The sequence below is a fragment of the Talpa occidentalis genome, unplaced genomic scaffold (genome assembly GCF_014898055.3).
Source record: "Talpa occidentalis isolate TD23 unplaced genomic scaffold, MPIMG_talOcc4v2.1 talOcc4.15, whole genome shotgun sequence".
Lineage (NCBI taxonomy): Eukaryota > Metazoa > Chordata > Mammalia > Eulipotyphla > Talpidae > Talpa > Talpa occidentalis.
This window is the reverse complement of record NW_023601543.1, coordinates 29,748,320-30,036,677: the sequence shown is the minus strand read 5'-3', so window position 1 is coordinate 30,036,677 and position 288,358 is coordinate 29,748,320. Positions and strand designations below refer to the sequence as shown.

The window sequence follows — 288,358 nt, the reverse complement described above, 5'->3', positions numbered from 1 at the left end:
AAGAGTTAATTTTGCAAAGATTTGTTTTAAAAAAACATATCAAGGACAAAACTACTTACTGCATTAGGCAAGAATCTTCTGGAAAGAAAAGCAGAATGGATTGTACATTTTACAGACTAGAAATATGGGAAGATCCCAAGTGTTGCTGATTTAATTGCCTTTTCCTGTTTATTCTGTTTGTTCCAGATCTAATCTACAAAATTGAGCTTGCAGGAGGTCTGGGAGCAATCTTCCTCCTCCTTGTTCTGCTCATGGTCATCTACAAATGCTACAACATTGAGTTGATGCTCTTCTACCGACAGCATTTTGGAGGTGATGAAACTAGTGATGGTAAGCTGTCTCCTATTGTTTCAATTCAATTAAAAGGCAAGAATTTGTGATTATGTAAGACAATATCCCTAGTTTAAGGAAATAAATGCTGAAATGTTTAAAGAGCTATGAATATGCAACTTACCCTAAAATAATTCAGGAAAACATTTTTGATTTATCTATTGAAAGAGCCAAAGGAAGAAAATATTAACAATAGGTAAATTCGGGTAACGAATACATAGGTATTATTTGAAATAGTTTTATTTTTGTAATGCTCCTATATGTTTGAAATTATTTCCATATAAAATGTTTAACAATGAGACATAGTTGGTCAGGTAATAAACAATTGCTGTCAAACCCCTTTCCCTTACTAAGAAGCAAATTAATCATTTTTTACTCCAGAAAATCCAAATTCAGTTACACATCATTTTTAAGTATTAGTAACACCAAAAACATTTGGGTACAGACCATGTAAGATTAAAAGCTATGTCAATACTCTTTGTAAAACTCAAAATATATATTTTGGATGATTGTAATACCATTCTCCAAGGTAAACTCAAAAGATGGAAATTCAGAATATGGCTTATAATTTTCTTATGTTTTCCATCTATGGCTTTTGGAAATCTTATGAATGAGATACCAATAAAACATTCTATTGCGCCTCATTTCTTTGAACATTCAAAAATGACTTAATTTTTTCAAGAGAACAAGTTACCATATTTCCAATCAATAGCAAGAAATTTTGCTTCTTATGTAGCAAAGTCCTCACCCACAACCTACTGTCAGCCTTAGGGAAACCCAGATAAAGAAGTCCAAATGTAAGTCATTACTTTAAAAGGCAAGTTTAAATATTCATTTTCACTGTATTGAAATAATGAAAGTTAGAGCTTTTGTTTGTGATCATGGTCTTACCTCAAAAGGGAGTTCATTTAGATAGATAGAGAGAGAGAGAGAGAGAGAGAGAGAAACAGAAGAATAGTATGGTGACTGAATGTAACATCGAAATTTTTGAGGAAACTTCAATTTTGGTCTTATTATTACTATTACATAAACTGTTATGGATTTTAATTGAATTTTATGTTTTCATAGTAAATTAGAGAAATACTATCTGATGAACATGCTCATTTTCAAAGCAGTGCATTTACCCAACAACTATACCAGCTTACTTAAAAAGCATTACAGGCCCTGACTGAAGAGAAATTAGGACCCGTTCTGACAATAATTATATTCTAACAATATATGTGAAGATGTGACCATTTACCCACCGTTTCCATATATAACAATTAATACAGAGAAATCTGACTTCTTATCTGTATACATAAAATAGATGCAATAAGTTATTGAGGAAAATATCACTGTATTCCAGGTGCCAGAAAGTGACTAAAGAATCCAGTAGGGGATGTCTATATAATAGAATATGAAAGGGAGACTCCTGTAATTCATTTGTTTTAAGTCATGATAATAAATCATATGTTAATAATCTCCATAAGAGATAATACGATTTAGTAAGTTCATCTGCAATAATTACTTTCTTCACCCATACCCAGTGATCTAGGCTAAGTGAGCAAATGCAGTATATATTTGTAAGATTAAGTTCATTCTATTATTGGGGCCTCCCTGGTAGCATAGGGGGTAAGTATCAGTGCTATCACATTATCACCTGTGGGGCCTGAGCTCGATCCCCGGCCAGGGAGGTGACCCACATGGCACAACAGACCTCTCCTGTCTTGCCCTGCTACTCCCCTCAGCAGTGTATTTCAGTAGATCCACCTGTTCTACACCCCACTCTGTCTTTGGTGAGTCCTCTTACCACCCCACCTCTGACATAGATCTCAGTTCTTCTATGCGTAAATAAATAAATCTTTCAAAAATAAAAAAAAAAGGTTCATGCTATTTTTGTAGGGCATTCGAAGGAGCAAATATTCTGCTTTGCATTGGTATGTCAGGTGAAACCCATGTGGTCAAAGATGACAATATAGAGAATGAGCATGTTGATTAGAGAATTAAATGTGTTGATTCCAAACCAATTGTTTAGAGGGAAAAACACAATATTAGTAGGAGGGGTACTTCAAGGGTTTTCATTGGGAAGGAAGAGTTAAAATATTTTTGTTCCTACATGGAGCCTTGAACCTTAAATATGTAATCTCTGTACTAGCTGAATGGAATACAAAAATAGCAAGTATGTAGAGAAGATAAATAAGTGAACATTAAGGCCCTTTTAGAAATATTCAGTTTCATGATGCCAATAGATAACCTACCAAATATTTTCTTTAAATATTTTGGCATCTCAAAAACACAACTTAGTTTTATCTGTATAATTTTTGTTCATGTTTTTCTTTGACTCAAATCTATGGCAGCATTTCTTGTGAGTTCTTATGAAAATGCCTTATTTTTTACAAAATAAAATCTATGCAACAAACTGACTTAACTGTATTTTGATATAATTCATTTCAGTTCAATACACCAACTTATGATTGCTTCATTCTTTCAGCCTTTCATTTAGGCAGTCACTAAATATATTGCCTACTATGGGACAGGCACTACATGTGATGCTTTACTTATATTCTTCTTAGTGGATCAACATTACTCATCTACACTCACACATATACACACACAACAGGGACAATAGTAAGCACAAGAGCTATGACAATGAACAAGTTTACTCAATCTTTGCACTTTAAAAGTTAAGGTTTTAGCACTGCATTTAGCACAGCCCCAGAACAGGGTTATTATAAACAGGCTTTCTGATGGTGAACAGGATTAAAATGAGATTTTAAAATGGAGACGAACAGGTGTGACAACAGTAAAATTCTTCCATGGACAGTTTGGTTCCCTTCCTCATAGCTTCTCTGTTCATTTGGAACAGCATATCTATGATAATCACTGTGTGAGCCCTCTTCCTTATAATGTTCTGTCTTAGGGTGCTCTGTTTTTCAGTTCCTCAGATTAGCTTAACCAGCATGATTTAACAAAGAGAAGAGCTCATTAGCCTTGCCCAGCAAAGTTGTGTCACTGAATTGCCATTGGTTTTAAAACCATTTTCAGGCCTTGCTTTTAGCCTTATTTGTATCATGTTGTTGATTTTGCTCTATCCATCTTGCTCCTCTGTGTGAGCAACAGCTGTGGCTATTCATGGGGTTTTCTTGGCTCAAGTGCATTTTTAAACTGTGGCATCTGCGTCATGGCTTGCTGACTAGCTGGCATCCTAGAGCTCCTGGGACATCTGACATGGTGGCTTTGAGAACTTTCTTCCTGCCCTGCACAGCCACTATAAGCTCTTTACCTTTCATTCATCTTAAAGAAATGTTACTGAAACCAGAACCAAGCACACCAAAATGAAGTACTTCTAGGATATTAGGTAAAATTTAGTATCCAGACACATATCAAAGGCCTCCATGTTCTTTGTCACAATTTGATTTGGGATATAGTGACACTTTTCCAGAGTAAAGTGTTTATAGTATCACCTATATTAGGATATTAGGATATAGGTAAAGCAAGGAAAGATGTAGGTGAAGCAAGGACCAGAAACATGTAGGTTTAGGCCTGGTTGGAAGACAAATAGCCATAATCAGGACAAGCAATGGGCATGAGTCTATAAGGCCTGGTCAGATGGGGGAAAGGCAGGTAGTCACTGCACATGGCTAGTTCATAGTAAATGCTCAACAAATCATGATTGGATAAATTTATAAGTAGATCGATTTGCCGAGATTTAGGAGATAGGAAAGTTATCAAGGTCAGATGAAGCAAGGGTCTTATCTGACATTATGGAGTTTGAGGCCACAGCACCATCCACTCCACCAAGAACAAGGAAATACATTCTGCACGTAGGGATGGAGCTATTTGTCCTTTGGCCTGTTTTATTCTTCCAGCTGTGTATCATCGGCAGCTCTAAGTCCCAGGTGAATAATTATAGCTGCAAAAAGTCAAGGGCCTGCAGGTGCATCCTGCACTTGATTGGAATAGGGTCAGAGGTGCTGGGATTACCAGGAGGTTCTTACATTAGCATTGCTTATGAACATTCTCACTTCCAAGTGGCATTTATACCTAACAGCAAAATGTGCCCTATGTGTAAGCCAAATGATCTTCTCAACTATCTGGGGCAGACCTTCATGTGTATCTGCTTCCAGGCAATCATGTAACCCTACCAAGGATCACGGAAGCCTTTCCCACCAGACAACATGCTAAAGAGAATCCTCCTGATGACTTCAGGCCCCATCTTAACATAAATAGCCATAGTTGCTTTCATTTGGGGTGGCGAGACTGGAATCTCACTAGAATTAGAAGAACATGATCCTGCCTCAGATATCTCTGGGTAGTTACTGAGCCCTGCCTATTCCTACCATAAAATATTTATATCTCTTTACATCATTTATTCCTCCTTCAGCAGGTAGGGTTGAATCATTGATGGTATAGGTACGTAAGTTGCAGCTTCTTCCTGTAAATTTTCTTTTGTCCAGATTTCAGCTATATTCTAATCAGTTCTTTTTCAATGAAAAAGTTTAATGCACTTCAGAAATAATACTGAAATATTTGCCTGTCTTTTAAAATTATTATTTGCAAGTAAATAGGTTTAAATAAGTACTAATAGCTCCATGAGTCTCTGCTTACTACATTAACTTTTACAAACAAGTTTTCTATTTCAATTCCTCAATTCTGTCTAAATAAGGGACCTTGAAAATCACTATAACTTTTCCAATCTATCCCTTCTAAAACCAACAGGGACTAATACCTTGAGTAGCTGTGTTCATTAACATTTTTTCAGGGATAAAAATGCATGTATATATGCACATTTTCTCTTCAGAAAAGCTGGCTCAGAGTCAACAGAGCAACGGAGAGAAGTATATTCTCGAAGCACAGTTAGCTCTCTGACTAAATGTATGAAGAGTAAACCTAATTTGGCAATCCTCTGGAAGGATGTATATTTTGAAACAAAGGCTTCTTTTGGAAGCTTGTGTCAAATTAGTTGGCCATGGATGGAACAAGAATAATGGGCAATGCACTTGTATAAAACCCAGCTGCTGTGTCTAATATTTGATAATGAACTGCTTTTTGTATATGAAGATGATGATACTAACCAACTGGAAGTATGACATGTGCTATGAGTAGTATCTCCAGGAGTGAGGCTGCATTATTTCAATCTTCCACACTCTGGGGCCCAGCCCCTTTTGGATCTGGTACACATATTTGTGCAAACAAGGTATAGTCTGTGACCAAGTAACAGAGCCAAGCCAACTGGCACAGAAGGAGTTCAATTCCATGACTTTGGCCTATTTAGTCCTGCATTCAAACACACTGAGCTAATCATTTACACATCACTGAACTTCACAAATAAGTATAGTCACCACAAATCACAAATAATATTTCTCTTATTCTTGTCCTAACTATAGCTTACATTGCATAACAATTTCAGTTCATGTCATATGACTAGATTATATTGAAATTCACCAGATTTCTTATGTGGTATGTGACTTTTTCCCCAATTATTAACAAGTCACCAATTATAATGCTTATTCCAGCCCATTATCGGTTATAGACTTTGAATACTTAAAGAGAACTTGCTATATATACACAACCCTTCTGTTATTCCTTATATTTAAGACAACAAGGAATATGATGCCTATCTCTCTTACACAAAAGTGGACCAAGAGGCTTTAGACTGTGACAATCCTGAAGAAGAGCAATTCGCTCTTGAAATATTGCCAGATGTCCTGGAAAAACACTATGGATATAAACTCTTCATCCCAGAAAGGGACCTGATTCCAAGTGGAAGTAAGTACTTTCAATTTTTGTATTTAAAAACTTTGGTTTCTTTTAGGAAATTATATGGAAGCTTCAAACATCAGAGCAAAGTGGTAGATACGTGTTTCTTACGGGTGATTGTATTAAATGCAAATTTCTCCCCAGTGCCTGTCCTGAATCTCTAGCATCCGAATTTTTCAAAAGATGTTCTTGCTTTTTTATAGTTTTTAAATTGTGCCTTAATGGTCTATTTTATTCTATTGCTTTAGCATTCTGAGAAAATGATGGTCCTTAAAAAAATCTGTATAAATCAGCTAAAATCTTTCCAACTCATTTCTGTTCCAAAGCTGATCTTCTGTCATTGTGCTTCTACTTAGATCCTGCCATCATTGTCTTTAATAACTCTGAATTTATGCCTTGTTACTCATTTCCAAATGTGAGTCCATTGGGTATAGCACTTCCTCTGTGATTTTAAATAATTTCCAAGAACTTCTGGACAATGGAAAAATGTAGGCTTGGATGCTACCTTTAAGTCGTGCTACATATGAAAATTTTATTTGAGTTTTCTAAGTAATATCAGGTTCAAGTAAAAATATATACTTTGTTCCTGCTAATGTTTAGAGTGATGTGCATTGTCAAGTGGAAGGGGAATACAGAAAACATAAGATATAGTCCCTGCCCTCATAGAGCTTAAAATAACGCCGAGTGAAAATAAAGGTGCTAGAATGTTTGTATGTATGTCTGTGTTACTATCCCTGAAAGGGGGAAATTAAACCACGACCACAGAATTTGGTAACTTATGCTGCACATGTGACAACAAAGTAGAAAAGTTTCTATCTTCAGTACTTGACAGCACATAACATATTTTTCACATATACTATTTCATTTTATCTGTACAATAACCCTATGTTGAAAAAGAACAATTACCATCTTCCTCATCTTGTAGATGAGGGGACAAAGCCTCAAGGAATTTCAAGATCAGAAAACTGGAAATTGCTAGAGCAAGGATTAGAACATAGGCCAGTTTCACTATGGTTCTCACTCCACTGGATCATGCTATTCCTCAATAACATTTATGCCAAATATCAGCTGTTTCCACCGTGGTCCTTCAGCCAACAGGAAACAAATTGAAACAACCGAGGTTTGAAGGTTCATTTCTTTTCCCCGAGTGCATGTGTGTCATGCATGTCTGTGTGTGCACATGAGCATGCGCACTTAGGAACAAAGGCGACACTTATTCCCGGTCCGTTGTGTTCCTGCGTCACAAATGTAAGAATTTTCCATCCTTCCTCCGAGGTTCTCTACTCTTTTTGTTCTGTAATTTCCTTCAGTTTCATGACTTGACATACCACCTCTACCTTGATGGAACCTCAAGGAACATGCTGATATCTGAGTCATTTTTTAATTCTTCTTGCTCTCGCTAGCAAGTCCAATGTCCCTTGCATCTTTTCCATTCTCACGTCTATCATTCTAGTATAGGCCTTGATCAGCTCATTCGTACAATACTGATTACTCTCTACTTTCCCTCTATTCTCTCTTATCTGTCTGGTCCCACTAATATGTATACTTCCTTGATCATATCATTCTCCTGTTTAATAACCCTGAATTGTTCACCATCTCTTGCAGTGTAAAATTCATAAATCTTAGCTAAACACTTCCCATTGTGGTGTCAGCACAGATTTATTTCCTAGAAATGTGTCCTCACATTTCCCCTATTCCTACCTTCTGCTCTAACCAAACTGTGCCTTTCATATACGGTGTATCCCTGCAGTGTTTTTGTGCATGTTAGTCTTCTATACCTTTACAAATCCTATTTTTCCTTCTCCAGATCACTGCCTCTGTGAAAGACTATAATAATTTCTCTAGCCCTAAAGTTCATGATGTATGATGATTTGACTATAAATCTTGTCTGTATTTTATGTGGTTTTCCATCTATTTATGTCTTACCTAGTCAGCAAGATTGTAAGCTCCATGAGGGCAGGGACTCTATCGTTTATCCTCATTCCCCTGTCATCCTCTAGCATACTACTTGCTCTCAACTTTTGCTTTATGATGCTTCTTGATTTTATTAAAACAGTACTGGGTTAAGTCAAGAGAAATTAATGAAAATGAAATGAGGGTTTAAATTTTTGCATGACAGTATTTGAAAGGTATTTTTGTTTAACACAGTGAATGTGAAAGCCAAAAAAGGAGCTTTCTACTGGAGAGGGAAAAACATAAATATTTCATAGAAATATTATCAGTTCAGTTCCTTATAACAGGATTATAAGCGTATTGCTTCCATTTTTTTCCAGATATTAGAAAGAAGACCTACAAGGGATCAATCATTGATGAAAAATTAAAAACACTCGCTTAACTATTTCGGGGGCTTACTTCATTGGATTACTATGTAGGTCTATATTTTTGCTAAGAACATCTTGTTAAATGTCCACATTCTGCAACATTAATTTTTAGGGTGATGATATCCTAAATTGTATTAAAGTATTCAAATCACCATCAGTCGTACTCAATATGGTGCTGACCTTTCCACAATCAGCAGTCTTTATCAAACAAACCAAGTTACTACAAAATATCAGTCCTCACATGTGAACATTTCAAAATTATTGGGTTGTTGGAAAAGTTATAATGTATTTTTCTGGGTTTTTTGAGCAAAAATGCATCATGACTTTTCTGATAACCCAATAATTATGTTTATTCTGTACTCTGAAGTAGTTTTTGCTACTGTGCACATTGGAAAGATAAATAGGGGAATATGGAACACACTTTACCTGACACTCAGTAGAAGATACTTTTTTATTGTATGAAGAAGCAGTTGTGTGTGCATGAGAGAGACACCCAGAGAGCATGAGGCCAAGGGAAATGTATCCCAAAATTGTGTCTTCTTAGCTCTCCCATGTAGTCTATTTTGATAACTTGACAGGTCAATTGAACCACCCTGCTATATCAATTTAGCCAAAGAGGTGATATATTATTTTTTACTTCATTAAGTCAAGTAGTTGTTTGGATAAATTGATTGAAATTGATTCATTGTTTTGGTGTATCATAGAACTGAATGTCCTTAACCTTGGTGTATGAGACTTACACAGACATATCTCCTTGATCAAAACCACAAGACTTTAGTGAAGGACTGTCACACACTGTGTAAGACAGAGATATTTAAGAATTTGTCACCTGGTATACCCTGGCATTAAATAAAGTTAACATAGAAATATTCAAGAATACGTATCAGTGTGGGCGAGATTTTATGGCCCCTAGAAGATCATTTTAATTTTTTTTGAGATTATATGACCATCAAACTAAGCAGGAACTTGGATCCTGGTACTCAGTGATGTACAGGAAGATTCCTTTTACAAGTAAGCCATTTGGGATAACTATGCACTTTTTAGATGCAACCACTGGAGGGTGTTTGATTTTAATCCTTCCTTCCTGAACGAGGAAATTCATGTTCTCTGAATTCCGATTTGCGAGTGTAACCTGCACAAATGTTTAAAAAGGCTCTTTGACAATTTTTCTTTCCATCAACATTTCAGAGCTGGCTGAGCAGTCACCATGTCACGATTAACGAGTTTTTCCTTGGCATTTTTAGCACGCATTCAGGAAGTCGATGAAGTATATGAATAATATACTTGATTTACACATGAATGACAGAGTAGAACATTTTGGACTTGGTGTATGTGTGTTATTAAAGAAGCTTCTGTGGTCTGTATTTGCAGCCATTGGTACAGATTTAACAGGTTATGCTATATAAATATAGACACATTCCTGCGGGGGGGGGGTGGGGAATACTAGTTTTACAATATTATAAGCTGTGTTTGTCCCTCACATCTCATTTAAAACATGTTGACCCAAATCTACTCCTTCCTCCAAAAAGTAGCAATGAGGCCTCTGAGGATTATAAAAGCAGACCTCATAATGTCATTCTTATCTACAACGAAAATTTTCTATGAATCAAATTAATGAAATTTATAATATGAGCCCATTGATGTTTAGTATCTTCACTTTTGATATATCTTCAGTGTCTCTTGCACCACCCTCATGGCATTCCAGCTCAACCCCATCAACACACAAACCTTTCAATGGATACTGGTTTCCAAAGTAGGAGGTTTGAAAAGTATATAATTGGGTCTCACCCTCTACCTGTTCCCTCTCCGTTCTTTCCTCCTTTCCAAGAGTTCTCAAAAAGCTTGAATAAAAAGATGTCACTTTCCAAGGTGAGCAGGGGTTTCTGTAGCTTTCTCACAGGACCTACCAGGCAAGTATCCTTTGGACATCATAAACCAGCAGAGATGAGGAGATTTGATACAAATATTTTTCCTAAATGCTAAAACTAAAAGTCTTTAGATCTGGACATTATTTTCCTGGCAGTGACCTGCTTTTCCATTCTGTGGCCAGGATCTTCCTTATGTTTTCTCAGGTTTGGTGCCTGAACATGGCAAGAATTCCTACTTTCCAGTAAAAGTTTGGTCTGTCTCTTCCCAGGCTAGAAACATCTGTCCTGAGAATAGCAAAAGCAATTCTGTTGCCAGCAGGCGTCTGAATGTCAGAAGTGACAGGCAACCAAAAGAAAGCCAGATAGAAAACACCCTACTCAAACTGCCTAGAGACACAAACTTGAGAAGTAGAGATTTTCTCACCCCTGCAGCTGCTGGGTTTGTGGTGTAAAGTACTCTACACAGAGCACATTGTGTTCATGGGGCCTAGTGGATCCTTGAGGAATGAACAGATGTGCTCTGAAGCTGACGTGTGACCAACAGAACCCAGCTGTGCAATTGAGATCCTGAGATTGGGGACATTTTTGGATGAGTACCATTTAGGCTCTTGAGCCCATCTTATCTCAGTGTTTCTACAGAGATTAGAAAAGTATAAAAATGTAAAAAGTTATTGAATTGGGCTGAGGGCCACTGATCAGATGGAGAAAATAGCGTTTTCAGACTAAAAGTAGGAACAACCCAATTCTGTAACTTTTGCTTTTATTTAAGAGAAAATAAGCAAGGTGCTTAAAAGAACATATGCAATATTTATTAAATGAGCCAACTCTTACTCAAGCTTTGGAAAAATCTGTAGATATCTAAGTGGACTTTGAAGAGAAAAAATTCTTCCAGCTTTTACCTAAACTTCCCCACCTAATTGTACAAAGACTACAAAGATATCTGTGTGAGTTATTCATACATTATTGTACCAGAGAAGTACACTGTGAACTAAAAATATTATCATGCATATGGTTGATCAGCCATGTCTAAATTATATTTACGAATTTAACCTCAAGTATTAAATTGTGTTTCCATTTGTTATATTCAGTTTTACATGAGTTTCTCTCAAGAATCCTAAGACTCCTTCATAATTCAGGGGAAAAATTATAATGTCTGATTACATTCTTGCATTTGCTAGACTTTCTTCCCTGGTCTAATCCTCAGTTCTTTAATGCTTAGCACTAGCCATGTGATTGTGCTGACAATGAAATGACAAATGACTGGAGAATACATCTGGTGTCAGATGATCCCTAGTCATTTCTGAAGTGAGGCATGCAAAAAACATTTTTGTACATGGATCTGTAAGTATTCATTGCCAATAGTTCCTCTAATAGCCGTACATATTGGACACCATTCAAGTAAATTGTCCTTGGGGAGTAATAAAATCCTTTTCCAGGCAATCTGACTGTGACCTAAAAAGTGTGAGGCAAGGGTGACATGCACAACCATGGAAATTTAACACATTGTGTGCAATTTACTCACATGGAATAAAATTAGATATGCCCACCATCCCCTTCATGTTACAGTCGAGAGAGAGAGAACTGCACTCCAGTATGCCCCAAAATGTACAGAGGTCAATGGGCTGAGGTTTTTCATCAAATTTTGAGGAAAGAAAGAATTCATGGTGTAGAATTTCAATCAGTAAATCTATGGTTTGTGTGGCACAATGAACAGACACCTTAGTAGGGGTGTGGTTAAGACCAATATGTCTTCAGTATGTAAGGAACCACAGAGTCGAGTGCATAAGTTACATATTTACATATTTACAAAGATTGCACTGATTGTAATTAATCATATCTACAAGTTTCTGGGCCATGGGGTTAAGGAAGGAAAAGAGGAAGGGAAAGATAATTTGCCGACTCTTTGCTTACTACTCATCTTATTGTCTTACTTTCATTATTCTCTAAATATGTTTCATTACCTACCTTTACTCTGAGTGAATAAGTGAAGACAGAAGAATTTAGAGAAGTGGAAACATTCCAGAGTGGATTCTGCCCACTATCATGCTTTTCTGCCCACCCACAGGTAAAATGCTTTTTAGCAAAAATAAAGGATTCATCAACAGAAATACAGCCTCCTAAGTCAAAACTGTAAATAAATAGTTTCCTGCACTCACAGGTCTAACTAAGTCCATGTTAACTGTTGCTACATCTATTAATCAGAATTCATGAGGGCCCTTACACTTTTCAACTGAGAACAAAACTCTGGCCTGAAAAATTTAGCCTTGCAAACTATCTGTGAACTAGTGAGACAAAACTTGGAGGAGAGATCAGGGAAGGTTTCTGTAGAGCAAGTACTATCATACACTGTATAGAAAATCCCACACACACACATTTTGTAGCCTCATTTCTGCAGCAGACTACACAGAAACATACATTTGCCTGAGGGAGAATCAAGAACCAAAAGCTTTAGCAACATCAGCCAAGATGAAGAGTCAGATTTGTCAACCTACATATAGACTAGTATTTTTAGCATCATTATTTAAAATGCAGATGTATTTTCAGTGACACTGCAATAGAAAGTACCCAAGGTTTCATAATTTCCCCCAAATATATAGTACGGGAGAACCTTTTTTTTTTTTTTGACACATGGGAAACATATATTATTTTTCCTGTTTTCTCCACACCAATCATTGGTGGAGATCCCTCTGATCACTGTTGAAAATTATCTTGATTTTAAGTCTCGATATATGAACTTATGTTCTGTATCATTGTTGATTGCTATCAGTTAGCCATTTTCACCAAAAAAATGAATGGCATGTTATCTGCTTTGAGGCATCCTGTCTCACCCTACTGATTTGTCTGTTTAGCTGATATGATGTACATCCCCGTGTGTATAAGCAAATTGAACTACCATTATTTGAACTTGGCAAAGTAATAAATTATGCCTTTGTCTACAGGCTAAGTATTTGTCTTTGAACTTTTAAAAACATACTAACTTTTCCTAATAGTGACTAACATCAGAAGTTAGGAAGCATCAGCAAAAAATAACACACAAATAGCTAATCAGTTTGATAAATCAGAGAGTGAGTAAGCAGTAGCAAGACCACATGGAAATTCATGAATATAGGGTTTTTTCTCCTCTGTCATTCTGCCTACAAATTCGGAACCTGAGTTTTATGACAGTACTAAGTTCTTTTGGAAGAGTATACACATATATTTTGTCATCTTGCTTTTCCTCCAGTTTGTTTTTGTTTTTTTTTTTGCTTTGTTAATAACTGTCCTATTTTCAAGTCACTTTTTTTAGATGCAATACTCCTTCTCTAAGTGTGCTGGAGTTTTGTTTTATATAACTGCCCCTCAAAGGGACTTAAAATAGAGTTTACTTTGCTTTTCATACAGTTCTAGGTAGTCATTTTCCTTGTTTCCTATAAATATTGATGCTACTAGCATGACCTTGATTCCCTTCTCTAATAGGTTTGTATCTCAAGGAAAGCCTAATGACAATGCATTTTCTCCTAGAAATTTCCCTGTCAACTCCCAACACAGAAAAAATGAAATGAATCTGCACTTAGAATGTGAAAAAAATGAATTTATGCCAAATTAAGTACTCTTATTGAACCTATGATAAAAAGGAATTTTTCTTTACCAAATCATGACTGTCACAAATAGAGTCCATGTAATTAGCTTTGTTTCATGTCTGATAACCTGGTGTGGTCTTACAGTCTTGTCTAGAGAAACAAGAGTTTATTTGACTCAACCCTGTTAGTCATTTTTGTCATCCTAAGTTACTTCAGACCAAAATTGTATTTAAGGGATTTTTATATTTTTATATGAAAAAAGGAGTCTTTTACAGGATTCCTGCTACTCAGTTGCTAAATTTACCTCAAACAAGTCAAGGCAAGATTCAGCAAGTATTCCTATGTGTTGAGAATTTAGGGATTTTTTTTGGGGGGGAGGGAGGGTGAGTTTCTTTATTATCTCTTTGTGGTAGCAAGCTATTTAAATATGGTTTCTGAAGGTTTCTAAAATGTCTCCCACAAAACCACAGCCCTACCATACACACACCACTGCCTGTCAGGGACTACACTAGCTGTGGACCAGCAGTGTCTTAACTTGATACCTGTTTCTGTTTAGTTTATATGGAACTTTTCCAAACCTAAACACCCTGATAGGTCTCTAATTCAGGGATGGCAAACTTTCCCTTTAAAGTCAAGATAATAAGCATTTTAAATGCTGTGGGTCATATATGGTCTCTGTTGGAGCATATTCTTTTTTTTCCCTCACAACCCCTTAAAAATTGTTTCTAAAAATCATTCTTCGCTCGCAGGTCATGCAAAAACAGGACATGGTCCTAATCAATCAGATTTCAATTCACAGTCATTGGATGCAGACATGTAACCCTGGGGTAAGGGGGAAATTATTTTGGGCACTTGCTGCATTAGAAACAACTCCCTGGCTGCAGATTAGCACGTCAGAAACTCTGGTCTCTTGCTAATTTACTTATATTTTCCACGATGACTAGATTCTTGTTTTTTCCCAAATATAAGGAGAAAGAAAGGAAAAACTTAAGAAGGGAGGGAGGAAGAGGGCAAAGGGAGCTCAGCAGCAGAGAAACACAGAAAGGGAGGGAAAGGGCAAAAGAAAGTAAGAAAGAGAGCAACAAAGACAAAGACGGGAAAAGGAAAGAGAAAGAGAACAGACAGAGAAAATAGAAGAGAGAAGAAAGGGAGCAGAAAGGGAGAAAGAGCGGTAGAGAGGAGCAAAGCAGGAGGAAGAGGAGAAAAACATAGAGAGAAAAACAGCGCGCGCGCCAGAATCTGGAAGCGAGGGCACAGTCCCTCCTTCTTTCCCTTAGAGCCAGGCAGCTCTTAGAGGCACCTCCCCAGCTGCTTTCAAACATTGAGGTTGCTGCCCAGCCACTGATCACCATCCCAAGAAGTGAAATGTGGGCTGCACATCTGAAAACTTCCACTTGGTTTTTCACCAAGTGAAATGGAACACGAAATTCAGGGCCCAAGCAAAGGCCTCATGTTTTCTTTGGGACACTTGGGCTGTGTCTACCCAGGGAAAATTTTGATGTACTGACTGACTGACTCCAGTGCATATGATTAATGTATATATAGGGCAAACCAGGATAATTCAGACCTTTTTTCTTCCACAGCAGGTTTTCAGCCGGAATTATCTGGATGGTTGCCTCAACTCTCCACTAGGCTTTGCCAGGATAAGCACAGCCAGTGTAGTATGCAGGAGACAGGGACCACGCCCTCTCTCCAAGGTTCCCTTCAACACCCACACCCTGTGCAGCTGAGCATAGTGGGATCTGTCCTAACAGACATTCCTTCTGAGGGCAAATGCAAATTCTGTCTAATGAATCTCTAAGAAGCTCCAGGAACTCTAAATTTTGCATTCTGCTTAGCTGTCAAATGGCAAAATATAATAGGTGAATGAAAGGGGACAACCATATTAATGGGGAAAAAGACTGCTTCCTTCCCTATTTCAGAAAGAAATAGCACAGCCAAAACCCATGAGATTCCAATCAAATTAATTACTATGCACGTTTATAGTTTCTGTTACAACTGTGGATATCTGTGTAGTCATTTTTTTTTTCTCTCGAGTAGGGAGATTTACAGCTTTTGTTTTTGAAAGTATAGTTAAAAATAAATTACAGCCCAACAGATAAAAATGGTGCTGTTGATAGAGGTATAGTTTATGTGGCAGATGTGCTCCTTACAAGGTTTGTACAGATCAATATTTTAAAATTAAATGGAAAGCTGCAATTAATGAAGGAAGAGTGCTACTCAGAATAACCCCTTGGTAAATAATTTTGTAAAGACTTCTGTGAAATGAATAATCAATTTACAATTACCTGGTTAAAAATGTATTTCCATGAACTCCTTCACTTAAACCATAACTCTGGGTTTGGGTTTGGTTTGGTTTTGTTTATTTTTGGAGGATAGGTGAAAAGAATAATGGGAAAGATGCATGATAGTTTATTTTACTGTATCTTACAGATCCAACTTCTAATGATGAAGCTTCCCACATAACTTCTTTATTTTTGGGAGCAGAAAGAAAGGAAGAAAATGAAGAGTCAGAACTGTTGATACATTGGGATAATATTTTTCCACTCTATTGAAACTTTCTACCTTTCCTTCCATTCTGTTTCACCAGTTCTCTAAATGATAATTACAGAGTGATGACTTCCTCATTGCTGTTTGTGTGGTGTTTTTGTTTCGTTTTGTGGGTTTTTTTTTTTTTGTATTTTTACAGATTTTAATGTTGAGTTTTCCCCCTGAATACATAATCTCTAAAATAAAATGCTTAAAACCCTTAAGAGTTTCCCTCCCCACTTAGAAGTTACCTTACCCTCTCAGACACGGTCATTGTAACTACTGCATGAGAAAGTCCTGAAATGTATTAAGTAAAAACCAAAACAGCGGTAACGACAACTTGTTAAATGGGCAATTCTATTGTGTATCTCTTTAAAATTTTTTGTTTATCTGTAGCGTGTGTAGAAAATCTGCTTAATTTCACTTGTGAAAATTTTCTTGCTGCCCACTAGTGGAAATAAAACCCTGGAAAAGAGAGTTCATCTGTAAAATATGCATCTGTAAAATCAGTTCCTCTTTTCAAATGACTTGTATCAGGCTCTTCGCTGGCCTCACACTATGGACTGGTCGTGACTCCTTGAAAGCAGTCTGTAACCTTGGGCCGATTTGCAGTGACCGATGTTGCTATGCTTCTGTAAGCACTGCTTCTGCTAGGGGGCGCTGTACATTAGACAAGGCCTGCTCTGCTTAGTAAAGAGAGCTCTCTGTTGCAGCACCTGTGTCCAAGTCTCCATTTGTTAACACATGTGTTTATTTCCCTTTTTGGTGGATAAGACTTTGGGAGCATGATTACGAAGGGGTTATCCCACGCGATAAACAAATCTAGAGTGAGTTGAGTGTTTTTCCACCACCACAAGGCCATAACATATCCACCACACTGGAGAAATTGCTCCATGTGTTAGGGCAAAGACTTGCTTCTTAGTTGATAGACTCCTCCCCCTTTACTGTTAATTCCACACCATCCCCCACCTACTACTCCACCCCTCACGCTCTCTGAACAAAGAGCAGCTGGTTCAAATTAAGCTCATGGGCACACACACCACTTCCCTATGTCCAGGTTTGAAGGACAAAGTGGAGAACCTAAGATTACGAATAACAATATTACAGGAGACAAGCTTTGATTCTACAAGACTTTCCACCATCTCTATCAAAATTCACTTTGAAGTAGTTTGCGTACATAGAAACCCCTTCTTGTTTAGTAGTTGAAAACTGGGGATGGGGGTGGAGAGCAAACCAATCCCATAAATACAGTGACCCTTTATTCATTAAAAGGCTCCATTTCTCTTCATCAATCCTTTTATCGCTTGTTCGCTTAAAGTACTAGTCTGGAAGCCTGCCTTGAATTAAATGAATACATAAATAAAAAATAATGAAATACACATAAGCTCTGAAAAAGTCAGGGTTTGTATTAGCCGATAGAACACTGTCAGTAATGAAGAGGGGAAAGAGAATAAGAATTATAAATAGGGTTGTTGTTTTTTTCATTTTTATTGTTAAGGCTGTAGGCTCCCTGAATGTGCAATACAAGAAAAGGTGATGTACCTTAGTGAAAAACTGGATCTTTGCTGTACTAGAGTGCAATCCTAAGACTATAAAGGCTGGAAATGTCTTTGTTTTACTCTTTCTCTCTTTCTGTGATTTGTAGCATACATTGAAGATCTCACAAGATGTGTTGAGCAAAGCAGAAGACTTATTATCGTGCTAACTGCAAACTATATTCTCAGACGAGGATGGAGTATTTTCGAATTGGAAAGCAGACTCCATAACATGCTAGTCAGTGGAGAAATCAAAGTGATTTTGATTGAGTGTACAGAATTAAAGGGGAAGGTGAATTGCCAGGAAGTGGAATCACTAAAGCGCAACATCAAACTTCTGTCCCTAATCAAGTGGAAGGGACCCAAAAGCAGCAAATTAAATTCTAAGTTTTGGAAGCACTTAGTATATGAAATGCCCATCAAGAAAAAAGAAATGCTTTCTCGGTGTCATGTTCTGGACTCTGCAGAACAAGGACTTTTTGGAGAACTCCAGCCTTTACCCTCTATTGCCATGACTAGTACCTCGGCCTCTATGGTGTCGTCTCAAGCTGATCTCCCTGATTTCCACCATTCAGATTCGATGCAAATGAGGCACTGTTGCAGAGGTTATAAACACGAGATGCCAACCACTACCTTGCCAGTACCTTCCCTAGGCAACCACCACACTTATTGTAACCTGCCTCTGACGCTACTCAATGGACAGCTACCCCTTAATAATGCCCTGAAAGATACCCAGGAATTTCATAGAAACAGTTCCCTGCTGCCTTTATCGTCCAAAGAGCTTAGCTTCACCAGTGATATTTGGTAGTGAAAAATCTGAAGTCCTCTGAACGGCTATGTGAGCTGACAAAATTTCTGCTATACCAAGCATACAGTACACATAATGAAATGGAGGTGCTGAAAAAGTGTTTGAAGAAAGCAGTACAGATAATGCTTTTGTACTTTAATTCTTTTATTTACATTTCTAGAATAGTGGGGCGAAAGAAGGACATGCTTTTATAGTATAGTACTTTGTTCCAATGAACAGTGTTAATTTCTTCCTGAAAAGAAAAAAAAACTTAAAACCCCTGTTCTTGTAGAGTAGGTTTTATGATGCCACTTGGACTGCAAACTTAGTAGGTGAGCTATCTTCCCCGTATTTATGAATATTTCAGTATTTACATGGCCTTTGAAATAAGGAAAACTGAAAGACTTGAACTGAATTTGAAAATTCTGAACTAAGTTTAAGGGGGAAAGAGAACTTTCACAGAGTAAGTGAAAAAGCAGAAATGATCAAGAAAGAGTGTTGAGGCACCCCAATTGGAAGATTATAGAGGAAGACCAGTCGAGAAAAATTGTGATTGAAACATTTAGAACTACTTCAACATAATGGACAACTTCTGTAGACTTAAATTAGCAGCTCATAATGACAGCTTTTAGTTTTATTAGGCAATCACATCTTCTGTAGGTAAACTGGTAGGTAGGTAAACAATGTGCATTTCTTAATAAATAGACAGGCTGTTAGTTCTTTTAGGATGATTTTGAACAACATTTTTGGCTCTCCAGCCTATTTCAAAAGTTTTACCACTTTGAAAACACATTTTAAGGTGCACATTTTATCATTTTCTAACAAATTCACATTTGGATTTTTTTCCCAAATGATCTCCTGACCTGCTGTATGCTTTATGCAAAGATATAAGTGTCTCCCCACTTCCTTTCAGCATCGTTGGAATTTGAGTTTAAATAGTGACTGCAAGTGTCAGCAGTAGAAAAGACATAAAACAACAATATTTAGAGATGAAGTGCTAAACAATTACAGTTTAGTAGTGGTAGAGCAGCAGTTGCAGTGATCCTCATCTGAAATGTAGTTGTGAATCAGACTATTCTGTGCATATATAATATCTCCTGGCCATGTGTCTGAGGCTCCTGCAGAAGTATCCCTATTCTTGGTGCTTCATCTTGTATGTTTTATAGACTAAAATTCACCCTCACATGGTGACTGTGACTGTACCATACCAGAAAATCCCTGTGAATATTCTAAAATACTACTAATTTGCTGTAAGGAATATGCCCCTGTTCTGGCATTTATTGTGAAATACTGCTTTATGTTCTTTCTAATTCAATAATTTTGGTACAATGTCCACCAGAATGCCTGTGGGGGTCAACTGTTAATCAAGGTTGACTCTGGCATTTTGCAAATGGTCCTTAAATCATGCTTTTGGACAAATATAAACAAGGACAAATGTATACAATGTATAAAAATTAAGAATTTGCCCAGCCCTTATAATTGTGAAATCCAAATGTATGAGGACATTAGAGAATATGTTTTTTTCATCATTTCTTTCAAGCTCTTTACATTTTCGGTTCCCTGTGATCCATGGGTTTTGTTGAAAGTACTTGTGTCTCTGTTGCTCTTCAATATCCCGCTGCTCAGAAAATGCATCATGCACCAACAGTATGTGAAAGCTTAGCAGTGACATATTCATTTCAATATGGGACGATTAGTTATTCCTTTAGGAAAGTCCAATTCAGCACACCTAGGTGTTTCATAGATGTATTTTTCCACTGAGAAAGGTGATTTTTGCTTCTGTAAAAACTATAGGTATTTCAGAATGTAAATGTATCTCTTCTGAATTGTTTCCCAAGTGTTATAAAGTTGTATTACTCTCATTGTTCTTTAATGCTATGTGTAATTGCTAAATCAATAACCTGCATGAAATGGGTAGTATATGTTTAAGTGACCAATTGTACTTTTTATTATTTTGTTTTTCACAGAAGTCTAGATTAATTCAAATAGAATGTTCAGTGGTATTTTTAAACTAATAGTTCTGTATTGAGCATGCCAGTTCTGAAAATATAACATGGGTCTCTCTGCTTCCTTTATTTACAATGATTAAACGTGGGTAGCAATTTGAGTTGGCTGGCCACAATGTGTCCTTTCACTACTAGTAGGTACTCAAAAACAGAGCATTCACACTTGTGCTAGGGAACTTGACAAGAAACCTTTTCTACCATTTTCAGGAACCAATGTGTACACTATCTATAAAAAATTTATTTCTAGATGGTAATTCAAATTTCGATTTTTATCTGAGATTTTTAAAATATATAGTTCATGAGGGTATAATAAGTATTTAGTCTAGAACATGAGGTATTCTTCCAGTTATTTCACAGTGGGAAAGAGAAATCTCAGATTTTCACTGAAATAAATTTTGGAATTTTAGAAAAATACTGGTGAAACTAGTTCCCATAACTTTGTAACAAATTTATGTAGCTCATCCATCAACAGTATGCATATTTTTTAAGCAGGCTATTTTAAGGTGAAACATTCTGAAAGTGTCAGAAATTATGAGACAAACAAGAAATGCACAAAAGCAGCAGATGCTTTGGAAATGAAAACTGCATTGAGAGAATAGACAATAGTTTTAATTTCACAAAATATGAAATGTGGCAGTTTTGGTTATCTTGGGTGCCACCCTAACTATGGCGACTATGAAAGGGGTTGCTGAAAAGAAGTGAGATATCTATCTCTCCTCTAAGCCTTAATTGAATTAGAGCCAAATCTGTTCTGTTTCAACCATTCTCATATTTTTTTTTAAATGGGGAAAAGACACTGAAGGGCTTCTGGTAAGCCTTGAACTCAGGATAGTGTCATATGATGAATTGAGATTTTCTTTGAGGATTGGTGGCTGATATTATGGGGCTCTAAAGTAAGAACAGAGTGCAATGAGAGAAGAAACAGTTCAGTTATGAAAGAGAAATTTATAGAGGAGTTCAAGAGGACATGAAAGTGAGTAGTATGATGGTTTACTTCTGTAACACTTTGGAAAATGGCAGGTGTGCAAAAGAAAAGGGAAACCCTGGCAAGAAATAGAACAGGAATCCCTGAATGGCTTACAAGAGTATGGAGCTACTGGCTTCAAGTACACACTGCCCTTTTGGCATTTTATTTTTAAAGAAATTGGTTGGTTTTCACCAAGTGTTTTCTAGAAAATTAAGTAATGACCAAGGGAAATATCCTGAAAATTGCACAAATAAATCTTTACACTCCTTGTATTCATTCCCCAAGGTGAGGTAGTGAACTGATAAAGCCAGAGTGAAGTTAAAAAAGAAAATAGTTCCATAGTGACCAGTTAAAAATGAACACTTGCAATTGTTGTAGCCCTTTTCTGTGAGAGAATTTAATGTAGAAAACTGGCTCAAACTTCTCTATTACTCATGCATTTTTGTTCTAAGATGTTTGATAGGAGGTCACAGTGTTGAACACTAGGCTCGCTAATGAATATATGGGGGTCGTTTGATAAATAATAATCATTTGCTTCAAACTCTTTCATATCAAATGCCCTTTTCAGAATTTTAAAATCAACCCTAGGGAATTTAAGAAAGTCACTAAGCACTCTTTAATTTTTGTGAGATCAGAACATGTAAAATCACCTACACCCATCTAAACTTGTCTTTCCAAGTGCTCACTGCTGTTTGCTCAACCACATTTTCTCCAGATGGTACTTAAAGCAATCATGAATATTTATTGAGTACCCACTGTGTACTGTCCACTATGTAAAGTATAATGGAAATATTTTTTAAATTGATGCTTTTTTCAAATAATTCACAAATGTATATGCATGAAGAAAGGGATATTTGCAAAACAAATTCCAGTGTAGGAAAGTTTATATTGTACATGCAGAGTAGATAAGTGAGGTGGAGTGTTTCAGTCCCAAAATGAAGAGATAAGTTTGGAATCGAGTGAACAGTGGTAAAGAAAGGATTTTAGGATTCTCAGTCAATTTGTGGTTAGAGATCAAAGTTTCTTAGCATTTTGCCAGTCAAACAAATCATTCTTCTTCAGAGTGTTCAGATAATTTAGTTCTATGAGGCCACCCAAAGTAGTTCATTGCTCCTAACCACATAGTCCTTTTTCCTAAATATATACTTTACTGACATATTGCCAACAAAAACAGTGCCTTTTTCTTTTGCAAAGGGTACTTTTATGCCTATAATTATCGTATTGGGTGGAAGAATAGGGATTAGATTAACCTACTTTACTAGGCTCAGGGTGGGCACACCACAGTTACAGTTCCACCAACTAATTCAGTATGCAGAAATAACCATTCCTGTCCTCTTTTGACACATTTTCTAGAAAGCCAATACATTATGATTCCCCTTGACCCTGACAGAGGGGATGTGGGGAAAAGAACAAAGTATGAGAATGCCATTTTCTCCATTTTTGTCTTGAACAAATTACTTAACACTCTGTGCCTCCATTTGCTTACCTGAAAAATAGGGATAAGAATAATATAGGGTTGTTGTGAACACTGTGAATTAATGTGTGTAAAATATTTAGAACAGTGCTTGACAGAAAATAAGCCCTACTGTAAGGGTTACTATTCTAATTATTATTTTTGTACAAAATGGCACTGTTGCCCAACCTCTATGGTAAATGCATTTTTATATCACTTTCCAAGTGTTAAAGACTGGCTCTTCAGTTTCTTACGTGACTGCCTGGAAGACCAAGGACACTCATTTTCCAGACAGCTGGCTGAGGCTAGAGGTGCATTTTGTGGTCATGGAACAGATCAGAGTTAACTGGCCCATACAAGGAACAAACCTACAATAACTTTGACCTCATTAGTAATGTGTTCTGAACTAGACAAAAAACAGGACTCTCAGAACATGGATTATTCAGATTTGCTGTCCATGTTAATCAAAGTCCCCAGATGATTGCTTGATATTCCCCTTCACTTTAGCTAGGTTTACATAAGACCAAAACATCTGGATGAGAAGTGAAAAAATGCAGATGTTTAAGCCACATGATGGGAAACATCCAGATGTCTCAAATTTGGATTTGTCATTTTGTTCTTTGTTTTAAAAGAAAGAGAAGCCAAAAGAAAATATCCAACACAGTTTGTCTTTTTCCTTAGCTAACCTGGGTAAAATCAAGTTGGTTTCTTGTCATAGAAATTTCAAATTCCCAAAAACTGATTACAAAGATTGTTGATAATTTCACTAGATGAACTGTGTTTCGAGAGAATATTTTTTTTTTTTACTTAAAGAAGCCATCTGATCTATGAGTAGCATTTTTGAGATGCAATTAATTTTAGAGTGAGACAATATCTTGGAAGAGTTGATTATAATGAACTATCTGGGAAAGTATGGCTAGGATGATAGCAACAGAAAAGGAAAATTTGCTAAAGAAACTGCTCAGAAATTTTGTTTATTCCTTAAGAGAGTCTCCACGTAACTAAATGAGTAGAAAATCCAAAAGAATACATATAAATCTCTTTCTGCTTATGAAATGACTGAGTATTTGCTATCTGGAAACCAACTAAAGGCATAAACGAAGTAGGTGCCCACTTACGCAGTGTGATTTGAAGGAAATCAAAATTCATGAGGAATCCCTGAAATGCCTATCATTTTAAGTGTTATAAAAAAAATTGTAACCAGGGGCCTCCCCGGTGGCGCAGCGGTTGAGCGCTGGGTTGCGAAGCTGCCCGCAGCCTCTGCAGTGCCAGTTCGATCCCCGGCCACCAGGAGAGGGTCCCACATGGCGCGCAGACTTCTCCTGCTGCCCGCTGCTCCCCTCAGCAGTATATCATCAGTCTGCCTGTTCTGTTCCCCGCTCTGGCTCTGGTGAATTCTCTCACTCTCTGGCGCTTCTGGCTGTACCCAGTGCTTGTATAAATAAATAAATAAATACATACATCTTTAAAAAAAAAATTGTAACGGGGTCAAATCATGATGTACCCAGAGAATGGCCACACTTTGGCCTTTATGATCCCACCCAACTTCTCTGTTAGGAGGTAAAGCACAATTACTAGATACCACTAGTATTTGTGATTTTTAAAATTTATTTTTCTTCTCACGTCTATGTTAATATTTAGACATTATTTGATTTCTCCCCTTAGGTATCATCCCCGTAGTTCTCCCACCACTGTGAGCCATCACCACAGTCCCTTGTGCTCTCCTCCCCCACCTCCCCACCCCACCGTATTTTGACCCCTCTCCCTCCTCTGCTCATGCGATTTTGGAACTGGATGTGGCCTTCAAGTTAATCTCTCACAATTCATTTATTTTACTTATGGGAAATCTGAGTCCCAGCTGTTACGTGACTTGCTCAAGCAACAAATGGTACCAGAGAATACAGAAGCCCACAACTATGAGGCAATTAATGGGTAAGTTCTGATAAGAGTGCAAAAAGTATGAAAGATTCTGGAATTCAAGAAGGCACCAGGTATGTGGGGAATGCTGGGAATATGCTGAGGATAGGTGTGGGAGTTAGGTGGTCAACAAGTATAGGAGTACATGGGAATCCCAAGACAAGTAAGCTTCACCTAGGAATAATTTTGTTAATATGCGCCACAAATAACAACCTTTTGTGGTTGCTCCATCTTCCACAGTGGTTAAGAATCATTAAATAGAATGTTGTTTGGGACTTGCACCAGCTCATTTGACAAACAAATATATAAAAGTTGAAGTTTTGGGGCCTCCCCGGTGGCGCAGCGGTTGAGCGCTGGGTTGCGAAGCTGCCCGTGACCTCTGCGGCGCCGGTTCGATCCCCGGCTGCTCCCCGGCCACCACAGGAGGGTCCCACATGGCGCGCAGACCTCTCCTGCCGCCCGCTGCTCCCCTCAGCAGTGGACTTCGGTCCTTCTGTCTGCTCTGCTCCCCGCTCTGGCTCTGGTGAATTCTCTCACCCTCCCGCGCTTCTGACTGTACCCAGTGCATGTATAAACAAAACAAACAAACAAGTAAAATAAAATAAAATAAAAAAGCATGCTTCTATAAAAAAAAAAAAATGTTCTTTTATTTATTTATTTTTTTTTTTCTGCTGCGCCATGGGGGTAGCTCCCTGGCTGGGAATTGAACTCATGCTACAGTGGCTGCAGACAGCTTCATGCTGCAGTGGCTGCAGATAGTGACTGCAGATAGCTTCACTTAATCCCTTACGCCACCAGGGAGGCCCCTTACTGGTTAATTTTTTTTTTTAATCTTAAATTTTATTTTTATATTCCCCCATACAATTGCAAACGCCCCATTCTGACCCCAATTCTTCCCCTCCCGCCCCAAACCCCCCAAAAAGTGTCTCTGGTTCATAGTTTTTTGTTGATTTTGATTTTCACTTTCTTATATTCATTTTCCTGGTCCCTTATTTAAGTTTTCTAGATTCCTGCTATGAGTGAGACCATCCGGTATTTTTCTTTTTCTTTTTGGCTTATTTCGCTGAGCATGATCCCTTCCAGCGCCATCCATGTTGCTGCAAATTGCATGTGTTTATCTTTTTTGAATGCTGAGTAATATTCCATGGTATATATGTACCACATCTTCTTGATCCAGTCATCTACTTTTGGGCATTTGGGTTGTTTCCAAAGCTTAGCTATTGTAAACAGTGCTGCTATAAACATAGGGGTGCAGGTGCTCTTTGGAATTGATGTTTCTGTGTCCTTTGGGTAAATACCTAGGAGTGGAATTGCTGGATCATATGGAAGCTCTATGTTTAGTAGGTCCAGAAATCTCCACACAGCTCTCCATAGTGGTTGGACCAGTTTGCACTCCCACCAACAGTGCAGAAGAGTTCCTTTTTCTCCACATCCTCGCCAACATTTGTTGTTGCTAGTTTTTTTAATATGTGCCATTCTCACTGGTGTGAGAAGGTATCTCATGGTAGTTTTGATTTGCATTTCCCTGATTGCAAGTGATGTTGAACATTTTTTCATATGTCTGTTGGCCATTTGCATTTCCTCTTCAGAGAAGTTTCTTTTTAGCTCTTCTGCCCATTTTTTGACTGGATTCTTTTCTTTGTTGTTGCTGAGTCTCATCAGCTCTTTGCAGATTTTTGTGATCAGTCCTTTATCATTAGTGTTGGGTGCAAAAATGTTCTCCCAGTTGGTGGGGTTTCTCTTTGTTTTTGTTATTGTCTCTTTTGCTGTGCAGAAGCTCTTTAATTTGATGTAGTCCCAGCTGTTTATCTTTGTCTTCACTATCACTGCTTTGGGTGATGTGTCTGTAAAGATGTCTTTGATGTGCAAATCCCATAGTGTTTCGCCTATATTTCCTTCTATGTATTTTATGGTTTCAGGTCTTATGTCTAGTTCTTTAATCCATTTTGAGTTGATTTTTGTGTATGGTGTGAGGTAGTGGTCAAGCTTCATTCTTTTGCATGTAGCGACCCAGTTTTCCCAGCACCATTTATTGAACAAACTTTCTTTGCTCCAATGCATAGTCTTTGCTCCTTTGTCAAAGATTAGTTGACCATAAATCTGTGGGTTTATTTCTGGATTTTCTATTCGATTCCATTGGTCTGTATGTCTGTTCTTGTTCCAATACCATGCAGTTTTGATGATTATGGCTTTGTAGTAGAGTTTGAAGTCTGGGAGTTTGATGCCTCCATTTCCTTCTTTTTTTTGCAGTAGAGCTTTGGCTATTCGGGGTTTTTGGTGATTCCATATGAATTTCATCAATAATTGTTCTATTTCTTTGAAGAATGCCATTGAGATTTTGATTGGAATAGCATTGAATCTGTATATTGCTTTTGGTAGGATGGCCATTTTAATAATGTTTATTCTTCCAATCCATGAGCAGGGGATGTCTTTCCATTTCTTTGTGTCTTCTTCTATTTCTTTTAACAGTGTTTTATAGTTTTCTTTGTATAGGTCCTTTACCTCTTTTGTTAGATTTATTCCCAAATATTTGATTTTTTTTGTTTCAATAATAAAAGGGGTGGTTTTTTTGATTTCTTCTTCTTCAGATTTATTGTTTGTGTATAGGAAGGCTACTGACTTTTGCGTGTTGATTTTGTATCCTGCCACTTTACTGAACTGACTGATGAGTTGGATTAGTTTTTCTGTGGAGATTTTGGGGTTCTCTATGTATATTATCATATCATCTGCAAATAGTGATAGTTTGACTTCTTCTTTTCCTATTTGGATTCCTTGAATGTCTTTCTCTTGTCTTATTGCTCTGGCTAGGACTTCCAGTATTATATTGAAAAGCAGTGGTGAGAGTGGACATCCTTGTCTTGTTCCAGATCTTAATGGAATTGCTTTCAGCTTTTCACCATTGAGAATTATACTGGCTGTTGGCTTCTCATAGATGGCCTTTATGATGTTGAGGTATGTTTAAAAAAAAAAAAAAAGTTGAAGTTTTCTCTCAAAGACTCAAATAAGGCCTCACAGGACTCAGCTCAGGTTTGGGAAGTTGGTTTTGATTATCAGGTGCTCAATTGCATAAGCACATGGCAAGCAAAAGTACGTTCAGATGAAAGTGAGTCTTTCCAGGTCTCTAGCACTGTCTTTGGCAGTATGTGTGGAGAAATACAAATCAACTGTTCTTGAATGCTTTGAAAGGCACAAACACAAAGAAATTAGGACAGTATTCGGCACACCTGGGTTTTCCCATTTGGAAAAAAAACAAAAATTTTCTCAGAGTTCTCTGGTCTTCTCAAAAGTACACACATAAAACAAAGCCTAAGTTAGGACATCTTTTTTGAAGTCTTAGAACCAAAATCCATATAATTATCATGTGAGATTATAATTATCATGCAACGGTCACTTTGTCTAACACAGTGGAAATCTACCTGGGAATAAAAATGTTCACATTAAAGAGAAATATAGAATATCAGTATAGAATTCAGAGTTGAACCATTACACCATACCCGACCATTTATCATTTCGATTTAAAAACAGTAATGCTGCCAGTGGAAACAGAAAACAAGTTGTCAGCATTTTTACTTGAGCACGATGGAACCACAAAGACATAGGCTAGGCAGTAAAATTTGTTTTAAAAGCTCAATGTTTCAAGACAAGCCAGATTATTATGGGAGAAACACTGTAAACTACTCATCGAATTTATTTTGCACTGATGCCAGCTGAAGTGAAATTAGGTTTATTAGGTTAAAATTTTTTTTGCCTTTCTTTATTTCTTTTCCTTTCCCCTTTCTTTTTCTTCCCTTTCTTTTCTCTTTTCCTTTTTTTTCTTTCCTCCCCTAACCTCTCCCCTCCGCTCCCCTCTCCTCTCCTTTCCTATGTGAACAAAACCAGTTCTGAGTCACATTGTGGAAGATGAGGGTCATCAATCTCCTTTGCTTTTCATTCCAGTTATAATACTAGATGATCAAAAATGGTAAAGCCAGGCCTCCCCTGGTGGCACAGTGGTTGAGCACTGAGCTGCGAAGCTGCCCACAGCCTCTGCAGCGCCAGTTCGATCCCAGGCCGCCGGCAAGGGTCCCACATGGCGGGGCAGACCTCTCCTGCCGCCCGCTGCTCCCCTCAGCAGTGTATTTCGTCAGTCTGCCTGTTCTGTTCCCCACTCTGGCTCTGGTGAATTCTCTCACCCTCCCACATTTCTGACTGTACCCAGTGCTTGTATGAATAAATAAATAAATCTTTAAAAAAAATAGGCCTCTTTTAAAAAAAATGGTAAAGCCAAGGATAGATTTTATTCATTCATGGCAGCTCGTTAAATGTTTGCTCTAATATTGGTTTCCTTTAATCTCTAAAATGTGGAAGGTTAGAGTTGGAAGCGTCATGAGAGGTTGTCTCCTCCTCTTATTTTAAAGATGGGGAAGCTGAGACTCAGAAAGCCTAAATGACTTATATAAAGCAAGAGAACTAATAAGTGACAGCCAAAACTAGAATCTAAGATTCCTGATTGGTCTCTCCACTATCACAGTGATTCTTTCAGCAATTCATAGGCTGGATTTATAAGATATTTATCCACCCATCTACTTTTTCAGGTGGAGGGCAGTCAATGTCTTGCCAATTCAGATAACTTTAAATCTTTTCAAACATCTTTATATTACATGGATTCATCTGTGAAATCCTAAAATGCTTAATCAAATATACAGCATACATAAAGCAACCAGAATCAATTGTGAAACTTCCTCCCCCACAACCACCCCACCATTTGTAGCAGAGAAGATATATTAATCTGGACTGTGGAAAATTAACTTACCCTTAAATTTGGTCTACTTCACCCAAGAAAATGGGGGATATTTTCTAGATACTAGAAGACATTATTTAGACTCTACTGTTCTGATTGAGATGAGTGGGTATGAGTAGCACTATGAGCACTAACTCTGGAGCCAGACCATCTAGATTCAAATTCCATATTTGAATTTACTGGCTATTTCACTTGGGCAAATGACTTAAATTCTCAGTATCTCAGTTTCCCCAGCTGTAAAATGGAGATAAGGAGGAGGAGGAGAACAATAGTGTGTACATTATAGGATGTTGAGAAGGTTAAATGAGTGTGTGGCGTGCTTAGAAGAGAGCCTCACATATACTAGGTGCTATACAAGTGTTAACTGTTACTTATATTTTCCTCTCTGTGATATGGGTGGAGTTGGGGGATGGCTCAGGAAATCAATGCCCAATATTGAGCATTAAATTTTAAGCAAAACTGCTTAAAAACAATTGAATAATGAAATGATATGCAAGAAAGTATGCTGATAATCACTAGTCATATTTATTCATTAAAGCTCACTGAGCACATCCTTTCCTTGAAAATATTATCATACTGTTTATTTCAATTACTAGTTTGCTTCAAATATCTTTCTTTCTCAAATAGAAAGTGATTCAAACTTTATACTAATTTTGCAAAGAGATCCTCCATCTAATCTTGAATCAGTAAACTCTGACTGTATCTCAACATTCCCCTTTGCCCCAAAATAATAACAACCCTAGAAATTTTTTAAAGGAAGTAGTTTTTCAACCTGCCAAGTCCCCTGGATTTTCCACTCGCAGAAATCTCAACAGGTTTGAAAGGCCAAAATAATAAAGAGGAAGTTCACCAGGTCAACAAACCATTGCGTAGTTGTGGCTTTTAGGCAATCATAAGTTGAAATGAGTCAACAGTATGATGTCGCTGCTTAGAAAGAGAATGCAATGTTAGCATAGAGCAATACAAGCAGAATGCCCAGTTCAAGGGACGAACTCGGCACTAGACATCCCACATCTGGTAGGCTGTGTTCATTTCTGGGCACCCACATTCTAATAGGAACTTTACTGGTCTAGAGAGATTTCAGAGAAAATAATCCGGATGCTGAAGTTTTCTGGAATCATGCATGGAGAGATGATTGAGGAAACTGAAATGTTTTTCCTGAAAAAAAGAAAATTTAGCCAGAATGTGACGTGGTGGCACAAAGACATATTCAGTGTAGCCCCAAGGGGAGAACCAGGATACTGAGTAGAACTCATGAGGAGGCAAATTTAGGCTCAGGATCAGAAACCTCTGTCTAAGGATACAAACTACCCGTAAATGGAACAGGCTGCCTTGCAAAACAGTAAACTTTGTCACTGCAAGTTGTCAGAGACAATTTGCTGAATATACAAAAAGGATTATACTTCAATTGTGAGGTTAAAATACTTGATATCTAAGAATATTCCCAACTCATATCTACTATTGTAGTCCCAGGATTATATGTGCATATTGCTGAAAAACCTATCTAGCTGATTTGTCTTCTAAACCACCCTGAATTCTGTTTCACTATTGTCAGACTAATATTCATACTCAGCTTTTACTTATATATCCTTCTCTCAATCATTCCACATTTCCTCTCCTCTCTAGTCTCTTTTCTCCCCGCCCCCATACATCACACATATACAAACACACACACACACACACACACGATTGCTGAGACATATATGGAGTTCACAGTGTGTTAGGCACTTTTTTTTTAATAGAGGCATGTTTTATTTATTTGTTTGTTTGTTTGTTTTTGTTTATACATGCACTGTGTACAGTCAGAAGCGCGGGAGGGTGAGGGAATTCACCAGAGCCAGAGCGGGGAGCAGAGCAGGCAGAAGGACCGAAGTACACTGCTGAGGGGAGCAGTGGGCGGCAGGAGAGTTCTGCGCGCAAGGTGGGACCCCCCTCAGTTGGCCGGGGAGCAACCGGGGATCGAACCGGCGCCGCAGAGGCCACAGGCAGCTTCGCAACCCAGCGCTCAACCGCTGCACCACCGGGGAGGCCCATGTTAGGCACTTTTTAATGCACCATATGTATACACATACACACGCTTTATATAGGAGTGCTTCTTATCTCCTGAATTTGAAACAAATCTCTTTTCTGAATTCCTCTTTCTTAGCAATTTCATTTTTCCCTCTTCTCCCAAACATGTTTTCCACATATTTTAACCATCCTAACTATGTCAAACTCACATGTTACTGCATGGTTTTATGTGTACTGTACATATTTCTGAAATTCTCCCTATCCTTCCCTCTACAAAGTTAAATGGTACCCACCTTCAAGGTCAAGTACTGATCAATCTTTTACCCGACACTTTCTTTTGCTATGTGTCTCTGGTTATCTCCACATTTGTAAATATTCAAGTGAACACTTGTAAACATACTATCATTTTTCCACCTCAAAGTTTATCTGATAGATAACCCTGTGGTAACTATCTTTCCTCCAAATGAGGAAATTATAATGTCCCCAACAAAGTGACTCGTTTAAGCTAACCAAGAAAATTAGTAACAGAACTTGAAAAAGAACTGAAATTTTTTCTGTTCTTGGTCTGGGTGCTTTAATGTGTAATTGTTTTCAATCTGTTCATTTTATCTTCTCAGGTGGATTCTAAAATTATGGGGAATAAAGACTGCCATATTTTTAAGTTTCTTTGTAACTTCAGAGAACTTACCACATTTTCAGGAATGCAGTTACTGCTCAGTAAGCTCTCAGTTGATTGATTGAGCTCCCTCTCTGCCAGGCACTATTCTAGTCACTAGGTTACTGAAGTTATCAAAACAAATACAAATGCATACCCCCAAAGAACTTACATTTCAATAAACCATTGATAAATTCCCAGAAAAGAGGGACTTGTGAAATAATATTTCATCTTACCCCTCTGTAAAACTTCCTAGTACACCACCAAACTGACTAACTAATTAACACTGACTTTAGCACATGTAACAATTGTGGAAACTGGCTTCTTCTCGCTGTGTTTTAATGTACCTATTTAGGAAGGTCAGCCACCATGATTTTTTGAATGAAAGTAAGTACTAGAAGTTTCCAGTATTGTCCAGTCTAACTACAGCCAAACCAAGTTGACCACAACTAAGAACAGAATGACTGGTTTCAGCTGCCCAAAGTCACATTTGCCCAATGAGGTCTATTTTTTGGCTTTATGCCTTTAAACAAACATCAAGCCACCCCATCTCAAAGAGATAGTGATATTTTAAGTCACTGCAGGTCAAAAATGGCTAGTCAACGTGAATAAGGAAATCAGTCAGTAGCTATTGAGTATATATTATATGGTAAGCATTGTGCCAAACATTCAGAGTGATAAGAGGTATATATCATGGTCCCTGATTTGTGTTGTACATAAATGATATACATGATGTTATACAAGGAAGAAAAAGAAGCAAATATGGTAAGGAAGCAGAAAGTCTTTCAAGTCTAGGTGAATGGTTGTAGATACAATAATACCAAGTATGAAATAGAAGCACTTTGTATGCAACCCCCCTATTACACCAAACCAAGCATACACATAGGGAATAGTAGAGGAGAAATGAATGATTTAGGGGCAGAAATGAAAGCTCTAAGCTGACAAAATCAGAAAGTGTCCCAATTCTGATATTGTGCCTCAATGGATGAAACCCTGTTTCTGAGAGAGTAGACTAGACTAAGAAGAGAAGTTGAAGGAGCTCTTTTTCTCCCCCACTCTTCACTTCCCCCACAGACCAATGTAGACTATGGAATGTAAGTCCACAAACCGCCACATCTCCACTCTTTACCTTGTGAGGAGGCCAAAAATGTTTAGCTATGTCAGTGGGTCCAATGGCCAAACCTCATATTTTTATGCATAAATAATTGGAAGTATGTGTAACACTCTGTCCTCAGGGTTTTCAGGGACTTGGGAGGGTGTAAATCATCTCAGAGTGCTGAATAAATGCAGATTGATAAAGAAATGTACACAGGTTTACACATATAAATTCACAGATATTAATATGCTGGAACATTTTCTTCAGCAACCTACAAATAACAACTGGACCTCAAATATTTGAAAAAGATTTATAAGCCCAGCAACAGTTCCTTTGCTGTTTCTCCTTTAGGAGCTACAACTGGTGATTTTTATGTGACTTCTAACAGCTCAGCTAGTAGTCTGTAAGTTTCAGTAACTTAAACAAGGAGACTCAATCTCAAGGTGTGAGGGTACAATCCCAAAACTAGTTTCTACGATCCAGAAATTTCTAGTCTCATTTCATGAGCATTCTCCAAAGACAAAGAAAGCTCCTCTTGAGAGAAAAATTCCTTGGGGCCAGAGACCTACATTTTCTTCTCTGAAGAGGTCTCTTAAAAAACATTTCTCTAGGTTTTTTACAATGATGGCTTTGAACATATTTTTGTCTCATGGATCACATTTAGACTCTGGTGAAATTTTGGATTTATAGATCACATTCATCAGGAAAGAATGCACACATATAAAAATATACATAATTTTGCTCAGGCCACAATCAGAGAGGGTCCCAGAGCCCCATATATGGGTGCCATTAGGGTAAATAGTAACCAATTAAGAGTGCTGCCTCTATAAGTTGACAATTGAACATAGGAAGTAACACACATAGAAAGAGAAAATGTAGAGAATATTAACTTAACACATTCAAGTGAAACAAAGTGCAGAGAATGTAAGCGATCTAAAATTATAACTGTGATACCCCATCCCAGAAACAAAGCAAAACAAAAAGATAATTTGAGGAGTTGTCACAAAATTATGAGCTCTTTACTTTGCAAAAATAAAAGCAGATTATGCTTAAAGATATTCTTGCAGAATGTGGAAACTGTGACCCTTGGCTGCTATCAATTTTTTTTCTATTTTTCTTGCCAAACAAATGTTATGAAAGAATATCTCCAGGCATTCACTCTACCCTGAGGGTTAAAAACATGTACAGGATGGAAACTGGCAGAGTGCTGAGGTTGGCGGACTCCTCTGCCTTGCTAAAGCTTCTAGAGACCTTTAAGGACTCTAGGGATGAGGGAGTTGTCTTTTTTAGAGAAAATCAGGTCACAAAAAAGTGTCCAAGTCTTCAGAGCAATTGAGCCATGGAAGCAGATACAAGTAGAAAAAAAATTCTTCAGTGTAGATCCCATGATCTCAGAATGCTGTATTTTACATTAAGAGCATCTACAGGAAATACTCTTGCCAGCACAAATAATCAGGAACCTTTCTCAAATGGAGAATCTGGGAACAAAACAGCAGAGACATTGTATCTTGGGAGGAGATACATGATTGTGGCTTTGAGACAGTATTCCTTTGGGCTAAAATTCTCAAAAAGAATTCTGTGGCAGCTGAAATCCCCCTCAGATATGAACAGATTTCCAAGGGTCTTTCATTATTCTTCTGTCTCCAAGAAAACCAATATTAGACTGTCTTTTGCGTAATTGTATTAACATATTTTAATAAGTTCCTCTTGTCAGCTCTGCACACTTCTAGGCAGAAAGAACACAACAAAGAACATAATGGATAGCTTTCCTCTTCTTAAGAAACGCAATATTGTAGGAAAAAATGGAAATACTAGCATGTAATTATAATAAAGTGGCCTGAGTGCATTAATAGAAGTATATGCAACATATTAGGTATAATAAAGGAAGGAGAAACTAAGTCTTCTTGTGGAGGTGACACTTGGACTTAGGTCTCGAAAAGAGGAGTAGAGGTTAAATAGGTGGTCCATAGAAAGAGGGCATCCCAAGCAAAAAGTACACAAAATACAAAGAGATGAAGAAATGAAATAACATGCATGACTAGAGAACTGCAAACAGGATATTGTTACCAGAGCATAACATGTGACAACTGAAACAGAAGAAAGTGTTTCAATTAAACCCAAGTATTTACAATGGCCATGATCTATGACACCCGAGAGAGTTATAATTAAGGATCAGGTCGACACAGATGACCTTAACCAGCCTCCAAACTCCTTATTGGGGTGGTCAGATGGCTAACACTCCATTTTAAAATGTAAATACCTTTACCTCAAGATTTTCCTCTGTATCTTCTGCCCCCTAACTTCAATTCAGGTCAGAATGCAGAATGTGTACATCACTGCTGAAACGCATGTCCACAAATGTAACATGAAAGGTGATTGCTTACTGCTTTTTAAAGAAGTCAGTGGAGTATATGTACCACATCTTCTTGATCCAGTCATCTATTTTTGGGCATTTGGGTTGTTTCCAAAGCTTAGCTATTGTAAACAGTGCTGCTATAAACATAGGGGTGCAGGTGCTCTTTGGAATTAATGTTTCTGTGTCCTTTGGGTAAATACCTAGGAGTGGAATTGCTGGATCATATGGAAGCTCTATGTTTAGTAGGTCAAGAAATCTCCACACAGCTCTCCATAGTGGTTGGACCAGTTTGCACTCCCACCAACAGTGCAGGAATATTACTCAGCATTCAAAAAAGATAAACACATGCAATTTGCAGCAACATGGATGGAGCTGGAAGGGATCATGTTCAGCGAAATAAGCCAGAAAGAAAAAGAAAAATACCAGATGGCCTCACTCATAGCAGGAATCTAGAAAACTTAAATAAGGGACCAGGAAAAAGAATAACTATAAGAAAGAAAATATAAAAATCAGCAAACAACTAAGAATCAGAGACACTCTATGGGGGGTGGGGGGCGGGGAAAGGAGGGATTGGGTTCAAAATAAGGGGTTACAATTGTATGGGGAATATAAAAAGAAAGAAAGAAGTCAGTGGAGTTCCTTTTTGACCCATTAATCTGGAACTTTTCTTTTTCCGTCTTTTGGGATGGCATCCATGTAATATAAAATTAACAATTTAAAATATACAACAATTCAGTGGCATTTAGTACATTTAGAATGTTGTATTACCAATATCTCTAACTAGTCCCAAAACATTTTCATTACACGGAAAGAAATCCTGCACCCACTAAGCAGTCACTCCTTCTTCCCTCCTTCCCCCATCTTTTGGCAATCGCCAATCTGTTCCCAACTGCCGCACATCCTCACAGAATATTACTATTCTGTATATCTCATATAAATGGAATCATTCAATATGGGACATTTCACTTAACATATTTTTGAGGTTTATAATTGTTGCAACATGCATTAATAATACTTTTTATGGCTGAATAATATTCTGTTGCGTGGACGTACATATTTTTAACCACTTCAATTGATGGACACATGGGTTATTATTCACTCTCTGGATTTTGTTAGTAATCCTACTATGGACATTCATGTACAGAATTTTGGAACATCTGTTTTCAATTGGAGGGGGCATATACCTAGGAGTGGAATAGCTAGATCATATAGAAAATCTATAAATAACTTTTTTTTAAGATTTATTTATTTATTTATACAAGCACTGCATACAGTCAGAAGCGCGGGAGGGTGAGAGAATTCACCAGAGCCAGAGCAGGGAGCAGAGCAGGCAGAAGGACCGAAGTACACTGCTGAGGGGAGCAGCGGGCGGCAGGAGAGGTCTACACACCTTGTGGGACCCGCCTCCGGTGGCCGGGGAGCAGCCGGGGATCGCTTGTGGGACCCGCCTCCGGTGGCCGGGGAGCAGCCGGGGATCGTACCGGCGCCGCAGAGGCTGCGGGCAGCTTCGCAACCCAGCGCTCAACCGCTGCGCCACCGGGGAGGCCCTATAAATAACTTTTTGAGGAATTGTTCAACTGTTTTCCACAGCAGCTCCACCATTTTGCATCCTACCAAAAATATTTGAAGGTTCCAATTGCCCACATCCTCACCACCATTTGATATTTTCATTTTTTTTTTTAATTCTAGTGGGTGTGAATAAGATATAATTTGCCACAACACAAAGAGAAAGAAAATCTACTTCAAGTCCATTTTGCATCACATAAAGTAGTGGAAATTTGGTTGGTCTCTGCCACCATTGGTTGAAACCATGATCATCGATAAGTCAAAAATATCATGCTTTAAAAAAATCTGTTAACTTCATTCTTTATACTAGATGACTAGACAGAAAGATGAGATAGATGACAGAGAGAGAGAGAGAGAGAGAGAGAGAGAGAGAGAGAGAGAGAGAGAGAGAGAGATAATAGATGAAGGATAGGTAGAAGCAATATCTAGATCCTTAAACAAAATATTAAAAAGTAAGTAAAGTGTATAATCACAGCTAGCCACACAACTAGAACAAAAAAGAAAACCACACTAAAATCTCATTATAACAATTTAGAGCATCTTTAGCCTCTATGAAAATTGTATTTATTCATCAATGTTAAAGCCTACAGATGCTTTTTTCTCTGTCAAAAGCTCATTTAAAAAATATATCTGATCCTGCTAAACCCTGGGGCCAGCTCAGGATTTCTTTATCATCAATTAGAGCTACAATAATTTTCCAGTGATTTCAATTCTGATCACACCCCTGAGGGAACTAAGCTGCTTGGGTGGGGTGGAAAGCAAAGAGCTTTGTATGAAAATTCTAGTACTGAGAAGTCTCTGGCAAGCCAAAATAGCTGGAAGAGCAGCATAGAGAAATTCATATGAACCTGGGACTAGATTATATGATGAGCTCCCTCTTCCAGAAAACTAGCAACCATTTGCCAAAATGAATTATCCCACAGATGACCCCTACAGCCGAAGCAGCATAAAATCCTCAGTAGAGACCAAAATTTGAGCACCATTTTTTTCTGAAATATATATATATATTATGTTATATAATATATATATTATAAGTTGTAAATGATAACAGTCAGCAAGCTAAAATTCTTTTAGGTATCTAAGTTTTTCCATGAGTCCAGATACAATAATCAAGGCCTAAACAAGAACTTTTTGAAATACAACTAATACATAAGACACCATAATGGAAAAATAAAGAAAGGAGAGGTAGGGTGGAGAAAATTTTCATGTGTAAGTTATTTAAGAAGGGGAAAAAAGGGCCTCCCTGGTGGCGCAAGAGTTAAAGACAGGGCTATTGGGCTGTCGCAAGCCACTGCAGCACTAGTTCAATCCGGGCTGGCCAGGGAGCAACCCACATGGCGCAGCAGACCTCTCCTGTCTCTCCCGCTGCTCCCTCAGCAGTGTATTTCAGTCAGTCTCTCACTGCCTTCTCACTGCCTGCACCCTTGCCCGGAATCTCTGGCGTACACCCCAGTTCTTGTATGCATAAATAAATAAATCTTTAAAAGAAAAAAGGGAAGAAAAGGTAATCATCTCTTTTCATTATTGTGCATGTCACAGGCATAAGAATAGATGGTGCCTTCTTGCATGAAAAGGAATTTGATGAAACCCTGGGAAGTTCCACTCCCTGACTGACTAAAAAAAAAAAAAATTACCTTATTAGTTTGTCTTATTACCTGAGAATTTCCACATTAGGGTCCTTTTTTTCTTTTTTTTCAGGTTTAGGCATTTATCTATAAGGGAACTAAAAGTCAACAAGTTAACAAAGAAAGCCAGGTCAACACAAAATATTGGCTCTAGAGAAATGTATTAGTAATAACATTTCAAATAACATGATACTTGGGCTTATATAGTGTTTACTTGTATAGAATGCTATGCTAAATATTCCAGGTATGTTATATCATTTAGTCCACACTATGAGGAAAGTAATAATATTATTCTCCACTCAATGGGGGCACTAAGGTTGCAAGGATGTAAGGGACTTAGGTAAGTTCTTACAACTTGTCAGTTCCAAATTGGAACTCATTATATATGTAAATATTCTTACTATAAAAAGAAGGAATAATATATAAGGCTCCAGTTCTTTTAACTAATGAATAGAATTGGGGTGACTATTGACAGCACAAAATAATACTTTTCCATAGGAAAAAGACATTTAGCATTCTTTAGAGAAACTGCTATATTTGAATGTTAAGAAAGAGAGGCTGTTGGTAATGGACATGGATGAGAAAATTATAGCTAAACCATTTTGAATTAGACTTTATATTCCTGAAAAACAAGATCTTTGTCACAAGGTATTTTGTATCCATTCTTCCATGACATGGGTAGAATGAAAATATTTCTTAAATATTTATTAGGTGTTAAGAGTAATGTCAGACACCACTATTACTTAGGACTAGATTTGTCTGCAAGTGGTATAAAATCCAAAATAAAACCACAATAAACAAAATAAACAAAAAAAATTGATATAAGTGAGTGTGGGTGAGCCACAGTAGAATTAAATTAAATAATCTCAGGAATCCAGTTTCCTTTTTACTTGTTTATCTGCTCTGGTTGTCACTTCATGGTTCAAAATAGTTGTTGGAATTCCAGCCATTATATATCCTTATTCCAGCTATCATGTGGAAGTTGCAGAAGAGGGACATATACCCTCTCTCTTTAAGGACGTATTCTAAGATCACATGCTCCATTTCCATATTTTTCAAATATTTATTTATTTATGCATACAAGAACTGGGGTATAGGCCGAGGTGTGGATGGGTGAGAGGATTCACCGGAGACAAAATTGTGGAACAGAACAGGCAGACGACCGAAAACACTGCTAAGGGGAGCAGCGGGCGAGACAGGAGAGGTCTGCTGCACCATGAGGGTAGCTCCCTGGCCGGGGCTCGAACTCGTGCTGCAGTGGCTGTGAATCACTTCATAGGTTGCGTCTTAACCCCTTATGCCAACAGGGAGGCCCCCTCTAATTCCATATTTATCTCTCTATCAATTGCCAGTTGCTACACAATGAATTACCCCAACATTTAACAATTTTAAACAGGTCACAATTCTGTGGATCAAAAATCCAAGCTTGGCTTAGCTGCTCTCTTGTGGTCTCTCACCAGGTTAACACCAAGATGTTGATGAGGGTTTGGCCTCATCTGAAGCCTCAACTGGGGACAAATCAAATCTTCCAAGCTCACTCACATGACACTTGACAAGATTTACTGTTCTTTGCTAGCAGTTGGCTGGAGGATTTCCTTGCTACTTCCTTTCTCTCAAGCCTGATCTCATTGGTCAGGATTTAGTCACCTGGGCAAACCTGAAATAAAGTTTTTATTCCAGGTGCCATATGACAAAATAAAACTAATTATTCTACTACTAAGAAAGAAGGATAGTATAGAATATTAGGGAACAATTCATGGTTTCTACCACAGATATTTTATATGTTATATTCCATATATTCTCATAATTGCCCCTAAAGTTAACCATTGTTAGCCCCACTACACAGATAAACACTTTAAGTGTCAGTCAGCCTCTGTTAAGTAATTTTCTAAAATTACGAAACCAAATGGTCTGGGTGGAGAAAAGAAGGGATATAATGAACAGAACAACCTGGGTCAAAGAGTGTCAATAACCCTAATCTTCCAATCTGTACAGAGCAATTACTTCCTATTTTCCATATATTCCACACCCTGTTATTTTGACATGAATCCAGCTGCCATGCAGATAAGTGTACAGTCTTGCTCAAATGTCAGTCATTTTTAAGGATTGTGATTTTGTGGCATTATTATGGTATAACCTCACCAACAGGAACTGAGAAACCAAGGAAATTATACAGTCTACTAAAAAACTGTGAGGGAACCAGCTGGAATATAAATTCCTTGATGGTAGCATACATGAAACTTTTTGGTTTCCAAATGTACAGAGATGATAGTCATCCTAATTTGGGGGGAGGGGTGTGATTTGGTTTATTTTATCTAAGCTGATCAAGATATTTTCATTAACACATTGATAATTTGTACAGATAAGTGCAATGTCAAAGTAAATAAATGTGTAACAGTGAAATCACCATGCCCTTAATTATTCAAACAGCTGCTTCAATAAACTCCTCTGAGTGAATATCTCTAATGAGAAAATAAAATGATTTTTTTATAGTTTTCTATCCTATATAATGTTGGAGTCAATTTCATAACCAAAGACCAAAAACTAGGACTTAAATATTGGTTTGTGCAAAGAAAGTAGAATTCTAGTTTTCTAGTGAGCTGAGATTTCCAGACCTTTAACCCCTCACTAAGCAAACTAACCCCTTACCACCAGGATCCTTAAGACCACTCTGGTCTCTTGGAATTCCTGGTTCCAACATTCATTTCCTTTTGTTGCTCATATCCCACACTGACAACCTGTATAGTTTCATCTTGATTTTTTTTTCTATTGTCTGCATTCTTGGTTCTTTTCCACCTTACCCTTGACTTTTCTTCCTTCAATTCCTTCTTTCCTCTGCATGACCCTCCTATGACAGTGAGGAAGAAAATGGACAAATATATTCATGTTCCTTTTACCCCATATCAACTCTATTCTCTGCCTAAAATATGTCCAGTATTCTACCAGCTGAACATGGAATAGAACTCAAATGATTCCTGGTGTCTAGTAAATAAGATGGGGTCCCTTTCAGAGAATAAGGGTCCCTGAATTCCTTGGCATATTTTAAAGGGGAAAAATCCAAAATCCGCCCCCCTTAATCTATATACTCCTACATGCTAGGCTCACCATCCATACTTAGTTGCTTTGCAGAATCAAATTTATGTTTAAAAACTGTGAGGATATGTAAGTCACTAATGTTTATAAGCATCATAGAAAAATGTTTTCACTGATGTTACAATGTAGAAAGACTCTGCTTTGGCTACAACTTCGGTGATATGTTCTCTACCCTTTGCCCCATATTGGTAATAAAACTATGTTTGTAATAGAATTTTGACAGCCTTTTAATTCTGGCAGAGCTTCCATGACTGTCCTAAAAGACAAAAGAAATCTAGAGCATATGGGATACTTGGAAGACAATGCCTAGTTTGAGAGGCAAGAATATCACTGAGACATGAAAATCTCATTTGTGAATTATAATGACAGATGAAGTTGATATCAGTAAATTTATGTGCCTGTCAAGTATTCTAAAAGCAAAACTTGGAAGAAAATTCCTATGTTAAGGTCCACATATGGAAACCACCAGGCTTGTTGTATCTAAGTCCTGCTTTGCTAGGAAATGGTCTATCAACTTTGCCTAAACATATTAAAATATCAAGGGCTATTCAAAACTAACAGAAATGTCAACACGCTGAGAAAAGGTTATCAGAATTGCCAATGTATTTATTTGGAGACTTTTCACAGGAGTGAACAGCTGTTCCTGTAACCTTAACCAAACAACATGGGCCTATTTCTGTGAAGGTCAGCTTCTTCCAACAGTTGTGCAGTTCCGTGAGAGACCCACAAGGAGGACCGAGCAAAGCTGTACGTAGCCTAATCATTTAGACCCCAGTGTAAATTTACCTGCCATTATAACAACCATCTTAAACAAGATACAAAATCCAGAAGAAAGTAAACAGGAGACCTTGCCATTTTGAAAAGTTATGATTCAATAAGTATGACAAAATAGAAGTTCTACTTGGACAAACGTTTATCCATGCTTTAGTGTTCACCTACAATGGGAACAGTAGAGAGGGACTTACAGTTTATTAAGTAGCTACTGTGTTTCAAGCAGTGTGTATGTGTTCTCTGTATATTTATGTCATCTTACTTAATTCACTCAATATTTATGTTATGTAGAATTATTATATTTTCATGGAGAATTTAAGGCCTAACAAAGCGAAGGGACTGATCTAACGAAAATACATAGATAGAAAGTGTCTCAATCCAGAATCTAATCCGATAGCCTAACTCTAGGACCAAAGCTCACTTTGAAAGAGTCTCAGTCAAAGGGAAAGAACCATGAAGGTTTTTTCTGACATCTCTGTTTTTGGGAAGAATGGAAGACTGGTGTTCAGAATTACATTTGTGTTTATTACAAAAGGCTTTCACATATATTATCTCTTTTAATTCCCACAATAAATCTACAAAGCAGGTGTCGGTATTCCCAATAATAAATTAAAATATAAATATAAAATCCTTCAGATGATGTTTCTGAAATGCCCATTGCCTACCCTCTTTCTCTATACTACCTTATATTCCTTATCAAAAAGTACCCCTCTTTGTTTCAATTCACCTTTTCCTTTCCATTTGTAACCACTTTCATTCCTTAACTATCATTTTTTTTTTTATAGAGGCATGTTTTCTTTCTTTCTTTCTTTCTTTCTTTCTTTCTTTCTTTCTTTCTTTCTTTCTTTCTTTCTTTCTTTCTTTCTTTCTTTCTTTCTTTCTTTCTTTCTTTCTTTCTTTCTTTCTTTCTTTCTTTCTTTCTTTCTTTCTTTCTTTCTTTCTTTGTTTTGTTTATACATGCACTGGGAACAGTCAGAAGCGCGGGAGGGTGAGAGAATTCACCAGAGCCAGAGCGGGGAGCAGAGCAGGCAGAAGGACCGAAGTACACTGCTGAGGGGAGCAGCGGGCGGCAGGAGAGGTCTGCGCGCCATGCGGGACCCTCCTCTGGTGGCCGGGAAGCAGCCGGGGATCGAGCCGGCGGCGCAGAGGCCGCGGGCAGCTTCGCAACCCAGCGCTCAACCACTGCGCCACAGGGGAGGCCCCATTCCTTAACTATCATTAAAAGTACCACCGAGGAGCTTCGTAAGGAGACCACCATGACCTACAGGTGAAAAGTTGAAAACTACACTTTAAGTCTGATTATTATAAGTTGTTTTGATGGGCAGAAAGACATTAACCTTTGAGCAGAGATAGTTCAAGTCTCATGCAGCATTTCATTTCAGTGAGCTAAAAGGGTAGCAGACATACAGAATTTTCCATTTGAGAAGAAAAAAAAAAGAAAATTAAGAAAATCCACTGAAGTCTTTGAATGCTTTAAAAAATTTTGAAGGTATTCTTTTTAAGACAATAAAATAAGTTTCTCAGTTTTTATCTAAATGCATTGCCTATAAGTAAGTAAGTTTCAACCTCATCTCTATATTCAAAATTAGAAATCATTTGTGGAGAGTGGAATTTAACAGCTTTAAGTGGCCTTCGAAAGAAAATCCAAATGAATCTTTTCATAGAAGAGAGAGAGGGCTCCCCTGGTGGTGCAGTGGTTAAGCGCTGGGCTGCAAAGCTGCCCGCAGTCTTTGCAGTGCTGGTTCCATCCCCGGCCACCGCAAGGGTCCCACATGGCGCGGCAGACCTCTCCTGCTGCACCTGCTGCTCCCCTCAGCAGTGTATTTCATCGGTCTGCCTGCTCTGTTCCCCCCTCTGGCTCTGGTGAATTCTCTCACCCTCCCTCACTTCTGACTGTACCCAGTGCTTATATAAATAAATAAATAAATAAATAAATAAATAAATAAATAAATAAATAAATAAATAAATAAATCTTAAAAAAAAAAAGAAGAAGAAGAAGAGAGAGAAACTGAAATAGAAAGGTCTACAACATGGTTTGTAAGATGAGAAAAAATGAGGTCAAATAAGAACAAAAAACAATCTGTGGAAACCATTGAGATCAGAAATGTCTAATGCAATATGCATTCAATGAGCTTTGAATTGGGATCAATAGGCAAAATTGTTGGGATTATCCAGCCTGGGTTCCCCTAGTTTGGGTTCCCCAAGCTCCAGAAACATTCAAGGTATTTCCAGAAATATTCGAGGTATTCCTCCCCCATCCTTCCTATTTAAATTTCCCTATTCTATGTCTCATTCCTTAAGTTGCCTATTTTCAACTAAACATGATGTCAAATTCATCTAAGCAAAGGAACAATTGGCTCAGTAGGATTTATTTATCTCCAGGTATATACACATCTTAGCAGGAATTTTCGAGACAAGCTTAATCCAAGAGATGAAAGCATACTCATAGCGAAAATTTCAGGCAATGGTGCACACTGACTAGCGAGCCACTGGGGAGCAGGAAGGGATCTTAGCATTTTTCAGTGTATACAATGGAAGCCTATATATAGTGAATATAGGAATGTATGAGAGAGAGGGTCATGTTAAATTGATAAACTACTATAGAATAAATACAATCATAGGGTTAAGCAAGAACTAACAAATTCAATACTAATCAGATCTTAGGAGGGAAGAGAGAGGAGAAAGAATTTATCTCCCAATCATAAACATTTCCCATCTTCTATAAGCAACAAGTAAGCAGCACATTTCTTGGCACTTGCAAAGAAAGTAGAAGGAAAGCAGTGTCCAGGAGGAGGGAACCAACCGTGAGAGGGCAGCTTCCCAGTCAGAGACCAGACCTAATGTAATGTCACCAAACACAAGAGCAATGTTTTTCCTACTCTACTCTTGTCAACCTATACCCACCCCATCCTGTCAAGGACTGATCTCCCTATTATTAGATTGAGCTAGCTGGAAAAAAAAATATATGGCATGAGTTTCTAGTTTAAAAATGCAAAAACAATAATAATATTTCTTCATAAAAAGGCAAGATATTGAGCCAAGGATGAATTAATCAGGGAGCCCTGAGAATTAAGACAACTCCTTTGCCCAAGAGGAAGAGGGTGTTAACCAGAATGTAGCAAATATATCATATCCATTTACATAAACCTCATCCTTAAATGACATCTTATACACAGCCAAGTCTCTCATTTCATCTTCCATGGCCAGCTAGCTAATCAGCTAACCTAATCTTGGTACTGAGATATATGAGGGTTAGCAGGACCCTTCATTTCCTCAAAAAAATTTCACCCATCACACTGCTAAGAGCCAAGTGACCAAATAGTTTATGTAGAAAGATACTGGTATTAAAAGAAAAACAACCAAATAAAAATGGAAAACATGTTAAAAGACCCTCAAATCAAGTTGGAAATAAAACCAAAATAGAATGGAATTTTTTTTTTCATCAGCATTTCTGTAGAAAACATTTAGACAGTAGGGTCATATACCCCAAATATATATCCAGAGAAAAACAAAGATATATAATTAGGGAACATTTTCCATTCACTGCAATTTAGCTTAACCTGATTCTCTAACAATACATACATTACATATAACATACTTCACCCTCCGGTGATAATGAAAGTTCATAATGTGGACACTACAAAATAAACAGCTCTGTGTTAGAGAAAAATGCATTAAATGGACCTAATGGCAACTTTATGTTTGTTAGAAATCAACAAAATAAAGTACATGTGTCGATAAAGTTGAGGAATTCTTCCTATGGCAGTTTTAAAGGCACTTATGAAAAGATTTAAATATCATAGCTTATATTTTCATTTTACTTTATAATTTTAGTTTATTAATATTTGAAGAATATTCACCCCCAAACAAAAAAATCTCTCATGAGTTAGGGTCCTCATTTTCATAGACGAAATTGCATTCCAAGCCAAGGACACAGACCAAAAAAATCCAAACCATACCCAGCGAGCAAAAAACTTTAGAAAGTAATTTGGTGGCCAAACAAGGCTGTACAAATATCGTTGAAATTTTCCCTAAAGGAAAATTCACTGTTTGAATGTGTGTTTGTAAAAGTAAACAGAAAACCTCCAATGACCAGTATTACTTAAGAAATGATGTTATGGGCAGACCAAGCATGAAGGCTAATGTGATGAAGAAAAGATATATATGGCCATCCTGAGAAACCCAGAAATATTGCCAAGAAAAGTGACTTTGCACAAAATAAATGGGTGATATATATATATTTTTTTAATAAGACATCAGGAGTCTAACGAATGGTATGTTTGAGACTAGGAGTTCAAGTTTGGTGAAGGGGGTTAAGGCTACAGGGTACAATATGATTAATGTACTAAGACCCTTCTCTTCCAAATTGCCCCCTCCAAAGGGGGATAGTTAAAGAAACGGAGAAACACAGAACTTGTAAAATTTATTCTTTGGAGGAACACACTGAAATTAACTCAGGGGTCTGAGAGAAATAAAAGAGTTAAGATCACTGTGTCCAAAAGTAAGGATATTAAATGGCAAGTATATTACAACATTCTTTCACTCAGTAAATTCAGAAGAAAAAGTTAGTCTTTCCTTCTTACCGATGCAAGACCAATACAGTTTAAGCTACAGAACCTAAACTATATCGTCAATCTCTCAAGTTTTTCAGGATCCAGCCCCTTTCCCTTCTCTTTTGGATATTCTCCAACTGCTTAAGCAAACCATGCTTGTGAAAAGTGATTTTTTGTATGCACTGCAAAATATTTGTCCTTATGATAAAAGTATTCAAAAATACATCTAAAAAGAAAAGCAATCTATTGAAAGTTATATTTAAAAGGAAGGGGGAATTCACAGGCAAGCTTTTTCCCTCTATCAGTAGGTAGAATTCATCCTCTGAAACACCATGTCATTTCTGACTTGTAGTCCTACGGAGAATAGTATTATCTTTGCCAAAAGGGAAGTACAAACATCATCTTCTGTCCTGTTCTACTTGTTTTGCATTTGAGGAATGATCGTGTTTTACTGCCTCCATTCAGTTCCACAGAAGCTTGACTTGGACTGAAGAAACGTAAGGACTCAGTTGAATGATGAACATTTTCTTCAACCTGATTTCCACACAGAGCTGTTTTGGGCCCATCAAACTGGTCCAGTCATAAGTCTACAACTTGAAAAACAGATCAACTCCAAAAATTATCATGTGTTGAAAGCAGGTATCCTTAATGGACTAATGATTTTACTTGAACAAGTTGCTTAAGCACTCTAGGCCTTGATTTATTCATATATAGAATAGGTTTGCAGTTCTATAGGGATTAATTGAATATTAAGTTAAATAATGTTTCTGAAATTGTTAGTATAGGTCTCACAAATGGCAACAAATGGCATTCTTGGTGTATTAACACACTGCAGGGTAGCACTATGGGCAACTTATTTAATGTCATTGAGTCACAGTTTCTTCACCCACAATATAGAAATAATAGCATATAACCTCCTAGAGATATTTTAAATAAGGAAAAAATGAAATAATAGATGTAAGGAGGGCCTCCCCGGTGGCGCAGCGGTTGAGCACTGGGTTGCGAAGCTGCCCGCAGCCTCTGCAGTGCCGATTTGATCCCTGGCTGCTCCCCAGCCACCAGAGGAGGGTCCCACGTGGCGCGCAGACATCTCCTGCCTCCCTGCTGCTCCCCTCAGCAGTGTACTTCGGTCCTTCTGCCTGCTCTGCTCCCCGCTCTGGCTCTGGTGAATTCTCTCACCCTCCCGTGCTTCTGACTGTACCCAGTGCTTGTATAAATAAAATAAATAAATCTTAAAAAAAAATAGATGTAAGGAGTGTGGTTCAGGATAAAAAGCTAAACAAATGTCAGTTCCTTTCCTTTCTGCACAGAATCTAATTAATTTCTCTTTAACCTCTAGAGATTATTCCTTTAATGGGAAAAATTCTCATTTAGAAGAGCTTCTCTCCACCCCAATATAGTTGGACTTAGAATCAGGCAAAATGAAGCTTGAAAATAAATAACAGGGCCGCCCCTGGTGGCGCAGCAGTTTTGAGCACTGGGCTGCGAAGCTGCCTGCAGCGTCTGCAGCTCCGGTTGGATCCCAGGCGGCCAGCAAGGGTCCCATATGGCGCAGCAGACCTCTCCTGCCGCGCCTGCTGCTCCCCTCAGCAGTGTATTTCGTCAGTCTGCCTGTTCTGTTCCCCGCTCTGGCTCTGGTGAAGTCTCTCACCCTCCCGGGCTTCTGACTGTACCCAGTGCTTGCATAAATAAATAAATAAATCTTAAAAAAAAAAAAAAAGAAATAACAGGAAGTATTCTCAGCTCAATGCCACCCGATCTCTGAGGTTTTATCTTACTAACTTATATAAGGACAACCCCCCCCCATTATTGTTCTCTTTCTTCTTTCCTGTTTGTTATTTTCCTAGCAATTGTCAAAAGACAGTTATTTTACATTGTTTGACAAAAAATAGGTGTTCCATAAATATTCCTTAAATGACTATATCCCACTTCTTTCCAAAAAAGTTTATTTTCCTTTCATGACCTTTTCCTACTTCCCTTAGCCTATCTATGCTTAGAGATATGACAGAGAGCTTCCTTATTTTGCTCACTAAAATAATAATCTTCCACCACTCTCCACTAACTTTTATTTACTTTTCGAAATATTTTCCAGATTGACACTTTTGACCCCCCACCACTAGTAAGATACAGGTTTTGAACTTATTTTACAGCAGTGAGGAGAGATTTGTATCAATTTATTCATACACACTTTCCTGGCCCAACTTATGATGAAAGGTGTAGGTATACCATAGAGTTGATAATACTTAATGTTGTGGTCTGCAGTTCTGGAACTCTGCAAAAGCTGAAGACCCCACATGGAAACTATACCCACAGTTTTGATCTTCTTAACCATTTTTCCCACATTTATTCAGATAACAGAGCATCCAGGGCATAAAGGCAAGCCCACAGGCACTGAGAAATACCTTCAATTCCTTTGTCAGATGATAATTCCAACTCAACTTTTGATCTTCAAAGTATAGAATAACTTGGGGTACCCTCCATTACATCAATCACAAGAAATTGTGGAAGATAAGGTAGTACCATTCTTAAGAAGTTTTCTGGCCTACCAGGGATTCTTCTGACTAAATACTTTTGAAAGCATCTCCTGATTTTCTCCCTCCCAAAGCTTCAGAAAAACCTTGCTCTTGCAGCATATTGTGACCTGTAAATCTTTTGAAGAGATTGGCTACCTTATGCTGTAACATCAAAATCTTCATGGTTCATTATCTGAGGGGTATCTATTTTCTAGCTATCCTGAGAAGTTCAATGATTCAGTCATTTAATAAGTAAGCACCTACTATGTGCTAGGCACTGGTGAGCAAGGCATTTGCTGTCATGGATCTTATTGTCTTCAGATTGAGAGGGATATTGCAAAAGTGCAATGTTTGAAGGGATTGAAAAAAAGAATATTTCTTTGAATGTACTATAATGTCTAACAGCTTTATAATAAGGCTAGTGTTGAAATCATTGATGATGATATAATCCTTCAATCACTATTAATACTTAAAAAGTTACATACTTGTTATTTTCATGAGTCATTAATTGCTGCGTAGAAGATGCCCTTAAGCTGTTGGAGGATGACTATGTTATAAAATGTTGGCATGGTCAACAAAACTTTGGCGTGGCATGTGAAATAAAGAAAAGCTGGATTGGGCCTCCCCGGTGGTGCAGCGGTTGAGCGCTGGGTTGCGAAGCTGCCTGCAGCATCTGCAGCGCCGGTTCGATCCCCGGCTGCTCCTGGCCACCCGAGGAGGGTCCCACATGGCGCGCAGACCTCTCCTGCTGCCCGCTGCTTCCCTCAGCAGTGTACTTCAGTCTGCCTGCTCTGCTCCCTGCTCTGGCTCTGGTGAATTCTCTCACCCTCCCGCACTTCTGACTGTACTCTGTGCTTGTATAAATAAATAAAAATAAATATTTAAAAAAAAAAGAAAAGCTGGATTAAGAAATAAAAGAATCCAATAAACAGAGGCTTGTTCAATGAATGCTAGAATAATGGAACAGATCCTTAGAAAATGATAGCTTTGTACCCGATAAAACCATCGCATATATGAGACTAAATAGACCACTTATCTCCAAAAAAGGCTTACATGTGTGCATGAAGAACTGATCCATCATGAGCTATTAAGGAGAGCAGGGTGGCTGATGAAATCTTTCAATTATGTGGTTGATAGTCTCTGCAACCTTTGAGATGCCATAGATTAGGAGTCAGCACACTATGGCCCCAAGAACCAAATCTGGACCACCACCTGTTTTTGTATGATCCATGAGCAAGCTAAGCATGGTTTTTACATATTTCAATGGTTGATAAAAAGAAAACCATATTTCACGATACATGAAAACTATGTTGCATTTAAATTTCATTGTCTGGGCCTCCCTGGTGGCACAGAGGTTAAAGACAGCGCTATCAAGCTATGGCCAGCCACTGCAGCACAAGTTAGATCCCCAGCCGGCCAGAGAGCAACCCACATGGCGCAGCAGACCTCTCCTGCCCCCCTGCTGCTCCCCTCAGCACTGTGTTTCATAGATCTGCCTGTTCTGCTCCCCATTTTGTTTCTGGTGAATCCTCTCACCCCCGCCCCACCTCTGGTTTACACCCAGTTCTTGTATGCATAAATAAATCTTTAAAAAAAATAAATTTCATTGTCAGCAAATAAAGGTCCAATGGAATACATCACTATCATTTGTTTGCATAATGTATATGGCTACTTTCATATTACAACAGCAGTCAAGTAGTTATAACAGAGACTGATTCATCTATTGTAGGGTAAATAAAATATCGGCTTTTCTGCCCTCCCGCCATCAGGATAGATGATGGATCCTTGTCCTGAATGCATGCCTGATGGCGGGCACCTGGAATAGGGTGTGGGCATAGATAGATGGGATTCACCTGGGCTAAGACTGTGCTTTTTAAGGGCGGCGTCACGGGGATGCCAGGAGAAGCCGCTACAATTGGCGTAAGTCGGCAAGATCCATGCAGACGGTTATGGAGCCCTCCGAAGACCTGGAGGGACTAAGGAGAACAGACTGTGTGCCTGTGACGACGCTGGAGGCGCCATGGCGGTACAGAAGATGGATACATCCACGAGCTACAGGACGAGACCTGGCGTGAAGGAGACGCCCGAGAGAACCATCCAATGACACCCTAAAGGACCGGCCAATGACCCTGAGGCAGCAGAATCGTCGGGGAGGAGAGGACCACGATTCAGCGCTCGCTGGTGCTGATGCAGGGAGAGGCCAATGGACTTCAACTGATGGACATGGACTGATAAACTTGGACTGACAATCCCGCCAGAAGGCGGAGGACCTTGGCAGGTTATGTTTTTTTGTTTTTTTTTTTTTTTTTTTTTTTTTGAGAATCTGGGGGTGGCCAGTGGGCCTTGATGGCCAAAAGCAGCCTGCACATGCCCAGCAGCCAGGTGGAGGAGAAAAGTCAACTAAGAAGGCAAAAGCTGGTGCTGATGCTAAGTTGAGAAGCCCTAAGCGGCTGTTAAGCAGCCTGGGTATGCTGAAGAACTGTGAGTCTCATAAAATCACCTGTGGGTGATGCCCTGCTCATTCTTGAGTGAGGGTGAGGAGCTGAGGAACCTGTCCTTGGGGGACAGGTGGGGAACGTGGCTTGGGGTGGAGCCCAAGCCAAATGTAGAGTTTTGATCCCCGACCCATGTGCCTGTGCAGTGAGTTGGCCTGAGTGCAGGGGTCTGCGAGTGCATTGTTGGCTGTGAAGGCCGAGTGTTGGAGCGACTGCAGACAGAAACCCTGAGGGTTGGCGATTACCCCCAACAAAATAAAATTGCCAATCCCAGAGCTAGTGCATCCTGGGGGTGGATGCTGTGTGTGCCTTGTAGCCGAGACTACAGCCAGAGAAGGCCAGGAAGCCTAACGGCTCCTGGAGTGTTACAGTAGATGCCATGAGTGGTTCCCCTCCCTCGTATGAGCAGTGCCTTTGGCAGCAGATTTGGTGGCTCATCTGCTGGTACCAATAATTGTCTTTTGCACTAGGTTGGTGCCCTGCCTGGACTTATTTGTGTTCTGTTGTATTTTGTTATATTGTATTTGTTATATTTGATGTATTTGCTTTTGTGGGCCGTGGCTGCATTGTTTGTTTGCTTAGAAAATTGTATATATGTATAGACTGTATGGCAGAAAACCCTGAGGGGGTGGACTGTAGGGTAAAGAAAATGTCAGGCTTTTCTGCCCTTCCGCCATCAGAATAGATGATGGATCCTTGTCCTGAATGCATGCCTGATGGCGGGCACCTGGAATAGGGTGTGGGCATAGGTAGATGGGATTCAGCTGAGCTAAGACTGTGCTTTTAAGGGCGGCGTCACAGGGATGCCAGGAGAAGCCGCTACAATCTATAAAGCCAAAAATATTTATTATATGACCATCTGTAGGGAAAAAAATGCCAACCCCTGCTATAGATCATAATAGCTTTAAATTTTCACAAAATTGGGTTCAAGTCCTCACTCTGCCTTGAACAAATTACTTAACCTCTGTAAGACTCAGTTTTCTTATGCAAAAAGTTGAGATATTAGCTGTATCCTCCTAGAATTCATGAGATGATGAATGTGAAACATCACAGTGCCTGTCATGTTTGAAAAATTCAATAAATGAAAGCAATTACAAATAATCTTTTCTGGGTCTGAGACAAAATGCTAGACTGTATGGTCCATGAAAGAGCCCCGTGTTGAAACCGGGGCCCCACAGGTGGGCTGCAGGGTAAGGCTGCCTCTCTCCCTTTTAGGCTAAGCAGCAGGAGCCATTGCTAAGGCAGTGGTGAGTTTTCCCTGCCCACACCGCACCAGAAGTTGCTGCTTGTGGGCATCAGTCAGGTTTGAATGCAAGGCCTAGGGGGAGTTTCCCACTGGCTGCCCAGACTGAGGGCGGCACCCAGGCCTTCCAGAGCCTCCTGGACAAGGAGGTCAGGTGCTGGCAGGGCTTGATGACTGGCCGGGCACTAGCCTTTTTATATTTGGCACCTGGATCAAAGACTGGACCAATGGGGTGTAAGCAAGTTCATCAGCTCATTAGTTAATTTTTCAGTCCCAGATGGGCTAATTGGTCCTAAAATGCTCCAGTTGGTCACTTAGAATTGAAAATGGTGCCCTCGGGCAAGTATCAACTAAGGTGGGGAAAGCTGAGAGAGGATAGAAGGCAGGGCAAGAGGCAACTTAGATCACCCGGACTCCCAGACTCCTGCTCTATTCCTGGCCTTGAAAGAAAGAAAGATAGAATAAAAAAATAAAGAAGTATCCAGCAGCCAAACTCTGAAGAGAGGAGCTGAAAAGCTTCACAGCTACCGGGTAGCTGGACCTGCCTCTGCTCCTGCTGCTGCCACTGCCTGGTGTCTCAAAGAGCTATTTATTGCTGCTGTGGGCCAACAACTCACAAACATCTGTAACGCTGGTGTTTCTAACACTGCTTCTGGTGACCAGATGACCAGCACTACTGGCCAGTGCTGCCCAGCACTGTTGACAGGTGATCAGTACGGTGTCTGGGTCACTTTTGAGAGCTGTTAACAGGGTGTATCTGATCTTCTGGCACTGCCTCCCAGAGCTGCTGCCTCCATTGTTATCTGGCCCGGTATCCAGTGTTGTCCATACTTTCAGACTGTTGCTGTGGGCTTCTCATCATCTCAGCGGCCCCGCCTGTGACCAGCTCCAGCTGCGGTGAGTTGGATCTTGACCTGTTGCTTGCTGGTGTGCCACATGCTCCAGCCCTTGTTGGCAGGACAGCACCATCATGAGCAGGCAACCCTCGGTTTGGGACTTCTGGACTCTGTGGACACTCTCTGGGGTGAGATAGCCTGCCACCTATGCCCTTAGAAACCCTTTGTTTGCCCTGTTTGTTAAATAAACCCCACCGTTGTTGTTCCCTGAGCCTGAGTGGTCTTGCAATTGTGCTTATGGGTGAAACCCCACAGAGTGACCTGTCCTCTAACTGGTCACTGTCCTTTGATGCTATAGTACCCCTATATCTCTGCTTCAGTGTGACAATTCTGATGTTTTTAATAACATATAATTCAAAAACTCTAAGCTAAAATCTGGAAAACCATTCAATATTTGTAACTCTCTCATCCCCAAATTAGCCCCAGTGTTATCTTTTCAGTAGATGCCAATCTCTACAACAATCTTGTAAAAGCATATTACTACAGTAACAACTTAATTCTTTTTTGAAAAATTAATTTATTCATGCAAACAAGAACTGGGGTACAAGCCAGATGTGCGGGAGGGTGGGTGGATTCACCTGAGACAGAGCAGGGAACAGAACAGGCAGATGTAGGGTAAATAAAGTATCAGGCTTTTCTGCCCTCCCGCCATTAGGATTGATTGTGGATCCTTGCGGTCCTGAATGCATGCCTGAAGGTGGGCACCTGGAGTATGGTGTGGGCATGCGTAAGTGAGTATACCTGGGCTGAGAGACTGGTCTTATAAGGGCAGCATCACGGGGATGCCAGCAGAACGAACAGTAGAAGCAGAACTACCAGAGCAGAGAAGCAGATAGAACCAGAGAAGGCCGGAGAGCCCAGAAAGAGTAAAGACTTGCTGGGGGCCAGGAGGCCTGCCAGCCTCCGCAGCACCCCTTGCCAGCCTTGTACCTGGTAAATCCCAATAAAAGCGGAAAAGCCACCGAGGGCTCCAGGACTCACTCCTCCTTTACCCCATCTGCTCAGATCATAGAGATCCTGCTCCATGTCTTCCCGCCACTACAGCAGATTGACAGAAATACACTTTTGAGGGGAGCAGCAGGCGAGACAGGAGAGGTCTGCCCCGCCATGTGGGATTCTCCCCAGCTGGCCAGGATGGAACGCACGCTGCACTGGCTGCGGACAGCTTCACAGAATGCAGACAGCTTCACAGCGCTGCGTTCAACCGCCTGCGCCACCAGGGGAGGCCCAACAGCTTAATTTTTTAGTGAAACTATGGTTATCATGCTAGCCTGGCCAGATACTATGTAAAAATGTTGATGCTAAATTATAGTTGGCATAGTGCCAGTGTTATTTGTAAGTCTTATGAGTTTGCCAGATGTGCTATGATTGTCACAAACAAGGAATTCATTGAAACCAAGAATTCTTCAGGTAGATAAAATGAAATTAGTGATAGGCCTCAATAATATAATATTGTGCTATATTTGAAGACTTCTTCCCACCATTCAAACTCCATTCCATACCCATTACTCTTGAAAGAAAAAGACCCATAGATTCAAGATTCAGTTACATATGTGAGGAGTTCAGAATTCACCATTGTATCCTAGTAAGTAAAAAGCTGAGCCTACTGAAAAATCAACAGCTCTTCTTGGATACTAAGAGGAGGGAGGACACAGGGCAAACCACTGACCCTCAGATTGGAGAGAAAGGCAGGTGAATACAGGGTATTGCAGTCTTCAGGGACAGATTCATGAACGGAAACTGGCAGAGGAACCAGTGTCATAGTAGGAAAACCTGAACTGTATATGAGGAATTTATAGAGGCTCAGTTGGAAAATTCTGTGAGTTAAAATCTGCAGGGGGATTCAGTCATAGGGGTCCCCATGACATTCTGAATTTTACCTCCTGGAGCTCAAAAAGGTTCTCATAGTAAAATATCAAAGGAAAATACCCTCATGCCTCCAGTACAAGGAAGGGTAAAGAAACTATTTTGAAATACACTAGAATTCTCTTTTCATCTTAACAAGTTTCAACCTCACAGGAAGCTAGTTAAACAAAGCCTAACCTGTCAGAGTACAATCAGGAACTAACTTATCTGGAGCAAGGGAAATACTTAACTCCAGCCCATTGTTATTATCTATTCTTCCTAAAGGGGAAGAAAGAAACAGTCAAAAGAAGAAAAAGAATTTGAGAAAATCCAACACTTTGTTCATGATAAAATCTCTCAATAAAATCAAAGCAGACAGGAACTTTCTCAATTTGATAAAGAATAGCTACAAAACCCATAAAAGTAACATTATGCTTAATGGTGAGAAATGAAACTTTCTCACTATGTATGACCAGGAAGAAAGCAAAGATGTCTCCTCTAAGAAGCTCAAGTTAATGCAATAATACAAGAAATGAAATCAAGGGTATTCAAATTGAGAAGAGAGAAAACTATCTTTGTTCATAGATAACATGAGAATGTAAGTAGTATATCCAAAAGAATTGACAGAAAAATTCTTGCAACTATAAATTAGTATAGACAGGTTGTAAAACAAAAGGTTAATGTACAAATGTCAACAGCTTTCTTATACACCAATAATAAACCAGTTGAATTTGAAACTTAAAACTCAATACCAGTTACATTAGGATCCTTGCCAGTGGAGTACCTACATAAATCTTACAATAGATGTATAAGATCTATATGAGGAAAAGTACATAAATCTGATTAATTAAATCAAAGAAGAACTAAATAAATGGAGAGATAGTTTGTGTTCATGGATAGGAAGTTTCCAAATTGCCAAGATACCAGTTCCTACGAACTTGATCTAGAGATTCAATGCAGTCCCAATCAAACTTTCAACAGTTATTTCACGGTGATTGACAAACTAAGTCTACATGGTAGAGACTCTTTTGAACACGGTTTGGTGGTTTCTGACACAATTAAAATTCTCTCAACGATTGCTCTTCTTGATATTTAACACTCCCCCCAAATCAGAATCTCTTATCTGTACAAAAACCTTGACACAGATGTTTATAGCAACTTTATTTACAATAGCTAAAACTTGGAAGCAACCAAGATTTCCTTCATTAGGTGAGTGAATAAACTGTGATGCATCCACCCACTTTCACCACTGCTATGCAACATAGTATTGGAAGCCCTAGCTAGAGCAATTAGGCAAAAGGATATAAAATGAATCCAAGGTAAAGAAGTAAAATAATTCCATTTACAATTGCATCCAAAAAAATTAAAATACCTAGGAGTAAACTTAATAAAAGAGATGAATGGCCTGTGCAAAGAAAACTATAAGGCAATGTTAAAAGAAATAAAAGATACAAAGAAATTGAAAGATATTCCCTGCTCATGGATTGGAAGAATTCACATTGCTAAGATGACCATTTTACCTAAAGTAATACACAGTTTCAATGCAATCCCTAAAAAAGTTTTAATGGCATTCTTCAAAGAAATACAACAAACATTACTGAAATTAAAATGGAACCACAAAAGACTCCAAATAGCCAAAGCAATCCTGACCAAAAAATAAAAAGAGGAAGAATGGTGGCATCACATTTCCAGACTTTAAACTATACTTCAATGCTAGAGCAATCAAAACAGTATGGTACTGGAATAAAAACAACCACACAGAAAAACGGAATAGAATTGAAAGCCCGTAAATAAGCCTACATGTATATGGACAACAAAAGAGCCAAGATTATACATTGGAGAAAGGAAATATTCTTTAATAAATGGTACTGGGGCAACTGGACAGCCACATCAAAAGAATGAAACTGACCACCATCTCATATGCAAAAATTAACTCAAAATGGATTAAAGACATAGATATAACACCTGAAACCATAAAATTCATAGTAGTAAACATAGGCAAAACACTACACAACATAGGTTTCAATTAGGTGATTTCATCTCCAACAGCAAGGGAAACAAAATAAAAAATAAACAAATAGAACTACATAAGCTAAAAAATTTCTGTACAGTGAAAGAAACTTTCATTAAAACAAGAAGACACCTTATTGAATGAGAGAAAATATTTGCACACCATTCATCTGATGAGAGGCTGATATCCAAGATCTACAAAGAACTCATACAACTCAAGAAAAACAAAACAAATAACTAAATCAAAAAATGAGCAAAAAAGTTAAATAGTTGCTTCTACAAAGAAGACATACATATGGGTAACAGAAACAGACACTTGAAGAAATGCTCATCATCACTTATAGACAGGGAAATGCAAATGACAACCACAATAAGATAACTCCTCACACCTGTGAAAACGCCCAACATCAAAATGACCAGAAATAAATGTTGGTGAAGATGTGGAGAAAAATTAGCTGTCATATACTGTTGGTGGGAATGTAGGCTTTTCCGGCCCCTATGGGAAATAATATGGAGATGTCTCAAAATATTAAAGGTAGATGTACCATAGAATCCAGCAATTCCACTCCTAGGTATATACCTGAAGAACACACAAAAAAAAAACTTATTTGAAGGGATATACGCACTCCAATGTTCATTGCAGCACTACTTACAATTGCTAAGCTATAGAAACAAACTAAGCACCCATTTACAGATAAGTGGATAGGACAATATGGTACATAAATGCAATGGAATACTATTCAGCTATAAAAAGATTAAAACTTCACTTTTGGGACAACATGGGTGAGACTGGTAAGGATAATGCTAAGCAATATAAGTGAGGAGAAAGAAATACTTGATGGTGTCACCCGCATATAGAATATAGGAAAACAAAATAAAAGGATTAGATAAACCAAATCAATAACAAACTCTAGAAACATGACTGTACTATTGTGGATGCCAGAGGGGGTGGGAGAAAGGGGAGAACAAAGTTGGGAGGGGCACATTGGACTATGGTAGAGGACTATGGGTGTCGTGGTGATGGGTGTGGTGTGGTAACATACACCTGAAAGGTGTGATTGTGTATCTCTCAGTTATATACAATGTTGTAAAACAATGTTATCTCAAAAAAAGTAAAGTAACAGTGAGATTTAGAAAAAAAAAAAAAAGATGAGAAACTAAGGGTTGACAGCCAGTTTTAACTCAGGAATGAAGAAAGGAAGAAGTTCTAGGCAACACCATGTGTAAAGAGTCTGCCTATATAATACAAAACCTTTTGGGTTCTGGGTGGAAGGTGGAGAGAATGCTATTCTGGGAGGGGTCCTGTCTTATTCCAGTCCTCTTCTGCCACTCATGACAAGATGACCTTAGGCATTTGATATATCCTCTTGGACCTCTGCTTTTTCCACTTGAAATCAAAGAGAATTGGATTTTATCAGCAGTTGTCAGCAAGAGAGGAGAATGTGTCTATTGCTGTCTTACACTTCATATGTCCCCAGTTAAGAACTGTTGGTTAAGGTAATCTCAAATTCCCATGTATATGTCTGAGTCCAATTAGAGTACATTATAATTCAAAGAACAAGGACCAAAATTTTATCGTTTGGATCTGTGCTGTTGTTACATTTTAAAGTCCAAATCCACCGATTACATAACACCAAAAGTGAACCCTAACATATAGTCTTTGGGTGATTATAATCTATCAATGTAAACTTATCAATTGGAATATATATACCACATGTACCACTCTGGGAGGGGGGGATGTTGATAATGAGGGAGACCATGCATGTGTGGAGTCAAAGAGTACATTGGAAATCTCTGTACCATCCCCTCCATTTTAAGTATACGAAGCTGAGTAACATATATCTCTTATTTTTGGGCTTGTTATAAAATCAGAAGAATTCTCATATGCATGAATATTGGTCAGCTTGTAATTCCTTATGAGCCAAGCAGCATGGAAATCCCACTGCTATTTAAAAAAAAAGCAAGAAAAAAAATTGGCATCATCTATGGAGCAAATGTGTGGAGATATGAGAACTCATAAACTGCTGGTGGGAATGCATTTGCTATCAAATATTTTGGAAGGAAATGTGTAAATAGCTATTAAAATTTTTTAATGTGAATAACCTTTGATACAGAATTTTTTTTGTTTTGGAAATCTGTACTAGAGAATATAAACATCAGCACATAGGCTCTATCTCTAAGGATATTTGTTAAAAACTATTCACAAAGCAAATCTGAAAACTACTTGAAAGTACACCAATAGTTTGGATAAATGATAATAGGTCTATCCTATGGAATATCATGTAACTAAAATAATGAGCTGGATTTTTGCACATAGGCTAGGAAAGTGTACTAAAAATTGTTGGAAAAGTAGGTTGAAAGGCAATATATTTAGGAAACCCCAATTTTATTTAACATAACCTTTGTTACAGGTTTATGTTTGTAAGAGCATAGTGAATAGAATGGTCAATAGTAAGTAGGATTACCTCATGGGAAGTGAGACTGTAAGGGAAACAGTGGAACTATTATGTTTTTCTTTATATACCACTATATAGTTTTACTATTACACTGTTTTTTATGATGAAGTTGTATTACTTCTACAAGTTTTTATGAAATGTGTCTTTTCTTTGCATCTACATTTCCTTGGCTTATGTGAAATCAAGCAAGTGTTCATATATTTGTTAGTTACTTGTGTATCTTCTGCAAATGCTTTTGCTCATTTTTCCCATTGGAGGGTTTCTTTTTCTCTACCAATTTGTAGTAACGCTTGTCTATCAGTGATATTAAACACTTGTTGGTTATATGTGTTGCAAATATTTTTCCAAGAGCAGTAAATGTTTTAGGTCTTATGTAAGCAAACTTATCAGTCACTTAAAATATTGTTTGATCTTTATGTTTGCACATCTATAGTATATTAAGTGAAATAAAGAAAGTTGCTACATAATATGTATACTATGATTCACTCTTTTTATTTTAATAAATAGAGAAAAAGATATTATGTTTGTGTGTCTTTGCACATATTTGTATGAGCAAAGACAAAAGTATAGAAAGATAAAACCTAGACTGTAAACACTGATTATCCCAATGGTATGAGAAGGCGAGGGGAGGCAATTATGAACTTTTTTTACTACATGTTTTACTACATGTTTGTGTGATTATTGTAATTTTTAAAAATCCAATAAATGGAAACAATATTTTAAAGTACCATCTTTGTATTCTTAGTATCCTCCTTGGGTACTAAGGATACTAATGGAGCACCATTCTCTTTCACAGATTCCTCCTGGAAACAAAGATGTAAGAGGAATAATAGATTGATTTGTTCCATAACTTATGATCCTGTAAGTAGCAGTTACTCAGCCACACTCCCCAGGGGATGACATACAACCCCTGCTCCCCACACAAACATAATATCTGACCCTAAAATCTCTCTGTATGTTCCAATACTACAAAGAAGAGATGGGAGTAGCTATTCACAGATTATGAGGAGGGTGCACTTTGCATGGTAACGCCTGGGGTGGGCAGGAGTTCAAGTGAGAGAGGAGTGGTGGCAATGTTTGCATTGCTTGGCACTTGCTCTACGTATAAAAATAGCTGGTTATGTCTCTGCTGTTCCAACCAAGTGTAGCATTTGTTCTGTGCCTTTATATAAATTGTAGTTTCATGGGTGTGACTTAAAGAAAGTACATGCCCCTAAGTTGGAAACATAATAGCCATTTCTTCTGGTAAATAGCCAGAGACCACAATACATAGAGGGAAAGGTTAGTAGTTGCTCCTCTTCTCAGAATTGGAAAAGACTTAGAGTTGCTTTAGAACAAAATGTTTTCTAATCGGTGAGTTCTTTATACAAATCTAGGGCTGATGATCATTTACTCTCATTTTGGAAAATTTTTAGTTAAGGAAAACTGTCTTCTTCATCAAGGAGATATTTCTTTACGATGATAATTATTAGAATGTTCATTAAGTTGCTTGAATTTTATTTTATTGTAGCTTCTATTCACTGATCCTTCTTTTTTATAACTTACCATTAAAATATGTGAGGATAGCTACTCCATCTTAATCTTTCTGAGCTTCTCTAAGCTTTCTCAATCTTTCTGAATATGCCATGGTTTCTAAATTATTTAATATCCTACTTCCCCTAGCTTGAAGACTATTTACTTGTTTCAAAATGTACTACTTTGAAATAATCACACCTCTTCAGATGTCTTTACTTGGGTGTAACTAAGAAATCTGTCCTTGATTTGGATACTTTACTAGGCAGCGTGGTCTCTCTGTAATGCAAGATTCATATTATCCTTTTAAGTTTTTCACTTCCTGTGCTTATGGAATTGTTTTTTAAATGAAGGTGCAAAGTTTCATGTTTATATCTATAAATGTCCTCTGGGTGGTTTAGGCCAGGCTCTTGCACAGTCTGGTTCTCTACAGAATAGCTCTGCTATTTTAATGTTCTAGTCTTGCCCAGAGGGAATGCAAAACACCATAAGCAAAAACAACAGGAAGAACAAGGCAACCAACAACCAGCACGAACTGGCCTTCATTTGTGCTTCCACTTTGCTCCTTTTCAGTTTGCCCCCTACCTCCCTTTCCTAACCCCCTGCTCATTCATCATTCTAGCTTCCTGTCAGCTCCAGTCTCATCTTTAGTTTTATCTTCTCAGCTTGTCTGCTTCACTGCCTCCCAAACCTATGCCCAATTTATTGCTTGTCTCCCTTACCCTGTCCTGGCCTCAGGAACCTTTCTTTGAACTAACCCAAGACTACCTTATGTCTCAGCTCTACTCCCCTTCTGCTCTAACCTTGGAGTGCCAGATCCAGGAAAATTTCTGTCAACCTATATATTAATAATTCTTTCCAGTTTGGAGTCATCAACAAAAGTTATATGCATGTCTTTCATGTAGTCACATAAAACAATGATAAATAAGTTGAACACCGGGCCAAGGACGGAAAATCTGTACCACCTTCATTATAGAGTTTCTATTCTTAGATTTCTATTTACTTTTTCCCTCTAATTTTCAGCAATCCTGATTTTTTTTAATCCTACAGAGTGCACTGTGCAATACAATAGATACTAGCCATGTATGTCTATATAAATTTTAATTTGACTTAATTAAAATTAAATAAAATTAAAAATTTAGTTCCTAAGTTTTACTGGGCACATTTCAAGTACTTAACTACATGTTTCTAGTGGTTGTCATATTGGACAGTGTAGATGTAGGACATTTTCATCACCACAGAAACTTCTATTGGACAGTAGTACTAATCTAGATTGTATACTTGATTATGCTCAGCATAACCTTGTATCAGTATTACAAGCTTTCTCCAATTTTTTATTGATACATTAGGCAACTGTTTTGATCAACTAGCCATGAATATGCCAGCCCACATTTTTCTATCTTGTGTGTAGAATCTCAATAATATCGCTGATACTTACTAAGTGTAACCAGCAACTCACAACTAGAGAGCATGGAGGATATTGTAAGATCCTTTGCTGAAATAAAAGTACATTGACTACAGTAGCATCCTGGTCTTCTTGGTGAGCAACTCATTTGATTAGTTATTTATTGCTTTGTAACAAATCATCCCTAAATTTAATAGCTTAAAACAACAATCATTTCTTATCGCTCATATTTTCTATGGGTTAGGAACTATGGATTGTAACTATCCAGGTACAATCAGATGTTGCCTGAGACTGGTAAGCATCTTAAGGTGTAAATGGGGCTGGGAAATCCATTTCCAGTGTGGCTCTTCACATGATTGGCAAGATGGTAGGGACTGCTGGCCAGGGGCCTCAGTTCTTCTCTCTGTGGGTCTCCCCTGAGACCGGCTTCAGTGTCTCCAGGCTTGGCAAATGGCTTCCCCAAGATCAAGCGATCTGAGAGAATGAGCTAGAAGCTTTGATATCTTTTATGACCTGGCCTTATAAGTTATAATCACTTCCTCCCATTCTATTGGCCACACAGGCCAGCCCCAATTTAATGTTGGAGGAGAACACACAAGGTCATGTCATGAGTAAGAAGTTACCTAGTTTATTATGGATAACTTGAAGGCTGAACTTCACACCATTCAAAATAGAAAATGTACTAGTTTGTCACGGTTAATTATTAGTGTTTTACTGCTTGCTCCTGGTAGAATTCCCCTAGAAATAACATCAAATTTACTTGTCTATAGTTTCTGAAGTCTATTTTTTGGTTCTGTCTTGCAAATTAGAATTTTTCTGTTTCCAAACTTGTTCTATAATGTTCTAAGTATCACCATGTTAATATCTGCAGGGGTTTGTTTATGTGTTTGTTTTCATTTACAGTCTGTCATTTTTTTAAGCCTTGATATTTTCCCTTAAGTACAACAGCTGAGTATTCTGTATCCATTTTATCTCCTCTGCAAACTTTGATCAACTGTTCTATTGTGCTATTTTGAAAACAGGACCATGAACAAGAAACACACTTCTTGTGTCGTATATATATTCTGTCATTTCCAAATAACCACATACCTTTACTGTATTGATCCAAATTCAATCAAGAATAGCACATTTTCTCAGTTCCTTTTACTTCTAGTAAATGAAATTTTTAGCATGCCAATTTAAGAGTTTATCAGATTCTCTTTTTTCTTTTAGAAAAATATAAGGGAATAATTTTAGAATGACTTATATCTATATATTTTACCTAGAAAATACTGTTGATACATACTGTTAAGTTGCAAATTAATAGATATAGTATGGTATAGGTTTGTTAAAAAAAAGATAACTGAAGAATATGGAAGGAGGACCCTTTGTGAGTGTATGTGTTTTTCCATAAAGTTTATGGACATGGAGAATGAGGTAGATGGATATACATCAAACTGCTAACATCTAGGGGGAAGAGCATAGTGGTGGTAGTGGTGGTGGTGTGTGATCAGATAGAGAAAACAGAGACATTTTTCTGCAAGTCCTCTAAATGCTTTGCCTTATTACAATGAGCATATATCAGTACTGTTTTTCTAGTACATTATTATAAAATATTAAAATATGCTCTATCATTATTATATCTCCCCAATTTGTGATCTAGGTTTAGGAAAGCATCTCTCATAAGATTCCTCTCATCAGCCTGTGGCATACTCCCATAATGACATCATTTTTGTTTCTTCTTTCTTTTCTATACTCAAACAAAAGGATACCCATCCTACCTATGTGATATATTTATTTCAATATAGATGAATACTTTCTTAATGTTTAGTGATTTTCCTCTTTTCCTTCTTTGGGTTTTCCTTTCTTCCATACTTTCTAGTTGTGATTACAACACATAGTATGCCAAGTTCAGCGGTATTATTGAGATTTCACACACACACACACACACACACACACACACGAAGTCCAACGTTATTATATTCTCTATATATTTTCTACTCATGGCCAAATAAAAGTTTTGTTGAACCTGAGGTTTTTATAATTTTCAGAGCCCAATTCAAAAAAGGAATAAAAATTGTCAATACCAAATTAATGGGTCACTCCCAGGACTTTGGAAGTGCAGACGAGGTGTTTTAAAGCAAACTTCATTGGGTGATGGCAAATGTGTTCCTGTGTGTGATTGTGCTGGGTGAGGGAGGATGACTGGACTGCATGCAGTTGCTGGGCTGGGAATTCCAGGTCTAGGATGGTAGGGCTTCCAAAGAGGAAAGACAGAAAAAAAAGGAAGTCCATTGACCAACTTCAGAAACTTATCTGACTTCACTTTTAATTTCCCTGTTTTAGTTCTCTTTATCAAAAAAATGCCTTTTTTTAGAGTAACATTCCAGTTTTCAATAGCAATGATACCCGTGTTCAGTTAAGATCAGGTTTCTAGGGCCCCATTTTAGAAACAAGCATAGCTCAAATGCTGAGCTTAAGAGCATTCCATGACAAGGGACAGAAGCTTTGCAAACTATGGTCAGAAGGCCTAATGCATGACCTTTAGCCTGAGAAACATCAGGTGGCTTGTTGCATTGTCCCCAGAGGAGTGGAACATTGGAAATTGCAAAAGGAGTAGTGGTAAGAGTGTTGGAGAGTGTGGTAGAAAACCTGTAGTTGCAAAGGTGTCTCCATGGAAAAGAAAGAAAAATCTCAAGAAGTGTCTTTAGCTGGTCATTTTCAGAGTTTCCACTGTCAAGGAGGGCTCTTTCAGACAGACTGGGGAGATATTCAGCCCTCATTGCTAGTAATCATAAATGTGTGACAGTAAATGACACACCTTTCTGTATACTTAAAAGCTTAATGAAACATTTTATGAGATTCATTTTTTAAAGTATCTATTAAGATATGTGTTGTCAATCAAAACATTTTAAAGAAACATTTTTAAGCAAAAACATTTTTAAAAAAACTTAGAATCTTTTGAATATATATTTTTTATGACAGACAGATGCTCTTGCAGTATAATTTTTCCAGATTACGGTGATTAGCTATTTAGATGAATAAAATAAATGTGCAGTTATTTGTATACGAAGATGAAAGTATTGATTTTGGAGTTGTTTTTCCAAAAAGGCATCTTTGGTTGGCCAGAAAGGGGTTGTTATCAAAGACCAGAGTAGACAGATGCACACTGACCCTCTAGGGGATCAAACCCATGCCCTTGGCACCATGTCTCAGTACTCCTACCAACTGAGCTAACTGGCTGTAACCTTGCCATTTAGCATCTCAGGTCTGCTAAGCACCATTGCTCACAAACACAGTCTCCTTCAAGCCTTCACTGAATAAGGTTTGTTCTCAGCCAGAAAAACTCCCCTGAAGGAATAGGAATAGATTTTAATATTTTTAAAGCATTGAAAATTGCTGTTTTTCCCCCTTCTGGAAATTTCTTAAGCTTGAAATCCATGATTTTTCTCTATGAGGTGATCTACTTGGTAATCTCTGCTTAGGCAGATCACTTGCTACTGTTGAGCTATGACTGGGTTCCATTTCTTTTTATAAAGTCCTTGTTATTTCTGTTAGGAGAGCCTGAAAGCTGCAAGGGAGAAAGAGGAACTGGATAGCTCAGGGGCCTAGCTAATGTCATCCGATCTCTCCTACCCTGAGGCTTTTTTGAATTTGGCTCCTCTTCACACAGTCTCAAAATATGCAGCAGCCCTTCAACAGTCATGGACCTACCAAGCAAGGGAGGGAGGGACCCACCAATCAAGGTACTAAGGAACAAGTGGGCTCTGGAGTCAGACTCCCTGAGCTGGAAGCCAGGCTCCTCCAATTACTAGCTGTGAGGCTGTGGGCAAGTTACTTCTACTCTCTGAGCTTCCATTTTCTTGTTTCTGAGATGGAGATAATAATTAAAAACTTGGAAGAATTGTTGACACAAATTAAATGAGATAATATATTAAAAAAACATTCAGTCCAGAATATAGCAAGGATTAAAAAAAAAAAAAAAGCAACCAACAATCAAAAGTTACTAAGCACCCAGGCCCTTAAGATAACAAAATGAGTTGGAGAGGAAAGGAATAAATATGGGACATATAAGTGCTGGCAGAGAAACTATTTCTGAATAAAACACAATCTGACAAGTTCCTAGACCCTGGATGGACTGGGGTTATTTTTATGCAGTTTGAGGTCAGGAAAGAAAGAGAGGAAAAAAGAACACTCTGGAAAGGGGGAGGGGAAGCGATGGCTGTGGGTGAGGGGGAAAGAAGTCCTAAAGTTGGAAAACAAATACCCTGTTTCAAGATTTTGCTCAACGCTGGGCCTCATGTTTGGGGGCCATCTATTTGTCTTCTGTTCTACTAGCCAGGGTGACCTTCCCCAAGCCGGCCACAAAAATCCCCATAACGCCAGCTTACAAGGCAAAGTTTCCATGCTGTTTCATGCCCCCTTTTCCTTGAAAATAATAATAAGTTTAACAAAATGTATAGCTTCTCTGTCAAATTCTGGTCAAACACCTAGCTGCCCCTCCCCCACGAAGGGGGTCCCACCCGGTGATGTGGCTAATCCCCATGGAGTCAGGAAGCCGCTAGCCTCCCACGGAGACTTGCAACTAGAGAGCCCAACGATCTAGCCTGGATTCTTTTGCCTGGTCTGGACTTGTCCCCTTAGACAGGCTAAAACAGTCTTTGCCATGGGGGGCCACCGGGCATTTCCCCACACCCTACCGTCAGCAAATCGCATTGTCAAAAAAAAAAAAAAGTCTGCTTATAAACGTTTCCTCCCTATAGCAAAGAATTCCTTTAAATGTTGTATTTGGTGACCTCGTGCCTTCATTTCTAAAAACTGAATATGAATATAAAAGTGTACCTTTCGATTAACTAGCTCACCTGCCCACCTCTAGTTTTGAAATGTTATTTTCAGAATCATATTTAGCAAAACCCAGAAGAGTTTTACTGACCATCCAGGAATTCTCAAGCTGTGTTATAAAGGGGCAAGATTTTGTGCAATGGAGTTGTGAAGATTTGAATTCTTGGAAAATGTCATTTCTTTATGGCTTTCATCATATTTGAATTTCACAAAAATTTAATCCAGAACACCGGAGTTTGCTTTAGGGGCCAGGAGGTGTTTGGCTTTCTCCGCACCCGTTAACAGAGAATTTTCTTTATTTAACGAGACCGGGTTTCTCGGGCTGTGACCATTGCAAGTCACTGAGGCTCGAAGGTTAAGGAATGTAAAGAGGTCAATCTCCGGCATTCAAACACACGAAATGACAAATTCCACCAATACATAAAGAGAATAATTACAAAAGTTTGAGGCGTGGGTCAGAAATGATAAGCTCGATGTCGGTGGGAAGAGTTACTCGTGTAAATCTTCCTAGAGGAGGCAGAAATGTCTTAATGGTAAAAGAAACAGGAAACAAACCCCCACTACGTCGCGTTCCGACCCGGGAGTGCGGGTGCACTGAACGCAGTCGGTTCGCTGCAGGGAAAGTGAGTAGCTTCAGGATATTTTCTAAAGTGCTCCTTGCAGTGCACGGTCTTAGAAAGAGACTAGTTTTATGCACCGACTCATTTTCCCATAAACTCTTGAAGAGGTGCTTTATTTCTCAAGGATAAATTGCCGTTTATCAGATTCTTTTAAACACTGTGTCAGGACCCCCGTGTCTCCCACCCCCGGTGCTTTGCGAGCAAACGAAGGCGAACAGCCTGGGCGTCCAGAAACGTTTTGCAACGAAAGAGCGAATGAATGAACCCCTGCCCGCGCGCTAGAGACTGGGGAGGACGCAGGAACTTTCCCGCTGCCACGCGAACGCGGCAATCTGCAAAGTTAGGATCCGGGGTAGCCGGGGCTTGGGAGACTCGGTCAGCCTCTCTTAACCCCTAGCACCTGTTCACAGGTGCGGTTCCGACTGCGCGGCCGGGGCCCGGTACCCGTCGGCCCGGAGCCAGAGCAGATGCGGCTCACCTCGAGGGGACTTCACAGCGACCCTGTCCACGCTGCGCTGCCCTCGGCTGCCTAGTGGCTTCGAAGGCCCAGCTGCGGTGGCCCCGCGGCGCACTGGGTCCTCGCTCCCCACCCACACCGGAGCTCGCCTAGATCTGATCCCTCACCCGGCGGCCAGTCTTTTCCTCATTTAACTCGATGGGGCTTTGCGATAAACCGAGCCATAAAATCGGAGGCGCGGAAAGAGAAAATAGACAAGTCGAAAAGTCACAAGTGTCTCGTGGGGAGATGAGGGCGCGGGCTGTTTGGACTGTGGCACAGCGGTGGGGCCCAGATTGGGAGCGGCGCGGAGCGGGACCGGTTTTCCGGGGCTGGCAGCTGCCTGGAAAAAGTTTCCTGCGGAACAGTCGCCAGCGGGGGCGGGGGCGGGGCGGGGGCGGCGGGCGCTGCAGTGGCCGTGGGAGGGGGTGGGAGCGCGGAGGCCGCCGAGGCCGACTCGCAGACCGTTACAGACCCGGGCACCTCCCTCGGCCGCCGGGCCCCCTAGCCCGCCTCCCGCCGCGCGGCTGCCCACCTGGCGACGTGACGCTGCACCAATCGCCTTCGAGCGGCTGCCGAGGGGGGGCTCTTTGCACCGCCCCCCTCCCCACCCTGAAAGAGGCGCACCCCGCGGGGGCAGACTGTGCGCGCTCGCCTGCGGAGCACCCCTCTGGCTTTTCGGTCTCACGGACGGACGGACGGACGGACGCTCAGGCTCTGCTCTCGCCTTCGCTCAACTCGCTTTCCCGCTTCTCCGGCTCAGGCTTCCCTCCACTCCCAGCTCTTTCCCCCTCCACTTTCCCCTCCTCTACCTCCCTCGCCACAAACCCCGGCCCCCCCATCCTTTCCCCCAGCCCTCGCCCGTCTCCTGTCCCCACTTCCACGTCTGGCCCGTTGGCAGCTCAGACTTCCCGAGCGTGCCTGACTCAGTCGCCCGCACCGGTGAAGCTCGAAGCCATGGCGGGACCTGGGGGTTGGAGGGACAAGGAGGTCACGGATTTGGGCCACTTGCCGGTGAGTAGAGGACTCCCGCCCCCCCTCACCCCCTAAGTGCCCTCTTCTTCAGGTTCCGAGCACCCGGGGACGCGACCGGAAGCCGGCCGGCCGCGCTAGGCCAGAACTTCGACGGGACGGCGGGTGCGGGAGGAGACCGCGGCACCGGGGAGCGGGCTGGCGGAACTAGGCGCGCCCCTGGCACCCGGGCCGCGCCCAACTCGCGGAAAAGCGACGGGACGTCGGGGGTGAGGCGCGGGGGCAAGCGGTGGTGGGGGGCCGTGGGACCTTAAGCTGCGGGAAGTTTTCTAAATGTCGCCCGTTTCGTGTAGCGGCGGCGCTCGGGTACCTGTTGGAGCGGGGCGCCAGGAGAGGCCAGAGAGCGCGACCGCGGTGCTTTCCCGAGAGCGCTCCTCCCTGTCACCCCGCCGCCCCGTCGTTCGCCTCCTTTGCCAGCGGAGGTGACCACTCGCGCAGTGACCTTCTAGGCGACAGCAGCCTAGAAAATCAAAGTGTTGGAGTCTAATTTCTCTCACTTTCTAATAGTACTTCCTAAAACCTTCTTATTCTGCCAGGGCACTGTTCCTGATTTAGTATTGCGGGAGCGAAAGAACTCGACGCCGCTTGGGGAAGAAGTGAATTCTGCACACCCCATTAAAAAAAAAAAAAAAGTATTGCTAGCACTAGCTAACCAGATTTAGCTTTTTCTCGTGGTTTTCGTTTGTGGATTCCCCTTTTTCCGAATGCCCAACTCTCCTCCATTTATAATTGATTGGTGAGCTATTATCGCTGTCATTATTAGTAGACTTTATTATTTTAGCAGCGCTGTTTATTTCATTGGCATCTGGTTTCTGGCTGATATTGGATCCCACCCAAATCCGTTTTTCAAGTTCCCTTTTTAGATTGGCATTTCACTCGCACCCTCTTTTGAATGCAAAGGGCCCTGGACTCTGAAAGGCAATAAGCCTGCACCGTGCTGGAATGATCGCCAGGCAACTGTAATTCAGAGCAGTGGCCTGCTTGCTTGGCGAAAAGCTAAATATTAACCTTGAGGTTATAGGACTATTCAAAGTCGCAGTGCCTTAATTTTATACATATTTGGCACTTAAAAGACTGTCCTCTTGCTGATGGCACATGTCTGTCCCCTTCAAAAATGAGACATTGCCCATGCCTCACCTATATAGTTTCCACTGGAATGGTGTGGAGGAGGAAGTGATATATGTGGGTAAAATTTGAGCAAATTGTTCTTAGACTTTTAAAAAAAGGAACCTCAAGACAAACAAACGGAATTACCAGTATTAGCATAGTGGTTATTGATGCATCTTCATAAAACAAAATCACAGGATATTTTAAAATTAAAATATTTTTCCACCCTGCATACACCCACTGCCTACATGAAATTTCTGGAACATGGAGGCCTCAATTGGTGGTTTCCTTTCTGAACAGAACTTTCATATTCTGACTAGATTTGCTCCCAAATAAAAGTGTAAAACCAGCGAATGAAATGTTACCCTCCTCTAACCTTTTCTGTGCATATTGGGGAAAGAGGAAAAAAGCAAACTAGGGCAAATACTTGAAACCACACATGGGCAAGCTGAAATAAACTATTTTCTAAAATTGACTAAGGAGAGGCATGGGAAAGACCTCATAGAAATGATAGGGCCGGGATTTGCAAACCCAAGGAGAGAAAGAAAAGGTTTTATTGCCACAAAAAATGGGGGGAAATGGCTCAGACTAAGTGACCCGGTCATGGCCCTGGGACATAAGAAGTTGGTGAGAGCCTAGGAGATAAGGGGAAAGGCTGCAATCTTTATAAAGCAGTTCAGCGGACTATTAGTTTTCTGAGGGTTGATGGGGGTGTGCAAGGGAGAAAAATGAGGTTGTTTTTTTAATGTGGGAACAGTAGGGAGAAGACAAAACCTCAGGGCACTGATGCTTGGCTACATTTTGCAGACTTCATGAAAACCTTATGAAGTCCTCAATTTCTAACAATTTCTAAATCACTCTCATAGAGGAGCCGTTTTGTCTCATTTGTGGAGGTCTTCGCCATCCCAGCAAATTATGCATAATTCTTTCTAAACATCCAGTCTAAACCCTCAGAAATCTAGCAGAGCAGTAGCGCTCTCTTTAAAAATTCTCTTACGCCAAATTCTTAGAAATGTGAAAAATTCACAGTTACTTTTTGGGCACAGAGGTGTATTTTAGTAATTTGGGATTTTGTTGCATTTGACTTATTTTCTGAGCCTCTGAGGAAGTAAAAGTAAATGAGGTCAAGAGAGACATCTAGGGTAGCTGCAATTTTGCATTTTGATGCAAACTACAGATAATACAGTGAGCAAAGAAGTCTGCAAATTGTGGGATCCCTTGCAATAATTATCCTCAATTGAATGTGAATATATATATATATATATATATATATATCTGTGTAAACATAGATATATATGAAGATTAGAAAGTTGGCATCTGTCATCATCAGGTATGCCAGTTTGGCAACAGCCAGAGAATGAGGGGAGATTCAGACCTTGGAGTTTCGCAATAAGTAAAAAAAGAGCCTTGCAGAGTACAGAATTATTAAATAAGGTCTAGTTTAAGATTGATACTTCATGTCCTTTGTATGGCTGGCCAGCTAAATGACCATAAGCCAAGGCTTCCTTTGCAAATTGGGATTTAAAGAAAATTGTGGAAGGTTATTTGATATTTTTTCTTATCAGATGGATAGTGTTTTTAAACCTAAAATAGTAAACAAGAGTGAATACTAGGGAGGCAGGAGAGAGGGGGAAATTACATAACATTTTTTTGGTATAATATCCTATAGCTAGAGGCAGAAAATAAGCGAGCCAATATAATAACCAGACAATGACGAGTCAGCTACATTTTGTTTGTTGTTTAATGGATTGCTCTCATTTTTTTCTGATTGACTATTAACTAAATATTTCTTACAGGTTGCAAAACAAAAAACAAAGTATTTTATGCTTCCTTTTGAAAAGAAAATTGTAAAGCCTTATATCTTTGTATCTATCTGTATATATCTATATATTTCACCTTGTCTGCAGCAATCCAGCTGTGTGTTTGTGTGTGTGTGTATTTTAAATAGTATCCCTATGTCACTCAATCCTTGAGAGTGGAAACTATTTCTTCATCTTCATATCTGGCATGTCTTTCACTATGATTGTCCCCTTTGCCTTCTGTGCCCAGTATGGTATGACATTCCTTCAGTATTTGATACTGCCATGTGTAGTCCTAATCTATATTGGGGTCAGGATTAGACAGGCCTGCAGGACAGTAGTGGCACAGATGATCTGAAATAGCACATGATCCAAAAACTATATTTGAATTGCATTAGGTTTATATTTAAATATAACCACCAGCTCTCACAGGCTTCCACCACCCGGACCAAGCCTGCTTTCCACACTTAGTTATGAGACCCGTCCCACATTATCCAGTCCTTTAGTCTCCTGTTTCGAAGTAGTTTTACTTTCTGGTCAACAAGGATTGAAACACTCAACATATCCTCCATTATGTATTCTGGAGCATCACCTCAACATGACATTGTACTTCAGTCCATTTTCTCAATATTTTTTTTCTGCCAGTTTCTAGAGCAGTGGGTTTTATGTTACTGCACAAGAGTTATCTGGGGACTCATCTTCAGAAATTATGATTTCATAATTCTGTGATAGGGACAGAGAATCTGTTTTAAATAAGATTTCCTGGATGATTCTCATGTAGGGAGAGTCCATGTTTTCCAGTTTGAGAAACACCAGTCTAGAGAGATTTTCCTTTCTACATTCTTCACTTGCGTGGTGAAGCCTGTTCATTCCACCATCTCTGAAACTCACCCTGGCACTTACTGTGTCATAGCCACCATTTTCAGAATCTCTTTCCATAAAGTTACTATTTATAATATATATTTAAAAAAAAAACAGAAGAAGAAAAGTCTCCACTGTTCTTTCTAGGTAATCTTTCTGCAATCTCCTTCCTTTTGCTGCCTGACTACCAGAATGTGTTTCCTTTTTCTACTTATTTGCTACCCTAAATCTGTCATTTTTTGCTACCCATATTGATCATTTATTGGTTCCCTTTTGTTCTTAATCTCTGCTGTACTTTTTTCTGTCCCTCATCCTCCACTTTTGAATCTCTTAAGTGACCAGTAAACACTGCCTTCTAGTGGTTCTTGTTCTTCCTGTTACCCTTGCCCCCTGCCTTTAATACAGTGATTCCCCGGGTGCTCATACTTTCCCCTTTGCCTTGAATTCAGAAGACAGAAACAACTTCCAAAAATTCTGGGTTTAAGGGGCAACAAGACCAGGACTTTTCAACTGCAGGAGACAATTTAGATACGTAGACAAATACAAAAAAGTAGAAAGTATTTGCCCAACATTTAATGATTCAAAAATATTTTAAGACTTAGAATTTTACTAATTTCCTTTGAGAAAAGGTTTTACAAGTTAGGATTCTTGTTTGCTGACCACCTTACTTTTTACCCAAATGGACCATCAAAGCACATGAAACCACTACATAATCTCCAAATTGGTATAGCAGTCATAGATTCAAAGATATTTCCTCTCTTGGTTTTCTTATCTCTGGGTGGCAGACACCCCTTTAATGTGGACCTTTCAGTTTCACAATGACCAAGAAAAAAAAAAAGTCCCTTTTAATTCTTCCTTCAGAGGCCAGAATACATGTTTTTCTGCAATTCAGATATAAGAAATTGAGTAGTAGTAGCCTAGCAATTAGCGTAGTTCAACCTCATCCCCAACCACCCCCCCCCCCCCGCCAAGGTTGACAATTATTTAGTCTTGAAGGATAATGGTAAAGAGACGGGGAACAAAAAATATTGCATAAAACTAAGGAAAAACACTCTTCAAATAGATGAATACTAAGTTGAGATGCGTTTAAGAAAAGAAGAAATTTAAAAATCATTTTTATTAAATGTGAACATGAGGAAAATTAAGATATTTTGGTCATTTGTGCGCTGGAACATTTTTCCTAACAGCATGAACATAGATAAACTAAAACTTCAGTTAATTCTACAAGCATTTATTGTGCCATTCCATTTCCTTGGTTCCTCTTTTAGGTAATTAGATACCTCAATTCAAATCTAAGTAATGTGTCCATTTTACTGAAGGCTGGAAGAAGTATTAAAGAAATTTAAGGTTGTGCTCAAAGATTCAGAAGTAATGTCAGATTGTGCAGCAATTCTCTAATATATGGCATATTTTTCAGCTAAACTGCAGCATTACCTATAATAAAGAGTGATTTACCAACAGGAATCAGCTAATGTACTTGATTCTTTTGACATATAACCAAACGTTCTTTATCTAGAATTGATATTGTGTGTTATAAATTCTGCAATAATATCCTTCAAATAAATATGCTGAAATGATAGAGCCTTCAAATAGAACCTTATCAACTTTTGTTGGTTAACTTTTTCCATAAAATTTTCAATGATATATAACAAATATCAAGGCCACTATTATAACTTATTTTTACTTCTCTTGAACACTCAGTATTATCATTTCAGATAATGTTTATATTTTCATTGAGAATATGGTCGCTGAATTATTTGATTGCAGTGCTATTGTGTATATCTTGGCATTGATTTTGCTGATGATTTGAAGAAAGTAGTTTTCTGTTTTCTCTAACAATTTTCCTATCATTCCACTGGAAACCTATAGATTTTTAAATAGTAGAATCTGATAGTTTCACACAGAATTTTATAGCTTTGAAATTACCTAACACAGTACCTTCATTTTACATATGTGAAAACTAAGTCCAAGTGAGTAAATAACTCACCCAGAGTCATATAGTTAATTAATGGCAGGGCTGAGCTAAAACTCAAGTCTCCTGTCTCTGTCCGGTTAAATGCTTGTTCACTGAGGTCATCCCAGAGCTGTGTCATTTTCCTATGACAGTTTTGCTAGATTACAGAAATCTCACACTAGTTTTCAAGAGTCTGTAATTTCAGTCATATACATTGCATTTGCTCAGTAGTTTTTCTGTTTAGCTTACATTTGTCACAGTGATAAAACTTTTTTAAACAAGGTTAAACAGAGTTTGTATATATTAAATATGCTTTCTATAAGGCATGTGAATTTCCTAGAATCTGCCAGTGTTGCTACCACTTTATGCATAATCTGGCATTAACTCAGACCTCATATGTTTCACTAAAATAGCTAAATAAGCTGCTAGACTAAAAGTTAAAGCAATGATAAAATTCAAGAAAACATGTTTTGTGGTGAGCAAGAAAGGAATATCCTTAATTTTAGGTAAGCAAACAATGTTTAAGAATGAATATGGAAGCTGTAGGAATCTGTCAACATGATATTATATTTTGTCTCCTAACATGACACATTTAAAATTAAGACACAAAAAGCACCAAGAATTTGTTCCAAGGAAAATTTTTCAGCTGATGTAAAGATAAACATAAAACAAATTTGTCTAGTATTCTTTAAAAACAGTGCTCATTTCATGCCATGATATTGCTTTATCATATATATTTGGAGATATATTTCATTCTTAAGAATTAGTTGTATACTTGCAAGCTGACCATAGATCTGAGGCATACAGCAGGGGAGGGGCAGAGAGAAGGGGTAAAAACAGGGGAAGAAAGAGCACAAGGGAGACAGGGAAGATGCATCACAGGTGCTGTGGTGGTGGGAGAAATATGGGAACTACACCTGAAGGAAGAAATCGAATACTACCCAAAAATTCACAACGTTGTAAGAAAAAAAATTAGAATTTAATGTGCACTCTACTCTTACCCTCCTCAAAAAAAAAATAAAATGCACTTAGTTATAGCAAATCATTATACAAATAAATTATCTAAATTTTATGTTCAGCATCTGCTCATTATTGTTGTATACTAAAGTTTCTGTCTGCTTGGTTAGCACTCAAAATATGGATATTAAGAGTGTACTTCAGCTGCAAGTAAATGAACTTATTTCTATTTTAATAATGTTTCTAATTACATTGTGTATATGCCATAGATAGACACAATTGCATGCATATTGTAGTTTTCTGACAATTAGTTATATAATCAATTAATGTCCATACTATTTCATTTTTATGAATGACTACACTCAGTCCAGGGGGGTTGTAACATGTCCATTCTTTTGGTAAAATGACACTTAGGTTTTTAGAAATTTCAAGTGAGTGAAGAAGATTAGAAAAATCATTCTAAATAATTGAATGCTTGCCTATTTTAATAACGAGATTGACATATTTTGTTCTATATCTTACAGGATCCAACAGGAATATTCTCACTGGATAAAACCATCGGCCTTGGTACTTATGGCAGGATCTATTTGGTGAGTGGGATTAGATTATGCATTCATTCATTTTCTAATAACAATAATGATTGCCAGTCAAAACCATACACTATTAAAAAAACAATGCCAAATAACAACATTTCACTTCAAGAAATGTATTCGACATCTGTGAGTATGATTACAAAAGGAGTGGATAAATGTAAGATCTAAAAATTATTAGCAGGTAATAACATCACCAATGGAAAATGGAACTAATTCAGATAAGATCTTCCCAAATAAAAATATTACTTGTTTTATATTATATATCCATACCATAATAATTACTCACATTCTACTTTTAAATTGAATGTTACAGAAAGGTAAGTTTCGTAGCGTCCCTTGTCATACTATTTACATGAATGTGCACATATGTTTAGATTTTTCTAAATCTGACAAGAAACCTGCATTTATGCAATGATTCTTTATTAAACATCAGGTATGTGCCAGGCACTATAAAAGTTTCTGGGGATAAAGTGATGAATGAAACAAAGTCTCTGCTCTTCTAATGCCTAGAAATGTAAATGATGACGTGTGTGTGTGTGTGTGTGTATAGGTGCTTGGGGAGATTACATAAAATAAACACACAAAGATTACATAAATAAGCACACAAATAGCTGTATAATTGCAGTTGTAATATATTCTTTCTAAGAACATCCTTAGTGACAGAAAAGCATAGAAATTTAGATTGCCGTGTCAGTGTTAACCTTCCTGGGGAAGTGATTGTTAAGTGATACCAGGAAGACAAATATGATAAAACCAAGCAAAGGTGTACTTGTGGAGGATGTTGTTAATGCAGAATAGCTAGAGACTGGGAAAGTATTAAAAGTTGGCTTGAAGACGGGGATCCTTTAGTAGTCCTATCACCTTGATAAAGTGCCATTCCTCCAAAATCTATTTTTTAAATTTAATTATTATGCATACAAGAACTGGGGTGTAGGCCAGAGGTGTGGGGGGTGAGAGGATTCTCCAGAAACAGAGTGGGGAGCAGAACTGGCTGATCTACTGAAATACACTGCTGAGGGGAGCAGCAGGCGAGACAGGAGAGGTCTGCTGCGCCATGTGAGTTGCTCCTTGGCCAGCTGGGGATGGAACTCATTCTGCAGTGGCTGGCGATAGCTTGATAGTGCTGTGTCTTTAACTCCTACACCACCAGGGAGGTCCCATTCCTCCACAATCTATAGTGGAACAGACATTTTCTGAGTCTGGTATAGTTCTATACAAATGCAGTGTTTGTCTTCCCCGGGCCAGTTCTGAAGTTGATCCTTACAGTAGAAAGGACACAGGTCATCTGCATATGGATTGTGTAGAGGTTTTATGTGACATATCCAGCAGAAGGGGCTTCTTTCTAGAAGTTTGGACAAGGGGGCCCTCTACTTGCCAAGCCTTGTACCTTGAGGACTGCATTTGCCCAAAAGTGCTTTTTTTAAAATTCATCTACCCAGTTTGGGATGGGAGAGATCTTTTAAATGAGCAGTACAGTTCTTCTGACATAGAACTTGAGTAGAAATAGCATTGTGAAAGGGTACTAAAAGCAGAAAGAATCTTGGTGAGTTTAGGAGACAGAGAGAATGACAATATTATAGACAAAAGTCATTGCTAACCATTCTGACCTCACTTGTAAACAGAACCAATAGGTTATAAATTGTGACATGATAGAATATTGGTTACATTACCTCAGTCTGCATCCCAGACTTAATTACTAGTTGACATTTGTGTGAAGTAAGTGATTTTCGCCTCATGCATAGATACTACACCTTATAGATAGTAGATACTACACCTTTTGTATAGAAGTTCCTCTTCTTTATGACACATTTATAATCTCCATGGCTATTGACATGTTTTAATTCCTGGCTAGGGTGTGTGTATATACTTGTTCAGATTCAATGGTATAGTGCTCTCTCCACTACCAGATCTTAAGAATAAAAACCTCAGTCATATAAGTAAAAAGCGAAGGTAAGTTTATATAACACGAGAAGCTGGTTCCTCATTATCAGTCATCAGAACTGGGATGCTATAAAAAGAAAAAAAGTCAAGAGGGTGAGAAGGTAAGTGTGTTGTACACGATAATTCCAGTTTTTAACCTTGAGTTTTTGAGGTATTTATATTTGGTAAAATCCACCTTCTTAAGTGTACACTCATTAATGTAACTACCACTACAATCAAGACTTTTCCATATGAATCTAAAATGAATCACAATCTCCTTTCAAGTAATATTTTGCCACTTCATTGTGTATTGCCCCAATTTGCTTACTATGGTTACAGTTTTATACATGTTGTCTTTGCATATGACATAATCTATAGTACTACTAGTTTGTTCCCTGTACTCAATAACTGCTACATATTATTTGGGCAATTATCGTATAGTGCAGTTAAAAAGATGAAAATTATATTCATTTGAGTCATTTCTGGAATCTTCACTTCTTTGTGTAGATCCAAGTTTTTATTTGGTTTTATACTCTTTAAGCCTGAAGATCATCCTCAAACATTTCTTATAATGCAGGATTCCTGGTAATGATTCTCAGCCTTTGTATTAAAAAAAAATGTTTACTTCTCCTTCATTGTTTGAAAGATATTGACACTGGATATAGTGTTTTGGGTTGACAATGTTTTTTCTTTCACCACTTTAAATATGCCACTCCATTATCTTCTGGCTTGCAGTTTCTGCAGTGCTGGCATTCCTGACTTTGTTCTTTTACATTTTTTTCTAACTGTCTTTAAGATTTTTTCTTAATATAAATATAAGAAATCTATGGTTTTTGATTTTGGGGTGTTTGTGTATGCTTGATAGGGTAGATACCATCCTTGGGGTTCTTTGACCTTGTGGATATGTGATATATATGACATATATTATTATGTGGGGGTAATTTTTGACCTTTATCTCTGCAAATATTTCTTCTGCATTGCTCTCTTTATAGAAATTCAGTTTCATATGTGTTGGACCATTTGATTCTAACCATAGTTAATGGATGCTCTCTATTGCATGTGTGTATGTTCATTTACTCTTCTCCTTGTTTTGGTTGTATTCTGCCTTCAGATTCTCTCATTCCTTTCTGGGCTGCTTTGAACTTACTGATGAGACTTTCAAAGGCATTATTTTACTGTTTCTCATTTTAGCATTTCTGCTTGACATTTTCCATAACTAACATCTGCTGAAATTTCCCATTTGTCATTCATATTTTACATGTTTCACTAAATCTTCTCAAATATTAGTCATTGTTATGTTAAATTTTCCTTTTCAGAGTTTAAATACCCAAGTCATCTCTGAGACTGGTTGTATTGATTGCTTTGTCTCTTGAGAGTGTGCTTTTTTTGTTTGTTTGCTGTTCTGTTTCTCAAAATTTTTCTTTTAACACCATACATATTATGTAGACAAGTAGAGATTGAAATAAATAGTATTTATGCTTTGAAATGGGCACACTTGTTCTGCTGATTCTCTAAGGTGGGTGGTTGAGACAATCTGATTAAAAGATGAGTTATGTTTGAGTTATGTTGTCACTGTAGTTACCCTCAGTTCACCACCAGATTCAGTTTTTTCTTTTACCTTGTGCTTAACTTGGGGGTTGTGTTGTGGAATGTTTTTTTCTCAATATCCCTGCTCTACCCTCAGCTTTCATCCTTCCCTATGCATTTGTGCCTTAGAGATAGTCTCTCCAGGCTCTTGTGCCCCCCCTAGTGGTAGGTATGTTGCTATTGCTTCTTACTAAGCACCTGTTAGTTTGGTGGTGTGGGGAAGGTAGGAGGGAGTTCTCTCTTTCCTTGATTCCACTTCAGTCTTAAGTATATGTCTTGTGCCTCAAGGTCATGGGAGTGGGGCTTTCTTGGTCACCCTGCTCCTCTGCTAATGCAGAGACACAACTAATGGTGTGTACCCAGGAATAACTTCTACCCCAACTGCAGAAGTCGTGGACTTAATTCTTTAATTTTTCCCCAAGCTGCAGTATGTCTTTATCTCTGCTCTGCACAGAACTGGGTTTTCTGTCCTCCCCCTAGGACTTTAGCCTTTTTGTTCCTTGGGAGGAAAGAAATTGACATGGTTTTATACTTTTCCTACTGTAATGATTTTTCTCCACCAGGTCAGTACCATGATTCTGTGCAAAAAAGGCCTGCAAGTGTGTAAAAATTTCTCTTGTGTCTGGGGCTCCAGGGAATACTGTACTTTCATGTTAAACACATTTGGATTTTAGCAGTTCGAGAACTTAGCTGAATTTTTATATATATATATATATATTTGTTTCTATGGTGAGCCTGTCTTCTGCCAGAGGCCACAGGTGAGCTGGTATTCATGTCCCATCTCTCTTTGCAAGTACTTGTTTTTCTTTAGTCTTAAGGGTGGGAGACGCACTCAATTTAGCTTTTCACATCCCCATCAAGAGCCAGAAATTCTTGTCAATTCCTTTTAACTGAATGAATCTTCATGAAGCATCTATCATATGCTAGGTCTTATACACATTTATTATTCCTAAGAATTTTATATGTTCCTATCCATATCTAGAGATATAGAATACTTCCTATCATCAGATCATCAGAGTGGTAAACTTTGTTATAGAAGGTAGATAATTACAGACATTTTATTTACATTAGACAGGTTTTCCTTTGTCATTCATTGATGTTACCTCTTTTTTTTTTCTACCTCAAGTTAACTTCCTTTGTAAAAGTTTTTGAAGCGGTGGGACTGTGTATCAATATCTCCTTCATAGAAAGCAATTTTGAGTATGTAATGAATGCTTTTGAAATGTTCTTACACCTTATACCAATAATACCACTTTTGGACATCTGTAATAAGTATCCCAAATATGGAAAGATACTTATTTTAGCAAAAATGTAGCATATTGTATTGAAAAGGAGCCCTGATTTGAAACCAGGTAGAATGATTCAATGTTTACTTGGTCATTAATTATCTATGACCTTGAGAAAGTCACTTAACCTTTGAGTATAAATTTCCTTTTTATGAAATGGAGGTAATAATATCTACCTTGAAAGGTACATATCTCTTGAAGGTAGCTATTAATATTGTTATTTTTGTTGCCATTATTTGTTTAAAAAAAAGACAAATTCAGCAACACCATAACTAGTAAAAAATAAGATGGCCTTAGGTTTCAGGATTTATTATTACGTAACACTATTCACCTAACCCATACAGATAGGTCTAAAGTTGAACATCAAAGACAAATATTTAATAGTTCAACTATAGCCTATGAAATAATCAATGAAAAACATCTATATAATTAGGTATGAATTACATCAGAGAGATTTTCATCCTCAAATGTTGGAATTAAGAATGCACAGAGAATTGTGTAGTTAGCAGTGGGATTGAGGATGAACAAATCCATAAGATTAGTGGTTGTAAAGGAGAAACTCTGAGTGAGCCATAAGTACAGTCATGCATCGTTTAGAGATATTTTGATCAATGACAGACTGCATATATGATGGTGGTTCCAATAGGCTATTCTGGATAGTCCGGGTGTGAAGTAGGTTATACCATCTAGGCTTATGTGATTACACTCTATGATGTTCACATAACAATGAAATCTCCTGACACATTTCTTAGAACGTATCCCTCTTAAGTGACACATGACTGAAAGTAAGCAGGAGCTTCAGAAAGAAAAAGTGCTCACAGTAGGCAAAGAGCTGGTTGGTAGAGAGCTGAAAAAATGATGAAAGAGAAGCACAGATAGAATAGGCAAACCAAACTGATAGAACCCCAATCAACTCTCACAATTTCCTGTTCCTGAGGTGAATGGTGTAGCCTCATAATTCCTTCCACTTTCTCCAGTGACATATTATTATGGGCTGTTACCCTTTCTTGAGTTATCCCTTGTGAATCTTTATTTCTAGCTCTCAAAAAAATAAGATAAAGTAAATTTTCATATACCCAGTAAATATATAATTGGTTTAAAAAACAGTGTTTCTGGAGTTATGTAGCAGTATAGAACTATGTTTAAGAAATTAAGTAAATCATTCCATGTTACATGTATACACTCTGATTACAGCTGTGTTAGAACAAGCACATGAAAAGTGATTAATTAAGTGGTTAGAATAGTGAGATATTGGGTATTATTTTCTATTCTATATTTTTTCTATTTTCTAGTGTTGTATTACTCGAGCGGCACTAAAGCTTTGTAGTGGGTGAAGTGACTAGTATACATGTGTTTTTGAGGTGTGAGACTGTGCTCCTGAAACTCACATATTTTTGAAAGCCAACAGTAAATAAAAATTTAAAAGTATACATATAATGTTAGACCATACCAAATGCTGTATAAATACCTGTACAACAAAATGGAAGCATGATACCATTCAAAATTAAAGTCAGAGTGACTCATAGAATCCTTTGCTTTTTCAGTGCTGCCAACCACATCCCCTGCTGGTGTTTGTTTTGGTTAAAGTCTCTCCAATGTCTTCCAGCTTGTTTCCAAGGCCTCGTTTGCTGGCAGGTTTCCAGATGTCTGCTGAGGTCTGTGCATATTGAAATGAAGGCTGAGCCTCACACTCCACATTGTAATCCTTTATCTTTCCTTCTTTTTCGTAATTAGATGCCTATCCTTCTACCTTCTTCCACCTCTATGCCAGTATAAACCTCATTTAAAAGTGTGGATTTTCTTTTTCTCTTGAGGAGAAAGAAGTACTGCTCTTCCCTCTTTCGCCCAGTAGTTATAAAATATAGTTTATACTTCACTTAGAGCTGCTCATCACTCAATCTAAGGGTTGTCATTTGAATTGGAGGACTATTTAGAATTTTCCCACGTGAGACAATATTATCAAAAAGAAAATGAATTATAACTCATTTTAATGGTATTATTAAAAATACATAATTTCCCAAAGAGCAAAGTACACAGAGAGACCACAGTTATTTTATGAAATATTAAGAAAGAGACCAAGACCCTTTAGGTTGGCACAGTGGGTGGCAACCTGAGTCTCCCGCTAACTTATACTGTACATGTCACTTGATTTTTCTAAGTCCATTTCCTCAACTATAAAAATAATGCATTCAGCTAGATGAGCTCCAGTGTTTCTTCTGGCTCTTGTACAATATATCTAGCACAGCCCTTAGAATTCACTAAAATGCAGGCTGTTGTAATTCTTACTATCATCAGTGTAATAATAGTTATCCTGTAGTACCTTCATCACCTTGCAAAATAGAAGTTGATCATTAGCTATTAGTTGGAGTAATTCCACATTTCACCCAATAATATTCTTTAATAACGTTTTTCTATTTTTCCCCACTATTTTGTCACCTGATAGTGAGACCTAATGTTTAGCTCAGCAGCTACTATGATACCCAGTACAAAGGTAAAACTGGGTACTAGTTATATTGTGAAGGAGAAAGAGATTCTTTATCATATCTTACTGTTATCTACCACCATTTTGTTAAGCAGAATACTAGTGGGCTAAGGCAATGAACTGAATCTCTAAAATGAACCAGTTTTCCTTGACCTTCATGAACTCTTGGCTGAACCCCTAATCTCTGCCTCCTATTTACACTTTGCCATTTGCAGGTGATGAGGGCAAAACACTACAAAGATTCAAGGCAGCTACTTTAAGCAGAGAAAAAATTCACCTGAAGTAGCGTAAATTTCAGTGATTGGATCTAGAACTTAATTGTCACATGTGCCTGATGCTTAGTTAGAACTCAATGCTGGTGGAAGCAAAGGACTGCTCCAAATATATTATTGTTCAAAAATTAAAAAACACACCCTGGGCATAAGTAAGCATTTGCCTTTGTCCCTTGGTAGTCAGCAGATTGTCAGATATATGAATGTGTGATTTCACAATCACTAGCAAACTCTTAAATTGCTTCAACGCTGGATGTGTACCATTAAATATGGAAATTTCTTTTTCAAACACTGTCCAATACATCACTTTTAAATTTGATATATTTTTTAAATTGGCTGCTTAACACATTGCTTTTACTTGGAAACCTTACCAGACAGGTGAGATTTAGGTTTATTAGTTACATTTTCTGGATTTGAAGTTGGGGCAGGGAATGGGAACAGCAAGGCAGGAAAGAAATGTTGTCCTCAGAGTTGATGACATACAATTTATGATATTTTAAATTAAGTTTCAGAAACATGGTGCTGACATTTGGGTTGCCTAGCCACTAGGCCTATTGGATAGGGGTTTGAGTATTTTTCCTTTTAGGCTGAAATTATACTGTTTATTTGCCTACCAAATGTCTAGCACTGTGAATGCTTTCTTTTTAGGTAGGAAAGTTTCCTCACATCCTTGCCATTTTGCAAATATAGCTCAATTAAGTCAGCCAACAAATATTGCTTGAGCACCCATAAAGTGCATAACACTGTGCATTTTATTATACATTGCAAGCCTCAAAAGCAGCAGCTGAAGCTGAGCTGAGACCATAGGTTTATTACTAGGCTGGTGTGTGTAGTACCGTAAATACCAAGCAATCTCTTGGTTCCACCTTCTTCCTGTGACATCGCCCCCTTGTGATAGTGGACTGCAAAAGTAGGAATTAGTCTTTCTTAAATAACACTCGGGTGCTCTAACATAGGAAACATTATATTTATCCGTTAAATAAAAACAGTGCTTTGAATGTTTAACATTTTCCACAATAAAAAGGTTGAAAATATTTATAGAATGGACACTATGTTCCAAGCACTGTGTCAGGCACTAGGTGCAAGTTAGAATGGTCAGAAAACATTTCAGAGGTGAAGGGAGTCATTTTTATTGGTTTAGTTTTAGTAGACATAAGGAAGGAGATTATTACTCCCGTGATTGTGGACTCTACATTGAAGGAGGGAGTGATGGATAACAGGATGGAAAGGGAGGTTGGGTTGAGATTGGGCAAAAGGAAGGAGGAAATAAGGATGTCATGTTTTTCTTTTTTCCCTGGATGTAGAAAGCATGTCTAATGAAGCTTCTAACTGAGACCCAAGGAACAAATTTTCCCTCAGTAAGAGAACAGAGGTCGAATATTTGCAAAGGGGGTGAAAAGAACCAACATAAGCTAAATAAATTGAGACTCAGGGGATCAAATTAGTGAAAAGTGCTGAGGCTTGAAGGCCTTGGATAAAATGGAATATTTCTATCATGGCCATGACATCTCTCCAACTGTGAAAAATAACCCAGGCCTCTGCGTTGTAGGCTTGTCTTTTTCTTTCAGTGCTAAACCTGAATTTACTTCCACATCCTGATAAATCTTTTTTTTTTTCCTAAGATTTATTTATTTATTTATACAGGCACTGGGTACAGTCAGAAGTGCGGGAGGGTGAGAGAATTCACCAGAGCCAGAGCGGGAAACAGAACAGGCAGACTGACAAAACACACTGCTGAGGGGAGCAGTGGGCATGGCAAGAGAGGTCTGCACGCCATGTGGGACTCTCGCCAGCGGCCGGGGATCCAACCTGCGCTGCAGAGGCTGCGGGCAGCTCCTCAGCCCAGTGCTCAACCACTGCACCACCAGGGGAGGCCCCCATCCTGATAAATCTTGAGGGAAAAAGAAGCAGTGGTCTGATAGGAATGAAAGGTGAACATCAAAGTCATGTGGGATTTATGCTCCCATGACACCACAGTTAAATTAAACTACACTAATCTATTTAATAATTTCAGTGATATACATGGAGAATAATTCTGATTCTGTATTTGGTGTGTTGGATTAATCAAAATATCATGATTTCTTATCTTCAGTTACTTAATCCAGTTGATTTTTGTAAACTTGTTCTAGGGCAGAAAAAATAAATTGAAATGTATGGAGACAAATACATATTTAGAAATAAAAGCCAAGACTAATAAACTATAACATGGTGATTTTGGTCAATCAGATAGAAGCATCCCAAATTATAAACATTTTTATAAAATATAAGTCTAAATTTCTAGGTATGGAGGAATAATGCAGTACTTAAAAATACATAAACATAATTACCTAATTGATGCTCAGTTTATATACTTAAAACTTTTTTTAACTTAACAGTCCTAGGAAAATTTAAGTAGACAAGCATTATTTTTTTAAGATTTACTTATTTATGCATACAAGACCTGGGGTACAGGCTAGAGATGCGGGGGGTAGGGGTGAGGATTCACCAGAGACAGACAGAGTGGGGAACAGAACAGGCAGACTGACTGAAATACACTGCTGAGGGGAGCAGCGGGCGAAACAGGAGAGGTCTGCTGCACCATGTGGGTAGCTACCAGGCCTACTGGGGATCAAACTTTTGCTGCAGAGGCTGAGGATATCTTCATAGTGGTGTGCTTAACCCCTTGTGCCACCAGGGAGGCCCGTCAGGCATTTATAAACCATTTTAAAGAGTGGTAGGAGTTGAAGAGGACAGTGATAGAAACACTAATGTACTTTTGATCTGATATATTAAAAATCACACTCTCTTATATTTTGCATATTGATATATATATACACAAGACATGTATATGTATATATGTATGTGTATATATGTATCTATTAATGATTATCAAATTCTCAGGAAATTTAGTAAAGGTGGTTGAAGTATCAAGAGTTTTTCTTGCTTTTTTTCTCTAATAGTTAGCTACGTCCTCACCATATCTCATGAAGCTGTCACTAAGGAAAACAGCATTTAGGCAGTTCGCATTCTTGAAAAAAGAATGGCTCCAAACTTGGTTTGAGAACTTTTCAGCATTCTTTCAAATTCATGTATCTGTGTCTAAGATACCTTTGTGGGTGATGCCAAAATTGCATTTAGAGATTAATTTGCCACTGTAGCTCTCTGGAGGTGTCAAAGCAAAAGTGCAAGCTCTTACAGTTTTATGTTGCCAGTGCTACACTGAATGCCAGCTTTTACAAAGAGGTCTATGAGTAAAGCTATGTTACAATATCAGAGACTATCAAAGTATTTTTTAAAGATTTGTTTATTTATTTATACAAGCACTGGGTACGGTCAGAAGCGCGGGAGGGTGAGAGAATTCACCAGAGCCAGAGCGGGGAACAGAACAGGCAGAGTGACGAAGTACACTGCTGAGGGGAGCAGCAGGCGAGACAGGAGAGGTCTGTAGTGACATGTGGGACCCTCCCTGCGGCTGGGGATCAAACCGGCACTGCAGAGGCTGTGGGCAGCTTCGCAGCCCAGCGCTCAACCACTGCGCCATAACCAGTTCCTTAATCTGAAGTCTATTTTTATTTGTTCAACTATAGCCAGGTTATAAATTCCTCCTCTACCAGAGCATAGAGAAAGAGAGGAACAATGAGATATAAAGTGTGTGTCATTTCAGTTGGAGAAATAATGATATGGAGGTGGTTTATTAGTAATTTGGGTGGAAAAATAACTAATCTCCTTTTAGGTATGTCATTTGTAGGCCGAGTTCCTTTATGACTAGGAAAAGGAGGCTGGATTATTCAGGGTCCCCTGAGGGAAAAGAAGATTGATTATATTCTAAGCACTGCCAGTAACATTTTGTATAAATCATTAACTTTGAAGAGAAACAAAACAAAACAAAACAAAAACACCACCATGATCAAAAAGGACAAGTCTAAGAGTCCTCAGAGAAGGCTAGCTTTTCTTGACTCTGAAAAAAAAAATTAAATGAAATGCCTTGGTTTATAAATTGGCTGAGAAAAAAATAAATGAAGATATAAATGTTAGTCGCTTCAGAGATAGTTCAACATCTTAAAAAATGGGTAACATTTCTGGGTACTTACAGTGTGCTTAGTGCTTAATTTGCATTATATCATTTATGCTCACAAGAGTGTCATGAGGTGGGTGCCATTGTTTTCTTAATCTTACCACCTCCTAAATGAGGAAACTGAGGATCCAAGAACTTCAGTTACTAAACAGTTTGCAGAGCCAAACAAAAATTTGCCTGACCCCCCTAGGTCTGTGCTTTAACTACTGTATTATATCCAGCTTACTATGTACAAGTCAGAATCAAAAAGCATTCAACTAGATAAGCCAGTTGAAAAATTATCTGTCTGTGTAAAAAAGATTATAGGAAACTGGAGATCTGAGGTTAGTGATGAAGATCATTTATGATGGGTACATCCAGCATGTCATACCCTTTATTTTGGGCACTAAGTCACATTCTAATCTCAGGGGCTTTTTTTGAGACTTAGTAGAATTTCAGAAGTGGACAGGGATAAGCAGATGGGCTTTACAGGATACTTGAAGCTCATGGCTAAATTCCTATTCAGACTTTTAGAAGCCCTGGAAGGTAGAGAAGTGCCTGCTGTCACGCCTTTATTCTCTTTGAGTGAGCAGAGGCCTATCTTCAGAGCCAGAGGCATTTTGCCTCAATAATTGCTCCTACTGAGAGCCCCAGGGAAGAGGGAGATATTGAAGGATCACTGAAAATAAGTGCCTCTCAAAGAAGAAGCAGAATCTAAGCATCTCCTTTGTGGATGATTGGTTTCTAATTGGTGAGGATTTAAAAATTTAACAAATTAAAAATATGTGTATTTTCTAATAAATGAATTTTTAAGAACATGGTGAACATTTTAAAGTTGTGTGTATAACATATAGGTCACCCTTATTTGTTCTCTGCCTAAGAACAGAACTTTTCCCAGAATCTAGACTAGAATAAATGACATGTCAGGGCTAAGTGACTATAACTTGGAGGGTTAGAGAATAGAGGAGGACCTGGGCAGAACAGGTGGATGGAGGCAGGTTTGGCATTGAGCTAAGGAGGCTTATATCAAGTGTGTTGCTTAAATAAAATTGTCCTTATATTGTTCCATCTGATGAGGATGCAAGTTTCAACAGAACTTAGAACTTGAGGCTTTCCTGGTGGCTAACCTCTATAAGAATTTTGTGAGCATTTGAGTTCTTCTCACCTTGCCACAAATAAAGTGTTGCAGTGACAGTAGAAATCCAGCTGTAATAAGACTTGCAGTGGATGCCTAAAAAATCTGTTTTTAAAACTAGTTTGCAGAATTCTTCAGGGGCAAAGACCAGGACTTTTTTATTTTGTCTGTATCTCTTGAGCACCTCATAAAGTGTCTTGCACCTAGTAGGCACAAGGGACCTACAAGTAAAAATGCAATGTAAACCTCTTAGTATGTTTTCTATTGCCCACACCAATTTTCTCCTATTATTATTGGTGTTATCACTCTACAAGTAGGTAATATGAAAAAGGTATGTCCAGAAAATCTATTTTAGTCATTTTTGTAATCTCTTTGGGATTAGCACAATGCCTTATACGTATAAATATGAGTGCTTGGCACAATTTCTGGTAGGACTAAAATAAAAAGATGTGTGCAAAAATGACCCCCTCCCAAATGACATATTTTAACAGGGGCTCTCTGCCGATGTGCCTTGATGGAAAGGATTGACTAATGACACCCTGTTCAGCCAATGTTGGAGACAGGTTGGCCTTTCAAAATTATACCACCTAAGTAACTTTCTATTCTGACTATTAAAAAAGGTGGCACTGTGTAGAGATAAATATTTCCAAAGGATGGAAATATTAGCCTTACTTTTTTTTTATTACTTTCTGCTGAATGAGTCATTTAGGAAGCTTGAAAGAGTATATTTTTTCTTGGGGTACTGTAGTTTGCTGTAGTGTTGTTGGCACAGCCAAGTGTAAAGATGGTTTCAAGAGAGCCTCATACCTTCAGGAAGATGTCTAGAACATGTGCAAATATTTCCTGACTTGGAAGATTGGCAGCCGTTAGAAAGAAAAACACATAAATAAGAGCTTACAAATGTCCTTGCTTCTCTTAGCCTTCTACCCAAGCTTCCCAGTTGCTGTATTTTAGTTTTAAAAAATTAAATGACCAAAATGTTAAACTCTTTAAAAGTTTAACATCCGCAGGTCCTATACCCACATACACACTCACACACACACACACACACACACACAACACTCTCACACTCACAAACACACTCCAGCTTGCCTTGGTATGCTCGGTAATTTTCTAGTCCATGTCCTAGGAAACTTCCATCAGTCCATATGCATATGCTTGATTTATGCCTTTTCATGCACGCAATATATTGTGTAAGAGGTAGTTGTTTCCTCCCCTTAACTGCACTTAGAGCAGAAGTAACAGATGTGAGTAGAAAAGTGCAAATTAGTTTTTAAAAACTGGAAGACAGAGTATTGGTATTTGTAGGAAGCAGGTCTGTGTTTACCACAGCCAGTGCAATATGAAAATTGATTTCAGTGATTTCTTCCACACCACCATCCCTGCTTCAAATTTTGTCTGCTTATACAGACAAAATTAGTTGACTGGTTATTTGACTGAAATGACCCAAATGTTTGTTGACATCTAGTGTACATAGCCTTACTGAAATGGAAAATGGATGTGTTCATTGCATCCCAAATTCTGTTTAAAGGGATTTCTCAGACACATTTGAATGCTTGGACTCAGGGAGGGAGATTAGAAAAGCAAATCTCACTGTCAGCCTGCCTCCCTAAGACCCTTCAAATAGGAGACTCTGGTATGAGACCAGAATTTGCCAGATTAACCTCTTTCCATATCCTAGACCTTTTAGGATCTGGCAGTGGCATGAGAGATAGGCGAGTTGGATGGAGAGAGAGTTTACAGAAACCAGTGAGAATATGCCCAGTTAATTATATTTAAAAATACATTTAAAGAAATATATAGCATAGTAACTATTTCCATGATTCCATTTATACTGAGTTATAAAACCTTCACTCTATACAAATCAGGGGAATGTGTGTGTGTGTTTAAATAAAGCAAAAGGTCTCCCTCTTTGCAGCAATTGGTAAATATAGTAATGTGCTCTCACTCCTTTACAAATGTTAATTTCTTTTGAGTTCTTTTGGTGCTGTGAATTATCTTGCCATCTACTCACATGCATCATTATACAGTTGGTAGGGCATTTTAATGCACTTTAAATGAATTACAGTACCAGAGGATGTGTCTCAGATTTACATGGAAGCTAAAACATACTTGAGTCTTTAAGCCTTCAACTTTCCCTCTATTTGCATTAAAACTTGTAGAATGAGATGTGGTTCCAACCAGCCTCATTTGGCCCACTCAAACTGTTCACTCTAAAAACATTATGAGGGCACAGAAAACCATGTGCATTGCTTCTTTAATATCTCAATGTGGTGGCACTGTGCTGAATCAAATTTTGTTGATTAATTCTGTATTTTTGTGGGGTTTTTTCCTCAAATCTTATATTCCAAGGCCCTGATAATCAAATAGGGGAGTGAAAGAAATGCCCCCCAAGGGAGACCTTAGAACTAGTGTTGCCAGATTTGACAGATGTAAATAGATTGCCCAGTTAAATTTGAACAAAGAGCAAATTTTTTAGTTTCAGTATGTCCCAATGGTATAGCTGTATGCTAAAAATCAGTTACTTGAAATTTAAATTTCACTAGGATTGTCCTGTACTTCATCTGCTAACCTTATCTAGAACCAACTTTACCTGGATCACAGATTTGCAACCCAGCAACCTGCTGTAGTGTGACAAAGAATGCTGGTTCAGCCACCTAAAAAGCTGCCAAAGAATGGGGAAGATAATGTTTTCCGGTCCTAGAACAGTTGCTGCTCCTCTCCACTTTTTTTGGCAGATGGTTGTTGCTGCTTTCAGAACTCCATAGCAAAGCTGCTTGCTGGTGTAGGGGCTACTGAGTCCAAGTAAATAATTTATTCCATACTGAGGAGCTGAGTAGATGAAAGGAGATTTTTCTCTTTCACACACGATGGAGAGCATTTTGCCTACTCAGGCCTCTGGACTGGACAGGAGAATCAAGGTCATGTTTTCTTGCTCCAGAAGCAGAAGGGCTCTGATTGGTGACTTGGTTTGTCTCTCCTCATTTTAATGTGCCTATTATGGGTCCAAACACCTACAGTGATTGCGATCCATATCAATGGATGATGTTGATTTTTTTTGTAATTAAAGGCCTCACATTCTGCTTCACAGTACAGGTTATCAGTAGCTTCAGCGTACAAATTGTTCACAGAAAGATTATTTGTATAGTTTAGAGCCCCATTGTAGGTGCATTATTGTGAGTTGTGAGTTAAATCACTCACACTTTTGCCTGTAGCACTGAGAGGTTTACTACTTTAAGGAAGGATGCCTGGGGCAGACTGATCTACAGTGGAGAAGAGAGGCACTCTGCCAGCACAACTGTTTAAATCCAACCATCATATCTCACTGTTCCTACTTCCCTCAGCATCGTCCAAAGAATGTACTATCTATTCTTTTCCTTTTGTAAAGAATGTTCCCCCAAGGAGAGCTGACCATCTGCAGGAGAAGGATGTTTCTGTAACCATAGTAAGATTCCAAAAGGGGCATCAACATAGTGGGGGCTTCCAGTTATGCTGGATTGTTATTTTGCTCTTTCTGGATTTGCTGATGGTACCGGTAGAGAGAAACAGAGCCAGAAACAATGCCATGTCCACTCTCTCAGGGACTTCATTTGCTGTACTTTCTGCTGTGATGAACTTTTTCTAGTACGTCAGACAGATGTAGTCCCTAATTAAAAAATGGGGATGACCATGATTGATTGTAATGTAGCAATCAAATCAATCTTGAATCCTAGCAATAACAAGTCAAATTACCCTTAAGTGCTTACAGTATACCAGGCACTGTTCTATTTACTTTATAGGCATTAACTCATTTAATACTCATAGAAATCCCATGAGGTAGCTTTTATAAATGTTGTTTTCATTTTGTATATTAAATGGAGGCATAGAGATGTTAAATAATTTGTGTAAGGTAATGTAGTAAGTAGCTAAGCCAGATCTAGTTTGAAAACCAGATCTCTCTGGCCTGCAAAGCCCTCACTTTTAACAATGCTATAAAAAACTACAAATGGATTATTAGGTACAAAAAGAAACCCCTTTCTACAGGATAGAGTTGGATCAGTGAGGACCTAGAAGGTGGCTCCAGTATACCCCCAAGGAGTATTTATGATGAGGCTCCCGTTTATACAACTCTCCAAGTTTCTGGAATAGTATTGTTTTCCTCCAGTCAACCTCAAAGAGCCTTTCTGATGAAGACAGAGAGAATTAAAGAATTATATTTTCAGTCAATTGACAAAGCCAAATTACATGGTACATTTTAGGAGAAATATTAAAAGAGACATGCGAAATTAGCCATTCACGAAGTGCTTGTTCTAAATAGTAAATATTTAAGGATTCAATTAAATTTTCTCACTGAAAGCTAGCTTTTATTTTAAGAATATTATATAAAAATCTTTCAACAGCAAAGTGTCTGGTGTACAAAACAGATTTTGGTCAGAGCAGAAATAAATTTGACATGCTGGGCCTCCCCGGTGGCGCAGCGGTTGAGCACTGGGTTGCGAAGCTGCCTGCGGCCTCTAGGACGCCGGTTCGATCCCCGGCTGCTCCCCGGCCACCGGAGGAGGGTCCCACATGGTGCGCAGACCTCTCCTGCCGCCCGCTGCTCCCCTCAGCAGTGTACTTCGGTCCTTCTGCCTGCTCTGCTCTCCGCTCTGGCTCTGGTGAATTCTCTCACCCTCCCGCGCTTCTGACTGTACCCAGTGCTTGTATAAACAAAAACAAAGAAAAAAAGAAAGAAAGAAAGAAAACATGCCTCTATATAAAAAAAAATAAAATAAAATAAATAAATAAATAAATAAATTTGACATGCTATTGATATTGTGCTATAGAATTTCCAAGAGGGACAGCTCTTCTCTCAAAATAATAATAATAAAAAAACAAACCCTAGATAGTAGCCACATATTATTTAAAAGACAAATACCTTTCATGGGAGCCCTTTCCAGGAAGGTGTCAGTTTAGGCTCATGTAATAGATTCCCAATAATCAACTAAAAATTCTTGTGGGGACTTATTTTGACATGTGTTTGGAGTATGCATCTTTTATCATTATATAATCAAGTCTGCCTGGTCCCTGCCACCTGGTCTCATGCCATTTGGGAGCATGTACTTTGGTGTCACACAAATCTGAATTGAACTCCATGAGGTGAGTGACCAGGACGTGGGTCACTTAACATCTCTAAGCTTCAGTTATATGAAAATAATGGGACAGTAAAACCCATTCTGCAGTGTAGCTGCTATTTGCCCCATGAGAGAGCATGCAAAAAGCCTTTCATCAATACAGGAAACCTAAAAATGTCATTACTACTGACAGTGGGGGGAATTAATGGAGGAATGCCTTTCTTTAATATAAAGTTTATTCACTATTCAGAAAGCTGAGGCAAATAAGGAAGAATCAAACTCTACTGCACTACTGAGCTGGAAGGACTCCCCAGAGGTCATAGATCAATGCTTTATTTACAGATGACCAAACGCAAACTCTGTTAGAAATGACTTGCTTAAGGTCAAATAACTGAAAATATCAAGCCTCACTTTTACTTTGTTCCTACATCTTGCTAATTCACACTCAATGTGTTCAAGACTTCTTAGATGGTAGCATTTCTAGGTGGTGAGTGCCTAAGTATCCTATGTTTCTGAGGAAGTTGAAGGTGTAATATCTCATACCAGAGATATTTTCTCCTCTCATACCAGATTTTAAATAATTAAAGGGGTGAGAATTCAAGTTTATAGCAATTGCTATTGTCTTACTATACCAGTGAAACTATAACATTTTTGAAATCAGAAATGATGAATCAAGTGTTCCTCTAGAATGTTTGAGTGACAGCTTTGAGTAGAGGATATTATTCAGTTACATTAAGAAGGCTTTTTGGCTTATTGGCATTCATCAAAATGCAAGGAGAAAAATATTTCATAAATCAGGCTTTAGTTACTGCAGTCACTGAAAAATGAATTCTCTCACTTCAGCTCACAGCAGCACTACACTACATGTCTTCTCTTGTCAAGTTCTTTTATTTTTGTTTAACATCCCTCTCCTTATTTTTTCCTTTAGCTACTAACAATTCTAAGTGTGGTAAATGACCTTGATTGCTATGGGGAGGAAAAATCTGGATAAATGTGAAACAATGTATTAGTTGACTTCCCAGAATTATTTTCCACTGTGCTTAGCTCCGTAGGTTTTGTATTATTGGGTAAAATTTTGAGTAATTTGCCCCAGGTATATTTGATGGCAGTGAACATCCAAAAGCACTGAAATCAAGTCCTACCTGCCTCACTGTAAAATTTCTCTCTGTATTGTTCATTATATGGCCCTGCAGAAAGTGAAATAACCACTGATAATACATATGCAGCAGGGTGAGAGGTAGTGAGAGAGAATGAATGAATGAATGACTATATAAGCATAGATCTCAACACTGCATTTTTTCCAGGGTAACCCACAGTTTGACATTAATTGAGAAACTGGGTTTAAGGAACATTTTGAGGATTATGAGTTCAGGCAATATCAGGCCTGGATCTGCTCCTTTCTTATTGCTGTATCTGCCTGGTTCTCAAGCAGAAGTGTATATCAAAATTCTCTGGAGAATCATTTGAAAATGCAAGTATTCAAGGCCCACTTTAAGAGATTCTGACCAGAAACCGGTGCTTGGCTGAACTTGAGATTCTAGACATAAAATAGAAATCTCAGGTAGGGCTTATTACTTTCTTCATAAGTGGAAAAAATTAAGCATATGTGTTAGGAGAACAGAGATTTAACTTAAAATGGTGTGATTTTCAGGACAGATATCCCAGACCATAAGTCCCACAGACATACCTGCCACATTCCTTGAAATTCCCATTAGAGACTCATTCCTTTGGACTTATTACTAGCTATCACCTGTTCCCATGCATATTATAAATTAAGTAATACATTAAACACTAATTAACACTTTAGCACAGATGAGATTAGTTTTCACCTTAATCCCAAAGGAAATGAGGCACGAGACAGGTAAATTATTTTTGATGACTGAAAGGGGGGGGGCAGTTTTGTAACATGGAAGAGTTATTTCCAAGGAAAGCAAAGCCAGATGTAACACCTCTGTAAGAGAAGAGAGCCCTAAGGGCAATATGGAAGAGGGCCAGTGGAAGAGGGGCAGGGGATAAAGGTAAAATATACTTTTCCAGAGATTATCCACTTGCCCCTGATGGAGGGAGCCTGCTTCTCTCGTTCTTCATAGGCTCTAGTCTTTCTTGCTTAGAATGACCGTTCACTGACCCTGGTTCATTTAAATGCAAAGCAACAAAAGGAGAAAGGCTGGAGGGAATTAATCCTACCATTTAAGTTACTCAGTACTAAACAGCTGATTGATTTGGCCTATTTGGTGAAGAAAACACATACACACTCAAAGCAACTGTTTATTTGTCCATTTAGGGAAAACAAACTGTGTTAGACAAATGGAGAAACAACTTTCTCAGTCTTTTTAAATATGCCATTTTCTGTTTGCTCACATAATCCTCAGCCAGAGTTGTGGGGCCATCTAAATCCTCTGGTAGATTGGGGAACTGACTTCTGGGTGAAAGAAAAAATACTCAGAACCTTTCAGTATGTTGATAATATTGAAGTAGTAACAAGCACAGGGAACTAGACGGAAGGTGAGATCTATAGAATGTGGGAAATGATCATGTAGATTTGGCTGTTTTAAAATAACTGAAAAATAGTGAAATGGTGAAAGTTCTGGTCTGGGTGATAAAGAAGTTTTGGGACATGGGTAATCATGAATTCTCTTATGACTTTTATGGCTCCAGATATCAATAAGGACCATTTGTCAATGTCCTGAGCAACATATAGTTAAGAGATTACTACCCTTTAAAAATGTGGTTTTGATTCATCTACTCTTGCTTGGATCATTCAGTTGCTATTTGGTAAGATGATTTGAGTCTTGGACTTTTCATTATTTTTTCTTCGTTATATTTCACAGGTAAAAGAGGGATTTAGACACATACCAAATCTTCCTACTACACTCCCTTATGCTCCTCACCTCCCCCGCTCTTGCAAGTTAGTATCCAGTTCCTAAAGCAGCTGCAATGTTTTCAATTAAGGAAGTCAGCTAAAGTGGCATGATTGTGGACAATTTTCTTTTTTCTTTTCCTTTGCTTTTAGAAGCTTCTGCTCTTTGCTAATAGTAACACTGGTTTTTTAAAGGACAGTTATGTATTAAACACCTATTATTTTCATCACATTGTGCTTGTTACTGTAGTGGGTATAAAGAAATGTAAGACCCAGTTCCTGTCTTTAAGTAATTAAAACTGGGAACAAAAGAACTATAAGACGGCCTCCCTGGTGGTGCAGGCGGTTGAGTACCGCACTGTGAGGCTGTCTGTGGCCTCTGCAGCACGGGTTCGATCCTGGCTAGCCAGCGAGAATCCCTCATGGCGAGGCAGACCTCTCCTGTCTTGCCCACTGCTCCCCTCAGCAGTGTATTTCCTCAGTCTGCTTGTTCTGTTCCCCGTTCTGTCTCTGGTGAATCCTCTCACCCTCCCACACATCTGGCCTGTATCTCAGTTCTTGTATAAATAAATAAATCTTTAGGATAAAAAAGAACTATAAGAATACCTAGCATGTCAGAAATGACAGATGGCATAGTCACTATTATTTATTTATTTTTCAGGTGCCTCTGCCCTGCCCCGCCATCTGCTCTCTACTGAGTAGATGACCTCACACTAGCTTCTTTTAATAGGAGAAGAGCCACCCCATGTCCTCAACTTAATTCCTAAACAAGAAAAATGAAATGCTTATTCTCCACAAAAAAGTCGGAGCAAATATTTTCCCCACCACAACCCCTTATATATCCTTTGATGCTTTATCTTCCGCCATTCCTCTTAAACTCAGAAAACTCATTTGTTTATTAATGACTGCTAATCTTTGTAAGGATTTTTTGTTAAATTATCACCTTGGGAATTATGTAATAATTGTATTTATCATTTTGACTTGTTTTACCACAATTAGTTGCCTCAAAATCCTTCTATTTTGCTGTAAATAGAAACATTTTATCTTTTGTTAGGGCTAAATAGTATTCCATAGTATGGATATACACATCTTCTTGATCCAGTCTTCTATTGATGGGCAGTGTATTTCAGGAGATCTGCCTGGTCTGCTCCCCATTCTGTCTCTGGTGAATCCCTCGCTTATTGCACCTCTGGCCTACACCCCATTTCTTATATGCATAAATAAATAAATATTAAAAAAATAAAAAATAAAAGCTGATTCTTTAGAAAAAAGCAACAAAATACACAAATCTCTAGCTAGGTTCACAAAGAAAAAAGGGAGAAAACGCAATAGATTCAGAAATGAAAGAGAATTTACAACAGACATCTCAGAAATTCAGAGAGCCAACAATATGACTGTTTATTTGCATGCTAATGAGTTGAATACCCTAGAAGAAATGGACAAATTCTTAGAAATATACAACCACCTGAGACTGAATCAGGAAGAAATAGAAAATTTGAACAGACCAATTACAAGCAAGGAAATTGAAATAGTAAGCAAATGTCTCCTAAAATACAAAAGTCCAGACCAGACAGTTTCACTAGTGAGTTCTACCAAACAATGAGCTAATATTTGCAGACCTCTCCTGTCTCACCTGCTGCTCCCCTCAGCAGTGTATTTCGGTCAGTCTGCCTGTTCTGTTCCCCACTCTGTCTCTGGTGAATCCTCTCACCCTCCCGCACATCTGGCCCATACCCTGGTTATTGTATGCTTGAATAAATAAAAATATTTTTTAAAATGAGCTACTATCTATCTATCCTTCTTAAACTATTACCAAAAAAAAAAAATGAGAAGCAGTGACTATTTCCAAACACATTTTATGAGACCAACATGAGCATGATACCAAAACCAGAAAAAAACAAAAAAAAAAAAACATAAAAATAGTTTTCTAATTTTTTTTCCAGTTTCCTTGATGAACTTAGATGTAAAAATCCTAACAATAGCTTAGGAAATTGAATTCAACAATGCTTCAAAGGATCATACAAGTGGAATTAATTCAAGATACACAAGGATTTGTATGAAAAACAATATAAAATTTAAATGATATGGTTGAGGAATAAGCATAATCTTGTCAAGAAAAATAAATATAGGAAAAAAATCCCAAAATCAGTTAACACAATTCACCACATCAACAGTAGGAGAGATTAAAAATCATATGATCATATTCATAGTAGCCAAAAAAAGCATTTAACAAGATTCAATATCCACTTATGATACAGACCCTTGAAAAATGAGGATATATGAAACATACCTCAACATAATAAAGGCCATATATGATAAATCAACAGCTGACATCATTCTCATTGGTGAAAAACTGAAAGCATTTCCACTAAGATCTGGTACAAGGCAAGAATATGCACTCTCACTGCTACTATTCAGAGTATTTTGGAAGTCCTAGCTAGAGCAGTTACCAAGAGAAAAATAGAAAAGGAATCCAATTTGGGAAAGAAGTAAAACTATCATTATTTTCAATAGCATTATAATATAGATAGAAAACCCTAAAGACTCCACCAACAATTAACTGAAACAATAATTCAATTCAGCAATGTGACAGGTTACAAAAATCAGTATACAAAAGTCACTTGTGCTCAAATATGTAAACAGTGAGCTAGAAGAGGAAGAAATCAAGAAAACAATGTCATTTAGAATTGCACAGAAAATAATTAAATACCTGAGTAAAGTCACCAAAGGAGGTGATGGACCTATACAATGAAAACTCTAAGTCATTGTTAGAAGAAATAGAAGAAGACAAAAAAAATGGATAGGCATCCCTTGCTCATGGATGGAAAAATTAATATAATTAAAATGGCCATCATTTCCAAAGCCATATACAGATAGAATCAGTGTAATCCCTAAAAATGTTTCAATGGCATTCATCAAGGAAATACAGCAAAAATTACTGAAATTCCTATGGAACCACAAAAGACCCTTAACAGCTAAAGCAATCCAGGCAAAATGGAGGAATGGTGACATCACACTTTCAGACTTCAAACTATACTATAAAGCTATAATAATAAAAACAGTTTGGTACCAGAACCAAAAACAAACATATAGAACAATGAGAGCCCATAAGTAAACCCACACTGATTTGGATAGTTAATCTATGATATAGGAGCCAAGAGTATACAATGAAGAAAGGAAAGTCTGTTCAGTAAAGGTTGTTGGTAAATATGGAGAGGCACATGCAAGAGAATGAAACTGAATCACCCTCTCATACCATTTACAAAAATTATGGTAATTTTTGTATGGTAATTTTTCATAAAAATTTTTCATAAAAAAGTTTCAAAAAATATTTGTATGGTAATTTTTCGTCAAAATGGATGAAAGACTTGAACATAAGACCTGAAACCATACAATACATAGAAGAAACATAGGCAGTACACTCCACAAAATAGACTTCAGTGATGTCTTTGTGGGTTCATCTCCAACAGCAAGGAAAACAAGAAAATTTAAACAATTGTGACTACATCAATCTAAAAAGCTTCTGCACAGTGAAAGAAATAATCACTGAAACAAAAAGACACCCTGCTGAGTGGGAGAAAATATTTATACACCATACTTCTGAAAAAGGGCTGTTATCCAAAATCTATAAAGAATTCATATAACTCAACAATAAAAACAGATAACCCAATCAAAAAATGGGCAGAAAAGCTAAGTAGGAACTTCACCAAAGAAGACATACAGCTGGCCAACGGAAACATAAAAAAAAAAAATGCTCATAATCACTTACAGTCAGGGAAATGTGAAAAAAACACAATGAGATACCACCTCACACCTGTGAGAATGCCTCACATCAAGAAGCCCAGAAACAAGTGTTGGTGAGGATGTAGAGAAAAAAGAACCCTCATATACTGTTCCTCAGAATGTAGACTGCTCCAGCCCCTATGGCTAACCATATGGAAGTTTCTCAAAATATTAAAAATAGATGAACCATAGATCCAGCAATTCCACTCCTAGGTTTCCACCCAAAGAATTTAAAAAAAAAAAAAAGGAAAACTAATTTGAAGGGATGGATACAGTATTTGTTCATTCCAAAACTATTTACAGTAGCCTAGCTGTGGAAACAACGCAAGTACTTAAAAATAGATGAGTAGATTAAGATGTAATATATTTGCACAGTGGCTACTCTGCTATAATAAAAGATGAACTCTTACCATTACTTGGATGGAACTGGAAAGGATAAAGCGAAGCAAAATAAATCAGAAGGAAAAAGAAAAATACTGGATGGTTTCATTTATATGTGGAATATAAGGAAACAAAGGGTCAGACAAAACTATACTGATAACAAACCCTAATAATTTGACTGTCTAATTGAGACTAGTAGAGGACAAGGGGACCATGGATACCAAAGTATGAAGGATGCCAATGGACCATGGTGGAGCACTGTGGGTGCCTTGCTATTGAGTGTGGGGGGTAAATCCATCTTGAATGGGTGTGATCTTGTGCCTCTGAATCGTGTACAATGTTGTAAAATGATGTTGATTCAATATGAAATAAAACATTGTCAAAAAGAAGACGGCACACCTTATTTTTTTTTTTTTTACCATTCTCGTAGGTGTGAGATCATATCTCATTGTGGTTTGAAGCTGCATTTCCCTTACTAAAAGTGATAGTGAACATTTATCCATGTATCTGCGCACCTTCTAACTATCCTCTTTGGTGAATCATCTGTTTATATCTGCTGCCCATTTATTAATTGGGTAGTTTGCTGTTTTGAATTGTATACATTTTTCTTATCTATCTTGGATTTTAACCTCTTGTCAGTTGTGTAATTTGTAAATAGCTTTTCCATCAGTAAGATGTATTTTTAACCTACTTATATTTTTTCACTGTGTATTAAAAAAGCTTTTTAGTTTGGGATAATACCAACTGTTTATTTTTGCTTTTGTTTCCTTTGCCAATAGTGGTCAAGTCTTACTAAACGTCATTATCATTGATGTCATGGATCATATCACCAATGCTTTCTTAAATGTATTTTATTGCTGCAAGACTTTTATCTAAATCTTTAGTTCAGTTAGAATTTGTTTTTGCACATATAGTAATCCAACTTCGTTCTTTGACATGTGGCCTTGTATTTTTCTCAGAACCATTTATTAAAGAGACTCCTTTTCCCATTGTAGGGTTGAGATGGTTTTGTCATAAATTAGCTATTGCTATGTGTGTATATTTATTCCTGGACTTTAGATTCTGTTCCATTGATCTATGTGTCTATTTTCATACCAATATCATATTATTTTTACTACTGTTATTTTGTAGTATAACTTAAAGTCATATAATGTGATACCTTTGTTTCTCTCCTTTATTCCCAGGATTGCTTTTATTATTAGAGGCCTTTTATGGTTGCCTATAAATTTCAATGTATTTTGATAAGTATCTTTAAAGAATAGTTGGTATTTTGATAGGGACTGTGTTAAATATATTTGTTTATGTAAAATTTTGATTATATTGATTCTCCTCATTCATGGGCATTGAATGTCTTTCCATATCTTTATGTCCTGATCTAAATCCCTACTAATGTCTTCACTTCTATTTTATAGGTCCTTTTACCTCCTTAGTTAGTTTAATTGCAAAGTATTTAATATTTTGGAAGTTATTTTGAATAGAATTATATTTATTTACCTCTAAGTCATTGTTTGTATATTAAAATGCAGTGGAATTTTGTAAGTGTTTTTTTTAACCTGCCACTTTTGCTGTATTCTAGTAGCTTTTGTTTCTAATAGTTTTTTTTAATGGGGTCTTCAGGGTTTTCTATATATAATATTATATAATCTGTGAATCATGATATCTTCAGTTCTCTTGCAACTTAGATTCTTTTTATTTCCCATTGTGTGATTGCTCTACTCTAGCTCAAACCTCATACTAAAATAAACAGAAGTAACAATAGGCCTCCTTGTATTGTTCCTGAACTTAGAGGGAAATCTTAATTATAATATATTGGCTATTGGTTTGTGATATATGGCCTTTATTATATTGTGGCTGGTTCCTTTCACTCCTATCTTATTTAGAATTGTTGTCATAAATGGATGCTGAATCTTATCAAATGCTTTCTCTGCATTTATTGATATTACATGGATTTTATCTTTACTTTTGTTGATATAATCTATTACATTAATTGATTTATGTTTATGTGGAATAAATCCCACTTGATGTATAATCCTTGTGATTTATTGTTGAATCCAGGTTGATGGTATTGTGTTGAAGATTTTTTCATCAAGTACATTGGAGATATTGGTCTATAATTTTCTTGGGCTCTCTTTGTCTCATTTTGGTATTAAGGTGATATTGTTAGTTACATGTAAAATATATTTGGAGCATTTCCTCTTACTGTATTTTTAGATGTAATTTAAGTGGTATGGACATAAGTTCCTCTTTAAAATTTTGATAGAATTCACTTGTAAAACCATCTGACCTGGGGCTTTTTTTCAGAGGGTGGGTTTTTTTTATTGCTGTTTCAGTTTCCACACATATGATTGGTATATTTAGCTCTTCTGCTTCTCCCTGGTTTAGTCTTGGTAAACTATATTGATCTAGAAATTTTTCCATTTATTCAAGATTGTCAAATTTATTGTCGTATAATTGTTCATAGTTATCTTTTGCAATCCTTTGTATTTCTATACCATCTGTGGTAGTTTCTCCTCTTTTATTTCTGATTCTGCTTATTAATGTTTTTCTATCTTCTTGGTTAACCTAACTAGAGGTTTATTAATTTTACCTTCTTGAAGAACCATTTTTTACACTCCTTGATCTTTTTGAGCTCTAGTTCATCTATTTCTACTCATATTGCTATTATTTTCTTTCTCCTACTAACTTTGGGTCTTGTGTTTGTTCCTTTTTGCAAGTTGCTTTGGGTATATTATTAAATTGTTTATTTGGTATTTTTCTTGCTTCTTAATGCAGGCCTGTATTGTAATTATCTTCCCCCTTGAGAACACTTTGCTGATTTATAAAAATTCTGGGAACTTGTATTCTCCTCTTTGTTAGTCTCAAGGTATTCCTTGATTTGTTTTTTTTTTTTTTAGTTTTTTTTTTAATTTATTTTTTTATTTAATTTTTTTTTTAATTTTTTTTTTTTTTTTTATACAAGCACTGGGTACAGTCAGAAGCGCGGGAGGGTGAGAGAATTCACCAGAGCCAGAGCGGGGAGCAGAGCAGGCAGAAGGACCGAAGTACACCGCTGAGGGGAGCAGCGGGCGGCAGGAGAGGTCTGCGCGCCATGCGGGACCCTCCTCCGGTGGCCGGGGAGCAGCCGGGGATCGAACCAGCGCTGCAGAGGCTGCGGGCAGCTCCGCAACCCAGCGCTCAACCGCTGCACCACCAGGGAGGCCCTCCTTGATTTGTTTTAATTTCCTCCTTTATCTAATAGCTCTTAAGAAGTATATTGTTTAATCTCCATCTACCTTTTGGGTTTAATTATTTTTTTAATACTTAATTTGTAGCTTTATGGCATTATGCTCCAAAAGAGTACTTAGTGTGATTTAAATCTTTGTCATTTTATTGACAATTGAATTGTGTCTCCAGATATGATCTGTTCTTGAAAATGTTTCATATGCACTTGAAAAAAATGTGTATACAGTAATTTTTGGGTGGAGTGTTCTCTAGATAATCTGTTAAGCATATTTGGCCTAGCTCCTCATTTTAAGACTATTGTTTTCCTTATTTGTTCTTTGTCTTGTTGATCTGTCCAAAGGTTTAAGTGGGTTATTGAAATCCCCTTGTAATATTGTGTTGTTGTTAATATCTCTATTTAGGTCTATTAATAATTTTCTACTTTATCTAATATAACTGTATCTGTTCCTGACTATCTTTTCAATTCCATTTGCTTGTTGGTTTATCTTCCAGTCTTTAAGTCTGTGCTTTTCTTTGTTAGTAAGATAGGTTTCCTATACACAGCAGAAAGTTGGACTTTGTTTTGAAATCCTTTAGCCACTTTATACCTTTTAGCTGTTGAATTCATTTACATTTAAGGTGATTATTGAAACATAGTGCTCACTGCCATTTTATTAATGTTTTTTTAGTTTGTCTTTGTTTTCTTATTTTTTATATCTTCCTTTTATGTTTTGTGTAGATTCCATTTCCGTTATCTTATATGTTACTCCTGTTCACTTTTATTTGAAATGTCTGTTGTGGTTAGTATATGATGGATTTATTATGTGGCCTGTTGTGTAGTCTCATCTTAAACTCTGATGGGCCAAATTGCTACTCTCTTCCCCTTCCATTTTGTATCATTTTGGTGTCTCTTCTGTATTTATTGTTCTCTTGCTTTATAATAGTGCCTTTAGAACTTCTTTTATGTGTGGCTTGGTGTTAGTAAATTCTTTTACCCTTTGGTTTTCAGTGAAGCTCCACACTCTTCCTTCTGTCTTGAATGTTAATCTTTCAGGGTAAAGGACTCGGCTGGAAATATTTTTCTTTGAGTACTTTAAATATCTCCTACCATTCTCTTATTGTCTGTAGGTTTATGCAGAGAAGTCTTCAGTCTAATTGGCATTCCCTCATAAGTTACTCTTTTTTCTTTCAAAGTTTTTTTTAGCATTTTGCCCTTGTCATTGACTTTCAACAGTTTTATTATGTGTCTTGGAGTGTTTATGTCTGGTATTATTTTGCTTGGAATTCTTTGGTTGTCTTGGATCACGATGTATGGTTTGTTTCCCAGGTTGAGATGATCCTCAGCAATTATTTCTTTAAATAAATTTTTAGTGTATTTCTTTTTCTTTTTCCTCTTCTGGGACCCCCATGATATGAATGTTATTTCTCTTTAGATTATCCAAAAAATATCTTATACTATTTTAGTGCTTTTTTTCTTTGTTCTATTTGTGTTCTGATACTCTGTATTTGAACTCACTAATTCTCTCCATTACTTGTATTTGTCTACTCTTGAGGGTCTCTGTGCATTTTTAAATTTGGCTATAGTATTTTTTAGACCCATTAGTTTTAATTGTTAACAGCCTCATATTTTCTTGATCTTTATTCTCATCCCCTTTTTCACCATCCTTTTTTTTTTTTTTTTTTAATTCAGCAAGCAGTGTTATAACTGTTATCTTAAACTACTCTTCGAGCCTATTCTGCATTTCTGCTGGGTTGAGACTTCTCTCAGGGTTATTTTGCTCCAGCATTTGTGACATGTTCCTCTGTCTCTTCATTTTTAGTTTTTATGGGTTCTAAGAGGGATAAGCTTTCAGACTGCTGCCTTTGCACCTGTTCAGTTGGCCAGAAATTTGATACTGGAAAAGGGTAATAGGTGGAAGGGAACTGGAGTAGTAGGGCACTGAAGGATACCCTCCCTTGAGCTTCAAGGATCCAAGCTTCCAACTGTGCTCTGTGTACCAATTGTGTGGTAGGGTTCTGCAGTGACCCCATCCCCCTAGACCACTCCTCAGCCTGAATGTCTCATATACTCTTGTGCCTACCTCAGGCTCTAGGCTATGTTCGAGTGCTAGATGCAGGCTTGGGAATGGATTGTAGTTGACACAGGGCCACAAACTGGGAGTTGATCTCTGCTTTTCCAGTACAAAAGCCTTACCCTGAGGTGCTTGGATCTGCTGTTAAGATCCAAGTGCTTAAACATTTGTTAGTGAAAGCTTTCAATTGTCTTGTTTTTGGTCTTGGGCAGGGGATAAGGCAGGTGTTTGAAATATCACAGCCTCAAGCTATAAATAAAACCTCTCACTGAGGAGACAGGTGATCTAACCTGGCTCTCCCTGCAGGTTTGGGCTCCAGATGTTCTATATTGGGAGCCTCAGGCTCAAGCTATTAATCATCACTTTGCATCGCTGCTCCTATAATTCTCCAATAGGTATCCTCAGCCCTAGACACTAACTCTCTGTACTCCCTTATCCAGAATAATTCCAATTTTCCGAAGTCCCCAATGTGGATATGTGCCCCTAAGTCAACAACTATAGGAGGGGCCCATATAGCAGCCATCCCTCTCTCTTGAAATTTTTACTGCCATGGTATTGCTATAAATACAGTTCAATTATAGTTTTGCCAACCCTTTCCCTCAAACCATTGCTCCTGATGCATTATGTAGTAATGCATTTTGTAGTATCTTTCAGGGGTTATTGACTTTGCTCTGCTACAATTTAGTTGTGGCTATGTGGAGGAGACTAGCCTGGCATCTTCACTGCCATCTTGCCAGTCTTGGGAAAACTTTAAGTGACTGATGTCTTCGCAGAAAATATAGTGAAATTAAAACCCAGTCACTATGGTTTTAGTGGAAGTATTCTCAAACTTCCCCCCCCCATCCCTAAAATGTTAAAGGTTTGGGTGTCAAAGGAAGGTGGGGTATGGTGATTAAAATTTTTTTGAATACCATATCACACTCTTGTGAACTTGAATCTATCAGCCAGTTAATGAATATAGATTCCCCCCTCTTCTGTCTTACCAGTTTCTTCCTGTAAAATTCAGTACAGTGGTTACAGTCATCCTTGGAATGCTCTTTAGTCTTTATTTTGTGATCTTTTGAAGTGTTTGATTCACAGGTTCAACATCATATGTGTTTCTCAAAGTTTGGCTTTCTGGCCCCAAAGCGTCAGTATCACACAGGAACTTGTTAGAAGTGTAAATTCTTGGTTGCAACCCGTCAAATACTAAATCAGAGACTCAAACTCTAGGGAAGCAGTGCCAGTTGTGAGGGTAAGCAATCTATTTTAACAAACTAGATAATTCTAATGCTTACACCAAGTTGGAGAGCCACTGCCTTCGTACATTCCTTAGTTATATGCCATCCTTGAAGGTGCTCTTTTGTGCTGTCGCAAATACTACAGTCCCATGTTAGGCATATGCATTTATGAAGATTATTATTTAAATTAATTTCTTAAATGGTATACACATGAGGAAGGTATGTAAGACTCTCTTTCACAATAAAAATGAACTATAAACTCTGAAAACGTCTGAGGGCCTTGATTAAAGCAAATGTCCTGACTCTATTCCCATAACACAAATCCCTAAAAGTTTAGAAATACATGTAGCCCTGGTTTTAATTATAGAATTAGTTACTTTTCCTTATTTTGCATATGAAACCTGTTACTGAACTGGAAACTTAAGCAATTTGTTCCTTACATCTTAATACATAATTAAGTAGCACTTGGGGGTTGTCTTCACAAAGTTCTTTCTTGGCAAATTAATGGTGGCAGCTTAGTGCCATAGTTTGGAGGACTATAACAGCATTCTGCAGTAAATTTCCCTGTGATGATGGCTTGTTATTCACTAAATATTTCTCCAGAACTTTCAGATCTGGAAGCCTGGATAAGATTTCTCAGGAAGGGCAGATGGTAATGGAGACAGCTATACGATAACTTCTCCTCATTGGATTTGTAGAATGAAATATCTTGCAGATGATTTGCAGACTTTTGTTGTTTTGCTGCCAAGTAGATCAGTCTATTCCAGTCAACCTGGTCAATCAATTTAATGATAAAAAAGAAAATTTGTCACATTAGTTGTTCAATTAAATTAACTCTTAATTAACTACTAATATGTGGCTGGTTATTTCATTCAAGACACATAGCCTCAAGACACAGACTAAGTTTGATAGATTCCTATTTAGAAACTGAGGAAACACTAACATCTGCAAGCCACATGAATATAATTTTATGTTTGCTTAATGGACTTCAGATGAAATTTAGTCATTTAAGTCACAGGGAAAAACCATGCCTTTTTTACCCTAATACACTTCATATACATTGCATTTAACCTGCAGCCAGGTTGACAACCCAGGTTCACTGTGGTGTGATATATAACAAGAGACGTGCACCTGCCATATGATAAATGTTCTCTCTCTGAGGTTGATTTCCAGTATTTACAAAGGAATCCTCAGTTGTGTTAGCAATCTTTATTTTTATTTTAATTAAATACAACCTGGATTGCCTTGTGGAGCTGCATAGTGTATTGCAGAAAGCATGAACTTTGGAGTCACTCAGACCTGGGTTTTTACCCTGACTGTGCCACTTTCTGCATAACTTCTGGCAAATTATTTAACATATCTGAGCCTCAGGTTTCCTAATCTATAAAATTAAGGATGCTAATACTTACCTCATAGGACACAGTGCCTGGCATTTAAGAAGTGTTGAGAAAGTCTTAGTTTAACCCCCTTCAGAACAGAAGACTGAAATTACATTTGAGAATCTAATCTTAATTAAGAGGTATAAACACTGAGTTCTCCTAATGACCTGGAGGGAGTATACTGTTTGTCTTCCTGACAGAATCAGTCATGAACTGTGCATATGGCATTATATAAGCTGTTGAATAGAGAGGAAGATAAAGGGAAAGGGCCTGAGGTTGGTCTCTCTGTGCTCTGATTTAATAACAAGGATAAAAATCAGTTTGATTTCTATAGAGAAAAAGATACCAAATGGCAGAATTGAAGCACAGAAATCTGAGGGAGAAGTAAAAACCAGAATTGGGGTAGGAGGGAATTGTATCTTCATAATTAAATAGGTAAGTACTCAGAAATAATTGTAATATAGGGTATACTGTAATAAGAACTATCAAGAGAGTTACAGATGGCATGGGTGGTTTATGGGAAAGTAGGAAGATATATATTGAAATTATTCTAATTGAGAAAATTGGGATTTCTGGAAGCTTTCTCCTCTTCTTCATGCCCTCTTACCTGATTAGGAGACAAGTATGAATTTACAGCATACATAACAGATTATCAGTTGCCTACTCTCTGAATGATGATCTTTAAGGTATAAAACAAAAGGGTAAAGGAAAATTATTGAGTAGGGACCTAGAGATAGTAATGCCTTATTATTTTTGAGAAAGTGATTTTTAAAAATTGTGTTCCAACTCTGACAGAAAGAATCTGAAATACACTAAACCTCTGTAGATACATATTTTTGTGGAAGATAAAATATTTTATTAGCATATCAACTCATGCTTCACTTTTTGCCACCACTCTAAATAATATTAGAGGACAGCAAATTTAATAAACTAAGGACCATTGGGATAAATAGTAACTCAATACTAATTGTTGATCAACTGTAGTTACAGTTTGTGAGCCATTTGATCCATAAAAATAATTTTACTTAACCAGTTTTCTTCAAGTTTTATGTTTATCAAGCACACTTAAAAGGAAAATTTGGGGTAATATCATTTTTGTTTTTTCTAGTGATATATTTTCTGTAATCATTACTTCTTTAATTAAAAAGAAATCACTTTGGACAATAGTCAAACTTGAATTTGATACCTCATGAAGATATATCTAAATGTACTATTTAGATACCTTAAGAGTTGCTTACAGCATATTTGGAAACCAAGAAATTCATGAGAAAATTGCTGCTGAGGAAGTACATAGGTACCTAACAAAGAACTCTCACTAAAATTCTTGTTCTTAAAGGAATTCCAAATTCTGGGACTGTGTTTATTCTTCACTTTTGCCACTTGATCCTCAATGGTATGTAAACAGTCTGTAATAAAGTAACACTAATGCTCCTGGAATGCCATGAAAAATCTCATTTTAGTCCATTATGTCATAGGGTTAGTGTTCATGTATATAAGATGCTAAACATCTGGCTATTTGACAACACTTGAATGTTACAGCATCACTTTGATATTGCATGCTTGCTTGTTGTTTAAGAATCTTCACAGATGTAACAGCTGTAGAGGACAACATCAGCATTTATTATTTATGTAGGCATTTCCAGTAAAATAAAATACAAGAAAATAGTATTCCAGACTAAGTATACTAGTGTGATGGGATCATTGACTATTTGGGAACAAAACAAGAACCTCAGGATTAAATGTAGAGAGAAAATGACCTGATTTTCCTAGATATAGATATAGATAACTATCCATGTAGTTGAAGCTGTTTCTAATACAGACTAAATCAAATATGTTTGATCAGTAAGTGGGTTGTTAAGGTTCAGTTAAAAAATATTTGACTCAGCAAATAGTGAAAGACAGTATTGTGTAATCATTAAAAATATAATACGTATTTTGAGGCTCTTAGGTTGTTTCCATAACTTAGCTATTGTAAATAGCACTGCAATGCACATAGGAGTGCATATATCCTTTCAAATTAGTACTTTTGCATTCTTTGAGTAGATACTTAGGAGTGGAATCACTGAATCATGTGGTAGATCTATTTTTAATATTTTGAGACACCTTCACACTGTTTTCCATAGTGGCTAGATCAGTCTACGTTCCCACCAACAGTGTACAAGGGATCCTTTTTCTCTATACCCTGGTCAAAACTTGTTGTTTCTGGTCTTTTTGATGTTGTTTCTGGTCTTTTTTGATGTAAGTCATTCTCAGAGGTGTGAGATGTTATCTCCTTGTGGTTTTAACTTGCTTTTCCCTGGTAGTAATGATGAAACAACCTAAAAACACAAGGACAGATGAGTGGATTAAGATGTGGTATATATACTCAATGGAATACTATTCAGCTGTTAAAAAGATGAAATCTTTACATTTTTGACAATATGGATGGAATTGGAGGTGACTATGCTAAGCTAAGCAAAATAAATTATTTCACTCATATGTGGATTATAAAAAAAAAAAAACAAAGGAACACACAAAAGCAAAACAAACCCTTAAATCTGACTGTGGAACTAAGGCTACCAGAAGGTAGGGAGGTTGGGTGGTCTGTACAAAGGGAGTAGGAGACACAGTGGACTATGGTAGAAGACTACTGGGCCTTTAGTTGTGGGCATGGTATGAAAACATAAATTTATAGAGGTGTGAACCTATAGGCCTAAAATACATACAGTGTTGTAAATCAATGTTACCTCAATAAACACAATTTATTACAAACCAAAAAAAAACATAGAATCTGGATTTTTTGGATTTGTATCCTGGCTCTGTTGCATAAATACCTAAGTGATCTCAGCATTTAACCTCTTGATTTTTCCATCTGCGCACTGGGTGTAATAATGCTACATACTTGCTCCATAGAATAGTGATAAAGTAATGTTATATATGTAACAATTTTTAGAACAGAACTTAGTATATAGAAAGTCATCTACAACATATTTTTGTCATTGTCATTAGTTCTTTGAGTCTAGTAACTCTTTGTCCTGGAGTAATGGTGAGACAATAACCAGCATATTGAAGAAATTGAGATTGATTCACTTCCTTTTTTAAGCAATCATTTTTTCAATTGTTCTAATCTACTATTAAGAAAATAGTATTACTCTGTACAATCTTTGATTAGATTTACACACCTCCAAGACCATGGGCTATCATTTAAGAAGCAAAAGGTTGGTACAGATCCATGTTTCACATTACTCTTTTTAGTCACTTACCAAGCAACCAGATGTAAATAATTTATAAGTTAAACCCCACCTTTTGTCAGAGGAATTTGAAGTAATTTATAATGTTACTATGCATTGTTAAGATCAAGGTAAGAGATCAGAAACCAATTAGGAGAAGAATAAGATAATTTACCTAATCTAAGATAAGAAAATGAGTTCAGTTAAATAATAAAGACCTGGATTTGCTGACATCCAGGACCAAAAAAAAAAAAGTACAGCGTAGAACCGTGGTAGTATTTATATCAATTTGTAGATAACTATTTTTTTAGAAATAAACCAAATTTATTGCAATCATATTTTAATTGGTTAAGCCCAACCAAAGAAAGCTTTAATATACCTGGGACTTTATTCCATAAACAATTTGTATAATTGTGAGGAACATAACAAGTTTTAAAAGCTATTTCCAGGCATTTGCTGGCACATGGGTACACATTCAGCAGGGTTTCACAAGTGTTCCGTCTATATCAACCTCCAAGACTTACTCAGCAAAATATATGGATAAGCAGAATTTCCTTTGCTGTTTCCCCCCCTCCCTCCCTCCCTTCCTCCTTTCCTCTCTCCCTCCTTCCCACAAGGTAGACTACCTCCTAGGTTTGTTGCCTGAGAAACCCTACGTGATGAAGTAAATTTATCTCTATTTTTTCACCTGCCTTTCTCTTCTCTATTTAATAAGGCAGTAAGTGCACTCTGAAATTTTAGAAATATTTTCAGCAAATGTGGGACAAAAAGTATTTTTGGTTACCTCACAGTTAAGCTAAATGTTTAGTCAAACAGAACTTTACATTAACTGCAAAGTCCATTGCTAGCGCTGTCAGTATACTAAGAATAAATTGTTACCTGAGGGAATTTTCTGGAATAATGAAACTATTCTGTATTTTGATTGTGGTGGTAGTTACATGACTGCATGGGATTGTCAAAACTCTTAGAAATAGCCCCTAAAAGAGGTAAATTTTAGTAGTGTAAATTATACATCAGTAAACCTGACCCCCAAAAAATGATGTGCACCTTCTTCAATTTTTTTTTATTCCTTGTACTAGAAAGGGAAGAATTAAAGATAGATGGATGGAAGAATGGGTAGATACTGAAAATGCTACAGAGATAAAATTTTGTAACTATAGGAAAACTCTTGAGTCTTCAGAGGCATAATTTTAGGCTTAGCCATACCATTGGTTACACCCTCCTCTAAGTGACACCAGTAAAGTTATTTTCCCTTTCTTGAGGTAGTTTCTGACGCTAAAACTTAAGGGGTTGGACTAGAACCTCATTAAGCTCAGGCAGTTGAGGTGGCCTGACTTGGGGGGAGGGTGGGAGGAGTGGTTAGGGAGATTTGTTTAAGTGTCAGAAAGTAAATCATCTGTCACAAAAACAGGTGGAATGGATAATGTCATGTGAAATTTGAGAAACATCTGTTCCCCTATAGCATTGTCTGGGTCAAGATGGAGCCACCTGGGTTGAAGTGATATATCAGGTTGCCGAAATCAGAATCTACTTGACCCAAGACATTTGGGCCTGTGTAAAAAAAAAATAGACTATTATCAGTTTTATAGTTTTTAGGATTGTTTTCGCTTTCTTTGCTTTTCTGTAAAATCGTTTCTTGGGAGCTAATGGGAGGGAGAGGGAAAGTGAATTAATAAAGTTTTTCTCCGTATAAGAGAATTATATTAATATTAAAGATTGCCTCTAATATGAATATTTTACTGTCTTGCTTTCATGTAATTGTTTGTTCAAATAGATCACTTTCAATTAAAGGAGAAAACTCCAGTAACATTGAGTGCATACATGTACAACATGAGAGAGTAATTCGTGGAGCAATATTAATATGTGCTATAATATAACCTGATTATGTTTGGGAGACTTGGATTTCCATTTCCAAGCACAAAAACACCTACATAAAATAGTTAATAAGATAATGACAATTTTGAAAAGTGATGAATTAGAGTACTTTTATATCAATGACTTGTAAAATCATAGTATATAGCCAGTAGCAGCATGCTTTTAGTGACTCATAACCCAGTGAGGGTGTGGTTAAGAGAAAATGTGGCTTGAACGTAGAGAATTGCAGCAGCTGAGAATTCTGAATATATATCTCAGAAACACATTGGAATGTGTTTCTCAACAGAGTGAGTTCAAGCCAGGCTTCTATTGTAAAATAACTTTGAAAAATATATTACAGATATCCCTGGTGAGCAGTCACTGCTATTTTATGGTGTTCACTTAGCAGAGAGAGTCATAGGTAGAATTATTTTCACTATCCTATTTGATGTTGCCATAATCGTAAATGTGAGAATGAGGGGTAGGAGGAAAAAGATTTCTGAGAGGGCAAATGAGTAGTTGGGGATCCCTTGCCATAAAGAAATTTTCTAAAAATAATAAAAATGATAGTAATTTTTTAATAGCTAAGCGGGATCTGAAACTCTTGAGGTGAAGTCCTTTGTTTTTGAAGTTCAATCCCAGCAATGCTTTCCTTTGAATGAATTCTGTTTAGTTTTATACTTTTTTAGTGTTTACTATGTGTCAGGCACTGTACTCCTTTCATGTGCATTATTTCTTTTAATTTCACAAACATTCTGGTGAGACATGTATCATCATTCCCATCTTTCGATGAAGAAACTGAGACTCGGGAAGATCATAATAGCTGATCATATAGTTAGATAATGGTAAACTGCTGAAATTCAAAGATCAGAGTAAGAGCTAATACTCTTTCTACCATGCCAGAGCTTGCTTCACTATCCAGAGATATAGCCATAAATTAATTAATAAATATATTAATTTAATATATTAGTAATTATTATTAACCTATCGTTTGGGTTAAATTGTTCTGACCCCAGGAAATTCACACTTAACTTCCCCACAGTTCTTATTTAACTTGTTTTTATATTTGAATAATATTTTTTTTTTTTTTTTGTTTATACATGCACTGGGTACAGTCAGAAGCGCGGGAGGGTGAGAGAATTCACCAGAGCCAGAGCGGGGAGCAGAGCAGGCAGAAGGACCGAAGGACACTGCTGAGGGGAGCAGCGGGCGGCAGGAGAGGTCTGCGCGCCCTGTGGGACCCTCCTCCGGTGGCCGGGGAGCAGCCGGGGATCGAACCGGCGCTGCAGAGGCTGCTGGCAGCTTCGCAACCCAGCGCTCAACCGCTGTGCCACCGGGGAGGCCCTTGAATAATATTTTCATTGAGATAACATTCACCCTTTAAAAGTGTATACAATTCAGTGATTTTTTAGTATTCAGGTTTCCCCTGCTATCCAAAAGTAGAGTGTTCCTATGAAACCTTTTTGAGTTGAAATGAAGTAAAGAGGCAATTACCATTCATTTATAGGGGGAAAAAAAAGCGTTACCAGACTCCCAGAATAACATAACCAAATAATGCGTAAAACCTAAATTAACTCTAACACGTAGTAAAAGCAGGAATGATAGGATAAATACACATCCTGCATATAGTAGTTCCTAAGGAAGGAACTTGGCAGTTCTACTCCCTGATAGTAGGCACTGCCTTTAGAAAGGCAGCTACAAAATAAATACTAAATGATACTTTCACCTTCTGTTGCAGCAGCAAAATCCTCTTAATACGACTTTTGGTTAGTGAAAAGAGTTACTGATGTAGTTCTTTCATAAAAGTTAAGTGGTTTAAGATGAACTCTCAAAATGTGGGGAATACCAGTATTCATAGATTTGTGTGAATATGGCCACTACTTTACCCTATAACATTTTTATCACCCACAAAAAACCCTCTACCCATACAGTCTTTGAAGTGCTTCCTTCATGATTTTCATTTGGCTGAGATTATTCAGAGATTTGTTTCAAAGAATTGCAATGGGTGACCAAATATTTTGATACTGTGATATGGATTGTTTAATGTACAAACTGTAGAGACAAAAAGTTGCTTTTAAATTGGGTGTGTTTGTGGCTTTACCTTTCCTGAGTCAACATTTATGATGGATACAATTAGTGGTGAATGTTAAAACTAGGATGGAACTGCTCGTGTTTGTTGCGCTCTTACTGTATCTCAGCTAGTTCATTAAATTGGTTTCCATTCGTCAATACATCTGTGGCAGAGAGGCCCAGTGCAGTGCTTAGCAAACTCATACTTTAGCTGTCCTTAAATCTTCTGTACAGTGAGTAGCTGGTTTGAGATTAGGATTTTAGTCAATAAAGTTAGAAAGTAGCAGGTGAGGTTGTATTCTGTTTATCCTCCGGGATAGGCCTGGAAAAAACAAAACCAAAATTGTATAAATGGTGGACAAGGAATAGTAGTCATGCTATGGTATAGTATGATATATTATTTTTATGAAACATTAGCCCAGGATTTTATACCATATTGATTGCATTTCAAGAAAGGCTAGAGGAAAGTCGCTGTGAGTACACTAGGGATGATTCTAGGGATGCTGAAGTCGCAAAAGATGAGAAGCCAGTTTTATTATTGATTGTTATTTCTACCAGTGCATACTTTTGTTCCAACACCTTCTATTTAAACTGTACAAATTTCAAACTTTCAGGCTAGATTGTTACACATGCACACACACACACACACCCCCCCTATACACACACAATTTTTAAGTCTCTCTGAAAAGGAAGTAACCCATTCCCATGTGTTATCATCTTAATTGTCAAAATAATTATTGCTGATGTTTAATTAAAATTTTTCCTGCTTAATTAAAGTCTATTTCGTTTTCATAAATTCCTATAGTCACAGCAACAACAATGACCTTCTGTATATTTGAAGATAATTTTCCAAGTTACCATTGAACCTTGTCTCCTGTCAGCTTAACAACTGTAACTCCTCCAAACATTTCTAGAAAAAGTCATTTCCTATCACTTCAACCATATCTGTTATTCTTTTTTGGTAAGAGAGTACTCATCTCTTTAAAAGATAATGCTCAAATTTACTTTAATAGAGTTTCTTCAGAAGAGTCTGCTTTTTGTACTTTTTCAGATGAAAGAGGGAACCTAACAATCTGAGTATCCTAACTAGGAGACATCCATCTCTCACCTTGACGTTTCCAAGGCTATCCTTTCCTACTGCACATGGTGATTTCTGCAGCTATTGATATATAAGCAAGGCTCATGTCAAGACGTTTCTTAAACGCTTTTGCCTTTGGAGTCAATTTGGTCATTAACCTTGGAGAACTTGTTTAACGAATTGAGTCTTTTTTTTTTTTTTGCAAGAGGGCAATCTTCCAAGTTTTCTTTTATCCATAGTTATTCAGTGTTATGCCTAACAATATAAAGTTGTAATTCAGATAGAGACATAAAATTGAATTAAATTTTTTTTTCCTCTATTGCTCTAACCTTACTTAGGATATACACTGCAGGAAGAGACTGAGTTCAATTTATATATCTCGAGGGTAGAGTGTAGTTACAAATCCTTATGAAAAGGGTCCCCCAGTTCTTAGTGCTGCTTAATTTCAAAAATCTAAATAGATACAGATAAAGCACAGATATTTAGCCTATAATTCTATGTAGTACATCTAGTTACCTTGTAAACATTGGGGAGATCTTTGTTTTTAAAGATTTATTTATTTTTATACAAGAGCTAGGGTGCAGGCCAGAGGCACAGGAGGGTGAGAGGATTCACCAGAGTGGGGAGCAGGACAGGCAGAAGGACCGAAATACACTGCTGAGGGGAGCAGCGGGCGCAACAGGAGAGGTCTGCCGTGCCATGTGGGAATCTACCTGGCCAGCCGGGAATCGAACCCATGCTGCAAGGCTGCGGATAGCTTCACAGTGCTGCGCTCAACCCGCTGCACCAACAGGGAGGCCCATATTGGGGAGATCTTAAGAGATCTATGGGCCACTGCCCAGTTATAACTGGTCAGTTCTTCAAATTCACTCATGCTATTTATAAGAAAAATATCCCACTATTGCTTGAACTGGAAGTTTCTAAATTCTTTAAAATTAAAAGGAATAAAGTAAGTTTTATTGACTCTGAAATCATCATCAAATATACCAAGGACAGGAAGACTTTCTGACAACTATCTCAGAATTTTACTGTCAAGTTGGCAGAAAAGTTAATAAAAATGCAGGAAGCAAGCTTGAGTTCTTAGAACTATGTAGAATTCACAATCAGCAATTAGAGAATAAATACTCCAGCACATAAGAAACATTATGAAAAATTGGTTATATGCTAGGTTATAAAGAAAATCTTTAATACCAAAGAATCCATATCCTGCAGAACATACTCTCTCACCAAAATTCAATATAAATTAGAAATAAACAACAAAATGGCACCAAAAATCACCATACATTAAGCAGTTGAACAAGTAAATAATTCATAGAAAAATGAATATTTTAATAATATACATTTAATAAAAGTGTTAAGTATTTATCCAATCTAATAAAACCTTCAATTAAGTGGGGAAAAATTATTTTAAATTTCCCATGAATATCAAAGAATAAAATTAATACTTCAAACAGTAAAGCAAAATATCAAAAAATAAAGCATGATAATTCAGAAACACTTGTTGGTTAATTAGAAAAAAAGTATTGTTGAGCAAATGACTGTAAAAGAAAATCATAAAAAGATTAATCTATGTAGGATAGTTTTTTTCAAGTTCTTTGCCAGCACTGGGATTTTGTATCATACAGTTCATAGCACAATGTCTTACAAACAGGAATTCAATTAAAATCATGGTTTCCATGTATGGAGTCACTGTCCTCAAGAGTTATAAAGACAAAACAACAGGAAAAAATCTAACCAAAACTGGGATAGTCCCAGGAAAGCCAAGACAAGTTGGCCTGCCTACTTATTATCATTCTTATTTTTTACAAAAAGGAATTTAATTAATTTTTGTTGGATTGTGTGCAGTAAAAAATAGTGAAGCACTATTCCTCATTATGGCCTTGATGAGTAAGTAGGAAATCACTCTTACCCAATGATTAAAGTAGATTCCCTAAATTTGTCTACTAGGCAACTTGGATCAATATATTGAACTTATTTCAATTAATATTTTAAAGTAACTCAGATTGACCTTTCTTAAAATTCTGCTGAATTAATGAAACGTAGTATAGTTGTTTAAGCTTTTCAAAAAGGCAAAATGACTGTCAGTGCTACACATAGATACTTTCTTGCTGAAGTCAGGTAAGGGTGAAATCTGCTCTCTGGATGCTATGTTCTGCTCCTTCAGTCAGTTATGGATATAGCAGTGTTGAAAGGTCTGATGATCAGCTAAGCAGTTGAACAAGTAAATGTAGTAACTTTCTACTACTAAATGTAGTAACCTAATTCCAGACTAAGAATTAGGCCCTACTTTCTGTCTTATACAAGCTCACCCTGAAAATAAATCTCATCAAGTATATTTCTGTTATTCAGTAGTCCCAGCATTCTCACAGAAACACCTAAGTAGCCATGGTAATGTTTAACTCTGGCAGCACATTTGTGCCAGCATTTTATTTCACAGAGATCTTTATATATGAAACCTGCTCTTCCATTGTGAGTAGAAATGAAAACATAAAAAATTCAATCAGCCTATCATAGCAGTAGTTTTCCTTATATCTACCAAATATTAGCAGTTTGCACCATTGTAGTTGTGGATCCATCCTGAACTTATGATTATAACAGATTGTATGGCATTGCAATGAATATGAGCCCATATGGAACCAATGACCTAATAGAATATACAAATATATACAGGGAATTTGAAAAATATCAATGTATATAGAATCTCATTAATATGGGAAAATCCTGGTCTGCATTTGTGGCATTTTTTCTTTTTTTCTTTTATGAGAGTTTTTTTCATTAGGAAAATCTTGAATAATAATACTTTCAAGGATATTGTACATTTTCATTTGTACCCATATTATGAAAATTGCCACATTGCCTCTTGCATTATTGTAGTTTGTGTATCTTTACTACAATACTAAAAGTTCCTTTAAAATAGAAACTATAACTAATTTTTATAATGCCTTACCTGGTGTCTGGCACATAGGAAGCATTTAGTAAATATTTCTTAAATATAGCGGTTGTATGAAGGATTGAAGAGTGCCAGAGAGGGGAAGGAGTCTTGGGCTTAGTTGCAACTGTGCTACTAATTTGGGGGACTACTGGCAGAGAATAAAGCAGGAAAAATGGCAAAAATATTTGAAGGAAGGGAGAAAAATTCAAAATTGTGAAGATGGCAAAATTTTTCTCTGCATGCTCCCGTGATCCTTTAGATCTCTTTCATTCTTTTCTCCCAAATCTGGAAATTGTCATTGCTACATGCACATACTGCTCCAAGCTAACACTCCCACACATGTGTACATGTGCACATACACATACCTACATACACCAAGATTTTATTGAAGTAAATGTAGATGTTGGTCTTAAAAGTTTTTTCATCCTTGTCATTCAGCCTAACTGTTGCCTTAGTCTCTTACTCTATTCCCTATCTCTTCCCTCACATCCCCTGCTACTCATTCCTTTTACTTCTTTCCTCCTGCCTAGCATTCCCTAAGTGCCAATGAAATTTAGGTGCTCCTCAGGTGCCCCTTGGAGAACTGCTAATAACTCTGCTGTAGATTTTAGACACAATTCCACTTATAAGGACTTTTTTTTTTTTTATAAGACATCAGCATTTTCTCCACCTTAGCTTTAGGTTAAGATCTATTTCATATGTACCTCTCTGGATAGGACTAAAAAAGTTGAGAATCCTATTTTCATTTGGTATATTTTTTTAAAGATTTATTTATTTATGCATACAAGAGCTGGGGTACAGGCCAGAGATGTTGCGGGGGTGAGAGGATTCACCAGAAACAGAGCGGGGAACAGAACGGACAGACTGACTGAAACACACTGCTGAGGGGAGCAGCGCGCGAGGCAGGAGAGGTCTGTTGCGCCATGTGAGTTGCTCCCTGGCCCGCCGGGGATCAAACTCACACTGCAGAGCCTGTGGATTGCTTCATAGTGCGGTGCTTAACCCCTTGCACCACCAGGAAGACCCTCATTTGGTATATTTTGAATCAAAGCTCCGTCTTTTGCTTGAGTGCCTCTACTTACCCATCACCTATCTGTCTCAATGCTTTTCTTTCAACTAGTTGTGTTATTTGATAGAATTGGAAACACTGAAGCTTGCATCTGTCTAAGCAGATGGAATGCATTTTGCGTGAGTGTTAACGGATGCATGCATTGCATTAAGAAAGTGATCTGTGTTAAAACATTATGACATTGCAGTGAAGCATTATCTGTTTTGTGCTGATACCTGTTTGCAGGTAGAAGGTTTGATTCTTTTACCTTAACAATGCCTTCACCCACTCCACCATGGTCAAGCCTAGGTCAACCTTAAAGGGGAAAAGTGCGCTACGAGTGACAATGGGAGAAAATGGGAAGGGAAAGGGAGAGGCTCTAAGTACAAAGGTGACTTCTAGTAGATCTTGTTTATGTTTGTATCATATGGTTCCTCAGAGGGTAAATTAAAGATATCATTGTGGGAAGAGTTACTCATGGAAAACTAAATCGCCATCTCTCACTTTACCTATAGGTACAGCTACTTGGGAGGGTTTCTGAATTTTTGACATAGTATGCACCCTAGTCTCACAGAGTTCATATGTAGTTCGTCAGCATGAGCACAGTGACAGCCTGTGGGTTTAAATTAGAATTTGTAAGTAGCATTGAAGGTTTTATGATGTCACCTATTTGTAGCGCCAACCCTCAATGACTTTGTATTTTTTTTTAAATTTTATTTTATATAATTCTTACATCATTTTTCATTTTTGCACAATGTATGCATTTTGTCCCCTGTAGATCATAATGTGCCTGTCACCTAACAGTGTCTTGATGACTTGCCTTAGTTGCCTTCTAGTACCTATTTATTTCTTTCTGACAAATAGCGGATGCATCTTGCAGCCTAGAATATCGAACTTTATTGTCCATTTTGTGCAATTCTCTGAACACTGTAGCTCATTAGAGAGCAGCTCCATTTGCAAATGATGTTACTACATATTTTGACCTATTTTTCCCTGCAGGAGTAATAACAAGGGTAATAAAACTCAGTTGAAGCTGCTGTATAAGCACACATAACTGCTTCAAATTACAGGGCTGTTTCTAAACTACAAAGCCGCTGAAACCACAAAGGCCCTCTTCTGACTCCTTTCACAGTTCTAATAAGCATGACCATGACTATCCCAGACTTCTGGATGAGGAAAAACATTATTCTGTTGTATTATGCTGGTGGTTCAGTAGCTTTCTGTTTCGGTACGGATTCTTTGGCTCCAGATAGTCAAGGTTTGCTAAGAAAAAAGAGGTGAGAAACTTGGAGCTCTTACCGCCTCATGTCCTCACAGTTGATATAACCACCAGGAACAAAAACAGCAGAGTTTTGTTGAAGAAGTGTTGGGAACAGTAGTCATGGGGGAGGGACGCATGGAGACAAATTAAGTCCTGTCACCTGACAAACAAAACTTGTACTAATTTGGCAAGAATCTTAGTACTTCGATTACTTTTGTGACCTCATGCTCTCTAACCTTGACTAGTTCATAACTTCTACCTTGAGGCACTCTGAAGATATTTGTGTGGAAGTTTGAATGGCTTCAAAGTGAATTATAGGGATTATAGGGTTAAAAGAAACCCCAATTCATCTATGGACATATAATGGCCTTTGAGTTCCTGGAGTGTTCTACCAAAGTGCAGCATTTGAGTCTTCGTCAGGAAATCCCTGTGTATCATGGGGCACATTACACTTTGGGTTCTCTCAAAATCATTTCCCACATAATTTAGCATAAAATTGTATTTATGCCTCCTGCTCTCACACACATTTACACACATGCCTTTGCCCATTTGTCTCCTTTTCTATTTACTCTGTGTTGAGACTGATTTGATTTAGTTCAACATATTTGCTGAGTGTTGGTGATGTGCCAGGCATTGTGCTAGACTCTAAAGATATATAAAGAGTAAATTTGCTCTTAGGGAGCTGACAGTCTCTTAGCAAAGATGGATTAGGTAAAAGGAATTCAAAAGGCCTCAGGAATATACAGTACCAACTTGCAATGTAAGTTTTGTTTACATTGATCAAACACTTTTGATATGAATTGACTCTCATGATATATTTATGACACTTATTCATAGTGACCTAAAAGTGACAACTGTGTCATAAACAATATTTATAAAGTCCACAGCAGTCTCTTGTAGGAAGAATAGTTTCTTATAATTTCCCACTCTGAATGGCACTGTTTGCTCTGAAAATTGTAGCAGCTTAATTGTAGAAGCCCTTAATCCTAAGGTGTGAAGGTTAAAATAGTATTTATTTAACCCCAGACTTCATCTTATCAAAGCTAGAAATATCTGTTCCTGCTTATTCTAAATTTTCTCCATGGGCCTCCCTGGTGGCCTAGGGGTTAAGCACTATCACTGCTATGGCTTGAGTTTGATCCCTGGCCAGGGAGCTAACCTACATATGGCACAACAGACCTTTCCTGTCTCAGCCACTGCTCCCCTCAGCAGTGTATTTCAGTAGATCTGCCTGTTCCGTTCCCCACTATGTCTGTGGTGAATCCTCTTACACTCCACAATTCTGGACTATACCCCAGTTCTTCTATGCAAATAAGAAAAAATACATTTTCTCCAAAGAGAATTTTCCAACTGTGATATACTGGTTGTATCAAGACCTTTGTGAAGATGGGCTGGTCACACAAATATTGAATGTGAGGCTCTCTTTAGTGTTGTTTGGCAGCTAAATGACTTTTTTTAGGGTGTAAGTTTTTTAATATTTCATTTTTTAATTTTTTACATCACTGTTCATTTTTAAACAATATTTGTTTCCCCTACCCCCTCAGGTATAGTCCCCATAGAATTTCCTTCACCAATGTGCCAGTACACCATCACCTCAGTCCCCTGTGCTCCTCCCTCCCTCCCTCTGATACCTCTCCCTCCTTCTCCCCTGCAGTAGGTCTCTGATTTATAATTGTCTGTTTTTGCTTTGTTGTTTTCTGTATTGTTATTTTTTTACACTCATGTCTTACTTGGTTCCCCTATATTCCTGCTATAAGTGAAACCATCCGATATTTTTCTTTTTCCTTCTGGCTTATTTCACTGAGCATAATTCCTTCTAGCTCCATCCACATTGCTGTGAATGGCATGAGTTTATCTTTTTTGATTGCTGAATAATATTCCATTGTGTATATATGCCACATCTTCTTGATCCAGTCATCTATTTTGGGGCATTTGGGTGTTTCCAGGTTTTACCTGTTGTAAATAGTGCTGCAATAAACATAGGTGTACAGGTGTTCTTTTGAATCAATGTTTTTGTGTCCTTTGCGTAGATCCCTAGTAATGGAATTGCTGGATAGTATGATAGCTCCATTTTTAGTAGACTGAGGAACCTCCAGACAGCTTTCCATAGTGGTTGGACCAGTTTGCACTCCCATCAGCAATGTAGGAGAGTTCCTTTATCACCACATCCTCCCCAGTATTTGTTGCTTGTTTATTTTTCTATATGTGCCATTCTTGCTGGTATAAGGTGGTATCTCAATGTGGTTTTAATTTGCATTTCCCTGATTATAAGGGGTGTTGAACACTTTTTCATATGCCTGTTGGCCATTTGCATTTCCTCTTTGGAGAAATGTCTTTTTTTTTAAAGATTTATTCATTTATTTATTTATACAAGCATTGGGTACAGTCAGAAGTGCGGGAGAGTGAGAGAATTCACCAGAGCCAAAGCTGGGAACAGAACAGGCAGACTGACGAAATACACTGCTAAGGGGAGCAGCGGGCGCAGCAGTAGATGTCTGTCGTACCATGTGGGACCCTCACCAGCGGCCGGGGATTGAACCAGCGCTGCAGAGGCTGCAGGCAGCTTTGCAGCCCAGCGCTCAACAGCTGTGCCACCAGGGGAGGCCCTGGAGAAATGTCTTTTAAGTTCTTCTGCCCTTTTCTTGACTGGATTGTTTATTTTGTTTTTGTTGAGTTGTGTGAGTTCTTTGTATATCTTTGTGATCAGTCCCTTATCAGTTGAATAAAGTGCAAAGATTTTTTCCCAATAAGTAGGGTGTCTCTCTGTTTGGCTTAATGTCCCTTTTGCTGTACAGAAGCTTTTCAGTTTGATGGTTTACCTCTCAATCAAGTGTAATTAATATAGTTTTTGTGGCCTAGCACTGTAGTAGGCTTTGTAGGAGTCACAAAAAAGTGTGTTAATAAACTTGTCAGTTATCAAATAGCACTTATCAAACATCTACACATCTGTGAGTTCCTTAAAACTTTTAAAAACAGGGCCTCCCTGGTGATGTGAGGGGTTAAGACTCAGCACTATGAAGCTATCTGCAGCCACTGCAGGACGAGTTCGATCCCTGGCCAGGGAGGTGACCCATATGGCGCGGCAGACCTCTGCTGACTTGCCCGTTGCTCCTCTCAGCAGTGTATTTCAGTCCATTTGCCTGCTCTGCTCCCTACTCTGTCTCTGGTGAATCCTCTCACCCCCCGCATCTCTGGCCTGCAACCCAGCTCTTTTATGCATAAATGAATAAATCTTTGAAAAAAACTTTAAAAAACAAATCTAAAAATGAAATCTATTGCCTCCATTTGGCAATCTTTAGAAATAAGTAAATTTTCCTGATGGATAAAGCGTGAGGTGGGGGTGATTGATATGTTCCCTATGTGTCCCCAACTCTACCCATCCACCACTATTACCAATCTATGTCAGGCCCTCTTCAATCTCAACCACACCTCTAAAGTCTAATTGCTCCAAATCCATCTGTCTCTTTGGACTTGTTGAGCTTGTTGGTGGTGAGGAATTCTGAAAAGGGCCCTTCTTGGAGGCAGGATATGAACTATTAACTTTTAAAAGCCCTCTCCAGCCATACACCTTTGTTTTTCTGCATAGACACGATGCTGACAAAAACTATACTGCTAGCCATGTTATCTCATCCTTCCACAGTGCAACACAAAGTGCTCCTGGATGCTTTTCACAGGTGCACTCATAATGGCTTTGAAGCATCACTGGGTTTATTTCCTAGGAGAAAAGCTGGCACCCAAACGAATGACTAGAAAGACAAAGCTGTGTGAATGAAAATCAAGGTTAACAAACAGACATGAGTGTAGTGAGTGCCTTGTGGCCTTCTGCCACCACAAAACCAATTGAAAAGAATGAAAGAATGCCCTGGAAATTATGTGGTTTAGATTCGCCAACAGAGGCAAAGCAAATAACTAGAAGAACTATGTAGGAACTGCTGAATGGTCAGCAGTCTTTCCACAGCAGTTTTCTCCACTGCATTTAGTGGTGAGCTTAATGTAGTAGAGACACATGTGGATTCTCAGTGATGCACACCTGAAACATATGATACAATGTAATGTCACTTAAATAAAAAACAAAATAAATAATAAACTTTATAATCTAATAAGAATTACAAGGCCATCAAGGACTAGCGTATATTCTTTCCAGGGAAAAACGTGGTAATTAACTGCCATGGAATGATGGATTTTTCCAACGCAGCTGTCACAACTGCTATTTTAAATCATTTGTTATGGTTTAAAATGTGTAATCCCCAAGAAATTGATCATTACTGCAATTCAGTACTGGTTTTCCAGTGTCTGAACTACCCTGAGCTTTGCATCAGACAATTAACTAACAAAATCCAGTCATAAAAGTGCTAAACTACTAATGACTAATTTCTCAGTGATCACTTCTATGTTCTTTAAACAAGATTTGATTAAAAAATTTTCACACTGACATTTCTGGCATGACAGAAAAGGTATATACTCTCACGTTCTTTCCTGTTCTTCTCTCTTGGTTATGGTTACTCCCACTTTTTCTTTTTCTTCTTCAGTGTCTGTGCCAACATACTCAGCACCACCTCATAGCCTTTGCTTGTGATGTGTCACTGACTGGGTCCACCTGCTTTTCAGAAGCTGTTCAAATGCAATGCCATCTTTATGGTCCAGTAGCTATTCTACTTTTTCCAGGAAGTCTTTCCAATTACTCTACTCATGATTAACTAATATTCATTAAAAGGGTATATAATCAGCACTGTGACTAGCCTGTGTAACCAGCACTGTGCTAGGCACTTGAGATACCAAAAGGAAAGAAATTTATTCCCAGAGTAGAACTTTTCTGTTTCACCTGACTTTGTTGATGGAGTAACTAAATCCTTGATATAGCAGTATACTTGAAAACTAGACATCATTGCCACTGTAATTGTCTGTATATAAATTTACCCATGTACCTTGCTTATCAGTGTCACTATGGTTCTGTACTTATAAAGTATTTGCAAAGACTGGAACATCCAGAAGACCAAAAAGCATGAAAAAAATATTCATCATCACTTCTACGTAGAAAGATACAGGCTAAAATCACAATGAGATACTATCTCAAACCTATGAGAATGACACATATTAAAAAAAAAAAACAACCTAACAACATGTGTTGGAGAAAAAGGAACTTTATTACAGTATTAGAGGGGGATGTGAACTGGTAAGACCATTATGGAAAGCTATCTGGATTTACCTTTAAAGACTAAAAATGTAAATTCTGTACATCCCAGCAATCCCATTCTTTGGCACATATTTACAGAATATGAACCCATTAACAAAACCCCCATATGTTCTACAAAGTTCATAGCAGCATTATTTACAATAACTAGGACCTAGGAGTAGCCTAAATGCCCATCGACGTATGATTAGATCAACTGTGGTATATCCACACCACAGAGTATTTTATAGTGGTAAGAATGGATGGAATACATCCATTTTCAACAAAATGTAAGGAATTTGAGAGAATAATGTGCAGCAAAATAGGTCACAACAATAAAGCCAGATACTGGATATTTGTGGGGCAGGAAATTTGATAACATATAACTCTTTTAAAAATCAGTGAACATGGGCCTTTTGGTGGTGCAAGGGGTTAAGCACAGCACTGTGAGGCTGTCCACAGCCTCTGCGGCACAAGTTCGATCCCCGGCCAGCCAAGGAGCTACCCACATGGTGCAGCAGACCTCTCCAGTCTTGCCCACTGCTCGCCTCAGCGGTGTATTTCAGTCAGTCTGCCTGTTCTGTTCCCCACTCTGTCTCTGGTGAATCCTCTCACCCACACACACACCTCTGGCCTGTTCCCCAGTTTTTGTGTGCATATATAAATAAATCTTAAAAAAAAACAGTGGACATTAATAAACATCGTGACGACTCCAAGGTTATGAGGGAGGAGAGAGGGAAAAGGACAAGGCGACCCAAGGATGGTTTTGAGGGAATAAAGAAAAGAAGAAAAGTCAGCAAACCTAAGTCTGTAGTGGCCAAGATATTGATAGATAGTAATTTTCTTCTACAGTCCTTGGTAACTTTTAGTTTGATTCTGGATTCCCAATGTACAAGTTGACCTTGTTTTATTACTTTGGAGATATTCGCCCAAATTGGAAGTAATCTGAAATGCGGTCCTTTGATTTTCCAAAAATAAATTTGAGAAATTTGGTGTTTAATGAATACTAATAGAGGTTCATTTGTAAAATAGAGTATTTTTTCATGACTATTTCTTCATTTTTTTTTTGTTTTGTAGATGAACTTTTTTTAAAAAAGATTTATTTATTTATGCATACAAGAGCTGGGGTACAGGCCAGAGGTGTGGGGGTGGGTGAGAGGATTCACCAGAGAGAGTTGGGAACAGGCAGATTGACTGAAATACACTGCTGAAGGGAGCAGCGGGCAAGACAGGAGAGGTCTGCTGCACCATGTGGGTAGCTCCCTGGCTGGGGATGAAACTCATGCTGCAGAGGCTGTGGATTTCTTCATAGTGCGGTGCTTAACCCATTGTGCCACCAGGGAGGCCCCGATGAACATGTTTTTTAATTGCTTTTGTTTAAGCAGATGTGCATACCTTTTAACAATGTTTTATTTTCAACAGGTATCCTAAATTCAGGGACATGTCACATTTTCTATTCATAAGACAGATCCAGATTGCTAATACTCAACTTGGAATTAAAAAGCAATAGCATAGTAACAAATTCTGTTTTTTTCTGGGGGAAGCAGACTAAATAGTATTTCTTAGTTGATTATCTAAATTAATTAAGAATGCAAATCCTTGCCAGATTGAAATCAATACATTGAGGAATTTATATTCTCTCCTGAATAATTTCAAATGGGCCTGAAAGAATTGTTTGTCCTAATTACTATATTTAAAATTATAAGCATGAAAAATAATTGTGAGAACATAAATTATTCAGAGAAATTTTTTAGGACTATATTTAAGACCATCATGTGGTATCCTATATTCATTTTCTGCAATCCTTTAAACTATACTTAAACTGTACTTGGGGCCCAAAAATCAATGTTGTTAACCAGTCTTTGCTTTTGGTTTCATTCTCTAATTGTTTCAGATGTATTTATCTTCAAAAACTGTCAGTTCCTCCAATGAAATTGTGACTTGTTCACTTGTTTTTCAACTCTCCATCTCCCATACCCCTATGCGCTCTTTTCATTCACTTTACATTTTGAAAAATACCGGTAACTCGTCTTTTTCCTGCTCCCCAGTCCAGGCACCTGCTAGCCTTCTGTGTGGTTGAGGAACAACCTCTCCTGAAAATCCTGACTCTAGCCTATTCCTTCTTCCACCTTCTGCTTTCATCAACATTTACCTATTCATTGTCATTTTTGCAGTTATATAATAATCTAGCTCATGCTTAAGTGTTAGTGACAAATAACATGTCTTTCTCTCAGTTAACATTTGAATCATCACGGAGTTTCATTATTTTAATAAAATGGAGTATATCATGAGTGATTCTTATAATTTGGCAAAGGTTGTGGGAGGGTTTTTTTTTCCCAGTAGCTGACCTTCTTTTGTCTCTAAAGTCATTTTATATGAGTTGCATATATTAATAATTAAACTTGAATTAAGTTGAATGACAAGACAAAGAGTTGTCTGAGATGACGATATATAGACTACTTGATTCCAAAAGTAAATATATTTGAGTCAGGAATGGCAACAAAGCATTGTTATTACATGACATCTTCTGATAGTCAAATAAGAGTGGGCCTTTGAACGCACACAAAAGATTTAAACAGCAGTTTCATTTCTTATGACAGGAATGAGAGCTAGGAGAATTTTCCCCCTGAGAAAATCGTGATGCTTGAGAATTAAAAGTTCACCCTTTGCATACAAACTATATTTAAGAGAGATTAATACAGTGCAGCTAGTGGCTTCTATATGATATTAATGGTATTATTATGGTAGAGAAAACAGAATAAAATACCACATTTATATTGGAAGGCTTTCCTTGTGATTTTCCTTTGTAACATTCACTAAGACAAGTGGGAATCATAAGATTACTTTAGTAATCTGGAATTCAAACCCAAACACCTTTCTGAGCATTCTCTATGTGTGTTTCAGCAAATAGGGTATTACATTAATTTCTCATAAAACATACAATGTAATTGAAAAAAAAAAAAAGACACATACTAGGAATTGGATTTGCAGGTCCTTGTTCACCATCTCACTTAGGGAGACAATCTGTTCATGAGAACATGGCCTTCATCACAAAACAGCTTACACAATATTATAGTCAGTGAACCACAAGATGGCACCACCGAACAATTAGTTTATCTCAAGATGACTTCTAGGTTCTCTAGATGCTCAAGAATAGTATTATTATCCCTCTTCACAATCAACATCAGTCATTTCTAATAAATAGAGTATGAAATGGAAAAAGAGTCACTTTGCATGAGGAAAACTGACATATTTCCTTAGTCAAGTAATCAAGGTTATCATTCCAGGTGATCAGTCTTGATTTTACCATGTCACCTCCCCTGATATGATGTCATGAGAAGGGCACTTCAGCTCTGTGGTGTTCTTTCCCTAAGCCTGCAACCTCAGTGTAAACATGAGAAAACATCAGACAAACCCAAAGTAAGGGACATTCTACAAAATACCAGATCAATACTGTTGAAGAATGTCAAGTTCATGAAAAACAGGGAAGAAGACCTAGAAACTGTCACAGAATTGAAGAGTCTACAAAAACATAACAACTAAAATGGAATATCAGATCCCAGTTGGGAAAAAGACATTACAGCACAAACTGGAGAAATCCAAATTAAGATGATAATGTAGTTAAGAGTATTGTACCAATATCAATTTCTTATTTCTGACAATTACTATGTTCATAGATGTTAACATTGAAGAAACTGGGTAAAGGCTATACAGCAGCCCTCTGTACTAACTTGAAACTATTCTCTAATTCTAAAATTATTTCAAAATAAAAATTTTCTAAGTGAAGTTACAGGGAGAACTCTAAAATACTGGCTTAACAGGCAGCAATTTTCCATTGATAAATCTGGATATACTAATAAACTTACATGAAAACTTGTGTAATGATTAGACATATTAACCCAGTACATGGTTCTAAAACCTAGGGTATTATTCCTTTATAGAGATAGTGAACACACACAGACGCACACAGATGTTCACACACACACACACACACACACACACTCATACACACTGAAGTTGCTTCCATGTTTGGCTATTATAAATAATTCTGTTATATAATGCTTAATTCTTTGGCAATAGCTAGAGTTAAGTTGAGGTGCCAGTGTTTCTAAAGTTACTATATTTCCTGGAAAGTCTCCGGATCCATTTCTGACACATGGCCCCTTTTATAAACAGTGGCTTGCTCATTAAGATGGAGGTAACCTGAAATATATGGGATTAAATTTTATCAGTGGGGGAAAACGGAGGAATGCTGTATGTAACACATAACATTGATGTTAATAGTAGAGTAGGATTTTTGTTTTGAGCTTCTTTGATCAGTTGACTATTTTGATGAGTAAACATGGGAATCATCTGAAAACATAGCTCAGAGTCTGTGCTTCATGAAACAGATTTGACAGCAAACAAGCAATCTATTTAAGCATCTTTTTCTGAAATCAAGGAACCACAGTTTTTTCCATATTTGCTGACTTGAAAGGTTAACCAAGGTATCAACACGACTGTCTGGACATAGCACGCTCATTTGATTATTCCAAGTAAAACAGAGCTGCTGTCTTTCTCGTGAGAACTGTGACCAGTAACAATCCTGTGATTTGATTTCCCCTGTAGTTGTTTCCTATAGCTGTAGTAACAAATCCATAAATTAGGGTGGATTAAAATAACAGAAATTTATTATCTTATAGTTCTGGAAGCTAGAATTCTCAGGGCCTTTTTATCTCTGAAGATTCTAGGATGAATCTTTACCTCTTTCTAGTTTTTGGTAATTGCTAGAAATCCTTGGCATTTCTTGGATTGTAGCTGTATCACTCCAGTTTCTTCCTATCTTCACATGGCCATCTTGCCTTTGTATATCTGTGTCTCTATGTGCAAATTGTCCTCCCCTTTCTCTTACAAAGACACCAATAATTGTTCACAATAATCTAATATGTATTGTTGAACTGATTATATCTGCAAGATCCTGTTTTCAAAGGTCACATACTAAGGTAATGGGTAAACCTGATTTTTGGGAGACATTGTTTAATCTAGAACTGTCCAAGAATCAAACCATCTGCTAGAAAAACACCAAATTAAAGCATTTTGTTTTAAGTTGAAGTCTTACTTATATCAATACCAGACTGAGATTTTTTTATATGACTATAGTTTGAAATATTTTTGATAAGATCAAATAATAAGAGCTCCAATTACAAACCTGTATGTTTACTTTTGAAAATTATAAATCAGTGGCTGTAGGGGAACAAAAATCTACCATTCCCCAAAATCTTTCTTTTTGACAAAAGTTTTATTTCATGGGAGGTTCTGAATACTTGGTAGAAGTTGCTTTTTTTAAAGATTGATTTATTTATGCATATAAGAACAGGGGTACATGCCAGATGTGCAGGAGGGTGAGAGGATTCACCAGAGACAGAGCAGGGAACAGAACAGGCAAACTGACTGAAATACACTGCTGAGGGGAGCAGCGGGAGAGACAGGAGAGGTCTGCTGTGCCATGTTGGTATCTCGCTGGCCCAGGCTGTGGACAGCTTCACATCACTGAGCTCAACTAACTGGGCCACCAGGGAGGCCCCAGTAGAGGTTGCTTTTGAAGAAGACATTTATATGTAAATTTCTCTCTATAGGGATTCTCCCGTGAAGACCCAATCTTCTTATCTCTCTTCAATGGAAAAGGCAGATCTTAAATCTGTATACCTTTGTTTACTCTGTCTTCTTTGGTAAACTCCCTAACTGATCCTCCCTTTTCTTCTCACCAACCTCCTTTGTCTTAGCTACTTCAGATGGTGTCTGAAGTCATGTGGAGAATTATTCAGTCATGAAAGTTCTCTCCCATGTACACAGGAGGTATACCTGTTATTATTAAACTTCTTTTTCTTTTTGACTTTCCTTTATGAAAAATAAGAGAATAATTATAAATCTACAACTTGTACTTGCATTTGTTTATTTTTTAAAAAAGATTTATTTTATTTATTTATGCATACAAGAGCTGGGTATAGGCCAGAGGTGCGAGGGTGGGGGCGGGTGAAAGGATTCACCAGAGACAGAGTGTGTAGCAGAACAGGTGGATTAACTGAAATATACTGCTGAGGGGAGCAGCAGGCAAGACAGGAGAGGTCTGCTGCAACATGTGGATTAGCTCCTCTGGCTGGGGATCAAATGCATGCTGCAGTGGCTACCTATAGCTTCACAGTGCTGACTTAACCCCTTTCGCCACCAGGAAAACAAGAGAATAATTATACTTGCATTTAATAGAATAAAAGAAGCTCTTATAATTCAACATGTTTTCAATAAGAAAGAATCTTTCAGAATTTCTTCCTTTCATATGTGTCTTTGGTTCATATTGAGGGCATCTTTAGTGGTTTATAGCCCATTGAAATAATTATGCATCATCCTTATGTGTGATTATGGACAATGTTGTTTAGGGTATCAAGAGGGATCCAGTAGAAAGATATGTGTGCATAGTACTACTTTATCAATTGAAAAAATGGTTAATGGAATATCTCCTTTCTCTCCATTTCCAAAATTTCACTTTTCACTTTTCATCTGGGTGCTCTGGTAACTTACAAACCTAAACTAAAGGTAACTAATAAAGCAATGCCTACAAATGTACTACTATGCCTACTATATAATACAAACATTTTAAAAAAACCTACTCTACAAACTTGTTTGCCTTTTTTTGAATGAAATAGTTTGGATTTCTTTAAAATGTTCATAATTTAATATTTCTGTGAGAACTCTACAAAATATCTCACATTTCAACTGTATAGTTCATGTTTCATAATGGGCTACAGTGTTTGACCTTATTTAATTTTAATATTTTTTACTGTGTTTTCTTCTTGATTGTGATATTATATAGCCAGCCTTTGCTTTTTATTACTGTCCTTTATTGCAGGGACTCCACGAAAAGACTGGCGCATTTACAGCTGTTAAAGTGATGAATGCTCGTAAGGTAATATTATATCCTATCTGTATTCTGTTCCCTTAATGGACTATGCTCTTGGGATGAACAGTTCTGAAAATATATTTATTTTTAGAATCATTACTATGCATCATTGTAACTATGCTAATCTGCACTCATTGTATTTATCATTTAATATTCTTTCCATTCACTAGTATAGCATATTTACTATATTACTTTTAGTATTGATTATATTTACACATAAAATGCTTTACAGTAAAAGTTCACACATTTTGGTAGTCTTTAAGAATGAAGAAGTATCTGTATCCTGTCCATTTCTACTTGATTATCTGTTTCCATGGAAGGGAAAGAGGAGATTCCTCTAATATTGTGTTAATTCTGTTGTGTCTCATCATATTATTTCCATTCTCCAAATATCCCTTTTGATAATTGAGGCCATTAGATTCTCAATGACAGGTAGAAGGAAAGAACTTGTCAGAGAGGCACATTTTTTTCATGTATTTTCTGACAGATGAGCAAGAGAGACAGTTTAATTGGCACTTTTCCTGCTAACATTCATAAAGTTATGTCATGGTTCATAACATATTGTCATAGAATTTGCTAAGCCCTGATTTCTGTCCTCTTTCTTTAGCATGAGTGACTCACTTTCTCAAGGTATTATTAGCATGAACATAGCAAAGGTCAAAAAATATTCACTTCACTATACCCTAAAGGAAAATGCTCAAATATTATGTTTGAAAAGCTATGTATATTCACTGAACTGTTGTCAATGCCATAATCTGTTCTTTTCCAATTTGTGCAGGTAATGAATTGCTGAAAGTATTTAAACATTTGCCTGCTTTTTGTTTTGCCAATAAATGTCAAATGTTACAAACTAATGTGTGTTTTAAGGGATTTTGAGGGGTTGTAGATTTATTTTTCCTTACAAACTGTAGCATCCAAATAATCAGTCTCATCATTTTTGATGAGAATTTCTAATTATTTGCTTGTTTTAACTTGAGAGACTTTGAACCACATTTAATATAAATTTTCAATATTTTGATTTTTGAAATTTTTTTAAATCATATTCAGCCCGTAGTTTCAATACCTTGTTTTGGAAGCAGAGGTAGCCCTTTACTAACATCAAATTATAAATGTACCATTAATATGGTAGTTAAACCTGTTACTGTGAACTTTGTAACAAGTTTCTGTGTATTTAAGAATCTGTTTTTTTTTTATTTGCACAGTGAAAATTGAGAGAGAAATAATATTATCATTCTTCCATTTGGTGTTAAAAGAGCACAAACTACTTAGACTACTTTCAGAGAGTACTAGTGGGTCTAATAACATTTTGTTGTTGGTTTTGCAGACCCCTTTGCCTGAAATAGGAAGGAGAGTGAGAGTGAATAAATATCAAAAGTCTGTTGGGTGGAGATACAGCGTGAGTACTCAAAGTCCTCATTAGTCCCCCACCTACTTATTTTTAAATTTCAGCTTTGAATTGATACCTTTGTGTTGTATCATGTCTTCAGAAGGCTGCCACTAATATGTTCCTGCCTGAAAGTGGTAACATATTTACATTTTTTAACATAATTATATAGATTCATTTATCATATTTGTACACTGGCATCTGTCAGAAAGCAGGGCCCATAAGATAATGGTTCCCTGAACCGGTAAGTGTTGAATATAGGTGAAGGGCTGAGTGAATTTACAGAAAGCATAGAGCACTTTGGCTGAGTGACAACAAAAGAGAATCTACGAACAAGAGCAAATTTTGCTTAAATTTGACCTTGACATTGTGTACAGGACCAACTGACATTATGATTCTAGGAATTATTGCCACTGTATATGACCCAAATGTAGTCTGCTTTTTTTTTTTATTGTAAGAACAGTAGTGGACAGAAGATCAACGATCAGCCTAAAAAATCTTTAGACAATGGCACAGTACTTGAATACATGAGGGGAGTGTGAAGGTGCTTTCTACTTGAAGCTTTTATTTATTGTTTATTGAGGTACCATTGGTTTTCAACACTACATGTGATTTAGAGGTATAGGATCACACCTCCTCAGATGCATCTCACCACACAAAACTGCCTTATAAAGCAGTCTGTATGACTCGACTAATTTGCTGGCTCTAGAATAAGATCAGGCAAACAGAATTCTTTTTTAGTAAGTGTTGGTGATCTAGATGGTGGCTTTCTAAGAAAGTACTTTGTGGGCTTAAAAGCAGAATTCCTGTTCTTACCAGTTTAATTCATTGATATATTTTTTCGTAATTTTTCTCCCCTGTGAATAACTATTTGTCATTCAATTTTTTTCAAACTTTTATGCCTTAATAATATACTCTCAGGCACCTTAAAAATAAATTTTTCTATAACCACAATCCCATTCAGAAAATCTTTATAGTTGTATTAGAAAGACATCGGTAACAGCTTTATGATTCACCTAGTAAGTACTAGGCTCCTGTTTGACTTACAATGTATCTCAGGAAACAAAGCATATCCAGGTGAAACAGGTAGCAGTGATGGCATGCACTGCTAGATCAAGAAGCTGCAAAAGGTAAGGTATGACAAATATAATTGACCAGTTCTAGTTTTATCAAGAATAATAAACTTCTTTAAAGATCTTCCCTAAACTGTCTCTGGTATTCGCTCCATTAGAAAAAAAAAAGATTTTTATTCTAGAATTAGGTAAAATGGCAAAGAAAATTTTGACATCAATGAGCTACTTCATGTTGATAAAAAGCAGGATATTCAGGCCACTCTGGGATTAACTAGCCCTGAGCCAAGAAATGCTAAAGCATCATGTTACTGGGAGATGTGTGAGAGTTTTAAATTACCCACTTGGCCTGATGGATATAATGTACTTATGTGTTCTCACAAGCTCAACTTCCTGTTAATTGAGAATGGCAAACACACTAATGCTTTCCAAACATATCTCATCTTGGTTTATTGGTTTGGGAGGAGTTTACATTTATGTGAGAAAACCACTCTTAAAGATGTTTCAAGTTGGGAACTTTGGTTATATATTTACAAAAGGTATATAACTACTAATTGATCAGCTAGCATCTCTAAATCATCTTGAATCCTTGGCATAAGCACTTGATGACTTGCACACACCTCTCTTTGACTAAGGGATGCATGGAAATAGCAATAATGTAGAAGTCCATAAACATGAATTCAAATCTCAAGTCTATTACTAACTAGCCAAGAGATATTTGGAAATGTGGTCTTATCTCTCTAGGCCTCAGGTTCCTCATAGGTAACATGGCACCAGAATATTTGACTTGCCTATAAACAGGTTTAAAAGTATGGTAAAATGCAACTAGATAGCTGCCTAGAGGACAGCCATTCTCCTATTCTTGTTTAGGAATATGAACTTTCTAACCCAGAAAGAAAAGAAAGTTCCTTGATCTCAAACTAGTAAACAACTTTTTTTCCTTTGTAACAAAAGATTTTTTTTAAACTTTTTTTTATTTTTTACATCATTGTTCATTTTTATTTTTTTTAAACTTTTTTTTAAAGATTTATTTATTTATTTATACAAGCACTGGGTACAGTCAGAAGCGCAGGAGGGTGAGAGAATTCACCAGAGCCAGAGGGGGGAAAAGAACAGGCAGACTGACAAAATACACTGCTGAGGGGAACAGTGGGCGCGGCAGGAGAGGTCTGTCATGTCATGTGGGACCCTCGTTAGTGGCTGGGTATCGAACTGGCGCTGCAGAGGCTGTGGGCAGCTTCACAGCCCAGCGCTCAACCACTACGCCACCAGGGGAGGCCCTCATTGTTCATTTTTAAACAATATTTTCTTCCCCCCACCCCCTCAGGTGTAGTCCCCATAGAGTTTCCTTCACCAGTGCACCCATGCACCATCACCTCAGTCCCCTGTGCTCCTCTCTCCCTCCCTCTAATCCCTCTCCCTCCTCCTCCCCTGCAGTAGGTCTCTGATTTATAATTGTCTGTTTTTGCTTTGCAGTGTTTTGTACTGTTATTTTTTTTTACACTGATGTCTTATTTGGTTCCCCTATATTCCTGCTATAAGTGAAACCATCTGATATTTTTCTTTTTCCTTCTGGCTTATTTCACTGAGCATAATTCCTTCTAGCTCCATCCACATTGCTGTGAATGGCATGAGTTTATCTTTTTTGATTGCTGAATAATATTCCATTGTGTATATATGCCACATCTTCTTGATCCAGTCATCTATTTTGGGGCATTTGGGTTGTTTCCAGGTTTTACCTATTGTAAATGGTGTTGCAATAAGCATAGGGGTACAGGTGTTCTTTTGAATCAATGTTTTTGTGTCCTTTGCATAGATCCCTAGTAGTAGAATTGCCGGGTCATATGGTAGCTCCACTTTTAGTAGACTAAGGAACCTCCGGTCAGCTTTCCATAGTGGTTGGACCAGTTTGCACTCCCACCAGCAATGTAGGAGAGTTCCTTTTTCACCACATCCTTGCCAACATTTGCTGTTGCTTCTTTTTTTGATATGTGCCATTCTTGCTGGTATAAGGTGGTATCTCAATGTGGTTTTGATTTGCATTTCCCTGATGATAAGGGATGTTGAACATTTTTCCATATGCCTATTGGCCATTTGCATTTCCTCTTTGGAGAAATGTCTTTTAAGTTCTTCTGCTCATTTCTTGACTGGATTGTCAAACTAGTAAACAACTTAAAGGAGTCTAGCTCTTTCTCTCTTTTACCTGTTCTTTGTGTCCTTAACTTCACACCATTGTCTTATTCCTGTATATTGCACACTTTATGATTTCATATTCCTCTGAGCAGAACCATGGTCTTACAAGAGACTGAGAGTGCCCATGTGTAATACAGAATTGGCAGTTTCTTAGCTTTATTTCTTTATCATGGCAGATAGATTTTTTCCATTTCAAAGGAGAACCACACCACAGGGGAAGCATAATGTTTAAGGGCAAGAATGAAAGCCACAAGAACCAAATTTCAGTTTTGTAGAAAACAAGCTTAGGGAATCTGAAAGGAACCTATTTTTTATTAAATTATTTATTTTCTTACATTTTGTTACTTTTTGGACAGTGTTTGATTTTTCCCCTCAGGTGTAGTCCCCATAGTTCTCCCACCACCATAGCGCCTGTGATCCATCACCACAGTCCCTTGTACTCTTCCCTCCCCTGTTTTGACCCTTCGCTCTCTCTATCCCCGGCTGTATGTCTGCTTGAAAGTTTTGTCTTTCTCTTTACCTTTTGTTTGGTTTCTCTATATTCCATATATAAGTGAAACCATCTATATTTATTATTTTCCCTCTGGCTTATATCACTTAGCATAATCCTAAAAAGGGATTTATCAACTGAACTTCCCTGGAGGCTGGGATGTGACTAGAACCTGAACTTTCATATAATTTCTCATGCTACAAATTGATTATTTTATTCAGCCATGCCTTTATTACACAATAAATAGAAAAAGGAAACCCATCATTCAGGTTTTCAACTAGAAAAATCAGGCTCCATTCCCTTCGCCCAAAGACAAATAGGTGTCTAAATTTATTTTCTGGTAGTTGAATGTTTATGGATAAATCCACCAGAAATTCCTAGGGAAATAAATGCTAAAGAATATTCTGTAACTGCCAGCCATTTACATGAGATTTCAAACTTTCCTTGAAAGATCTGTTATGTTTCTGGGTAGAACCTAATACATTGCCTTATATTTATTTCATAAGCATTTTTAAAGCCCAACAACAATATAGCCAAATAAAAAATTAATTGCCCACATTTCCTACTGGGCTTTAGAGAATAAACTAAGAAGGAAAATGATAACTGACTAGATATATTCAGGCACCTATTCATTTCAGCCAAAATATGTGTTTTCCCCTACCATCAGGTCATCAAGTCAAAGTAATTCAGAGAAATACTGAAAAGAACTAAAGATAATTAAATGTTAATTCCTTAATTGATTTTCATGTCAATTGGACTTTTTAATTCATTGCCTCAAAGAAATCAAAGGTGTTTTTTTTTTCCCCCACTGGATTTCAGAATGGGAATTTAACTGTATCTTTAATTAAAAAGTCTCCTTTTTAAATGTAGTACAAATATATTTCATTTTGTACAATAAGAATATTTCTGAAAAGGTTATATATTGAACTTTATGATGCAGTTGGAGAGTTTTTTTAATATATAATCAAATGAAATGTAGCGCTACTAGGAATTCAAAAAAGCCCAGTGTTAAATCCATTTGTCAAGTGTAGGATCACTTTCTCAGTCATTTCACATCACTCACAATTTCATTATGCACTGTCATGTGTTCATCACTGGTTATGTCATTCATGTATGTAAATCTTACTTCCCTGTATGTAAGTTTAAGTTAGCTCTATGATGCATTAATGTTCATTAAAAACTACCAACAGTTTAAGTTACCTTTTTGTAAGTGACATTTTTAAGAATTTTCTCTAGTGCATTTCACCTGTATACACAAAAAAAGTGATGATTTTACTAAGAATTAAGGAGCTTTTTCAGATTGACTAGGAAGAGTTACAGAAAGATCATGAAACTACTGGTTGTCATGATACAAACATAGTGTGGTATAGGGAAAGAGAATGCTTCATATTTCATTTCACTTTAACAAGTGTGCTGAAAATGAAGGTTGCTGATGCTTGCTCGTAGATTAGGGCAAAAAGTGGAGGGAGGTGTAGTTCTGATATCACTAATTCAAATGAAAAGGTCAAGTAACAAAGATAGTGTGTGGTAATTACAGCATTGCTCTTCCAAGGATTTTGAAGAACTTTATGCCATTTGGTTTCATTAATGCTCTGTGGAGATAATGACTGCCATCTTCCATCCTTTTTTTTTTTTTTTTTTGAGAATAAATTTAACCTTGAGAAGATTAAATTTCCAACTCTTAGCTATTTCCAACTCTTAGCTATTTCCAACTCTTAGCTAAAACCCAAGTGTCCTGGTGTCCTGTGTTGATGATGCTCTTTTCTGATGACATCAAACTATCTTCTGATAGAAATATATCTTGCAACTGTGTACTCAACCTCAGTGATCTCATGCACAAAGGCTTCAATAGGACTAGGTACCTTCGTGGTGGCTGTGGTGTGGTAGCATAGATCTAAAGAGATATGAACCTATACCTCTAAATCATATACAGTGTTATAATCCAGTGTCACTTCAGCAAATAATACAAGAAAAACTTCTATTATCACTATATAGATAATCCTTAAAAGTAATACCTATAGCCCTGAGTTGCCTTAGTGTAAGAGCTAAAACTATAAAATGCTTGGAAGAAAACAGGAGCAAATCTTCATGACATTGGAGTTGGCAGTGGGCCCTTAGATAAGATACCAAAGGGCAAACAAAAAACCAGAAAACTTCTGATTTGACTTCATCAAAATTAAAATTTCTCTGTCTCACAGGGTACTATCAAGAAAGTAAAAGGACAACCTACAGAAAGGGAGAAAATATTTGTAAATCATAAACCTTATATTTAGTCTATCTAGAATATATAAATAAATCTTATAATTCAATTTAAAAAAGATAAGGCAAATATCCTGAATTAAAAGCAAAGCCAAAGATTTTCAGTTGGACATTCCTCTGAAGAACATATACAAATGGTAAATAAGCACATTAAAAGACAGTTAAATCATTAGTTGTCAGGCAATTGCAAATCAAAACTACAAAGTGATACCAATTCATACCCACTAGAATGGTTATAATGATAAAACAGAAAATAACTAGTGTTGTTGAGGGTATGGAGAAATTGAAACCATCATTGCTGTAGGTGATGTAAAATGGTACAGTCGCTGTGGAAAAGTTTGGCATTTCATTAGTATGTACACATAAAGTTGTCATTTGACTTAACCATTTCACTTCTTTGGTATAATACCAAATAGAAATGAAAATACATGATTACAGGACCTCCCCTGGTGGTGCAGTGGTCCCACATGGCGCGCAGACCTCTCCTGCAGCGCCCACTGCTCCCCTCAGCAGTGTATTTCATCAGTCTGTCTGTTCTGCTCTCCGCTCTGGCTCTGGTGAATTCTCTCACCCTCCCATGCTTCTGACTGTACCCAGTGCTTGTATAAATAAATAAATAAATCTTTAAAAAAAAATACATGACTGCAGAACTGAGACACCAAGGGGAGAGGGTGTGGAGGAGTGAAAGGAACAGGGAGGGAGGGAGGCGCAATGGTCTGTGGTAGAGTATGGGCAAGTTGGTATGGATGCACTATGGTAGTAATACATGTTGAGGATACCCCAATGTTACCTCAATTAAAAAACAATTAATTAAAAATTTAAAAAAGAAAATATTTGCCCACACAGTAATTTGATATGAATGCTCATAGCAGCATGATTCATAATAGCCAAGAGATAAAAAATAAGACAAATATCCAACAGTTGATGAGTAAAGAAAGAAAAGGAATGAAATACTGATATGTACTATAAAAGTTCACAAAGTCAGTGATTTTCATTTATTTGAAGTATCTACATTAGATAAACCTATAAAGATAGAAAATGTATTTGTGGATACTAAAATTGTGATAATGGTTCCACAAATTCTTTATATTTACTAAAAAACATTTGATTTTACACTACCCACCCCAGTAATGTTTATTGAGGTAAGTTCGTTTACATCATTGTATCTTTGTGGGGTATAGGTTTAAGCCTCTATAAATGTGTATTTTCACATTGACCACCACCATTGTCCCAATAATCCTCCACCATGCTCCATTAGGCCCCTTCCCTTTTCTGCCCCTACCTCACACACCCTTCCCTCTGGTTGCCTCAGGATTTTTTCTTTTCCCCAAGATTTATTTATTCATGCATACAAGAACCAGGGTACAGGCCAGATGTGCAGGAGGGTGAGAGGACTCACCAGAGACAGAGCGGGGACCAGAACAGGCAGACAACTGAAATACACTGCTGAGGGGAGCAGCGGGCAAGGCAGGAGAGGTCTGCTATGCCATGTAGGACTCTCCCTGCTCGGCCGGGAATCGAACCTGTGCTGCAGAGGCTGCGGACAGCTTCACAGCACTGCATTCAACTGCCTGCGCCACTAGGGAGGCCCTGGTTGCCACAGTTTTGCGGTCAGATGTTAAGAGTTTATTACTGGCTTCCTTTTGACTGACCCTTAGTTATGTTTCTCTATATTCCACATATAAGTGAGACCATCCAGTGTTTGTCTTCTTCTGACATACCTTACTTAACGTTTCAAAAGGGTTTACTATAGGTATGTAAATCATATCTCAATAAACTGCTACAAAACAAAAATGTGATGACTCCATTCAGTGAAAACAGTTGCCATTGTTGCTTCACCAGGAACCACAGTTTGAGAACAATTAAATTAAAGATTTATTTATTTATTTATTTATTTATTTATTTATTTATTTATTTATACAAGCACTGGGTACAGTCAGAAGCACGGGAGGGTGAGAGAATTCACCAGAGCCAGAGCGGGGAACAGAACAGGCAGATTGATGATACACTGCTGAGGGGAACAGCGGGCGGCAGGAGAGGTCTGCGCGCCATGTGGGACCCTTGCCGGAGGTCAGGGATTGAACCAGCGCTGCAGAGGCTGCAGGCAGCTTCGCAACCCAACACTCAACCGCTGCGCCACTGGTGAGGCCCGAGAACAATTAAATTAAAAGATCTTAAACATAGGGGTGCAGGTGTTCTTTGGAATGGATGTTTCTGTGTCCTTTGGTAAAGACCTAGGGGTGGAATTGCTGGATCATATGGAAGCTCTATGTTTAGTAGGTCCAGAAATCTCCACACAGCTCTCTGTAGTGGTTGGACCAGTTTGCACTCCCACCAGCAGTGCAGAAGAGTTCCTTTTTCTCCACACCCTCGCCAACATTTGTTGTTGCTAGTTTTTTTAATATGTGCCATTCTCACTGGTGTGCGATGGTATCTCATGGTAGTTTTGATTTGCATTTCCCTGATTACAAGTGATGTTGAACATTTTTCATATGCCTGTTGGCCATTTGCATTTCCTCTTCAGAGAAGTTTCTTTTTAGCTGTTCTGCCCATTTTTTGACTGGGTTATTTTCTTTGTTGTTGCTGAGTCTCATCAGCTCTTTGCAGATTTTTGTGATCAGTCCTTTATCATTAGTGTTGGGTGCAAAAATGTTCTCCCAGTTACAATAGCTAAGCTTTGGAAACAGCCCAAATGCCCAAAAATAGATGACTGGATCAAGAGGATGTGGTACATATACACCATGGAATATTACTCAGCAATCAAAAAAGATAAACACATGCAATTTGCAGCAACATGGATGGCGCTGGAACGGATCATGCTCAGCGAAATAAGCCAAAAAGAAAAAGAAAAATACCGGATGGTCTCACTCATAGCAGGAATCTAGAAAACTTAAATAAGGGACCAGGAAAATGAATAACTATAAGAAAGTGAAAATCAAAATCAACAAAAAAACTATGAACCAGAGACACTTTTTGGGGGGTGAGGTTCGGGAGGGGAGGGATTGGGGTCAGAATGGGGGGGCTGCAATTGTATGGGGAATATAAAAATTAAAAAAAAAAAAAGAAGAAAAGGAATATGGGCACCCTAACAGAAGCTCGCTGCATTGTGAGGGAAATGGATTCACGCGTGGACTTCTTCTGCATCAGGCTGGAGGAAGGCCTTGCTGTAATTGTAATAAAATCATCAACTCCGTCACTGCACTTTATCAGAATGACATTCCTTATACTAACAATAGACAGACTATAACAAAAGATTACATTCATGTTATCAGAGTCACTAAAAGAGAGGAAAAAAGAGGGTGGAAATAAAAAGTACTTGAGGTAGTAGTGGCTGGAAAATCCTCAAAAGATATGAATACACAGATGCAAGAAGCTGAGTAAATCCCAAACAGTATTAATGTAAAGGAATTAGCACCAACACACACCACAGCCAAACTTCTGAAAAATAAAGACAAAGAAAAATAGCCTAAAAGTATTGGGAGGAAAATAAACCCTTACATAGGGAGGAAAACAAATTGAATGACAATGAAATTTTTCATCTGGAGTCATAGAGGTCAGTGACACATCTTTCATGTGTCAAAAGAAAGAACTGTCAACCAGAATCTTGTTCCTAGTAAAAATATCCTTTAGGAATGAAGAAGAAATCAAAACATTCTCAGGTGAAGGAACTAAAGGAATATGTCACTAGCATATCTGACCTAAAAGAATGATTAACTAAAGTTCTTTAAACAGAAAGAAAAACAAAGAAATAAACCTTGGCTCATCAAAAAGGAAGAAGGAACACAGCAAAAATATAGAACCTACCTATTGTGGACAAATCCTGGAAACTGACCCACTGGTGGCAGAACCCAGCAATCCCAGGAGGGGTCCTGGAAGCAACCCTCACCATAGTAGCCCCCAGCAGACCTCATTGAACCCCAAGACAAGGGAGCAGGCCCTACACAGTAGGGCCCCATAGGCCACAGCTAGCCCTTGGGGATGGTCCTGGAAGCAATATAGTCCCAGAGAGAAGATAGAAGGAACCAAGAACCAATCTTCATGAATCAATAGGAACTTTCTCTCCCCGCCAATAAATTCTGCTTTCAACTGTGAAAAATAAATAAATAAATAAATAAATAAATAAATTAAAAGATCTTAGTTAACCATTTTTTATCCCAAACCCCCAGTTAACCAGAGATCACCATTCTCTCACAATTCTAGTTCAGATTTTATTATAAATTGCTTTGGGGTCTTGTAACTGGGACATTATCATTGCTTTGAGTTGCCATAGGATTCTCCTTTCCTGCAATTTAGGGTCCCACAGTCACTGAATGGCATAGCTTAGGAGCTTTGCTGTCTATTCTTATTTTACAGGATGAGGAAGAAGATCTCAGGACTGAACTCAACCTTTTGAAGAAATACTCTTTCCACAAAAACATCGTGTCCTTCTATGGTGCATTTTTCAAGATGAGCCCCCCTGGCCAGAGACACCAACTTTGGGTATGTATTCAGTTGCTTTTTTCTTACTCCATAGGCTATGTCCTGAGGATGCATACTTTCATAAGTTTAGATGTCACTTTTCTACACCTACAGGAAAACTTAAGCACTCACCTCCTCAAAGTAGTATGACAAAATGTGCTCTGAATTCTGGCGATGGGACTGATAAAATATGAAAAAAAATAAGGACCTGGCAAGGGGCTGGGTATTGGGATCGGGGAATACTCGAAGGAAGGCTGGAAATTTCTTTTCAAATATAGTTTTGCTGCTAATTTAAGCTTTATGTAATTGCTACCTTTGCTGGTAAATTTGAGGTACAGCTAAGGATACTGTTTGATGGATTTGCAAATAATGACTAGATAAGTATCCATTTAACTAGTATTTGACATGAGCTTATGAGTGTATTTTATGTACTTGCTAAGTGCAGAGGGTCCTCAAATAACGGGGTTTCATTCAACATCATTTTGTTTTAACTTTAATGACAAAAAAATCCTGGCCAGTGTTAATGAATAGATATCAGTGACCTGCTTTCCTAATGTCATTACGATTAAAGTCACATTTCTAAGAACCTATCAATGATGTTATTGAGGATTTCTTGTATATTCACATATATTTAAATATACCCCCTGGAAACTCTTTTCTGAGTCATTAACTTATCCTTTTCTAAATCTTCATGTCTCTAAGTATCACTAATTCCAGATGCAAATTCAGAGGCTAACTGAAATCCAGCCTGCAGCTACAAGAATTGTTTCTGCCTTGTGCTATAGGCAAAACAAACAACAAACAAAAAATGACACACACACACAAGAAAATGAGCTTTGGTCAAGGATGTCCTTATTGAAAAGGGAATATTTAGAATATAAGCCGAGGTCAGTGTATACTTACTAGGTTTCCATTTCTAGTCCAAGTCAAGACTACTTTTTTTTTTTTTCCATCAAAATAATGACTGAGACTTTACAGGATCTTCAAATGTGAAGAAAAATTCTGTTACATTTTACATTACAGACTTCAGGAAGCAGAACAGAGAACATTATAGAAGGTTTTCAATAGGGAATGAATTGATTCTGTGGTTCTCAGACTTTAGCAGGCATCAGAATCTTCTGGAGAGCCTGATAAAACAAATTGTTGGGCACCACCCACAAAGATACTGAATTCTGCTGGTCTTGGTGTGGACCAACGAATTTGACATTTTAATAAGTTTACAGATGATGTTGATGCTGATGTGGTTACTATAATTTGAAAACCACCAAATTTAGAGTTTTTCAAGTTAATCTGATATTCTCTCAACTCTACTTATAAGAGAATTAGTTGAGACTTATTATATACAGGAGCACAACTTTAATGGCAACTGGTAATTTTTTGTGTACACTATCTTTTTTATTATTACTGAGCTAACATTGGTTTACAGCATTGTATACAACTCAGTGGAATAGGTTCACATCTCCTCAGATGTATATCACCCAACACCAGAGCACCCATAGCCCTTTACCATAGACCACTGTGTCCCTCCTGACTTGACCCCACTGTCCCCCTGCCTCTCTAGTAACCTCAATTCTGCAGTCAAGTTTTGGGGGCTTGTTTTTATTTAGTTTTGTCATTTCCTTTGCTTGGTTTCTTTATATTCCACATATGAGTGAAATCATCTGGTATTTGCCTTTCTCCCTCTTGCTTATTTCACTTAACATAATTTCCTCCAGTTCTATCCATGTTGTCACAGTAGCAAGAGTTCATCTTTATAGCTGGATAGTATTCCGTCATGTATATGTACCACATTTTCTTAATCTTCTCATCTGTCTTTGGGCATTTAGGTTGTTTCCATATATGTTGAATGACTAAATGAATGACTAAATGAATTAATAATATAATCACATATATGATATATATTTACTTACAAGTTTTTCTTCCTTCAATTCTCTTTACTGTATATATCACATATATTATTAATACTGCTTTATCATTCAACATATACTCATTTGAAAGTATTTGCCAGGCTTTCTGCTGATGCTGGAGATATGGTCGTACGCTGAATATTTTCCTGGCTTATTGGAACTTATATTCTATTTGCAAAGACCTATATCAATCAAATAATCACAAAAATGAAAATATAACCAATCAGAAGGGAACTAACATGCTTCTGTGTGTCAAAAAGCAAAGGAACCGAAATCTAGTAGGGCAGTGAGAAAGTCTTCCTTGAGAAAATGAAACTTGAAGTGAAATCTGAAAGGATCTGTGCTTCATGCAAAAATCATTTCTGGAGATAAGAGTTTTTTCGTGGAACAATTCACACTTTCTTACCCATGTAAATCAAAACAAATAGAAAGTAAGGAAATGACTAAATGGTTACCATTGATAAAGCATATGTGCTAGGCACTGTGCTTACAAAGCTGGGAAAATGACTAAGAATGCCTTACATTCTTTCATAGTACAGTTCTTCTGACTCAGGTAATAGCACAATTTTTCAGTGTGCCTCTCACTAAATAGCTTTAACTTAGGTTTGTCATGGTTCAAAATGAGTCCCTGTTCTTCCATTAGCACAGTGTACATGTTGTGCCCATTCAATATAGTCAACATGAAAATAAATGTTTTGTGGTTTATTTGAATTAGTGGTGTTGTTAGGCTGTTCTTTTCTTTTTTGTGAGAGTGTATTCAAGTGAAAGACATGCAAGAATATCAGTTGTGAATAAATACACATTAAGAGAGTAATTTTATTAAAAGAAAACAATCTTAGTATTCCAAAAGGAAATAAGGTAGGCATTTTGAATATTCATGATTTGGGGTTTATTCTTTTGCTTCCTCTTTTCTATGGTAATAATTAACTGGCCTACAGTTTAAAAAGACATGTTTAGTTCTATTGATAAAGCAACATTGACATGTGCACTAGTGCATGAACCTGTGCTTAAAAGTCTGCTAGGTTGATTAAAATAAGTATATTTTTCTTCACATTGGTCAACCGCTAGTTAAACTAGTATATGGAATGAAATTTACTATTTGGGAAATTTATCTGATTCTTTGGTGGCAGAAATAAATTTTCTGAGATGTTGACTTTATTAATAATATAAAATTTGTATGAGACACTGTCATTATTTCCTCTAAAGCAGAATTTCCATTGTGTTGTAGTCAAATCATTTGGAGAAAAATATACTCTATAGGAATGCAGTCAACATTTCCCCCCTTGGAGTTATAATTTGCCCATGTCTTCGGGAGAAATGTTCTAGAAATTGAAAATAAAAACAATAAAAATTCTAGTTATAATACTGAAGTACAGATTCCTTTGAAATCTTCTGTATCCTCCCTCTCTACCTGCAGTCAAGCTGTTCCTTCATCTGTCCTTTCTATTCTACTCCAGGTATCACTCAGTTGTCCCCAGCAAAAGCTTCTTTCTAAGAGCATTCTACTTGCAATGAACTGAATGTTCTATCCTTCAAGCCTTAGCTCAAATCCCAACTCCTGGTTAAATATCCCTGGCATGGTAACTGTCTTCCCTCCTTCCATAGACCTTTGGATTTCTTCCAACTTTTTTTGATTCCACTAACCTTTGGAGTCTTCCACCAGACAATTGAGCTTGTCTTTGCAGTGTCTTAATCTCTAAACATTACATATAAATGCAAGCCAGATGGACTAAAACTCTCCAGATATTTTCATAGAATTACTTTCTAATTGTTGATATTTTGCTGACTTTCCTGCAGATGGTGATGGAGTTATGTGCAGCAGGCTCAGTCACTGATGTGGTGAGAATGACCAGGAATCAGAGTTTAAAAGAAGACTGGATTGCTTACATTTGCCGAGAAATCCTTCAGGTGAAATTTCATATTGTCCTTCTTCCCTGACCTTGAAGATCCTGGAAGTTATATATAAAATGTACCTTCTTTATATCTGCTCACATATGGTGGTTTAAAAATTCTAAATATAGGGCCTCCTTGGTAGCGCAAGGGATTAAGACACAAGCTATGAAGCTGTCCATAGCCTCTGTAGCACGTGTTCTATCCCCGGCGGGTTAGGGAGCAACCCACATGGCACAGCAGACCTCTCCTGACTCGCCCGCTGCTCCCCTCAGCAGTGTACTTCGGTCAATCTGCCTGTTCTGTTCCCCACTCTGTCTCTGGTGAATCCTCTCACCCTCCGCATCTCTGGCCTGTACCCCAGCTCTTGTATGCATAAATAAATAAATCTTTAAAAAAAGAATTCTAAATATAACCTCTGATCAGGATGCCAAAAAGACCAAAAGGCAGAGAAAGCAGATTTTTCAGGTGATGTCCTTAAACTAAGTTAGACCTCAAGATGGATAACCAGGTCCTTACAAATCATGGCCATTCATGGCTCTGTCAGTGTCAGACTGTTGTGTTCAATAGACCATGGAAATGAGTGCTTGGAGCACTTTTTATGTTATTATGATTTTCAGATAGGTTTTTTTAAGAAGCATAGCACTGTCATTAGTGATTAAGATGAAGGTGAGGCACGATATGTCAGTATTTTACAGGACAGACTCAAACCATGTGTATCCATTTTGTACACATATCCTTTATTGAATAATGCCCACTTCAAAACTTTCCTTATTTTGAACACCAAATTAAATGAGAGATTCAATCTTCTTGATCTACCAAACTCAAACTTTTCTTTGTGGTTTAACTGTTAATGGTCACCCAAAAAGGATTTTTTAAAAAGATTTATTTTATGCATACAAGAACTGGGGTACAGGCCAGAGGTGCGGGGGTGAGAGGATTCACCAGGGACAGAGTGGGGAACTGAACAGGCAGATTGACTGAAGTACACTGCTAAGGGGAGCAGTGGGCGAGTCAGGAGAGGTCTGCTGCGCTATGTGGATCACCTCCCTGGCTGGGGATCGAACTCATGCTGCAGTGGCTGTGGACAGCTTCATCGTGCTGAGTCTTAACCCCTTGTGTTACCAGGGAGGCCCCCCAAAAAAGATTATTAATAGAACTGAGCAGCACCACCAATAACAACATTAGAACATCCTTCCTCTCACCTTGTTGACTTCACTTGTGGTAATAGTGTGAAGAGCACAAACTCTGGGCTGAGTTAAATTCTTGTCCATCATGTATTAGCTAAGTTTCTTTGAGTCAGCTGTTTTATTTCTCTAAATCTTACTTTCCTCATATGTAATATTGTCACCTTCCTCCACGGATTGCTATGAGGATTTAATAATTTATTCCATGTAAGCACTTAGCATAGTACTTGGCAAAGACTAGGGACTCAATAAATATTAACTGTTTTTACTGTTACTTCTATTATTTTCCAGTCAGTATCTGGAGCAATCTCATTGAAGCCAGGTCACGGGTTAGTCAGGTCACCAGTTAGTTTTAGTGGTGAATGGGCTGGAGCCAGCATGGTAAGCCAATACAAATTGCAAATGCTTTAAAATGAATTTCCATGTTTCATCAAATTCTCAGCCTACAAGGTTGACTAGAAAATATTTTGGACTAAACAAGTGGTTGGATGATGAATAGAGCAAAACAATGTCTGAACTATGATATTTAAGATGTCTAAGTTTTTACTCTTATGGTTTGTTGAAATTATAGAGGCAAGAAAGAAAGGTAAATGGCCCAATGTATACAAACATTTCTTTTTGGTGTTCTTTTTCTTTCATGGGTGTCCTGATTTATTTTCCTTTCCTTATAGCCAAAAGTAGTATTTCTGGGAACTGGTTGTAGTGATTCCAGCCTAAAGAAAGAATTTTGTCTGAAAAAATCAAATCTGGGCCATTTTTCTTACCAAAAGACTTTCCAAAAACACTAAGAACAGTACCAGAAGAGAGAAAAATAAATACTAATGTGAATATTTTTAATATAAATGTGTGTATGTATGCAGGGCTTAGCTCATCTTCATGCTCACCGTGTAATTCACCGGGACATCAAAGGTCAGAATGTGCTACTGACTCATAATGCTGAAGTAAAACTAGGTAAGTTTATTTTTGCAATACTTTAATTGAGACCCAGTGTACCTTAATGGAGAAAAATCCTTTATGATAACTGTATTTTCTGTCACATCACTTTTGAGGCTATGTCTTCATACTGCAGAGCCAGTCAAAGTTTGAAAATTTATTTGGAAAGAAAGGTAAGGCAGGTGAAAGATACACCTAACTGCTTCTCTGAAATCATGCAGATAGAAACAACTTTTAAATTATATGGAGAAGTTTATGTTTGGGTCATTCCTCATTTCAACAATTGAATTGAGTATTGACCATGTACAAGTTTCTGTGCCTTGCACGGGGATTTAAAAACGGCAGTTCTTCCACACCACAGAACCACATTCTCCAAGGATATCAAAGAACTTTTAAATGACATAAGTACAGGTTGCTTCTTTGGAATTTTTCCTCAAATATTTAAAGAACGGGTGTCAATTAAAAATGATGTGCCAGCAATATCCAAGTCAAATTCAGAATTAGAAATCTAAAGACCATAAAGTCTCTGACTTTCTACTCCAGAATTCAGAATGACATACTTTATTTGAAAATAACCACATACATTATTTGACAGGCACACAGGGAACAATATATTGCATCCTTTAATGTTTAAAGTAAATACTGTTGGTTGGATTTAAATAGTGCCATATAAATAATGTCAGTACTAGGTAACAGCAGATAACCCCATTGATATAGAACACAAATCATTGCTTCTGTATCCTGTATTATTTTTAAAATTATATCAATTCTTGCCTATCATATCTCTAGCATGACCTTAAGATAGTTTCCATTTTCCTGCTAAAAGAAAATATACCAGAGTAGAGACTTTGTTCATTCATTGAGAATTCTTCATGAAGTTAGGGAAAAGTAATTTCAAGAAAATGTATTACATATTGTGTCTAAAAATTACAAACCTAGAAACATAATTTTAGCACACTGTTAAAATATATTGGGAGCATGGAGCTCTCTGAGTCAAACGTGCAAGATAGATAATCTGCTGCAAGCTGCACTCTGTTCACATGTGGCAGCTCTGCCATATATTTGAGTCAGATTGGCCCAGCCTACCATTTGCAGTGCAGCAGAGAAATTGCTAAGTAAGTGAAAAGCCACTGAAAAATCTGCCTCAAAGTCCATACATTAAAATTCATATATATATATATATTACTCTAAAAGAGAGACATTGTAACACTTGATTAGCATTTAATCAGACTTATTTTTAAACGTAATTTCATCTTAGATTTCTCATATTACAACCTACTTTTAGCAATGTATTATAAGGAAGTTGGAGAAGGCAAGCCCAATGATAGCCAAAGGATGGTAGAAAACAAAAAGATTGGAAAATCATTGTGTTTCAATTAAAATTCATCAATAGTCCTGATATTCTGGTCCCTAGATCAGTAAAGAGGAAATGTTAAATTATGCCGCTCATCTCTTTTTTTAATTTTGACTTTTCTTTTCCACCTTTTCTTCCATTCACCACTCTTTTTTCTCAGCTTTCTTCTTTCATTTTCTCCCCTGATTGTCTTATGGCCTTTATGGGTATTTCTTGGCCCCTGAGTTGGCTGTCAGGGATACTGAGAATAATAGTCTGATTTAACCTATCTAGTCTCAAAAAAAAAATGCCCAGTTAATTTAATTGTCTAACACCAAATAATGATTTTGTGGACTTGATATTATGGACATTATTTTTTGTTCTTCTTAGATCCTTCCTTAAAGACTGTCTTCAACTTTCAACTTTTTTCTTGTTCTTTTATTCTTCTAAATTCTTTAAACTACGCTTCAGTTAATGTTGTTCTCCATCCTCTAGATTCCTGGAAACCATTCTAAATTAGAAAATCAACTTCATTTTTCATCCCTGTCTTATTTTTTCTGGACTAAATATTCCCAGTCTACTTTGGCCTTTTTTTTTCTGTCTGTTTCTGAGGATACCATACTAAATATTTTCATATAATATATTCCATAGATGAATAAAAGACTGAACTTTCATAGTTTAAGCTAAGATTTGGATACCACAGCAAATGTTTACATCTGATTCAGAAGATCTATACAACTTAAAACTAAATTCTAGTGGAAAAGTCATTTTTATCAGTGTGATAGGACTTTCTAATGTCATGAGTGAGTCTCCTAATGTTTTAGAATTCTTAGATGTTGCTAGTCTTACTTTGGCTTGGTGGCAGGTCCAAACACTACATATGTTATCACTTCAGAGGTGGAATTTTATTTTTAATATTCATGGTAAACATTCAGCCAAACCTACTGCAGATTTATAATAGTACTGCTGAGTCTATTTCCAACATAAATAGCGGCAAAAGCCTACTTCCCAGTATTTCTGGAGTAAACTTCATGGTAAAGTTTGCTGGGCTGGAATGAAAATCTGTTATCCATTGTGGCTTTTGTATTGGCTCTCCAAGTTAAAGCAATGACTTATTGAGCTTTTTGTTACTGATTAATTACTTTGACATATACTGAATTTTGCAGTGGATTTTGGAGTGAGTGCCCAGGTGAGCAGAACTAATGGGAGGAGAAATAGCTTCATTGGAACACCATACTGGATGGCTCCTGAGGTGATTGACTGTGACGAGGACCCGAGACGCTCCTATGATTACAGAGTAAGTGTGAGGAGTCAGACAGTGGGAATCAAAATTTGCAAGGAACTTTTGGCTAATGTTTATTTTTTAATGATAGAATAAAAGATTGAGGCAGGCAGTTTACCCCCTTCACATTAAACTGTAATAGGTAGGAAATACTGTTACTGTATGTGATTTGATCATATGCATAAAATATTTTCTTAGAATGTATACAAAGTAGACCATTGGGAGTTATCCATATATGAGGAAAAATGTCCAGTTTATACTGTTTGCATCTTCATGGTAAAAATATTATATTATGTGGCTTTATATGGAAATTTAACTTCCAGCGAAAGAGGGCTCTGTAAACTTAAAAATGAATAAATGTAAAGCCAATTATTAACTTCCACAGTAACTTAGCTCCAAAAAAGAAAAAAAATAATTTGATTATGCAGGGTAATGGAGAAAATCCTTGGCATAGTTCACCTCCAAACCACAAAACATCAGTGGAATAGACAAATTAAGTAACAATTCATGCTATTTATTAAAATTTCCACTGAAGCTGCAGTTTGAACAATATACATCTATGTACACATTTCAAAAAGCTGATGTGGAAAGAAAACTCTCCATTTGCTATAGACTGGAAAAACCACATTCACTCTCCACATCATAAGTCATCCAAACAATTCATTGTGGTTTCAGTATGTGGAACCTAGGACTCGATAGTTGAAGTTGATTAATTTAAGCTTCATCTCTTTTTGCTTTCCCTTAAATGCCCTTTGCTTGATCTGCAACCAGATCTATTGAGAGCCTATTACAGTCCAGTGCTATAAGAAGCTGTGGAGATTATGGAAGCAGAATGTTCTTTAAGGGGCTTGCTGTAAAAATAAAGCTTGGTAGCTGCAGAGTTTGTGCCGTCTTCCAACTACCCATATAAAATAATTAATTTTTATTTTTTAGCCCCATGTAATTTAAAGAAGTTTAAACTTACACTATCACATCCACCCTTTGAAGCCAAGAGATCTATAAACTGGGGGTACTAAGAATTCAGTTAACTGCTTTAGGAATCAAACAGCCAGCCATTATACTAGTAGTCATGAGTGTTCTAAAAAACAAATAGTGGTAAAGATAATCTTATAGAGCCTCCTAAATTATAATTTCTTAGGAATTATAATACTTCTATCCTCAATTTACTATATTCTAAGAATTGCTGAAAGTGCTTTATTAATGTTATTTAATTTAATACACATACCAATCCTTTGAAGCAGAGGCATTATTGTCTCCATCTTTCACAGAGTAAAATTGACATACAGAAATATCAATTATTTACCCAGGATCACATAGCTGGTAGGTCCATGGCCTAGGACTTCTTTACAGCAGATTCATCTCGGTATTTCATTAAACTGAGCCCCACCTTATATCAGCCTATTGTGTAGTATAGTATTGGCTGGTCTGAAGCTCAAATAATGTCATCCTATAATGTCAATCTATAAATAAGTTTCACTATAGAAAATCCATAAAATACTTCTGACAGTGATACCCCCCATCAGCCAAAGATTGATTTGAGACTTTAGATATTATCAGTTTCCCATTTTTAAGTGTTATTGTTTGTCATCTTTTCCTTTGCAGAGTGACGTATGGTCTGTGGGAATCACTGCTATTGAAATGGCTGAAGGGGCTCCTCGTAAGTAAAAATGTTTGATAATTATTATAGGTTAGGGAGACACGCTGTACAAATCTGTGTCTCCAGAATATGAGATTGCCACTTGTACTAGTCACCTTATATAAGTGCCACAATGTGTGCCAAATTATAAGTGATGGCCTTTTCAGTGATTACCAAATGCCTTAGTCAGAATGGCCAGATATGGACATAAAAAGAGCTTTGCTTGTCTCTCTTATGGTATCTTATTTTAGGCTGATTGAGTGCTGTTTCAATGATATCAGTAGCATTTCTGATAGTCCTGACCAACCAGAATCCAAAGGCGTTCCAGTGCACATGCAGTGGCAGAATATTTAGGTTGCAGAACATTCACAATCACACACTGGTACTACTTCAGACTGTGACAGTTTAGAAAATCCTCCAGTGGTTCATTAAAATTGAGCCAATCCTCAACAATTTGGGGAAGGAAACTTTTTTAGATTTTGGAATCAGTTCAGCTCCCCTTCAGTGCCTTCTAGGTTGCTTTCAGTTACCCCAGTGCCCTTAATCACTCAGAAGGCTCCATTTCCTCTTGTTTTCCCCTCTTCCACATTATTTAAATGACTTGTCAGCATCCTGTTCTCTCAGGACACTGCTTTCTGGTAGGAAAGTAAAAATGGAATGTGAACTTAGATATAAACGATTGCAAGCCACCTCATGTATGACCCCATAAGCATAGCACATTTGCTGTCCTTGGTAATAAATCCAAAGGTATACGTGGTAAACACATTGGATGAGAAGTGAAATAAAAGCCTGGAGTATGCGTGGGGGTAGGGAGGCAGAATTGCTTGGCTCCCCCTTCTCCAGGCAGATCCTGTAGGTTCCCATGGCTCCACAACTTCCCTGTGCACGATGTCCACCCACCAAGCTTTATATGCTCGGATTATCATAGCAATATGTTTCAAGGCCGATGGGAATAATTTTGAACAGGAGAAATAGTAGTCACATAATTGTTAAGAATTCCTGGTGTCCATTGGAATATCACAGTAGGGGGCAGGGGGTTGGTGCTGGGATTAAAGCTGGGACAGATGGGGAGATCAGGTTGCTACTGCCTCCGTGCTAGTGCCCAATAAATTACGAAGTATGTTGGGTGAGTAAAAAATAAATGATGGAAAAATATATGTGGCATATATAAAATTGAAATGACGCTGAGGAGATGCATTACTATTGTTCATCATCTCTTGTTATAAATTCTTTGGGAACCTGAGATTATATTAGATTGCTGCTAACTGATGCTGCTCCTTCTTTCTCTCCTCTTGAAATACACAATATGGTATTTCAGCTTAGTATCAATGCATATTTTTCATGAGGATACATGACTGCATCAAGCAGTATATATTTTTTCTGTTGTTTCTGAGTATTCTTCACCATGCTTCAAAGAACTAGCTTTCTATATTTTGCAGATTTGTACTTCTTAGTTATCTTTTTTTGTTTCACTTTTGGATTCTCAAATATTAAGTCTTGGAAGAAAAAGGGGGCAATGAGCTAAATCACAGAGTGGGTGCAGAGAAAGTGTGTGCACAGAGTACACAAATGGCAAGCTTCACACAAGGAAGGGGGGGATTCTTAACTTACAAGGAGAGGAAATACTACTAGCATGACTGGACAAGTACTGAAATGTTGCACATTTGGTCAGGAGCAACTTGAAATAGCCATCCTGCTAAAACATTTCTCTTTCACCAACCTCCTTTATTACTTGGAATATTATTTTGGATTGAGATTATTGCCTCTATTTAACTGCAGAAGTCCTCCAGTTTATAATTATATTCACAGAAGAGATGGCCTTCCAAAATGACAGCTATCTGATCATTGCCTCTGAGATCCAGATAATAAAATTATTTCCTTTCATTGGTGAATTTCTCCCAGAGAAGTAAAGAGAGGAAACGTCACTTCTCAATGAAAGAGTGCTTATAGGGGCTCTCAGAGGAGAGAAGATCTGGGCCATGGCACATAGGACCTTTTTAGGTTCTGTCTAATGGGTAGGATTCAACTTACTGTGGAGACTTTAAAGCAAAGCTATACTATTACTAGTAACTACTCAAACATCAAAATATCATAGACTGATTAATATTGAATAAATGCAGTTCTTACTTTCTCTACTGTATATAGAAAAATGAGTCTTTGCTTGATGAGAAGCAGGATAGAGATGACGATTTAATTTGACTCTCTTTCCTTGTCCAGAATCTACACCAGCCAAGTTACTTTAATGTGATCCATATCTTTCCCTATTTTGTCATTCTCCTTGGTATTGTAAAGATTATTTTTAATATTGTCAGCCATGCTTGTTTATAGTCTTTGTAGTAGTATCTCTCCATTCTTCACACTTCAAATCAATCATTACCTGAGTAATTCAAATTTTCTTCTGTCCCATCAGGAGACCCATTCTTTCAACATTCAAAAGATTCCTTGAGATCTCAACATATATTAGAAATAAACCACATTATATAAACTAAAGGAAATTGCCCCCAATTTAATGTTTCCAACCTATCAAGAGTGATAACCATAAATAAGGTTTACTATTTCAAAGAAATGCATCTCTAATGGTAAAATGTTAGGTAGTGTTAGGAGATCTGAGGTGAAGGGGGCATTTACTGGCCTTCCTATAATTGAACCATATACAGAACCTTCACTGTTGCTGTTTGACAAAGCTCTTGTACCCAACCTGTGCTCACTACTTTGTGAACTTCTCTTTTACTCTATTTCCTAATATTTTTTCCCTTTGGAAATATAACAATTTTTTCTTTATTATTTTTTCTGTAACTTTGTTTTACTAAAGTAACTTTAGTTTACAACACTGTATATGATTTTATTCCACTGTATGGGAATAAGGTTCACAATTCTTCAAATATGTTAAGACATCACACCACCACCAAAGCACCCATAATCCTCCACCATAGACCATTGGGCCCCTGCCTGCTATGATCCTTATCCTCCACCCTCCCTCCCTAGCAGTGTCAACTCTACAGTCATATTTCCAGGATTTGTTTTGTTTTGGTTTTGTCTGTTCCTTTGTTTTGTTTCTTTATATTCCACATATGAGTGAAATCATATGAGTGGACATAGAAGATTTGGTACATATACACAAGGGAATACTACTCACCTATAAACAAAAATAAACTCTTGCCATTTGTGATAACATGGATAGAACTGGAGGGGATTATGCTAAGTGAAATAAGTCAGAAGGAAAAAGGCAAATACTTCTTAACTCTTAATCCCACATAACATTGTTAGCTGACTGACTGATGCTCAGATGTTAATAAATGACAACTGGTTAATATTTAAAAACTTACAAGTAGTGTTTAAAGAGCATAACCTCATGACTGATTGGACATGGTAAAGTAATGAAGAGTCAAATACACTCCTGATCTTTTGAGCTTGGGGCTAATTTTGCCCTCACTTATAAACCTGCACCTTCTATTAATTGATGCTTAAGTAATTGAAATAAAAGTTTGACCTTTAAACAATTGCTTTTATGTAGCTCTAGGTAAAATCTCTGTGGGAATTTTTTTCTACTACTATGACACACCAGTTTAACATTAGAGTTTTCTGGGATGGATATTGGGTGACAAAGGATGACTCTAAAAAAGCCATTAATATTATACATCTTCACGTGAATGTAGTGTTAGATGAAATTTACACTATGGCTCTCTTGTGGGGATTTTTGCATTGCCAGTTTGTTTTAATAAAAACACAAGAGAAAATAAGTGAAGTGAGACACATATATAAATACTTAAAGAAAAGCCTAGAATTCCCAAGCCAATGATGTAATGAATTTATGCAGCACATCTTGGAATAGACTTTTCTCTGTATGGCTGTGTGTTTAAAAAAGAGAGTAAAAGTCCAGTAGTTTGGCACAGATTTGAAGTGCCAGATAGTTAATATCTTTATTATAATATCAATAATTAGTATTTATTTATTGCTTGATCTGTGTCAGACACTTTTACAGGTAAATTGCCATTTAATCCTCATAGCATTTCTTGAAAGAAATTGTTGTTATAGTTCATTTTTTTTTCAGATGAAGAAACTGAGGCACAGAAAGGTTAAATAATTTGTCCATGGTCATAAAAGCAGAGCTAGGAATTGAACCCAGGTGATCTTATTCTAGAGGGTGTGTGCTTCACAGTTTATGTACACTGTATTTACCTCTTTCCTCAGCTTCCAAAACAGAGTCTTCTCAACTTTTGAGGCTACTGATATATTATATATTATTGTGCTTTATTTATTATTGTGCTTGGGAACTATTGTGCTTTATATATTATTGTGCTTGGGGACTAATCTGGTTGACTTTTTCAGCCTATAATTATAGATTCCAGTTTTACAATTCCAGATATCTACAATACAAAACATAGAATAGTGTATGTTTTCATTTTTTATTTACTTCTCTAGATATAAATCATCACACTGATTTGTGTGACAGAGAATCCCTTTTGTAATGAAGAGTGTGCTCTGCAGTTCTTATTGTTAATTTTAAACTTTTCTATTTCCCTTTACAGCCCTGTGTAATCTTCAGCCCTTGGAAGCCCTCTTCGTTATTCTGAGGGAATCTGCTCCCAAAGTCAAATCCAGTGGATGGTAAAGATGAATGTCTTAATCAACTAAACACATTAACTTGACTTTTTTTTATGTAATGGAGAAGTTTTAATTCAGTTGGTTTGCCCTGTTTCAACATCCTGTTGAACAATATTTCCTCAAAACCAGAACCTTAATGGGGGGATGTAGGAAGGTGGTACCAGTTCTAAATAACCAGTTTTCACTAAGAGCTAGCTAGCCAACTAGAAATAAATAATACCCTCCATAGCATATTGTGATGGCACTACTGACCTGTCATTAAAGACATATTGTTTCTCCAGTAATGTGGGTCAGTGGAACTGTTTATAACCTTTCTCACTATGCCCTAGATAGACAGTGATTGTGATATACAGCCCAGTTATCTGCCCCATCCAAAGACATTGAGCAGAGAACTTGTTTTCCCAGGGTGTTACAGGCTAACTAGAGGACCTTTCTCACTAAACCTTAATGGTCTAGTATTTGCATCTCTTGTTTATTCTTAGTATTTAATGCTTGCTCTGGTTTGATTGCTGACATTCTCCCTTGTGATTTTATTTAACTCTTTCTACAAATTCAGGGTTTCTGTTAGTTAGTCCTGGTGCTATGAATGCCTTTTTGGATCATTACATCTATGCCTCTATAGCTAAAGGTGCAGAGAGTCTAATGAAACATTCATACTTCAAAGTGTAAATACTGTGAGCTGACTGATCTGTCTTATGGTCTACATGTAGCACATGGCACTTAATTGCCATTCTACCACTTGACTTTTCACTATGTGCATTTTACTGAACTCACTGAAATTTCTCCTGTTATTTGGGTGGAAAATGCCTTTGATCTGACCTCTTCTTAGGATTGAATGGCATTGTTGTATAATGTATATTGTCAAGCTGCAGGATATTTAGCATCTGAAAGGACAATTATAGCTAGAAGTAACTCGAAAAATATGATCTTGCTTAGGTGGAGGGAGGAAGACGATATGGCAGGCCTGATTATGCGCTCTTATCTCTTTGATTCATTTCTTTTAGGTCCCGCAAGTTCCACAATTTCATGGAAAAGTGCATGATAAAGAATTTCCTATTTCGTCCTACTTCTGCAAACATGCTTCGTCACCCATTTGTTCAGAATATAAAAAATGAAGGACATGTTGTTGAGTCATTAAAGAAGCATCTTATTGGCATTATTAAAAAGAGACAGAAAAAAGGTAGAATCTGAACTTTTCATTTTTCTAGAATTACTATTTAGATAAGAGCAGGTTTTTTTTTCTTCAAGAAAAATAATATTTGCTTAAAATTAAATGTAAAGTAGAAATTCTAAGGCTTTCAATATTGTTTTTCCAATGTGCCTTGTACATTTAATTCATTCTCTCCCCTGCAAGTGTGTGTGTGTGTGTGTATACTTATATATGAACTGTGTGTGAGTGTGTGTGTGTATATATATATACTTATACATACACATATATTTATACATCTATACATACACATATGATTATAAATTGTTGCCAGTTATACCTGAAAACTGTTCATATTTACAAAAACATTGAAAGCCACAGGAAGAATTTTGTGATGTGCTAATTTGAAGAAAACTCCTAAATTAAAGAAATAAAATAAATAAGAAGATAACAAACTCTGTATCTTTTTTTTTTTTATTTTTTTTTTATAGAGGCATGTTTTATTTATTTATTTGTTTGTTTGTTCGTTTGTTTCGTTTATACATGCACTGGGTACAGTCAGAAGCACAGGAGGGTGAGAGAATTCACTAGAGCCAGAGCGGGGAGCAGAGCAGGCAGAAGGACAGAAGTACACTGCTGAGGGGAGCAGCGGGCGGCAGGAGAGGTCTGCGCGCCATGTGGGACCCTCCTCTGGTGGCCGGGGAGCAGCCGGGGATCGAACCGGCGCCACAGAGGCTGCGGGCAGCTTCGCAACCCAGCGCTCAACCGTTGCGCCACCGGGGAGGCCCAACAAACTCTGTATCTTAATGTGACTTTTTGTTCATATTTTCAATTATCCCAGTTAGGCTCCTTATTGGTGGTTAATTTGGAAGTAAGGTCTGTGCACCATACTTAATTTTTTTTATCTCCAACTATATGATGTAATTAAAGAACTAATTTATACAAATAAAGTTTCTGTCAACTAATGCCAAAAATAGGACAATGGATTTTCACCAAATCAGTGAAAACTACTTAGGAAGTTCTAATTTTATAGGTTGTGTTGCATATTCCACATTTGGTTTGTGGCACTACAGGCAGTGTTGACAGTGGTGATGGGGGAACCTAGAAAATACAGCAGGCCTTCCTCAGATTAGCGATAGGATTGATTGCAGTGGGTCTTCTTTGTTCTGCGTAAACTGCATGTGTCCTCTTTTGGAGTGAGAAGCAGAAGAAATTTAATTTACTTAACCATTTTGGAACCTTGTCGGACCAACTTCGCAGAGATCAGCCAATCTCAAAAGGATGCAGGGAGACCCACATTTACTTGAACATTTACTAATTTCCAGAGTTGTAATATTTTTTGAAGGCTACCCGCAGTAAAAGTTACATGTATATGGAGAGTGTATGGAAGATGTAAACGTAGTTGCCCTAATTACTTTAATATAGGAAATTCCAAAGAAAACTCTTGTTTATAAGTTTCTATATTTAAGTAGTAATGGCATAGCTGACAGAAAAGAAGTCAAACATTTTCAATGTGTTAAGTGTAAAACTCAGAATTAAGATTTTTACCTTTTCATTGAAAGGAACAAAGATGCTGATACTCATTGTCAAAAATCTTCCTTGAGGGCCTCCCCTGTGGGACAGCGGTTTAGCGCTGGGTTGCAAAGCTGCCCACAGCATCCGCAGCGCTGGTTCAATCCCCGGCTGCTCCCCAGCCACCGGAGGAGGGTCCCACATGGCGCACAGACCTCTCCTGCCACCCGCTGCTCCCTCCCCTCAGCAGTGTACTTCAGTCTGCCTGCTCTGCTCCCTGCTCTGGCTCTGTTCAATTCTCTCACCCTCCTGCGCTTCTGACTGTACCCAGTGCTTGTATAAATAAATAAAAATAAATCTAAAAAAACAAACAAAATAAAAAAAAAAACAGTAAAAAAAAAAAATCTTCCTTGAAAAGACCAAAGATAGGTGTGTGCACAAGCCATTAAGTCCTTAGTCTAGAGCACACCTGGGCCTCCCTGATGGCACAAGGGTTAAAGTCTCAGCGCTATCAAGCTATTGCCAGCCACTGCAGCACGAGTTTGATCCCTGGCCAGGGAGCTACCCACGTGGCACAGCAGACCTCTCCTGTCTCGCCTCTTGCTCCCCTCAGCAGTCTATTTCAGGAGATCCACCTGTTCTGCTCCCCACTCTGTCTCTGGTGATTCCTCTCACCGCACCCCCCCCCCGCACCTCTCACCTACACCCCAGTTCTTCTACACAAAAATAAATAAATCCTTTAAAAAAAAAAAAAAAAACTAGAGAACACTTCTTAGCCATGCTCTCCATGACTCACTAACTCTAAACTATCTAGAGTTTATCTTCTCCCTTTCTTCCTTTGCCTTACTCAAATATTTTTCTTTAGAATTGTAGCAATTAGATCAATGGATTTTCTTTCCTATTCAGAGAAATTAGTCTGCATAGAATATCTGCACTCTGCTACAAAAGTGGGCCCAGGAACTAGGATATTGTCTGGATCACCAACCAGTTGTGATGTGAAGATGTACCTTCCAGATTTACTCAACATCCTGAACATTAAGCATGCAAATTGACTAAGGCAGATTACATTAGTCTCTGCTGATTATTTTGCATTATCTTTTCTCTTTCCCAAAAAGGAATACCTCTGGTCTTTGAAAGAGAAGAAGCTATTAAGGAACAGTACACCACCAGGAGATTCAGGTGTGTTAGACAAAATTGCATATCTAATTTGATGTTAGCAATTCATGCAGGGCAGTTGATGCCATACTGTTATATTTAACTTAGAAAAACTTAATTCTTTTTTTTTTAATTTTATTTTTATATTCCCCATACAATTACAACCCCCTTATTTTGACTCCAATCCCTCCTTTCCCCGCCCCCCACTCCCCATAGAGTGTCTCTGGTTCATAGTTGTTTGTTGATTTTGATACTTTCTTTCTTAGAGTTATTCTTTTTCCTGGTCCCTTATTTAAGTTTTCTAGATTCCTGCTATGAGTGAGACCATCCAGTATTTTTCTTTTTCTTTCTGGCTTATTTCGCTGAACATGATCCCTTCCAGCTCCATCCATGTTGCTGCAAATTGCTGTGTTTATCTTTTTTGAATGCTGAGTAATATTCCATGGTGTATATGTACCACATCTTCTTGATCCAGTCATCTATTTTTGGGCATTTGGGTTGTTTCCATAGCTTAGCTATTGTAAACAGTGCTGCTATAAACATAGGGGTGCAGGTGCTCTTTGGAATTGATGTTTCTGTGTCCTTTGGGTAAATACCTAGGAGTGGAATTGCTGGATCATATGGAAGCTCTATGTTTAGTCGGTCAAGAAATCTCCACACAGCTCTCCATAGTGCTTGGACCAGTTTGCACTTCCACCAACAGTGCAGGAGAGTTCCTTTTTCTCTACAACCTTGCCAACATTTGTTGTTGCTAGTTTTTTTAATATGTGCCATTCTCACTGGTGTAAGATGGTATCTCATGGTAGTTTTGATTTGCATTTCCATGATTACAAGTGATGTTGAACATTTTTTCATATGCCTGTTGGCCATTTGCATTTCCTCTTCAGAGAAGTTTCTTTTTAGTTCTTCTGCCCATTTTTTGACTGGATTATTTTCTTTGTTTTTGTTGAGTCTCATCAGCTCTTTATAGATTTTTGTGATCAGTCCTTTATCATCAGTGTTGTGTGCAAAAATGGTCTCCCAGTCGGTGGGGTTTCTCTTTGGAAAAACTTAATTCTTTTTTTTTTTATTTTTTTAAATAATAGATTTTATTTTTATATTCCCCATACAATTGCAACCCCCCCATTTTGATCCCAATCCCTCCCCTCCCACCCCCCACCCCCCAAAAAGTGTCTCTGGCTCATAGTGAAAAACTTAATTCTTAATGTAACAAATAATAGTTCAATTTTCAAGTGATATTTGAGTGGAAATTTTTCTATTACTACTCAGAGATTCCCTGATATCTGGCAATAGAATGATCAAGTAGATTAGAAAGCCATTAATACTGAGTACATTAATAATACAAATATTTCAGACATACAAGAATGATTCAAGAAAATTTATTGAAAATACCTTCTTTGCAGAAAATATCCATCTTTTGAAATAAAAACATTTTTCCTGAATGGTTTTACTCTACTGGCAATTCTAATTGCTTGGCAATCATGTTTGTTTTTAGAGGACCTTCTTGTACTCATGAGCTTCTGAGACTGCCAACCAGCAGTAGGTGCAGACCACTGAGAGTCCTGCATGGAGAACCTTCTCAGCCAAGGTGGTTACCTGATCGAGAAGAGCCACAGGTGCAGGCACTTCATCATCTACAGGGAGCAGCCAGGGTGTTCACGCCACTAAAGGCTCAGGACAATGGTCCTAGGCCTCTTCAGGGGCAAGCCCAGGCACCACGGCGCCTCCACGGGGCAGCTCAGGTGTTCATGCCACTGCAGCCTCAGATTAAGGCTAAGTCATCTAGGCCCATACCAATGCAGCTCAAGGCACCTCCACGACTTCGTAGGACAGCCAAGATGCTCATGCCACTACAGGCTCAGGTTAAGGCACCTAGGCCTCAACAGATACAGGCCCAGGTACCCAAAGAGTGTCAGCCCCAGCCCCAGGCCCAACCCCAAGTGGTAGAAAAGCCACAGGATCTGGACCAGGTACCAGAGGAATTTCAGAGGCAAGATCAGGTACCTGAACAACAAAGGCAGGGCCAGGCCCCTGAACAACAGCAGAGACAGAACCAGATACCTGAACAGCAAATGGAGCAGAACCAGGTACCCGAACAGGCAGAGGTACAGGAACAGGCTGCTGAGCCCCCACAGGCAGAGACTGAGGCAGAGGAACCTGAGTCTTTACGAGTTCATGCCCAGGTGTTCCTGCCCCTACTGTCACAGAACCACCATGTGCTGTTGCCACTACACTTGGATACTCAGGTGCTCATTCCAGTTGAGGGGCCAACTGAAAGGTCACCACAGGCACAGGCCTGGGCTCTAGAGCCCCCACAGGCAGTTGGCTCAGTGCAAGCACTCATAGAGGGTCTTTCAAGAGATTTACTTCGAGCACCAAACTCCCATAACTCGAAGCCACTTGGTCCACTCCAAACTTTAATGGAAAACCTGTCGTCAAACATATTTTACTCTCAGCCAGAGCAGGCACGTAAGAAAAAATCAAAAGTTTCTAGTCTGAGGCAGGCATTGGCAAAAAGACTATCACCAAAGAGGTTCCGAGCAAAATTATCACGGAAACCTGAAGAGTTTGAGCTCTCAGATTTAGAAGCCCGCAGGCGAAGGCGCCAGCGCAGATGGGAGGAGATCTTCAATCAGCATGAGGAAGAATTGAGACAAGTTGCAGACGTAAGAATTTCTGATATTTTTACTGAGTTGAATATGCAAAGAAAATATGCTGGTTAGTTCATACTCGTATTTTCCCTCTGTAAAGTCAAATGAAATAGAAATCCCCTGTGTCCCAGAGATTAACTAATTTGTCTTTCAAGTAAATTATCCTGAAATTTCGAGATAACTGTGACTAAATTTGAGAAAGAAAAGTTTGCTTCAGCAATTCAGGCAATTGCTTAATATTTCGGTAGAGATTTCATTCTGATTATTAGTTTTCTACCTATTATTCCCATAACTAGTAAAAGGATATCATATTCGCATTTAAAATTGTTTTGTATCTTTAAAATTACTTTCATAATAAAAATTTTCAGATGTAACTCCATAGAAAACACAAGAGAAATTTGGTTTTATTTCTCTAACCTCAAAGTTTCTTTATTCTTTTTTCCTGTATAGTGTTGAGCTCTACCATTTGAGTGAATTGTACTAATTTTTGTACTCAGTTATGAGTTAATCAAACTTTACACCACATATTCTTTTTTTTTTTTTTTTTTTATTTATTTATTTGTTTGTTTGTTTGTTTGTTTTGTTTATACATGCACTGGGTACAGTCAGAAGTGCGGGAGGGTGAGAGAATTCACCAGAGCCAGAGTGGGGAGCAGAGCAGGCAGAAGGACCAAAGTACACTGCTGAGGGGAGCAGCGGGCGGCAGGAGAGGTCTGCGCGCCATGTGGGACCCTCCTCCGCTGGCCGGGGAGCAGCCGGGGATCGAACCGGCGCCGCAGAGGCTGCGGGCAGCTTCGCAACCCAGCGCTCAACCGCTGCGCCACCGGGGAGGCCCTACACCACATATTCTTAACCTGGATCTAGCACATGAGCTGCAGGAAGTCAGTGATCCCCCTATAAAATATATGCAGACATGTGTTTGTATATGCAGTTTTCCTCAGATTCTGAAATGGATGCAGAGACAAAAACTGTTAGAAACTAATGATTTAAGTAAATTTTGATATTTGAAATTATTAAATTGTATATTAGGATACTATTACAGTTGCTCCTATCATTTGCATTTTAAAATAGAAGCTTTTATTTTCCTTTTTGTTTCAAAGGACAAAGAAGATGAATCCTCAGACAATGATGAAGTATTTCATTCAATTCAGGCTGAAGTCCAAATAGAACCCTTGCAGCCGTACGTTCCAAATACTAAAGGAAATGATGTAAGTTTCTCAGTGAGTTAGCTGTGGCATTAATACATGCCTACAACGGTGGTTCTTTTTTGTTCATTTTAAAAATTATGTTTTCTGAGGTAATGATGGTTTGCACTGGCCTTCTATTGCTAATTTAATGTAGTTTTTATTTTATTACGTTTTAATTGTATTATTTTTTATTAAAGTAATGTTTGTATACAACACCATACGTAATTTGAAGGTACAGGATCATAACTCTTCAGTTGTGTGTCACCACACCACACCCAATGCCAGGGCACCCGTAGTCCTCTAGGATAATCCATTAAATTTCATGGTCTTCGGTCTTTTCATACACTTAAGCGTTGAAGATGCCAGAAAACTTGTTTACCTGGATTCTGTGATTCAGTATTTAATTTATTAGAAATTAAAGCCAAAAAAATTAAAATGTGTATTAATTTGAAAAGTAATAAAAGCATTACACGTTAACCTAATAAGCACATTTTTAATGAAAAATAACTATATTTTCCATCTCACTTAATGGAAAACAGCTGGATTTTCATATCTGCTTCTGTTGCCATATGTTGTTTAAATTGAAATATATGAGCAAAAGCTGGCTTCTCACATATAGATGGTTGGAAAGAAAGAATTTTCATAGCTCTTCAGATAATTGTGGATATTTTTAATATACCCAAACTAGAGAAGTTGGATTTAAAGCCATGTCAGTAAAATTTTGTATACACGGTAATATTAACATCCAGTGGTTGGTTTTATGCTGTGAATAGTTTGCTCATACATGATTTTGTATTTTCTTGCTTTGGCCAGTTTGAAATCATTGGTTCACTTTATATATATAAAGATGTTTCCAAATGTTTTCACATTTCATTATAAAATGCCATAAGTAGCATTTTTAAATACACTTGTCGATTTTATTAAAATTATTGAGTACTGATAATTTGTTAGATCTGGACTTGGCAGTCTGTTGTCAGTGCACTGTGGTTGGGGGTGGGGGAGTGTGAGGGAGTGTGGTCGCTGTTTTCCTTCTTACCAGGGTCCTACCCTGTCGGGAGCACTCCAGCTCCTTCATAGGGGCTTCACCTGATCAAGGGTGGTGTGCCTCCACACCCTTTTCACTCTCCCCTTTCTAGTACACCAGCTGATCCTACAACATGTCATCTGTGTCCCAACCCTAGACCACAGACTCCAAGCATTTCTGTCTACCCACTCTCTGTCCAATGAGGTATGAATATGTCCCCTCTGGGACCAATCTGTGTTGGTCTCTGAGATGCAAGGGGTGCTTCAATCTTAACCCCAAACTTCATGATTCACTCAGTGTAGTGTCCCTCTGGTAAATTGTTAGATGTTCCACTTGGGAATGAAGCAGGAACCCCTTTTTGTCATTAAATGAAAACTTTGCCATTACTCAGGTAACAATTATTACCTTAAGCATGACATCTTAAGCAGAAAATACAGTGAGCTGTGACTGGTTTGGAATACATCATTTACCGTAGCGTCTGATTTACTTAGTTATCATTCCCTTCTTTCCCATTTCTCAGACCAAATACAATCAATCATATTAGGCATTGGTCTTTCTTATTTTGAGCCTTTATTTATTCTGAGTAATTTTGACTTCTCATTCACTCATATCAATAAACATTCTGAAATCATCTTCGTGAACCAGGAGGTCTAGACTGGGTCATTTTATGATGCCAGCAATCTGAATCAAAAACAGGAGTCTTCAGTCAGATGCATGTCTTGCATACTGCCAAACATCTGGTTGTATTTGCAAACACTCATTAGCAAAACATGTGAACATTCGACAGTTTTAATTTCTTACCTACCCATCTGTTGGAGTGTGAAGACAAACTTGATAAGTCACTGGACAGAGAAAAAAAAAAGTGTAGGTGGAAATTCTATGGGGACTATACCTGAGAAAAGAAAGCAAACATTGCAAAAAAAATGAACAATCATGTAAAATTAAAATATACCAAAATAAATAAATTATTAAAAAAGAAAACTACAGAGTGATTTTTATCAGCATGAAAATATAAGATACTTTTTAAAAAGTAACATGAATTTTCCTTTCTAAATAATCTAATGTGACTTCCTAGTTGAATGACATAATGACTTTTCCTTTGGTAGTTAAATACATTTGGGTAGAAACCTAGTGACACAAAAGTAAATGAGGAATGGCGACATTCCATGGGCCCCTCTACTAATGTTGACAGAAAGTAAATTTTCCCCAGCAGTGGAAGCTGGCTTATTATATATGCTTTATCCAGACATTTTTAGTATTAGATGAAGGAATAATGATCAAAATCCAAATTTATTTACTTTCTTTTTTTTTTCATTTTTTTACATCATTGTTCATTTTTTAAACAATATTTGCTTCCCTCCACCCCCACAGGTGTAGTCCCCATAGAGGTTCCTTCACCAACGCATCCGTGCACCATCACCTCAGTCCCCTGTGCTCCTCCCTCCCTCTGATCCCTCTCCCACCTCCTCCCCTGCAGTAGGTCTCTGATTTATAATTGTTTTTGCTTTGTTGTGTTTTGTAGTGTTATTTTTTTTTACACTGATGTCTTATTTGGTTCCCCTATATTCTTGCTATAAGTGAAACCATGCGATATTTTTCTTTTTCCTTCTGGCTTTTTTCACTGAGCATAATTCCTTCTAGCTCCATCCATGTTGCTGCGAATGGCTGAGTTTATTTTTTTGATTGCTGAATAATATTCTATTGTGTATATATGCCACATCTTCTTGATCCAGTCATCTATTTGGGGGTATTTGGGTTGTTTCCAGGTTTTACCTATTGTAAATAGTGCTGCAATAAACATAGGTGTACAGGTGTTCTTTTGAATCAATGTTTTTGTGTCCTTTGGGTAGATCCCTAGTGGTGGAATTGCCGGGTCGTATGGTAGCTCCATTTTTAATAGACTGAGGAACTTCCAGACAGCTTTCCAAAGTAATTGGACGAGTTTGCACTCCCACCAGCAATGTAGGAGAGTTCCTTTTCACCACATCCTCGCCAACATTTGTTATTGCTTGTTTTTTTTTTTGATATGTGCCTCACACCTACTGTGTGAGGTGGTATCTCAATGTGGTTTTGATTTGCATTTCCCTGATATAAGGGATGTTGAACATTTTTTCATATGCCTGTTGGCCATTTGCATTTCCTCTTTGGAGAAATGTCTTTTAAATTCTTCTGCCCACTTCTTTTTTTTTTTTTTATTTTTTTATAGAGGCATGTTTATTTATTTGTTTTTTTGTTTGTTTGTTGTTTGTTTACACATGCACTGGGTACAGCCAGAAGCACGGGAGGGTGAGAGAATTCACCAGAGCCAGAGCGGGGAGCAGAGCAGGCGGAAGGACCGGAGTACACTGCTGAGGGGAGCAGCGGGCGGCAGGAGAGGTCTGCGCGCCATGTGGGTCCCTCCTCCGGTGGCCGGAGAGCAGCCGGGGATTGAACCGGCACCGCAGAGGCCGCGGGCAGGTTCGCAACCCAGTGCTCAACCGCTGCGCCACCGGGGAGGCCCTCTTCTGCCCACTTCTTGACTGGATTGTTTATTTTATTTTTGTTGAGTTGTGTGAGTTCTTTGTATATCTTTGTGATCAGTCCCTTATCATTTTTATGGAGTGCAAAGATTTTTTGCCAATTAGTGGGGTGTCTCTCTGTTTTGGTTAATGTCTCTTTTGCTGTACAGAAGCTTTTCAGTTTGATGTAATACTAGGTGTTTATCTTTTCCTTGGCTTTCTTTGCTTTGGGTGATGAGTCTTTAAATAAGTTTTGGAGATGTATGTCTTGTAGTGTTTTACCTATATTTTCTTCTATATATTTTATGGTTTCGGGTCTTATGTCCAGTTCTCTTATCCATTTGGAGTTGATTTTTGTGTACTGTGAGAGGTAGTGGTCTGGTTTCATTTTTTTGCATGTGATGGTCCAGTTTTCCCAGCACCATTTATTGAACAAGCTGTGTTCCATTGCATATTCTTTGCTCCTTTGTCAAAGATTAGTTGTCCATATAAGTGTAGCTTTATTTCTAGGCTCTCTGTTTGGTTCCATTGGTCTGTGTGTCTGTTTTTGTTCCAATACCAAACTGTTTTAATTATTATGGCTTTGCAGTATAGCTTGAAGTTTGGAAGTGTGATACCTCCTTTCTCCTTTATTTTCATCAGTAGGGCTTTGGCTGTTAGTGGTTTTTTGTCAAATTTATTTAGAACTGAAAAAACCCTTGGAACATTGATATGACTTTATAGTGAAAAATCACTCTCTAAAGTGAAAAAATATACATTGTTAAAGATCAGGATACTTTTGACTATTGAGAGATTTTAATTATGTGTACATATGTGTTACAACTTTTGAAAATCTAGAATTAGCTTAAGCAAGTGAGTGAAAAGTTTGGGCTTGGCCTGAAAAGTAATGTGAAAACAGAATTTTTAAAAAATCATTAAATTAGGAGTTGGGTGGCCTACATTCTAGATGTTCTTTAACTTCATGTAACATTCTGGGCTACAGATTTCTCAATAACAAAATGAGGATGTTTATACAATCTCTAAAATGTGTCATTATACTATATAATTCAAGGATACCATTAGAAATCATGGTTAAACAGTTCTAATTTTTTTCCTATAAGTAATAATGAAATTATGGTTTATTTATGAAAATCAGATTTTATATTTTGGATTTTTAGAAAATATCTCTATATGAAAAAGGGTATTTACTTAAAATAATTTATTATCAAGAATTCTATCAAAGTATTGCATTGTGTCTTTAAGGTCCAAGAGAGATCTTCTATGCCTTGCAACCAGGATCGTGCACAGCGGGTTAAGTTCTCTCCAAGGTATGTGTCTCCAATTTCTATATTCAACTACTGATGGTTTATTATCACATGGAAAACTGAAGCTTATTTATTTGACAATGATTTCTGTGTGGAGTCAAAACTCGAATATTGATGACATTGTCATCAATGATATATCAGTGACCAACATTTAAAACCCAAACTGCATTTGTCCATTAAGTAGATCTTTTACATACATTCAGTAGTCCTTTGGACATACTGTAGTCTCAGTGCCATTTAATTTGATAATTGGCCAGTAACCCACAATTCGTTAAAAGAAACACCAATATATTTTTGACAGCTTTCAACTAGCAATTTATGATAAAAGGATCTGAAATTTTCACATGTGCCATTTACTTCATTTTCATGTTTTATCTTGTAGTATCATAAATATCAGGTACTACATGATGAAAAACACACATAGTCCCTAACCTCAGAAGATAATATCCAGAATGGCTAAGTACAAAATGATCCATAGGAAGATCAAATCTGAGACTGAATAAAATATACAATGTGATATTTTATACTAGTCACTGTATTTCTCAATCTCTGTAATATTGGTAATTTTTAGTAGTTTTCAGACATCATGTTTCATGTTTTATGATATATGCAAATTCAAATAGCTTTCAAATATAACACATTAATGTAGACTTTACTTGAAAATCATATCCTCCTCCAACCCCAACTCACAATGAAGAGATCTTAGCCTGCATCATTCATTCAGTCATTCAGTGAATATTTATTGAGCACTTACTTTACTCAAGATACCGGACAGTCTGTACATTCCTACCTCATCACCTTTTAAAATCCCATATATTTAACTGGTGTGCAGAAATCTTGGAAAGCAAGACTGGAAATTTCTCTTCCTCTGCACTTAATGAGTGAATATCGTGGTTCTTCTAATTACAAAGGAAGACCCCAGTTGAGTTTTGAATATCTTCTTTTTGGCATCATAGGTTATCACTTTAATAAAATTCAGTATATTGAAATCAGTATCATTGAATTGTAATTGGTTGTTCAAGTTACAAAAGGATTTTTGAATTTACAAATAGAAAATTTAATTTAAATATAGTTAAATTTATAAAATTAATTTAAATGAAATATGACTCTTTTCCAAAATTTGGGACCATAGAAAAGATTCTTATCTCTTCCAAGCCTATATAACCAAAGTCCTTCCTATAGAGAAACTCCAAAACAACTGTAAAATTTTGCAGAACTGGCCCCAAGCAACTTTTTAAATATTCCCTGAATTTGAATAGTAAAAACTAAAGTGTTCATCCATCTATCTGTTCATCCATCTCTTTCTGTAAGACAGGAATAAGACATTAAAAAACATGAATTATAAGCATCTGCAATCCGGATGATAATGGCAGTAAATTTGACACAATAACTTAGCTTAACAGGTTAAAATCCTCACATATTCTTTTCAATTGTGTTCATCACTATGTTACCTAGTTAATAATAATGTCCAAATATTAGCTTAAAGAAAGTTCATAGGAACTTTTAGAAGTTAATCTGACATGTGAAGGAAACATGTGATATGAAATACTTTTTTATATTTGGGGAATTGTTTCTCTGTTCTAGGTAAAAGCGGGTTTGGGGGGAAATGGAAACTGTAAAGTGTTACTTAAGTTCTAATTCTTTTCGGTTTCATATATACCCATAACTTAAAGCTTTTTTTGTTGGTCTTGATGTTGAGTTGTGCATTCCCTTTATGAATGTTAGGACATGGCACATGCTTTTCTGTTTTTTCATTAGTGTTCCTCATCGGTCTCTTTTGGAACAAGCTCAGAAGCCCATTGACATCAGACAGAGGAGTTCTCAAAATCCTCAAAATTGTCCAGCACCATCAGGTGATTCAAAGCACAAATTTTTAGCAGTCAAATTGTTAATGTTTAACAATTTATACTGCAGAAGTCAAATAAGAATTTTAAGAAGGAATGAATCAAAAGTGTTAGGAAGGCCAAGTAGAATTAAGACCAGGAGGCCATTGGATTTGGCAGTTGGGTAGTCAGTGGTAGCCTTTGAGAAATGGAAAGTTACTTTTCTGAAGTTTCTTCTTTCACTTGGGTAGTACTTGGGAATGTGCCTAGAGAGGAAAAAGGTATCAATTTTATTTAGTTTCTGTACCATGTGTGAAAAATATGGGAAAGGAACTTGGGAGAGGCCTTTCCAACAGTATAAAATTTATAGGTCATCTTTAAAATAGTGGAATATTAGATGGAGCAGTTGTGGGTGTGTGTTTTATTCATCAGTTTGTTACTCCACTTCCTTGAAGTAGGATATATTAAGTACCTCATACGCATCCCTATGTGTTGCAAATTGATATTTTTACTCAAAGCACATGAGAAATCAATCAATAAATTCCTATTAAAAACCTCACAAATGATGATATAAACATCAGACAAGTGTTTTAAGATGTGCTTTTGAGAGAGTTCTGATAAATTGTAGTTCTGTGCAGCTTTTAATTAGTGTGAACAAAGCCAAAAGTTGTACTTTGAATTATAAACTCTGACATTATCTACCTTTAAGCTATTCAAGTAAATTAAGCAAGAACAAAATGCCTGATTCAGCCCCCAGGTCATCTGTAAAAATGTACCATGCAGATTTTATTAAAGTGTTAATAATAAAAAGAATATATAGCTATATATACTTTATGAAAATAGATATTTGGAGACCTGAACTTAAAAATCCCATTCTTATTCTGAGGAGACTCAGATAATAGCAACATTCTTTTAAATAGTAGTGTCCCCTCATGGAGAAATATTATCTTGTGAAGAATGAAGACAACTTTAGGATTTTTTTCCCCCAGAATTGTTTCCTTGTGTTTTTACTAGGGCAAAATTTGCTAATACAGGGAAATAACTACAATTTTAAGGTTTATTCACATTTCCATTTTTAGAAATAAGAATATTCTCTATTAGGCTCCAGAGAATCATGACCAGTGGTGGGAGGGGGGAGGGGATAGCTTCTGTGTGCATAAAAGCAAAAGTTCTTTTGGGCTCTAAAATTCTATTATTTTATTGTGTGTACTTCATAGACCATTTGAAGTTCCCATGAGATTGCATAATTCATCATGCAGAAAATCAAAGCACCTTGCTACAAGTTTGCCTCAGACTCTCATCTAAAATTCTTATTTAGTCTGATAACACACCAATAGACTTAGAGAAAGCAGTTTCCTGCAGAAAATAATAAGTGGGAAAAGCATAATAGCGTCAGAAGATGCAGATACAAATTATAGTATGTATTCAGTGTAATATTCTCAAAAGATAGCGGTGTTTGCACATACATGCTTTTTGTAGTTGTAGTATCTATACTTTGACTGTGTATACAAACACTGAAAATAAAAAAGGAATAGTGCTATTAACCTTTAAAAATCCAAGCACACAAAAACAATAAACAAGGACTTGGGTCTCCCCTTAGTGAAACTTTTTCTAAGTACACCCAGATCTACTTGATTTTTGAGTCTGTTAAGTATTATCCCTGGATCTCAATATCAAACCCAGACATCCAATCCAGATAAATTTGCATTTTAAATTTAAATTTGCATTAAAATTTCACACTATGGAATTCATCTATGCATTGCGAGAGCAATTTGTCATGTGTAGCTATTAAAATTAAAGGTAAAATTAAAGTTGAATTAAATTAAATTGAAAAGTCAACCCCTTAGGGACACTAGCTATATTTCAAACACTCAATAGACAAGTGTGACTATAATGGACAATGAAGGTATGAAACATTTCCATTACTGCAGAAAGGTTCCTAGCTGTAAAAGGGTGGAGTTTTGTCTTCAGTTGTTAACTCTCCAACTGTATTCAAATACTTGAGAATATATCATTGGTTGGAAATTGGGGGACTAAGATTGCAGAGTCAACTGTTCTCTTGAGTTTTGACTGATTTAGCATTTTCTAATGCATTGTTGGCCTCTTTTTCTACTGGCTAGTAAAGGATTACATTGGCACCATCCAGCTTTCTGTATTCTTTATACATTTTTTTTTTTAACTGAACTATCAGGCTACCAGAGTTACTGTGTACTTAGTTTCACAGACAAATATTTATAAACTGTACAGTTAATATTGAAAACAGGAAAGCCATGTAGGTCTATAGACAGAACAAACTGAGCCTGTTACTAATTGTGACAACAGAAACTGTTGATGGTATATTATTTTAAATTTTGTTTTTAATTGTTCATTTGACTTTATATCTTGATCTTGTATGTAATGATCTTGTTTAAATTTGTTTATTAATTACTACATATATAAAAATTTCTGAAAAATGAAAATTACAAAGATCCTTGCCCCATAAAAACTTATCAGGTGATATTTCCTTAATGGAATCCCAAGAGACTTCAAGAAAAATACCAAGGACTTGAACCGGCAGTCTGTATAAGTGAGGGCTATGGCTGTGATCACCACTGTTACAAATATCTTTTTGTTACTAATATTCCACAGAATCTTCTTCTGAAGAAGAGAGCCCTGTGACTGGAAGGAGGTCCCAGTCCTCACCTCCTTATTCTACAATTGATCAGAAGCTGCTGGTTGATGTCCATGTAGGTTTCCATTTTAACACATTTGTGTCTGTTTTTAATTTTCAACCTCCTTTGGCTTATATATATATTTTCTTCTTTTTGTAAAGGAAAGGTTGAAGTGTTTATTTTTAAAATTAATCTGTTAAAGATGAAGTTTCATTCCAATATGAGTATATAGAATATAAAATATAGAAATTAAACTTGAGATGGAAAAATATTTAATTGATCATAAAATATTTTATTTTCACATTTTTGTATCATAACATATTTGACAGAGGAATGGTAGAAAAATATTTGTAGCAACTAGTTTCATATTAAGTAGAGACTAAGATGCATAGTTTTTGTCCAATAGCATTTCTTGGACGAAGAGACAATGCATAAAACATACAGTGAAAAATAAATGTCATTTTCCATTTTTTTTTACCTTTGTAATTACTGCTACCCTACCACACATGCATCACTTCTAGGTTGTTCAAAGTTTGCTATATGACACATATTGTCAGTGTAGGGTGGTGACATACATCTGAAGACGTGTGAACTTATACCTCAGAACATATACAATCTTGTCAACCAATGTCACCTCAATAAAAACATAATAAAAGGCTAGACCAATAGGGGTAATAAAAAACAAAGTGAGTAAATTTGGGCTTGTGTGATCAAGAAAAGCCTTTAATAATCATAGTCTGATGTTTAAATTTTATTATCTTATCCTCACAAAATTTTTGGCTCTATCTAAATGAATGACCATCTTCATTTCAATTTTCTTTCATTTCAATCTGGAAGAAATTGAAAGGCTACTAGAAACTACATTAATCTTTCTTGTGCACACAGGTTCCAGATGGATTTAAAGTAGGAAAAATATCACCCCCCGTTTACTTGACAAATGAATGGGTGGGCTATAATGCACTCTCTGAAATCTTCCGGAGTGATTGGCTGACTCCTGCACATGTCATTCAGCCACCTGAAGAGGATGGTGATTATGTTGAACTCTATGATGCTGGTGCTAATACTGATGGTGGTGATGATGATTCTAATGATGTTTATGAGGATACTTATGACCATGACAATGGCCATGATGATTTGAATAACCAGACTGACCAGGCTGATGATGTTGGTGAAGACCATGATGACGGTAACAATGATGAGGCTGTTGATGATGAAGACAATAATCATGAATATGCTCCTATTTGGCCAAGGTTGGTTTCTGGATTACTTGCACTATCCATGTTTATAATTGCAGAACTATTTATATCTTGAGTTTACTTTCAAAATGTGTTACCCAGAGGGTAAATGAATTGCATGTGCACATTGATAAAAGGTTGTTTTTCAATAATAGGTTTTAAATTGTTTTAATACAGTATACTTAATTTTACATTTTGGTACATTGTATAATTTTTTAGTATTCAAGTGTCTGAATATTATATAACTGTATTTATAACTGGAATTACTTGGATGTTGCTGTTAAAATTAATGCTGCTGAATTATCCTGCTCTGTAAAACTGCAATGAGTGTAAGGAATAGTACAACTAAGTGGTGTGCTTCTTAATAACTATAAAATGAAGTCCTGGTAATTTTGAGCAAAATCCTACATTTACTGAGAAAAATTAATTACAAACTTGACTCTCACTTGATATTTTAGGCTCCATTTTTTACTAACAGAAATATTCTTGGAATTCTGAAAACTGTGGTAACTAAAGTCGTACTCATTCAATTTTATCTTCTTACAGAGTAGTTGCCCAAATGATAATATTTAATGAAGTAGTGTTTTTGGCATGCCACCAGTTGTTTGCTCTCTGTGTAGTTTCTTGTTCCTGCTCTAAATGAGTATGTTCTTATTTACAGATACTCATGACCTGTATTTACTCAACTTTCAAAGAAGACTTGTTAAAAGACAATATTGGGGGGATGGGAATGAGAGAAATGTTTGCTTTTAAGAGTGGAGTCTATATATTCTATTACTTTTCAAATAATTTTATGGGGGAATATACATGACAGAACAGACTGTCATTGAGTATTTTTTTTTCTTTTTTGCCAACTAAAGAAAATCTACCAGGATTTTCTTGTAGTCAAATACATTTGATTTTAAAATTACCATAGGTGCACATGTTTAATGTTGTCTTTTGCAGATCATTAGGACATTTTGTTAAGCTTGTTGTTCTTAGCAACTCATTAAGTGACTATATTAGGTTAATGAGATCTATATTATTGAACTTCCTTCTGGTACTAGTAAGCAATCGATGGGACTCTGTAATAAAGCAGTCAACACATGTTAGAAAATCAAGGCACATTTTACTTATTTTTTTATCTTTTATTAATTTTATTTTTTTATAATAAATTTTATTTTTATATTCCCCATACAATTGCAACCCCCCCATTCTGACCCCAATCCCTCCCCTCCCGCCACCCACCCCAAAAAGTGTCTCTGGTTCATAGTTTTTTGTTGATTTTGATTTTCACTTTCTTATAGTTATTCATTTTCCTGGTCCCTTATTTAAGTTTTCTAGATTCCTGCTATGAGTGAGACCATCCGGTATTTTTCTTTTTCTTTTTGGCTTATTTCACTGAGCATGATCCCTTCCAGTGCCATCCATGTTGCTGCAAATTGCATGTGTTTATCTTTTTTGAATGCTGAGTAATATTCCATGGTATATATGTACCACATCTTCTTGATCCAGTCATCTATTTTTGGGCATTTGGGCTGTTTCCAAAGCTTAGCTATTGTAAACAGTGCTGCTATAAACATAGGGGTGCAGGTGCTCTTTGGAATTGATGTTTCTGTGTCCTTTGGGTAAATACCTAGGAGTGGAATTGCTGGATCATATGGAAGCTCTATGTTTAGTAGGTCAAGAAATCTCCACACAGCTCTCCATAGTGGTTGGACCAGTTTGCACTCCCACCAACAGTGCAGAAGAGTTCCTTTTTCTCCACAACCTCGCCAACATTTGTTGTTGCTAGTTTTTTTAATATGTGCCATTCTCACTGGTGTAAGATGGTATCTCATGGTAGTTTTGATTTGCATTTCCCTGATTACAAGTGATGTTGAACATTTTTTCATATGCCTGTTGGCCATTTGCATTTCCTCTTCAGAGAAGTTTCTTTTTAGTTCTTCTGCCCATTTTTTGACTGGGTTATTTTCTTTGTTGTTGTTGAGTCTCATCAGCTCTTTGCAGATTTTTGTGATCAGTCCTTTATCATTAGTGTTGGGTGCAAAAATGTTCTCCCAGTCAGTGTGGTTTCTCTTTGTTTTTGTTATTGTCTCTTTTGCTGTGCAGAAGCTCTTTAATTTGATGTAGTCCCAGCTGTTTATCTTTGCCTTCACTATCACTGCTTTGGGTGATGTATCTGTAAAGATGTCTTTGATGTGCAAATCACGTAGTGTTTTGTTGCCATGTTGCGTGTGGTTCTTCTACTCCCTACTGTCTGTTTTCTAATTTGCCGTATGCATTGGGACACTGTGTTGCTGGGACTGGCCGGCATCTTGGGTGAGCTTCTGTGCTCCCCTCTGGCTCCTCCGGGAGCCATCTGTCAGTTTCAAGCAGTCTTTACTGAAGAAAGGTCCCTGTTCTAAAATGCCGATGTGGGGACACACTCCCCTGTGCTCCTGGTCTGCCCCGGCGGTGGGTTCCCTCTCCCCCTCTGGGCTTGGACTGCAGGCCAGAGGTGTTCTGGTGTGGGCGAACTTCCCCGGCTCACCTCTGGCTCCTGAGGGAGCCTTCTGCAGGCAGTCTTTACTGAAGAAATGTCCCTGTTCTAAAATGGCGATGCGGGACACGCTCCCTGCGTGTCCAGTCTCAGGCACACTCTTCTGAGTGCCTGGTCTGCCTCAAGGCACATTTTAAAATGAGCAAATTAGATATATATTTCAAGAATTAGTTAAGTATGTTCTGGTTGATACAAAATAATGGACTTAATCATTTATGTGGCTGTGAAGTTGCTAATGCATGAAGTAGTGTATTCTTTAAGAAAAATAAAAACATATTCTTGCTACTCACCTAACATATGTTCCTAATAAAGGATGCAAATTTTCTTCCATCTGCCATCCAGATGCAGCCAGGGAATTGACAGTGACTATGGTGTTAGTTCAGTATTTAAGACTGACAGGATGTAAAGGCATTTTCTTAACTATATCTTACTGGTAGTGTTCACACAAAGTAAAAACATGCCTGGAAATGGTACATATGTGTAAAATGCATACTAATTCTGTTTCATCTACTGACTTTCAAGTGTGTTTTTGTTGGGTGGCTTTCTGTCATTAATTGGATCTTATTATCAGGCCAGGCTATGGCAATGATGAAAGCTGCAAGCAAGATGGTAGAAATGGAAATGATGGAGGAGAAGGATCCTGCAGCAACTATGGAAGTCACCGAAACAGAAGAAGCCAAGGAGACGGTGCAGCCAGTGGGGTCAGTGCAGCGATTGGAGAGCAGGAAGGACAAGGAGCCAATACAGATGGTGGAAGAAGAGGGATAGATGGTGATGGAGGCAAGGGAGCTAGTGGAACCAATGAAGAAAGTGAAGCCCTTGAACTCAATGGAGAAAATGGCTCAGAGATAGATGATCTGGGATTGGAGAGAGCAGCATCTCAGGACTTTGGACATCAACAGGAGGTAATTCACAATTTGAAAATGAGAATATTTTCTCTCCTTGTGAATGTGTTTCTTTACATGATATGTTACATTTTCAGCCGCTCCAAATGTACTCTAAACTACTATCCCATAGCGTGAAAATTTTTTAATTCTAGCTATAGATAAATCTTTATTCAAATTTTGATATGAAAAAATATCTTCTTTGTTTGCTAAGATCACCCAGATCACATGTTTGGGATAGTGTCTTAACACATACAGTTTTTTTTCTGGGAAGTTTTCATTGTCGAAAAATAAGCATAAGGTACCATTTTTCCACTGTAAATGGAGGGCACAATTTTTTTGAGGGCACAATTCAGTGAATTAAGTAAATTCACAATGTTGAACAATGATTACCAGCATTCATCATCCCAAACAAACAATTATTCCCTCATAATTGCCCCCCTCAGTATCTGGTAACCCCTTTTCTCCTCCCTGTACAGACACCTTACATCCTTATATAAGTGGAATCATGAAATATGTATTCTTCATGACTGGCTTATTCACTTGGCATATTTTCAAGTTTCATCCATGTTGTAGCATATATTGGAATTTTTCTTTTTAAGGCTGTGTAATATTCCTTAGTATGAATATATCACATCTGTTGGTGGACACTTGGGTTGCTTTTACCTTTTGGCTATAGTTCATGAATAATTCTCTGTGAACATTGGTGTACAAGTATGTTTTTAGAGTCCCTGTTTTTAATTATTTGTACTATATACTTAGTCCTATGTACGTAGGAGTAGAATTGCTAAATGTAGAATTGTTAGTGTAGAATTTCTAGCTTCTGTTTTAACTTTTTGAGGAACTATTAACACATAAAAATTAAATAGAAATAATGTCCTGTGTTTAGACAATGATCTTCTCATTCACAAAAATGTTTACTGACTAGAAATAGGTTTAGAAATATTCAAGTAGCTTCACAGGTGCTAGATCAATGGGAATTACTAAGAGAAGATTTCCTGAAGCATGTGGTGTTTGAACTAATTCTTTACAAATGGCTATCTGAAAACACAGGTGAGATTTCAGACAGAAAAAAGATCATACCAATTTACTTAACCGCACTATTGTCTGATATCACAGAAACTGACTTAAAAGGTGCCATGTTCTTTTGTGAATTAGTGGGCCTGTGCAAGTCATTTCCTCTCTCTGTAAAGCTGTTTCCTCACCTTTTCACTACTTGGTGAGCTAGCATTCTTCATGATGCAACTCACATATTATCTTTGACTTCCCAAGGCAGGATGATATGTCCCTTCCCCAGTGGTTACAAGCATGTTCCCCATAGTTTGATTTCAGTAACTACAACACTGTAATTTAATCATTTGTTTACTGGCTTTTCCAACACACTAGATTGTGAATTCTTAAAAGGTAGGAGTTACCCTTGATTATTTTTCTCTACCCGCTCACCAAATCCCGTGTTTCAACCTAGAGTTTGGTTTTGAAAGGCACACAATAATTATGGAACAAAAAAGGAAGGAAAGAAAGAAAAAGGGAGGAAGGAAATTCCCTACATGGTGTCCAATGGGAAAGCAGTATCAGTAGAAAAGGATCTGTGTTCTAGGGCCTCCCCTGGTGGCGCAGCGGTTTTGAGCGCTGGGCTGCGAAGCTGCCCACAGCGTCTGCAGCGCCGGTTCAATCCCCGGCCACCTGTGAGGGCCCCACATGGTGCGCAGACCTCTCCTGCTGTGCCCGCTGCTCCCCTCAGCAGTGTATTTCGTCAGTCTGCCTGTTCTGTTCCCCGCTATGGCTCTGTTGAATTTTGTCACAGAATTCTGACTGTACCCAGTGCTTGTATAAATAAATACTTCTGACTGTACCCAGTGCTTGTATAAATAAATAAATAAATCTTAAACAAAAAAGGATCTATGTTCTATCTATCTGTCTGTCTCTCTGTCTACCTAGCTACCTGCCTACCTGCCTACCCATCTATCATCTGTCTACCTATCTGCCTACCAATTTACCTACTATCTTAATTAAAGACCTGAAAACAGGGTGTGTCATCATAGTTTTCATAGCACCCCTGAGTATCTCCAGTTATCTCAATGAATGTTTCTGAAATTTACAGAGTGAATGAATCTTTATTTCATTTTAGTTGAGAAAGGACAAGTTGCTATACAATATTTTCGTGGTTGGAAAGGTCATAAAAACAAGTCTTTGGTAGGGATTGCACCTCTTCAAAGGCAAGAATCACTGTTTAGACACACAAAAAAATGCTTATCAAGAGACAGGCTTACCGAAAATGGTATGATTTCCAACATGATAAGGCATCTCAGATGAGTTCTGTCACATTTTGGCATTTTGTGACTTGAATTTCTTTGTAAGTTCATAGAAGTAGGATAGATTTTCAATGAAGCTTGTTCAAACTCTTGAATTTGTGTTTTATTTTCCATTACTATCTTTGTCACTTGATAAAATGAAATTGATACCTCCACAATGATAGCTGAATATAAGTCTTGAAATCAAACTTTGGCTTCAAACTCTGGTTCCCCTAATCATCTCTGTGATCCTAAATTAAATGATTTAACTTCTCTAACCTTTAGTTTCCTTATAAGTAAAATGGAGGTCATTGTATTTACCTTTGATTTTATTATAAAGATTCACAATGATATACAATTAAGAAGACAAATAGCACCTGGTGCACAATATTCTACAAATGGTAGGCCCCAAACTGTATATCCAAGGATTTAAGCTCCTTATATTTCTCCTCCAACATCGTCTCAACAGAGGTTAGTTCTCTCTCTTCTGATAACATTGCTGAATTCTGGTAAATGGATTTTATAAAGGTGCAGAATTATTAATGTTACAAATTTCACTCTCTCAAATGACCTCCATGCATATGTTTCTCTCACTGTTAATCTGCTAATAGAGTCAACATCAATTTTCAATCTTCTTTTAGGTGTCAGGTGGTAAAAGTGAGGCTTCAAATGCCATTGCCTTGGGCCCTGCACTCGCAGCACCTGGTGACGAGAGTGACAGTATGGACATATCAGAGGTATCAACGGTGTCAGGATTTTCTGCCAGCTACTCGTCTCCATCCAATGGTTCTGGGACTGCAAATGCTGACTTTGCCAGTGCCATCTGTAAGTGTGTTTAATATCCAAATGTTGGAGTCTGTTCACATACTAAAGAAAGTGTTTTACTACTGGTTCACAATCTGAAAAGAGTCAAGTTATTCAGATATTGAGTTGATATAAATTCAGGTAGATAGATGCTTTTAAAATATCTACTTTTCCCTGATTTTTATGGCACCTAAAGTGAACTACGATTAAGGAACTGATTTCTTCATTGAGTTTTTCTTCTCTTTTTTGGTAATCTAGTCACAGTAAGTAGAAATACATTCATATTCAGAAATGTATTTTAACCATCATGATTTGTGTTATATGTTGCAGAAATGATATCGCCAGTAAAAAATAAAAGTCAGTAAAAGAAAAGGAACTTTTCTAGGCTGTACCTCACTTGCAGAAACACTGAAACATATATGGTGTACATGGTATAGACTAGTAATTTTTCTTACTCTCTTCCCTCACTTCTTCACAGTATATGCTGGATTAGTGGAAGTACCTGAGAAATCACCTGAGCAACCCTCTGAAGTCAATGTCAACCCACTCTATGTCTCTCCTACATGTAAAAAACCACTAATCCACATGTATGAAAAGGAATTCACTTCTGAGATCTGCTGTGGTTCTTTGTGGGGTGAGTTGCGTTCTTAAAACTGTGTTGTGTTTTTAAAGAACATATTTTTATCTGTGCAGCAAACTTGTGAAAAAAATCATAGATGTAAAACATTTATTGCTGTTACTAAACCATTACCACCAAACAAATAAAAAAATGTACATATGCATAGTAGTTAATTCCTTATTTTGCTGATTTTTTTCACTTAATGAAGTTTGATATTTGAATTGGCACGCCCTTTCCTTTTTGTGCTATTTTTCTTTTTAACATAAATTAACTTAGTTAAGGTATAAAACTGGGTTATGATTATTTGACGTTGAAGTTAGTATTTTTAATTTAGGGTAGTGTACAGTATACAAGACCTAATAAGATAGTACAAGAAAGATTTCTGCAAGTTCTTCCTTTTAAATAATCTTGAATATTTGTAGAGAAAAAGCCTATAATTTCTTAACATTAATAAATTTTTCCAATCTTTTGTTCCAGAAGAATTATAACCTCATCATCAGTGCTAAGACAGTGTTTTACCTTAAGCCAGTCTGAATCATAAATAGAACAGAATAAACAAACATCAGGAAGGGAGAAATCCAGAGTAAACACCAACTTCCCACGTGCAATTTCATAGATTTTGCTTAATATGCTTGAACAGGGAACAGAATTTTAAATTTAAAATAGATCAGTGTAGCAAACATTATACTGACATGTATTGAACATCTCAGGAAAAGAAAAATGTCGTCCTCAAAATTCTGCTAATGTGTCAGATAAAAAGAAAGCAAAGTTTGCTGTTACCATTTCAGTCCGGCAACCACTCAGATGTAGCTAGTGTTTACTAACTTATTTTTAGAGTTTAGAAAAATAAAAGATTACAGTCAGAATTGATTGTACTTCCCCTCCCTCCTTGAGTCCCCTCTGGGGGGAAAGATTTTCCTAAACCTGCCATCGTCCATTATTTAGAGAACTGCTAAAGGACAGAGTGGGAGAAAGTGAGGGCAGAGACACATGCCTTTCCTTTTTATACCCATGGAGCACAAATATTCTCCAAATAGAGGGACATCACAGAAATACTGACTCATATTACTTTGCTGATTTTCTCCTGTGTCTCAAGTTATGGGGGAAAATCCCACAGTGGTTTGAAATATATTCTAAATTTAGTTCAATCTTCTATTTCACTCTTCTCATTTAGTCTTTAAGTAGTGCTTATATTTGCATGAATAGAGCCCCAGACAAATAACAAGAGTAGGATTTTAGATATATGAAAGTAGGATCTAATTTCATAGACATTTAGTAATGTAAGTTTTTAAATATGTGCATGAACACAGAATCACTCAATTTAAAAACAATTTATATATAATTATTTTTAAAACATTAAACCATTAGTTATAGTAAGAAATCAGAAACTAACTGAATTGAAGTGTTTGTATGTGCTAGATATCCTTAATGTCTACTAGTAACTTTCATTAAAGTTTATTGATATGTGTGTATGTATGTATGTGTGTGTGTGTTTCTGTTTGTGTGATGGCACACCAAACTCCAGTCAGTAGAATATTCCCAGACAGTATTAGCTTCTGTTATTTAATGTATTTCAGTAAAATTTTTTCGGCTTAGAGTTCATTGTTACACAGAGTGAAGTTAATGTTAGCCCAAAATGATGAAAAGGATGAAAAGTCACCTTTATATAGATCAGCATGTTGCAGGAGCAAAAATATATTAATATAAATTCAATTACAAAAATGTAATTTGAGCTAATTTAGCACTTTTCTTTTTCTATACAAACAGGAGTGAATTTGCTGTTGGGGACCCGATCTAATCTGTATCTGATGGACAGAAGCGGAAAGGCAGAAATTACTAAACTCATAAAACGAAGGCCATTCCGTCAGATTCAAGTTGTAGAGCCACTCAATTTGCTGATTACCATCTCCGGTTTGTCTGAGAACTAAAATTAGCTGAGCAATTATGCAGACTAATTAGGTTGCAAACTGGGTTAAAGATTTTCCCAGGTGAAAGATTTCATAGGAAAGCACTTTAAATATAACCTTTAACTGGGACACCAGACTTTCCTTCCTATATTTTCTTACCTATTTACAATTTAAACTAACTTCAGACCCTCTTTCAGGGTCTTGTATGTGATTGTAATGCACCTAACCTGGGTCAGTTAGAAGAAACACTATGTCATTGTTTTCTATAATAAGCACCTGTAACATCACAGCTCACAATGTCACCCACCCAAGTGCACACACGACCACTCGAACAATGTATACAATAATTGGGTAAAATGAGACTCTGTTGTCCCTGGCACAGTCTTTTCATAAGCACCTATTGACAGGGTCTGTAACAAGAATAGCTTGAGAAAAAAATATTAAAACTATTTAATTATTTTGTAAGTATGCTGGAATGAAAAAGCACCCCTGCCCCACTGATCCTTATTGATGGTCCAGACATCACACATCCCTCTCATGTATGCACATGATCAGGGAGAGCTGTGTGTCTCTGAATTTCAGAAGGTTCATGACTTAGATAAAAGCTGAGGTACAAATGAATGAATAGTAATTGTTGCCTGCATAGAGACAGTCTTAAACTGTCCCAAAGGAGTAGGTAGCTGCGAGGCACTTTGACTATTAGAAGTGAGAGATCAGAGAGACTTTGCCATCATATTTCCAATTTCTAAAGGAAAGACTCTGATGCAATGTCCTTTTTCAAAGTGCTTTTTATTTTTTTTAAGATTTATTTATTTATTTATACAAGAACTGGGGTATAGGCCAGACTCGCGGAAGGGTAAGAGGATTCACCAGAGACACAGAGGGGAACAGAACAGGCAGACTGACTGAAATACACTGCTGAGAGGAGCAGCGGGCCAAGACAGGAGAGGTCTGCTGCGCCATGGGGGAATCCTCACAGGCCAGGATCAAACCAACACTGCAGGGGCTGCGGACAGCTTCACAGCGCAGCACTAAACCGACTGTGCCACCAGGGGAGGCCCAAAGTGCTTTATATTTTAATGACAAGATTTGGTTCAAAAGGCCAAAGACTTCACTTTTCTATTCTTCTAATTGATGAAAAAATAGACTGAATAAAAACACTGTATCTTTGTTTGTTTGTTTGTTTTAATCTCTCAGGCCATAAGAACAGACTCCGGGTGTATCACTTGACCTGGCTGAGGAACAAGATTTTGAATGATGATCCAGAAAGCAAAAGAAGACAGGAGGAAATGCTAAAGACAGAGGAAGCCTGCAAAGCTATCGATAAGTTGACAGGCTGTGAACACTTCAGTGTCCGTAAGTCTCACTTCATGTTTACTATGGATATGGAAAGTTTACTTCCCTCCATTTGGCAAAGCACATAGTTGTGACATGCAGAGTAGAGGAAGGAAGGAACTTACAACTGCATGTGCAAGAACAAGAGAATTTCATTGAGACATCTTTTATGCCTTGATCATGCCTGTTACTTAGATAATATTTATTGACTGAAAAAATATTGAGGTTATATTTGGTTTGCTTTCTCACCTTTTTTTCCCATTACCAGTCACTCTAAATACTCAAGATGAACCAATAATTTCTTCCTGCCTCTACATAACTTCAACTATATAAATGTTCTTAGTGTGTCTTCAGTAACTTACAAGGAGATTCATATGCTGTTGTCTTTCTTTGGAATAGCAATTAAGTATAAACATGTAATAATTCCCTCCATTTTTTTAAAGATTTATTTGTATTTATTTATACAAGCACTGGGTACAGTCAGAAGCGCGGGAGGGTGAGAGAATTCACCAGAGCCAGAGCGGGGAGCAGAGCAGGCAGAAGGGCGGAAGTACACTGCTGAGGGGAGCAGCGGGAGGCAGGAGAGGTCTGCGGGCCATGTGGGACCCTACTCCGGTGGCCGGGGAGCAGCCGGGGATTGAACCAGCGCTGCAGAGGCTGCGGGCAGCTTCTCAACCCTCCATTTTTTAAATGAGAAAATCCCTTTTAATACTGACCAGGAAAATTTACAATTAATCAAAAAGTAAATTATTTTGTGGTTTGCTGCCTCTGGCTCACATTGTTGATATTCATGAGTATACTTGATAAATATTTTCTGTCTGCTTAGAGTATTGTCACAACTGTGAAATGGAGTAACAACTCCAGGGTCTCAGAATCCTGCTCTCAGCTGTCAACAGCTGGGAAGTAGTAGTAGGTCAGCCTTTTCCATTTCTGAAGCAAATCCCTTCTACACTCATCCTTCGTCTTCTTTCCTATTTACTAATTGCCCCTTCAAACAGAACTCACGGCCTGGGTGAGCTAGCTGGAATCCCATGCTGTTGGTTACAGCAGTATACTTAGATCCCGACAGACCATTTGTGTACTGTTTATAACAGGCTATCCCAGGGTAGGTTTTCACGTGTGTGAGCATATATATACATACACCATTAAAGGGAGATCTGACAACTTGGGTATTAAATAAACATGTGGTTTTCTTTTAGTTTCATGTGTCACTACTTTCCTCCGAATCATATTATGTAATTTGGTATCCATGAGTGAAAGACATTCCCAGATGTTAACTGAGGAGCTTGTATAGCAGAACAGCCTCCTACCGACTTACACATTTTTCAGTTCAGTAAGAAAGCATTTACAAAGATGGTCATCTTGCAAATCTGTACTCTTGGTAAAGTGGAGGGACTAGTCAAGTCTAGTTGTCCTAACTGACCCCATCTCAACCTATCCCAGCCCTCATGAAAAGCAATTCACTTGTCCAGTTAAGTCTAGTTGTCCTAACTGACCCCATCTCAACACATCCCAGCCCTCATGAAAAAGCAATTCACTTGTCCTATTAACAGGTGGAACAGTAGCATCTTCTCTCAGGACAGTGATGTTCTCATACTTGCATGGTATTTCTGTGGCATTCCAAGATCCCACAGAGGAATAGACTGACACCAATTACTGCTATATATTAAAACATAAGGAAGTGTTTTCTTAACAGAGAATTCCATTGCTTGTTGGGATTTTATTAATCATCATTCTCTGACCTACTTGGGAATAGTGCAAAAGAAAAAGAATGAGTAATCTAAATAAAAGGGAGAGGTGTGTGTGAGAGAGAAGTCTTATCTATTGGTCACAGATGAAGTCTGACTAGAGAGGACAGAAGTAATGTCCCAACCAAGGAAGAAGGGTTCTAGCGCAAATTGTAAATCTAGCAGGTAGGACAACGTACTCCATAAAAACTGGGTTTAGCCTCGAGCTTGCATATACTTTTAAATATATCTTTATTCTTAAAAAAAAAACAGCTTTGTTGAAAAAATGTAAGAGACATACAATGATTCAAAAATGCCATACAATCCAATGGTTTTTGGTATTTTTAGTTGTATAACTTACCACCATGATCTATCATCATCCCCCACAAAGAAACCCCATAGCTATTATTAGTCACTCCACATTCCACCCCTCCTGTATTCACCTTATTCCCCATGCAGTCCTAAGTAACCACAAATCTACTTTCTTTTGCTGTAGATTACTGGACAATTTATTTAAATGGATTATGCATTATGTGGTCTTTCATGACAGGTTTCTGTCACTTAGCATAATGTGTTCAAGGTTCATTCATGTTGTAGCATGTATAAACATGTATCAGTACCTCCTTATTGCTGAATAACATTGCATTATATTGACATTCCACCTTTCGTGTATCCATTTTTATACATGTATTGTGTATATATCTGCATCCTTTCCACTTTTTAAGTATTAGAAATAACATTTTTATGAACATTTTGTACATGCATTTGTATATAAGAATGCATGTTTTCTTTTTTCTTATGTAGAGTGTTTTTCAAAATGGATACACCATTTTTACATTGCCATAAATATCAGGGTTCCATTTTCTCTTCATCTTTGTCAACACTTACAGATGTCTGTCTTTTGATTCTAGCCATACAAGTGTATACCAAGTGGCATGTTACTGTAGTTTTAATTTGCATTTCCCTGCTGACTAATATTGTTACACATCTTTGCAGATGTTTGCTGACCATTTGTGTATTTTCCTTGGGTTGCTTATCTTTATGTTGTTAGATTATAAGCATTTTTTATATATTCTGGATACTAGACCCTTACCACATATATGAGTTGAAAATATTTCTTCCCATTCCATAGGTTGTCTTCGATTTTTGATAGTGTCCAAGAAGTTTGATGCAAAGAAGTTTCAATTTTGATGAAACCAAATTTATCTATTTGTTTCTTTTATTGTGTATGCCTTTGGTGTCAAATATAAGAAACCACTGCCATGAAGATTTATGCCTATATTTACTTCTAAGAGTTTCATACTTTTAGTTCACATTTAAGTCTTTGATCCATTTTGAGTTCATTTTTATATATTCTATAAGGGTCCAACTTTATTCTTTTGCATGTGGATATTCACTTGTCCCAGCAACATTTGTTGAAAAGACTGTTCTTTCCCTATCAGGTGGTCTTGGTACCATTGACCGTAGATGTCTGGACTTAATTGTAGACTCCTAATTCTACTCCAATAATCTATATGCCTCTCCTTATATCATTACTATACTCTTTCTATTACTGGAGCTTGTAGTAAGTTTTGAAATTGGGAAGTGTGTATCCTGCAACTTTGTTCTCTTTCAAGATTATTTTGGCTGTGTTGGGCTACTTTCCAATTCCATGTGAATGTTAAAATCAGCGTTTTCATTTTTTCATAAAAGGCCATTGGGATTTTACAGGGATTCACTGAATCTTTAGATCATTTTATATATTATTGCCATCTTAATGTTCAGTTCTATGTTTATAGGTCTTCTTCAACTTCTTTTCAGCAAAATATTCTGTATTTTTCATTGTACAATTTCTAGTGATTTTGAAAGCTAATGCATACACTCTGTAAAACACTATTTTGTCACCTTTTGGGGGCATCAAACTGTAAGCAAATAGCTTTTCTAAAAATATTAAATCTATGCTCTTATTTTGTGAATATGATATTTTCAACTATGTATACAAATAGTTGAGTGTTCTTATTAACTCTGTGACATTGTTACTTTGTATTTTGTTGTCATAGTCCAACATGAAGAAACAACTTACATTGCAATTGCTTTGAAATCAACAATTCACCTTTATGCATGGGCACCAAAGTCTTTTGATGAAAGCACTGCTATTAAAGTACGTATTCTCTTTTTCCTTTGGATCATATGGTTTTCTTTGGAGAAAATGTGAACAGAATAGCGTTTTGGAATATAGGAACACATATATATGTAGCATTCTTTTGCAGTTAATGTAATTTGAGTAAATCACTTCAATAATTATCATTTAACCCATTTTTAGACAATTCACAAGCACCACAAAAGAGAATGTGAGGGAAACACCTGAACCATCCCCCTTAGAGGACTTCCCCACCAACTCCTCACTCCTAGTTCCTGTAGTTGGCATGTATATGTATACCTTCTCTTCTAGAGCCCCAAGCACAGGCTTTGGGTGTCACCCCAGTGACTTGAACCTGAGAAATTCCTTATTCTCTCTTAGTTGGGGGAGGGTGGAGAAGAGGGAAGGTAAGAAAATATGTGATAGTGGTAGGGGGAGAAACCAAATGGAGGATGAATGAAGGAATAGGGAAAAGAAAGCCTTTGCTCTAGTTATTAGGACTGTAAGAGATGGGGGTGGGAGGGAAAGGGCTGGGTCTATATTCCTTCCAAGCTGGAACTCTAAACACGTTTTTCTCTAGAACTATTGCAAGAAATGGTGGTTAGGCTTATTTGGATTACCAGTACTATTTCCACCTTTATTATGGTTTAACTGAACTTCTATGGATCAGCTTCATTAAGGTAACCATTCAGTGTCCCAAACAATTAAGGTATTGATGGCTTTTAATCACACCTCATAAACCTGGGACTCTTTTGTCTTTGTTATCTTTTTATAATGTTACATAATCCCACTTAAATAGGATTATTTTGTATTTATTCCACAGTAATGTTGAATAATTAATGAACTGGAAGCATTATATAAAGTCCAATAACTCCTAATCTGGGATATATCTTAGAATCATCTGGAGCATTTATTAAAAGTTTAGATCTCAGACCCAACCCCAGGCTAACTTGGTAGGTCTGGAGTGGGGTATAGAAATCTATATTTTTAGCAAATGTTCCAGATGATTTAAAACTAGATGGTTTATGGACAAATCATTGGTAGGAATACATCATGGGAGACTCCAGCAAAATGTTCATGAACTATTATTTCTGCATCTTGGGTCAGGAGCTGTTCACATGGTAATTTTTAAGCTAAAATATCACATATACACAATAAAGGTGGGCTAATTCTTTTGACTTCTCCTTAATGTATATTTGTACAATACATTTAATTGTTTTACGGATATCCGACTACCATGCAGACAGCCTAGGTCTGCCCTGAACAAATCGCATCCCTGATCTGATCTCCGTAAATTGGGCCTTGGGTCAGTTGTCAGTATTTGGATATGGGTTTGTTCTTGGGTGTCTGCTGATTGGTCAGAGTTGCCTGGTATGGAGCTGGAAAGCAAAGAAGATAAGTACCGACATTCTGTCTAGCCTGAAATACAGTTCCTGGTCCAAGTCCTCACTCCAGTTCTTGAATTCTACTTCATGACTACAGTATGGTGACTCCTGTGATGCCCCATCCTCTACTGTGACCTGAACTTGACAATGAATCCTGTTTGGCTTTTTGTTTCCTTGGACTAGGAACATAGAAGCCTAGAGTACATCCAGTCTATGGTAGGTTAACATGTCTGGCCTTTTTCATTCCCTACCAAGTATGCATTGATCAATCAGCAGACTCCGAAGGAGACTACATGTCCTATGAAGCCTATATACGAATACTGGCAAAAATACAGGCAGCTGATCCAGCGAACCGGTTTAAGAGACCAGATGAGCTACTTCATTTGCTGAAACTCAAGGCAAGCTATCTAAAGACAACAGACGGAGTGCAGGGCCAAACAAAGCTGTTGTGATCATTGGTGATTTAGCCTTTGAAGAGAAGCACAATTTTTAGAACCTGAATATAATTATATTCTTATAGTAACAGGTCAAAAAAAGTGGTAATATATAGTCTCTCAATACATTATGTAATTTTAAAAAATCAAACTGGGGTTTTATAAGCCTGTTGAGCAAAAAGAAAGGGCAGTTTTTGCCTTGGGGTGTCATTTTGGCCTTTTGGCCATATTTGGTTTTATATCCACAGGTATTTCCGACAGTTGGTCATAAGCCAGTGACAGTTGACCTGGCTATTGGTTCTGAAAAAAGACTAAAGATTTTCTTCAGCTCAGCAGATGGATATCACATCATCGATGCAGAAACTGAGGTTATGTCTGATGTGACCCTGCCAAATAACGTAAGATCCCCAGAAATTATTATATTAGCACAATTAGACTTTTCCAGCTGTCAGAAAGATTTGGAAATATGATTATTAATATCTATACTGGAACTGAGACCTAAAAGGTAAGAACTCCGTACCAGAAAGCAGTTACGAATAAACAAAAATCACTGATGGTTTCTTAGTACACACACCTGTGTCTGTTCTACAGCTAGGTTGTGTTTGTCTGGCATAGTGTTTGTGTTTGTTTTAAAATTAATAGGGTTTTTACCTAAACAAAGTTACTTTTGTTAATAGATAGAACCTAAAGATCTGGTATTAGGCCCAGATTACTGTTTAGCCATTATCAGCTGGAATTAGTTTGTGCCTTTTCCTTTTTTGTTTTTTAATTCTTTAAATTAAGATAACGTTGGTATATAACACTGCATATGACTTAGAGACATACATCTTTTCAGATGTATTTACCACACCACACCCACCACCAAAGCACCCATAATCCTTTACCAGAGTCAATTGGGCCCCTACCCCCTTTACTCTCCATCCTAACCCTCCCCCTCTGGTATCCTCAATTCTTCTGTCATATTTCTAGGGTTTGCTTTGGTTTAGTTTTGTGTGTTCACTTCTTATATTTCTTTATATTCCATATATGAGTGAAATCATCTGGCATTTGTCTTTCTCCTTTTGACATTTCACTTAGCATAATCCTCTCCACTTCCATCCATGTTGTCACAAATGGCAATTCATCTTTTTAATAGCTGATTAGTATTGCACTGGATCTGTATACCACATTTTCTTAATGTATTTGTTCTCTCAGTGGCTGTTTAGGTTGTTTCCATAACTTGAATATTGTAAATAGTGCAGCAGTGAACTTAGGAGTGCATATATTCCTTCAAATTAGTGACTATGTATTCTTCAGGTAGTTACTTTGGAGTGGAATTACTGGATCATATGGCATATCTATTTAATATTTTGAGGAATCCCCACAGTGTTTTCCATAGGAGTTCGGTCAGTCTACATTCCCACGAACATCGTACAAGGGTTTGTTTTTCTCCACACACTCACCAGAATTTGTTATTTCTGTATTTTTTTTTTAATATGGGCCATTCTCATAGGAGCTAGGAGATACCTCATTGTGGTTTTGATTTTTATTTTTTCTGATAATAAATGATGTTGAACATTTTTTTTTTGTGCCTACTGGCCATCTGCATATCTTTTTTTTTTTGAGAAGTATCTCTTTAGCCCTTAAGCCCATTTTCTGATTGGGTTCTTTCTCTCTTTATTGAGTTGTGTGAACTCTTTGTAGATATTAGATAATGCCACTTGTCAGATGTATGATGTGCAAATATTTCCTCCTATCCAATAGGTTGTCTTTTTATTTTAATGAAAGTTTCTTTTACTATATGGGAGGTTTTTAGCTTACGCAGTCCCATTCATTTATTTTTACTTTTGTTTTCTTTGCTGTTGAAATTGAGTTCCCAAAGAAATCCCTGAAACCAATGTCGTGGAATGTTTTGCCTATATTTTCTTCATTGTATTTAGTTTCTGGCCTTACATACAAGCCTTTCATCTATTTTGAGTTAGTTTTTGTGTCTGGTGTGAGAGAGTGGTCCAGCTTCATTCTTCTCTATATAGCTGTCCAATTTTTCCTGCACCATTTGTTCATGAAGACTTTCCTTTCTCCAATGTATACTGTTGATTGTCCCTATAAATGTCGGCGTATTTCTGGGCTCTGAATTCTGTTTCATTGGTCTGTGTGTCTATTTTTATTCTAATACCATACTGTTTGTTTTTTTTTTTTTTTAATCTATATGGCCTTGTAGTGTAGTTTGTAGTCTAAGCATACAATACTACTCTTACTCCTCCTTTTTGCCAAGGTTGCTTTGACTATTCAGTTTCTGTTGTGGTTCCATATAAATTTCAATGATGTTTGTTCTATTTCTTTGAAGAATTCCTTTGAGCCTTTGATAGGAATTACATTGAATCTATATATTTCCTTGGGTAAGACAGACATTTAAACGATATTAATTCTTCCAGTCTATGAGCATGGTATATCTGTCCATCTTTGTGTCTTCTATTTCTTTTAAGAACGTCTTACAGCTTTTATTGAAAAAATTTTCACTTCCTTGTTAAGTTTATTCCTAGGTATTTAATACCTTTGATGCTACTATAAATGGGAATGTTTTTGTGATATCTTTCTCTTGTAGTTCATTATTTGCATATAGGAGTAGAACAGATTTTGCAACCTGCCACTTTACTGATTTATTGTTTCTAAAAGTTTTTAGTGAAGTCTTTGGGGTTGAAAACTGTATTTAAAAGAAGAACTGAAATAATTTTTCTCTGCCTCATCTTTTTTTATTTTCTCAGTTTATCAACAATTAAAATTTTAGCAGTTTAGCATTATAGAAAAGTCTAGAGAGAAATATTTTTGTACTTTTAAATCACTGTGGTAATATAATATTTTGTACACCAAAAATTTTCATATAATAATTTTTAGATCACTAGTGGATACATTAAAAAATCATTTTGGTCATGTTAACGATCTAATTGGCTGATCACGTGGCTATCACCTATGATTACATAAAAATCATCCTCTTTGTAATGTAGAAATTACTAAGCCAAACCCAACCAAAACCACTTAGATAGATATGAGTTCAGGCTATTTTTCATATAAATATTATAGTACTCTTCAACTGAAGTATCTTCCATAGCTTTCTGAATCTTATTTTTATGTCATGTCAGATAGCCCATATTTTGAAGCTGTTGCAATATTGAACATTGCAGAATTGGTCCAAGTTTATGCTTATTTGAAAAGTCGTTTAAGAAGATTTAACCCTATGTTCCATTTGACTGCCAACCAAGGATAATTTTTTTTCTTTTTGAAGCAATCAGTTAGTTATTGTAAAAACAAGAATGAGAGAAGATGAGTGTTTAGGGGGAAAAATCATATTCTGACCTAATTAGGATACCTTAAATATATTTAAAAATAGTATTTTTTGCTAAATGTCCTAGTATCTTGACCCATTAAAAGAGGAAGAGTTCCAATATAAGGGAGGGGAAAGTGTCTTCTGAAACAGAATACTAAAAATAATACTTTTCCAGGAGTGCTAGATTACAAAAGCCGTGATGCTACAAGGCAGCCCTGTGTGCTAAAGAATAGCTGGTTACTTCAGGAATCATCTGAGAAGCAAGAGGATTACCTCTGAGGCTTTCTGGATTTATAGCAGTCCAGTTTTATTCTACACAGATTTTATTGAGACAGCCTTCTTTCCTGCAACCTCTTTTTCTCTTTTCCTTCATCTCTTTTCTGATTTAATTGCTGATGCGAGTGCCCAGGGAACGCATTAAAATTGCTTTTCGCCTCTGGATTCCCATTTTAGTTTTAAGGATTGTTGTTGCTGAGACATGGCCTCATGCACTTGGCCAGAGTCCGCTGGGTTTGGCAAGTATAGTTTCTGACCTTATTTCTGTAACTTGCTAATTTGGAGAGATGGATAATTGCTCATTTCTCTGGGAAATACTGTTAATGTGACAATGCAGTTCAAGTGAGTTTCTGTCACATTGTTTTATGCATCATCAAATTTAGATTTTCTGGGATATTTCTTAGTGAATCATATTATGTCACCTAATATGTCTCTGAATTTGTCTATATTAAGGTTACATATTTTGGATAAGAAATCCTTCATTTCTTGTGAAAAGAGCATGACTGATGACTGTTGTATTTCAGGCATCAGAGAATATCACATAGCTGGCCTTTGTAAACATTTGAAATTCAGGCTGTTTTTAAGTTAATTTTCTATTCTGGATATGAATGAATTGGCTGATTACCAACAATTGTGTATTTGTTACATGGTTCACACCCTCCTTTCCAAAGTATTTGCTGAAGTGAATCTGAAATCCAACTCTAACAAGTAATATATTTTTATGGCACTAAACATAATACTTTGTGAAATTTCAATGACTTTCTCTGTGTTGGAAATATATCTCTTCTTTCAAACAAGGTTTTCTCCATAATATAAGGGAAAATATTATACAGCGATGACTTTATGACATAGGGAAGGCTCTTTTCAAGAATTGGATAGCATAGTGTTTAATATAAATTACAAGTTTCTTTTCCTGCCTGTACTTTGAACCCCCTTTTGGTCTTTATTGATTAGCCAATCTGCCTCACTTAAAGTAGTAGTGGTAAAATGTTGGACCTATAAATCTTTATGAAACATAATTCCAGCCCCTGGAAATCATTATACCACAGAATATCATCATTTTACCTGATTCCCTGGGAATTGGCATGATGCTCACCTTCAACGCTGAAGCCCTTTCTTTGGAAGCAAATGAACAACTCTTCAAGAAGATTCTCGAAGTTTGGAAAGACATACCATCTTCAGTGGGTATGTATAAAATTTTCCCTCTCTCAGATGATCCTAGATAAGCCTCTGTCTCTTAAAGTATTTCATTTTCTCAAAATATATAGGGTTAATTTGGGATCCTGCATATTTATTCCTGCAGCAAGGTATGCATGTGTGTTTGTCCTCTGCTTAAATAATCCACAAAACTACCACAAAAAGACTGATTTTGACTGTCTCAGTTGTTCATTTGCAGTAATTATGCAATTAAAACAGGAAAGGAATTCATTTCACAATAATCTATACTTTTTGTTTTAACTCCATTTGCTTTGCAGATTTTACAGAGATGTTGAAAATTCTTCATTCCATCACATGGATTTCTGGGGTTTACCTTTATCTTAGGGGGCTGCCAAATAGTCATAAAAAAAGCAAAGTATTTCTATTTCATGCATTCAATAGTGTTCTATTTAATGAGTAATATTCCTGTAGAAGGATCAGATGCAAACTAAATATCTGACATATTAGTTCTAAGATTTCATCATCCTTCATTTGCAGAAGACATAGATATGGCTGACTGGAATGCCTATTAAGTACAACCCAAATGCAACATAAAGAAACCTACCCTTTCGTCTTCATCAGGCCAGGACATTTTTCTTCCTGACCAATGCAAGACTACTGATTTGGGAAACCTGAATAACTTGAGACTGTTGTGTGTGTCTCTGAGTCTTGATAGCTACAAAGGTAATTCTAGATAGAGAACAGAATGCATATAAACAGTAAAAATTATTAGAGTGGAATGAGTTGAAGGAAGATAAATATTCCTGAAAGGAAGAGGTGTTTAATGAAACAAACACAGGAAATCATACATTGTACAAAAATGAAGGATGATTTTTTTATAGATAGATAGATAGATAGATAGATAGATAGATAGATAGATATGTAAAGACTCAAACGAAGGAGAAAAAAGGGAAGGGAGAGAGAAAAAGAGTGAGGGGGTCAGGGAAGCAAGGGGAAGAGACAGAGTCAAAGAAAACATAGTTTGTCAATAGACAAATCAGTAGCTTCTGAAATCCCCATAAAATAGATAAATGTGATCCTCGTGTGGCTCTAAGGACAAGTTTGAAATAATTGCTTTTTAATGGACACTTTTCATTATGGGATGATGGCACTGTGCATTGCATCTGCAGAATTCTTTCTTTTTTGCATACATAGTGTTAAGGATTGTCCTGAAAACGTCCAATGTCTTCAAACAGGTAAGAATCAGAGGGTTTAAAACTATTTTAAGAGACAAAAGGTAAATGCTTACAATATAATTGACAGATCTGAGATGAAAGAAACTGAAAATAGTGAATCTTGTTCTAACTGCAGTACCTGTGTGATCAATATGTTAATCTGAAATGGCAATAAGGAAATTCAAATGGTAAGCTGAACAAACCCCTATATTTATGCTGTTCAACAATCACAAGCAATCAAAGGGAACTTTTTAAAAATGATCTGGTGCAGATTTTGTCCTTAGGCAGGACAAATTCTGACTTAAAACAAAAAGCTATTTCAATTTACTAAAATTTGAAAAGATATTTCTATATGTAAAGTGATTTATATCATCATAAGAACATGATGTTTTGTTTTGTGTTAAGGATACTTTGAAAATATACTAAAGACTACAGTATAACATTGATATTAGGGAAATTAATTACTCTTTTTTTTTTACAACTGCTTTGCTATTTAAAATTAACCTACATCCATATTTCTCCAATTAATATTATAGTTCCTTGAGATACAATAAATGTTTTAAATAATATCATTGCTGTCATCAAAAAAATATATAGAGCCATAACAATCAGAGCAAGTATTGCTAAATATTCCCAGTCAAAATCATTAGATTTCATATCATAAGCAAGCCAGTGTAGTAGCTAGTTTAGGTGGAAGATTAATGTGTTTCAAAATTAAAGCAAAAATTCTGTGATGCCATATGAACTATATACTTGGACTCAGAATGTAACCCATTCATTAAGCTTAGAAATTTTTGCTCTGTGTGGTTGTTGACAAAAAAGCAATTTACATAGGTGAAAAAATACAAATGCAGACAAACTAGATCTATTGCTTCCATCACTTGGGCCGCAGATTCCCCTTACTTCCCTCAAATCTAGAGTGATTTTAATCGCAAAGTTTCCATCCAGCAGAGCCATTTGAGTAAAATATGATAGTGTTTTCATTACTATTTTGACATTAAGTTCATACACATAAATATTTTGATTTGTAATGTAAAAGGAAGCAGAAATAATGTTTGGGAAGTTTTAGTTGAGAAATTCAAGATGACTGAAAGATCATTTGTATAAGTTTAATTATTCCTTCATTAGTCCTTTTGTGCATGTTTTATATAGACATACACACATATGCATTCATGTATACACTATGTAAGATAAATTTTGATGTAAACTAAGTCATCCTAGAATCTTTGAGAAAATAAGGAAAAATTTTAAGCTATATTATATATCAATGCAGAGTTTACTGTCTTTATGCTAAAAGAACATGAAAAGTCAATTGAATTGAATTCTGATTTTAGTCATATTAATACACAAAGATGCCTTGTTTTGATGTTTTGTAGTCTTATTATAGTTTCACTCAAAATCTTGACATTATTTTAGGTGTTAAGATTTTTTTATTTATAGAAATTGGGGCCTCCTGGGTGGCGCAGGGGGTTGGAGTGCAGCACTGTGAAGCTGTCCGCAGCTTCCACAGCACCAGTTCAATTCCTGGCTGGCCAGGGAGATTCCCACGTGGCGCGGCAGACCTCTCCTGGCTCACCCGCTGCTCCCCTCAGCAGTGTATTTCGGTGGTCCTTCTGCCTGTTCTGCTCCCCGCTCTGTCTCTGGTGGATTCTCTCACCCTCCCGCGCCTCTGGCCTGTACCCTAGTGCTTGTATAAATAAATAAATATTAAAAAAAAAAAAAGAAATTTGCTTCCCCATAAAATACAAAGACTAAAATCTTGAAAGTGAAACATTTAATAATACTGCTCCATGTGTCAGAAAATATCTCTCTGCCTCAGGTCACTGTTTGAGTGTTTATATAATTAGATTTTCTGCTTTAAGGCAATTGTCATAATCTTTATTGCCACCAGGTAATATAAAACAGGTCCGAACTTAAAATCTTAATAAAAATTTCCTGAGCAATAGAGAGCCTTAACAGTATCAAAATAGTTTTAGTCCTGTTAATAACATTGTAATGCATTGAATTGCATTAGGATTGCTAGAGTCATTATTTGAGCAAGTCATTTTTTAAGTGTTAATTTTGAAGAGTTAGGTTTCTATTATGTCACTTGCGCACAAATGCAAAACCTATGGAATGCTGTACCTCATACAGACTACATAAAAAGGCGGAAGGTAGATTTGACTTTCTAGAATCAGGCTAGAATTAACCCTTAGATTTTTCTATGGTTTTGTAGACTATGGATGCAGCAATTAATTAAGACCTCATAATTCAGCTTTGGTCATGGTGATGATAACAGCTGGTTTGAAAGCCGTTGCTGAACAGCATGACAGCCAAATGACTGACTACAGAAGGAGGAAAAAAAGATATATTACCTGAACTGTAATAATGAGCCTCTTAATAATCGAATGTTAACTGTGGTTATCATTTCTCATCACTGATAGATTTTGTGTTTTTCTGATTTTTTAATTTTTATTGTAGCTTATGAGTGTACACAGAGAACCACAGGATGGGGCCAGAAGGCCATTGAAGTTCGCTCTTTGCAGTCAAGGCTTCTGGAAAGTGAACTGAAGCGCAGAGCAATCAAGAAGCTGAGATTTCTGTGTACCCGAGGTGATAAGGTATAGCTTACATTCCCCAGCACAAAAATAAAGCAAACAATGAAAATTAACTTTGTAAATTTTGTCCTCTTCCATCTGGCCATAAATACATTTAGGCTGTATTTTGCAAATTGACATACTGTTGATAAAAGCAATTTTGCATTTTTCCGTAGAAACAATGATTTGGAAAATGATGAAATTTGATTTCAAAGAGAAGGCATCTTCAAAAAAAGTGAAAATCCTAATTATGTCCTAACAAAGCTTAGCCATTATTTTGTTTGATGCAAAAATCCATTATTGTCTTTGCAGCAAAATTATGTTCATGTTCATATTAATATGATATGTTGAAATGTAATGCTTGAAAAAATCTGACTTTTATAGTTTTCATCATAATCCAGTAACGGAAGAAAGAAAAAGTACTTATGCTTGCTAAACATCTAATTATGTGGTAAAAATTGTGCTAGATACTTTAAAAGCTATTGCATTTCATCTTCATAAATTGGTATTATTATGTCCATTTTACAGGGAATAAGAATAAAATCTACTTGACAGTTATTTGTATAATGTGATCAATTTTAACAATCAATGCAGGCAGTTGAGATGGAAGAAATTATATAAAATCATTATAGTCCTTACATTATATGAGAACTAACAGTGTGAAGAAGTGAATCCTTTTAGAACTAGGAAACATTCATGTTTGGAAGAGATTGCAGATGATTTAATTGATATTAAATAACCAGGGTAAGGCACTATGATCAAAGAAAGGCACTGGTTTGCAATGGTAAGGAATAGAATGGCAAGAACTGATTTTGAGCTCAGCTGGGCAAGGGTGAATTCCTGGCTCTGCCACCTAACTGGAAGTTTGATTAATCTTTCTGAGCCTTAGTTCCTTCAACTCCAAATTGGAAGTTTAATAACTGTTTTGGATACAATTGTGAAAATTAGTGGTAATGTATGGAGAGTAGGTATCTCACACATTGCCTGGCACATGAAATATGTTTAGTCAAGGACAGCAAGCATTAACATCACCATCATTGTCACTGGCCCTCCTAAATATAACCATTGTGGATGTTGGAAGCTTGAGTCCTAACAAGGATGAGCTCTCTGTTTGCTGTTTATATTCATGTTCTGACCTAACTTTGTTTTTGCCATTTATCATATTTACATGTTATGTTCTTCTCTGAGCCAATGAGTTTAACTCATAGTATCAATCTATTCATGTCAGTCATTGTCACTGAGATAGGAAAAGTACTAAGTAGAAAATTTCTGTGTCCACTTAAACACTGGTAACAATTAGTGAACAGCATCTAAATAAGTTGTTTTCTTATGTTAAAAGAAAAAAGAAAGCCAGCTTGGGTGAAATTAGGTTATGTTTCTAAAAAGGAAATGCGTTGTTAACCAAAACCAATCAGGAACATTAGCTTACGAATGCTACCTAGAAAAACCTATTTTTATTTAAGCCATAGGAATTACAATTATAAGTATGGTGAAAGGTTATTTTTAATATATAATTTAGAGTTCATGTCAATTTAAATTCATATTCTTTGAGGAAATCCTGTTTCAAATAACAGTATAGCTTAATGTTTGGATTTGCTGATAGACAAATTAAAATTATATGTGTATCTATCAAATTCCAGGTTTCAATGTATTAAATATTTACTGACTGTGTCTCTTTCTCTCTTTTTTAAAGCTGTTCTTTACCTCTACCCTGCGTAATCGCCACAGCCGCGTTTATTACATGACCCTTGGAAAACTTGAAGAGCTCCAAAGCAATTATGGTGTTTAAAAGGTTTCAATGATTTACGATCACATTTACAAACATCATAAATATGCAATTTGCATCTTAAAATTTCTGAGATTAAATGAGTATTCAGTTTTATTGTTAGGGGAAAATTACATCAGATACTTAACTTTTAATGTAGCACAGAATAGTTTTAATGAGAAATGCAGCTTTATATATAAAATTAACTATAGCAAGCTCTATGTACTCCAGTGGTGTACAATGTCTTTTGCACAATCTTTGTAACTTTTGTTACTGTGAATTCAATTCAAACATTACTCTGGACAGTTTGAAAAGTGTCTCTATCCAGATTTTACAACATGGAGGTGAAAAAAACCTGTAATGAGTTATATTCCAAGCAACTTTCAAAAGAATTGGCCCTGAATGAGATTTTTTTTAGAAAAAAATAAAATTAGCAACAAACCACGTGCGAATTTGCAAAGTCCTATAACAAACCAAAGGTTAGATTACGAAATCAAAATAATGAGCACTATGCTATAAACCAGACTAAGGTTGAACAACCTGCCTGCTTGGAAAAAAACTAAAGGCCACCCATTTCCTCACTGTCCATGACAGTTAAGCCACAGCTAGAGACCAGTTGTATTCTTTTCACTCCCATGTTAAGCTGGTTTTCTCCCGATATGAAGAAATGAAGAAAGCCTCTGATGCTTGATTTTCCTCAGAACTCCCAAAGATGTGCAATAGCTGTTTTTATAAACCACCAAATAATACACTTGCAAGCCTGAATACAGGACTGAACTCCTATACATGTACTGTAGGGTTAGGATTTTAAAAAATACTTTAAAGTAGGCGTCAAAATCTGCCCCCAGGACACATTGGTTGACTTATCAAAATTCTTACCTGTTTGACAGTGTGACCATCAGACAGCATGAACTGTTTTTCCACTCCTAGATTCCACCAATTAAAAACTTCCCTCCTATTCTTAAACAAAAACAACAGAAATGCAACCACAAAAACCTTGGCTGCTAATACTTGTGTTTTTCCATGTTTTTATTTCTGTAAAGTCAGAAATTAATCTAGAAGTGAAAAGTCCACATGTTACAGGTTATAGGACTCACAGTTACAGATTTTTAAAAAATGAAAAGATTTTGAGAAATATACTACATTCATCAAATACAGAAGTCTACAAATTTAAAGTAGTGAAAAATGTTAGTCCATCTCCCTAATATGTTATCGTAGACGCCTGAGATAGGAGGTGTTTGGTCACCTATGGTAACTGTTACCTGGTGAAAAGCATAATTTCTGCATATCCATCCTCAATGCCATGGTTAGTTCTGGGGCAGTAGAGAAGCAACAGAACTACCACAAAGTATACCTCAATATAATTCCTCTAGTTCTGCTTCTAAAATTTGAAGGCAATGCTAGTGGGATAATAATTTTCAAACTACCTGGTTAACCAAAATACAAAAGCAGCTGACTGTGTGTGATTTCATGTATCACATTATGTCTTGGCACCTTAGTGCCAGGAATGATGATCTGGATTTTCCTAACAACTTATATCAAGAGTACAGTAGCTTAATATTGAGAATTTAGGAGAACCTGAATTCATGAATGAAATAATGAATGTGATTCACATTTCTGTTACTGTGACACAATAATGTGATCCTAAAACTGGCTTATCCTTGAGTATTTACAGCTCGAATGACTTGTTAAATACAGTAGTTTAAAGAGAAGACAAACTTTTATGTCAAATTATTTCCTTAGAAGTAGTCTTCATTATTATAAATTTGTACACCAAAAAGGCCATGGGGAACTTTGTGCAAGTACCTCATCGCTGAGCAAATGGAGCTTGCTATATTTGAATTTCAGAAAATTTTCTCATTTAAGTAGCATGTAGAATCAAGTCTTTTAAGAGTTCATTTTTTTTTCTTCATAGTATTTACTCAAACTTAAGGTTCAAAAATAAGCTTTATCTAAAAATCATATTTTTAAGACAGTAAGATGGTAAACTATTTTAGGAAATCAACTCCCATTGTGTTCCGTGGCTGTCATTCTAGTAAACGTAGATAGTGGTGAACTGAATCTACAGAGATGTCCCAAAGTGACCAAGCAAAGGAAATTACAAATGTGTAACTGAGCTTTAAAGAGTGTAAGGTGTTATCAAAGAAAGTAAGCTGAGCACAAATTAAGAAGGGAGATTGAAATTTTGGGGTAGTCAAATAGAAAGGACTAAAACTCTTTAAAATGGTTTGTAAGTAGTGAATTTACAATTCAGATGTAATTTCAGCTGGAATTTTTATATACTTTGCCAGCTGAAACAAGAAAGTGAAGGGACAATTAAATTTCATAGTCAATGTCTGGTAATAGAAGAAATTCTATCTACACCTTACCTTGTAGCAGAAGCACCTGGAAGCCCTAGTCCATTACAGAAGTGTGGATGGGGCCTCCTGACAAGTCAGTTTCTCTTTTCCTGTGATTTGAAGCACAGAAGTTCTAGCAGGTTGTGAGTCACATTGGGACAGCATACAGTTTTATTCTAGTGTACTTTAATGTTCTCACCAAGGCCTTGTCCAGAATAAAAGTTGGTACTGAAATTATCTGGAAACTAGAAAACAATGCATGCAAAGGGCTAATAAGAAAAGCTCTGAGTGATTAAGTCTGCTGAAGTAAGGTAAGATCCTTCGGAGAAAATAGTAAGAAAGGATAATCATTAAGATAGTAAAATTAGCAAAGCAGAAATCACAGATGCACACATAGCAATAGAATGCATAAATTTTAATAGTTTCTCTGCTACCAGTTTCTAGATAAATTAATCACTGAATATTTTCTGCCAAGGCTCATTTAATTGAGACAGTATCCATAAAGCTAGGAATAATGCCACATGCTTTCAATGGGATCTTTTAAGTACTCTTAAATTCTTTTAGAGAAATGTGCCTATTTAAATCAATTTGTATTTAATCCATGATTTCTCTTTTAAAAATACTGAAATAATCTTTGAGACTAATTGTTTCATCAAAAATTCTGCAATGAACCATTGGTCAACCTCTGAAAATAAAAATTTTTAAAATTATTGGTTTGTGTCATCATTTGAAATAGACTTGTCTAATGCCTCAGTATTAGGACACATTCAATTTCTTTAAAGTATGTAATAATGCATTGGCTGGAAGGTATTAAAGTGTTTGCAAGTTGTTCCTTTAAGAATTCTGGTCAATAATGGGTATATTAATCTGGCTAAAATTTTTCTGGGTACACTGGTGGAATGAGAAGCTGATTAATTTTCTTCTAAATGTGTGGGATTTTTCACAGATGCACAGACTCACATGGTATGGGAAAAACCCAAGCAAGGTTTAATGCTGACTTCCTTCCCATCCCACCCCACACTGAGGTCCAGTGAAAAGGAGGCACGTTATCTAGAGAAAGGAGTGATGAGATGTAGTTTCCTAGCACTCAAGAAAGGGTTTAGCCAGGCTGATGATGGAAGATGGAGTAGGCAGAGCAATTTATCAAGGAAGCTTGAGCCCTTCAATTGGGGACAGAAGAGAAATAGCACTTCTCTCAGCAGGTCACAGACACAACCAAGGCATAGAACCATGAATATCCCTATTGTCTTGGAACATTCCAGAGAGAAGTTCCTCAGGGTCAGCTGTTAGGGTCAGCTGGGTGTGCTCCTAGTTTGTCAAGTGTGGCTAAGCATTCAGGAGTTGGGTGACTTGAATATAATAATCTTGTCCAGGCTTTTGGAGACTATATTCAAACTATTACCATCAAATTAACTCATTTCACTTGATGTAGAGGGCCCAAGAACTTCAAGTACTTTAAGTGACAGTGTTATGAGCCAAGGAACAAAGATATCACAGATTGATTTTAGAATGGGCAGGGTGATATCCCAAGACTGAGGGAGGGCATTCATTGCCTTCAGGACTCTACACGGATGCATGGAAACAGGATAGGCCATGAGTACAAAATATCAATTAATAGCTTTCTGACTCTTAAAGGGAGAGACAGGTTTACAGACTCCAACACTGCAAGTCTATTTACTGAACCTTTTTCCAACCTGTGATTTCTAATCTACTAGCACTTTATTTATAGGGCTTTTACTTCTCACTTAGGTTACTCAGGTTCCTAAAAACAGTAAAACCATTCAGTGTGGCTGTTTAATTTCAAAAATTGAATGGTAGCAGCTAATGAATTAAAGGCCAGAAATGTTTCAGAAAACATTGTTACGTGTCACATTTTATGTTGTTCACCACCACAGCTGATTTAAAAAAAAAAATGAGGGAACAAAATTGATTTTGTATGGATTTATATTTTCAGAAACTTCATTAGCCTTTGTAGATAAATAAAAAATCAGGTACAGGATTAACTCTTACAGCTTTGCCATTCCATGTATCTAAGTGCTTCATTTAGTGCTTAGCGTACAGCAAAGACACAAGAAAACCATGAGCTAAAAGAGAGGAGTGGGCCTTTTTGTTTAGGTTGACCTTATTAGTGGTTTACTGATAAAACTGAAAATTCACAGATCCATTTGTTGTTCCTTCAAAGCACCATCCATGTCCTGGTGACCAAAAGAGGAATGAAATTTTGGGGTAATTTCAAATTATTTTACCCTACAAACCTGAAATGAAACAAAGGACAGATCAAAATAAAATTAAGTGTATTTTTATTTTTTTACATTTAAAAGCAACACATAAGGGACCACTATGCCCCTATAGTAATTACCCAAGGATTATGAGTAATGACAGAGATTGCTGAATAATATAAACACAAGCCATTCAGCCGACTCTTTGGTATAAACATTTAATTTGAATGTGATCCTTCTATTTCACAAGATTATTTGATGATTATCCTGTGATGGAGTAAAGGGTCATCAAAGCTTGTCTATACACTTTTTTTTAAGATTTATTTTTATTTACACAAGAGCTGGGGTACAGGCCAGAGGAGTGGGAAGGTGAGAGAATTCACTAGAGACAGAGCGGGAAGCAGAACAGGCAGATGGACTGAAGACACTGCTGAGGGGAGCAGCGGCAAGGCAAGTGAGGTTTGCCACACCATGTGGGAATTTCCCTGGCCAGCCGAGAATTGAACCCATGCTGCAGAGGCTGCAGACAGCTTCAGAGTGCTGCGCTTAACCCACTGTGCCACCGGGGAGGCCCTGTACACTTTTTGATCGAAAAACTTTAGATTACGTTCCCATAAACAGATGAAATTCTAGGCATCCCCTGAAAGTACACTTTTAGCAGATGGAAGAGTGTGTCTGACCTGCAGGTGGACAAGCAGCCATTACTAATATATGCCAAATAGAACCATCTTTTCAAAAATCTTACAAAGCAAGCAGGCAATACCATGAACTTGAGACTTCCAAGTCAAGATAGTCAGAAATGAACAGAATGAAGACCAAAGCAAGTTGAACAACATGAAAAAAGAAAATTCTCTACAGGTAAAATTGGAAATTACATGAACTGGGAAAAATAGGTGGTCCATTTGTCAATGTAAAAAGTATTCATAAATTTACTCCACAAACCTGAATGTATAAAAACCACACTAAAACTTTAAAAAAATAAAGACATGGTTATTTTGAACTCCAATTCTCATCCCACCAATCTGAGAAGAAAATCATTATTTGTACTCTCCTCGTTCATCCAGTAGGGTGGCACAAAGCAGAGACACCACACTGCTTTATGGTGGACACCAGTCAACACTGATACATTCATTCCTCCCTTAGTCTCCTGCAATGACTCTTGAGAATTGTGCCATGTTTAATCATGGAAATATTTTTCTTTTTTGACTTTCTTTTTTTTTTTTAAATTATGACCAAGGTTGAATCTTCAACAACTCAAGCAAATGGCTTTCACCTTAAAATCCTCAGAGCAATTTCACCGGTCTCTCTACAAAGACTTCTTTTAATTTTATATATTTTTACATCATTTTTCATTTTTGCACAATGTATGCATTTTCATCTTGCTTAATGGAAATCTTTATCAATGCAAGGAACCCAGACACCCAGCGTCATGCCCACTGAGGTCGCACTATGTCCCTGGGTGCTGATTGTATGAGACCTCTGCTGTTTTAGTAAACACACTTCCTCCTGTCTTTTCCTATCTCAGATGAATCTCTCTTCCCTTAAGAAAGATTCACTATGTCCCCACCTCATCTCACATCACACTAAAATTACCTCTTTCCTATCCCTTTATGAGAACGATCTATCAAAATGTGTCAAAGAGCTTAGACTTAAAAAAAATATATTTCCAACATTTTTGTTTTAAGTTCCACTGTATAACCTTTGTACATGCCCAAGAAAAATAAGCCCTCCATAACTTGGAAAGAGGAAATTCAGTGAGGACAAATTAAGATCACAATTAATTATCCTGTCACTTAATGACCAAAAATGCAAAGAAAGGACAATTTTTCAAAAATGAGACACTATTATTGCTATTCATAAGTCAGGCCAGAAATTCCTAGCCATCTGTTATTACCCTCCCTACTTCCAACACCTAGTACTTTGATCCTTTCCTTTGTGCCCTGTTTCAACTTCCAATTGTCCCCTCTAGATTACTACCCCTCCTTTCTTCTTGATAGCCCCCACCATTGACTCTCTTGCCATAAGATTATACTCTGCGTTACTCACCCCTCCTTGCTGCAATGATATATAGAATCCCACATCCTTCCTTCTCATTCTTTAAAAATTTTAGCACTTGGCTGGCTGTCATTTCCTCCAACACTACTTCTGTTATAATTCCTGTTAGAGTTAGTATCTACTTTCATTATTCTGTCTACATCCTCCCTTCTGTAATCCATGTCTTCCTAATTTGACCACATTATCTCAACCACCTATTCCCACAGTAACACACTCTAGGCCATATCATTACCAACAATTATAATTGTTTGATAAAAGCTCTGTTTCAATTGCCCTACTCTCAAGACCACCACCATTATTACCCCTGCTGACTCTATCACTGCACTTAAAAAAGTCTTTGTCGCCATATGGACACATAATCCATTGATTATAACACCTCGTTACTGCCCTTTATACGCACACAAATATGTTCTCAATCCCTTACTTATTCAGATAAGATTGCATGATGCATCAACATACTCAGTCCTTTATATGGACGCTTAACTCCATTGACTTTCTTTTGCTTCACAAAATCACAGATTTCCCTGAATCAAACTTGTCTCTTCCACATAACTGATTGTGGTTGTAGAAAAACACACAACTGTGCTCACTAGTCTCACTTTAAATTCATGAATAAAAGCCACCAGTCACCTGGCAATGCCCCCAGTAACTTATACTGCATTACCCTAGTCTACTTACTCTCCCCACTCTCCTGGATGAAAAATTTGTGTTTTCTTCTCTGTCCTTATTTCTCTAAAATTTCCTCCTTCAAATATAGGGGAACCAAATAAGACATGGGGGGGGGGGATAATAACAATACAAAAATGCAACAAAACAAAACAAAAACAAATAGACAATTACAAACCAGAGACATCCTGCAGGGAGGAGGAGGGAGAGGGATCAAGGGGAGGCAGGGAGGGAGGAGCACAGGGGCCTGAGGTGATGGTGCACGGGTTACATTGGGGAAGGAAATTCTATGGGGACTACACCTGAGAGGGGCGGGGAGCAAACATTGTTTAAAAATGAACAATGATGCATATAAAGAAAAAAAGAGAAAATCTCCTTTATATTCATTCTCACTTAATGACCTGAATTCCTACTTCACTGAGCATAAAAATAGCCAGTGGTTACCACTTCTCAGCACATGTATCAAATTAACTCTCTGCAATCCTTCTCCAAAGACATTTTATATTAATTCCAATCACATTCATCTCTACCATTCCACAGAGAAGAATTAAAGGCCTCCTGTTAAGGTCATCAATGACCTCTACATTGTTAAATACAAAGCCATTTCTTCTGAGTTCTCATTTATTTAACATATCAGCAGTTTTTGTCAAAATTTATCACTCCTTCCTCAAAATACCCTCTGTTGGTTTCTGGGAGACCACTCTCTCCCGGTTTGTTTCCTATATTCCTGGTGCAGTGGATTGTGGCTATAGAAAAATATCCTAACTCTGCTATCTGGTCTCATTTCTTTCTCTTCTGGTTTCTTCTCATATTTCTGAACTTTAAATGTTGTAGTGCATCAAGGCTCAGTTTCACTACATTATATCACTTTAAATGTTTTTAATATTGTAGGGTAAAGAAAATGTCAGGCTTTTCTGCCCTTCCGCCATCAGGATAGATGATGGATCCTTGTCCTGAATGCATGCCTGATGGCGGGCACCTGGAATAGGGTGTTGGCATAGGTAGATGGGATTCACCTGAGCTAAGACTGTGCTTTTAAGGGCGGCGTCACTGGGACGCCAGCAGCAGCAGCAGTAGCAGCAGCAGCAGTAGAAGCCGAAGCCGAAAGAGAAGCCGAGAAGCAGCAGAACGAACGCTAGAGAGCCCAGATAGAGTGAAGACTTGCTGGGAGGCAGGCCTCCCAGCCCCCCAGCCAGCACCCCTGCCTGCCATATGCCTGGTGAACCCCAAATAAAAAACCTGCAAAACTACTGAGGACTCTGACTCCTCCTTTACCCGGTCTGCATGGGATCAGAAAACCTGCACTGTGCCCAGTCCTGCCTTTACAATTGGTGTAGTCGGCAGGATCCATGCAGATGGGTATTGGAGCCCTCCGAAGACCTGGAGGGACTAAGGAGAACAGACTGTTTGCCTGTGATGAAGCTGGAGGTGCCATGGCGGCACAGAAGGTGGATACGGTCCGAAGCTGTGGGACAAGACCTCGCATGGAGGAGACGCCCGAGAGGACCAGGCAACGACACTGGAAAGGACCAGGCAACGACACTGGAAAGGACCAGGCAATGACACCGGAAAGGACCAGCCAATGACCCCTGAGGCAGCAGGCCGCTGCTGATGCAGGGAGAGGCCAATGGACATGGACTGATAAACTTGGACTGACAATCCCGCCAGAAGGCAGAGGACCTTGCAGGTTGATATGTTTTGGGAACCTGGGGGTAGAACAGTTTTGTTTGTAAACCCCAGGAGATGGGAATCTGGGGGTGGCCAGTGGGCCTTGATGGCCAAAAGCAGCCTGTTATGCCCAGCAGCCAGGTGGAGGAGAAAAGCCAGCTAAGAAGGCAAAAGCTGGTACTGATGCTAAGTTGAGAAGCCCTGAGCGGCTGTTAAGCAGCCTGGTTATGCTGAAGCCCTGTGAGTAAAATCACCTGTGGGTGATGCCCTGCTCATTCTTGAGTGAGGGTGAGGAGCTGAGGAACCTGTCCTTGGGGGACGGGTGGGGAACGTGGCTTGGGGTGGAGCCCAAGCCAAATGCAGAGTTTTGATCCCCGACCCATGTGCCTGTGCAGTGGGTTGGCTTGAGTGCAGGGGTCTGCGAGTCGCATTAGTGGCTGTGAAGGCCGAGTGTTGGAGCGACTGCAGACAGAAACCCTGAGGGTTGGCGATTACCCCCAACAGAATAAAATTGCCAATCCCAGAGCTAGTGCATCCTGGGGGCAGATGCTGTGTGTGCCTTGTAGCCGAGACTACAGCCAGAGAAGGCCAGGAAGCCTGACAGCTCCTGGTGTGATATAGTAGATGCCGTGAGTGATTCCCCTCCCTCGTATGAGCAGTGCCTTCGGCAGCAGATTTGGTGGCTCATCTGCTGGTACCAATAATTGTCTTTTGCACTAGGTTGGGGCCCTGCCTGGACTTATTTGTGTTCTGTTGTATTTTGTTATATTTGATGTATTTGCTTTTGTGGGCCGTGGCTGCATTGTTTGTTTGCTTAGAAAATTGTATATATATGTATAGACTGCATGGCAGAAAACACTGAGGGGGTGGACTGTAGGGTAAAGAAAATGTCAGGCTTTTCTGCCCTTCCGCCATCAGGATAGATGATGGATCCTTGTCCTGAATGCATGCCTGATGGCAGGCACCTGGAATAGGGTGTTGGCATAGGTAGATGGGATTCACCTGAGCTAAGACTGTGCTTTTAAGGGCGGCGTCACGGGGACGCCAGCAGCAGCAGCAGTAGCAGCAGCAGCAGTAGAAGCCGAAGCCGAAAGAGAAGCCGAGAAGCAACAGAACGAACGCTAGAGAACCCAGATAGAGTGAAGACTTGCTGGGAGGCAGGCCTCCCAGCCCCCCATCCAGCACCCCTGCCTGCCATATGCCTGGTGAACCCCAAATAAAAAACCTGCAAAACTACTGAGGACTCTGACTCCTCCTTTACCCGGTCTGCATGGGATCAGAAAACCTGCACTGTGCCCAGTCCTGCCTTTACAAATATCTTATTACATCTACAACAATAGATGTTATATCTATTCTCATTCATTTCAATGTCATCTGTACACTGACAATACCCAAATAATTATTACCAGCCTGAATAACTCTTCTGAGCTCTAGACTCTCATAACCTACTGCTTATATGAGACATTCATTTATTTTTTAAAAGCTTTATTGATACATTATTTGCATACCATAAACTTCACAGCTTTTAAAGTGTACAATTCAATGGCTCATAATACATTCAAAGGTTGTACAAGCATCACCATAAACAAATCTTAAAACATTTCATGACCTCATAAAGAAACCTCATGCCCACGAGTACTTACACACTATTACCTGTTTTATAGGTGCTTGGTCCACTATTTACTGTGAGTATATCTTTGAAAGCGAGATCTTATTTTCTCTCTCATATGTTTTCATGCTTTTATTTACTGCCTTTTGAGTTTAAATGAGTCCCTTTAGCATTTCTTGTAATGCCAGTTTAGTGGTGATTAATCTTTAGTTTTTGCTTGTCTGGAAAGCTCTTGATCTCTCCTTCAAATCTGAATGATCATTTTGGTGGGCATAGAATGATTGGTTGGAAGTTTTTTACTTTATGAACTTTGAGTATGTCATGTCACTCCCTTCAAACCTACAATGTTTCTGCTGAAAACTATGGTGATAAACTCTGGAGCTTCCCTTGCATGTGACACCTGCTTTCCTCTTACTGCCTTTAAAATCCTCTTTAATTATAATGTGATTCAGTATAGGTGTCTTTAGGCTCTTATTTGGAACTTCCGGGGCTCCTTTACCTTAATGTCTGCTGCTTTCCCCAGATTAGATGTTTTCAGTGATTATTGCTTCAAATGTATTTCTGGGCCCTTTGCTTATTTTTCTGGGAACCCTGTAGTGTGAATATTCCCTTTCATGTTATCCCAGAGATCTCTTGTTGTATCTTTTTTTTTTTTTTTAAGATTTTTTTAAAATTTATTTCTACAAGCACTGGGCACAGTCAGAAGCACGGAAAGGTGAGAGAATTCACCAGAGCCAGAGCGGGGAACAGAACAGGCAGACTGACGAAGTACACTGCTGAGGGGAGCAGCAAGCAGCAGGATAGGTCTGCGTGCCATGTGGGCCCCTCACTGGCGCCCGGGGATCGAACCGGCGCTGCAGAGGCTGTGGGCAGCTTCACAGCCCAGCGCTCAACCACTGTGCCACCAGAGGAGGCCTGTATCTTTATTTTTTTAATACTTCTTTCATTTTTATGCTCTTTCTGGATGAGTTCTGGGGGTCTTCCAGTACACTTATTCATTCTTCTGCTTTATCCATTCTGTTGTTGTACCTCTCTGTTGTATTTTTAGTTCTATTATTGCATTCCTCAACTCTGTGAATTCTGTTTGAAAGTTCCTTAATTTTTCTACTTCATCCATTCTTCTCCAAAGACCATTGAGCATCTTTATAGCCATTACTTTCAATTTTCCCTCAGGTAGTTTTCTTATCTCCATATTTTAGGATCTTTTTCCAGAGTTTTGTTTTGCTTTTTCGTTTGGGTTGCGTTTTCCTGTTTTCCCATTTTCCTTGATTCTCTCTGCTTATTTCTGTTTTAGGCAACACTACTACCTGTTCTAGGACTGAGGGTTTAGTTTTATGCAAATAATGTCACTTGGCATCTCGGTTCTCCAGGTAGCTGCTGGAGGTGTGCCCTTTTGTGCTCTGCATCCACCTTCCTGATGCGTCATGGCAGTGCTGTGGGTAGGGTGCTTTGCTTGGGTTTGGCTCAACCTTGGACTAAGGTGTGCCGAGTGGATGGTGCTGTGGGTCCAGACTTGGTGTGTGGCTGCCTGGTATTGCTGCCAGATATACCCAGTGTATGTAGGCTAACTGCCATGTTGGTGCTCGCTGGTCCAACAGCAGTGCACAGTGCCAGTATCAGCCTGTGGTGTTACAAGGGGGGCTACCAATGGGAAGTGTGGCCCTCAGCTAGAAACTATGTTTCAAGATGTATTCTGGTGTAACTTGGGTGCTGGTAGTGGTAGCTGTAGTACGGGCTTTAGGACCCAGTGGCTGGGGCCTTGTAGACCTGGCTCTGACCAACAGGCCTGATTTGCAGGTACAGAGGATCTTGTGGGTGCGGCTGGGGCCCTCAACTAGGGTCTTGCTGTGCCGGGCAGGATGCTCAAGCATTTGGAGGCTACTGTTCTGACAGCATGGGCAGATGAGCCAGACTGACAGCATGACCAGGTGGGAACTTGCAGAGGGTGGAGCACAATTTCTGGTTTTCAGGGTGCCGGGCCTGACATGCCTCAGACTGTCAGGGGAGTGCAGCATATACTGGAGTCCACTTGCTAGCAGGCCACGCTGTAGCTAAGTACCTTGGGATGTTTGCTGGTTGTAAGGCACTGCATGCTTGTAAGCGGTGGTGGTAGCAAGTGGTGGCTAACAGGGGTCAGTGCTGTTTGTGTACCAGGGGCAGAACCTCATACCTGTTACCTCTTGGTCCCTTGGTTGGCTATTTCCCAAGGGTGTGTGGATTCTCATCAGTGATCCATGCTCCACGTCTAATAGTATAGAGTGAGTTCCAAGATGGCACCCACCCACACTGTTACCAGCAAAGGTGAAAAGGTTGCCCAAATGGTGCTGGTGGTGACTTTGATCCCATCCATAGCACAGATTGCCTTTCAATTTTGGTTCTCTCACTTCATTCAGTGATATACTGTAGTTTTGCCTGCAGAAGACTTGTATCTTTTGTTATATATAGCCCTAAGTATCTCATTATTTTTGATGCCACTCCATTTGGTTTTTTTTAATATTTATTTATTTATACAAGAACTGGGGTACAGGTCAGAGGCGTGGGAGGGTGAGAGAATTCACCAGAGACAGAGCAGGTTGCAAAACAGGCAGATGAACCGAAGACACTGCTGAGGGGAGCAGCAGGCAAGGCACGAGAGGTCTGCCACGCCATGTGGGTTTCTCCCTGGCTGCCTGGGAATCGCACCCACACTGCAGAGGCTTCGGACAGCTTCACAGCTTGGTGCTCAACCTGCTGCGCCACCAGGGAGGCCCAATGCCATTCCATTTGTAAATGGAATTATATTCTTATTTTCCCTTTTGTATTTGTTACCTAAAATTCTCGGTTTTAAATTTCTCAGTGAGCAAATCCCCAAAAATTTTATGCCTGAGTTTTATTGACTAACTAGCACAATATTAACCGCATAACCATTTAACACATATTGCTAAGACCCTACTCAAAATTTGCGAGTCACTGAATGCAAGGATTAAATACATAAATATTTCACATTCCATAACACCAAAGGAAAGGGTGGAAATATGTTATCGAAAAGACATTTTAAAAGGTTACAGTTATTTGCTTGTTTCCACTCTGTAACATCCAAAACTGCTAACTGCTAATATTTTAAAAGAGGTAAATTTAGTTCAACCCAAATATCTCAAAATAAATTTAAAAAACAGTATATTTTAAATCCGTGGAGTAGTAAAAGATTTACCAACAGATAAATAATCATGTCTGACAAAAGGATGGAATAAAATTTCATTTTCTATAATATAAATTTGACTATATTTGATTTTTTGAAGTTTTCATAAATAGGATTATTCCAAATTTTGCTTTCCAGTTGTTCCTTGGAATATAGTTGAATATAGTTGAATATGGGAATATTGTTGAATTTTGTTTATTGACTGTGTATCCTATTACTTTGCTAAATTAGCTTGACTGGTTATCAAATGTAGAACTAACCTTGCGTTGCTGGCATAAATCTCACTTGCTGGTAGTTCACAATTCTTTTTATATACTGTTGGATTCCATCAGCAAATATTTTGTTGAGGATTTTTTTATTTAGATTCATGAGAAATATTCATCTGTGGTTTTTATATGAGAATTATATTTGTCTGACTTTGGTATGTGAATAATACTGACTTCATAAAAGTATTTGGGAAACATTTATCCCTCTTATTTTCTGGAAAAGATTTTGAAATCTGGTGTGAATTCTTCTTTCAATATTTATTAGAATTCTTCAGAAAACCATACAAGCCTAAAGATTTCTTTTGGGAGAGTTTTAAATTATGAGCTAAATTCCTTTAATAGTAATGGGGCTGTTTGGATTATTTAATCCATCTTCATTAAGTTTTAGTAGTTTATTGATTTTGAAGACTGGTACAATTCTTCTAAGTCTTTCATAGAATTTCCTTATTTTAATGGTTGCACGATCTTTAGTTATATTCCCTGCTCTGGCCTTGTTAGTGGTGATTTGTGTCCTCTATTTCTATACTATTTCTGTCTTACTAGAGGTTTATCAATTTTATTGATTTTTTGAAAACCAGGCCTTAGTTTTCTTGATTTTATTCTATAGCTTTCCAATTTTCACATTCATCGATTCTTACTCTTTAATAGTCTCTTCCTTCCTGCTATGGATTTATTTTACTCTTCCTATTTCCTTGAGGTAGGGACTTAGATTATTTACTTGAAACCTTTCCTTGTTTCTAATGTAGGGATCTGGTGCTATAAATATGGTAAGTTTATATCTGTCATTTCATTTTTTCTACTTCCTCTTGTTCTCTTCGTATTCCTCTCTTCTTGACTTCCTGTGGGTTATTTGATTATTACTAAATCATTTATTGTTTTGCATATCTGGTGCCATGCTTTCATGCCAGGGATAAATCCTGCTTGATCATTATATATGATCCTTTTAATGTCCTGTTTAATTTGGTTTTCTAAGACTTTGTTGAGAATTTTTGTGTCTATGTTTTATCAGAGATACCCGTTTGTTGTTTTATTCTCTTACAGAGCCCCTTTCTTTCTTTGTATCAGGGCAACGCTGGCCTCAAAAGTGGATTTGAACACCTGAAAGGAGAAATCCTATACTATCAAAAAAAATTAACAAGGATATAAAACAATGGTACTTCATTAAAAAAATAAAATGGGCTTCCGGCGCCGCTGCGGGCCAGGTTAAAGATGGCGGTGGCAGGGTCCGGCGTTTCTAGGCTGCTGGGTCGGTCCTGGCCACGGCTGGGCCAGCCTATGTTGAGCGGCGCCCACGGCGAAGAGGGCTCAGCTCGCATGTGGAAGGCTCTCACCTACTTCGTCGCGCTCCCTGGGGTGGCAGTGAGCATGCTGAATGTCTTCCTGAAGTCGAAACATGGAGAGCATGAGAGACCCGAGTTTGTCGCCTACCCCCATCTCCGCATCAGGGCTAAGCCTTTTCCCTGGGGAGATGGTAACCATACTCTATTCCACAATGCTCATGTGAATCCACTGCCCACCGGCTATGAAGAGGATTAAAGAGAACCTGCACCATTACCTAAGCACTTGGGACCACAACCCTGGCTTGGAACATAACTCTGCACACGGACCAGAAAAATGTACGGGACCTTAAGCTCACTTCTTGTATCAAATGCTGACCATTATACTTATCTCCCATCTCTGCTTAATGGCAGGTGATGGCTTAAATAAATAACTTGATTGGTCATGAAAAAAAAAATAAAATAAAATGGGCTTGAGAGTATTACCTCCTCTTCATTTTTTGAAAGATTGTCAGGAGGATTGGCATTGATTCTTCTTTAAATATTTGCTTGTTAGAATTCTTCAGTGAAACCCTCTAGTCCTGGATTTTTCGTTATTGGGAGTTTTTTCATTAGTGATTTAATCTTTTAACCCATTATAGCCTCTTCATATTTTCTATCTATTCATGATTCAATTTTGTTTAAGTTGTATGTTTCCAGGAATTTATCCATTTCTTCTATTTACCCAATTAGGGAGCAAATAATTCTTATAGTAGTCTCTTGGGATCTTTTGTGTTTCTGTGGGATCAGTTTTAATGTCTCCTCTTTCATTTCTGACTTTGAGTTTTCTCTCCCTTTTTTATTTGTCTTGCTAAACATTTGTTGACTTTGCTTATCCTTCTAAAAATCAGTTCAGTTTCATTGATCTTTATTATTTTTCTGAACACTTTCATTTATTTCTGTTGTGATTTTTGCTTGTTTCCTTCCTTCTGCTAAGTAGATTGACTTTGTTCTTTCTCTAGCCCCATGAGGTATAAAACTTAGTTGTTAATTTTGAGAGCTTTATTTTTTGTTAATATAGACATTTATTACTATAAACTTCCCTCTTACAACTGCTTTTACAGCATCCCATAGATTTTGGTGTTTTGTTTTCCATTTTCTTCATTTTTGATCTTTTTTATTTCTTTTTTTTATTTCTCTCCTGACCCATGTGTAGTTTAATTTTCACATGTTTGTAAATATTCCAGGTTCTTGTTGTTGATTTGTAGTTTCATACTTTGTGGTTTGAAATGATACTTGATATGATTTCAGTCTTCCTAAATTTGCTAAGACTTTTTGTGTCCTTTCAAATTATCTATCCTGGGATATCTTCCATGAATGTTTGATAAGACTGTACATTCAGCTGTTGGTGGCATAAAGTCCTATTTATGTCTGTTAGGTCCATTTGCTCAATATTATGGCTAAATCCAACATTCCCTAGTTCATTTTCTGTTTGGATGACCTATCCATTGCTGAAGTGGGGTGTTGAAATTCCATACTACTATTGTACTATCTGTTTCTCCCTTCATTTCTGTTAGTATTTGCTTAATATATTAGATGCCAGGATGTTGTTTCACTCTAAGGTGGTCACAGAATCCAGCAGCAGCTCGGAAAGCAGTGCTGGGCATGCAGAAAATGCACACAGAACAGTCCCAACCTGGTTGTGCAAACTGGAGACACCTCTGTGGCCTTTCCTTCCATAGTGCTTCCAAGTAAAGCATCCAGGATAGAGAGATCCATCTGTCAGTGTCACTTCCATCTCCTCCTTTTGTTTCACACCTCAAAAAGAGGTTGCCTCTCTCCTTCCTCCTTCCAAGAAGCCCTCCATTCAAAAATCCACCTCATGAAATGCTGGGAGTTGTAGTCCAAAGCATCTGAGATGGTGGCAAAGACATGGGGTGGGAACGAGGCACCTCTTCCTGAGAACTCAGCAAAGGCTCTTTCTTCCATGGAGACATATCCTGTAACAGTATCAAGCTTGGCTTTCAAAGGGAACCAAACTAGACAAACCCATAAAAAATAGGTTAAAGAAATGAAAAATATAATTCTCAAAAGAAACAAAAATAACTTAAAAAGTCCTTAAATATATGGCCCACTCATAATGAAGGAAATATGAACGGAAACAAAGAATCCATTTATCTGTCAAATAAAAATGGTTAAAGATTTTTATATGCCAATTGTATGTGCTATTGTTACAATCTCTTTTTAAGGCAATCTGACATAATTTTCAATATACACATTTGCTTTGATCAGAAATTTTATTTCTAGATATATGTATGACAGATGTACTCACACAGGCACACAGGAATATGCACAAAAATGTTTGTTGCAGGTTGGTTATAATAAAGCACTGCACTGGGTGGAGGAAAGCACTGAATTTCCATGAGTGGGTAATTGGTTTGGAAAGTATGGTAAATCCATACAGCCCAAAATATACCATTAACAAAAATAGAGCTCATCTATGTGGACCCATTGATTCATTAAAATGATAATGCTAGGTGTAAAATATACATAGCATATTTATGAATTATTTATTATATTGCAAAATAACTTTAACATTAACAGGTATTGCCACTGAGAAAGGAAAATAATGTGTTAGTGTTTTAAATATGACTTTTTTATTTTTGGTATCTTTGTACTTTCAGAAAGTTTAGTCATGCCCAAATATTGCTCTTTCAATTACAAAATATTTGCCAAATAAATAATGGATATTATGTTCTTCAATTATAATTGAAATTAATCTTTAATGTTAGCTATTGATTTCAGAGAGGAAAACTATTTGTTCTGTAGTATGTGCATAGAAAAATAGATCACCAAAATGTTAAAAGTAATTGTCTATATAGATACAGGACTATATTTTATTTATTCTTTAGAATTTTCTGAATTGGTTGTAAGTGCATGTATTACTTTGACAATAAAATAATAAATGTCTCTTCCCTTAAAATTTTTTTTTATAAATTCTGCATAACATGTCTGGATGTCACCATCATCCTTCACATTGCAAATCTCCTCTGTCCTATTACCAGCTGAAATTGGTGTTTTGCAACTAAATTTCCAATGTGTGCATGTGTAGAGGTTCCCCACACCAACAAGCAATTCTCAGATGCCAGCAGGTAATTCAATTCAATTGAGCTTAATTCTGCCACTATCTACCTGGGGATAGCATAAGATTCTAAAGATGAAGGCCTTAGTCTCCCAAGACTGCCTTCTATTTCAAATGCCAGTCACAAGCCCAGGTTGTGGCAGTGCTTCCAACCAATTGGTTACAAATTACAGGTTCCCACGACCCTCTGCCCTAGATTTCAGGTGTTAGTTATTTATGACCTACTGGCTATAAAACAAAAGTTCCTACAAACCACATCTCGGGTTTGATTAATTTGCTAGAGTGGCTCACAGAATTCAAGAAGTCCATTTAATCACTACATTACTGACTTTTTATGACTATTATGATAGGATATAACTCAGGGAACAGCCAGATGGAACGGCATAAGGCAAAGTATGAGGAAAGGGCATGGGGGCTCCCATGTTCTCTGCAGGTAAACCACAACTCACAAAGCTTCCCGGAAACTCTCAAAAACCTCTCCTCTTGGGTTTTTAATGGAGGCTCCATTGATAGGTGCAACTGATTAAATCACTGGCTATTTCAATTGCTTCAATCTCCTGCTCTGCTACCATCCTGATAGTCTGGGTTAGGAATAGAAGTTCCAATCCTCTAAACACCTGGTTGGTTCTCCTGGCAACCAATCACCATCCTTAGGTGCTTCCAAAAGTCACCTCATTTACATAATAAAGTGTACCTTTAGCACTCTCAACACCTAGGAAATTCTAAGGCTTTTGGGAACTGTAAGCCAGGAAGCCAGGAACAGTGGATGAAGACCATTTATGTTGACAGATACGCTTTGGGCGTGTGAAGGTATGACAATCTATTACGAACTATTCCTTTTCTCTTGACTCCCCTACTTGTTCTGATCGCTGCTGGTATTGGAGCAGAATCAGGCAGAAAAGGAGCCATAGAATTCCCTCACCTGGACACTTGAGATGAGACCTTCAATGCAATATCTATTAAGAAGAATATGATTTTTCTCCTGGATTAGATGAAACTGCAACTGTTTGATATTGGGATTATAGTTCTAATGCAATTATTATTTCAGTTGGACATTTGGTAACTAACAAAATCAGAAGATAGAAATGGCATCTGTTTTCCTATTTAAATTCAGGAAGAAAATGACTCTTACATTGCTTTTCCTATGAACCATACTAGCCACTAAGTGGAGCTGTAGGCTCAAGTATGAGAAGTGTGAATCATGAGTTCAATTATTTCATGAAATAGATACAGTGATGTTCTTGGAGTTCTCTAAGAATATTATGACAAAAATTCAGGTCTTTTTTCTTCCCAAAATTTCACTCCCTTATTCAAAATGAGTATTCAGAAGCTGGGAAGTTGAAGGGATAAATGAGATCACTTAGAAGGTCTAAAGATGGGATACATAAGTGACATTCAGTTTCATTATTCCACTTCATAGCAGATTATTTAAAACAATTGCATGTTACAGAATGTACAATTTCAATATTCTAGAATGTTGTCTTTTTATTTTAAAATTCAGCTTCCTGATTTTCTTTTACTATTCCACTATGCATTTATGATTATTGAAAAACATACAACTTTACATACCAGGAAATGGGAAATGATAAGTGCCTTAGATTTATGTCACAGTTAATACAATTTTTGTTAAATCGCATTTAACCCTAGCATTTAGTTTTTCAGTGATTGTCAACTAAGGGCAATTTTGCCCCCACCAGGACATTTGGCATTGTCTGGGGACAGTTTTAGTTGTCACAATTGGTAAGGGGGGGCAGGTACCAGTATGTAGAGGGTACAGACCAAGGATGTAAAGAGGGAGTATTTTACACTTTCTTTAATATATTCCCATGGAGTCTAGTAACCCTTGATACCGGAGTACAAAGAGAAGGGGTTGGGGTGGGGGGGAAGAGATAGAGAAAGAGAGAATGAAAAGTCAGTAAATTAATTGCTCAAAGACATCTTAGTTAATATCCAGCTGGTGTGACTTGGGGGCCCTTCCAAAAAGCCATAGCACCTCTCTAAAACTTGATGCATAATGCTACAACAATTTAAAAACTTTTATTTGAACAACTTCCATAAGGACAAAAAAGGTCCTTATTGGCCGTAGCCATCTCCTAGCAAAGAACTTGATGTTATACTGGAAAAGTTTGTGTGTTCTGCATAGAGGCACATTGACAGTCTATATAGAGAGGACATGACAGAAGGGACTGCAGGGCCCAGAAAGTAATTTAAACAATTTATATACATTATTGTTATTAAAATTACAATAACCCCAAGAATTGGCGTCATTCTCATTTCACAGATAGGATATGAAGATTTGGAAAGGTTAAATAATTCTCCATATTCATATGCCTTGCAAATGGAAAAATTGGGGTTTAATAACTTTGAAATACAGAGTCTAGCAACATGAGCCAACTATGTAACAGAGACTGAAGTTAGAGAACAATATTTGTACAGTATGTGGCATTCTGACAACATGAAGTCTTACTCAGTCCAAGAAGAATGACTCCACCCTGTCCCCACTCCCAAGAAGCACCTTTGATTCCTAGAAGAAGAAACAGCTGTGAGCATTAGACTAAGTGTGCTATAGCATGAGAATTCCTTGCATATTTTACTATTAGACTTTAGTAAACCAGTGCAAAGATGTGATTTAAAAAGTCATATCTTTATCGTTCCAAGAAGCTTAAGCCCAAGAGATGATTATAACAAATGATTATATCAAAATTACACTCTGTTGGTGCAGAGAGTGACTCAGGCAAACTCTGAATTCTATCCTGGAATGCTGAAGCTTCATAAAAGCCAGTGGCTTTTGAAAAGACAGGAGATCCATAACGGTGGGCATTGTGGAACGTGTCAATCAGCAATGACAATCACCTGAGTTTGTGCAGGACAGCAGGGTAACAATGGTGAGAATGTTGAGTTCAGGGGTGACAAATGTCCATGCAAGAATAACCTTGAAAATCCAGGTGGAACATGATTTGAAATTTGCTGACTTTTCTTGAGTACCTAATATTTGTGAGGTTTTCTTCTAGATGCTGGTGACATAACAGTGAACAACAACAACAACAACAAAAAGACAATATCTTTTGTCCTAGTAGTGTTATTTTCTAACAGAGGTATCAAATAAGCAAAATTATATTTTAAAGGATGAAATATTGTGGAAAAAAATAGAGAAAGGAGTGCTGGAGTAGTTAGTTGCAATTTTAAATAGGGTAGTCAAGGGTAAGTGTCACTGAGTAAATATATGAATAAAATTTTGAGTGAGGTGAGGGAGTAAGTCATGTGTCTAACTGAACAAAGAGCATTACAGGAAGAAGAAAGAGCAAGTAAATAGGACCTTTATGGTTAATGTCTATATTTTTCCCACCAACACTCTGTTTAAGGACCAAAAGTTCACAGTAGCTGTAGTTGATTGAGATGATGAACAGTAGAACAGAATATCTAAAGTTAAGGCCTTATAGACCATTTTAAGGATTTTGTGTATTGTTACCTGGCATGGATGACATTCAGGTCTTATGGAGAAGAATATACATGTTGACTTAGGTATTGACAAGATTACGCTAACTTTTTGAGAATAAACTGTAGGAGAGCAAGAGGAAAAGTAGTTTCAAAGTTATTTAAAAAAGCCAGAAGGAAAAAGAAAAATATTGGATGATTTCACTGATAGGAGGTATATAGGGAAACCAAACAAGGGGTTGGGAAAGAAAGAAAAAGAAAAGGACAAAACTAGCATGCAAACTATAAATCAGAGACATACAACAGGGGAGGGAAAAAGGAGAAGGATCATAACGGGAGGGAAGAACACAGGGGACCATGGTGATCACTCAGGGGGGACTCGGTGGTGGGAATTTTATAAGATTACACCTGAGAGGTAAAATCAAACATTATACAAAAATGAACAGTGATGTAATTTATATATATATTTAAATAAATATGTTTAATTAAAAATTTTAAAACAAATTGAGAAATGACAGTAGCTTGGACAAGGGTGGGAGCATTGCAGGAAGTGATAAGTAGTCGGCTTGAGATATTGTATGTCGTTAAAGTCAGCAGGATTTCCAGATCAATACTTTTTAAGGATTACAAGAAAGACGTCAACAATGATTCGGAGGCTTTTATTCAATGCAAGTAGAATGAAATGAGACGAATTGAGTTAGAGAAAAACAAAGGTGCAACAGGCTTTTTATTGATTCAAAATGAATCACAGACATAAATATAAATCACAAAAGTATGATATTCTAAAATAAAATGCTGGAAAAATCCAGGCCTTGAGTTTTGAGGTTTTGACCACAGAACCACTAACAAAATTCATGTAAAAATCCTTTGATGATTTGGACTTTAATGATTTAAAAACATCGACTTTGTAAAAGGTACTGTTAAGAAAATAAAAACACATACCACAGGCTAGGAAAAATATTCTCAGAATTGTATCTGCTAAAAGCCTTTTTTCCAGCCCAATTAAAATGTGGCTTAAGACATGAACAAGATGTCTCACTGAAGGAAAAATACTGATGGCAAATGAGCACATAAAAAGACTTTCAACATCATATAATATCAGGGTATCAAAAAATCCAAAAACACTGAAACCATCAAATGCTGGCGAGGTTGTACAGCAACAAAAATTTTCATTCACTCATAGTGTGAATGCAAAATGGTAAGGCCACTTAGGAAGACATTTTGACAATTTGTTACAAAGCTAAATATAGTGTTATCATATGATGCAGCTATTTATCTCCTGAATATTTACTAAACTGAAAAGTTTGTCCACACAAAAAACACCATGTAAATAAGTATAGAAGCTTCATTCACAATTGCCTCAAATTGGAATCAACCAAGATGTCTTTATATAGGTGAATGGATAAATAAACTGGTACAGCCACATAATGGAATACAACTGAGTGATCAAAGTAAAAGAGCTATGAAGCCATGAAAAGACACAGTTGAAATTCAAATACATACTGAGTGAAAGAAGTTAGTCCAACAATGTTATGTCTTGTATGACTGGTTAAATGACATTCTGGAAAAGGCAAAGCTATAGACACAATAGAGATAACAGTAGTTATCAAGGGTTCTGGAGAAAAGGATTAAAAAGAGAAAGCATAAGGGATTTTTTTTTTAAGGCAGTGAAACTAACCTGTGTGATCCTGAGATGATGGATATATGACATTCTGCATTTTCAACATCCATAGAAGTTGACAGCACAATCACTGAATCTTAATGTATACAATTTAAAAACATCATTTAGGTGGTGAGAGTACACCATGAAGTGGGACTTCATGACTGTGAAAAGATTATCTAGATATTACAAATGTATGAAACAACTTCACTTTAGAGGGTTGGGGAGGGAAGGTGCTGATCTATTTATCTTTGAAAAGAAAAGTCTCTAAGATGAAAAGTGAAATGAACTTTACATTCACTCTGGACTGTAGTTTTCCCTTCTTGTAATGTATTTATCTCATTTTGGTATTTGGACAATACTGACCTCATAGAATGAGTTAGAAAACATTCCCTCTGCTTCTATTTTCTGGAAGAGATTGTGGAAAATTGGTATCATTTCTCCTTGAAATGTTTAGCAGAATCCACCAGGGAAACCATCTGGGCTTGGTGATTTATTTTTTGGATGATTGTTGGTTATTGCTTCAATCTCTTAAATAGATATAGGCGTGTTCAGAATATCTATTTCTCCTTGTATGAGCTTTTTTAGTTTGTGATTTTCAAGGAACTGACACATTTCGTTTAAGCTAATTTGTGGCATGGAATTGTTTCTAGTGTTCTTTGTTATATTTAAATGTCAGGTAATAGCTTTTTGTCATCTCTATTTTTATTGTTATCCTACCTAGACAATTATCAAATTTTCCCCTTTTCTAAGAACTAGCTTTTTACTGTATTGTTTTCCTCGTTACAATTTTTTTTTCATTTCTGCTAAAGTGTTTATTATTTATTTATTTATTTTCTTCTGCATATTTTAGATCTAGGTGGCTTTTCTTAGGTTTCTATCATGAAAATTTAGAGTACTGATATTAGATCTTTCTTTTAATTTAAATATGTGCATTTATTGCTATAAATTCTCCATAAACACTATTTCTTTAGCATAGCACAATTTTGATAATTTTCATTTGTAAAATTTCTCTGGAGACTTCTAATTTGACACATTTTACTTAGAAATGTATTGCTTAACCCACAAATACTTGGGAATGCCCAATCGTTCTTTTTCTGTTATTAATCATTAGTTTAATTCCAATGTCTTCAGAAAATATACTTTGTATGATTTCTGTTCTTTTAAGTTGGAGTGTAGTTTGTTCTCCACAATGTGTTCTACCATGTTGAATATACTCCACCGGGAGTTTGAGAAGAATGCGTATTCTACAGTTTTACAAGTATTCCATTGATGTCAACTTGATTAAGTTGACTATGCTATTCAGATCTACTATATTCCTACTGATTTTCTACATGTTTGATCTGTCAATGATTGACAGAGAGCTTTCAGTTCTGTCAGTTTTTGCCTTGTGTATTTTTTGTGTGTGTAGAACTGGGGTGTAGGCCAGAGGTGTGGGGGGTGAGAGCATTCACCAGAGACAGAGTGGGGAGCAGAACAGGCAGAGCTACTGAAATACACTGCTGAGGGGAGCAGCAGGCGAGACAGGAGACGTCTGCCAAGCCATGTGGGTATCTCCCTGACTGGGAATCGAGTCATGCCCTAGGAGTGATAGCACAGAGGCTTAACCCTTAGGCCACCAGAGAGGCCACTGCCTTGTGTATTTTATGCTTTGTTGCTAAATGCATGCATACTAATAATTTCCAGTGTTTTGAAGTCTGCTTTGTCTGAAATTAAGAGCTAGCTTTTTACTTAGTATATGTCTTTCTCCATACCTTAACTTTTAACCTGAGTTTTTATGTTTAAAGTGGATTTCTTATAGACAATATTTAGTCAGTCCTTATACTTTAGCCACACTGACTGGCTATATTTGAAAATATAGGTATATTTGAATTGGTGTATTTAGGGCATTTTAAAGATGTGATTAATGTCTACAACCGGTTGACTTTGATTAAAGATTGCACTCAATAATGTGGGTGAGCCACATCCAATTAGCTGAAATATTTTTGAGCAAAAACTGAGGAATCCTGGAGAAGAATGAACTGTGCCTCAAGACTGCATTTCAACTTTTGCCTAAATTCCCGAGTTGCAGACATGCCCTATTGATTTCTGAATTGGCAACCCCAAAATCATGTGGAACAATTCTTCAAAATATCTCTGCCTCTGATATACACGTGCAATAAATACACATGAGATATGTAAAATAAATATCTCAAAACACTTGCTATATATAAACATAAATAAACATAAAAATAGTCTAACACACACACACACGCACAAATGGTTCTGTTTGTCTAAAGAAACCTTACTGATGTGCCCTATATCTATCAAAGAAATTGAAGCTATAATTAAAAACTTTCCCACAAAAAGAACTCCAGGAGTAAATGACTTTCACTGATGAATTCTTCCAAATATTTAAAGAAGAAATAAGCCTTTTTCCCCCACAAATACTTCAAGAAAATTAAAGAGGACTAATTCTCTGACATTACAAAGAAAGCTTACTACAGATTATCCCACATGAACATAAATACAAAAGTTCTAAATAAAATTTTAGCAAATTGAATCTACCAGTATATAAAATGTTGAAAAGACACCCTGACCAAAAGGATGAATGTAAGGTTGGGGCAACATTCAGAAATCAGTGAATGCAACCTACTGTGGTCACAGGTTAAAGAAGAAAATTCACAGTCATATCAGTAGATGCAGAAAAGCATGTGACAAAATTAAACATACATTCATGATAAAATTTCTCAGAAATCTAGGAGTAGAGAGTAACTTTCAACTTGTTAAAGAACATCTCCCAGAAATCTACAGTTAAAATCAGGGTGAGGGGCCTCCCTGGTGGCTCAAGGGGTTAAGCACCACACTATGAAGAAATCCTCAGCCTCTGCAGCACGAGTTCTATCCCCAGCCAGGCAGGGAGCAACCCACATGGCACAGCAAACCTCTCCTGACTTGCCCCTGCTCCCCTCAGCAGTGTATTTCAGTCAATCTGCCTGTTCTGGTCCCCACTCTGTCTCTGGTGAGTCCTCTCACCCCCTGCATCTCTGGCCTGTACCCCAGCTCTTATATGCTTAAAGAAATAAAATCTTTAAAAGAAAAAATTAATAAATAAATAAAATCAGGGTGAAAGACCAAATACTTTCTCCATGAGATCTAGTACAAAAAGTGATGTCCATTCTCAACACTACCATTCAACACGGCATTGTTTTAAAGGATTTCTAGACAACACATACTGCAATAAAAGAAATGGAAAACAAAACAAAACAAAACAATATCCATCAATAAGGAACTGAGTAAATAAGTTATGATATCATCATACAATGAAATGCTCCAATAGGAGGAACAAGCTGCTCACACAAGCAATAGTATAATGAATTTCAAAAGAATTCACATGGGTTTCTTCTAACTGCTCTCATTCACCCATTCATGAAGGAGGGAGTCAGCCCTAGGATTCTAGGATAACACTTGACACCCAGTCCTGGACAGATGAGATTGACAGCAGTTTATTAATCACATTCTCATAGTCTGAGGGAGTCTAGCACAACTTGCTGTTTAGAATCATACAAGGGATTTCCCTCAGAGCAGAGTGAACAAGAAGGAATGTGGGAGGTAGGCTTTGTAGTATAAAAAGGATTGGGTACCCTTTTCTTGCAGGAGAATGTGGTTGGCTTTTTTGATAGTTTCATGGAAGTAAAACTCTTTAGGCTGAAGACCAAGTAGAATGCGGTTGGTCCTGCTCATAGGGGAACCCAGCCAGATTGGAAACTTTTCCTCATCGGTGGGGAGCACACATGGTGAGAGAACTCACATCTAGCCCTTTGGGGCCCTGTGAGCCTCAGAGCTGTCAATGCAGGACATGGGGATTTCAAGCCTTACAATACAGAGCTGGGCATGAAAAAAATCTAAGAATTATTGAGTGCATTTACATTTAATTTATAAATAAATTAAACTAACTTATATAAATAGAAATATTGATGCATATATTAGTGAAAATTCAAACTGTACACTTTCATTATAATTATTATCCTGTATTCAAATTAAAGAAAGCACAAGTCTGTGTGCATGAGAGAAAGACACAGAGAGAGAGAGAAACAGAGAGACAGAGAGAGACAGTGACAGGAACAGAGAGACAGAGAAATAGGATCAGAAGAATTAGAGATATCAAGCATTAATAAATTTTTAAGTTTTGCTGTGCAAGTGAGAGACAAAAATGGGTTCTAGCTAACAAGGACATGAGATTAATGAATATTTATAAGAGGAAAATAAGCAAGAAAGTTGTATGCTTATTGGAATGATCCACTAGAGAGCAAAACACAAGATCATCTTATAGGGGAGAAAAGGAAGAATTGCGGGAACTTAAGTAATAGTAGTCAAAAGGATATGTGATTCATTGCAAAAGGCCTGGTCTTAGGGGATAGGGAGGAAAATTCATCTTCGTATCAGGAAGTCAGAGTATATGAGTGTAGATGCTAGTAAGTGGGTAGAAGCAATGATATGGGTGTGTGGAAATTCCCCTTTAATTGTTTTGATTTTTCTGCAAAGTAGGAAGCAAAATCATCAGCTAAGAGGAGGACAGGAGAGAAGGTATTAGGGATTTGGAGAGACAGAAGAGACTGAAATAGATACCTCTATGGATGAGAGTTAATTCAAAACAAACAAGATCACTGGCAACATTAAACATGTACTCTAAGTGTGTGGTCATTAAATCATTATTGTGCTTTTTATTTTTCCTCCAGTCGGTCAGATTCTCAGGCACAGGCAACAGAGAACGTTGGATTTAATCAAGGGCACAGTTTCCCAAGTGTGCCGAAAGAACACAAGGATAAGAGAGTCAAGGGCATATGTATAAAAATGATTATAATGACTGACCATGAAATTTGAGTTTGTTAAAATACCTAGATAGAGGGGTATTATTATAACAGACTTACACAGTGGCTTTGGAAGGAAGGATTTATCACCTTTTTTCAAAAAAAAAAAAATAGTGTCACATACTCCTTGTTTAAAAAATTAAGTGTATGAAATACTCCTACTCCACATCCACCCTGCAGAACTGAGAGTCAACTCCTGTTAAATGCTTGTATGCGTGCCTGCACATCAGAAATGTAGCTGATTTTCAAATCCTCTCCTTTCGGACACATCATTCTTGAGGAGCGAAAAGAGTTGCATTCCTAGAAAGAGAAAGACTCATCACTGAATCAATTCAGGCTTCTGCAGAATAAGCAAATTCTGGGAACATAAATTTGGATAAGAAGTAGGAAAAGATGTCATTCTTATAGTTAAAGTCACTGATTAAAAGCAGAGCTTTTTCTTAGGTATCTCTGCTCCAGAACCAGGGAAAGAGGCATTTGAACTCTGTCTGGAGCAAAACTCATTGCTGCCAGATGCAAAAGGTAAAGTGTTTAATGGGAAGAGTTGAAAGGTCCTCAGTGTTTGCAAAGTAAACACTAGTTAAATAATACTGAAGAAATGCTTTAGAAATCTGAGGCAGGCAAATGGGAATGTTATGAACCATAAGGACTATTCATGTCAAAATTTAACTATGTATGTGTTGGCGATGAAGATTTGATTGCAGAAAACAATAGGGAAAGGAGCAGAGGTAGAGAAGTGTTGACCAGCATTGCCTAGAAAAATTATTGAGAGGAGGGGGCAAGGCAAATGCTTCAACTGAAACTCCCAGAACCAGATCAGAGAAAACCCCTCTCCACATCACATATATACCTCATTTATTTTAACTAATACAAAGTAAAGTATGATGTTTTTGGTCAATTACACCAAAATGCTATATTTAAAAGACTCCAGATCAGTAGTCAAAAATCTTTGAAAAGCAATTTGAAATATTTACCTTTTCTAGGAGTAGCTCCTGGACCTATTCTATATAAAGTGAGCTAACTCTGTTAGGGCCCTTCCGTTCTGTAGCTCTATTCATTATTCTAATCAGCACAATAATATCCCATGTCTGAGAGATTGTAACAGGGTGGTCCCCAGGAAAGGGGGAGGTTCCCTGCCCCACCCAAGGGAGGGTGGAGCTGAGCAGGAAGAGGAGAAGCTGAAGAAGAGACTGAGGTAGGAAGCAGGATGGAGCCAGGAGACCTGGAGGAGGCGCATGGAGCCTAGAGACACGTGAAGAAACTGCGCTTGTCTTTTGGTTGTAGACTGGGTGACACAGATGTGGGTGAGACCCATGGGGAGGTGACAATGGCAGCTTTTATCTTGATGTTGATTTTGCTCTTTTCCTTCCGGGCTTGTCCGGTTGTTTGTGACCCTTTTCTGTGGGTCCCCACTGGAAGATGCTTTAGACTTGTGGCAGGCCTTGGGGCCTTGCTCTGGGCCAATCCCATTTGGATGGACTTTTACCCATGAGGGGATGGGTAACTTTGGGTGCTTGATTTAGAAACTAGATTCTTTGCCTTACCTGTATTGTTTCCTAGTTTTATTAAAGTTCCTTTTCATTAAAGTCTCCTATGTTTTGTGTTGATGCAGCGGATGGCAGAACCCATTTAGAATAGGCAGGTTTGCGGGGTTTTGGGCTGCCCCTCTCCCTGTCCTATAACAAGATGGCCATACAACAGAGTCTTACCTATAAAATGGTAGTGAAGAATGAAAGAGGAAAATACTTAAGAAGTTCCAGTTACACAATAGTAAAAGCTACCACTTCTCTGTCACTTATCACACAATAACTATGATGTAAGTACCATTTTTATCATTTCTTTTCCACTAATCATGAAACTAAGGCCAAGACAGTTTATAAGTTAGTGGTGGAACCATAATTTAAACCCATGTTCTGATGTTAGTACATTGTTGGTTTATGATGTATGGTCTTTCTACTGAATTTTTTTTAAAAAAATGGTAATCATAGAAAATAATTCAAGTAAGGAAAATGTGTTGTTATATTAAGGGCTTAGATAACCAACAGGAAACCAGAAAACTGGGCCAGGAATGATCAAAAGTGGGGGTATAGCATGATCAGATACCTGCACATTGATTGCCTAGACAGTAGACACATTCGCTCCTTTTGTCCCTATGATTAAGAGCCAAACTCTAGCCACAAAGCATAGATTATCCTGCCAGGATGAGTCTGCCTCTTGGTAAGAGTAGAGCCATGCCATTGATTCAAGTAGACTTAATATAAACGTGAAGGGTAGTTCTTTAAAAGGAAACTGGGGCACAATCAGGAAGCAGTTGATACTAGTTTTTCAAAAACCAATATATTTACTAGAATCCACTCCAATAACTGCCCATCACCTGCGTACTGTTCTTTTCACATACTTTCTTCAAAAAATATTCCTGCCTAAAAAGGCTCAATTATTTCATGTATAGCCCAAAGCAACCCCTGTCTTCATCATCTCATCAATCACTTCACTGAATTCTAATTCCAGAATCTATGGGTAATACTCACACCCCCCTCTATTTTTTTTTAAGATTTCATGTTATTTATTTATACATAGAAGAACTGAGGTGGGGGATGAGAGTATTCACTAGAGACAGAGTGGGGAGCAGAACAGGCAGAGCCACTGAAATACACTGCTGAGGGAAGCAGCGGGCAAAATAGGAGAGGTCTGTGGTGCCATGTGGGTCACCTCCCTGGCCAGGATCAAACACAGGCCTTCGTGGTGGTAGTGCTGAGCCTTAACCCCTAGGCCACCGGGGAGGCCCATCATACCTTCTCTGGGTCCAATGTGATCTCATTTCATTATTCCTCACCCTGTGAATTAAATTTAGCCACCATAATCACAGTTTCTATATGGTTTTGGAAGAATTCATTAATTCTCTTAAAATATATAGGTTTAAATGCATGAGCAGGAAGAGAGAACATATTTGTAAAGACCAAAGTCCTCACTTAATGGATCTGGTTTGAGAGTGTATGTAGTATTTATGATTTCTGTCCTCCCCTTTCCACTTAATAGCCCCTTTTCTTTTTTACCAGCACCTTAGTTGTTGTGTGATGTGAACCTTTGGATGCCCTGCCTGAGAAGAATAGTACTCATTTACATTCTGGTACCAACCTCTCACTCCAGATAATGAGTTCAGATTATTTCCCTAACATTATACCCATTTCATGCTACGCAGGCATTAAGTGACTAGCCAGAGTTCCCACAGCAGCAAGTGATAGAATCAAGGTTTAAACTCAGGTTCCTCTGACTCCAGAGCTCACATTTGCAATGCTAATGTGGTTCCTTGAAAGAAATAAGGAGGGACTGAGATAAGAGGCAGGAAATAAGCGCAGCAACATCTGAAGGAGCCCTTTTTTGTAAGCCCACAATCAGCAAAGAGTGGAGCTGTGGGTGGACAGTAGAAAAATAGATAAGAGAGTTGCCACAAAGGATGGGGGACAAGGAGCGCAGACTGAGACAAGTCCTTGCAAAACACTACCGTGCAAAGTTAATAATTTGCAAGGAAATAAAACAAATAAGTGATAGGGGTGGCAAAAATCAACCTTGTGGGGGTGTTGCATCTCAGGTTCTGGGAAGTGGGGTATATCAAACAGAGAAAGTAACCCTTGTTTCTCCAGTCTGGAGAAAGGGACTATTATATTTGAATTGCTGTACTTTTCCCCCTTCCCAGCTTTATTGGTCTCCATAGTACTCATTAACATACAAAACCTGGTGTATTTTATTTACTTAATTTACTGTCTATCTTTCCACACTTGGAATTTAAGCTCCACAAAGATTTTTGTTTTCTTTCTTTGGAACAGATCCCGGCACACTGTAGACCCTCCATTATCATCTGTTGAATCAATGAGGGAAGGAATGTATTAAGAGAATTTGTGAATTCCCTCTCTAATGGGGATGTTACAGTTGAGATACCCACTTCCTACAGTCTAACGAACTTATTGGAAATGCATGGCTCCTTCTCAAAAAACTGATGAACCTTTCTGACTGCTTTTGTTAATTGCTTTCTATTTACCTTGTGGGTGGCCTCCTCCTACAGCAGGAAGTAACTTTGGAAAGACACCAGCACTTCCAGAGCCACCCTTATTCCTGCTTTTTCCCAGAAGACAGGTGCCATCCTAGCCAAGAGCAAAGGCTCTAGACTGAGAGAGCCTGACTGAGTTCCTTAATTCAACACTAGGAAACTCTATGCCTTTGGGGAATTTCCTTAATCCCCTGAGTTTTTATTTCCTCATCATATAATGGGGATAACATTGGTGCATTCTTGATAAGGTGAATGTTGTTTATCAAATAAAACTTAATGTTTCATAGTGTACTAGATTACAAATAGTTTACTAGATTACAAATCACTTCAATCTCACCTAATAGGTGGGTGGTTTCCTCGCCATGGTAATTCAGTGATCCAGGCTCTTCCCATCTTAATGAGTCCTTCATGTTCTAGGGCCCTGGAGTTAGAAAAATGAAGAAAGAGATGATATAAAGGCTTCACTTGCCCCTTAGTCTTCTTGGCTGATCAGTGGCACAGACTACTTCTACTCTTATTACATTGATAAGAACAAATCACGAGTCTTGTGTAGTTATAAGGAAGACAGGAAAATACATTCCTTGGCCAGGCAATGGCTTCTCACCAACAAATATGTTCAACATAAGGCAAGGTCCATATATTTGCATGTCAGTTACTTATCTGTGTTTGCTTTTCTGGCCACCAAACATCTGTATGCACCTTCCTTCTCACTCTCAGAATCTATTCACTCCCTCCCCAAGGAAGATAAGTCAAAGTTCTAACCAGTTACTTCATTCAGTTCAAAATACAGATCCCTAGGTGATGTCTTATCCATCAGACCCAAACGTGGATTCTTTTGAACTAAAAGTTAAATTATCTTGTTCCTCCACATCCCTAATACACAATGGTGAAATAAGGAAAGAAGTAGTTCAGTAAAAACTCCTATTAAGAAAATGAAAGACATCCTGATTGCTAGTCTACAGTAATGATGGAAATTTTTTAAAGATTTATTTTAATTCATTTTTTAATTATTTTATTTTATATAATTCTTACATCATTTTTCATTTTTGCACAATGTATGCATTTTCATTTTGGTTATATTCCCCATACAATTCCCACCCCCCTTATTCTGACCTTAATCCCTCTTCTCCTCCCTGCCCCCACCATAGTGTGTCTCTGGTCTATAGTTGCTTGTTGATTTTGATTTTTACTTTATTACAGTTAGTCTTTTTCCTGGTCCCTTATTTAGGTTTTCTAAATTCCTGCTATGAGTGAGACCATCCGGTATTTTTCTTTTTCTTTCTGGCTTATTTCACTGAGCATGATTCCTTCCAGCTCCATCCATGTTGCTACAAATTGCATGTGTTTATCTTTTTTGAATGCTGAGTAATATTCCATTGTGTATATGTACCACATCTTCTTGATCCAGTCATCTATTTTTGGGCATTTGGGTTGTTTCCAAAGCTTAGCTATTGTAAATAGTGCTGCTATAAACATAGGGGTGCAGGTGCTCTTTTGAATTAATATTTCTGTGTCCTTTGTGTAAATACCTAGGAGTGGAATTGCTGGATCATATGGAAGCTCCATCTTTAGCAGGTTGAGGAATCTCCACACAGCTCTCCATAGTGGTTGGACCATTTTGCACTCCCACCAGCAATGCAGGAGAGTTCCTTTTTCTCCATATCCTCGCCAACATTTGTTGTTGCTAGTTTTTTTTTTAATATGTGCCGTTCTCACTGGTGTAAGATGGTATCTCATTGTAGTTTTGATTTGCATTTCCCTGATTACAAGTGATGTTGAACATTTTTTCATATGCCTGTTGGCCATTTGCATTTCCTCTTTGGAGAAGTTTCTTTTTAGCACTTCTGCCCATTTTTGACTGGATTATTTATTTTGTTTTTGTTGAGTCTCATCAGCTCTTTGTAGAGTTTTGTGATCAGTCCTTTATCATGAGTGCTGTGTGCAAAAATTTTCTCCCAGTTGGTGGGGTTTCTCTTTGTTTTGGTTATTGTATCTTTTGCGGTACAATAGCTCTTTAATTTGATGTAGTCCCAGCTGTTTATCTTTGCCTTCACTATCACTGCTTTGGGTGATGTGTCTGTAAAGATGTTTTTGAGGTGAATGTCATGTAGTGTTTCGCCTATATTTCCTTCCTTCTATATATTTTATAGTTTCAGGTCTTGTGTCTAGTTCTTTAATCCATTTTGAGTTGGTTTTTGTGCATGGTGTGAGGTAGTAGTCAAGCTTCATTCTTTTGCATGTAGTGACCCAGTTTTCCCAGCACCATTTATTGAACAAACTAAAAGATTTATTTTTAATTTATGCATACAAGAACTGGAGTACAAGCCAGAGGTCTGGAGGGCAGGGGTGAGAGGATTCACCAGAGACAGAGCAGGAAACAGAACAGGTGGATTGACTGAAATACACTGCTGAGGGGAGCAGGATATGAGTCAGGAGAGGTCTGCTTCACCATGTGTGTCACCTTCCTGGCCAGGGATCAAACTTGTGCTACAGTGTCTGCAGACATCTTCACAGTGTTGCCTCTTAACCCCTTGTGCCTCCAGGGAGGTCCCAATGATGGAAATGTTTGATCAGGTACTCTGAAGACACTGTGCCCTGATTCGATGCCAAGTCCTCATTTTGTGGGAATCTCCTTTGTCCAATGCTCTCCATAAACATATCTCAACTGGGTTTGTGGGAGATTTACTTCCTTTGTAAACACATAATTCCCCACAGTCCTCTTCTTGCTGGTATAGATTTGGGGACCAAGTTATACAGTTGTAGGCTCTTTTAGATCAAGTTTGTTATTTCTTTGGCAAAGTCATTGCCACAAAATTCAATAAGCTTTCAATCTATTTGAATTCAGTCTACCACACATTCCAGCAGCCACACTCAACTTTTTTCCCCAGACACAAAACTCAAAAAAACTTTGTTTATCTGTTAAAATGAGAAGCTTTTAATAAGACATTCTTGTTCTGAGACTATTTCTTTCTGAGTTAATTAGAACATTTTCTATTTGGAGTTAAATTTTGTATATGGGGTAAGGTAAAGATCCATCTTCTTTCTGTTACAAAAAGATATCCAGTTGCAACAGCACCATGTACCAGACTACAATTACCATTGAACAGCCTTAGGACTCTTGTCAAAAATTAATCATGACATTTATTGGTTTATTTCTAGACTCAAAGTTCTATTCCATTTATCTACATGTCTGCCAATGCCACTACCACACTGCTTCAATTACTGTAGTTTGGCGTTGATTTAGAAGTCTGGAAGTGCTATACACTAGTAGGGGACTATTGTCCGTCTGTATAAACTTCAGTAATATTTGCTTATTTCGTTGAAGAATTCCATTGAAACATTGATAGGGATTGCATTGAATCTATCTATTGATCTGGGTAGGAGGACCATTTTAATAATATTAGTTCCTTCAATCTGTGAGCAAAGAATATCTTTCCATTTCTTTGTCTCATTCTATTTCTTTTAATAACATCTTATAGTTTTCAATAACTGAGTCTTTCACCTGCTGTGTTATATTTATTCCTATATATTTAATACTTTTCGATGATGTTATAAATGGGATTGTTTCATTGATTTCCTACTTTTCTCGTTCATTATTTGTTTAAAAGGATGCGACAGACTTTTCTTTTTTTTTTCTTTTTTTCTTTTCTTTTTATTTATATATGTTTTATATCATTGTTCATTTTTAAACAATGTTAGAGGGTGGGGTGGGGAAAGGAGGGCTTGGGATCAAAATATGGGGGTTGTAATTGCATGGGGAATATAAAAATAAAATTTAAATAATAAATAAATAAATAAATAAATAAATAAATAAATAAATAAATAAATAACAATGTTTGCTTCCCCCCATCAGGTGTAGTCCCCATAGAATATCCTTGACCAATGCACCTGTGCACCATCACCTCAGTGCCCTGTGCTCCTCCCTCCCTCCCTTTGACCCCTCTCCCTCCTCCTCCCCTGCAGGATGTCTCTGGTTTATAATTGTCTATTTGTTTTTGTTGTGTTTTGTACTGTTATTATTTTTTCCCCTTGATGTCTTATTTGGTTCCCCTATATTTCTCTCATAAGTGAAACCATCCAATATTTTTCTTTTTCCTTCTGACTTATTTCACTGAGCTAGAAAGTATTATGCTCAGTGAAATAAGTCAGACTTTTGTAAATTGTCTGTGAAAAGTGGTAATTTTTCTTCTTCTTTTCCTATATGTCTATCTCTTGCCTAATTATTCTAGGTAAGGCTTTCAATACTATGATTAATAGTAGTGGAGAAAGAGGACACCCCTTTCATGTACCTGATCTTAAAGGAAAAGCTTTCAGTTTTTCTCTATTGCATCTGATGTTAGCTGTGGGCTTGTCATATATGGTCTTTATTATATTGAGGTATGCTCCTTATATCCCCATTTTACTGAGCATTTTTTATCATAAGTGGATGCTGACTCTTAACAAATGCTTCTTCTGCATCTATTGACATGATGTTAGGATTTTTATCTTTCCTTTTGTTGATATGGTGAATTACATTTGCTTGATTTGCGTATGTTAAACCATCCATTCATTCCTGAAACAAAACCCACTTTGTCATGATGTGTGATCCACTTAATGTACTATTGAATTTGGTTTGCTAAGACTGTGTTGGAGGGGGGCTGGCTCATGTTTGTGGCACCACTGACACCCTCCTCTCTGGTGTTCAGCGTGAGAGACTCATCGGTCCCTTGCATTTTCAGGGTGCCTCACAAGAGAAGCACCAGCCCAGGGGATGGGGAAAGGAGCGTGCAGAATCTAATACCTGTTCTGATCTTGTCTTTACCAGAGACCCAGACTGTGTGGAGCCCCCCAGCTCCTCCACAAGGTTTTCCCCTCTTTCATGGGTGTGGGGTGTGTACCTCCATATAAAGTCTACTCTTCCCTCGCCATGGCCCCTGGCTGAAGTGACAGCTCTCTGCTCCAGACCACAACTGCCAGGTTCCTCCCTCCACTCATTTTCTGTACAATAAAGTGTGAATCTCCTTGGTGTCACCTGTGTTGACGTCTGCTCTGGGCTCTGGTGCCAGGTGGCCCCTCAAGTCCATTCCCAGTAGCAAGGCTCTCTCTCTCCATGCTGTGTCCCTTTGGTTTACTGCTCCAAGATCTGCAGCTAGTGGGAATGAGGCCTATGAGAAAATAAATTTCTGGTGAGAATATATATTTTCATACAACCAAAATGCCCATAAATAGATGAATGGATCAAGATGTGGTGCATATATACACAATAGAATATTATTTAGCAATCAAAAAAGATAAACTCATGCCACTCGCAGCAATGTGGATGGAGCTAGAAAGAATCATGCTCAGTGAAATAAGCCAGAAGGAAAAAGAAAAATATTGGATGGTTTAACTTATAACAGGAATATAGGGGAACCAAATAAGACATCAGTGTTAATAATAATAATAACAGTATAAAACACAACAAAGCAAAAACTGACAATTATAAATCAGAGACATCCTGCGGGGGAGGAGGAGGGAGAGGGATCAGAGGGAGGGAGGGAGGAGCTCAGGGGACTGTGGTGATGGTGCACGGGTGCCCTGGGGAAGGAAACTCTATGGGGACTCAATCTGAGGGGGTGGGGGGAAGAAAATATTGTTTAAAAAAATGAAATAAATAAATAAGAATATATATTTTCATGACTGAAAATATGTATCTTCTCAACAGCAGTGCTCTCTCTAATTGCCTGTTTTGGCAAATGGGTCAGGATACATGAGATAAATTTTTTATTATACTCACCAATTAGTGAATTTCAAAACAATTCATATTGTAAAATTTTATGCACTTTTCTAAGCCATGACACTCCTAATTTCTTTCTTGAAATTGAATGAGGTTTTGTTCCCTCCCAATTGATTAAAATATTTTTGCACTCTTTAAGCAATAAAGCAAGGTAATCTTTAATTGTTGAAAAATGAAAAATCTAACCCTGTCAGAAATCACTGCAGCACGTAATCCCAAAAAAAGTATAAAATAAAAATATCACCACCATATGTGAATCTTTTCTATTTAGCTAATGAAGTTTTAAACAAGAAGAGTTTTGATTTTTTTCAATTTCAAAAACTTTATTGAGATAAAATTGATATAAAACAAACAAATACACATACTTAAAGTGTATTAAGTCTATGTTAGTTTGTCAGTCTATGTTAATTTGCTTTAGCAGCCCCAGCAGATTAAGACATGATTTGTTACTAAAATATAGGGTGCTAATATAGCAAATACTTAAAAATGTGAAAGCATTTTGGGAGTTGAGTAATGGGTAGAGGCTGGCTGAGTTTAAGCACTATCTAGAAATATGGACATTAAAGGTTATTCTGGTAAACTCTCAGATTAAAATGAGAAACATGTTATTGGAAACCGAGTAAAGGACATCCTTGGGATACAGTGGCAAAGATCTTGGCTGAATGTTTTTTTTTTTCAAAGATTTATTTATTTATACAAGAGCTGGGGTACAGGCCAGAGGTGCAGGGGGTTAGAGGAATCACCAGAGCAGGCAGACGGACCGAAAGCACTGCTGAGGGGAGCAGTGGGCGAGACAGGTGAGGTCTGCCGCACCACGTGGGCCTCTTCCTGGCCTGCCGGGAATCGAACCTGCGCTGCAGAGGCCACAGACAGCTTCACAGCACTGCACTCAACCCGCTGTGCCACGGGGGAGGCCTGTTCCTAATGTTTTGTTGGAGTTAGAACTTTTGAGTGTTGAAATTGGATATTTTTCTGAAGAAATTTCTAAGTGAAGTTTTAAAGGAGTGTCCTGTTTCCTGCTGACTGTGTATAGTAAAGTATGAAGGAAGATTAATTGAAGGAGGAATTGTTAATGGAAAAGGAACAAGGACTTTAAGATTTGGAAAATTCAGTCACTGTATAATGCAAAAAAAAAAAAAAAAGAGAGAGAAAATTGTTGGGGCCAGACTATTATTTGATGAAAAGTTTATGGAATTATAGTAGCAGAAACACTGCCACTTTTAACTGAAGGAGATGGAAATGTGACAAAGCGAAGGAAGGTTGTTAGACTTCTTGGATTTGACAGAATGGGACAGTAGAGCTATATGGCTTCAAACTTGTATCATTCTTCAGGAAGAGGGAAAAATTGACCCCAACATGATTCAGAGATCATCAGTGCCACAACTCAATTCACAGGCCACATGGCCTGTGCCCAAAGCATTTGGGGCAGGATCACCAGGACCCTTTTGGGTGGGAGCCTAGGCTAACTCACCTGCAGAGGCAGGACCCCTAGCTACAGCCACAGTGGGTCTGGAGAGCAGAGTACTGAACCAAAGAGAAAAAACTTTGAAGCTTAAAATCTATTGGAATTTGCCTTGTTGGGTTTTGGTTTTGTGTGGGACCCCTCACCCCTTTCTTCCTTCTAATTTCTCCCTTTGGGGAGGGAAATGTCTATTCTATGTCTGTCCTGTCATTGGATTTAGAAGCAAATAACCTATCTGTCCTTCAAGGACAGATGAGTTCCATATTCACAGTTAGAGAGGAATTTTACCTCAGGATAAAGCATACCCTGGGTCTCATCTATTTCTGATTTAAAATGTATTTAGATGAATTTAGACTCTTGAGTTGATGCTGGAATGCATTAAGATTTCAAGGGCCATTGGAATGGAATGAATATACATTACAAGCAAAAGAACATGTATTGGAGGGATCTAGGTGGGGAATTATATGGACTGAATGTGTCCCCTCCAAAATTTGTTTGTTAAATCCCTAACATCCAATGACACTGTATTAAAAAATAGGGTGTTTAAGGTAATTAAGGTGACATGAGGTCATAAGGGGTGCAGTCCTAATCTAATAGGATTTATGGAAGAAAAGAAAGAGAATATAAAGGAGAAGAAAGGGAGGGAGGGACTTGTACACACACAGTGAAGTAAGGTCATGTCAGAACAGAGTAAGAAGAGAGAACTCACCAGAACCCCAACCTGCTGCACCTTGACCTGGGAATTCTAGCCTCCAGAACTGTGAGAAAATTAATTTCTGTTGTTTAAACCACCCAGTGTCTATTACTTTTTGAATAATAGATAACCAGTATCTATTATTTCTTGCAATGATCTAGGTTTGTTTTCGGTTTTTTGAGTTTTGTTTTTTTTTTTTCTAGATATTTGCTAAATACAGCAAATAGTAACCAATACACACTATCAACATGCAATTATTCAGTTTCTCCTAGATCTTCAGGCTTAGTAGGTCTTTGATCTGATTTCCGAGTGGATATGGATGATAGATGATAAATTCCTCTAATGTGTGCATTTGGGTTGCCAGATCTCCAGTTCCAACTTCCTCACTGCATCCAACTTGACCATCAAGCCAAAATCACATGGTTGTAGGTTTTCAGTATGAGTGAATTCCACTTCAAAGTACCAATCTCTGTATTCTTTATTGTTTTTTAACACCAGCTGCTCTTAAAAATACACACCAACATTTCTGTGACTTTAAAACCATAAAAGTTTATTCTTCACTCTTATAACAGTACAATACGGGTATTCCTTGGCAAAAGGTAGCCTATTCCACATGATGACTCAGAGAAAACAGATTTTTTTAATTGAAAGCTGCTGAGATCTGAGAGACCTCTTCCAACGAAGAGAAAGTGAAGAAAGCACATTAGCTCCACAATGTCCACGGTCAATCGTGTAGCAACTGACTAACCCATTAGCTCAACAGTCACAGAGTCTTGGTTCACGATACACTTAAGGATGCATAAAAATATTTTGTTTTTTAAAACAGAAAACAAAATGGGCATAATAATGAACATAGAGTAGTGAATTAAGCCTGGATTATATTTATCTTTATACCAAGACAGTTTAACATATATTTTATGGAAGAAGAGTCCACTGACATCTAAAGCACCTAGGGGCATTACAAATCGCAATGGTAGCATTTCAACATACTTTGAGAACTGTGTAAACATCCTATGGCCTCTATAACAAATGACCACAAACTCAGTAATTTAAAACAACAGAAATTAATTTTCTTACAGTTCTACAGTTCTGGAAGCCAGAAGTCCAAAATAGTTTTACTGGGTCAAAACCAAGGTGTCCAAGATAACTTCAAAGGTGAAGTGAAGCTTAACAGATGCCAGAAGTCAGTATCAAAAAATGGAGTCAGAATATTTATTACACCATCTATGCAAGAGCATTTGATCCTTATCATCATGAGAAAGAGATGTTTTTACAGAATTGGGAATAGATGAAAGATGAACATGTGCAGTAACCTTAACCAGAGGCAAACATAGTAATCAGTGACTCAAGATATGGAAGCTGGAGGGTCCTACTCTTATCACCAGATGAGCTACAGGGACCAAGTGCAGGGGGAATGTAGAATGGACAGTGGAAGACCATTGGAGGATCTGCTTCCTGGAATTATATGAACAAATAGATTTCATCAGCATAAGAAGTGGGTTGTGTTTGACATGGAGTTGCACCCTACAAATACTTCCTCAAGAAAGAACTGTATCAAATGATAGGGGTCTTGTCAATAGACAATTTTCAGCTTTTGGCCCCTTGAAGGACATCCTCAGTTGCAGAGCTTTCTGGCCCATATCCGATGACTGCAGTGGGTACATGAAGGCTCAGCCATTTTAGCTCAGTGCAGAGCAACTAAACATTTCAATTCCTTAATCCCTTGTGCAGTAAACCAAGGCTGTTGATACTTGGGTCTCCATTTCACCTTGACTTCTGCCTCTGCCCAATTCTGCTTCCCTTCCTTCCCTTTTAATAGACATCAATCCAAAAAATACTCTTTAATAAACATCCTGTACGATAAACTATTTTATAGTGTACATCCTGGAGAATATAACCTGTAGCATCTCCAGTAGTGCTACCAATTTCTCTTTTTCTTGGAATAAGGCTAATGTTAAAGATTTAAATATTTGTGTAACCATCCCTCCAATTCTAATGTTAAAGCCCAAAACCTCAGTGTGTCTATATTTGGAGTAAGGAAGTAGTTCAGTTTAAATGAGGTCATAGGAGTAGGCTCTTAATCTGATGGGATTAGTGTTGTCATAAGAAGGGATACCTGAGAATTCACACTTTCTCTGCCACAGGCACTGAGAAGAAGCCACATGAGGTAGGCCCTGAGCTAGGGAACAGAAGTCTGAAAATGAGGACGCCCCAGCTTCAATGCTGTTTTCACTTCCTGATGCTGGCCAACAAGAGTGAGACAACTAATAATGACAGGTTTCTTATCGATGTCTGGCTCTGTGATGAGCACATTACAAATTTTGCAGCAAGGAATAATCACAAAATCTGATAACATGATATTATTAGTGTTCCCATTTTCGGGAGTGAATGAGGTATTGGGTTTAAATACCTTGTCTAAGTTCACGAAGGAGTTAAAGTAGCAAAGCCGAGACTGTAACATTACTCTAGTTTTACCAAACTCTGACAGCAATGAATTTCCTGTGCCACAAATTACTTTCCCTCTCTGGGCTTCCAATTTATTATCCAAAAACTAAAGTGTGAACTATACCAAGAGTTAGCAAACCTCCATGCAAATTATTATTTCTAATAAGAAAATACTTTTGTGGACCACATACTTTTCTAAATAGACTTATTTATTTCAATCTGAAGCATAATATCTGCAAAAGCACTTATGTGTATTTTATTATTTTCCTGTCACTGAATAGTTTCACCACAGAGTTAGAATTTCAGACATTACATCATCAACACTCATTGTGATGTTTATGTGTGCTGAATTCTAATGCTGGGGTTTTGAATATGTATTGAGATGAAATCTAGTTTGGTAGCTAGAGTGGGATGGCAAGCACAGACAAGGGAAGGTTGTTGAAAGATCTTGGGATAGGAAGATACCAAATTTCAGTGAGAATGGAAACAAAAAGACTTTTTAACTAAGAGATTAATATGTGAACAAGTGGGACAGGAGTACAACATTTGGAATAGAGACTAATTGGAATGAAGAAAAGAAGGGACTAAGACACGTGTGAATGAATAACTTTCCTTCTCTTCCAAATTATAAATTAGCAATAAGGAAACTTTTTTGGTGGAGACATGGGCTTGTACAGGGAAGTTCATCTCAGTCTCTCTTGTCTATTGTCCTTTGCTTGTTAGGTCACAAAGCCACATCCCTGGCAGTAGCTCTGAATTTGTGACTCAACCTTATAGCAAAAGCACATTTTTAGCTGTTATTTACAGTTCTAAAAATAACACAGAGAGCCATTGTGATGGGGTTGGAGGAAGAAGTTTGAGAAGTTCACATTCAAGCTACTGTATTTGCAGTATTTTAAATTCAGCAGACTTATTATTAATACACTTGGATATGGGGCCCTGACCTTCATTACAACTGTTCTCCTCAGGTCTGAGGAGCGGGCATTGACCAGCCCAGTCAAATTGCTTGGAGCTCACTGTGGAGGTGGGGGTGGAGGGTGGGCGAAGGGAATGAAAAAGAAAAATGCACAGACATAGATCTTTCCTGTGCTTTGGGTAATGACTCGTTTATTGACTATCCGAATATTTGGTTACAGGAGTGGCTTCTTTCACACCCAATGCAGTTCAGTCAGGGTCCAATCTCTACCCTGCACAAAAGAAAGCACATCCAAGCCCACATCGATCCCATCAGGCTATGCTATTTATTTATTTCCCATTGCAATAAGCACATGCAATTAGCCAACATCTTTCCCAACTACACTTCTGTTGGATCCACAACTTTCCCTAGAAAGAGAATGCTCCTGGTGCTTTTTTCCAAAATCAATAACAGAAAAGACCTATCAAACTGGATGATAGGGTGAAGGAGAGTTATCTCAGGCTGATCCAGGAATCTAACTTCAGGGACAGCTACAGCTTCGGTGCCCTTTTCACCAACATGCAGCGCAGATTTGTGGGCAGCCTGTGGAGGGAGAACAAACACTGTTGGTTCCCTAAGAAACAGGAAAAGTCTTTGGAGTGATTTGGAAGCAGGAAAGGAAAATGAAGCCTAGTACCCTTTTGCTGTCTGTGTAAAAAATGCTTGAGTATGAAGGCTTCTTGGCTAAATGTAGTTAATCAATCTCTGGTGGTTTTAGACCTCCTTATCAGTAAACCACCTCTTTCTGCATGGCCTTCTGTCTCTAGAAGTCTCTTCTTATGCCTTCTTCCCTACCCCCTCCACCTCTTCCAAGACCATGTTTCATGAGACTCAATTCTGATTACTAAGTCCTTCTTTCAGAATCATTTTAGGCCAAAAGATCAGAGGTGAAAGTAACTGTTCCAGTGACTTGTTTGGTGGCAATGAGAATACTGTGGAGTGAATTTAGCATAGGAGGAGTCATGCTGCCTCTCTAGCCTTCAGAATCCTCATTGTTGAAATGAAAGAATTGAATTACCTGACTCTCAATGGCCCTTCCAGCTCCTACATTCCAGGAGTCTAATATACCAACTTACATTGGAAAGTTTAAGGCCATTGTCTTCTGTGAATCCAGGAAAATCAGCATTGTCAGCAAAGGCATCCTGGATACCCATCTTCAGTAGGATGGTGCCAAGCTCGTATGTGGCAGAGATGGAGAACTTTGGAACAAATACATCAATCCACCTGTGGGGAGAGTGGGAGGAAACCCATGGTTATCAGCACACCAATTTCATTATTCCCTCCCTCTGTCTCCATGATATTATATCAGACTCTGCTCCTTCCCTAGGTGTTGATAACCATTGCTCTGCAGGTCAACACAGGGTACCAAAACTTTAGAAGTTATCCTGGAAAAGAATGAGCTCTGTTTCAGCCAATATTAGGCTGCAGCACTGAAAGTAGGGAGATGTGACTCACTTATAATCACAAGGAAACATCTCTGGCATGTTGGCCAAGATTGTGGAGCTAGTGGCATGAATGTCAGTGAGTAGCATCTGGGGAATTTTATGGTTTTCTATCTTGTAGTCCCAGCTCATTATGGCTGCCCACAAAACCTCTTAACATCTTAACCTTACCCATCATCCAAGCTTTAGTTGGCCTCTGGGAAGGCATCAATTTACTAGCTGGTTGACTTTGAAAGACTCATTTTGTCTTTCTAGCCCTGACATCCTCAAAAAATGCTATAATACTCTCTCCTTTACAGGTTTGTTGATATTCTTAGAGGAAATGAAGTTTATGAAATGCCTGGAGAAGGACTGGCACAGATTATGTTCTTGGCCTACACCATTGCTAATCACATAGTAGATTAGTGACAGAGGGTGACTCTCTTGCCTCTATGTTTCTTTTGAACGCAGTCTCACTTCACCATTATTCCCACCTTCCACTTCTCACATTATCTAAGATATTTACCCCTTCTGCAGTAAGCGGTTCCATTTCTTCAATATCTTAGATGACATGGCCCCTTCAACCCACTCCATCTGGCCCTCTTTGGGAAGGACAAAGAGTGCCAGAGCATTCTTGCTGTAGTCCATTTGCAACACTGTGCAATTCAACTCTGTATCCACCAAGTGATAGTATTGTTCCATCTGATGCATCATGGGCACATGAACCATGGTGGTCTTGTCCACTAAAAAGCTGGAACCTTCTTCTGTTTTGGATGGATCAAAAGGATTTGCCCACTGGGCTTAAAATGCAGAGAGAAAAATATTATTTGTTTAAATCAGTATATTGCAAGTGTGACAGTGTGAGCTTTCTACCAGTCATCTCCTCTAGTCCTCAAGACCACCACAGAGGTAGGTGTCTACTGTCTACAAGTTTTAAAATGAGTAACTAGGGTCAGGAAGAAAATTGACCTTAAATTGCCTCCCATCAGGTCAGTGGCAGGGCCAAGAGTCATACCCAAGGCTGTTAGACTCCATGGCCTGTGTTCAAAACCATTATATTTACATTAAACCCATCAGAGCCAGTTTCCTCTTCTGTAAAAATGTATAAGCACATCCAACAGCGGGTGAAATGAGACAAAAGATCTGTTGTGCTATATTATCTGTCTACAAATGAGTGGATTTTGGTCAAAAAGTGGTTCACTCCTCCACCATCCATGACTGACATATGCTATGGAATCGGGAGAAACCACTTGAGTACAGCACCTTCTAAAAAGAGTCACATGATCCTCATTACAAGCACCAGTTTTAGAAACAAAAATCTTAGAGCCTTACCTTTAAAGTGAATATAGTTCACCAGGATCATGATTGTGTTCGGTTTGAGGTCTTGGATGAGGCCCACGACGTCCCCTTTGGTTTGCTTCTCCACATGACTATTGATCTCCTGCTGGGCTACAGAAACATTGGAGAAGTCGATAGAAAAGACTTCAGTCTCAAAGAGGCTCTTGACATCATCCAAGAACTTTGCCAGTGGTTTCAGCTGCTTCCCAATGAAGAGGGCATTTCCCATCTGTAATTCCAGCTCCTTCTTTGGAAAATTCAGTGAACAGATCAGGTGCTGGAAGCCCTGTTGGATCTCTGCTGTTGGGGTATCTGTGAGGTTGAACCCCAAGCTTTCCAGGATTTGAGTTTGGGTGCTGGAGTAGGCCCCAAGGGAGAGCATGGCCAAAGCTGCAGAAATGCTCACAGGGGAAAAGAAGATATTCCGACCTGGGGTCTCCACAGTGAACCTCCGGTACAGGTTGAATGCAAAGTCAGCATTGATGGATGACATCTTATAGAGAGTGGCATTTTGTTGGGGGGAATGACAGGTGGTTACTTTGCCTTCAGAGCTCTTAAGTGGTGCACACTGAAGCCCATGTACCAAGAAAACCAGATAGAGGAACAGTGGCATTTTGGAAGGAAGGTAATCTATAAGAGATGAGGTAAGAGAACCATTGGGGAAGCTTAGCTGTATGAAAACAGAGCCAGATGTGCATAATAATCATCCATCATGATTAGCGAAAACAATAAAAAAAATTTAGTGGTGTACTCATCATGAGTTGGGAGATGTCTCTCTCCCCTGAAAAAAAAATGAGACCACGTCTTATAGGGGCAGGGAGTAGGAGAGGTGGCTTGCCAGGGCCACGGAATGTGGGGATAGACCCTCATTCAGATACAATAGTGACATGCTGTGAGCAAATTAAATTTATGGAATTTAGTTACTTTTCATTTGATCCATTTGAAGCCTTTTGAGGAGAGGTAGATTCTTAGGTAAAACTAACATTACTTCTGTTTACATTATTTTGGTGAATTAAAATTGTGGATTTTATTTTTATTTTGACAATTTTCTTAAGATCTATAAGAGATAAGAAAAAACCCTTTGAATAAAAAGACAAAAGGAGAATAATTATCACAAGATACGTTTAGTTGGAATGGAAGTGTAGTGGTTTATGGAGCTGTATACAAAGTCATGAGTTGGAAATTCATGCATTTGTGCATGCAAGGAAGCCACAGGCGTAGTTCTGAACAACTGGAAGTTAAGCGTATAACTTCTTGCATTTCAGATTTCAGTCCCCATCAGTATCATCTTAAGAGTCACTTCTAAATTGTAAGAAGTCGGAACACTTTTACTTAAACTAATGCATACTATTTTTAATTATTAGAGAAGTCAGGAAAAAAAAAAAGATGTAAGATGATGTAAGATTCTGAGTCTGGAAAAATACAAGGCAGTGGAGTAAGAGGGTCAACTGTGGAATCCAAATGACCAGGGTCATGAGTGATGACCAAGAAGAGATCCATGGAGTTAGGACAGGAATCCTTCCTCATCCTTCCACTCTCTTCCTCAGCCATCTCAACCACACCCAGGAACTCATCTGCTACTTCCAAACTTCATCCTTTAGTCCACATTGCTCCTCTGAGCTCCTAGCCATTTGTCTAACTGCTTTCTAGACATATCCACCATGGTGGATGCACACATACCTTAGTCTCAATTTGGACATCTCAGTATTTCCAAAGGTGCACACCTGCTCTCAAGAATCTTCATTCCACATCACTATCTGCTTAGATTCCCATGCTTTGTTCATTCTCATTCACGATATCTAATAAGTCATGATACCATAGAAGTACTACCTCTTCAATACCCCCCAAAACTTCTATCTCTTCTTTCTACTTCTACTGCCTCAGTTCATGGCCAGAACTACTGCATCAGCAAATAGATGATCACAGTGCCTCAAATCTCTTCCGTTCAAACTCCCCTGCAACTATCCTTCTATCTAATCTCCACATTGTCAGTTTTTCTGGAAAAAGTCATCAAAGATAGTAGGTCAATTATTTGATGGCCACACTTAGGCCTTGACCTCTAGAGCTAGGAATTTGGAACTCGTGGTTATTTGGGATTCTCACTTACTGGCGGAAATATTCAAAGTTCCTAAAGAGGAAAAAAAAAAAGTACTTACAGCACATGCCCAAGAAGCCACTTGCATCTCTCAGAAAGCTAACCTTTCCTTCTTTATAATGTGCCCTGTATTGCAAAAGTAGAGCACTCTTAGTTACTTATCAACCCTGGCATAAACCCCAGGATGATATTTTCAAAGCTGATGCACAAAACAAGGCCAAAAAAAACAAAGTGAAAATACGATAAAGAAGGAGCTTTGAATAATTGCTTTGACTGCTGGATCCCTCACCTGTAACAACATAGAGAGAGGATGTCAGAGCTTGCAGGGACCAGGCTCATGCTAGGAAATGTATCTTTTCCACGGGGAAGATGAGGACTAGATGCACAAATGCTAAAAGCAACAGCATAAAGATGGGGAGATGGGAAGATGTTCTCCCTAGCAGGATAAAAAGCTGGGACTGGCAGCTTTCTAAGGGAAAAATGCATGCAGGCAGAGGTCAGGTAAGCTACCCTAACAGATGCTGTAGGAATTGTTTATGCATTGGCGTGGAGGAGATGATGTCAAAGGAAACTTCCAACTCTACACTTTTGCTGCGGCACACATCTTAGTCTGCTCAGAGGGAACCCAGCCAGTCCAGTCTTCTGATTACTAAAATCCTCGGTTTGGGTTCGCTGTGCCATCTCCTGGTCCACTCCAAAAGAGGATGCAGAAAGAGCCCAAGAGAGTGGAACCAAAGATTTCACTCTCCAGTATTGACTGTGTACTAAACTGTGTGCTGCAAAGAAGCACTGGGAGCAAAGAACACTGGACTCAATCAGGAGACCCGAGTTTAACTTTGCATCTGCCTGTTTCCAGCTCCACTGTGGTGGGTGGGGGTGGTAATAGTAGTGGTCGCAATAGTAGTAGTAATGGTAGCAGCAGTAGTAGCAGTAGCAATAGTAGTAACAACAAGCCCTGCTTATTGAGCATTTACCATGCACAGGGCATGATGGGAAGTGCTCAATTCCAGACACTGCTTCAGGATACATTAAGCATGTACATATGTTAATGAGGGGTGGGGTTGGGGAAACAGGCACTAATTTGAGACAAGCTTAGCCCAAGCCTATGGCGGCATTTGGAAACGAAGTTAAACAATGCAGTCTTTACCTTGAGGGCACTAGAAATCTGCTGGAGGATTTTGACTACTCCCTGACTAGATGGAGGGTGAAGTGCTATGACATTGTTTCTTCTCAAACACAGAGGTCCTACTATGAGGAAAGCGCCCGACTCAGGACTGGGGTTTCAGATATGATGGCTAAATATAGGCAGTCTCTGGAACCCAAGGGATCTATCTAACTCCCTGACACTCACTGACCAAACTGAGCAGGACAGGGCACACCGCACATAGGGAGGTTGCTGGTGCACCTGCCCCACAGTGAGGCGGTGGGAACTCTGATCTCCTGACGCTGACACCAGTGCCTGCTCACTCCTGGTATCCCACAGGCTGCAGTCTCCTGCTGCTGGTCACTGTAGAAAAAACAATCTGTGAAGAAATTTTCCGAGTCTGTGCCCTCTGGTGGCAGTCAGACTACACACGACTAGTTTTTTTCAGCATCTCATTCAGTTGAGTTTGCTAGCGGGTAGAAACGTCAGTGTCTGTCACTAACAGATGAGAAGGGCAGCCCTCCTCGTGCCTCCTCCTGTCTTGTGCTCTGCGGTCCTGTATGGCTATCATGTCTTTGCTATGGATTGATAATAACTGTAATTTGTAATTTGGGGAATTTACTTAATATCCCTAACCTCGTTTCCCTCACCTTTATAGTGGAACAGTGACAATCTCCTCATCACGTGGTCATTGAGACTATGAAGTGAAATATAGAGGTGGTGTCTAGATCTAGAAGTTCTTTGTTCTGTATGTTTTTTTTTTTTTTTAAGATTTATTTACTTATACAAAAACCGGGGTACAGGCCAGCTGTGCGGGAGGGTGAGAGGATTCACCAGAGACAGAGCGGGGAACAGAACAGGCAGACTGACTGAAATACACTGCTGAGGGCAGCAGCGGGTAAGACAGGAGAGGTCTGCAATGCCATGTGGTTATCTCCTTAGCCAGTCGGGAATCGAACCTGCACTGCAGAGGCTGCGGGCAGCTTCACAGTGCTGCACTCAACCACCTGCGCCACCAGGAAGGCCCTGAAAGTTCTTTGTAATGTTGGCACATGTGACTTCTGAACTGTTAATTCTCTTCCCTTTCATCTGTTATTTTGATTGTCTTCCCCCACTCCAAGTCTCCATGAGTCCTGTACTTGGTCTCTTCTAGTCCCCATGCTGCTGCTCAGTTCTGCTTACTGGAAATCCATTCCCTCTAAGATAAAATTCGTCAACTATTAATGTGTAGCATTTTTTTAAAACTTCAATTTAATACAGTAATTTCAGTTTTTTATAAATCTGCTGAAGCTAACACATTGAAAAGAAAATATCTAGGTAGTGTATCCATATTATCAATAATAACTCAACCAGTTCTAAAATTATGTATCTCCCTCTTTGAATGAATACTATCATAATCCATTCTCCCACAAATTCCTCAAAATGGTGTTTTAAAAAGTCCACAGTTTACAGTTTCACAGCTCCAAGTTTCTTTTTCTTATTTTTACTTCATATTTGATCCTTTACCCCAGTTTGGGAGTAATGACGGGCTCTTACTCTAGTTAGAGTTCTGCAAATATTAATGAGTGTGGGATGATGGCATTAGAAAACTGAATTTTTTTTTTTATATAGAAGAACTGGGTGTAGGCCAGAGGTGCCGGGGGCGGGGGCGGGGGGGGGGTTGGTAAGAGGATTCACCAGAGACAGAGTGAGGAGCAGAACTGGAGGATTTACTGAAATACACTGCTGAGGGGCGCAGTGGGTGGGACAGGAGAGGTCTGCTGCACCATATGTGGGTTAGCTCCCTAGCTTGGGATCTAACTCAGGCCGTAGAAGGAAGTGCTGAAACTTAACCCCTAGGCCACTAAGGAGGCCCAGAAAACTGAATTCTTTTTGCAATTTAAGTTTCACAACCAAGGAAATTATTGGGTATTTAAACAAAAAATGTAAGAGCCTTATTAAAGAGAGGAACTGTTTCTGTCAGCAAGGGAGGCTCAGTGGCACTATTGGGCTTAAGTTCTTTTAATGCTCTCAATGTTCCTATTATTGAGTTCTTACTGTTTTTCTTTCAGTGGCTAACTTTGACAAACATGACCTGTCAATGCATGGAAATCAATGAATTCTATAATTTGTTATTTCACAGGATCAAGTACAGACTATAGGATGTGACGCATTTAGCTTTCCAGGTGCATTAGATGAGAAATTCTATTTGCATGTTTCCTGGCTTCAGCAATAATCCCTGAGAAAGTGAGTTAGGAATTTAGGGTTTTAAGTATGGATTTCTTTTTCTTAAGCTTTCTAGTGCCATCAGAAGCTTTCACTTCACCCATCAATCTTTGACTTCATGTGGTAAGAGATAGAAAATATCAGCTAAAGACATACAAATATGTACAATAATTCTAAAGACTCCAGCCCCTTCGGAGTCATTTTAGTGAAATTGGAAGAGACTTACACTTTCACTATGGGGCACCACATTTTATAACTCTCCAGGTTCTAAAAGTTCTATGCTTGTCTTGAATCCCCACTTAAATTTAATCATCCTTACTATGTCCAGAAGTTACGCTTGAACTAATTCATTTGCACATTGGTTTAATTGTGATGAATAAAGAAAAGAAAATTTTTAATTTTTTTTAAATTTTTTTACTGAGCATTTATTTATGCTGGAAGCCTTGTACCAAGCCATTTTCTACATGTCACCTCATTTCATCCTCACCACAACCCTGCTGGGTAGATGTGTGAACATTTTCAAACAAAACTGAGACTCAGAGAGATTAAATAGTTTCCTTGTTCAAGTCACAAAGCTAGTGCATGGTAGAGGCAGGAATTAAACCAAGGTTAATTCATTTCTAGATTCAGTGATCTTTTCATTCATTCATTCATTCATTCACTCCACAAATACAATAAGCACTTGGGCACCAAGTACTATTTTGAGCCAAGCCATAAGATTAGAGCAGTGAATGTCTTTTATGCAGTTTGCTTCCTAATGTAGGATTTCATTCTAGTGTGCATTATTGTAAGATATATAACTCGGTGCCACATCTATAATCACATAAAAAAAGGACTCATTATTATAGCTATCAGTAAAGTTAAGAAATGATGGAGACTAAGGCTGTATGATTTAATTGAAACTTCTGGGATGGCTGAAACATGGTGGATCAGCTAAGGATTCACATATAATCTTTATCAATTAAGAGTTTAGAAACTACAATGACCTATAAATGACATACAAGCCTTTACTCTCTTTGCATTCTTGGTTCAGATTCACAGCCTTCTTTCAGCAAGCAGGCAGATTCTCTTTCTGATTCCGCCTAGACATGACCTCAGAACCCATCAGACTTGGCAAGAATCTAAAACTATTTGATTCATGTGAACCAAATTCATAAGACACAGTGAAAAATGAGAATACAATTGTTTAAGTTACCATGCAGGACATATACCTTTTAATGACTATCAACTGTGATAGAACCTGAAAATATTATACCCGGTTCATTCACCCTATAGCAAACCTCCAACTTAACGTGTCTCAAGATCATCTATACATATTTTTAAAGATTTATTTTTTATTTATACAAGTGCTGGGGTATAAGCCAGATGCTCGGGAGGTTGAGAGGATTCACCAGAGACAGAGCGGGGTACAGAACAGGCAGACCGACGAAACACACTGCTGAGGGGAGCAGCGGGCAAGACAGGAGAGGTCTGCCATGCCATGTGGGATTCTCGCCGGCTGGCTGGGATCAAACCCACGCTGTAGAGACTGCAAACAGCTTCATAGTGTGGCGCTCAACCTCCTGAGCCACCAGGGAGGGCCCCACCTATATATTTTTAAGATTTACTGTTATTTATGCATACAAGAACTGGGGTGTAGGCCGGGGAAGTGGGACTGAGAGGATTCACCAGAGACAGAGTGGGGAGCAGAACGGGTGGATATTTTTTATCTGTTCTTTGATTTCTTCATTGACCCAAATTTGTTCAGAGACATTTTGTTTAGTCTCCATATATTTTGATTTGTTCCAGGATTCCTTTTATTGTTAATTTCTAGCTCTATAGCATTGTGGCCTATGCAGATGCTTGATATAATTTCTATTTTCATATGTTTTCTGAGACTTGTTTTATGTCCTAGTATATGATCTGTTCTTGAAAATGTTCTATGTGCACTAGAGAAGAAATTGTATTCATTGCTTTTAAGATAAAAGATTTAAATTTCCAGTAAATCCATCTGATCTAATACTTCATTTAAGGCCTTTATTTCTTCGTTAATTTTCTGTCAGGATAATCTATCCCTTTCTATCAGTGGTTTGTTGAAGTCTCTAACAATGACTATTTTTGTTGATATGCTGTTTTAGGTCTGTTAATAGTTGCCTTATATAACTAGGTGCTCCCATATTTGGAGCATAAATATTAATAACAGTTATATCTTCTTGGTGAATTGTTCCCTTGATCATTATATAGTATCCACCTTGTTCTTGCTTACCTTTTATATTTGAAAGTCTAGCATATCAGATAGGAGAATAGCAGTTCCTATATGATCTTATTCCATCCTATCATTTTTAGTTTGTTTTTGTCCTTCAGTTTTAAATAGGTCTGTAGCCAAAATATTGATGGCTAGATTTTTTTCACCCACAATCTTAGCCATGTCTTACTCTTGGAAGGCCGATGTAGGTCAGGCGCCCTGTTGTGGACCACACTCCTGTTTGTGCATCTCCCTGGCTTCCCTCACTGGCAATGGCAGGAGCCAGGCATAGAGCTCCAGCTACCCAGATCATATTCTTCCAGCTTCTCTCATTTCCTGGATCAGGTTCAAGAGGGACTTTGTGGAAAGAATTTCACTTCCCCTGCAGGTCATGCATGGCAGAAAATTTTTGAGCTTGAAGACAGACAAACTCTGACATGAGTTCCACTGAGAGAAAGGAAAGATACAAGTTCTACCTTCTTCCCATGTTTCTATTTTCCCTACATTTCCCCAGTTCATACTCTTTCTTACTTCCTGACCACATGTCCCGTGAGTTGAGGATCACACCAGATGCCAAAGAAACAGCTGAACCAAGATTGTGTTACCAGTTCCAACAGTAGTGTAAGGTCAAATCTCTACTGTAAACCCCTTGTTTTCCAGAGAAAAAGAGTCAAGGATGCTCTGAAAGCATAAAGGTATTTTCATGGGGCAAAGTAAAAACTATCCTACTGATGGAGGGGAGTGCTGTCTGTCTTTTGAAGTCCACCTTAAATCATCCCTCCTCTTTTCCTAAGAGAAGCCCACCCACTGTGACCCCTCTTGACTCCTTCAGTTACACACTTTGTAGTCAATATTGCATGTAAAGATTCCTTAGTTATAGATTCACTTCACATTCTGCCTTTTCTCCAGTAATACTTTGAACCTCTTATTTCCAGAGACGTCGATACCTCTTTCTCAGTCCCTGACAATATTTCCCACCTGTTTTACTGAGGTATAGTTGATATATGAAATTGCATAGATTTCAGGTGTAAAATATGATGATTCAATATTGGTATACATTGTGAAACCATCAGCACAATCATTTAAATTAACATAATCTATGTCCTCATATATTGTAGTTCTATTTTATTTTGTGGTAAGAGCACTTAAGATCAACTTTCTTAACAAATAACAAGTATACAAGTAAATATTAATAACTAAAGTCACCATTCTGTGCATTACATCCTCAGAACTTATTTCTCCTAAAACTGAAAGTTTACACCCTTTGACCAATATCTCCTTGTCCCTACACCCCAACCACCATTTCCCGACAACCATCATTTCACTATTTCTATGAGTTAGATACTTTTATATTCTCACATAAATGTGATAACATACTGTACTTATGTTTCTCTTCCTGGATTATTTCACTTAGTATGATACATTTTGGGTTTGCCCATGTAGGGGCAGGATGGCCACTGGGCTGGTTCTTTATGATCTGAGCAGACTGGGTAAAGCAGAGTCCTGGAGCCCTCCATGGCTTTCTCAGGCTTTTATTGAGCTTTTACAGGTAGTGCAGCAACCAGGTACATGGCAGGCAGGGGTGCTGGGAACTGGGAGGGCAGGAGGCCGGTAGGCCTCCAAGCCCCCAAGCCCCCAAGCCCCCAAGCCCAGCACTTCTTCACTCTGGTGTTCTTTCTCCCCTTCTCTCTCCTGCCTCTCTCCTACCTCTGCCCCTCCTGGCAGATATCTCAATACTGCCGTCATGGCCCTCAGAAATAAACAACACAGCTTACAACAATGTAACAACTGCAGGTGCCCCATCAGGCAGGGCAATCCTAATGGCTGAGGGCAGAAAAGCCTGAAAACCGTTTAACCTACAGCCTATATTGTCACAAGTGGCATGGTTACCTTTTTTGATAACTGAATTAACATATCATTGTGTCTGTCTGTGTATATGTATGAAGGGGGAGGATGGAAGGGAGGGAAGAAGCAAGAGATCACATTTTCTCTTCATCGATAGTCACCTAATACCTAGGTTGTTCCCATATCTTGACTATTGTGAATGATGCAATGGACATAAGTACAGAAATCTCTTCAAGACTTATCTGAGCTATTTAAAATAAAAGTGAGACTCATAATTTTAAACACAATCATTTGGGAATTAGTTCTTAAACCCCATATGCCTGTATCTGAAAAAAAAAAATTATTCCAACAAAACCAAACTAGAGGGTTAATTCTGAATTCTCAGGAGACTAATCGATGGTTTCTTTGAAATAATTCAAGAATAAAAGAAAAATATTATTGATATAATTTATAAATGTACAACATATGGAATGCTGAAAAGTAGTTTTAATGTTCATTATCCTTTTTTGATGATTTGAGTAAGTTTGAGGTAGTCAGGGTGTCATGTCCCAACTTCACAGATGATAAAACTAAGGCCTAGAAATAAAGAACACACCAAGGTCGCACCAGAGGGTAACTGATGAAACCAATTTTAGACCCTAGATTGGGATTATGACTCAATTTGTTGTCTTTATGAAGGAATTGGATCAGAAGGTTTCTAAATTTCATTTTAGATTTAAAGCAATGATTTATGACAACATCATGCTCTCTTCTTTGAAGGTATCAGAGCAAAATTCAAAATATTGTTAACATTTGGGTGGAGTGATGAAAAGGATCTATCGGTACTGGTTTTATGAAATGTGATACTTCCTCATTACTTATTATGCTTTTTTAAAAACAAAAAGTATTTTCAGAGTTAAAAATTCTTTTAAGAATAAGAATGAGGGCCTCCCTGGTGGCGCAGGGGTTAAGATGCAACCTGTGAGGCAATCCGCAGCCACTGCAGCGCGAGTTCGATTCCCGGCTGGCCAGGGAGAAACCTACATGGCGGGACAGATCTCTCCTGTCTTGCCCGCTGCTCCTCTCAGCAGTGTACTTCGGTCCATCTGCCTGTTCTGTTCCCCACTCTGTCTCTTGTGAATTCTCTCATCCCCCACATCTCTGGCCTGTACCCCAATTCTTGTATAAAATAAATAAATCTTAAAAAAAACCATAATCTTCTGACATGACTAGAAGAAGAAAGAAATAATATTTAAAAAAAAAGAATAAGAATGAAATAGTGTTTCACTATGAATTATTTACACGTGAGGTCTTGGCTTAATGGAAATGAATGCAACAGAAAGTCTTAGCCTGTTTACTCAGAAATCATCCAAGGACGCCTACTCTTTTTAATGTCATCATTACCTTTTAAGAAATTTCCCTCTTTCATTATTATTTGGAGTTCAATGTGTTCTTGGCAGTGTTTATTCAAACTCCAGTTGTTCCTATTTCTTTCACCTTCCTTCTCTCTGATTGGATCCATTTCAACTTTGCATGTTCTTTACTAGTTTTAATAACACCAATGAATCCCAATTCTCTTTCTCTTATAGTAAGTTTGACGTTTTTTTTTTTTTTTACTATTGTTGATATTTGACTATACATTTTTTAAAAAATGATTAAACTACATGGCATGAGCTGCCCTGAGGTGGAAACTAGGAAACAATTTATAGTTTCCACACCCTAGGGCACCACCATAGCAGGGCATGACAGTTTTCTCGGCAATGGTAGAGTTAAAACAATAGGACTTGGGTGGGTTTAAAGGGTAACCCAGGGCACTAACACCTCAAAGGAAGCTAAAGGCCTTGATCACTCATTGGACATCAGGCCTGTCAATCATCCACTCTCGGCAAATGAGCTTAGAGCTCGTGAGGACTATAGCAACCGTTTGTTGACCTTATGACGCATTGGATGCCTTCATGGCAGCCATCTTAGGAGCAGCCCTTTTGGGCTGCGCTCCTCCTTACCCCCAGCCCTTCCTGTAGTGAGGCAGCCACAGGGCCTTCAGAAGGCACATTGTGCCCTCTGCGGCCTCTTTCTCTGCCACTCGCACCACCTTCTGGCAGGAACTGCTGCCAATAGTCTCCCCTCAGCGGCACTATCGTTCAGTTGCCAGCCTCACCGCAGTTATTGCTATCGCCCCATCACTTCTCTCATTTTGCAGCGTGGATGGTGTGTCTCTCCTGCCATGTCTACTACGGAGAAGCAAGACCCATTCCTACGTGCTCGAGATAGAGCCGGTGGCAGGGCAGGCCACAACTCCAAGCCCCTCTGTTTCCGTATATCACTTTCGGAAAGGTCAGATGGAGGTGCCGGGGACCTGGCCCTTCCGGCTTCCCAGGAAGTCTCCGGAGCGCTTTGGGAGCCCGAGGGTTGGCAGGAGGCTGGGCAGCCCACTGTAAAAGGTAACTGTGGCGTACAGTTCGTGGAAGGGGAAGAGGAGGTGGAAGAGGACCAGGATGAGAATGATGATGAGGATTGGGGCAATTATGAGGATGAGGAGGAGAGTGAAGACTATGAGTGGGAGGAAGAGGAGGATGAGTTGGATGATGTGGAGGATGAGGAGGAAGATATGGAGCTAGATAAAGAGGAGGATGAAAAGGACAGAGATGATAACATGGAAGAAGAGGAAAGTGGGGACAGTGAGGAGGAAGAGGAAGATGAGGAGGAAGAAGTGTCTAATATCCGTGAAGTCCCCATGGTGCAGTTTCGGTCGGTATTTTGGGGTCTTATCCATTCCCTTCTATACCGTGCCCGTTATAATGACCATGACCTGGCCCAGCCCCGTAGAAGCCGCAAGGTGGGCAGGCGCCGCTCTCGGCTGCCCTTGGACCCTGAAGAGAGCTCCGTATGCCGGGAGCCAGACAATCTGGGAGAGGGACCAGTGCCCCGGGAACGGGAGGACCCGGAAAAGAAGGCCGATGTCTGGGAGGGCGAGGATCCAGCAGAGGGCACCTCCTGGATGCTGCAGGAACCCGCAGAGGGGACCATATACCAGAAGGCAGAGGCAGAAGTAGCAGTGGCCCATGGCCAAAAGTGCAAACCTCTGGTTGGTTCCTCTGAGTCATGGGAGGCTGGAGCCTGTGCATCTGATGGGGTCGGGACCTCAGCCTATGGCAAGTGGCTGCCAAGTCCTCTCACTCTTGCAGCCCCTGATGATAGATCCTGCTCAAAGGCAGGACATACTCAACACTTGCCCTCAGTGGTTAAGAGAAGGGTGCATGCTCTCAAAAGGCTTCAGGCACAATGTGCAAAAGTTGAAGCCCAATTCTATAAAGACCTTTATGATCTTGAGAAAAGGTATGCTGCCTTCTACCAACCTCTCTTTTATAAAAGATCTGAAATCATTAATGCAATTTATGAGCCCACAGAAGATGAATGTCAGTGGGAAGCTGGTGTTCAGGAAGGAGCATGGGGTGAAAAGGAAATAGACACTGAAGGAAAAGAGGGAACACCTGGTATACCTCACTTTTGGTTGAAGGCTTTTAAAAATGTGAAGATTCTTGCCAGGATGATCAGAAAAAAAGATGAATTGGTACTGGAGTACTTGAAAGATGTGAAAATTAAATTTCCAAGGGTTCGGGAGCCAATGAGCTTCACCGTAGAATTTGTCTTTAAGGCAAATGAATACTTTTTCAATGAAGTTTTGACAAAAACATACCGGATGACGTCAGACCCAGATGATTCTGATCCCTTCTTATCCGAAGGGCCTAAAATAATCAACAGCACAGGGTGCATGATTTACTGGAAAGAAGGAAAAGATATCACAATGAAGTCTATCAAACTACAGAAATATGAGAGCCATGGAATTGTATCAACTATTAAGCAGGTGCCCAGAAAGTCTTTCTTCACCTATTTCTATTCTTCTGGTACTCCTGAGAGTAGAGGACTGGATGTTGCCACTGATTATAAGTTGGGCTATTTTTTCCGTGAAGTTCTGGTCCCCAAATCTGTATTATTCTACATTAAAGAAGCACATGAACATAAATGTGAAAAATCTGATGATGAGGCCCAAGAAGCTAGAGGCAAAGAAGAGAAAAAAGAAGGGATCAGAAATGACGAACCAGAAAAAGGTCTGGACCCAGAAAAAAGCAGTTTCTGAGAATCCAGGTATCTCTTTATAACTTTGTGTATTGCCCAACCATTTCTGACATACATCAGTTATGTTTTTTAATTTTCTCAATAAACAGAAAGTTCTACAAATCAGTTTAACATTGTATGTTAGTATAGGATGCAACATATTCTGAAATGCACTTCAGTCACAGATACAGGTTATTTGAGCTATAGCTCTAAGACTTCTACAGGTCAGAATTTTATCAGACCTGGTAGCAGAGACAAGAATTGTTACCAGAACAAAGAGTTAAAGCAACATGAACAGGTCTTCATCATTTAGCTACAGAAATATGGTCTATTACACTAACAAGGAGAGGATTCATTTGAGAATAAAATGAGAATTTTGATTTGGACCACATTTAATGATTGATACCTAACTATTCATTCAGTTGTAAGTTTTTGTATATCATGTGACAATCAAAAGCAATGAAATTTAGTCATAGATTGTTTCTCACCAAGTTGATAAGGCCATCTATATCTTATCTATTCTTTCTTTCTGTTTCTCTTTCTCCTTTTATAAATATGCAAAGTTGGACCTGGGAGGTTAAGAGTGTGGTTTATGGTACAGCACAGGATAATGGAAAGAAATATATAATACCAAAATGGACTCTTAAAATAAGATTTTTAGTGTTTGACAGGTGTGAGAAAATTGGTGTGGTCAGAGAATTGAAGACATCAGATTATATAATAGTACCTTGGTGCTTATGGGTGGGGGTTAAAAGGGTCTAGGCTTCAAGAGCAAAAAATAGTTTCTCCTATTATGGCAGACATAGGATTGACTAATCATTGATTTAGAAAGTCACTGGTATATGTTAATGATGTTCAATTATTAATTGCCTCTTATTGCATTTACAGTTGGAAGACATAGAAAATCGTGGATGAAAGAAAGAATTCAAGATTTTCTGTTCATGGGAATTTTATCAACAGTGCTTTTGTTTTGAAGTTCATCAGCCAAAAAGTGACATCCACTAATATCTGAGTTTTTATGTCTTTCAGATATATCCGACATCATTTTTTTCTGGTTAAAAATAAAAGTTTGTTTGAAACAAATAAGTTGCAGATTTTTTAGATAAGTAATACTGATTCAAATTTATCTTTGTATTTCTTCCTTTTTTGTTTTGACCCACCTTACTACCACTGAAATGGTAGCTTTAAGTTCTTTAATTGCATCCTCTAATTAGTTAAATTAGCAAATTATAAATAATTTATGTAATTAATGCTCCTGCATTTTTTTTTTTAATTTAGTGGATGAATTAGCTTACCATGAGACTAAAATGCTGTTGGGCCAAATATTATTTGCACAAGTTGGGAACTTGTTAGAAATGCAAATTAGATACCTGATGGGGAGATCCTGATGTTACTTCAATTAAAATAATGAATTGAAAAGAAATGCAAATCAGTAGGTCTCACTCCAAACCTATAGAATTAGAAATTCTAATACCAAGCTGGCAGTCATAATTTTACAATTCCTCCAGGAGATTCTTAATCTCAAACTTTGAGAACCACTCATTTAGAGCAATAGGGGAAATTTTGAGCCTATTTATGGTAGTACTAGCATTTATACAGTGACTTGACACTATTTCAAGTAAATGGCATACGGCAATAAGGACTGGACTGGGGAAGAAAATTCTCAAGGGCCTGGGACACAGAGAAAAAGCTAAACAGGCGAAGATTGGGTGGTGGCAGTGTAAAAAATAGATAAGAGAACAAACTCATTCCAGAAGGATACAAACACTGACATCATTTGTCGCCATGTATAAGAAGCTTAAAGACATGAAAAATGATCAGTGATTATGGAGATTATACACACACATATATATGCATATACACTAGAGCTATGCATGCACATGAAGTATGTAGTATGTGGATAATCACAAAAGAACAATAAAGAGCTTATTTTGCATAAACTAGAGAAGGAGAATAGAGAATTCAAGTGGTGAGGGCCCATTTTTCTGTGTATATCCTAACCACAGAAATTACCACAAAGTGGGTGGCTGAAAACAACAAATTTATACCCTGACAGTTCTAAAGGCTGATCATGGTAGTTCTGGAGTTTTAATTGCGTAAGTCTGAATTCAGATTGATGAGACAGCCATCAGCCCTCCAAAGGTGTAGGGGGGATTCCTCCTTGCCTTTCCAGATTCTAGTGTTTACTGGACTTCCTTGTCTCGTAGCACCGTAACTCCAATCTTTATTCCTACTGTGGCCTTCCCATGGGGACAGGAGCCCAATTTGTAAGGCCAGTGGAATATATCCACACTCAAACGTCCTAGCCCCTCCATATCATCCTTGAGATACCCAGGATGCCTGACCCTTTTGTTCAAATGTCCCCAGACCTATTTCCAACACCAGTCCATTCTTTATTGGGTCTGAACTTTGAAGACATAACTGCACTGCTGGTGTAAGTACTTCCAGGTGGCTATGGGTTGGCTGTACATGAGAAATGGATGATGAGTGAGTTGGGGTGTCCACAAATACACAGAAGAGTCATCAAAGGAGGGGGATGGAAAAAAGGGTGGGAAGAGAAGGGGTCTGGCAAGTGTCTGCGGCCTGCTGCGATGTCACATCTTGGGCAGTAGTGACAGTTCTTCCCACACCGAAGGCACAAAAGGCAGAGAAGTCTAGGAATTCTAAACTCAACCCTGACTTTTCAGCTCATTATACAGGCATATTGGCTGTGCAAGCAGATTTAACATATTTTAACAGTTTATTAGTTGATTTAAACTTACCAAATAATTTGGAGGCATGTAGGCCTCTAATTAAAGCTTGCCCTGAACCTTGCAAATTTTACAAATGTTATGAATGGATTGTCTTTTTGCCCCATGAATTTTCAGACTCCCTTTCTGGTATTTTGTGCTGCTTCAAGTCAACCATATGGCAGTTTCAAAGGAACCAGACAGGCTCCTGGTTATACATTTGTCCCACACCCACTTTCCTAATTGTGGTCTTTTTCATGTGGGTCTTCCCTTACAATACAGAGAAGGATTACAAATACTTAAAACATAGAGCTCAAGAAATGGGCCCTGCCCATTCCTAACACATGGAGTACATGGGTCCTCTGCTTTCATTCTGTGGCTCTTGCTGGCAAGCTGAAATATATTCCATCTATGAAGTAACATTCATGTCAGTGATGGGTTCTGGCAACATAATGGTAGTTCTTGAATCCAAGATCCATAAGTGGGAACTGACACCCAGATAATGGTACGATGTTCACGGTGAAGATCTGACTGGATACTAATCAACATGGCATTCAATGCCCTTTTTCATGCTACTGGGTTTTTTTAATTAATTTTTTACATCATTGTTAATTTTTGGACAGTATTTGATTTTCTCCCCTCATGTGTAGTCCCCGTAGTTCTCCCGCCACCACAACACCCGCTATCCATCACCACAGTCCCTTGTGCTATTCCCGCTCCTGTTTTGACCCCTCTCCCGCCTCCTCCCCTATTGTAAGCCTCAGCACTATGGTCAACTGCCAGGATTTGTAAGAGGTGGAATGGTATTTTAAAGAATTGACTAGTAAAGTTTGTTAGAAGTTCTACTCTTGTCATGATAGCATGAGCAGCTCTATGAATCTGCTTCCCACTGAAATTGGTGTAAATAATCTTTTATAATGCCGCCTATTTATCTGGAAATGGTCCTACGATACACAGCAAATGAAAGAACATTTATTCCAGAAAACCTACTAAAACTTAGTAAGGACAGTGAGAGTTTATGGTGTTTAAACCAAGACCTAGAACTTTCCTCTCCCCTCTTATGCCAGCAAGGACAGAAACTCCACTCCAGACTGGTGCAACCAAGGAAACTGTGTTCCTTCTTTACCTTCTAGAAAGGGCAGACATCAAGCATTTCTTATGCTACCTCCAACTACCTTTGCTGAGGCTAAGTTCCAGACAAGATGGGATCCCATCTCCCGTGCAGTCCCTTCTTGTAAGACCACAGCACTGCTGAAAATACTGGGACCCCAATTTAGTAAGAAGTCCACATGAGGAGAAGCACAGCAAGACTTCCAACTACTTCTCCTGCTCCACCAAATACTTGACTTTTAAGACAAAAGCATCACTTATTGAAAAGTTCACTATAATCCCCATTCCCAGCTCCAGATCCACAGCTTAGAGATCTTTCCCAGGGGACGAAGCAGGCCATAAAACAGAGGCACCGCATCTTTCCCCAAAGGAAGCAAACCAATTTGCAACAGAATATGAAGAAGTTGAAGCCTATGGCTTTCAAAATAATGAATTTTGTGGTTAAAAGCAATTAAGAGGAAATTGGTAGAATCATTAGGAATGAAAGCTAAACTGTGGTAAAACTAATTTACCAGCAAGAGCCAGGGAAGAGGAAAGCCTAGAAAGAGCCCTCCTGGGGTCAGAACAAATCTGAAGCCTGACCTCAAAACTATCCCATCAAAGGAGCCCAAATGTAATTGGACCAGTCTGTTGAGCAATTTATACCCTAGCCCGTAATTAGTAAAGATTAACAGCTGAGTGTGGTCAAGGACAGAGACGCTCAAAGGGAGCCCTGCATAAAACATCCCAGGGCAAGTGTGGGCATGCCCAAGCCTGTGCTGGTGTAGGGTAAGGTACAAGGTATCAGGCTTTTCTGCCCTTCTGCCATCAGGATAGATGAGGGAGCCCTGTGATCCTGGGTGCATGCCTGATGGCGGGCACCTGAAGTGGGTCCACCTGAGCTAAGAGACTGATTTATAAGGGTGGTGCAGCAGAGTGCGGGGTGGTGGTAGTGCGGTGTCGAGGATGGAGGAGTGGCGTGTACAGAGGAGTGTTGGAGTGACTACAAACCATGGCGAAGAACATGTGGCTGCTAGAACCGTTCATAAACCTGCTCAGAATGGGTTGGTTGCTTTACAACTGGCGTAGACGGCAGGACGGTTCGAGGCAGGACAGCTCTACGCAGACGAAACCCTTTGAAATCTGGAGAGGGATCCCCGGATGGCCGGCCACGAGCAGATGGTACCCGGTGGCCGATCTCCTCACCCAGTGGGCACCTCCCCAGGAATGGCCAGAGGTAGATGGATCCCCGGGGCAGTTGGAACAGGCCCTGTATGAAATAGAAGAAACCCTGAGTGGATGCAGTGCCCGCGAGGCGGCAGGAGCCGTGGGATGGGTGTTTCTCACGGCTCTGCGAGAGTCCAGGCGGAAAGAGCAATCTAGGATCCAGCAAGTACTGGATGAGATGCGAGAAGAGATACGAGAAGAGATGCGGATACAGCAACAACATTTGAGGATTCTGGAGGAAGAAGTTCGGAGAAACCGACCCACCCCTCCCGAGATGCCAGACTCCGTCTCAGGAAGGAGAGGGAGGCTGGCCCTTTGCGCGAATCACAGCCGGGGGTGGCAAACCAGCCTGCGACTCCAGAGATGCCTGACCCCTGCTCAGGAGAGGAGGAGAGGGAGGCTGAACCTTTGCCTGAGTCCCAACCGGCAGTGGTAAACCAACCCGCCACCCCGGAGATGCCGGACTCCTCTGGAGAGGAGGAGGAGGCTGGGCCCATGCTCCGGGCCCGCCTGGTGGTGACTCAGAAAATGAAGCGGCAGCGACCCATGGCCCCAGGGGGTCAGGCAGCGGGACCACCACAGATGACGGAATTTACTACCTACCGACCTTACACCCAGGCGGAACTGGTGGACTTGGGCAAACAGTTCCGCCAGAAACCAGGGGAACCCTTGGCAGCCTGGCTGCTACGTTTATGGGACCTGGGGGTGGATGGGATTATTTGCACGGCTCAAGAGATGGAGAGACTGGCCTCCGTGACTTCACACCCATCCTTGCGACAGAGGCTGCAGAACAGCCGGCGGTATGGCCAGGGCGACCACACCCTCCTGGAGTGGATAATGGCTGCCATACGGACAGTATGGGCTGATGCGGGAGATGTGCCGGAGACAGTAAGCGGATGGCAGACGTACGCCGAGCTGGTGCAGGTACTTCGGGAATTGGGGATGCGGCAGGCCATGTTTAATGTGAATACGCATGGTCCTGACGACGAGCGTTTCACAGCAGGAATGAGAGACTTGGTATTAAAGAATGCCCCCTCATCCACATTTGGATCCCTCATGGCAGTACTAGCACCCTATGTGGGATGTCAGATACATGACGTCACCACAATGATAGCCAGCTTGGGAGAAGTTGAGAGCCGGCGCTCTCAGAAAGGAATACGGGTAGTTTCAGAAAGGTCAAAAGGAATGCCAAGGAGGGCAAGGAGGCCTCTTGGCATCACAGAACCTATAAAAGTCACCCGTAAACAAATGTGGATGGATTTAATAAGAGCAGGGGTAGATGGCACTAAAATAGATGCGCAGCCCAATGCATATTTATTGGAATTATGGCAGCAGCTGCGAGAAGACCAGAGGTTCACACCCATGAGAAGGACTGCTGCTCAAGGGGAGCCTGGAAGCCCCAGGCCTCAGGCGCGCGCCCTGCGGCTGGAAGACCACTTGCTGCCAGCCCCGTCCTCGGGTGATGGCCTGATATCCTTTGAATAGGGTGAGGGCCAAGGAACCCATCCACAGGGGATGGGCGGGGACCGGAGGCCACATGTGGAGCTTGCCATCCACTGGTCCCCGACTAACGTACAAAGGGTTTTAGCGCTAGTAGACACAGGAGCAGAATGTACTCTGCTCTATGGAAATCCGGAAAGATTTCATGGGTCTACTTGTTATATTGATGGCTATGGAGGCCAGAGTGTCAAGGTGACAGCAGTAAAACTATCTCTGGGGATTGGGCGATTACCCCCTAAAGAGTATAAAGTGTATGTATCGCCCATCCCGGAGTACATCCTGGGGGTGGATGTACTACGTGGCTTATGGCTAGAAACCACAGTCGGAGAGTTTCGCCTTAGAGTGCGAGTGGTAAAGGCAGACGCTAAGCATCTGCCCCTACAACTGCCAGTCCCTAGGCGAGTGACTAATACCAAGCAATATCGGTTGCCCGGAGGCTACAAAAAAATTACAGGCACAATATCAGAGCTGGAGAAAGTGGGCATTGTGCGTACTGCCCACAGCCCCTACAATTCGCCAGTGTGGCCAGTGAAGAAGCCCGATGGCTCTTGGCGCATAACAGTAGATTATCGTGAATTGAATAAGGTAGTTCCCCCCTTGCATGCTGCAGTGCCTTCAGTGGCAGATTTGATGGATCGTCTGAGCCACGAGCTGGGAATGTACCATTTTGTAGCCGATCTGGCAAATGCTTTTTTTTCGATAGATATAGCCCCAGGAAGTCAAGACCAGTTCGCCTTCACCTGGGAAGGCCGGCAGTGGACATTCACTGTGCTGCCACAGGGTTACCTGCACAGCCCGACTCTGTGTCATGGGCTGGTGGCAGCAGATTTGGCCTGGTGGGAAAGGCCATCTTCAGTGCGTTTATACCATTATATTGATGATATTTTATTGACAAGTGACTCTCTTACAGATCTGGAAAAGGTAGTACCTCTCTTATTAACACACCTGAAAACATGCGGCTGGGCAATCAACGAAAGCAAACTGCAGGGGCCTGGACTGTCAGTTAAGTTCCTGGGAGTTGTTTGGTCGGGTAAGACAAAGGTTATCCCTGAAGCTGTGATAGATAAAGTTCAAGCTTACCCCACTCCAACCACAGTGAAGCAGCTGCAAGCCTTTCTGGGTCTGCTGGGTTACTGGAGGGCATTTATACCTCACATGGCCCAGCTCTTACGACCCCTGTATATGTTAATACGTAAGGGAGCCAGGTGGGATTGGTCAGCTGAGGCAGACACAGCATTTGCCACGGCCAAACGAACTATAAAAACTGCTCAGGCCTTGCAGGTTTTTGACCCAGCCCGACCCTGTGAGCTCGATGTACATGTTACTCAGGAAGGGTTCAGGTGGGGACTCTGGCAGAAATCAGAGAGGCTACGACAGCCTATTGGGTTCTGGTCCCAACTCTGGAAGGGGGCTGAGGTTAGGTATTCTTTAATTGAGAAACAGTTAGCTGCGGTATATGCAGCCTTACTAGCCACAGAAAGTATAACTGCCACAGCCCCTGTCTCAGTGAGAACCACTTACCCAATAGCTGGATGGGTACGGGACTGGACAACAAAGCCCCATAGTGGCACTGCTCAAACGCCCACTTTGGCGAAGTGGGGGGCATACTTAGAACAGCGCTGCACCCTGTCAACTAGCCCCTTAAGGGTGGAGTTGCAGGAGGTTCTTGGTCCTGTGACATATACTAGTATGGAACCAAATTCAGAAGCCTGTATAGAAGCCGAACCTGAAGCTAGTCCCTACAAGGAGGGTCGAGCACCGATTCCAGCAGAGGCCTGGTATACAGATGGCTCCAGCCGGGGCCAGCCAGCCTCTTGGACAGCGGTGGCTGTACACCCAGAAACAGACACTATCTGGTTCGAAACCGGGACGGGACAGAGCAGCCAATGGGCTGAACTGCGAGCAGTATGGATGGTGGTGGCCCATGAGCCTTCCCCTCTAGTAATCTGTACTGACAGTTGGGCTGTGTACAGGGGTCTGACACTGTGGATTTCCACATGGAATCTAAATGACTGGACAGTTATGCATCGGCCATTGTGGGGCCAGGCCCTATGGAAAGATCTATGGGATCTGGGGCATCAGAAGCAGGTGACTGTTTATCATGTCACAGGACATGCCCCATTAGCCTCACCAGGCAACGATGAGGCGGATACCCTAGCCCGGGTTCGATGGCTTGAAACTGCTCCAGGGCGGGATGTTGCGCAGTGGCTACACAGACGCTTGCTCCACGCAGGGCAGAAGACAATGTGGGCCACTGTGCGTGCCTGGGGTCTACCTGTAACTTTAAAAGAAATCCAGACTGTATGTGAAACATGTGTAGTATGTTCTAGAACTTACCCCCGGAGACCTTTTGCATCTACAGGCCAGGTGTTGCGGGGGCAGGTACCCCTGACACGCTGGCAGATTGACATCATTGGACCACTACCTCGCTCCGATGGACAACAATATGCTGTCACCTGTGTGGACACTGCTACCGGGTTATTGGCAGCTTACCCTGCTCCACATGCGGACCAAAAGGCAGTTTTGGCAGCACTGGCACACCTATGTGCTGCATATGGACGTCCGCTGGTAGTGGAGAGCGATCAAGGGACTCATTTTACAGGAGCCCGGGTGCAGCAGTGGGCCAAGAACATGGGTGTTGAATGGAAGTTTCACACTCCCTATAATCCCAAAGCTGCAGGGATTATAGAGAGGTATAATGGCCTGCTGAAGCAAGGACTAAGAGCCACTGCCCCCACTCAGACGCTGGCAGGGTGGAGCCGACGTCTATGGGAGGTATTGCAGACATTGAATGAGAGGAGCAGGAGAGGCGGCCTGGCTCCAGTGGAGGCATTGCTACATCGTGCCACTGCTCCCATCCAATTACAAATAAAGACGTCAGACGTCTTATTAAAACCGGGACTTGGACAGCAGGGCAACATCCTATTGCCAGCCCCAACTGGAGTGGACCCAGGGCAGACTGTGGACTGGGAATGGCCCTGGACAGTGAAGGCTCCCCACATGCAGTGGGTGGCTCTGATAGCCCCTTGGGGTCGTGGCCTGGAGGCCGATTTACAGATAAAACCATGGGTGAGTGCGCAGTGGCCGCCACGGGTGCGTGTTACCCACCCTGGAGTGGCAGATCAGCGGGCAATCCTCAAGGGGACATTTGTAATAACTCTATGGCCCATTATGAGCTCTCCACTCCTGCTGCATGTAGAACCCACTGATGCCTCTTCACTGGCAAAGCGAGTGTGGTATTCACGCCCTGGAAGGCCACTGATGCCAGCGACAATACTGTCTTCGGATGCCAAATTGGCATGTATATTGCCCGATGGGAGGGATCTCCCATTGCTGGTACTGGTAACTTCTCTGTCTTTCTGCCCCTAGGAAAATTAAGTTTAGTCATTTTGTGATGTATTTGCTTTTGTGGTCCATGGCTGCACTGTTTATGTTTGCTTAAAAAATTGTATATATGTGGACTATATGGCAGAAAACCCTGAGGGGGTGGACTGTAGGGTAAGGTACAAGGTATCAGGCTTTTCTGCCCTTCCGCCATCAGGATAGATGAGGGAGCCCTGTGATCCTGGGTGCATGCCTGATGGCGGGCACCTGAAGTGGGTCCACCTGAGCTAAGAGACTGATTTATAAGGGTGGTGCAGCAGAGTGCGGGGTGGTGGTAGTGCGGTGTTAACGGTGGAGGAGTGGCGTGTACAGAGGAGTGTTGGAGTGACTACAAACCATGGCGAAGAACATGTGGCTGCTAGAACCGTTCATAAACCTGCTCAGAATGGGTTGGTTGCTTTACAGCTGGGTTCCCTGAGGAGGGACATCAGAAGTTTTATGCTCTCTGGGAGGGGGAACAGATTTCACTAAATTCATCCAACCAGTCATTAAACAAGTAGAAAACAGCAAATAACAATAATAACCACCAGAAGGGGGCTCAGTACAGAGTTGCTACATTATCTAAAATGTGCAGTTTCCCACACACAAAAATATGAAACAAGCGAAAAAAACAGGAAAGTCTTGCCCTAATTTTGATGGACTACTATTTACGTTGTGGGTGAAAAAAGAATCGTCTGCCTTAAATAATACAGGATGGCCAAATGTTCAAGTCCCAACACCAGACAGATGAAATAAAGCAACATAAAATACACAAATATAAGGCACTTGAGGGCACGGTAGACCGTGCAGGGCCACAGGAGGCTTGCAGTTGGGAACAGAGTGAATTAATAGGGCCTAAGGGACACAGGAGGCAGACTTGGTTGTTGTTTTTTTAAAGATTTATTTTATTTATGCATACAAGAGCTGGGGTGTGGGCCAGAGGTGTGGGGGTGGTGAGAGGATTCACCAGAGGCAGAGTAGGGAGCAGAACAGGCAGATCTACTGAAATACACTGCTGAGGGGAGCAGCAGGCAAGACAGGAGAGGTCTGCTGCGCCATGTGGGTAGCTCCCTGGCGAGGGAATCCAACTCAAGCTGCAGTGGCTGTGGAGAACCTCAGAGTGCTGAGACTTAACCACTTGCACCAGCAGGGAGGCCCCAGGAGGCAGACTTTGTAGTGTGTAGCGTCAGGAAGGGCCAGAGCAGGATATCTATGACCCGAGCAGACAGGTGAAGGAGGAGTCCTGGAGCCTTCGGTGGCTTTTCCAGGCCTTTATAGGATTTACCAGGTACACGACAGGCAAGGTTGCGGGGGGGGGGGGGGGCGGGGGGGCCGGGAGGCTGGCAGGCCTTCCGTGCCGGCAAGTCTTCACTATATCTGGGCTCTCCAGCCTTCTCTCGTGGCCTCTGCTGGTCCTCTTTCACTCTCTGTTCCGCTCTCTCTGCTCTGCTGGTGTCCCCGTGATGCCGCCCTTATAAGCCCACTCTCAGCCCAGGTGAATCCCATCTACACATGCCCACACCCCACTCCAGGTGGCTGCCATCAGGCATGCATTCAGGACCTCAGGGATCCATCATCCATCCTAATGGTGGGAGGGCAGAAAAGCCTGATACTTTCTAACTTACCCTACCTAGTGTCAAGAAGCTGAGCTGCTCCCTGGTTCCTATGAAGAGATGCTGACTGGTTTGTTTGAATAAGTTTGTACTCAGGCAAGAAAGTGAAACCACTGTGTTGAGAACAGGGTGGAGTGTAGACGGTCTGGTTCGTGTGGGAAATGAGTGGACAGGCTTTCCCACTGGCTGTGGGGCATGTGGGCAAGCGCCCAGGCCCTTGTAGCTAGGCTTTTGAGAATATTCAAGGCTCAAGAAAGGGAGGCGGGCCTCCCCTGGTGGCGCAGTGGTTGAGCGCTGGGCTGCGAAGCTTCCCGCAGGCTCTGCAGCGCCGGTTCGATCCCTGGCCACCGGCTAGGGTCCCACATGGTGCGCAGACCTCTCCTGCCGCCCACTGCTCACCTCAGCAGTGTATTTCAGTCGATCTGCCTGTTCTTTGTTTTGTTATAAAGATTTATTTATGCATCCAAGAACTGAGGTATAGAGGTGCGGAGGTGAGAGGATTCACCAGAGACAGAGTGGGGAACAGAACAGGCGGATTGACTGAAATACACTGCTGAGGGGAGCAGGGGGCGAGACAGGAGAGGTCTGCTGCTCCATACGGGCAGCTCCCCAGCTGGGTGGGGATCAAACTCATGCTGCAGAGGCTGTGGACAGCTTCACAATGCTGTGTTTAACCCCTTGAGCCACCAGGGAGGCCCCAGATCTGCCTGTTCTGCTCCCCCCTCTCTCTGGTGAATTCTCTCACTGCCCCCCACGGCCCTGCACCTCTGGCTTACACTCCAGTTCTTGTATGCATAAATAAATCTTTAAAAAAAAAAAAAAGAAACCGCAGGAATTTCTATGTGAGCCACTGCCTGTGCAGGTCAGTAGGTGAGAAATGGCAGCTGGCTGAGGAACTGCTTCTGTTGCTGTCATAGGCTAAGCAGGAAAGAGAGCACACACTGAGTGTAAGGACTATTTCCAGAGCTTGAGGATACTTTTGTTATCACAGATTTACACAGGGCACCAATAAAGAATGAGGTTGAGAACACAGAAGGAGTCTTAGCAATCAAATCCAATAGAAATTATGTGGTGTCTGAGCAAAGAGGAAATATTCAGTTTGCTGATAACTTGTCTTCAGGAGGAGAAAATTCACCAAGAATGAAACTGGCTTGTTTGAAAATCTAAAAATAAGTGAAATCTGAAACCTATTCAACAATCAAGAGACTGAGGAGATAGGAATATTTTTTAAAATGACTCCCACTAAAGAGATTTACAAGAGCAGGAGAAACATTTAAGAAATAAATATCTTGAAAGTTGGTAGCTATTAAACGACAAATCAACGTGTAAAACAAAATGGAAATTTAGACGATAATTTTCTGGCAGACACCCAAGCACTGTTTTGTTGGGGACCATATTTTCTCCTGTTTAACTTTTTTCACCAGTAAAATACACACACACATACACACACACTGTAAGGGCGGGAGAAATACAGTGCAGGTTTTCTGATCCAGCAGACCGGGTAAAGGAGTCCTAGAGAGCCCTTGGTTGTTTTGCAGGCTTTTTATTTAGATTTACCAGGCATATGGCAGGCAGGGGTGCTGGGGGGCCGGGAGGCTGGCAGACCTCCCAGCCCCCAGCAAATCCTCACTCTACCCGGGCTCTCCAGGCTTCTCTCGGCTTCTCTGCTCCTTGGCTTCTGCTGGCGTCCCCGTGACGCTGCCCTTATAACCTCAGTCTCTCAGCCCAGGTGTACCCACTTCAGGTGCCTGCCATCAGGCATGCATTCAAGACCACAAGGTTCTCCCCCTCCCCCTCTCCTTCCCTACAGAAACTGTAGAGAAAGTAAAACACCTTGCTATGGAACAGGTGGATGAGGTCAATACCTACAAATCTATTGAATCAACTCATGATTCAGCAGTTTATTCTAAAACAAAGCCATTCAGTACTACTCAGCAATTAAAAAAGATAAACTCATGCCCTTTGCAGCAACACGGATGGAGCTGAAAGGGATCATGCTCAGCAAAATAATTCAGAAGGAAAAAGATAGCTATCAGATGGTTTCACTTACATTTTGAATATAGAGAAACTGAAAAAGGGGTCAGGATAAAGTCAAAATTTGCAAGCTGACCATTGATTTGAGGCACAAGCAGCGGATGGGGAGGGAAAGGGTCGAAACAGGGGAGGGAAGAGCACAAGGGACTATGGTGATGGATCATGGGCGCTGTGGTGGTGGGAGGATTCAGGGAATATACCTGTGTAAAGGCAGGAATAGACATGGTGCGGTTTTCTGATCCCATGCAGACCGGGTAAAGGAGGAGTCAGAGTCCTCAGTGGGTTTTTGCAGGTCTTTTATTGGGGTTCACCAGGCATATGGCAGGCAGGGGTGCTGGCTGGGGGGCTGGGAGGCTGGCAGCCTCCTACAACCTGAGAAATCAAATACTGTCCAAAAATTAACAATGATGTAAGAAAATAAATTTAATTATAAAAAAAATAGTATTTGTAGGGTAAGGAAAAAATGTCAGGCTTTTCTGCCCTCCCGCCATCAGGATAGATGATGGATCCTTGTCCTGAATGCATGCCTGATGGCGGGCACCTGGAGTAGGGTGTGGGCAGAGGTAGATGGGATTCGCCTGGGCTAAGACTGCTTTTAAGAGTGGCGTCATGGGGACGCCAGCAGAAACCGAGAACGAACAGAAGCTGAGAGAGAAGCAGAGAAGGCCGGAGAGCCCAGACAGAGTGAAGACTTGCTGGGGGCTGAGAGGCTTGTCAGCCTCCCGGCCCCCCAGCACCCCTGCCTGCCGTGTACCGGGTAAATCCCAATAAAAAACCTGCAAAAGCCACTGAGGACTCTGACTCCTCCTTTACCCGGTCTGCTGGATCCTAGAAAACCTGCACTGTGTCCATTCCTGCCCTAACAGTATTATAAAAACAAAATGGTATTCACAAATTTAAAAATGAAAAACAAAGCCACTCAAGTGAGGCGAAAGGCCAACAACTGTTTAGAGGAAGTGGCAAGACTGTTGATTGGGAGAGTCCACCCTTCAAGCACCAGCAACTCTAGACAGCGGTTATTTATCAGCTTATGCAGATACCACCTATGACTAAGGTTGGAAAATATGTGAGCCCTGTTATTTCATCAAGCATATTCTATAGCAGACAGAAGAGCAGCTAAGTAGGAAATCTGTTCTTCCATTAAAAACAAGAAGCACACAAGATTTCTGATTCTTTTTAGAACTGGATAAAACCCTAGTATACTGTAATCAAAATGAGCTAGAAGATACAGAACTTACTTTTCCAATATATCATTTATCAGATTTATGTGTGATTAAGACTATACTTCAAGGTGGGCCTCCCGGGTGGCGCAGCGGGTTGAGCGCAGTACTGTGAAGCTGTCCGCAGCCTCTGCAGCGCAAGTTTGATTCCCAGCATGTCAGGGAGATTCCCACATGGCACGGCAGACCCCTCCTGTCTCGCCCACTGCTCCCCTCAGCAGTGTTTTCAGTCCGTCTGCCTGTTCTGCTCCCTGCTCTGACTCTGGTGAATTCTCTCACCCTCCCACACCTCTGGTCTGTACCCCAGTTCTTATATAAATAAATAAATCTTTAAAAAAAAGATTATACTTCAAGGAATTCTTGAAATGAATTTCTCAGGTGTGTAAGATCCTTTTTTCTTACTACTGCTAAACTGATCTATATAGATAAGGACTGAACATATTAGATACTAAAAGGCAACCCATTCCTGTGAACATTATGTTTATGTACAAGGAAACTATATGGAAGACTTAAATATCCTTGGAAGATATATTGCAAAAACTAAACTAGTAATTGACAACTTACCACAAACTTCCGCATATCAGCTTTTTGATAGAATCCCTATAGAACGCCAGTTTATAGATAAAAATGTCAACTAATTCCTAAAATTGATTCCATTTCTGGAGAAACTTGTAGAATTGAACAAATATGTTCACATCAGAAGATTTTACTTAAATGACTTGCTGGTCCCAGATTAGATATGAAGACATGTCTAATCACTGAAGGGAGAGGAAATGAGGGCCCTTTTGGACTAAAAAGAACAGTCATTACTATTGAAATATTGCATTTTACATTCCATCTTGCTCTTCTTTGGTGCCCAATAATAATCAATAGTTACAGAAAGAGACTTTATCTCAGATTACATGTGCATAATAAGTTGGCTAAAAAGAAGAGATTTTAGAACCAGTGCAAAACTAGTGAAATTTTTTTTATTAAATTATTTTCTTACATTGTTGCTCATTTTTGTACAGTATTTGATTTCTCACCTCAGATGTCATCCCCGTAGTTCCACCAGCACCATAGCACCCCTGAACCATCACCACCATCCTTTGTGCTCTTCCCTCCCTTGTTTCGACCTGTCTCCCCCTCCCTCCCCTGCTGTGTGTCTCTGATTTTGGTCAGATTGCAAGTTTTGTCTTCCCCCGTCCCGCCAAGAAATTTTTTATACGCAGGACATTTCTGTTTATAAAGAATCCTGTGATGATTTTTTCCCAATCAGTGGGGTGTCTCCCTGTTTTGGTTAATGTCTCTTTGGCTGTGCAGAAGCTTTTCAGTTTAATGTAATCCCAGGTGTTTATCTTTGCCTTCACAATCACTGCTTTGGGTGATGAGTCTTTAAAGATGTTATTGCGATGTATGTCTTGTAGTGTTTTACCTATATTTTCTTCTATATATTTTATGGTTTCAGGTCTTATGTCCAGTTCGCTTATCCATTTTGAGTTGATTTTTGTGTACAGTGAGAGTTAGTGGTCTAGTTTCATTTTTTTTTTTTTTTTGCATGTGGAGGTCCAGTTTTCCCAGCACCATTTATTGAACTGTCTGGAGGTTCCTCAGTCTACTAAAAATGGAGCTACCATACGACCCAGCAATTCCACTACTAGGGATCTACCCAAAGGACACAAAAACATTGATTCAAAAGAACACCTGTACCCCTATATTTATTGCAGCACTATTTACAATAAGTAAAACCTGGAAACAACTCAAATGCCCAAAAATAGATGACTGGATCAAGAAGATGTGGTCTATATACACAATGGAATATTATTCAGCAATCAAAAAAGATAAACTCATGCCATTCGCAGTAACATGGATGGAGCTGGAAGGAATTATGCTCAGTGAAATAAGCCAGAAGGAAAAAAGAAAAATATTGGATGGTTTCACTTATAACAGGAATATAGCGGAACCAAATAAGACATTAGTGTAAAAAAAAATAATAATACAAAACACAACAAAGCAAAAATGGACAGTTATAAACCAGAGACATCCTGCAGGGGAGGAGGAGGGAGAGGGATCAGAGGGAGGGAGGGAGGAGCACAGGGGCACTGAGGTGATGGTGCACGGGTGCCTTGGGGAAGGAAATTCTATGGGGACTACACCTGAGTGGGTGAGGGGAAACAAATATTGTTTTAAAAAAGAAAAAAGAAGAAGAAAAGTAATAAAAATTAAAAAAAAAAAAAAGAATCCTGTGATGTGTGAAACTAGTAGTTTGACCAGCAGGCACACAGGATTTTATGATTAAAAAAAAATGATGAAAATGGACCTGTCGTTTTTTCTCTGTTTGGTGTTTTAAATGGGGTTGAAGCCACTTTTCTGTTACTGTAAGTTTCTCTTCTCAACAGAAGTTGCCAGTAGAAGTTGTTTTGTTTTTCCTATTAAGGACTACAACCTTTTCACATTTTTGAATTATATTAGTTAGAAGTTTCATTATGCATTCCTTTCAGTTGGAACGCTTCAGAATATCTTGAAAATAGTTTAGTTTTTAGTTTTTTATCATACATTTGAATGCCTTTTTCCAACACTACCTGCATATTGCATATGTTTAAAATAATCTCTACTTTCAGTCCATGTAAATTTCATTTAGAAAGATCATACATTTCTATTTTGATTCTGTAATATTCCACTATAGATGAAATCTTTTCAAAGATCAAAAGACTAAAAAGATAATATACAAATGACTAACACTCAAGTGATTTACAACACTGTGTTGTCATATTTTCTAAATAGTAATATCTTGCAATGGCACACAGATTTAACAGACAATGGTGTAACCCAGATTTTACTGTGCTCACAAAGCTTTCTTTTTTCTTTCTTTTTTTCTCTTTTGTTTTTTGATATTGGAGACAGGTTTAATGTGGACATTCAAGGCCTGGGCCGAGTGAAGGTTTCCCAGAGTTTGTAAAAAGTCAAGGTGGGTGGATTGCAGGCCCATACCTGGTCCCAAGAGAAGATGCCGGATGGTAGAAGCCGACCCAGGCAAGTCAAGAATGGTGGCCCAGGCAAGCGGACTCAGGCCCCTGAGATGGTATCTAAGCCAGGTGGTAAGTGCCCAGACTACAGTCTGACCCAGAGAGGCACGGTTGTGGTTGGGGGCCAGTCTATGGACTGGCATTGCTGGCAGCCTCCCCTAGCTGCTGCTGGAATTCAAAGGGAGCTGCCTTGACTAAAGCAGCTCCTGGAGTGCAGCATGGAGCGGGTAGTACTCCTCAGGTGGTCCCACAGGAGCTGATCTGGTCCAACAGGAGAGTGATGGTAACATATCCTGCTTCTCCAAAGCCCTCCTTCTTACCTTCTGCACCCACTTCCGCCGAATGCCCAAGTCCCTGTTGGGTCCCTATGTATTGTGCTAAGGTGCCACAAGGGCCTGGTGACTGTGGAACATATGTAACACAGTGGCCATAACTCCGAAAGCCGTTTCTGGCAGAAGGGGAAGGCCATGGATCTGTCCTCACGAAAACAGGGTTTGCTCCCTGTTAGCCTTGATTTGGTTGCTGCTGTGTAGTTTACCTCAGGAACGACGTATTTAGCACTAAGACAGCATTTTTAGTCCGTTTGAATTGGATGGCAGTACTTCTGTTATGCTCTTGGTTATAATTGATTGAACTTGCACGCTGACCATAGATCTGAGGCATAAAACAGGGGAGAGGGAGAGAGAGAGACGGGTCAAAACAGGAAAAGGAAGATCACAAGGGACTGTGGTGATGAGTCACAGGTGCTGTGGGGGGGGGGGGGGGAAGGGGGTGGGAACTACGGGGACTACACCTGAGAGAAGGAATCAATTACTGTCCAAAAATGAACAATGCTGTCAGAAAATAAATTTAATGAAGAAAAATTTTAATAAAAAATCAGTAAGAAAAAAATAAAACAGTTCTGGTAACAGTAGCTGTACATAATCTTGTGGCATAATGTATATGCAAACCACCAAGGCAGTTACTATGCCCTCATAGTGGTTTTCTGTGCTCTATGAAAGTAGCCTTCAGGGCCTGATTCCCCAATTAAACTACCATATTGGATTGACATTTTTATAGTAGTGTGTAATATCCTTTTGGGGAGTTTTTATAATGGAAGATATAATAATATAGATGTCAGTATGCCTTGCCTCTCAAATACATTAACTTGCCACAAGCTCAGTCTGCTTTAGTGTAAAGGATGCCAAAGAATGGCATTTTTTTTTCTAAAGAGAACTTTGGTATTCTGTATGTTTGGTAAGAAAGTATAGTACTGGAAATTAAAAGTGTACAACTTATAGGACCTCCCTGGTGGTGCAAGGGGTTAAGATGCAGCGGTGAAACTGTCCGCAGCCTCTGCAGCATGAGTTCAATCCCCGACCAGCCAGGGAGCAACCCACATGGCAGGGCAGACCTCTCCTGTCTCACCTGCTGCTCCCCTCAGGAGTGTATTTCAGTCAGTCTGCCTGTTCTGTTCCCCCCTCTGTCTCTGGTGAATCCTCTCACCCCCTGCACCTCTAACCTGTACCCCTGCTCTTGTATGCATAAATAAATAAATCTTTTTTTTAAAAAGTGTGCAACTTATAATTGAGGATTATTTCAATTGTTTTAATGTATATTAATGGCTTAATAGTATAACTTATTGTACATTTTACATATTAGATGTAGCTTCATTTTCAAATGAATTCTTAAAACAAAGAAAACATTTAACTTTGCATTATTTATTCTAAAGTCGTGAAAATGGCAATTTTCAGTGTATTAGTGAAGATTTTTCATTAGGTTGATGTTATCTATATTATTTGTTGTATGTGTGATTAGCACATTTTATACTGAACTGTTTAAAACTAACCTGTTGAACAAGTGTATTTTGTGGAAGATTGTTATTAAAAATAATCATGACAGGGCCTCCCCTGGTGGCGCAGGTGGTTGAGCACTGCGCTGTGAAGCTGTCCGCAGCTTCTGCAGCGCCGGTTCGATCCCAGCCGGCCGGCGAGGATCCCCCATGGCGCAGCAGACCTCTCCTGTCTCACCCACTGCTCCCCTCAGCGGTGTATTTCGTCAGTCTGCCTGTTCTGTTCCCGACTCTGTCTCTGGTGAATCCTCTCACCCTCCCGTGCATCTGGCCTGTAACCCAGTTCTTGTATAAAATAAATAAATAAATCTTTAAAAAAAATCATGACCAATTTTATGCAAAAATAATCTAAAGCACTTGCAATTCATAAAACTGGTGTATTTCTTTTTACTTAAAGAAAGTAATTTTGCTTGTGGGAAATACTATTACTGGTTTAATTAAGAATAACTTGTATTTTAATTAAGAATAATTGAAAGTTATTTTCTTTAGGACATCAAGTAATCATTGTGTTTTCTGTCTTCTTTCTTCCTTGAAATAAAATGTGCATACAGTTACAAAGTAATTATCTGTAAGAGTGACTGTAGGAAAACCAAAGTGAGTCAATCTTTCATCGATGCCACCTTAGGCCCATGACAAACATTTGCCCGACTCTGGGAAGATAGCCAAATTCCCCCATGTGTCCTTCATCTACATTAACCAGGTCCTTCATCTACATTAATCTTCATACACAAAGCTGTTAAAATTGATAGCACAGTAGCACACGTGATGACCCTGGCATCAATGGTTTTACACAAACTCTACTCATCAGTAAATGAAATATTAAGCTTCAGTGGAGGATAAGAAGACCCCTGTTAGGGTGGGAGGTGTGGATTGTGCCTCAAACTGGTCTTGTCCACCCCATGAGGACACTATATGTAAGTTGCCATTAATAAACTTTGTGATAAATGCATGTGCCTGCTTTGTTGTTTGAACTCAAATCGCCTTATCATTTTGGAGGAACATATTCTTTCCCACAGCTGCACAATTGTGGAGACAATCAGGAGTCCAATGGGAAGCAGGCATAAATGCTGGGCTGGGCCTCCCTGGTGGAACAAGGGGTTAAGCGCAGCACTGTGAAGATATCCACAGTTCGATCCCCAGCTGGCCAGGGAGCTAC

General features: G+C 38.3%; 5 protein-coding genes and 1 pseudogene across 8 annotated transcripts in view; 5 read left to right on the top strand and 1 right to left on the bottom strand.

The window, feature by feature from the left end:
* Window positions 1-20,776, top strand: part of IL1RAPL2 (interleukin 1 receptor accessory protein like 2) — a 972,543-nt gene extending 951,767 nt beyond the window's left edge. For both annotated transcript variants that reach the window (XM_037512149.2, XM_054695626.1), the window contains exons 8-10: window positions 187-330; window positions 5,908-6,078; window positions 17,993-20,776. In XM_037512149.2, coding sequence (XP_037368046.2) covers window positions 187-330; window positions 5,908-6,078; window positions 17,993-18,690 — 1,013 coding nt within the window. In that variant the 3' untranslated portion in view covers window positions 18,691-20,776. The remainder of the gene's footprint in view (window positions 1-186; window positions 331-5,907; window positions 6,079-17,992) is intronic.
* A 49,677-nt stretch (window positions 20,777-70,453) lies between these two features.
* Window positions 70,454-210,576, top strand: NRK (Nik related kinase). Of its 3 annotated transcripts, none has more exons than XM_054695625.1 (29): window positions 70,454-70,843; window positions 78,064-78,129; window positions 136,342-136,398; window positions 137,717-137,788; window positions 148,142-148,267; window positions 151,951-152,061; window positions 154,091-154,181; window positions 156,663-156,793; window positions 158,381-158,435; window positions 162,944-163,022; window positions 164,024-164,199; window positions 166,794-166,857; window positions 168,329-169,499; window positions 170,585-170,692; window positions 175,436-175,500; window positions 177,256-177,350; window positions 179,949-180,046; window positions 180,857-181,221; window positions 184,299-184,632; window positions 187,544-187,727; window positions 188,185-188,340; window positions 190,093-190,236; window positions 191,430-191,588; window positions 195,334-195,437; window positions 197,056-197,196; window positions 197,481-197,630; window positions 201,862-201,997; window positions 205,645-205,784; window positions 207,454-210,576. In XM_054695625.1, the coding sequence occupies exons 1-29, from the start codon at window positions 70,787-70,789 to the stop codon at window positions 207,547-207,549; spliced, it is 4,731 nt and encodes a 1,576-aa protein (XP_054551600.1). In that variant the 5' UTR covers window positions 70,454-70,786; the 3' UTR covers window positions 207,550-210,576. The 3 variants fall into 3 exon arrangements, with proteins under 3 accessions (XP_054551600.1, XP_054551599.1, XP_037368045.1); XM_054695624.1 differs by having other exon boundaries at window positions 201,838-201,997; XM_037512148.2 differs by lacking the exon at window positions 197,056-197,196 and having other exon boundaries at window positions 195,334-195,434; window positions 201,838-201,997.
* Window positions 210,577-222,734: 12,158 nt separating this feature from the next.
* On the top strand, window positions 222,735-223,095 carry LOC119246585 (cytochrome c oxidase subunit 6A1, mitochondrial-like). Its single transcript, XM_037512944.2, has one exon. The coding sequence runs from the start codon at window positions 222,735-222,737 to the stop codon at window positions 223,059-223,061; it is 327 nt and encodes a 108-aa protein (XP_037368841.1). The 3' UTR covers window positions 223,062-223,095.
* A 28,402-nt stretch (window positions 223,096-251,497) lies between these two features.
* On the bottom strand, window positions 251,498-254,606 carry SERPINA7 (serpin family A member 7). Its single transcript, XM_037512943.2, has 4 exons — window positions 253,978-254,606; window positions 253,172-253,445; window positions 252,301-252,448; window positions 251,498-251,767 (listed from the first exon to the last, which is right to left on the bottom strand). The coding sequence occupies exons 1-4, from the start codon at window positions 254,594-254,596 to the stop codon at window positions 251,564-251,566; spliced, it is 1,245 nt and encodes a 414-aa protein (XP_037368840.2). The 5' UTR covers window positions 254,597-254,606; the 3' UTR covers window positions 251,498-251,563.
* A 10,826-nt stretch (window positions 254,607-265,432) lies between these two features.
* Window positions 265,433-268,665, top strand: LOC129145912 (nucleosome assembly protein 1-like 1-A). Its single transcript, XM_054695931.1, has 2 exons — window positions 265,433-267,621; window positions 268,480-268,665. The coding sequence occupies exon 1, from the start codon at window positions 265,700-265,702 to the stop codon at window positions 267,611-267,613; it is 1,914 nt and encodes a 637-aa protein (XP_054551906.1). The 5' UTR covers window positions 265,433-265,699; the 3' UTR covers window positions 267,614-267,621; window positions 268,480-268,665.
* Window positions 268,666-276,904: 8,239 nt separating this feature from the next.
* On the top strand, window positions 276,905-283,103 carry LOC119245561 (CTD small phosphatase-like protein 2; annotated as a pseudogene).
* The last annotated feature ends 5,255 nt before the right edge of the window (window positions 283,104-288,358 follow it).

Bases quoted from the DNA above. Each gene is read 5' to 3' on its own strand.
- LOC129145912 (XM_054695931.1), top strand. From the start codon at position 265,700: ATGTCTACTACGGAGAAGCAAGACCCATTCCTACGTGCTCGAGATAGA.
- SERPINA7 (XM_037512943.2), bottom strand. From the start codon at position 254,596: ATGCCACTGTTCCTCTATCTGGTTTTCTTGGTACATGGGCTTCAGTGT. The intron at 253,446-253,977 runs GTAAGGCTCTAA...CTGCATTTTAAG, and splicing joins GAACTATATTCACTTTAAAG to CCCAGTGGGCAAATCCTTTT. The intron at 252,449-253,171 runs GTAAATATCTTA...CTCTCCCCACAG, and splicing joins AACCGCTTACTGCAGAAGGG to GTGGATTGATGTATTTGTTC.
- LOC119246585 (XM_037512944.2), top strand. From the start codon at position 222,735: ATGGCGGTGGCAGGGTCCGGCGTTTCTAGGCTGCTGGGTCGGTCCTGG.
- NRK (XM_054695624.1), top strand. From the start codon at position 70,787: ATGGCGGGACCTGGGGGTTGGAGGGACAAGGAGGTCACGGATTTGGGC. The intron at 78,130-136,341 runs GTGAGTGGGATT...CCTTTATTGCAG, and splicing joins CTTATGGCAGGATCTATTTG to GGACTCCACGAAAAGACTGG. The intron at 181,222-184,298 runs GTTGGTTTCTGG...TCTTATTATCAG, and splicing joins TATGCTCCTATTTGGCCAAG to GCCAGGCTATGGCAATGATG.